General features: G+C 43.0%; 10 protein-coding genes across 41 annotated transcripts in view; 7 read left to right on the forward strand and 3 right to left on the reverse strand.

Annotated features, from left to right (window-relative positions):
* The first annotated feature begins 25072 nt into the window (after positions 1 to 25072).
* Positions 25073 to 45140, forward strand: syt9b (synaptotagmin IXb). 2 transcript variants are annotated; one of them, XM_042110449.1, is made up of 8 exons: positions 25073 to 25480; positions 30385 to 30757; positions 31269 to 31809; positions 41067 to 41187; positions 41513 to 41684; positions 43087 to 43216; positions 43676 to 43735; positions 44551 to 45140. In XM_042110449.1, the coding sequence occupies exons 1-8, from the start codon at positions 25336 to 25338 to the stop codon at positions 44620 to 44622; spliced, it is 1614 nt and encodes a 537-aa protein (XP_041966383.1). In that variant the 5' UTR covers positions 25073 to 25335; the 3' UTR covers positions 44623 to 45140. The 2 variants fall into 2 exon arrangements, with proteins under 2 accessions (XP_041966383.1, XP_041966384.1); XM_042110450.1 differs by lacking the exon at positions 43676 to 43735.
* Positions 45141 to 64999: 19859 nt separating this feature from the next.
* Positions 65000 to 67198, forward strand: olfml1 (olfactomedin-like 1). The gene is made up of 3 exons (XM_042110395.1): positions 65000 to 65279; positions 65475 to 65763; positions 66081 to 67198. The coding sequence occupies exons 1-3, from the start codon at positions 65154 to 65156 to the stop codon at positions 66872 to 66874; spliced, it is 1209 nt and encodes a 402-aa protein (XP_041966329.1). The 5' UTR covers positions 65000 to 65153; the 3' UTR covers positions 66875 to 67198.
* Positions 67199 to 67800: 602 nt separating this feature from the next.
* ppfibp2b (PPFIA binding protein 2b) lies at positions 67801 to 117996 on the forward strand. Of its 15 annotated transcripts, none has more exons than XM_042109673.1 (32): positions 67801 to 67973; positions 68079 to 68303; positions 77901 to 78008; positions 81124 to 81329; positions 88414 to 88500; positions 89687 to 89800; positions 93557 to 93697; positions 98105 to 98317; positions 99378 to 99470; positions 101329 to 101440; positions 101736 to 101768; positions 103168 to 103229; positions 103344 to 103419; positions 104139 to 104245; positions 104931 to 104998; positions 105713 to 105796; positions 106142 to 106196; positions 106546 to 106581; positions 106926 to 107070; positions 108167 to 108199; positions 108346 to 108481; positions 108970 to 109089; positions 109371 to 109521; positions 110281 to 110392; positions 110564 to 110652; positions 110841 to 110963; positions 111101 to 111226; positions 112227 to 112415; positions 113262 to 113456; positions 114713 to 114778; positions 116482 to 116550; positions 116693 to 117996. In XM_042109673.1, exons 3-32 carry the CDS (start codon positions 77924 to 77926, stop codon positions 116714 to 116716), a joined length of 3150 nt encoding a protein of 1049 aa, XP_041965607.1. In that variant the 5' UTR covers positions 67801 to 67973; positions 68079 to 68303; positions 77901 to 77923; the 3' UTR covers positions 116717 to 117996. The 15 variants fall into 15 exon arrangements, with proteins under 15 accessions (XP_041965607.1, XP_041965606.1, XP_041965609.1 ...); XM_042109672.1 differs by having other exon boundaries at positions 116815 to 117996; XM_042109675.1 differs by lacking the exons at positions 116482 to 116550; positions 116693 to 117996 and adding an exon at positions 115357 to 116225.
* Positions 117958 to 122219, reverse strand: LOC121723711 (NADH-cytochrome b5 reductase 2). Of its 2 annotated transcripts, none has more exons than XM_042109685.1 (9): positions 121098 to 122219; positions 120554 to 120700; positions 120363 to 120435; positions 120132 to 120238; positions 119821 to 119950; positions 119518 to 119601; positions 119013 to 119098; positions 118538 to 118637; positions 117958 to 118222 (listed from the first exon to the last, which is right to left on the reverse strand). In XM_042109685.1, the coding sequence occupies exons 1-9, from the start codon at positions 121110 to 121112 to the stop codon at positions 118050 to 118052; spliced, it is 915 nt and encodes a 304-aa protein (XP_041965619.1). In that variant the 5' UTR covers positions 121113 to 122219; the 3' UTR covers positions 117958 to 118049. The 2 variants fall into 2 exon arrangements, with proteins under 2 accessions (XP_041965619.1, XP_041965618.1); XM_042109684.1 differs by having other exon boundaries at positions 121196 to 122218.
* Positions 122220 to 122793: 574 nt separating this feature from the next.
* LOC121724510 (ovochymase-2) lies at positions 122794 to 133242 on the reverse strand. Of its 3 annotated transcripts, none has more exons than XM_042111115.1 (22): positions 133116 to 133242; positions 132059 to 132173; positions 131869 to 131966; positions 131445 to 131542; positions 131005 to 131177; positions 130825 to 130920; positions 130581 to 130732; positions 130207 to 130399; positions 130047 to 130076; positions 129860 to 129950; positions 129627 to 129760; positions 129326 to 129466; positions 127679 to 127809; positions 127272 to 127365; positions 126099 to 126230; positions 125733 to 125810; positions 125256 to 125439; positions 125104 to 125155; positions 124733 to 124925; positions 124222 to 124355; positions 123722 to 123878; positions 122794 to 123293 (listed from the first exon to the last, which is right to left on the reverse strand). In XM_042111115.1, the coding sequence occupies exons 2-22, from the start codon at positions 132138 to 132140 to the stop codon at positions 123217 to 123219; spliced, it is 2520 nt and encodes an 839-aa protein (XP_041967049.1). In that variant the 5' UTR covers positions 132141 to 132173; positions 133116 to 133242; the 3' UTR covers positions 122794 to 123216. The 3 variants fall into 3 exon arrangements, with proteins under 3 accessions (XP_041967049.1, XP_041967047.1, XP_041967048.1); XM_042111113.1 differs by having other exon boundaries at positions 127679 to 127812; XM_042111114.1 differs by lacking the exon at positions 133116 to 133242 and having other exon boundaries at positions 127679 to 127812; positions 132059 to 132192.
* A 2821-nt stretch (positions 133243 to 136063) lies between these two features.
* On the forward strand, positions 136064 to 152444 carry far1 (fatty acyl CoA reductase 1). Of its 2 annotated transcripts, none has more exons than XM_042109069.1 (12): positions 136064 to 136188; positions 141396 to 141606; positions 142419 to 142594; positions 142868 to 143047; positions 143200 to 143377; positions 143503 to 143547; positions 143652 to 143779; positions 144242 to 144309; positions 146323 to 146494; positions 148691 to 148820; positions 149046 to 149173; positions 149800 to 152444. In XM_042109069.1, exons 2-12 carry the CDS (start codon positions 141418 to 141420, stop codon positions 149960 to 149962), a joined length of 1557 nt encoding a protein of 518 aa, XP_041965003.1. In that variant the 5' UTR covers positions 136064 to 136188; positions 141396 to 141417; the 3' UTR covers positions 149963 to 152444. The 2 variants fall into 2 exon arrangements, with proteins under 2 accessions (XP_041965003.1, XP_041965002.1); XM_042109068.1 differs by lacking the exon at positions 146323 to 146494 and adding an exon at positions 145814 to 145985 and having other exon boundaries at positions 136065 to 136188.
* Positions 152445 to 153033: 589 nt separating this feature from the next.
* dkk3b (dickkopf WNT signaling pathway inhibitor 3b) lies at positions 153034 to 159390 on the reverse strand. The gene is made up of 7 exons (XM_042109104.1): positions 159083 to 159390; positions 158769 to 158894; positions 158232 to 158312; positions 155871 to 155963; positions 155621 to 155765; positions 155086 to 155236; positions 153034 to 153436 (listed from the first exon to the last, which is right to left on the reverse strand). Exons 1-7 carry the CDS (start codon positions 159281 to 159283, stop codon positions 153367 to 153369), a joined length of 867 nt encoding a protein of 288 aa, XP_041965038.1. The 5' UTR covers positions 159284 to 159390; the 3' UTR covers positions 153034 to 153366.
* Positions 159391 to 160414: 1024 nt separating this feature from the next.
* On the forward strand, positions 160415 to 201537 carry mical2b (microtubule associated monooxygenase, calponin and LIM domain containing 2b). 10 transcript variants are annotated; one of them, XM_042109045.1, is made up of 36 exons: positions 160415 to 160594; positions 167570 to 167917; positions 170220 to 170427; positions 171011 to 171127; positions 172416 to 172517; positions 173652 to 173807; positions 174218 to 174318; positions 175654 to 175911; positions 176377 to 176492; positions 176631 to 176757; positions 176984 to 177068; positions 177815 to 177962; positions 178675 to 178874; positions 179590 to 179684; positions 179843 to 179914; positions 180105 to 180212; positions 181560 to 181700; positions 182007 to 182354; positions 182899 to 183003; positions 183924 to 184061; positions 184415 to 184507; positions 185626 to 185733; positions 186686 to 186872; positions 187024 to 187088; positions 187397 to 187475; positions 191384 to 191516; positions 192008 to 192090; positions 192839 to 192901; positions 193731 to 193846; positions 194163 to 195126; positions 195411 to 195508; positions 196786 to 196884; positions 197010 to 197103; positions 198977 to 199079; positions 200043 to 200116; positions 200466 to 201537. In XM_042109045.1, exons 2-36 carry the CDS (start codon positions 167666 to 167668, stop codon positions 200648 to 200650), a joined length of 5421 nt encoding a protein of 1806 aa, XP_041964979.1. In that variant the 5' UTR covers positions 160415 to 160594; positions 167570 to 167665; the 3' UTR covers positions 200651 to 201537. The 10 variants fall into 10 exon arrangements, with proteins under 10 accessions (XP_041964979.1, XP_041964980.1, XP_041964985.1 ...); XM_042109046.1 differs by lacking the exons at positions 183924 to 184061; positions 184415 to 184507; XM_042109047.1 differs by lacking the exons at positions 181560 to 181700; positions 182007 to 182354; positions 182899 to 183003 and having other exon boundaries at positions 160416 to 160594.
* A 2614-nt stretch (positions 201538 to 204151) lies between these two features.
* parvaa (parvin, alpha a) lies at positions 204152 to 217873 on the forward strand. The gene is made up of 13 exons (XM_042109098.1): positions 204152 to 204426; positions 206967 to 207056; positions 207152 to 207222; positions 208233 to 208335; positions 208445 to 208585; positions 209387 to 209502; positions 209633 to 209691; positions 211868 to 211887; positions 212108 to 212169; positions 213099 to 213167; positions 213329 to 213430; positions 216242 to 216314; positions 217019 to 217873. Exons 1-13 carry the CDS (start codon positions 204291 to 204293, stop codon positions 217093 to 217095), a joined length of 1119 nt encoding a protein of 372 aa, XP_041965032.1. The 5' UTR covers positions 204152 to 204290; the 3' UTR covers positions 217096 to 217873.
* A 3378-nt stretch (positions 217874 to 221251) lies between these two features.
* The window catches only part of tead1a (TEA domain family member 1a), a 37491-nt gene continuing 24575 nt past the window's right edge, over positions 221252 to 234167 (forward strand). For 2 of the 4 annotated variants that reach the window (XM_042109088.1, XM_042109091.1), the window contains exons 1-2: positions 221704 to 221876; positions 233908 to 234167. The exon at positions 233908 to 234167 is cut by the window's right edge and continues 37 nt beyond it. In XM_042109088.1, the coding sequence (XP_041965022.1) occupies positions 234003 to 234167 (165 nt within the window). In that variant the 5' untranslated portion in view covers positions 221704 to 221876; positions 233908 to 234002. Of the gene's footprint in view, positions 221271 to 221703; positions 221877 to 222166; positions 222397 to 233907 lie in introns of those variants that run through there. The other 2 variants (XM_042109090.1, XM_042109089.1) reach the window with 2 other exon arrangements.

Genomic DNA, 234167 nt, shown 5'->3' on the forward strand with positions numbered 1-234167 from the left:
CATCTTCTTGAGTTTAAGGAGATAGGTCAGTGGACAGGCTATGATGGGACTGGCATAGAAGTCATATTCAGGAGCAATGCAGCGAAGTGGACCAAAAGACCTGCCAATTGAAGTAGCCTACAACCAAACAAAGCTACAGCGATGGCGTAAGTCATTAGAAACGGTGAAGGAAGCTGTGCCCATGTGCCAATAGTCCATAATAGAGTGCTGTTCAGGCATTTTCATTTTTATGTCCGAGCCCGACGCAGATGATGCCTCAGTTATTAGGCGGGTCAATATAGGGTTCAACGTCAAAAAAATTGATACAAAATGTTTTTTCATGGATTCTGGTACTGTTGGACATGCTAAATAACATACTAAATACTAGTGAAATCTGACCTTAGGAAAGGGGTCATTTTCAAAATGGCCACCAAAATGGCTGTCAAGAGGTTAAAATGGCTATATCTCAATTACTATTCAGCCTACAGGGGTGAAGTTGATGTCAAATTGTGGTCATATTAAGCAAGAATATGATTTTAAATGGTAATGTTGAAAATGTTTCAATGCTCTACCTTTTTCAGCCATATTAAAATCAATGCGTTTTAATACAGAGCAAATGGAATACAGGATTATGAACCATCTCCATGGCATGGAGGAAGATAAGACATGTCTTAACTGGTGTTATATCTCATCTAGAGTTTATATGCTTTTAGAAAATATATAGTTTTGGGTGTTTAATCTGTTTTTCCTGGACAATATAGGCTAAAATGTATCCCCTTTACACTAGATTCGCCTATACAGAATAGAGGGCAATGCATTGTTCATGGCATGGAGGAAGATGGGACATGTCTTAACTGGTGTTATATCTCATCTGCAGGTTATATGCTTTCAGAAAATATGTAGTTTAGGGTGTTTGATTTGTTTTCCCTGGACTGTACATGCCGAAATGTATCTGCTTTACACTAGATTCCCCAATACAGAATAGAGGGCAATGTATTGTTCATGGCATGGAGGAAGATGGGACATGTCTTAACTGGTGTTATATCTCATCTGCAGGTTAAATGGTTTCAGAAAATATATAGTTTAGGATGTTTAATCTGTTTTCCCTGGACAATATAGGCCAACATGTATCCACTTTACAGTAGATTTGCCTATACAGAATCGAGGGCAATGTATTGTTCATGGCATGGAGGAAAAAGGGACATGTCTTAACTGGTGTTTTATCTCATGTACAGGTTATATGCTTTCAGAAAATATATTGTTTAGGATGTTTAATTTGTTTCCCCTGGACTGTACATACCAAAATGTATCAGCTGCACACCAGATCTGCCTATACAGAATAGAGTATGTATTATGCAAAGTGTGGTAGAAGATGGGAACATAAGTTGATTGATGTTATATTTCATGTACAGGGTATACGCTTTTAGAATATATATAGTTCTGGCTGTTCTATGACTTTAGAACCATAACCCATGCATAGGCATGCATATATTTGTGTGCATCAAATACATGTTGGCATCTATCATAAGGGGGGAGCTAATTAAACTTAATATTAAACTATATTTATTAGTAAATCAGAAATAATTACTATATCATTATTCATCATCATCCATCATCCTCCAGTCCTCTGAAAGGAAGTTGTGCAGATTGTCACATTGTACATTTTGTTCCACAGGCAGCAGTGATGAGTAATCCGTAACTTTCAAAAGCTGTGAAGCTTACTAGCAGATTCAGTTGGAGGGAGACGTTCTGGAGTCACAAATAATGACGCAACCTTCCTACTCAGGGTGTTGTGCCGTAATGTTGTAAGAGAGTCTGTGGACTTCCCACCAAAATGTACAGCCATCACTTGGCATCTTAATTCACCAATCACCTCTGTTGTCTGATTGGGAGTATTGAAGGCATTGGCACATGACTGAAGGACAAAATCTCCTCTTCTGGAATGCTGTATTTTGCTGACACCAAGGTTCCTAGAGATTAAAGTTGACATGATATTTCAACTTTATTCTCAAAATGTTGTGTTTAATGTTGACATGTCGACTTTAAACGACATGTTGGGTTTGGCTTCTCATAATGGCAAAAATATTTGTTTTCTTCATGTGTGGCCCTAATAGTCTGTCGTATGTATGTGACTGAACTGACAGAAAGTCGTGAAAAAAAAGGAGAATGAAATGATGTCTATCGTTCTATATGCTTTAAGTAGACTGAATTGGCAGCATGGTTGGAAAGTTGTGGAAAAGGAGGGACTAATTACAATTCAATAGATTATAATTAATTCATGACCTCTTGTTATGCCACAACCATCTTTTTAGGGTGACATGATTTAATGAAGGATTGTGTGACATATATGATTCAGTGACCTCTAAATCTGATTAAACACAGATATATCTGCTTCAGATATAGCCAAAATTAGCTTCTGGTGGCCATCTTTGGTGCCATCTTGAAAATGACAAGTCTTTGAAAATGATGAACTGATACTTTAGTCTGACATATATGAATCAGTGACCTCTAAATCTGAATAAACAGGAAAAACACTTTCCTAGGCTGAATAATGCGTCAGATAGGCCTATAGCCAAAATTAGCTTCTGGTGGCCATCTTGGACGACATCTTGAAAATGATAAGTCTTTGAAAATGATGAACTGATACTTTAGTGTGACATATATAAATCAGTGACCTCTAAATCTGATTAAACACGAAAAACACTTTCCTAGGCTGAATAATGCTTCAGATATCCCAAATTAGCTTCTGGTGGCCATCTTGGACGGCATCTTGAAAATGACCCCTTTACTGGGGTCAGATTTTACTAGATTTTCAATATGTTATTAAGTACATCTAAAGGTATCATAATCAGTTGAAAAACCTTTTGTATCAATTTTTTTGAGGTTAGGTGTTTTTTTTTCATATATTGACCCGCCTATATTCCCATGCTAGTGATTAAATGTAGGCTACATCTAATGGAGAAACAAATAGTTGAAACACACACTGAACTTGAATCAAACATTCTTTAGAACACAACTACTTTCACTTTTGAATGAAGTTCCATTGCATGAAGTCACCGGACTACTTGCAGAGTGATTTGAAAGATGTAAATCAGAAGCAAAAAACCTGTTGCCAATGACAGCGGTAATTATATGTTTGCAGCGGTAATTACATGAATGTATCACCTGGAGAGAAGAAATACTCTTTTCTGATTGGCTTTTAATTCTGAATAACGGGACACCTATGAAGTAGATCTGGTAAAAAAAAAAAAAGTTTAATCACCGTTCCATATCAATGCTTATGAATGGTAACTATAACAACCATAGTAGGACAACGGTTGAGGCTGGAAGCAGGCTTTGCAACAATGGAATCAACTGTAAACATCACCTATCGCTGTTATAGGGCCAAAGAAAGTAGTACAAAAAACTGAACAAGTCGGCTTATTTTTAAATGGAGCCGCTTGTTTCCTTTGCGTGCTATAAAGGCATGACTATTGCCTATAGTGGCAACCGGGTGATAAGCAGGATAACGGCCTTCGAGGTATCCTGTTATACGGAATGAATGGACTCGAGCAGAGTTCTCCGCTGCGCGTCAGGGAGTTCTTTGCCCCTCGCCCTCGTCCATTAATTCCGTATAACAAGACACCTCGGCGGCCGTTATCCCCATAGACATAATAGATACATAATCTATTATGTCTATGGTTATCCCTTACTTATTTTATTGTAGAACGTTGGAAAAACCCATTCAAGTCAATGGAGCATTCTAGCATTGTGAAGAGCCTTATAATTAGGTGTCGCCACCTGACGTCGTAAAGTGGGTGGCAGCCATGTTGGGAGTATGCAAAATATGCCCCATTCTATATGTCTTTTCAAGTCGCTTTCCAAGCTGTTTTCGGTTCAAACTTGCAAAGGAAACGCCCAGGGAACGGAACGACCTCTGAAGTCCAAACACGACTCGTCAACTCGGTCTAGCCCAGAGTACTACGAGTTTGAATTTCCAAGATGGCTGCGCCCATTAACAACTAGATGTACTGCAGAGCGGTACAAAATATGACCGCCGCCCAGTCCAGCACATTTTTTCCACAAAAATAAGTCACGCTTGTCAAATTGTGTTCATTTCCTACTTTGTTCCTTTTTTGTGTGTTTGTAATTAAGTGTGTGCAGAGTGCGTGGTTGTTTTTGTGTATATGTTTTTTGTGTGTGTGTCTGTGTGTGTGTGTGTGTGTGTGTGTGTGTGTGTGCGCGCGCTTGTGTTTGTGTATGCAGGTGTGTTTGTATGGGTGCATGTGTGTGTGTATGTGTTTGTGTGCGTGTTTGTGCTTGTCGTGTGTGTGCATGTATGTGTGTGTGCATGTATAGTGTGTGTGTGTTTACGTCTTTGTGTGTGTGTGTGTGTGTGTTTTTATGTGTGTGCGCATGTGTGTGTGTCTTAATGTACAGTGGGCAGTGCTTCGAATTGGCCAGCTTCACTCGCGGTCCGCGCATGGGATCACGCGGTATCACGCGACTTTAATTTGTATTTTTCCAGTGAGACGCTGCAACAACCCAAACAACCGGTAGATGGCTCAAGTGAGCAGGGTGTCTCGTAAAAAGAAATGGAGCCTGGAAAACCCTACACAGACTTCACTACAGACTTTAGCAGACTGGTTTAGAAATAATGTAATAGCCAGAAATATGCCTGCCCTGCCCTAATAAAGAAATATTTGGTTAACTGCGAGTGAATCCCGTTTGCAGCCGTAGAGACGCAGGACAAATGAAACATTCTGGTTTTCTCCGAGTGCAACGATGATAGACAGACATCATTTGGACAAAATATAGAGTATTAACCTCCGTTGCTCAGCCAAATGCCTTCCTTTTACGTCCTGTTATCACGGAGTTAGGCCTACAGGCGATAAACGATTTTTGATGGTCACAAGTTTACTTCATTAGGGACTGTTCGTTATTTATTTAAGGGGCTACCGGAGGAGTTTGGGGAGCATTAGTCCAAAAAGACGTGACCCTCCCTCGCCAGCAATACATTTTTCTATGACCCTCCAAAGTGATTATGAAAAAATCACTGTCAACTTTTTCCGGGTTTATCGCCTACTGTATTTTAACGTTTTCACATATTTGGCCATAAGCCGTTTATCATAGGCTATCACGAAACCAAACTACAAAGGCGAACACTTTAACAGGGGGAATTAATTGGGCATGAATCATGCTGAACGCTATTTCGCTACCTTAGAATAATAAGGTTCTATCTGCGTTTTGAGTAGGTACAACCGGGACGATTGAAACGGGGACGAATGAAACATTCGTTTTCTCCGAGTGCAACGATGATAGACAGTCATCATTTGGACAAAACATGGAGCATATTAACCTCCGTTGCTCAGCCAAATGCCTTCCTGTTACGTCCTGGTATCACGGAGTTACGAGCGATAAACGATTTTTGATGGTCACAAGTTTACTTCATTAGCGGTTTATTTTTTTGGATTATTAAAGAGTGTTTTTCATTTAAAGGTTTGACTTCGTGCTTATTCAGAAGAGCATTTAGTGCTCTCCCCAATCCCAGACGTTCACATTGCATGTTTGTTTGTAATGGATGCAACCACGAGATAGGCTATGCGTTTGACAATAAGTTGTTAACAGAACCAAGACATATAGCCCAGCAGCAATCTAGGGACTGATCGTTATTTATTGAAGGGGCCACCGGAGGAATTTTGAGTGCTTCAGTTGGAAGTTGCATGACCCTCTCTTGCCTGCTAGAAATTGTTCAATGACCCTCCGACAGAATTGTTAAAAAAATACATGACCCTCCCCTGCCAATTGTCTTCCGCCCGCGCCACAACCACACACTTTGTGATAACATTCTTAAATCAATCTTTCCCGTGAGCTTGCATGCTACCAGTCCTTCCTTTTCAAATGTGTTGCGCCTGTTTGCACAATTTCACAAATAATCATATGTGATTAATAGTATGACAAATAATCCCTGTGCACGGGGACCGAAACAATGCATGCCAACTTTTTCCGTGTTTATCACGTATTTTAACTTTCCCCGCTGTCTTGCCGTTTTAATGTTTTCCCGTAGAATATCCTATATTTTAATACTCTCATAACAGCCCTGCCATCGGGCCTGTCTCTGTGTTGCCCTGTTGCTACCCATTGCCCTTCCAACGAAACAGATGTCTTCAAATCATCGTTTCCCTTGCTTGAAGGCGAACTTAGAGTGATGTTAACCTATTTAAGTTTAACGGCGCGATTGCCGTGAGAGCACGATTCATTGGCGCTTGCATGTTCGGCCTTATGTCTACGTGCGCACCTGAGGCTACTCAGCTGCAAGAGAAATAATTTCCCCTCTTTGTATGTTCACTGCAAGTTGGCCTACCATAACTTACCAACTCTGCACTGTAGACTGGCTATTTATATTTTTCTGTGAAATAAGCAAATGTATTTGTTCAACTTTATGAAGCAGAATTACGCATAGGGTACTTGGAACATAATACATTTGACAAAGGACAGATGAATGTTGCTAGTGACAAAATATTAACTTTCAGTGTTTTACGATGTCTTTGTCATGGGGAAGTGTTTTTCCCCATGCATTTATTCTAGGTTACTGTCAGTGACTGCCGTGAGAGAAGCGGGTTCTGTGTTTCGTTCATGTCAGTGACTGACGCGAGAGAAGCGGGGTCTGTGTTGTGTTGTGTTGCGTTGCGTTAATTTATTTTCATTGGGCATACCGTGCCGTGCCGTCCACAGCTCTTCAGTTCTGACAAAGCCAAAATTACTCCTTTTGAAACAATGAGTGCAGGAAGGGGGGGGGGGTGTCCCAAGCAGCTTTCAGCCATAAGGCTACTTTGAGAACATTTCAATTCACCCGACACTAATATTCAAAATGTTGAAAACTATTTCGGCATAGCCTATAAAGCAGTTTAATTAAATGGAATGTTAGTTGTAAACAAACGAGCTACTTGGTGAGGCTTGGCCTCACAGATGCGCTCGTGCCTTAGATGGCAGGAAAAATCTTCACGATAGGCCTATTAACTAACCACCCGATTCACGTTGGCTGGGGGGAAGGGGGGCCATCAGACAATTGTGCCCAGTTAATCCGGCCCTTCCCCCAAAAAATCACACCTTCCCACCTCTGACAGCTTAAAAGAAGTCAAGAGGACTCCTTACTCACAGACCTATTCACAAACCTGCGGTTTTGAAATCTATGCAGCTACAGGAGCTTCCAATCGCGAGGAAGCAATTTTGCATTGTAGGCATAACTAACATGCAATAACGCCGCCAACAACAACCAAAACTAGGCTAGTCATTGTCAACATGTAAATTAAATGTAACATTATTGTGAATCAAATTAAAATGTTCTCTTTTGCAAACGTAGGTACGGAGCCCGGGAGAGCTCACTTTAAGTGATATTTTTTCTGGTCGTGATAATTTGTGAGCACGTTTTCCTTTAATTAAGCCCTCGAATTAATAAAACGTGAGCACGTTTTCCTTTAATTGAGCCCTCGAAATATGTATTTCGTGCTCACATTTAGTAATTCCCGACATTTTCTCACCGCTCGCTGTGCTGTGGTGGCAACTTCGTGTTACCTTGACATGGACTAGGCCTACAGCTGTCTGTAACAGTTCATATTGGTAATGTGATGATAACCGTAAGCAGCTAATTAAAGACTTTAGGTGGTAATGTTTTATAGCGGACTTCTACTCTTTGTAGCAGGGGCACTGTGGTGTCAACCGCCACCTATGGAGACCCATAATGGGGAAATTCTACTACAAAGGCTACTCGCGGGCTCTGTTGTAGCCTAATGACCGGTTTCCACTATCTCCTGGATTGTTGACTTAACTGTGAGGTCTAGAAGTCAATCGAAGCACATCACAGCGACAAGCTCCCAAACAATTACAACACGTACACCTACTGTTGGTACAAATAGGCTACTGCGTATTAGTAGTATCGCCTAATACCCACCCAATACAATAAGGTTCCCTCTAGCGCCCGATGGGCCTCACCATATAACCCACGCGCACACCAATGATGCACACAACGAGGTAAGCTTTGATACGGACTATGAAACGGGAGACATAAACAGTGTCGTTCACGATGCTCAGCTTCTCAGGCTATGTAGCCCAGCTCACACCGTTCGCGATAAACACCACAGCTCTGCATACACTTGGACCTCAACAAACACTGAAAACTTCGCCAAACATTCAGCTGGACGATGTTGGCAAGGGGCCTGTACAAACACACACAATCATCTGCTCTCCCACCTACAGCCTACCTAACGGGGCTATAACCAGGTGCACTGCAATCAATGAGATTCCCTCTACGTCACTACAAGCGACACACCTCCCGACGTCATTCCCGGGGATACCCCTTGACACCACACTATGTTTTTGTGCACACAATTTAATTTCTTCGAGCCCACGTTTTAATTATTCGTGGGTGCGTTTTAGTAGATCGAGATCTCGAATATACTATAACGTGCTCATGTTTACATGTGTCAAGACAATATTGAGTGCACGTTTTACAAATTGTGGCCACGTTTAAGTATATCGTGCACACAATGTTCTATAACCATGTTCACAAATTGTGCTCTCGTTTTAATAAATCGTGCCCTCGTTTTAGTAAATCGTGCGCTCGTTTTAGTAAATAGTGCACTCGTTTAATAAATTGTGCCCTCGTTTTACTATGCTTAAAATGAGAGCTCAATTTAGTAAAATGAGCTCACACTATAGTAAAACGAGAGCACAATATAGTAAATTGTGCACACAATTTAGTAAACCGAGCGCACAATTTAGTAAAACGAGCGTACGATTTGAGTGCACAATATAGTTAAACGAGGGCACAATTTAGTTAAACAAGAGCACAATTTAGTAAAACGAGCGCACAATGTAGTAAAACGAGCGCACATTCTCTCAACATGCAAAACATTTTGCGATGACCCCTCTAGGGCTCCGTACTTAGGCATAGTAACAGAATAATTTAATAATGTTACAAGATACTACATCAATCCGTATGTTTCATTGGGCTACTAGGCTATTTGTTTTGCCTTGATTCATTTAGGCTAGGCCTTTTTATTCAGGGGCCATATTCACAAAGAATTTTAAGGCTAAAAGTAGCTCCTAACTGGCGAATTTAGGAGGAACTCCTAAAAATAATGGGCGTGTCACTCCTAACTTTAGGACTCCTAATTTTTTCACAAAAAGTAATTCACGAAGCATTTTAGACCTAAAAGTAGCACCTAAGTCTGGGACAGCTTAAGTCGAGAGGACTCCTAACTCACTAAGACCTATTCATAAACAGCTTTTTTGTGGCATTTTACGTTGCGATGTTTTGAAATAGCCTATGTGCAACAGGAGCTTCCAATTGCAAGGGAACAATTTTGCATTCATAAAAGGGATGCAATAACGCCACCAACAACAACACAAACTACTCATTGTTAACATGGAAATGAAATGTAACGTTTCATTGTGAATCTAATTAAAATGTTCTCCTCTTTGCAAACGTAGCCTAGGGATATGGTGACAGATTAATTTAATAAATGTTGCAAAGGTAGGCTACTGCATCAATCCATAGGCCTATGTTTCATTAGGCTACTAAGCTATTTGTTTTGCCTTACTCTTTATTCATTTAGGCTAGGCCTTTTTATTCAGTTATTAATCATCTTCCGTCCTTCACACTACTTGTGTAGCGCACGCATTCTCCGACCTGTCACCTGTCAGTCATCGGAAGAGAGGTGTTTGGAATTCCCGCGTTACAATCGTCAGCCAATCAAGGTGGTCACTTCAGTCAAGCTCGTGCATGAGTAATGACGTCATCCATAGCCACGAAGACTCACTCCTAGTTTAGGAGTTGTCTGAAAGGCTTTGTGAATAACTTTTAAGAGAAAACTCCAATCTAAAATCTTTAAGTGCGATTTAGGAGTAGCCTACTCCTAGTAGTAAGATAAAAGCCTTTGTGAATAGCCTACGGCCCCAGTTATTCATCATCTTCCGTCCTTGTGTAGCGCACGCATTCTGAGACCTGTCACTCATCATCGTAAGGGATGTCCCCCGCTGACCACCTCACACATTTCTCTAGATTTTGCAACGAACTTACATGACACAATGCCATAAAATATGCCAGTTTTAGGACACAGAATAATGTTTGTAATGATACCAGGTAGGCCAGGTATTGTCGAAGGTGCATGGTGAAGTGAAATTCTTACCTTGGAAAACAAACATTTGCCGATATCATCGCCGATCATCAGAATATTGCAATAGATTCTGTGTTCTGGACTGCAGGTAACTTGTTAAGCCAGTGGTTATCAAACTTTTATTTCATTCCCCACTTTGATCAAGGGGCATGACTGATGATAGTGGAGATAACGTGTTATCCCGAGGCTTTTTCAAGTCAGCATCTTCGACGGTAGTCTATTAAAAATTAAAAAAAGTTTTCAATGTCCCAAATGGAGAGACATACTTTATTGTTTTTAACGATCTCTATGCTACTCACAAAAATGTAGGCATGGGGACATGATGAAGTAGGTTATCCAACTGTCGTGTGTTAAATTATTGTGATTAAGAGCCAGTGGTTTTCAAACATTATGTGTGACTCGGACATCTAACTAAATGCAACAGGCTCATATCGTCCTCGCATTCGCAAAATGAGGACCAGTGTTTTGTCAAATTGCAAATAGCTATTCGTTTTAACTATTTTTTTTTATGATAGTAGCCTATACAAAAAGCACTTTATACTATCTTAATATTGGAATATGGGGAGGGAAGTGGCGCGTCTGCAGTCAGCCAAATATGAATGTAATTCTGCGGCATAAAGCAGATGTAATTGTTTACAGAAAAATGAATATGACATGTCAAGCAGTCAATTGACTACATTGCAGTCAAGAAGTAGGGCAAATTAATTTACGAAACCAAAACGTGGGTCATAGTTGTCTAAGCCTCTATTGCGTAGCCTGTTAAAAACGTCGCCAGATAGTATTAAATCGGCAATAACATTGTTTTCTGCAGAAGCCTACCCAAGGCTACAGATTAATTCTGAACAGTTATTTCTCTACTGGCTCAATTATCACACCACTGTTTTGATTTGCGTAGTTGCGTTAACCCCAACACTGACAATAATGTAGACGGCAAATTTCGATTTCGATTTTCGTGTAGTCAAGCCTTAAGCCATACCCAAGTAGCCTAAATCGAGGTAATGTTTAATTATGCATGATTTATTTTGTTATTGAATTCGTAGGCTGGGATTACTCTCGGCAACAATTATGTAAGGGACGGCAGGCAGAGCGATGTACAGTGGCAGAGCGACGCACAGTGGCTGAAAGTGGTACTAAAGCTTCTCGCAGCTTCACGCCGCGTAATGCGCGAATGAAGTGGTCATTTGAAAGCGATGCCCACTGTATGTGTACATAAATAAAGCAAATCAGGGAACCACCTACTCTTTGCGATAAGTGCCATAGGATCTTTAACAACCATGGTGAGTCAGGACCTCAATTTAACATTCATGCAAAGAAAAACATCTCCTGCAGTAGAGTGTCCCTGTCACTGCAATAGGACATTGGGATTGATATTTGTTTGTTGGCTTTTGGCCACAGGGAAAAGTGCCACCTTCTGGCCAGCCACCAACACCACTTCCAGCAGGAACCTACTCTTCCATAGGAAACATAGGAACATACTCCAGGAACATACTCAATTCTCACTGGTATCTGCTAGACAACAAGTACCAAAACATGATTAGTTCATAGATTTTACATGTAAAATACATTTTATACAACCCCCACTCCCATCTTGCCTGTTCATAATTCTGAGAAATTCTTGAATTGTGTGCATGTGTGCGTGTACGTGTTTATGTGTGTGTGTGTGTGTGCGTGCATGCATGTGCTTGTGGGTGTGCCTATGTGTGTGCATGTGCATGCATGTGTGCATATGTCTGCTGTGTGTGTATGTGTCATACGTATGATTACTATGAATGTATGTGTGTGTGTGAATATCTGTTTATGCACATGTGTGCATATTGAATGGGTTAACATGACCCCTGGAGGCAAACATACGTAAACAATTGGTCATCCTAGGCCCTACGGTTCTCAAGATATTCATAGAAAACTCTGTTGGTGTACAGTCACTAAATGTACACATAAATTAATTTATTGTATGGCCCCCCATGAACGAAAGTCCACGAAACTTGGCATCAGAGGGTGTCATAATGATCCTACACTTTCAATTTTGTGCAGTTTTGACCATGTCAGCCAGGGATATTGTGATACCTAATTTTTTGCTTTTTAATATTTAACAAGGTGGCGCTATACATTAATTGAGTGGTAATGGGATGGGTTGACATGGCCCCTTAAGACCAACATTTCCAAAAAAAAGGTGGTCCTCCTAGGGCCTACGGTTCTCAAGATATTTACAGAAAACTGTGTCTGGCCACCTACAGGCCAGTTGGTGTACACTAACATAAATTAATTTATTGTATGGCCCCCCATGAACGGAATTTCACGAAACTTGGCGTGCATTCAGAGGGTGTCATAATGATCCTACCCTTCCAATTTCGTGCAGTTTTTGTGCAGCCTGTGATTACAACACCTCATTTTTACTTTTTCGTTTTTAACTAGGTGTCGCTATACATGAAATGATGGTTATGATGATGATACATGGTTATGGAATAGGTTGACATGGCCCCTTAAGATCAACTTAAAAAAAAAAGGTGGTCCTCCTAAACCCTACGGTTCTCGAGATATTCACAGAAAACTGTGTCCGCCCTACCCTCCTTTCGGGGGGTCCAGTCCAGCGGGGGGGCTACAGATCTAAACGAAAAACAATGGTTCCATGCTAACCTTGTGGGGCTACATGCCCACCAAGTTTCATGCACCCCGATCTTTCAGTGTCCCGGGAATCCTTGACGGAAAATTGGCAATGCGAAAAAGAAAAGAAAAAAGGGAAAAAAAATCTGACTAAACTCTGATAAGAGTTTAGCAAAGAGCACTGCAGTAAGTAGGCCTATCACATTTTCAAGTAGTTAAATAGAGTTAAAATGGACACCTACATTTTAATGTTGTCAGACTAATTTGTCATCATTTGATCTCTATCCACAGTCCCGAACGTGTCATCTGTTAACCGTGGGACATCTCAGCTGGAAGAGGAGGGTGGTAGGAACCCATCTTCACTGCATGTTGACGGAGATGGTGATCAAGAGTTCAGCAAAGAGGACTGCAATAAGTATAGCATTTTCAGGTGGTTAAATAGAGTTGAAAGGGACAACTGTATTTTAATGTTGTAAGATTTACTAATTCCATGATTTCATGATTTACTCTCTCTCCACAGACCCAAAAGAGTCATCTGTTGACTGGGAGACCTCAGCTGGACATGGGGAGGAGCCCATCTCGGCTGCATGTTGATGGACAGTTCGGTGAACAGTTCGGCAAAGAGTAAGTATCACATTTTCAGATGGTTAAGTAATATCACATTTTCAGATGGTTAAGTAGAATTGAAGTGGACAGCTACATTTAGTTTTAATTTGAATGATTTACTAATTACAATCATCATTGCATCTCAACTGTAGACCCGAAGGAGTCATATATTGACCGTGGGACACCTCAGCTGGACAAAGGGGACAGTAAGAGCCCATTTCCACTGATGGTTGATGGAGATGATCAAGAGTTTGGCAAAGAGGACTGCCGTAAGTATCACATTTTCAGATGGTTGAATAGAGTTGAAATGGATACCTACATTTTAATGTTGTCAGACTTACTAATTATAAACATCATCTCTCTCTCCAGAGTCATCTATCGACCACGGGACACCTCAGCTGGACGAGGAGGCCGGTAAGAGCTCATCCCTACTGCATGGTGGTGGAGAAGGAGCGAGACCTGTGCCACAGATGAAACTGGACTGCACAGACACCAGCCTACAGTCAGGAAGCCCACACCACAGGCCAGTGTGTGGCGCACACCTGACACCGCTGAGAAGAGAGACGTGATGGAAGAAGAGAGGATGAAAATCCTGCGTGGATTTTTTGAGAGGAGGGGCATTACTACCCAGAATACAACCACACTGGTCACACTGACCACTAAGGAAGAGAAGCCCACACCACAGCCTGCTGTGTGGCACACGGATAAAATCCCTGAAGAGAGAGACAAAGAGAGCAGGAAAATTCTGCACGGATTTGTCAAGAGACAAGCCAGACCAATGGATACCTCAGTCTTAGCTGAATTACTGAAGCTAAGCAGGTGTGGGCCTGGTTAGTACTTGGATGGGAGACCTCCTTGGAAAACTAGGTTGTTGCTGGAAGTGGTGTTGGTGGGTGGCCAGTAGGTGGCACTCTTCCCTCTGGCCAAAAAAGATCGATCCCAATACCCCAGTGCTGTGACGGGGACACTGCACTGTAGGAGATACTGTCCTTCGGATGAGATGTTAAACTGAGGTCCTCACTCACTGTGGTCATTAAAGATCCCATGGCACTTATTGTAAAGAGTTGGGGGTTCCCCGTTAGCCTGGCTAAATTCCCTGGCTCATTCAATCTGGCCCCCTAATCATCCCCCACTGTAATTGGCTGGTGTGTGGTGAGCGTTCTGGCGCATAATGGCTGCCCTGCATCACCCAATGCTACACATTGGTGGTGGTTACTAGTGAGGTCCCCCCATCCATGTGTTGTAAAGCGACCTTGGGTACCATGAAAGGCGCTATATAAGTCAAAGGTATTATTATTATTATTATTAAGAGAAGGGGCCTTACTACATGTAGGCCAAAGAGGGAATTCAATAAATAATTAAATGGATAGATAACCTACATATTATTGTATTAACATGTGTATTAATTAAGAATAAATTACTTTCATTTAAGGCATCCTGTTGTTCTTGTCTTATCTGATATTACATTTGAGTTAATTCCTCCACAATTATTGGCACTTAAAAAATCATCTTCTAGTAGTTTATCTTAGGCTCACAATGAAAACAATGAGGAAAAATCCAACTCTGAATGGAAACTACCTCATCTAATAATAAATAATTTTCCACAATTATTGGCATCCCTCCATACTTTGTAATACTTTGTAAAGCCTCATTTTGCTAATAAAACAGCCCAAGTCCTCTCCTATAATTGAAACAGAAAAGAGTTGCTATGCTACAGGAATTCGGAGATCTCTTTCTGCAGACTGCTGTCGGTGCATTCTCTCTACATCGGATCAGAGTTGTGTTGCAAAAGATGCATATTTAGTTTGTTTATCAGGCCTACTGCACTTATCAACTGTAGGAGGACCCTGAGACCAAATCTGCTGCTTTAAAATGAACATCTTCTATAAATTGGAGTTGTCTAACTTGTGCAGGCATCATGTGTACGCTACTAGTAACCTTTCCACAAATACTGCAAGCCAACACAATAGCAAGAGAACACCTTTTTCCAAGTGTCCCTGAACAACAAAGGGAACTGACTTAGACAAGCATCCCAGTATTATCCAGCAGTATAGTAGCCATAGTAACCAGCACACACACAAAGTTTATTCATGAAAGATACACTCGAAATAGAGCTTTTCACTGACGTGGACTTGAGAGACCCGCACTGATAGCTGAGCGATAGCTGAAGCTGTGTGCTGAACTGGGTGGAACGACTCTCTGTGGTATTACTTCCGCTCAGGCGTGTCTCTGTTTCTTGTCCCCTAATTGAAAGGACAGTTGATGGCCAGGATGTCCTCCTTGGAGAGTCCAGCCCCCCGTGCTCTAATAGCAAGGCCTGGATGCTTGACCGGCGGCGGCAGGCGTGGCTGGCTTAATTCTGCTCGGCTTTGCTCTGCTCTCCTTCCTCCACCCGCTCTGCCCTGCTCTGGGTCAACTGCAGGTCCAGGCCTTGCCAGGCACAGAGAGAGCCGAGCTGTTAATGCGCCAAGCTCACAATGCCATTGAGCAATCAATGTCAAGAGAGACTTGAGCAGTCCTCCACTTGCTGCAGGCATAACCTTGCGTTCCTCTCCTCCCTCCTTCCTCCCTTTTCTTTTTTTCCCATCAGCTCTATCTTTTTCCTCCTCTCTCAATCCTCCTCCTCCTCCTCCTCCTCATCCATGGGCTCTGACCCTGTATTTGAACAGACGCACGCTGTGTTTCAGAGTCATCGCCCCCGTGCATACATCTCCATGCATGCTAAGTAGAGTCCTCACCTCCTGATCCTCATAGGCAGCACGGAGCCTTGAGCTTATTATCTAGCCATGTGCTTCACATACCTCTGCCACTCAGCTAGAGCAATGACGAACAATGTGTGGTGAAAAAACTTACAGACTGTTTTTTGAAGAATTGTTCAAAAGAAGAATTGCTCAGAATGAGCTGAAATGCCATGTTTCATAAAATGTATGATTTATCCACATGTATTAACAGGACTTTGTCTGACCAGAATACCTCATTTTCTCTTTTTACCCGTTTATTTGACAATGGCAGTTTCACGTTCAGTTCACGACTACGCCGCTCCATCCGACATCTTTTGTCTTGTTGTTATGTGTCTTGTTTGTGGAGCACTTTGGATTGCACTCTGTGCATGTTAAATGCGCTTTAAAAATAAAAATGACTTGACTTGACTTTAGACAGTAAGCATTTATAGTACTGTTACCATGGCTACATATAAACATGATCTATCTATGAGAAATGAAAAAGCATGCATGAACAGGTATAACTCTCATCGCTGGAACAACCAGCAAGAAAATATGGTTAGGGTTATGGTATTTGTCAAACACTTTTGTCCAAAGCGACTTACAGTATAGCAACATGATATTAGTTAAAAATAATAGTTTCAAATAAAGTTGAAAAAGCTAACATTAAGCATATTTAATAGTAATAAAAACAATGTACTTTATGAAAAAGGAACTTCAACTTGGCCATGGACAGGCAAGGAACTCCACAAACAGCATCTATTATGCCAAGTCAAACATCCCAACACACTGTATATCTGTACTGTATATCAATCTAAAGGAACTTACTTAGTGCAGTGTGGCCCATTCCCCGGGGTCTGCTCTCATGTTTTGAATGTGTTAGCATGGTGGCATTCCCTCTCTCATTTTAAATTCTGAAGTGTGACACAACGTTGACTCTTAAGAGAGGAACTTCTACAAGAGTAATAATTATCCACTGCACTGCAGGAGATTTTAATCAAGAACCTCCGTCGCCATGACAAATAATAATGACCCCCCCCACACACACACACACACACATTCCACCAGTACCACTATCACATACACATCTCCAATTCATCATCAGCTATGGAACCTGGGATGCCACTGCACCTCCTTCACAGCCCTCATAGCTTTAATCTCCTCCAGGGTGATCAATAATATTCAGACGGCACACAAATGATCTCATACAACAGACATGAGCCCTGGGAAGGCAAAGCCAGCTCTAATGAACCACGCTGTGTGTGGAGAGAAGTCCTTTTAGACCTCTGCTGAGCCCAGCTTCAACCTTGCATGAGCCTATGGTCATGTTGAATGTCATGGAGGGCAGGTGATCTTTTATAATTTGGTAAGCCAGACGGGTCAATAGAGTGTCCAGACATGGCGCTAGACATCGCAACAGTCTGTCGGCGGGTCCATATAGGAGAAATGTGTCCATTGCCATAGAGCTGAAAGGTCACACACTGGACAGAAATAGATTTCACGATGACATAAGTTATCTGAGCATCTTGAAAATTAGCATTACTCAGTTAACAGACCTTAGGTGTAGGGAAGAAACCTGCAGTACATATGCAATACCTCATGTCCACTCATATACTGTATATAGCCACTTGACTCACCAGACAACTGCAGAACCTGAACCATATATGCCTTTTACAGTCACATGAGATTTTTCACCATTAATTTAATTGTGCATCAAAAGTACAAAAAGTACAAAATTGAATGACTCAAAATCTACCCTCTTCACATATTAAAGCTGTAACACTAATTTGGAAGAGATATAATGAGCGTATCCCTGACACAATCACAGGCAGCAAGAAGGGCAGACAAGCCTTGAACAAGTGACTCCCTTTCATTCAGACAACAATCTTATTATATTCATATGCATGCATGGCAGTCAGTAATGGGCTTTGCTGATGCCCTAGTTACTTCAAAGTTTTCTCCATACAGCTTGTATTATTGTCTCAGGAATCTAGGATTCAGATTTTAATGGGCTGTTGTCAAGGTTTTCTTTATTTTAAAAATGAACATACATTTGCATATACAGTATGTCTGCATGTATACACTCATTGTGTGCAATCAAATCATTACATTAAATTAATGAGGTGCATGAAAGGAATTATAATATTTGCATGCTATTTATTGTGGTGTAATTTGTTTGCAGTCCATGTACAGTAGTGAACTGATAGAAACATTGTACTGTTCCGTAAGTGCCTGCCACACAAACAGCAAAATGCAAACTTTAAAGTGAGATGTCAGATGGGTGTGACTGTGAGTTAGAGCTGGATCCAACCATCGTGTTCCATTTGAGGTTTACATTTGAACAGCCCTTGTTCTATGCATTATTGTAGAGAATGGAGAATGGCCATTCAACAGCTGAGTATTAGACAAAATACTTTCATTCAGTATGGCCTGACGTGTGTATGAGACTACTGTATGCATTTATACATAGGACATTCAATGCTCTTATGATATTGTATTGTATCAGTATTGAGCAGGCTATTCCACTCTATGAAAGTTTTGTCTATGAACAGTCCATCGGAAGTAAGGGAAAGGCAGCCCAACTGGGTGTCTCTGCTGTCTGCTTGTGAATGTTTAATGGTCCTCTTTTGTACCATGTGCTTTTTCCTTGACTAGTGGACCTCCAGCTATAGTTGATGGTCCCCTAGCTTTGGGGAAGGACACAGGAGAGGATATTGTGCTTAATTGGATGCCCAAAAACATTGTCTTAGCAAAACACTGCTCCTGTGATCAAATGTCCGGTATGCCCAGGCTAGTGTTTGTTGTAAAAGACATGTTCCACTGGGGCTGACAGATATGAGGGTTATATGGACTGGAGGTAAACACTGAAATCAAACAAATAGTGGCCTCTGAACTCCCTCCACTTGCTTCTCTCTTACCTCTAAGATCACCTCTCTCTCTCTCTCTCTCTCTCTCTCTCTCTCTCCTCCCATTAAACCAACATCCACTCACCTAACAGTGCTGCTGGGATATGACACCTTCAGCACAAGTGCTCAGACTTGGCTCACTGTCTTTTTTTGTGCTGCCCTTTAGACACGGCCCCCCCGAGATACTGAGAGAAGGAGAAATAAGCTGAAGCTGATTTTGAACCTTTCGCTGCACATAATATTGTGCGAAATGAAGTGCTGAAGCACAAGGGAGATTGCAATTGTAAATCAATTGGATTTAGTTGCCACCTAGCCGCAAGGTGTTTAAAACATCATACTCAACATTGCTTGCTGCCTAGGAGAACTCCTGAAGTCGGAATAGGTATAGGGAGACTGGGGATTCTGGTTTGCTTGTCTGAATCATGGTTTAGTCTATTATTATGGGATAGAGCATGTGCTCACCATGAGATAATGGTAATATGCTCTGTCTCTCTCTCTCTCTCTTTCATCATGTATTCCTCTTTCCCTCTATACTGAACATAAAGGTCTCTGTCAGGCCAGCCAGTAACGAAGCATGTTGCCATGGAAATGAAAAATAAAGGTAGCTTTTGTTTTAGAAAAAGTTCCATCCTTTAATAGTGCATACTCTCCTTTCTTTTTGATTCGTCACATGCACAAGCACAACACTTGGTCTTGTTCTTTTCTCATTTTTGGCAAGCTGTACAATATATTTGCATGGCCTATTTGGGGCAGCTTTCTTGTGAATGCACACTCACACACAAGCATAGTTTTGTTGAGACATGTGACAAAACAAAAAAGAGAGGGAGGGAAAAAGCTCTGTGGTTGCACATGGTGGCATTTAAAATTGTCACTGTCAGATTGCCACTGTGCTAAAAACTTCTATCCACATTGCCCACGGCTCCACATGACAGTGTAAAGAAACATCCTGCTGTCACCATAGAAACAGAAAGTAACAATAGGGCCCTGACCTCTCCTGAGACATAGCAACGTTAACTTTCTACATCATTACCCATGCACCTGCAGTGCTGTCTGCACACACCGTAGCAGCCGGCAACCTGATGTAATGACATCTATTCCAGTCATCACCATTTCAGGCAAAGCTCAATGCGCAGAGCATATAATGAAGCGCAGAAAAGCCACAGAACTTCTGTGGACTAAAGGAGGGCACTTACAGTACAGTAATAGATCCTATCAATCTGTTCCCATGGGTTTCCAGTTTAAACATTCAAAACCAGCGCTCATACTTTAAAATGAAAATTAAATGGACTTTAACATAATGTTGTGCAAAATGTTGACTTTAAAACTTGTTTTTGTTTGTGTTTGTTTTTTGTCCCCGAGTAATGGTTAGCCATAGGAACATTGTTTATGCAGTTGAAAGGGTCTACAGGCCATCCCTAAGAATATTAGGACAGGACTGACTATTGTTAAGTTGATACCGTATAAGGTGTATATGATTTAAGATGTATCAAGTATAGAGTGCTAAATTTCAGGACATCAGTTGTCACTGTTATAAATACAACATGGACATGTAAATATAATTGAACAACTTTTTGAGACCACTGACCAGTAAATAAAATCGACACAGTTAGCCAAGGTTTCCAACACTGTACATATTTTCATGACATCAACAACACTGTATCCATTATTGTAACCAAAGAAAAACAAAATCTCTACTTTCTTCAAACATTGACATTGGCATTATGTTTACTGAATTGGGCATAACGTGTCCATTGTGCCATAAAGTACAGGCCATGCTCACTAGTCTTTAATTTGAAATAAAAGAGAGCTGTTGCATGTTAACATATTTGCTAAATATAGTACATTCTATCACCATATCAACACCAAAGAAAGTTCTCCCTGTGATGTATCTGTGTTCTTATGTCCCTTTCTCCAGAGCTCTAGCACACAGAAGATGTGCTGCTGGTAGAGAGCGGTAAATATCATTAAGTTTGTTTATACACTGGGTCTATTTTTATCTCACTGTGAGAAAACCAGCTCTGCAATGGAGAGAGTCTCATGTCCAATACATGGATTCCTTGTGGCCAGGGCTTCTGTTAATCAAAGTGTGCTGGGATGGGAGCTGATAAACCAGATTGATGTGTGGGCATAGGGGATCTATTGTTGCACATCAAGCAATACCTGTGATGCTATCAAAGGCACTGTAAACATCTGGTGCTGGGAGTGAATGGGCAGCTCTGTACAAAATGAAAGCAGGATTTGTCAGTGTAGGGAAATTTTGTTGTGTGATTAAATTTAAACTGTTCGTTTTGCTTCATCACATTCACTACTTTCATCATGCTGCTATTTGAAAACAGAACCTGCCACTGTGGATAGCAGCAGTTGTTGATAAGGTTTAAAGGGAACAGCCCAGGGAAGCAGAAGGATATGCACCCTGCTGTGAGCTGCCATCTCCTCTTAAAATGTCTGTGTTCTCTTCTGACCTTTGCTTCCAGATAGACTGAAATACAGATTGATCATGACATCATGTGAAAAACAGCTGCCTGGACATTGTGTGGTCCCACCCGCTTGACTGTGTCTCACACCTCTCTGTGTGACTGCAAAACCTGCTATTTCCTACAGGTGGTAAAAGCTTATTACACATTGCTATCCACCAAATGTCAAATCAACAAATGTGTTTTAATAGTGATCCACAGCTGAGCCCACTATGGTCATTTGGAGGCTTCTTAAGAAAGACATTGAGCTCCTGACTTCAATATGCCTCTCCCAGCTGTTCTGTACCGCCATTGCATTTCCTAGTAACATCTCATGGCATTAGGATATCCATCGTCATTCAGAGACTTCACTTTGCTTCAGAAGCTCAAGGCTGTTTGCTTTACTCCAGAGGCAGTTGGAGAGCCCATTTTGGTAAGATCTCTCGCCTAAGGCATCAACACCAATACCATTCACAGCTCATCACCCCCCCCCCCCCCCCCCCCCCCATTACTACAAAGAGGAAAGCTGCTGTTTGAGACACATCTATAGTGTAGTGTATATACATGATTCAAAAGAAGAGTGCTAAGCTGGGGAACGCTCCATCAGAGCTGATCTACTTCATCACAGCAGTGCTGTTTGACATGAGGAGACGAATAAAGACCAGGAGCCGACACTGAAGCAATTATATATTTTTTTCTGCATTGAAAACAATGTGACGGGAACATATTTAGTATCAGTCTTACTGTTTTTTGTGTCCAGAATAGATGAAGATGTCTTATTTAATATTATTATGTCTTATTTGATATCTGTGCTTGACAGCAAAATAATTCTCACCCAAACAACATGAAAGTAAATATTTCCTGATCTTTTATAGTTTAAGGCTTGTTTGCTAGGAGTCATCAGTTATCAAAATAAATCTGAAAAAGCTATTAGTCATTTTGTTGTTATTCCTGACTCTGTGTCACTTTGAAAAGTGAATGTTAGTCCTGATATCCAGACCCCAGTCATCTTTGGCATGTGTATAGTCTTGTGCTCATTTGTGCATCTTTGACCTCTGCTTAATTAGCATTGGCCCCTGTTTGTCATGATGGATGCAGTGGCAGCTCCACAAGGGAGTGGGCATCTCATTGCTCCTCCCTTGTGTGAACTCTGTAGGTGATTTCCATGACAGAATATCCCTCTCTGACAAATCTATTGGCTGCAGGAGAGGGGAGATGGGATGGTGGCGGGATGCACTTATCAGTGTGACGCCTAATTAAAACACAAGAGGAGCCGGCTTCATGCTGTTACAGTGTGGACTAGCACAGGCATGTGTCTCTGTGTGTGTGTGTGTGTGTGTGTGTGTGTGTGTGTGTGTGTGTGTGTGTGTGTGTGTGTGTCTGTGTGTATGTACGTGTGAAAGACAGAGAGAGACAGAGAGAACATATCTCATTAGCCTCTGTTCCCTATAGTGACTGGGAAAGCATCAACGAACCGTTTTGCTTTCATAAGTCTATGTATAGAATCACCTCTGAGACACATAAATTGTTTATATGAAATTGCAGAAAGACTCACAGTAAGGACTGTCAGTGTGCTAGCTGCTTTAGACTATATGCACCACAGGAAGGGAAAGGACAAAACATGAACCCACTTAACTCTCATTGGTTCTAAACTGGAAAGAAAACACATGCACATCCTCCTTCGAAAATAAAGGGCACTGAGCACTGCTGGCTCATTTAGTGTTGGTTGGTTAAATGATAATCACTATTTGCCTAGGAAGTCAGGTCATGTTTGTAAGGTCAATATTACTGGGGAAATCTTAAGGGCATGAGAGAAAATGCAAATTAGGTAACTACAAGAGATAGGCAGAATGGTAAGCTAGGCCTTTTCACGGATGCATTGAGCGAAGTGTAAGTGCTCTGTTGTCAGATAGGACTTTCTAAACAATTGACTGTGACTCCAGCTCAATCAACATAGATGTCATGTGTGATTTGTTTCAGTGGCTGCTTCGGGTAGTGATTTTCCATTTCTCTTTCATCTCTCTTCTTTTCAAGTTTTTTTTTTGCCAAATTGATTCGGTCTGAAGTGGTCTGGCCAGCGTCGCTGGTCAATGGTCTCATACTGTCCTCAATATGAGGAAAATTTCAGGCCAAAAAAAGGAAAGAAATGGAGAATATGCTGAAACAGGCAGATTGATGAACACCCATGATAGGCAAACATTATCTTGGAATTTCAATCTCATAATAGTTACCGGTATATCACTATAATCTCCTCATACCTCTCCAGACATGACTGGTCTGCCAAGAATCTCTAATAATGACAATTACTGTAAGATATCATCAGAGATGACACTGGCTTCTGTGTCTGGCCAAATATAGAGTAACAGAGATGCTGGAAATTGTACATTTAATTTCAAATGATAGGAAAGCATTTCAATAAGGGAAGTCAATGACTCAGTAGCAGGGGAATCTGTCACTGAGTGGTATAAGTCTATACAGTCATTAGCATATGTGTTCCAGATGAAGAGGTTGTACCTTTCATGAATAAATTCATCAGATATTGCAAACTCATTCCATATCTATGCTCATGCAGAATAACATAGTGTTGACAGTGGTACTGTACATCTCTCTCTCTCTCTCTCTCTCTCTCTCTCTCTCTCTCTCTCTCTCTCTCTAATAGTTTTAAATAAGATTCAAGTCTGCCCTAATATGCCCTAACACCTGGCTATGGTGCACACTCAGTGTTGGAGGCCATAATGGAAGTTGCAAAGTTAAATGCAATGTTACGGTTCCTGTAATAGTAATAGTAGGCCTAGCACCTATTGTAGATTAGATTAGATTAGAGCAGATTAAAAAGTACATCTCATACATACATACATACATACATACATACATACATACATGCATACATGCATGCATACATACATACATGAAGAGTTCAGATGCAAAAACAGTCCATCTTCACAAATGTGCAAAATACATGTTGTTTTATTGTCAATTCCAGGTAATTTCTATCAAACTGCCATTTGGTTGTTTTTAAGTTCTTAAGTAAAATAAATCAAATTAACACAACCCATCAACTGTTTGACTGATATCAAGTTAAAACCATATAAATATATTTCTGTAAATTCATCAAAAATTGACTTCTTTTTGCATCTGAACCCTTTATATACAGTACATTACACTACAAAAACAATAATGATTGGGTTTCCTTGGAAAATCACATGAATGTCGCGTTATTTCACAATACTGGATTGGTTGTTTTACCATCAGTGGGCAATGCGTAGAAATATGTCAGGATCCTGATTAGTCATTTACAAACCTTGAGATGCGGGGCCAAATAGCAATCCAGAATGTCATAAATATCCCTCATGCTATACTAAAAAGTAAAGAAAATAAAATAATCAAGCAAGTATGAATCGAATAACTCAACTTTCAAGTATTTTGAAATAGTGCAGGCTGACAAAAACATATGAATGATCCATCTCATTAGCATACTGGAATGGGCGGTTCTTTGGATAAATGTGAGAGAATCACTTTCGGCTTGTGGTATAGAAGCCAGTTGAGTGAAAACGGGATTCCCCAAAGCCTTAACATTAAGAAACAAGAGAGCGCAGTCGGAGCTACCCATTCATGAGCGTCAGTCTACCATTCAGTTCCAGCAGAAACAGCAGTCTTACGGACGTTTGCAGAGCTGCACAGGCATACAACCAGTTGCACTTTCCTGGAAAACCTTTGCAAGTTTCATTTCAATAGTAAAACTATTAAATACTTGAATCAACATTTATTTGGCTTTAGGACAGACTCGGCTGATGCTTAGCGCGCTTTGGCATGCGTGGAGTTGCAAAGTGCTGGGTATCGCTGTTGAAATAAACGAGCGGAGAGGTGTGGAGCCGCCCAGGACCCCGTCAATCCAGAAGGATGCTGGGGGGAAATGCCTGCAGACAGAGAGGATGAGATCTGTCGAAAGGCGCTGGAACTGCTCTCGGATCTTTGCTCAAAGGGGGAAGTGCAAAACGATAACTGTTTGGATTTCATTTATTATTTCCGAGATCTTGCAAGACCTCGAATTGAGTCAGGTAACAAGAGCGAATTTACTCGACATAATATCAGGCTTTTATTGTTTAGAATTGAAATGAGCGAGTTTTCCAACTTTAATAACAAATGTAGGCTAGTACTTTTGTTAATATTTAAGCATGTAATTGTTTAGCAAACACTTCTTGTTAAAAATCTAACACTAACAATATATTGTTAGTGATTTGGGTTTCTGAATCAATGTTAATGCACGTTTCAGACAGAACGTGTCGAATTTGTCTTTTTTTTCTGTTAGGGGTAGAAGACAGCCCCACCCTACGATCAGCGAATCCTCAAATAAGACATATCTGTGTTATGTATCAGTACAACATAGTGAAGATGCATTAAAGCAGTTCCCTAAAGTTACTTCAGCCAACACGGGGGAAATGTAATAATCTCTAAACACAATTTAACCATGAGATCCTTTTCTATTGGATGTTCAATTTAAACATTGTTTCCCTTACATTTGTGAGCTATTCATCTAGACTGGTTAGAATAGTGTCCTTTTTAATGTACGTGACATACCGGTATATGCTATTGTATGTGTGTATGGATGACTTGATGGATGCTGTGCAGGACTATTATTACTCCTGCTGCTAAATCTTTCAGTCAATCCCTTTGTGTGTACTCATGGAGGGAAACTAAGGTGTAGCATCTTATACATCACTTCCTCTAATTGCTTTTGCTTTCACCATCATTGTCAGATAATCTCAACAAAGATACCAGTAGGTGAATTATATTCCAAGTGAACCAACTGTAAAAATGTCAGAGGCCCTTTTTCAGGACCATGGCCAGCGGTGCTCATGCCAAGTGGCATACACTAATGCAAGCTGAAGGCTTCTACTGTATCCATCCAACAACTTTTTTTTTCATACAGCGCCGGCTAGTCGAGTTCATGATGTGAAATGATGGTGTGCTGTGTGCAACATAAACATCTCCTCCTCACAGCCCTGGCACTCATGCCCTTCTCACTTCCAGCTTGATAATGGAACGTTGCGGGAGAGAGTGGTGAGGAGCCATCAGCCCCACCCTCTCTGTGTAGCCCACAAATGGCCAGTCCTTCGCAACCTCTCTGCTATTGACATGCACTGTGCTTTACTGCTGAGGCGGTATTGAACCATGACTGTTGAGCTTCTCTCCCAAGAGATATTAAACTAGGCTTTAATGAAAGGCAACAGCTGAGACTGCCCTTTCTATAGATGTTTCCTTTCAGGCGCGCTCACTTGGTGGGTGGGAAGGTTCCACCACCCACAACACAGAGAATTTGTTGTAGAAATCCATAATGAATCTCATGGGAGAGCCACATTGTCAGAGGTTAATGATATGTTTGCCCTAACGTACACAGTCAATACATCTAAGATAGATAGCCTAGATATATACAAATAGATAGATAGATAGATAGATAGATAGATAGATTAAGGACTTACAATAGAAAGATGCATTGCTGAGTGAGTTGGAGAATTAACTTGGAATCAGTGTTCAAAGTAAGTGAGAATTCAAGATCAAAAAGAGTGATGGTATGCAAAGTGATATCACTCATATCCAAATAGTATCCAAAGCGTGGCCGATATCTACTGGCACTAGACAGTATCGGAGTCCAACTGCCTGGGAGTCTCATTTGACAAGTAATAATTGGGTGCTTGAGTACAAGTCAAAGACATTAACATTTTTTGCCCTTTATGCTGCTGCCGCCAAAATGGAATTGACTTTAGGCTTGATGAGTTCATTGTATCAGTTCATCCTGTGTTCTCTCAAGGTAATGTGTTGAAGGACCACTTTTTAAGTTTTTTTTTTATTTGAAAAGAATACAAGACAACTGCAAGCAGTATGTCGAATTCTTGTTAATGCCTCCACTGGTTTAGAACGTGTGTCAAGTACTGTACCTACATTTGTTTTTATTTCACTGATGTTTGTGGTTTGGGATGGAGGCCCATCTCTCTTCAGCAGGCCATTAATATACTACTAGACTAACTGCCCGCTCTTCTCTGTATGCATTCAGCATGAGAGCTCCCTTGTATTTCACTGGGAGCCACGCTGGGAAAATGAGGTCTCTAAGGCATGGAAGCAGTCCATATGCCAGGCCTCATGAATTGTGTATATTTAGTCTCATCTGCTCCAAATAAAAAGAAACGTGTGACTTCATACTTAAGACCCGAGGCTACTGTTTGTAGGTGATATTTGAGGGAAGGTGGAGAGGGCTTGACAGTTGTGACTTGAACTTTTCAATTATTCTCCACTCTCAAACTGGCTCTCTAAATCTTTGTTCTTTTGTTTTGAAGATCAATATCGAAACGCTCAGAAACAGTTTCTTTAATCACACGGGAACCTTGAGCTAAATACCTTATTGTTTGTTGTTCGGTTCAGACCTATATTTTTATCAAAAGATGTTCTCTCTGAGATGTTCTGTAGTGCAATTCTTTAAAAAGTAATGGTCAGCCTTGAAGCTTCCACTTTCAAGAATGTATGTCTTTATGATTCTAGATGGTGTCTCATATCTGAAAGAATTGGTTCATAGCTTAGAGATGTTTTCCTAGTTCAAAAGTATATCTCAAGAGTAGAGATGTCACCTTGTCTCCACAGATAAAAGTTTTAGACAAGTGGTGAACATAACAACAATCTAAAAATCCAAATATGAAAAACAAAAGACAGCAAGAGGAATAAACCAAATCAGTAACTAGAATAACAAAGGTGTAAATTAAATATACAAATATATAACAAATGCAAAGGTGTAAATTAAAATCCTAAAAAACAAATATGACAAGCAAACAAACTAAACAAGGCACAAATAGTTCACAGTAGATAAAAACCTTTTATAAAACACTAATAATTAATATTAATTGTTGTATGTGATTATTGTATGTGATGTCTAAACTTTAAAATAGTGGAATAGAAACTGCTTAGGGTAGTTCTGTTGAAAAGTTAGTCTACGCTAGAGTATTGGTAGAATTAGGTCTGGGAATATACTAGAGTATTGCTCAAAAGTAATATGTCTGTGGCCAAGGTATAATAAACAATAAAACCCTCAGTGCCGAGTGTGGAATTCTCTGGCTTGCATGTTATAATTGTTGAGGTTCTCTGAGAGTCCCAAGCTGCCTAACCCTTGTGTTACTGTAATTATACTATATGTGTAATGAACAACACTGAATGTCTCTGTCTACAGAAGGTAGTGAGCATAAATATGTACAAGATGTTGCTGCACTTGAGACACGGGAACCGTCCAGCAGGACATACATTATTTATTTATGTTTCTTAGAGATTACTTCAGAGTGTCTAGAGGGTTAGGGTAATGTCAAGATGATTATTTCCTGGTTTAAAAAAAGATCCCTGACACAGCGACTGCATGGATTCATAGATCCTGAATAAGGAAAATTATTTTTATCCAAACAACTAGCAGACAGCAGTGATGAAATTGAAGGTGTCCTAGATACATATTTAAAACACACAAACAAAACCAGCATCTTATTCGGTGACGAACAAGACCCTTGATTTCAAACCTATGGTGCGCATGTTGATTAGACCCAAAACTACATACGGGGCACTCTACAAATCAAATGATTTTGCATCAAAAAGAAAGGTCAAGCACTTAAGGCCCAGAGGACCATTTTGGAGTAGTATGTTTTGATGGAAGATGATAATGATTAGGAAAGGACCAAGGCATATTTTCACCAGTCTTTAGACTGCACAACAAGCCCTCTGGTCTGATTGTAGACTGTATCTCAGCAAGACTGTTGTGTATTTAGTTTGCTTTTGGTATACATCTCTGTCATCGTGGCTTTAGGACACACCGAAAAGAAATCACTTTAAAGATTTTCCCTCAAAATGTGGTCTGTTCACACCCCAGAGTTTTGTGTTAATTCTGAGTTCCACCCAGAGGGACCACAAAGGTCTAGTGAGCCCTATAAAAAGTACAACATTGATGAGATCAGAGCAGAGATAACTCTTTTTTGTTGTTGTTGTTGTTGTCTATGTCATATCGCTTGAGGCAAAGGCAGTTGTTGATCTTAATGCTGTTCTTGGGCCCTGTATGGCTGCTGTGAGTTAAATGTAATAGTTAATTTAGCCACACATGTAAAAAATAGCATTCTATTAATTAAGTAAGCAAGACAGCGGTAGGTAAATTAGTCTGATATCTGCACATTTTTCCACCTTGTCTCCCAAGCAAATGTGTGTGTGTGTGTGTGTGTGTGTGTGTGTGTGTGTGTAGGTGTGTCTGTGTGTGTGTGGGGGGGGGGGCATTATTGCAAAAGCTAAATCATATCAATCATATTATACCTGCGTCTGTCATCTCAATCATATTATACATGCGTCTGTTTTGGTGAATCAAGTCACAGCAGACTTGTGTAGTAGAATCAGTCATATTCCTCATAGTGATTTGTCCACTGGTATGCTCCAGTGTTGGTGCATCAGCATGTGAAATGGTACACCATTTGTTTAGCTCGTGACTAAATCTGAGCTCCGATATTCTAAATATGAAGCAGGAAGTGGGCTCCTGGTATTAGGCTGACCAGCCTGTGAGTCATTCATTCATTAATATCTCTGAGGCATGATTCAGAGCCATTGCATTGAGAAGGGTTGTACATCATATGTGGGTTTTTCTGCATATTAGTATTGGCTATCCTGTCCAAGGCAATGACTTACTTTGCTCTTCAAAACAGTGCAGGTGTAGGCTAGTCCACTGTCCAAGGGATACTAACTGATAAATGAAACTACGCCATCCATCCATCCAACTCCTCTCCTTTCCTGCTCTCCAATTAAGATTCTCTTCCCCCACAGCTATCAACCCGAATGACAAGTCTCATTTGTATTCTCATTCTTCTCTCTCTCTCTCTCTCTCTCTCTCTCTGTCTTTCTCTCTCTCTCTCTCTCCATTTCTCTTCCTCCCTTCCTCCCGTCCCTCTCCTGTCCACAGATGTGTCGGTGAGCCTACTGTCCCTGCTGGTGACCACCTGTGGCCTGGCCCTCTTTGGGGTCTCTGTCTTTGTGTCCTACAAGCTCTGGTGGGTGCCATGGCGCGAGCGCTTCTTCCCCTCGGGCCCCAAGGAGGGCGAGCAGCAGCCGGTGCTGAGCGAGGAGGACGGCGCCGAGCTGGACTACAGCCAAGACTGCTGCACCAAGGAGCCCGCGGGCCCGATGGTGCCGCCGCTGCTGCCCGAGTCGGCCATGAAGATCAGCCACACGTCGCCCGACATCCCCCTGGAGGCCCAGAGCAAGGCCAAAGCCAACTACATGCGCCACAACCCACGCGTGCAGCGCCAGATCACAGAGCCCACCTCGTCTGTACGGTCAGTCTCTCAGCTCTCTGACCCTTCATGACCCTCCTACCAGAGACAGGGCTAGGCAGCTCAGCTCCTCTAATGGCAGCCTACCTGTCTGCTTATACTCCATACCTACAGCAACCCTGCGTCCCCCTGGCTGTCTGAATGTGAATGTGAATGTTATGATCGCGATCAGCACTTAGTAGCTTGCAAGTGGACAGGTAAAACCATAGACAGGTCACCAGCTGTACAACTTCCACATTATGTATGCTGTAGCTGAAGTAGAAAAATGACTTAAGATTGTATCACAATATTGTACAAGCATAAAGAAACATAGACCATTCTTCATACATTCAAATCTAAGCGCTACAACAAATAAAAATGTGTATCACATAAAGAATATGATTTAAAAGAAATTAAAGAAATTAAGAGACAGGAAAAAATCAATGTCTTATTTTAATTAATAAAATATTTAACAAACAGTTGTTATTGCCGCAGATGAAAGTAGACTGAACTTCTTTATTGTTGTGGTTGGCAGGCATAACTCGATCCGCCGGCAGATGAACCTGTCCAACCCCGACTTCAACATGGCCCAGTTCCAGAGGCAGGAGTCGCTGGCCACGCTGGGCCGCATCAAGCCCGAGCTGTACAAGCAGCGCTCGGTGGACGCTGATGACGAGCGGCACCCGGACGGCTGTGGCTGGCTGCACTTCGTCCTCAAGTACGACTGCGACCTGGAGCAGCTCATCGTGAAGATCCACCGGGCCGAGGACCTGCCCGCCAAGGACTTCTCGGGCACGTCTGACCCCTACGTCAAGATCTACCTTCTGCCCGAGCGGAAGACCAAGCACCAGACCAAGGTGCACCGCAAGACTTTGAACCCCGTGTTCGACGAGGTCTTCCTGTTCCCAGTGGCCTACGGTGAGCTGCCCATGCGCAAGCTGCACTTCAGCGTCTACGACTTTGACCGCTTCTCACGGCACGACATCATCGGTCAAGTTGTGGTGGACAACTTCCTGGACCTGCCCGACTTCCCGCAAGAGACCCGGCTGTGCAGGGACATCCTCTATGTCACCTCTGTGAGTAGCGCCCATCCGTCACGCTCTCCACACACACCGCAGAGGTATGCACCGGTCAGCAGTCAATACGCTGCAGGGAATCGCTGGGGTTGAATGTGTCAGGCACTATCATATGCACATGGCTGGCCACTGATTTTCAAAGGAGATCAATGAAAACACTCTGTCTATTGACGGAGCTGTCAGGCATGATTTTCAGAGAATTTAAGGGAAAAAAGCTATTTACTGGGGTAGACATGCAAGAATAAAGAGATAATTGATTTGACAATTGATTGAACAGTAGCTAATAGAATCAAATGTGTTTTTTATTTTTATGCCAGTGTTTTTTTCTTGGATATTGAAGTCTCAATACAACACATGGAATACATCGAAATGGAAATCAAAGTATTAACCTTGTTAGCAGTTGGCCTGCATTCTAGTATGGGTTTAGTGTGTTATGAGTGGTATAGAGGAAGGGCTCTAGTGTCTGTTTGACTCCAGTAGCCATAGGCAATCTGGTTGTGCTCTCCTGATCAAAGGAAATGAGCTTTGTGAATTTCCACCTCAAGCAAACCAAGGACAAGCCCAGTCCCCAGTGGAGATCTCAGTGGAGCATGCCATTACAGAGAGCTGTAGAGAGACACTGTGAGACTTCCAAAGCCTGTGGACTGTGCTAATTTGATGACGGTTCTGGTTTAAGATAGCCATCACTTTGATGAGTGCAACACGACTCAAGAATGAGATAAAGACATCTGAGTGCTGCTGACATCCCAAATATAACACTCTACAACATGGCAGCGCAAATTGTGACTTATGTGAGTCCTCATCTCCAATCCTACTTGATAATCAATCTCACCTAGACAACTTAACTCCATCCTCAAGTGGTTAGCACAAAGAAATGAGGCCAGTGCACTCCACTAGGCTCCTTCAGGGTCTGCACCAATATGAACCGAACCAGCCCTGACCTAGACAGAGTCCAGGTAGGCCCCTGAGTCCAGTCCCTCTGTGGGCTATCCATCAGGCCAACGTTTCATTCCTCTAAATATAGAGGGAGGGGGGTGCACTCCTGTCATCCGCTAATTAATTAGGCAGTGCTTAGTGACCACAGTCAGAATGGATTATATTCACCTCCCCAACCCCATGGGTTCCCAGCAGAGGCCCACCATGCCAAAAAAGGAGTGGAGTGGAGCGGGGACTGGTCCATGTTACTATCCATTCATCCATGCACAGCTGGCTGCTAAGCTCATGAGATTCACTGCAAACCTGCACATGAGCTTCGGCCGATTCTGCCCCATTCTGAAAAGCAGAAGGGCTCCCCTCAAATGCCTGCAAAATTCTTTCTGACTCCGATTCGGATTCTTTCTGATGCTTCCGTGCAGTTATTTACTCTCTTACCCCCCCCCACCACCACCACCAATCCTCCCACTGCTTCACATGGGGTATTATAAAAATATACTTTGAGAGGAGTGAATATTTAATGATCACATGCACCAGGAAGCGTGTGTAGAAGTGACCTAAATCTGAAATAGCAGGTCTGAGTTGGCTGTGACATGAATATGTGGGCGAGTTCTGTTGTTGCTCAACAGCATCGGGATGCGGGAGAGAGAATGGAAGAATCACCTTCCAACTGTCACTTCTATCCTCACTCATCCACGCCCCCAGCGATTAAGAGCTCTTCAAAGAGATTTTTTGAACATAGGCATCATCGCCATGTAAATCCTCAGTTGTAAACAAACAGAAAATATGATCAGACTGTCTGTCATAAGGGTTTTCTTTCAGTCAAAGCAGAATTCCGATACACTGCACATGTTTCTGTTGAACATGCCTATCGGAGTTCACCACTCTGAAACTTTGACATGTAACATGCTGCTTGGCTGTGTAGGACAAACTTTCTATCCTTTTGAGAGTTATAATTCTGAAGACTCCTGGGATGCCCTTCAGTGAGTTGTCTAATGTTGTTCTTTGGGATCTCACTTGTGACCCAGAGGTTGGTTTCAAAGAGATGGAGTGACATCAGGCACTTTCAGGCCCCCCACAACTGGGCCACACCTCAGGGGACAAGTGAGATAGGGACACAGGACGACCAGCCATACAGTCCATGCATAAATTATAGCTTGAAGCCTGGCTATATATCCAACCTCCCATATGTGACTTTGAAATCGTAAACTCACATTAAATTTATAGTGCAGCATCACCATGAATAAGGTATGTGCAATGAGGGTCTCTCGAGCAGCAGCCTGCTGTACCTCTCCATGTGTGTACTGAAGAAGTACGGTATGAGTCCAGTCATTTTTACCCTTTTCATTTCACTCTTGCATTATTTCATTGGTTTTTTCACTTCAGCTGAGCAATTCCTATGAGGTAACTTGAAGCATAATAGAAAGGTCACTTCATTTATCTTGAGGTGTGCTGGAACATAAAAAATTAAGAGTCCTAGATCGTTGCCATATTCCAAGTTCCCAGCCTTCTAATTATCCAACCCCTAATTGCGTTTGTGATTGCTCATCCAAAACCTTTGAAATGTGTGGTTGATTGGTTGAATGTGCTTAGAGAAAATTGGAGTGATGCTACTTTCTAAGAGCATTGGAATTAAAACCATATACAATCACATCCTGAAACAACAGACAGCACAAGAGGCTAGTTGCCCTCACTGTTCTCACAACTGAATTGATTGCCCCACAGCCTCATAGAGGTGCTATCTATCTCTATAAGGCCTTAATTGAAAGCCTGGAGATATAAAAGATCAATTTTATTTGTCTTATGATGAAGATTAAGAGTTTTATGAATTGAACTTATTTGTGTCTGGAGCTGACCTTTTGTTAATTACCACCCACATTTCTTAATTTATCTGCTACTCAATAAATGCCACTACGAGCCTCTGGTCTTCCACCAGACTCTTACTTAGTTTAGAGTCAGGAGAGATCCTGAGTGTAAATGCCCTGCGCCTTTCTTCCTTATTCAGCGGTAGGTCAATTTATCGACTTATATAAACTTGCTGTTTAACGAGGGGCTTATTAAATGGATTCAGAATGGCGTGATGAAATAGAACATGCTCATCACTTGACCCCGTGCCCTCCGCTATGTCTGATTAAAACACCTCACTACAAATCTCATTAGCCAGATAATCTCCAGCTTCAAGGTCAGATCAGTTATTACAATGTGCTCACTACATCACAGGGAAGCTGGACCTTGTCCTTCAGGGCAGTTCCTTGCCAATTGGCTGCTGCTCCCTGTCTTGTGAACGGATTTTGTGTTAGCACATGTTTTTTTTTTTTTAAACACCTCTACTGCTTTTTTCCTCTGCCGTCTCATCGGGGTGCTGAATTTAAAGGCTGGCTATAAATAAATCACAGCTGAATTAATGCAATGCAAATGGCAATCCATTTCTCTCAGCTGGAGGAACAGATTGAGGCCGTCTTAATCTTTAAGCCTTTAAAGGTCAATGGGGGATGATTTACAGGGTGGCAATGGTCTGTCAGGAGTCACCTCCACCAACCATCATGGATTACATCTAGAGATTCCGATAATGTTAACAACTCATTTGGAGATGGTAACAAAGATTCACATAGTGTGAACAACTCAATTGGAGATGGTAACACACACACACACACACACACACACACACACACACACACACACACACACACGCACACATTGATTTGTCTTCTTCTTCTACCACTACTACTACTATTAACACAATACAAAATATTAGGACACATTCAAACACATGGTTGTGTAAAAATGTCTAGCCAATTAGAAATAGTCTTTCCAGTGGTTTCTTATTTAAAGATGCCATTCACTGGCTCAGAAAGGCTTGCATATGTGTCAAGAGCGAACATTTGGCAGGCAGACGAAATTGTTACCAATGACAAAAGGTAATGGACCACTGTAACCACTTTTCATCATAATTTATTCTAAAAAAAGAAATATGTTCAAACCAGTGTGCTTGACAGGGCTAATCACTACAGAGTGAGTACAGGTGTACAGGCGGAGTTTTTTAGGTATGCAGTCTAGCCACATTTACTAAGTTTCAGCGTTTGGGAACATGTGTCCCTGCCTTTCATACAAGGAGGATAACATAACCTGTATATCACTGCAAGCTATAGCCTCCTCTGACTTTTGAGGTGTCATATTTGACTTTTGAGGGGCTTGAGAGTCTACTGTACTGTGAATATATCAGTGGTGACCCACAAAGAGTAATGTCTGTTATAAATCATGCAGTTATTCAAAACATATTCAATTAGCCTTTCCCTGCCAGGGCTGCTTTTACCGTAACAACCTTTGTAATTGACCAAACCAGCGTCCGGTGGAGCTCTTTTATTATCCATTATTCTTATATTGTTTTACAGATTTGCTATAGTCATAAAACATTTATACCATTGTATGAAACCGTCTTACTCTCTTTGGCATGATATGGGGGTCACAGTAAGATGAGCTATTTTCCAGCTTTAATGATGCATGCACAGGTCATAATTACGTAACATTAATACGCTGCTTGATTGCATTAGCGTCATGCAGGGACTTTGCTCTCCCTCTTCTCCTCAAAGCCTCTTCTGCTCTCCCATCCCTCTGTGCTCTCTTCCCCTCATCCCACCCTGACTCTCCCTCTACCCCCACTCTCCCACTCTCTCCCTCTCTCTCTTTCCCACTCTCTCTCTCCCTCTACCCCACTCCCTTTCTCTCTCTCTCTCCTACTTCCCCCCCCCTCTCTCTCCCTGTCTCGCTCTCGCTCTCACTGGCTCTCAGTGTCTGCATGGTGGCAGGCAGGCACTGCACTGTGGGCCTATTAAGAGGTCCTTCAAGGACTGTAGGAGTCTTTGGGGAAGAGAGGTGTGAGTTGGATAATCACATAAGATAGACTGCTGTTTTCTCTCTCATTTTTTCTCTCTTTCTCTCTCTCTCTATCTATCTATCTATCTATCTATCTATCTATTGCCCATCTCTCTCTATGAATCTCTTTCTGTCTTTCTTTCTTTCTTTCTTCTTTCTTTCTTCCTTTCTTTCTCCACTCTTTGTATCTGCTCTCAGTGTCTTCTGTCTCTCTCTCACTCACTCTCAGTCCTTCAGTGGCCCTCAGCGCTGGGCTGTAATTTCATTGACAGAGCACAAGTGACCATAATTTCACCACTGACTTGATTTAAGTGCTTATGAGAGGGGAGGCGACTGTTATCCTATAGTCTGCAGATGGAAGTGGGTAATTGGATTACTCCTGTTGGAGAGGAATCTGTTCTCATGAGTCTGCCTCTAATACCTCCTCTGAATAAATGAGAAAACAGAGTGTTTGGGTTATTTGCACTGGGGTGCCCCGCCCCGCCCCGCCCACCACCCCCTCCACTATCTCGATGGGAAATCAAGCCAGTGAAATGTGAAGTAATTATTTGCAGCCCTACACAGTCCAGTGCACAGACATCTGTAATAGCACGGGTACTGGGAGTTCTAAGTATCTCTGCTGCATTTGAATGGATTTATACTGGTTGTTTAAATAAACATGGATTGGGAACACACCGTTACTCCTTTTGCTTTCAAATCCAGTGGAGATCAGCCGTTTGCCATTATGATTGAGGGAACTGAGGCAACTGCCATGGGGGCATAGACTGAGGGGACTGCCATGGGGGCATGGACTGTGGGGATTGTCATGGAGGCATACAGGTGTGCCATGGGGGCATACAGGTGTGCTCCAGTTCTGAGGTTTAATTCTGCAGCTGCAGACCAGACCTCATCGGTCTTTTGCTAATTGTTTTTTGTAACACATGGACAATATTGAGGTTCAGTTACCTCATCTCAGCATAAGATGCAATGAAAATGAGAGGGTTCATACTTCATACACCCAGCACTTCATCCTGAATAAAAGGGAGCCATTTTGAAATACACAGCTGCCAAGACATTACTTATGTTAGTGTCTGTCAATGTTACAATTAGTCATTTAGCAGAGTCAAGACCATCCACCAAGTACAGTGCACCTGTAGAATTTACTTTAGTGTTAGCGCTTTGCTCTAAGAATTCAGCTGTAGGGTTGTTAAATACCGGTATGCTAAATTTATTTCACTGAATTTAATGTAATATTTTTGTCCTAATAAAATAGCATAGCATATGCTTAATGTCATCATAGCATATTTCCCTTTTTTTCATTGGCTGAGCAACATGTAGTAAAAGTAGGACTGCAGTGGGCCAGGAATTGCACTTGATATTGCCACTGTCAGCTTTTTGCACTGATCTCTTTAAATTAATATAATATTGTGTCGCCCATGTTGGTGTTGATTGTTCTATCAGCATTGTTCTGGCACGTCTCCTGGGCTCAAACTTAAAGCTTTAAGAAACGATTTTGGACTTGAATGAGTAGATATTGATTTAAGTACTTTTTGACCTTCAGCACCTTTGTGTATGTACAGCAATACCTTTGCAGTTTTGGCATGTGATGCATCTGAAAATGCATCCTAATTGATAAATAGTGCTAATTTCATACTTTTCAGGGCTGGCACTGATCACTGGCACTATTTATGTTAAGTCAGTTAGGATCAAGGTTTTAGAAGAGCAACAGAAAAGGCCACTTATGAAGCACAAGCTCATTGGAAGATTTTTTACTGAACAGTCTAAAACAAGAAGAGAAAAAGTCAGGTTTAGTCACAGTTTCATGAAAAAGTACACTTAAGCCACTTAAGGCCAGGTATATCATTTTTTACCATGCGTCAGCAAAAAGCTAAGCTTGTGCATTTCTCATGGCAGTGTGACTGACCCCTGATTTGTTTTGACTTGAGGGAGAGAAAAAGTCAATCTAGCTCCCCCACTGCTGGCTGTGAGCATCACCAGCCACAGCCGCTTAATGAATGCAGCCAGAGAGGGAGAGAGGGAGAACGGGCGTGAGACTCTGGGAGGTGACCGCACCCGATAATGAGGCGCTCTCTGCAGAGAGCCCAGGTGACCTTTTCTGCTGATGTGTAATGAATAGTGTCTCCCACAGAGAGGCAGCGAGGGGGGAACACTGAGAGGGAGTTGGTGAGAGGTAGAGGAGTGTGAGAGAGAGGGAGAGAAAGACAAAGAGAGAGTGTGTGTGTGTGTGAGAGAGAGAGAGAGAGAGAGAGAGAGAGGGAGAAAAAGACAGAGAGAGAGAGTGTGTGTGCGAGAGAGAGAGGGAGGGAGAGAGAGAGAAGGGGCTAGGCTCTACACTTCGACTAGCTTTTCAAACAGGTCCTGGGAGGATAGCAGAGTCACTGGACATAGCAAGGGGATTTATGTCTAGGGTCTTCGCATGTACCAGGCACGGACAGCATTGTGCAGTTAAGTGCATTTAGCCTTCCCACTCGGCAGACAAGTGGGATTCATGCTCATTAGGGCCTGATTGATAGCTGGTGGGATGCTTGTAATGGCTGGCCTGGCCACACGCTCAACACTGCAGCAGGTTTGGATCCTGTCAGAGAGTTGAAATTGTGGCTGAGTGAATAAGGTCCATCCATTACGATACGATCAGTAATTGACACTGGTTCCTCTCTCTCTTTTTCTCTCTCTCTCTCTGGTGTATCACTCTCCACTAGTCGTTCTGGTTTATGATTTATGTATGGACAGCATCCGTCCAGTCATGTCCATTATGCCGTCCCATAACACAGTCAGTCATTGGTCCATTATTGCACAGAGCATGACGGACATCATGCCGAGTAAACAAAACCATGGAACAATCAATAGCAATGATGTGCATCAGTGCCGACCTGAGTTCTCGAAGCGTAACTGTGTGTGTCTCCAGATACTGTGGCCACTTAATCTGGCCTATCGGACATTTTAGACAGTTGGACCAGTTCGCCCCAGCATGGCCTGATGTGATGCTCATACATGGACTGTCCGCTGGGGACAGCCTTTTTTTTTCTTTGAAGAGTGTGTTTGTGATTCAGAGGGACTCTTAATGGAAAACTTGACACCCTCGTAATTAAGCTCTATTCTCAGACAGGTGATAATTGGAGTGAGGGTTCTGCATGAGCAAATGCGAGCCTGTGTGAGGCGAAGGAATCCATCACGGTACGCTGAGATGTCTTCTCATATTTACTGGCTCTTTGTGATCCACTGAACACCATACCAGTAATGCCAGAGTCAGATCTATTGTCCAAATATTAATATTTTAAATAAAGTTTTTAAATGATTTCATATCCAGAAGCTGAAATACTATTAAAATGATTAAAACCAGTAGAGCTTAAACTATGCTGCCTCTAATAAACATTTCCCAAACTTCTTTGCAAAGATGGAATATCTTACAACCACACAGGCCAGTGAAGCTAGACCAGGCTTGCGTTCCTGGAGTTTAGCTGGTTCTGTAGTACTAGAGTTCTGTAGTAGTAGTGGGCTTAATGTGTACTCTCCCCACTGAGCAATTGTGGCCACACTTATACCTTTTCTTAATATAGTTAGATATATAGATATATAGATAGATATAGATATAGTTTTTTCTATAGTTTTTCTTATATTACCTTGCCTACTCGCTGCTGTCCAAATTTATTTTATGCTGGTCTCTAGACTTTATTATTGCACTGTTGCACTGTTGGACTTACTCATTTGCACCTTCACCATAACACTCACTCACACAGAGCACCTTACCTTACCTTACTTCATACGGTAAGGCCTACACTCCACCACCTCCTATACAGTAGCAGTATGCTGAATAAAGAGATATCATGGACATGTGTTGTTCTGTGCTGGGAGCAGGTCCAGTGTACCCGTCAAGAGTTTAATGAGTTAATGGTGCAAATCCTTCTGAACTCTTCAGCAGTCAAATAAGCAGTCAAATATGTTTGTATATTATTCATTTCTGAAAGTTACGTAAATTAAGTGTTACATAAAGTAAAAATTTATAAACATTAGTCATGATCCTATCCCACTTGCAGCCTACTTAATGAAAACTAGATGGATTAAGGGATGTTTTAGCATCTACAGTATAAGTACACAATGTTGATTACTGATTGATATGTTGTTCTGCAGTTAATGACATACTGGCCAACTTAAATGCAACTAACAAGGCCTGTGTAGAATAATCTGCTACTGTTATTTATTTAGTTGTGTTTATTTGTGTGGCTTTTGCCTTTACTTATGATAGGACAGGAAATGAGTGGGAGAGACAGATCGGAGGTGGATTGGGAAAGGACCATGGGATGGAGTTGAACCCGGGTCCCTGTGGACACATTGGCCCCGAATATGGCATGGATGCTGCCACTGCACCCGTACCCCTACACCCCCCCACCCCCTGCTATTATTTTTAACTATGGTATTTGTGTGTTGTTCCTTATGGGTTTGTGTTACTTTAGGATAACGTGGACCTGGGCGACCTCATGTTCTCCCTGTGCTACTTGCCCACGGCGGGCCGACTCACCATCACAATGATAAAAGCCAGAAATCTGAAAGCCATGGACATCACAGGAGCCTCGGGTAGGATGGCATGGGCCTACAGTCCTTTATGTGGCTCACTGATAAGGCTTAAGAGCATAAGCGCTTAAGTGCAAAAGATTCATGGATACATTTGCAATCAGTGTATCAAGAAGTGCATAGCTACTGTAAGAGTGTACAATCTTCAAGATTATGGATGCATTTATAATCAAGGGGCCTGGCCTTCTTACTGGTCATAAATGAATAATTACAATGACTTATTGAGATTTAGTGAATGTGTACAATGTATTTTTCTAGCTGCATTACTTTTTAATGTTGGGCGCGTTCTCTGTTCCTTGTGTCTGTCTCTCTGTGCTGTCTGTGACAGATCCCTATGTAAAGGTTTCTTTGATGTGCAGTGGCCGCAGACTGAAGAAGAGAAAAACATCGACCAAGCGCAACACTCTTAACCCCATCTACAATGAAGCCATAGTTTTTGACGTACCCCCAGAGAACATTGACCAAATAAGTCTTTTGATAGCTGTGATGGATTATGATCGGTGAGACGATTTCAATTTTCACACACAGGTTTCATATAGCATTGCAATCTGACCAGAGCTTGCTGTGAATACACTCTAAAAGGTTTAATGTAAATACCCTGGAAATTTCTCCCGGGAGTACAATTTGAATTTGCTCAGCGAGTCACTTTGGCAATGAATAATGAGGCTCATTACTTAGGTCCCTTGTATTGTGGTGCACCAATCACATCGGTGTATCTGATATAGGCGGGCCAGAGGTGAGCTAAACAGAGGACAGTCGTAGTGTTATCCAATTCCCTCAAAGTCTGGAATCAGTCAGTAAACATTGGTCGTATAGTGTTATTCAATTGCGTGCAGTGACATTTTGAAATGCATGCTTGGTGCCGCCCCTCAAGTTGGGCCATTACATTATTCATGGCCAGACCTAGCCTTGCGGGCCATCCTATATCATTGAAATGTATAGTCTGGAATCGAACCATTTACCTCGCTTAATCCAAGGGGCGGGCAGAGAATTGTCTTTCAAACTGCCTAGGCATGCAATAGGGCAGCGCTACGACCATATCCGTATCCGGTCGGCAAAACGGCAAATACATCCTTCTTCGAAAGGAATTACTTAAGTGCATTGTGTTGCTCAACTTTCAAAGAAAAGCACAAGTCCAACTCCTCCAAAGTTGACGCCAACGCTGATTCAAACAACCGCTCTTCGTTAGCCATAGCCACCTTCCTTGTTGTTCACCGTCACAGGACTGTCGTTATCCTGTTAAGCCCGCCTTAAGACTCTCTAACAAAATATAGCACTGTGATTGGAGTCCACGGCGTCAGCCAATAGAAATCCCTATGGTTTGATACTAGACGTACAGGCTGAGCAAATTAATTTGCCGCCGCTAGGGTGCGTCTAGATTTCTAGGCTAGGCCAGACCCTTAATCTTTCGGATTTTGGTCTGGAATCTCCAGACTATAATGTAAAAGGGTTGGGTAATATTTATTGTGACATAATATAATGTTGTAGGCTTTTCATGACATGCTCTCACAGTAAATTATAGCTATATCATTGGCTCACTGTAGTTTCAGCTGCCTTGATATTGTTTTTTTTGTTTATTTGCATACTGTACTGGCAGAGCTGACTTGGAAAACGAGCAATAGCGAGTGCACACAGAGGCTTGGCTCTTTAGTTGCTCGTTGTTGCTCAGTGTAAATATTTAATGAGATGATGAGTTTGCCCAACATTATTAACATTGCTGTGGCTAACAAGGCCTCACAGCCATCCGCAGAGAGGAGAGTTGGGGAGCGGGTGCAGTTCCTGCCTTTGGAGAAATGATACGATAACAACCAAGCCCAGCAGGAGCGGCGTTTTTTTATTATTTTTTTTTATTATTATTATTTTTCTAAAGTACATTTGTATGTTTTCAACTTCTTCCCACAGGGTAGGACACAATGAGGTGATCGGTGTGTGTAGGGTGGGAAACGAGGCGGAGAGTTTGGGGAGAGACCACTGGAATGAGATGCTGACTTATCCTCGCAAGCCCATAGCCCACTGGCATTCACTTATGGAGGTAAGGAGGACCCCAACACCTTTTTTAAGTGTCATTATGGCTCTATTGTCACAACACATGAGTCTTACTTGAGGTAGTAGAATCTTGGATTGGATACCATTATGCCAATTGATTTAAGTTACTCATCCTACCTAAAACAATGCAAAATGTTGTTTTCCCTAGGCAAGTAATGGGGCTATAAACTATGGTCTGAAGTCTATGTGGAACCTCAGGAAGACCTTAAGTAGATTTAATTCTGAAACTAGAACAAACAATTTATGCTAGGTTATTTAGGTTAAGTTAGTACACTGTTTTAAAAAAATCAGTATTGTGAAATGCTGAATAACATGAAGATCAAAACTATATTTGATGCTGAAAAGTAAGTTCAGTGCTCTTTTTCAGTCAAAAGTCCCTTTATATCTGAGCAGACTTGATCTGACTGTGAATAATAATAATACTTTATTTGTGTTGTCATCAAAGGCTAGAAGACATCTGCTTTTCTCAAAGGCCCAGTTGGCCATTAGGCCAGCATCTGAGAAGGCATGTTGTTTTTTCTCTATTTTATTCAATCGTCGGGCTTTTCACACTTTACTGGTTTGGGCCATTATTGTGAGATGCCGCTGTCCTGCAGTCAGACCACAGACAGACCTCATCAATAATGCATCCTTCAAACCACTCAGGCCAAAGTTACAGTCTCTCCACCAAAACACACACACACACACTTCACTATGCAACTGATATCACTTTGCAACAGCTGATGCCTGGTTCTAGAGACGCTCACTGAGAAACAGTGAGGGCCAGAGCTCTTCCAGTCGTAACCATTTTGAAAATTTCATTTAGACACCCCCCCCCCCCCCCCCCCCCACAACCACCTCCACCCCCACAAACCTTGACGTGAAACAGAAATTAGACTGAGCCCAGACAAATAAAGGAAATTCAATTAGAGCATCTGAGTCCTTTCTTCTTCTGCTGGTATACTGTGCTGTGAGGCAGGGAGGAGATTATCATAGGGATGGCATCGTAACAACCCATTTTGAGGACAGGGGCATAGCGTCAAGCCACAAGGGAGCAGAGCGAACACGACAGGCCATTTCTGAAATGGAATTAAATCTCTCCTCCCCGCCCCTGCACAGTACCGCCTCATGGCTCACTGTTTTGCCTGAAATTAGATTCCTCCTAAGTTCGGCCACCGAGAGAGTTGCAGCTGTCGTGCGATGCTCCATAACCCCACCCCCTCCACCCCCCTCACCCCATCCCCAACTCACTGCCTCCCCTCGAGCAGCTAACTGTTGTGCTCTCCTGTTGCCTTCTCCTCGACTGACCCCGTCACTTGTCTTGTCTCCCATCCCCTTCAGTGGTCAGGGCAGGGCACGACGGGCGGGAGCCAGGGGTCCTGCAACTCCCTCAAGACCCCACCGTCGCCGTGACGAGTGCAGCGCCAAACTTCAGCCAACACGCAAGCACCAGAAGGTCCAATCAAGACATAGACATTAAAACAAAAGGTGGAGTGACAAGGCGATTTTTGAAGTTACCTACCCACAAACGTGACATTCCTGTGATGCCTGCACCAGTGTGCTCTTTAAGAAAATAGGAGAAGGTCTTTATTGAGCTGCATGTTCAGTGACTATATATGGCTAGTGTTTTGTTTTATAATTGTTACAAATTACCAGGGTTTTAGTTAAGAGGCTAATATTTTTCAATAGTCATCTTTCATGTCTGCACCTAACTCATTGTTAAATTAGTGTTTTTTTAGTACAATGCATGGATTCTGTTTTGTACAGTATTATTGTTTTTTGGATTTCTTTCATGACAACTGTCAGATCTTGTAATATTGTGGAAACACTGGCACTGTAACATGACAATGGATCCCTACACCTAGTATGTAAATTGTACTGACCAGATGTTACTATCAAATATTTATATATAAAACTTTATGTCATCGGTAATCACACCCTTTGGTTCATCGTACCTGATTGTAATGGGAGAGACCTTTTGCATCAAATCATACAAGTGCAAACTTGTAAAGAGTCAGTTACAATCTCATAAATGTATCACAACTGTGTCTGTGAAGCCCTCATGGTATTTCGTCAATGATTTCGACTGGAGACATTTACAGACAGATCTGAGCACTCCTGGTCAGGCTGAGCTTTACTTCACCAAAAACACAAGATTCCAGCCTCCTTAAATGCCACTTAAATGCTTAAAATGTCAAATGACTGATGTCAGACCTGCAGAGAAGGAAAATGTTGATGGAAAAACCAAGAGGACGAGAGAAAAACACATTGAAATCTGTTTGGCATCAAACACATTCAATGCAAAAGCCATCTGAGGACAAAACAGTGCGTCATGATCAGATTGAGTGGCCCTGACTCCCTGAAACCCCTCATCAATCAGTTGGAGCAAGGCGCCCAACCTTTATGAAGGGGTAGATCCCCCGCCACCAACAGTCTAGAGAGCACAATCCTTGACAGCAGGGGGAAACAGCTGAGTACTCACCAACACATAAACCTCCATAATATCTATCTATGGAAGGCTGACAATATTCTACTGACAGATTACATTTGGAGCAGACTCACAGCATTACTAGCTATTCTACACAGCTACTGCTGTAGATTAGATAGAAATCGGTGCTTTGGGAGCTGACCTGTAGATGGCTGTATATGTACAGTATGCATCAAGATACAGTATGCAGTGTGAAACACATGGTGGGATATTTAGCGGAACTAGCGAAATGTGCATGTGTTTTGTGTTTATTCTGCTGGAAAGCAACAAACATTTATACATGTGCTTGTGGCGTGTTCTCAATGTGTGGACTAACTATGCAGGAAGGAGTAGTTTAATACTTGACGCCGCAGTGAATGGCAGGCCCCATTAATTTTGAGCACAGATACATTTGATATGGGCACACATTCCAGGCACATGCTGAAGTAGGACGCAGCTAGCAGGACCATATTCTCAGGGGGCTAACTGGATAACAGCACTGCAGTGTACATGCACAGGATCCCCATTCACAGTTCATATAACTGCAAATTAATCCACCCAGGCCACTACAGTGGGGGAATCAGTATCAGAATCAGAACCTGTTTTAAAAGGGTCAATCTGTGGCCGTGGCAAATGCAGCCTTGAAACCTGATGATAAAGGAGGAAAATGAGGTCATAGGCTTTTGTCTGGCTGTTGAAAGCAGAATGAGTGTGTGTGTGTGTTTGTGTGTGTGTATGAAGGGGGTGCATTTGTCTCTGTGTGCATGTCTGTGTGTGTGTGTGTGTGAAGGGGGTGCGTTTGTCTCTGTGTGCATGTCTGTGTGTGTGTGTGTGAAGGGGGTGCGTTTGTCTCTGTGTGTGCATGTCTGTGTGTGTGTGTGTGTGTGTGTGTGTGTGTATGCACGCGCACGTGCCAGCACATACATGCACACGTGTTTGTCACTGGAGGGTGGGTTAGAAGGAGCGGGTCAACATTACTGGCGGTAATCATCCACTCTCTAAGCAGCCCCTCCGTCTCTTTCCCTCCCTAATTAATGTTTGGAGAATGAATTATTGAGCAGCGGGATCCCTCCGAGGTGCAAAGGGTCCCTGAATGGGATCTGGCACCTCGTCACCTGTTGGAGGAGAGAGTCGCAAATGGAGGGGAAACAGTCTGAGGAGAGACTCTTTTTGGGAGGCAACAGCTGTGGGACTGACTCGCAATCCCCATCCTCATCCCTCATCCACCAGCAGATTGGCTGGTCTATTTTCATCCAAAGCAGTCGAGGACTCCTACAAGCATAATGAGGAGTCAATTCTCTTTTGCAGTCACCTGTAGTAACAGGAATTTTGTGTGAACCAGGGTTTCCCATGCAATTACACTGGGAACTGACAGACTCCAAAGAGTTTTTTGCACCTTAAAATAATGTTTCCAAATCGTTTCAGTGGTTCATTAACTCGTAACAGGGTGAACGGCACTTCTGCATTCGCTTCGCGGCCCTCTTTCGGCTATAACTATGTACTATGTGAGTTTGCCAGATCGGGTAGCGGATCTGTAGTTCGATGGAATGAGACATAAGTAAAACTACAAATTTGACTTGCATCTGAAGTCGCAATACATCGTACTTTCATAAAATCATGCAACATATTCTACCTTGTCTGTGGACATTGTTATTTGCAAAGCCGGTGCTAGATAAACAAATGACCGGATTCGTTTTCCTTTGTCATATGAATGCTGTCATTTTGTTAACATTACTGTTAAGGAGATGCTGTAGGCAAAGGCTATATTTCAACCTCGTTAGTGTCGGAACTATTCACAAGGTTTCTGGGCAGCATTTTTATGTTCTGTTAGCAAGCGAACTTCTCATGACTACCGACAAAGTAGCCTACTGCCAGCTGACGAAGCTCTCATTTTAAAACATTACTGAGAGACAGGCACTATACAATCAAGAAATCTTGCCACTGAATCCAAAACTATGTTTAACATTATGTACAAAGCTTAGGCTACAGTGGATTAGCATGTTGCAGGGGCTGCTAAAAACAGAGAAACGCACTGAAAACTCGGCCAATCACAGCCCTTCCTGTCGAATGCGCCGTCCGGTTCGACCGTTGAACGCCACAGCGGACTATGCTGCCCCCAAGCGGCTGCAGTTGTACTTACATGTCACCCAGCTGCGTGAATCACCATGATCGTGAATGAAGTGTCAATTTTTAACGGGGACCCTCTGTAGTGCGTTTGACAGAGGAAAAGTTCTTTGGTGTTGCTTTAAATATTCTGACACTATTGCTGGGTCAAATCATCAAAAAAGCTATGAATGAATTTAGAGGTACCAGGTAAGTGGAGGCTCAGAGTCATTAAAGCACACTCCTCATTTGATGAGAACTTATAACCTTTTCCAGTGACTGCCATTGCCATGCACTTGCCATGTTCAACATTGTATTTAACAGGGCCGTGGAAGTGAGTCAGTGCCGAACAGTTTGCATTTTAACAAAACAATTAAGAGATACTAGGGTGCATTGTGTGGGAGGTTGTTAAGTTTGCTAGATTTTTTTCCTCCTACATGGTAGCAGAAAGATAAGCGAAAGACAAATAATTATGGTCTGTTCTCTACACGCCCACGCATTTCGTATTTTGCAAAGTGCCTCACAAGTTCCTGGAGTCTGTCGGATCTGTCCCAAAAATGAAACGTTTTCACACCTCATAAACCTTTGCATCACACAGTGTCGAAAGTGCTGACAGCCCTGTTTCTCAGACATGGTTCACACTCTCTGTCGCACACAGTCACACACACACACACACACACACACACACACACACACAGGCTTACAGCAACAGCATAAGCCATAGGTGATCAGCTATGTGCCAGTGATGTCCTCTGTCTCTGTTTTCACTGAAAGGTCTGACCTTAATACCCACTTAGCGTCCAGTCCAGCATTGACTATATGACTGTGTGTGTGACAAATCACAAGAGGTTTACACAGACCTGCTAAAACTTGCCATTTTTAAAAAATGCCATTTTACCTGTTCCCATTTTTGATGGCCTTCAGAGGCAAGAGAAAATCAATCATTTTGTTCAGTCAGGATTGTGATGCCTTGCCCTCAGTATCTGGTTTTCTGCTGTCTTCCTGTGACTGGAAGTCTTCATCCATTTCCTTTTAAGATGCTGGCAGCTAATTACTCTTCATCAAACATTCATGTGTATATACAGAGATAGGAAGCTATGTGAAAACCTGCTGTTTGACTTGCTACTCATGCCCTTGCAGCAGTTCAGTGTGTTCCATTTACTTGCACATAATACATTAGTTCAGTAATTGCAACTAGTGTTTTAGCGACATAGTCTCTGCCAAACTAAACAGAATAATGACCTGTTTTCCCCCAAAAAAACAAATAAATATTCATTGACAACATAGATATATAAGTGCCATAGCTGTGGGGAAATGAAAGCCACCTCTACAAGAAAATTAAAGCTAGCCTGAAAAAGAGTGGATTTGCTAACAAGGGGGCTTATTCAGTGTCTAGACAAGACTGTGCTAGCTAACAAGGAGCTTATCCAATTACGTGGGGAGAGAAATTAGTGTATTTGTGTGTCTCCATCAGCCCCACTGAGGGATGGGGAGAAGAAAGTAAGTCTGATTTAATCTTGTGGTTAATAAGGCACACAAATACCATCATATACAACATTTATTATTTATTATTTCTAAATCAGCATGTAATGAACACCAATTTGTATAATAATATGACCTTGTCTTGGTTCCCACAAAAGGTTATCTCTGTAGGTATTCCATCTGGGAGACTGTTAACAACATCACTGACACTGACAATGAAGCGAATATATGCGTAGCACATTTGTATAAGGTACCTGTTTTGAAATTCAATGGCCAGATGAATGCTGTACAGCTCCTCCTTTTAGTATTCCGTGTTCAGAACTGCATACATTGTGCAAATTGATTTGTGTGTCTTTTGATTAATGAGCCTGTTGGATAATAACAGACATTGGATTTCCTCAGAGCATACCACACTGATAGCTGGGGGCCATGCAAGTAGAATTTTGCCAAATACCACAAGAACAGCCATCCTCTTCTGCAAGCCCAGTGGTCAAGTCTTTAAGGGACTGTTCGTTATTTATAAACGGGGTCACCGGAGGAAAATAGGGGAGGGTCATGTCTTTTTATTCTTTGCTGAGGGGAGGGTCACCTAACTTTTTTTCTCCTAACTTTTGTCTAGGAGGGGGGGGGGGGGGGGGGGGGGGGGTCACCCATCTTTTGTATTTGAAAATAAGGGAGATTTCCCGGGTTTCTCACGCAAAATACGGAAAATGTCAACATTCGTCCCCATTAACGTTGGAAGGGTTGGAGCAACAAAGTAATAATAATAATAATAATAATCTTTATTTATATAGCACTTTTCAAAACAAAGTTACAAAGTGCTGTACAATATCAACATAAATGAAAATGCAAATAAGACATAATAATATAACAATCAAATAATATATACTAATTCAATTAGAACTTAACATAAATTTGAAAAAGGAAAATAAACTTACACTGAAATAAAACTTACTGAAATAAAACTTGACACTGAAATAAAACTTAGAATACTGAAATAAAACTTGACACTGAAATAAAACTTACTGAAATAAAACTTGACACTTAAGTAGCCTACTTTATTCACGCCTAACAGCCTATATCCATTTGGTCAACTTTATCCAGCCCTAAAAAAGCTAACTTTGGTTTACTTGTAGTTTACCGTGTAGCCTAACAGTGTGCATGCTTAAAGGTAAACTATGCAGTATTGGCAATTTCCTTACTGTTTTCTCGGTTTTTGCTTCTTTTTCACTGGCTCTGTCATGACGAATGTCTGAGAAACTCCTTCGCTACCTTTTTCGCCAAAAATAATTCAGTGGAAATGCATGGATTCTTCCAGTAGCAGCAACTGGAATCCATGCACACTGAATTATTTTTGGAATCTGATCCCTTATCATACCTGTTCATTCTTACTCGTCGCTCGACTTATCGTGACTAAATTCAAGATGGCTGCAAACGCTAAACTTCGTGAAGATACTGTCTGTATAAATCGTCTTGTAAGTAAACTACCAGTGCTTTTTCAAAGTTCTCAATGTCTCGTTTTAAATGTCAGGGCCCTCGGAAGTCTACCAATGAAGTGTGGAGATACATTGAGCCTCGTAAATGGTGTAAAACAGTGATTTATTTGCATGGCTAACCCGATGCCGAAGCACCACCATTGAAAAAGCTGTTGGTAGCATCGGCTAACTAGCGCCAGATTTTGGAGTGCAGGGGACAAGCCGAGATGGGCTATGAGACATACGTTCACACTCGGTATCATGTTTCAATACACTTTAGGTCAACATCACACCGGAATTCTCCTTTAATACAGCCATATTGTATGCTTAAAGCAGAGAGGGTTCAAGCGGAGCGAGAGGCGCAAACGTTCGATAATTTCCGCGTTCGATTATTGCAAGGGGGAGGGGGGGAAATCCCCCTTTATGCAGACCAGAGTAAGCCCTTGCTGCACTAATGTCAATGGAGACTTGTCGAATTTTACCAATAAATTGGTCATTTTGTCTCTCTGGATTTGTTGAGGGTTTTTTGGAAAATTGTGTCATAATCTGTAAGTGTTTGGGATCATTTCAAACCTAATAGTGTAATTTTACTTATTTTCACTTGTTAGCGCATAGCTGTATTGCCATAGCTGTTTTGCTCCCATAGTAACGAATTACGTTGCTCTATCTTGCTAGTAATCAAGGATCTTTGCTTAAAGCCTGAGACAGAGGCTCCAGGTGGCCTGAACACCTGGCATAGGATTCTAATTGCTCTATTGTGATGTCATAATCTAATGTTAAGTCAATGGGGAAATTTTAGTAGTTTTTAATTAATAATTTAAAAAGTATAAAAGTTACAAAGTTGAATACATAGCTGAAGTCACATGAGTAAGACCTACACAACTCAGTTTGAATGAAGTTTCTAAGTTAAACGGTTGAAGCTGTATTAAACGCACAAAAAGTGTCAGCGGAATAATAATAAGAAAACTTCGGATAACAGTAGAGTGCATTTTCATGCACTCTAATGACTGAGGAAGCCTACAGACGAGTCCATAGCAACAAGTTCATGTGTTGAATTTGTTATTACCCAGTGTGCTTTGTTGAATGGTCTCAATGTTTTATTGTTTTATTTCATGTGAATACTTACTAAAGGAGTAACTTATTTCAAGTAGGCTAATGCAGTTGCAGGAAGTGTGCATTTAGTTTCCATGCTTATTGTGTTTCCACAACAATGTCAGTGAGTAAATCTACTGAAATGGCCACCATCTTGGTGAAGTGTGATGTGTAAGATCAGAAAGCAGAGGTTGCGTATAGAACGAAAGGCTATGCTATGTTGATGTGTTTTCATAACGCTTAAGCGCGTTGGCGGAAGGCATTGACAATTGGCCAGGGAGAGTCATGTCTTTTTTGAAAATACCGCTGGAGGGTCGTTGAAAATTTTCTTGCAGGCAGGGGAGGGTCATGCAACTTTTGATAGAAGCACTCAAAATCCTTCCGGTGGCCCCGTTTATAAATAACGAACAGTCCCAAAGCTCTGTTTCTAAGCTAAAAAAATGCACTTGGGCCACTGTCTGGACTATTGAAACTCTCTGCATTTAGTTCTGAACCACTTTCGGACTAATCTACCCTAGTTAGATTAGTCCAAAATGCAGCAGCTAGGCTTCTTACTCAAACTAAGAAACATAAGTCCTGTGCTGGCCCAACTCCACTGGTTACCTGTCAACAGAATTCATTTTAAAGTTTGCTTTTTGTTCTTCTTTTTTGTTTTTCTTTTTTCCAAAGCCCTAAATGGGATGGCACCACAGTATAGCTGTGACCTTTTAAGTCCCCACTGTCCTTCTAGGCCTTCTAGGTCTTCCTCGCAACATCTTCTCTCAGTCCCCAATGCAATCTTAAAAACAAAAGGTGATAAGGCTTTTTCTGTTGCTGCCCTGTTACTCTGGATTCTGTTACTCTGGAATAATCTCCCTATAGAAATTAAGTCCTGTCCCACCATCTGTAGCTTTCAATCAAATTTAAAGATCCATCTATTTTCTTTGGCCTTTAATGGCCAGTAATTCTCCCCTTGTTTATTTATTTATCTTATTTCTATTTCTTTTCAGCATTATATTAACTGCCATCTTTAACTTTACTGTACATTCTTACTGTACATTTTCTAGGCCTATAATAGTAGTAGTAGTTTTAGTAACCGTATCTTCTTTTATCTACAATCATATTCAGTTTATCATTATCATTACTATTATTTTTTGTATTTATATTTATTTTTTGTCATTTATATTTTTTATTACTGTATTTATTTTATTTCTGTGAGCACCTTGTGTCAATTGCATTGTGTTTAAGTGTGCTATATAAATAAATGTGACTTGACTTGACTTTAAGTTGAGCTATTAGACTGTGAAACAATTCTACTATCACCTTTTAAATAGTGAGCCTAGCCCTTTCTGCCCCTTACTGCCCATTCACAGTCTCCCATAAACACACCTTGCTTGATGGGTTTGGGCAGATGAGCAGCACTTTGCTTTTCTGGGATAAGCTTCTCTAATGCTTCAGTTTTATAGGCCCTTAGCTGACCACCGCTCTCTCTGTTCATTAAAGCTCATTAGTACCAGCTCATTCATGTGGGTGCTCTCATCACTTTTGGGAACACTTTTGGGAAGGAAGTTCCCTCTTATCTAGCAATCAGCAGAAAGCTACTGTGTTTCTTCATGTTTATGGCAAGAGGATCACAACGATTAAAGATGCCTCCCTCTGGCAACAGTGTATTACACAGAGAGGGAAGCTAAGCTTGCATCGCGGGTACCGTTCACTCGGCAGTGATCGGGGAATTATACATATTTAACAACTACTTCTATTTTGGTTTAATTGGTTTATGCTTAAAAACAGGAGGAGGCAAACCCAAATTAGACTAGAGTGTGTGTCACAAAAAAGTACAGAATGCCTCTTAGAAAGCATGGGATTTCGAAGCAGTGCCAGTCATATGGGTGTCCTCTGTTGGGATGGGAAAAATAGATCATGAATTATGCATGTCCTTCCTATACATCACAGCGATAGATTTTTTTAGAACTGGCCAGCGCATGTCACTCAAAGGAACCTCCCTGGGGACAGCTAAGAAGAGACGTATAACTCTCGGCACAGCAAAGGATGCTTCCTTAAAGGAATTATCCGGAGTAAAATGCACTTTAGATCAATTTACGGATGATTGGGAGTACATACGTTGAGTTGACATCAAAATCATGTCATTCGGATGTGTTCTGAGAAAGTTAGATTTTACTGTTTTTAGTCAAAACTCATTAGCCTGGAAGTGACCATGCAGGGCAAGTAATTTCGCCGCTACAAAACCCTATTTTTATACCTCTTCTACAGTTCCAAACAACATTACACTTACGTGGTAGTGAGTAGAGGGTCCCTAAAGCCAAACCGAAGTATCCCGAGGTCTTTATGTGGTCGGATAAAGAGTCCGGAATGAATTTCATCAAGCCAGTACCTTTCCGGAAATGTTGCTGCTGCAGCTGGCGTCTTTTATGTTTTTTTTTAAAAAAAAAACATAGTCCAGTATTTCTTTCGAAATTGAAATGAAGTTGTATGGACTGGATTATGTTTTTTTTTTTTTTTTTTTTTTTAAACGGCGACAAAATTGTGAATTTCCAGAGCGTGTTACTCCACACTCAGCAATCAACTCCTACGGACTTTCCCCTGAAGGTGGGAGCAAAGATGGCAACATTTCCGGAAAGGTAGGCTACTGGCTTGATGAAATTCATTCTGGACTCTCTATCCCAGGGGCGCAGGAGATATTTTGAAAGTGAGGGGGACCAAATTGTGAACACAAACCCATAGTGAGATCAGATTTCCAGATATCGGATCGCCACCTCTGGCCCACTTTTGACCATCATATTTTAAACTTGCCAGAATATTAAGATAATACCATTGATTGTTTTCAAAATATGTTTTGATAAAAATGGTGAAAACTGTGAGATGAGCACAACCAGATCTGCCCTCAGACCAGCTTCTTGCTATGTGCAATTCTAATTTTTTTTTTTTTTTTAGATTTATTTCACACTACTTGGGCCAATGGTAGAATACTGGTCACTACTTGGGCCAATGGTAGAAAAAAGCAACATGATATGTTGAATCATCATGCCTATGATCCAAACATAGACTATATGATCAAATAGCCTAGTTAGGCCTACTTAAATTGTCTGGTATAAACCAAATTAACTCTCCACTGTGTGTTTGCAGTTAATATTTATGCAACGTTAGAACTTAACAAGTGTTGGCTTAACAAGTTACCAGTCCAGAACACACAGAAAATTGCAACAGAAAGTTGCCTTTATAATCAACTATTTGTTCCAACAGCATTTAAACAAAGCAATTATAAAATGTAAAAAACTAATTACATAAGAAGTAAAATAAAAATATTGTTACTGTAGTAACTGTATCACATTATCCCAAGTTTCTAAGAGCTCCCCACGTCTGTGACAGGCAGACGTGACACCGAATCTCAGCTTGTTTATACCCCACACTGAACGGATAAGAAAGCTACAGTAGGCCCATCACTCAGTCTGGGGTGTGGTAGCCTACTCTCTGGGATTTATGCACCAAGGTAACTGAAGTATCCAATTTGTGTCTTGAAATTGGTGTAGAAAAATAATTAAAACCCAGCATGTGTTTGAAATAAATGTCTTAGAACTAGGGCTGGGACAACGCGTCCACGTAATCGATGACGTCGACGCAAAAAATACGTTGACGCAAAATATGAGCATCGATTCGTCAAGCATAACATGTGCTGCTAAATATTTTTAATTTGACACCTTCAGTGTTTTCCATACGTTGACTAATCTGTGGCTGGGCACCACGAAATCAAAACCGGCCACCACACATTGATGTTCTATGTTGTAGGCCTACTATTTAAATTAAAGATAAGATTATTTCACTCACACAGCCTTTCCTCGCTCCGCCCGCTCTCTCTCGTAACGAGCATGCTGCTCCTCCTCTGCATGTGAATTTAACAAATTATTCACGATTGTTGAAGGATTGTTGTTGCCACATAGAAGCACTGCATAGAACACAGTGGGCTAAATTGCTATTAAATCCGCTTAGCTTCGTGACCATGCTGTGCAAATTTGTTCAAAACTGCAGCATTAAAGTTAAGGTAATCTCTGCTAAGGTCTTATCACAACATAGTACATTGAGGAGACTAAACTAAGTTAAGTTACAGTATGCAATCAAGCAGTATCTCAAAGCTAACGTTAGAATACTGTTTGGATGTCAAGTTTAGCATGCTTACTTGCAGCTGCTTGTATTTGTTACTCAGGCTCATTTTATTGACTCTGAATGTTTGCAAAATCCCGATGTAAATGGAACACTCGCTCCAGCTATCACACATGTGATCAATGCCTCGCTAACCTCCGGCACATTTCCAACAGCGTTCAAAATGGCCCGGGTAACACCGTTACTTAAGAACGCTTCTCTCAACCCTGCTCAAGTCGAGAACTACCGCCCTGTCTCACTCCTGCCTTTCCTATCCAAAGGCATTGAACGAGCAGTCTCCAAACAGGTCTCTGACTTCCTTTCACAGAACAACCTTCTGGATCCAAATCAGTCTGGGTTCAAAAGCGGCCACTCTACCGAAACGGCTCTGCTGTCTGTAACAGAAGCCTTAAAAGAAGCCAGGGCGACCGCTCGGTCATCAGTACTCATTCTGCTTGACTTATCGGCTGCCTTTGACACAGTTAATCACCGCATCCTTCTCTCTATACTCGCTAACATGGGAATCTCCGGTTCTGCTCTCTCCTGGTTTGAATCCTACCTCACAGGACGCTCGTTTAACGTATCATGGCTTGGTCAGCTATCTGCACCTCACCATCTCACCACAGGGGTCCCCCAGGGCTCAGTGCTGGGCCCCCTTCTCTTTGCTATCTACACCACCTCCTTGGGACAGATAAAGACGGATAAAGATTATCCGTTCGTATGGCTTCTCATACCACTGCTATGCAGACGACACACAGCTCTATCTGTCCTTTCCACCTGATAACCCCTTGGTTTCAGCACGGATCTCGGATTGCCTCTCAGACATAGCTACATGGATGAAGGCACACCACCTCCATCTGAACCTCTCAAAGACTGAACTGCTGGTCCTCCCAGCTAAACCTACCATACACCACAACATCAACATCAAATTTGACTCCGTGTCTGTTTAACCTACCAGGACTGCAAGAAATCTAGGAGTTGTTCTCGACAACCAACTAAACTTCTCAGATCATGTTGCCTCAGTCGCCCGGTCATGCCGTTTCACACTCTACAACATACGGAAAATCAGGACTTACTTGACTCAAGATGCTACCCAACTTCTGGTTCAGGCAATAGTCATCTCACGACTCGACTACTGCAATGCCCTCCTGACAGGTCTCCCAGCCTGCGCAGTGAAACCACTTCAGATGATCCAGAACGCGGCGGCGCGCCTGGTCTACAACCAACCCAAAAGGGCACATGTTACCCCGCTGCTCATCCAGCTACACTGGCTACCTATGGTGGCCCGCATCAAATTCAAGGCTCTAACGCTTGCCTACAAAGTAGTCTCCGGTTCTGCTCCCACCTACTTGAATGCCCTCATACAGACATACACTACCTCCAGACCGCTGCGCTCCTCAGACGAACGACGTCTAGCTCTACCACCAGTACGCTCAAGCCAATCCAAACTTTTCTCATCTGTTGTTCCTAGTTGGTGGAACACACTGCCAGTTCCTACAAGGGCAGATACATCCTTCTCCATTTTCAAAAAACTCCTGAAGACCCAGCTCTTTAAAGAACATCTCCTCTCATAGCAACACTTACAACAAGTCTTACTGATCCTAGCACTCACCAGCCGTCTTAAACTGACAAGTAACTGTTAAAAACAGCACTCACTGATGCACTTATTCTTACTGTACTCTAATCTTTTTAAATTGTCCTAAAATTGTTGAGAATTGCTCTAAAACTTAAACTGTTTACCATGTTGTTAGTCGCTTTGGCTAAAAAAGCGTCAGCCAAATGTAATGTAATATAATGTAATGTAATAGTAAATGCTGCAGGTGTAGAAATCTACATAAAACAGATATTTACTTTGATGTCAGGTCTAGATTACAGCATGAAACTTGTTGTGCATATTACAATACATTAAATTGCTTTCTCTCTTCTCCCTCCCAGCACTTCACAACATAGTATGGACAGCTTTGTTCGCCCAGCTAAGTCATGCACAAGAGGCTGCAATTTTACAGACAGCATTTTGAACATTATTTCATTGTTGGCACTGCCACTTATAAACACTAAATGGGTAAATTGCAATAAATGGGCTTAGTTTTGGAGCCAAATGTTGGAGTTAGACTAATACCTCTGTGCCAACTGCTTGATCATTTTACAGCCATGGCATTTTCGTTTTGGTTGTTTAAAAATGCAAAAAAAAAAAATATCCGATTAATCGATTAATCGATCGATAAAGTGCTAGATTAATCGATTACAAAAAGAATCGATAGCTGCAGCCCTAGTTTCCATTACAGCACAACCCCTATTCAATGTCTCACAATAAACAGCAGTGGAAATCCCGACACTTTTTCAACTGCATGAAACTTAACAGTTAACCATCAAATATCTCCCAGATTTCAGTGCCCATCAGTCCCAACATTTAGCAATATAATCAAACAGTCCAAAAGTAAATTAAATTCCAAACCAAACCGAAAATGCTTTTGATAGCCTACCGGTATGCCGCTCCAAACGAAACGCATGTCTAAATGCAGGTTAGAAATATTTTAAAAAGCCTGCCTCAAATACCAGCCTGCCTCAAATAAAGATGATGATGATGAATGATTTATGCTAAGCAAGTAGCCTGGATTATTTTATGATTGTTAGTAGACAAACTGGCTTCAGATATCCAAGAGTGAATATGAGATTGTGCCGTTTTACAGTACTGTAGATGGCTGTGGTTAGTGATGTGATGCTGTTAATGGGGAGTTTTACATAGTTAGCGCAAATCCTATATGTTATTATTTATTTAGCGTACCTATAAAGCTTTTTTTCCTTATCAAAAGTGAGGGGGACGACGGCTGTCTCTTCAGCACTGCAGGGGACATATCCCCCACATCCCCTGTGCCTCCTGCGCCCCTGCTCTATCCGACCACATAAAGACCTCGGGATACTTCGGTTTGGCTTTAGGGACCCTCTACTCACTACCACGTAAGTGTAATGTTGTTTGGAACTGTAGAAGAGGTATAAAAATAGCGTTTTGTAGCGGCAAAATGACTTGCCCTGCATGGTCACTTCCAGGCTAACGAGTTTTGACTAAAAACGGTAAAATCGAACTTTCTCAAAACACATCCGAATTACATGATTTTGATGTCAACTCAACGTATGTACTCCCAATCATCCGCAAATTGATCTAAAGTGCATTTTACTCCGGATAATTCCTTTAAAGGTTTTACCCTTTACTTCTCCTTTGGGATTATGCGGTGGACTCCGTCTGCTGAAAGATCAGTCTGAGAAGAGAAGGAGGTCTGGGAATGTGCTGAGTTGGGTTGAAAGAGGCTTAGACAGTGCGTGCACCCAGAAAGTCAGTCGGGACAAATAAAAACAGAGAACGGGGCCATTTTTATGCGATCAACTCTCATTTCAAAATCAACAACAAGATTACAGATCTTTGGTGTGGAGCTAAATAGCTTTCACATGAAGAGAGAGAGAGAGAGTGCCAACAACAGATGCACAACATCTGAAAAAGCTTTGATCACACATCTGAGAAAGGACTGTAAGGCTGTGTGTACTTTCAATGTGCCCAGTGCAGAGAAGTTACATTAGGAACAGAGAGTTGCAACCGGACCCTTCAAGCCACAATCATTTGATCAGTGTCAATTAAAAACAAGCCTGCAACACACACACACACACACACACACCCTCGATCCAAGCAGATATCACAGCTGAACTCCATTTCCTGTCTAGGCAAGGTCCAGCCACTTCTTTTCCATCTAGAATCGCCTTGCAAAAGTGCAGAGGAACTCAAGTGGGGATGTAGTGAGGATCTAGTTTTTGATGATCATGAGGAAAGTACTCATATAGATGGGCCAAGTAGCCTTGATGGGCCAAGTAGCTAAAGGCTACTTGGCCCATATGCTTGTTGTTGCCTTATTACACTTTCCTCTCTTGGTACTGAGTCATAGACTTTATATATCGATATGTAAATAGAAGTGTGTGAGGGAGGTTTCAAAGCTGGACTGTGGGAGGGAGAACAACAGCCTTTTAAGCCTGGACCTCCGAGGGCTGTGCATCTTGGCTGCTGGTTTTAATTATTTTTCTACACCAACTCTTCGGTGCAATCACCCAGGAAATCCACTGGGCTCTAAGATCTGCCTGTGAATTAATTACCACACTGCAATCGGCACAAAATAACAGAGCCAAACCTGATATGACAGGATGAGAAACATCTGAAGGGAAAAAGGCTGACAAACTGGCAAAGCTGACACAACACTGGGTAAACAAAAGAGGGGGATACTTCAGATTAAATTAGCTATAATTATTATTATTATTATTATTATTAGCTACTCCACTTGGTATGTTTAACATTTGGTCTTGTGCAACTGATTGAATTAGGTTAATTGTTGGATACTTTATGTAAAGCATGATAACATCTTATTAACACTGTGATTAATGATTTGTTTGTTAAGTGAACTGTAATTAGATCATTTAGCTTAATCCTATAACTGAAAAATCAGAAATAAAACTCAAAACAAACCACAGGTATTCAACCCCATCCACTTGGTTCCATAAAGTGAACTTGTGAACTGCATCTAGCATCGGACACAACTCTGTCTGTCAGGACAACTGGAGGATAGACACTGATGAGCGTGTCACATCATGAAAGAGAGGCCCCCCATCACACATGTGTGAGTGAGAGGCCTGCAATCTGATAAAGGGCTCCACAGCTGCACAATATGTGTCAGACCTATCAGTTATTTATACAACACTGACCTATATTGTGTACAATTGAATCAGTGGTCAGATTGTGGAAAGTTGTAAAAGTTGGTTAAAGGATCTAAAAAATTAGGGCATAGACAAACATGCATATTTCCACAATCTCTATAAAGCCAACAGGTTAGCCTCTTTCCGGGCATGAATTATACTCCCTGATATTATGCAGCACCACACGGGTGGCTTTCCGCAGGGGATTTCAGATAACGTCCTTTGAAGTCTTTGAAGACAAAGTCATTATATGCTGATCCGTGCTGATATCCGACCGATAGTTAGGACAGCCAGAAAACAGAGATGTGAGGGAGTTATGGAAATGTGACAGGAGGACTAGTCGGGTTCACAGGACTTTGTCAGGGAGCAGCTAATGGTTCCTCCTTACAAGCTAGTGAAGGGTGCGTCTCCTGCTATTTCCTGCAGTTGCATAATACCTGGCTGGATGTCTGACTTCAGTGGCAGAGAAAGTAATGTTTTACTACGCACCTCTTCAGCTGCACATTTTCTGATACTACAGACAATTATTGATGTCAGTTATCTATTAGTCTGTGTTTATCTACACCTGAAACAGCTTATCTACACCAACATCCATAAATCAGTAAAGGCTTTCTATCTGGCTCCCTATCCATGCATTTTCCAGGGGCATTTATATTTGGTGATTATCCCCATAGCAGCGTTTATGGACAACTGAATTCTTGACACATTGGTTTCGATTTTTGGGCTTGAACTGTATCAGACTGTGCAGAGAAATGTGTGGCAATTGCAATTATACTGGCTTCAGCATCAATACCCAGGTCATGTGTTCATCCTAGTGAACTAGTGAGAGTTGCATTGTTAGTGTTCATAACTGTCACTGCCGTCCCCAGCAACTTGGTCTGACTTAAAACTGCCTGCTAAGTTAATAACCCATCACACAGTCTCCAAATTATTAGAAATCTTTGATTTTCTGCCAGTGCTTGGGTGGGGCTTTGTGACAGTAGCAACATCCCCATTTAAAATATGGTGATTTTAATCGGTAATGTATCTTAGCAAAGAAAGGTTTACCAGACATAATACACTAGTATTATTTTCACTAAACATAAGGCAGACTACATCCAAATAAGGAGTAAAGTGAGTAAAGCTTCTCTGACATTTAAATGTATACTGTATCTTCAGTAATCACATTGAATCTGTGTTAGATACCAAGAGGTTAGGTGTATGTCTAGAAGGCATTTCTCAAAAAGGAAACATGTATTCAGAGCAGAATATTACTGAATATGGCTGTGATATGAAAGCAATTTTATGCAATATGCACAACTAAATAGCAGTATGAGTAGTTTTGTACCAGCATGTCTCTCCTGCCATATAGTCACTTTTAGCCACTTACACAAATTACACAAAATTACAGAAACACCACATAGATTCTCTACAATTAGTTGGTAAAAGCAACATTGCCTTCAGTTCCCCCAGAACATTTTGTATTTACAAACATATAAGTTAACTTAGCTATGGTTTTGACTAAGCTACGTACACCACCTTACATCTGAACTCTTGACCCCGTCCTTTTATCTCTTGTCATTTATGGCATAAAAAAAACAAATGGATGCATTTTTTCATTTCAATAGACCAATAATATCCACAAGACAATACATTCTTGAGCCATATTATGGTGAGCATGCAGAAATTGGAGTGGGACATGAGGTTCCAAACATCTTATTACGAAGCAAACCGAGGTAAATTGCAACAATCAAGAAATTCAGTTGCAATTTTGGATGGATGCAGTGTGCAAAATGTTATGTTCACTCAGGGCACCTTGGGTCCTACCAGAAGACAATCACAGATAATTCAGACCTGCCAACAGGAGTGACAGCTATGAATTATCCTCCTGCTGCTTATATTACAGACAGCAAAAGATTTAATTACTGTCACTCTTTTTTTCTTGCTGACAAAGAAATCTCATTTCTGACAAATATTACAACAATAAACGTTTAATGTGTGTGTGTGTGCAGACTGCAGTTCTTAACTCAGAAGTGAGATTTGTCTCAATGCATTTTCAACACTAAATCCACACAGAACCAAACACACACACACACACACACACACACACACACACACACACACAAAAACATGCCAAGGGAGCTATGAAAGCACTGCGCCATTGGGAGGCAGAGCAGGCATCATGAGATCCTCCTGGACAACAGCTCCATTATGAGGCTCAGCGGAGCAGAATTGCACCTGCGGGAGCACGGAACACTGCGCCCTATTGAATCTTCTCCAGCCCAAATGAAGGCCATTCACAGTCTCCTGAACCAAGAGAAAGGGAGTGTGGTAGTTCAGTCATCAAGCAGCACAAAGCCTTGCTTCAGGTTTGCCGTGAAAACTCAGGGTCACGCCGACATGAAAATGGGATACTGACAGACTTATCTGACAGTTACAGGATTTCATAAAGGTTGTATTGAATTGTTACAGCTGCTACTCTGTAACTCTGCTTACATTTATGAGGTACAATTCCACATCTCGCCATAAGTAATTAAAGACATGCAAAGAATATGTTGAGAAAAAGGAACAGCATAGAGCCCATCTGGCAGTGAGGGGTTGGTAGAGAAAAAAAACAACACGGGTGTGTTGTCTAACTGACAAAACGTATACTGCAATTAAACTGAAACAGCAGAGTGTTTCCACTTAATATTCTAGTTAATGCAGAAATCATGTTTGGTTATTACTATTTAAGACCAAACCCATTTCCTGTCCACTGCATTATGCATCAGCCTACATAATTGATACGAGGGGTTATAGACAATTGTGCATTGTGGTCACGATGCATGTATACTATCACAACATTGTGAACTGTAAGTGTCATGATGGAGGGTTTTTTGTATTCATCTGGTGAAGTGCTCCCAACCTGCAATATCTGAAAAGATCACTGATGATGGGAGGTACACTGCCTACCATGGAGCTTACCAGGCACACTGGAAACTGCTGAAAAAGACATGTGACTCCCTCTGGTGGACATATCTGCAATACAGTAAAACACATCTTTTTTGTCTATTGGAAAGTGTAGCAGAAACTTTCTAATGAGGAGACACAGCACTCAATCTTCCATAGAAATGGCAAAAGTTGACATGTGAATACATCGTGCCAATCATGTGGTATGTTGTGAATACATCGTGCCCATCATGTGTTGTGATCTCGCAGCTGGAGCGAGTTTGGTGTGTCGTGATTCGTGAAGCCTTGCGCACATGCAGTTCTGCCCGAAATAGATGCCCGATAAGTGCCCAAAAAAGTGTTACACTATAGTCCCTGAGTGGAGGGACTTGCCTAAAAGGACTTTGGGTGTAGCACCTTCAATAACTGATGCACTGAAGCGTCAGGAATCATCAAAAATATTAAATGACCTAAAATCCATTTTGAAAACATCTTATAAAGCCAAAGCAGAAGGCAGAACATGTAGGAACAGAAGAACAACAGATTGGGTAAAACTTTCCTTGACAGTATCAACATAAGAGTGACAGGACACTGTCATGAACAAGTCATAAACGTTTATGACATAACGCTTCTGTTATTAAAGCAACACCAAATAACTTTCCCTCTGTTGCACGCACGCTATTTGTTTATCCAGCACCGGCTAGGCAAATAACGATGTCCACAGACAAGGTAGAATATGTTGCATGATTTATGAAAGTACGATATATTGCGACATCAGATGCAAGTCAAATTTGTAGTTTCTTATGTCTCATTCCATCAACTTACTGATGCGCTACACGATCTGGCAAACTTACATAGTGTGGTTATAGCCGATAGAGGGCCGCAAAGCGACTGCAGAAGTGCTGTTCACCCTGTTACAAGTTGATGAACCACTGAAACACTGTCAAGTAAAGTGTAACCACAGATTGTGTGCCTTATCCAAGATAATTCATGTCATGAAACAAATCAAACATTTTACACAAAATAATCTAATTGACTTCATTTCCTATTTTTCCCTCTTAGATTCCATAGACCATCACACTGTGATCCTGCAGATATAACTGGAAGTTGAAATAAAACATACTGTGGGGATATTTTCTCTTGTAGGAAGTTCATTTCAGTCTGCATCCAATTGAACTTCAGATTGTTTCGATTCTAAACATATACCCAGTGTCTGAAATATGGATATGTATAGTGAGCTGATCATGACCATCTGGTCATACCACATTTAATAATTTGAGGTCATCCTGTGCCTTCCCAAGTTGAGGACGTGTCCGGACATCTGGAGTTTATTATGGCAGGAAACAAAGCTGCTGGCAAAGTACAAAGCACTCAATACTGAGAAAGTTGCAGAGCCAACAATAGCATCTCACGGAATAACAATCCAAACAAGCCAGACTCCTCTGGAGCCCCAGACGGTCTTGTTACTTGCAACACTCACTTTGAAGCTCTTCAGTAACTTCCAGTAAGAGCAGTACATCTTTCCGCAGATTTTTTGGAGTCTTCTGCGAGTGATGTATATCCGGCTGCTTCACCTAGCAACTCTGCTCCTCCTGGCGTCAAAACCAAGCCATGCTCAGAGGATAACCTCGGATTTAGCCATGATGCAGTACTTCCAGGCCAGGCTGATCCAGCTGGAGGTGAGTGTTCTCGTGCACAGGGCTCCACAATGAAATGCCTTCTCCATCCTCCTCGCTAGATTCCACCCACTGCACAGAACAAAACACACACATCAAATACATCTCCTTAATGACACTGATGTGTTATTTGCAATGTAACCACATGTAAGGTCTCTATTGCTAGCTGTATTTATTCCTCTACCACTGTTTGTCCAGGAGCGCCTGATCAAATGTGACCAGAACATACAGGTGTATGGGCAGAAGATATATGACTTGACCAATGAGATGCATGGCCAGGTGAACCACATAAGAGCCCATAAGTCTGAGGTGAGGATGCAGGTGGAGAATGTGGCGCTGCGGGTAGGCCGCCTGGAGAGGGACATGGAGTACGTGCAGACCAGGATCCCTAATGAGCCTCAGGTGGACATGGAGGAGGCTCTGCTGGATCAGCAGCTCAAAGAGGCCCGGAAGCTGAGGGAAAAGGCTAAAGTCAACATTGGGACAGGTACCTACAGTAGTATACCGCGCACACACGAAGAAAATACACACACACACATACACAGAGAGAGAGACATTGATAGATAGATAGATAGATAGATAGATAGATAGATAGATAGATACTTTATTCATCCCGAGGGTAATTTTAGATTTGAATTTTAGAGAGAGAGACAGAGGGAGAGAGAGAGAGAGAAAGACAGATCTTTGTTTGTTTGACCACTGGTCCTTTTGGGAAAATCATTACCATTATTTTTTTTACTGTTTGGCATGCTTTCCATGCATGTAACTAATATAATATGTTGGCCTCAAAATATGCCATTGCAGATTGTGGCACAGTTCTTACAGGTGTCAAGTCCATGAAGATTGTGAAGAAAACGGGCGATGTCTATGGGGCCTGGTTGAGGGACCCAACTGAAGGCTCAGCAAAAGTCTACTACTTTGATGGCACAAAAAATGACACCATGCTTGAGTATACCTCTGTGAAGACCTTCCGTGAGAGCAATTCCAATCAGAAAGCAAACACCATCAAACTCCCTTTCCCATGGCAGGGGACTGGCCATATAGTCTACGATGGCTTTGTGTACTACCACCAAGCAGACACGACTAACAGGATTGTCAAGGTCCATCTCCTCAACCGCACAGTGAGTGACAGCATTCTGCTGCCGGGGGTTGGTCACCTTCCTGCCTATGCACTCTCCCCGCACACGTTCGTACACCTGGTAGTGGATGAGATAGGGCTTTGGAGCGTTCACGCCGACCCTGATCTTGGAGGAAACTTGGTGATCACAAAACTGGATCCGGGCACCATGCACGTGGAGCACTCCTGGGACACCCCCTGTAAGAGTCAGGATGCTGAGGCCGCGTTCCTGATCTGTGGGACCATGTATGTGGTGTACAACACCCGTCACGGTGGACGTTCCAGCATACGCTGTCTGCACGACATCCACGACACCATCCTTAATGCAGAGCCCCCTCTACTGTTCTTTCCCAAGGGTTACACCAGCCATGCCAGCATGCAGTATTACCCCAAAGACAAGCAGCTCTTCAGCTGGGATGACGGCTACCAAACCATTTACAAACTAGATGTGAAGAAAAAAAATATGGCTATATCAAATTGAAGTGATTAGTTGAGTAAAACTGATATTTAGAATTGCATGTTGTATATTCCACACAGTACAACCCCAAGATAATCAAAATAACTAGTGTAGTAAACAGTCAAATCATTATTATCAAATCATTATCATTAACTTTAAGCATGCTTTGAATGTGAGATATTATTTAATACAAACATTGCTGTCTTACTCAATTGTATGGATATTAAAGTATTTGTTTCAATGGACAGTGGATTGATGGACAGTTTATGAAAAGGCAGATGCTGTTTATGTTCAACAGTTGTTACAGATCCCTTGATCAATAAAAAGTTAGCCCTACTCATACAATGAGCAGTGAGCAAGTATTTTTTATTTTCAAGCGTTACCTTGGTTTTGAAGACACTTATATTGCACACACATAATATATATAATATTATTTCTTATGAAAAAGCTCACTATGCCACTGCGATGAAGTGATGGTGAGAATGGAGAAAGAATAGTGTCATCCCACTTCGTCTTACCACCAGATGTCAGTGTTGCCCTTCATTCTCCTACTTGTTTAGTATAGCTTTGTATAGTCTGTAGTTTGAGAGTATTACAATATTATAGCAGACAGTACATTTGAAAATAACTGGAAATAATGTTGGCTACAAAAATAATATCATAAATGGACGATGCAGATGCAGTAAAATGGCTTCGTCCAACTTAATGTATTCTGTATGGAATATATCCAAGGCTGTAAAAATGACCAGTCTATATGATAGGCTATCCGATTAGTGGGTAGCCTAGAAGTTACGTTGAGGTGAGGTGAATGTTTTAGTGAAAAGGAGAGGAGAGTTCAAATTGGGTACCCAGAAAAAAAAAAAAAAACTTCACGAGAGCACTGGTCGTGGCCCGCCCCTAAAATCACATGACAGGTGATAGGATGGAGGAGGACGCTCGGATGAACTTACGGCGCTCTCACCCAAGAGTTTCACATGGGAGATGATGCTCCGCGCGAAATGAAAACGAGTGCCAATTTGGTAAAACCAACATTAATTGATTGATTAAATGAATTGACTTTATACGACGCATGGAGGCTAACGTGTAGGATTGGTATTTATTTTGACTTTATTCTCGCGCTCAGGTGAGTCGCCAGACTTCTGTATTGCAATCAACAGCACTATCTATCTATCCCTAGTAAGTAGTCTGCTATTATGCTGATGTTTTATTTTTGTTCTTTCTTTAACAGCGAACTTCTACAATTGAGATGACTTAAGTAAAGTCGAATGACTTGCTGCCTGGCCAGGGAAGTGCTGTACAGTGGGCTTGAACATTACTCAGCGCTTTGGTTATATCACAGAGAACAGCAGGAAAGAAAGGTCACTCTGTCGGTTTGTTGTCAAATTGCATTTTGCCGATTTGCTTTGGATTTGCGTGGCAAACAGGTGGATCAAGTGGATCAGCCGCCATACAGGTCTGTAAACTCTTCTCTTTTGACAATTTGGACCACCATTTGATAACCATTGGTTTATTCCGAAGGGGATATATGCTTGTAGTATTTCAGGTTGATGGCGGTGTACAATTTGCTAACGGAGTAACAGAGTGACCAGATGTGTGCGTGTAGTTTTAGAGGTTTAATTCCAGCTTCCGTCCCCTGGGACCGTAGCCTAAACTCAAAATTGTCAATGACGCTTCATCACAGTGCTCTCTCATAGTAGCACATGGTGAATAATTAGTGGATGTCTTGCGATTTTCTCCTGCGTCTATGCTCCTAATATTCCTATCATCTGTCTGTGTCGAGTTGGTTTTGGAATTGCTTACTGCAATCTTCCCACTCCCCACAAGACAAGGACCTGATCTTGTTTGAGGACTGTTGATAAAAGCTGTTATTTGTACAGTTTTGTGTCAATTGTGAACACCTTCAGCATGTGAGACAAAAGAACCGTATGCCATACTTACTGCATGAAGTCCTTGATGCTGCTACTTGTGAGTGTTCGCTTGGGGTGTGAAGTGATTTTGGATTATGAACTGAGCCGGGCAGATTTAGGTATTATGCCCCAGATGATCAAAGTAGATTTTTCGACATTAATGGGGAAATAATTTTGTGTGTGTGTGTGTGTGTGTGTGTGTGTCCGTGCGTGTGTGTGTGTGTGTGTCTGTGTGTGTAGGGGTATTTGTGGTTGTGTGTGGAGAAGCGAGCACATGGTTAATTACCCTGTCAAATACCTCATACAGATAACTGCCTCTCATTCAGGAGATAATCCTCATTCAGATGTGATGAGCTGGATTTATTCTTGACAAGGCCACCACAATCCCTAATCCCTGAAATTATTTACAACTTTGCTTGCATCCAGTAACTGTTGCTTGACTGAGAGCTTTCACAGAATCACCCCCCAGATAGTGACCTGAGCATGCATTCTCAGACCTTCCCTTGCACTGCATATTTTGAATTAATTGCGACAGATATGAATAGAATCTCTCTCTGCTATTCATTCAAGAGAATGTGCTACATTTCCATCGGCGTGCCGCACTTCCCAGTGAGGCGAAGAGGGAGAGGTAGGATAGAACCAACACATAGGCGCCATGGCGCACCAGAGGAAATTTTACTTGGTAATGACTGCAAGGGGCTGTCAGGCTCTTACTCTGAAGATCATGTGCTCGCACAAATGGATAAAGCCTTTTATTTGTGCCCAGCGTGGCTCTGTTCTCGCTGCAGCTCGCCTGAACTCCTGGGAAACAGTGTGCAATTGTATGGCTCGAGATGACATCCCGGCCCAGGAGTGGAGCCAACGTTATGAACAGATCTTGTGATTGTTTGCCCATGTCAACCCAAGTTGGATTAAAACTTAACCCTACTCCTGTCTCCTGCTGACATGTGGAGACATTTATTTTGTCCTCACAACCATCATCATGGCGTTATAGTGTCTGATTGCAATTGTATTTTTATTAGTATCACATTCACAAATGTAATCACATTATTCATCCACTGAACTTCCTCTGAAATAGCAAGCCATAAATTCTAGGCTCCGACAACTGATATCCTCCACATCAGCATTTGAATTTACATATCTCCCCAACTCTCAGGCCAATTTTTTTTTTTTAAAAAAGGAAACTTTATGGGGTTTTTTTCCTGGTCACTCAGCTAGAAGCTAAATGGAAAGGACGATGTGAACATTGTTTTAATGTGGTTCAGTAAGATGATCATCCCCTGTCAGAGCTAATCGAGTACAGGCCCTTGGATGCATGAAGGGCGTGGGCTGTGCGTACAAACAAGCAAACCACTCTGGGAAAATAGGCAACAGGAACGGTGCTTGCTCAGCCGTTCATTGTTCAGGGCTTGCCTGGGGCCTTCTCCGTTGGGCAGGCAGGTTTCCATGAAGGTGAGAAAAACTTGATAGACCAGTTGTGCAGGGGCAATGCACATGTTGTTTTGGCACTCACTCTTAATGCCTAACTCAGGGCAATACATTTCAGCTTTATATGTAATTAAGTATCACAGAGTAAAAGTGTGTGTATGTGTGTGTGTGTGTGTGTGTGTTGGGGGTGTGTGGGGGTGGAGGGTCCATATGAAATTCTTCGACAGAGCTTTGGAACACCTGAAAAAGCACAGAGACCAGCTGTATTGACTGGTTGTATCCAAAAATATTTAGAGGTGTTGAGCACTTTCATCTTAAATGGCTAACAGTGTTTTGAAGCACAATGCTTTCTCCCTGTGAAAATTAACTCTGCCTCACCTGGTGACTGGTGTTGCCAATATCATACGATTTACAAATTGAAATATGCAGGAGTAAGAAAAAAGTAACTTTTTGCTTGTTACGTAAATTTCTTTACAGTTCGCCTACATGTATAATCAGTGACCACTCTTTCAATATTTATTGGCAATTAGGATACCTGTCAAATAACCTGACCCTAACCATAACCAGTAACACTGACCACAATCTGATCTTACCCCAGATGATCACTATACTGTACATAAATAAACATATAACCTATGTTATAGGCACTGCTAATTAGCACCTAATTAGCACCATAAACTGTATATGTTTATTCTAATGGATAACTGTGTAAAAAAGCATGGCTATCAAGACATTGGAAGCAGCCAAACAGTACAGTATGACACAGTAAACGACCTGTGTAGAGGTCTATTTGTGTTCTGTGGACACACAAGGCCCAATCATTGTCAAAAGTATAACATGCAAATATTTGGAAAGTAAATACAGACAAAATGGATGGTGTCTTTCACCCGTAGCTCTGAAACCACAGTGTGCAGCTAGCCAAGTGAATCAAGTGAAAATGGCCAATGGCACATTATGCAAACCAATGGCATGAGAGCTGCACTATGATAAAAACAGAGATGTTGTCAGCCCCTGCTAGCCATGGGAGCCACAGAGGGAAATGCTGATCTTCCTGCTCCTTGACTGACCTCCTGGCATTTCCATAGGAGTGGGTGACACACGTGGGCTTACCTGCTGCAGAATGACATTTTCTGCTATCTGTGGCATCATGGCTTACCAGTCACGCTGGCCCAAGTGACAAGACTTTGATTGGCATGGGCCAGAGCTCCTCTAGTGCACTGGACATCAACTGAGTCAATCCCAATTCCGCATGACAGAAATACCAAACTATGGAACCAACCTGCCTATGAATATACTGTACAGTAATCAACATGCTCACACACACACACATCCAGAAAGTAACCTGAATGCCTTTTAGTGTTTGCCCAGTATCATGTATAGAAGCTGGCTCTGGTGAGTGGAAACCAGTGTGAAGGTTTTGGCAGTGGATTCCATCTGGCTTGTCAGTGAGGTGATCTGAAGTCATGTCACCGGCGAAGTCATGAGGCACAAATTGCATTCTGCGACTGTAACGTGATCCCTTTGTCATTTGAGCTGAGCTCGTCTCGGGTGAGCTGCCTTGTATGTAGGTTACGATTTTGATACGCCGATGAAAACATGTCTCTGCCCCAGCCCCGTACAGAGACGCGGCCAGGTGGCAGTCTCTTGGAAAGGCCTTGCTGCTGTCTCTTGGCTTTCATGTGGTCTGCCAGCCCAGCGATGCTGCTCAGAGGGCAGCGGTACCACCAGCTCCATCTCTTTCACCATCACTCCCATTTTTCTGGCCAGAACCACAACAATGAGGGCTTGTGCTGCTTGACCACTCATGGCCTCTGAGCTACTAAGGCCTGCACTCACACAGAACACTTCACCTGCTCTTCCCATGCAGGACCCTCTTTCATTTTAAACTCTTGAGGAAAGAAGTTCTGTACTTTGACAGGTAGTGCAGACATATGCAGTATCCTGTCAACCACAACGTGAACGTGTCCGAGCAGTAGAATGTTCTAGAGTTGGGGCGTGATTTGATGTGGCTGGCTGTCCCTCCCTTTGATGTTGCCATATTAAGCCGTGTTGACACGCTGGCTTTATTGGTCTGCCACCTAATGCTTACTCTGCTTTCTTCCCTGCTGATGTTATGCTGCAGGCGTAGCTCATATAAACATACACACATAAAAATGTTTTTCCTGAACATGTCTGTACAATAAACAAAACAAAAAAAAATGCTAATAAGCACCTTCAGTCACTAGCCAAATGTTTAAACATAGACTTTATGACCTGTATGTAAAACATAATTACACACAACATGCTTTTCCAACTGCAATCTAAACACTTTTAGTTCCATGTCCAAACATAAAATCCTAAAAAATGGACATGTTCTGTCTATAGACGTCCTCTTATATTTGTGATAAATACAACTTGGCTTGGCTTGGTTTGGGTGTTCAAAACCCCCGAGTAGTATCTATGTTGTTGTATGTTTGTGTTTTAGTGTTTATAGAGCCCTGGTCATGGCTGGCTGTGCGGGATTGAGGCCATTGAGTGTCAGGGCTTCGTAAGAGCCACTGCCACAGCGATTAGGTCAGGCTCGACTGAGGTTGACATTTTGGAGGGAGAGTGATGCCCCGCCAGTGAGGTGAAGGCCCCACAAAATATTTTCCAAAGAAAAACAAATTTGATTCTGAGTAACTGTGGGACATTCACACAGTGAAAACAGACAAAGTTGTCAGTTAATATCTGTGTTGATTTGTTTTGTAATGATTATCGCGCTGTCTGGACAGCTCCTAATAGCTACAGTATGTGCCACTGGTGCTTCCCATGGTCTGATCTTCTGAACTGACTACTAATCAATAACGCTGTAGTAAAGGGAACCAACAGCCTGCACAGTGCTCCATTATCCATGGTGGTCTACTCACTGTAGTTAATGAATGCCTTAATGAAAGTGTCCCTGTATGTGTAAAGGGTAGAAAGGATGGGAAAGCCAAGGTCCTGGTAAATGCCAGCACCTCTGTTTGTTTCGGTTAGAGTTTCAGTAGCTTTTCCTGCTACGCTGGTTTGTATTCTCACAGGCCTGGAGTGGTCACTGGCACACTCCAGTGACCCGTTGCGGCTTGTGCAAACATCCTGGAGAAAAATTAGGGAGAACGGCATACTTGCACCCTAATGTGTGTCAAGTCCACTTGACTGAAATGAGGATTCCTGCTGTGTGCCTGGAAACAAGGAAGGCACAGGATCCCTGGAGCCAGATTCCTGTCATCTGGAGTTGTTATGTGTATGTCCTTTGTTGGTCCTTTGTTATATTGGATGTACTACAGACACATTTAACTAAAAAAAAAAAAAAAACATTTGTTCCAAAAACTACAAGATCATTTTGTGAATGTCAATACACTGTAATATTTATAAAATTACATTGTCTGTCAACCTTTGTAGATGGATTATTTTGTGTTAATTAATATATGATGCTGTGTTTAATGACATTTATTATACAGATATAGTTGTATTTGGAGGTTTGTTGCTACTACAGGGATTTGTTGAATGCAGTTGTACAATGCAGGTGCATCAAGACCTAGAACTTGCCTAAGCTGCCTTTTGCACTGCGGAACCGTGTCTTTGAAATCACAGGTTGCGACAGTGCCTACACTGCAGAAAGCCGTCTATTGTTTGCTCTTCTCAATCGCTCGACTTGTCTGCTCTCTGTTAAAGAATTAGAACGTGGTGATAGCCGTAACCCGAGATGGCAGCTTTCGGCCATGAGTCCATATACACTTTTATGGGTAGGAGGTCTCTCACCTTGTCACGCTGTGCAGTCTGCCCTGAGAACATACTCCTCATTGTAGTGAGCTGTTGTTTTAATTGGAAAAAAACATCTCAGTCTTAAGGTCTAGAATGGTATTTGGAGAACATTTCTAAAATAGAAAGGATAGAATACATTTGTTAAAGTTCATTGTGAGGCCTCTCTCTCTCTCTCTCCCTGTCTTTCTCTCTCTCCTTTAGACAGATTCTTCACCACATATGTATTCAACAGTAGGAGCACTACATTTTTTTCATTGCCAAGGCATTATACGAGAAGGCCTTGCCACTGCATGGTTTACTATTTTCGTCTACTTTTAATACACCTCACCTATTGTGCCACATTAATATCTGCGGCGGAAAGTGAAAGCTTGTAAAATAATCTGGAATGCAGTGAAAAGAGCCGAGTAATGGAAATTCTCCAGCGCTGCAGCAGATTATTCTTTGTGTTTGTGTATGTGTGTGTTTGCCCGTGTGTGTATGTGTGTGTGTGTGTGCTCAGTAGGAAAGAAGAGGCCCCGTTTTAAGAATGGAGGCTTTTAAAGGGCCACACTGAGTATCCATTTCTGTTTCCATATCTGCCCACTCCCCCATCCCCCCACACACACATATACACACAGGCACACACACACCACCATCACCCCTCTTGTCGCAGAGACTTATCAGAGTTTGATGATATGCAGGGACCAGGATCCACAGAGAGCCGGCTCTCTCGCTAATGTGCTTAGAATAGTGGTCGGCATGTGACGTCCACAATGTCGCTAATCATTTTAGAGGTAGCGGTGCGGTGGAGGCTCTCGGTGACCCGCGACTGTCTGAAGCTGGGATAGCAGGGAGACACACTCAAGGAAGTGAGGATGTGCGTGTGTGGGTGTGTGTGTGTGAATATGTGCAGCTCTGACTGAGGAAACACACAGGCTCACAGGTAGGTAGAGCATTTAAGGAACAGATACTGAGGCGCTTTACTCTGATACTGTGTGTTTTGAGATGTTGGTGTGAAGGAGATGTTGCAATAAGCTGCCTTGAGCTAGTAGACAAGCTTTTAAAACAGATTCGTATGAGTGCAATGAATGCCACATTTAAATCAGGTCATAAACTGCTGATATAGGCAGTAGCAGAAGGAATGTGCTTGTGCTAATGCTATTTTACTATCTAAGTATTTGAGTTTATTGTCTGAGTTGCTTTCTGTCTACCACAAAAATGGACCCGGGTCTGATGTTTGACCAGTGTGGTGGAACCTCAAGGCCAAGTGAGTGGGCACGTGGCTTTTGATGTGGTCTTTGAAGGGCACTTTTCAGAAGTCTTTTGTTCAGTTTGCTGTACAGGCAGTCGCTCTGGTTTGTTGCAAAGCTGCGGTCTCCTGCACCCTGAGAGCTGGACTCAGCAGAAATGTTGATTTTCGCAAGGAAATGTACTTTGGCCGCAGTCCGCTGGATTTTGGCCCTACATGTCAGCGGCTTATCCTGGGAGCAGCGCTTGCAGGTGTTGGACGTCTATGGGGGGTGCCTCGCTGGCTTGAAATATGACTATCTGTGGACAACTTTTTTTGCCCTCTCTCTCCTTTTGGAAGAACTGACATGTATATTTTTGTCATTATCATTTAAGTGAGATGGTCAAATGGCATGTTTTTTTCTCTTCTGTCAGCTCCTAGTGCCTTGCACTCCCTGAAGTATTTAGTATGCGATTAGCTGGGTGGTCAAAGTGGACACTGAAGTGCTTTTGTGTTGCTTCAGTGGTATCTGCCTCTCATCCACTGATATGATATACAGGGTATTGTTACTGGGTGTGACTGCAGCACTATTGAAACAGAAGCCTTGTTGGTTTTGACGTGGCAACTTATCAAGTCTCATGGAAGACAGTCGTACAACCCTTGGATGAGACATGAATGTAAATAAGGCACTTCTACGGTTCTACCCCATCAGAAATACCAAATGTGGTACCTATAGTAACATTTTGGTGAAAGGTATAGTGGAGTTTTATAAACCACACTGTGCATTAGTCATTTGAGTGCTACGTTTTTATGTCACCATCATCATTTCCTGTTCTAGTATGTTGCAGAGGGGCAATAAAAGATCTCACACTGAATTAGTCATCCTGGTTCTTAATAAAACAAAACAGTGTGTATATGGATTGTGACAAGGGCTGTTAATGTCCTGATGACACACAGTAGAAGGCCTTAATTTGCTCTCTATTATCACACTAAGTACAAGGCTGGAGCCTTTGTCCAGGATGCCTTCGAATCCATGTCAGAGACAGCAACTCTCAATGGCCATGAATGGAGGCGTCAGGCTAGGCTGTGTCAAGCTAAATGTGGCAGGATAATTAAGAGCATTGAGGTCCCTACACCCTTTCAGTGCCTTGTCTGTACAGTTGCCTTCTGTGTCCCAGACCCCATCTTGTGTGCTGTCCTCATCAGAAAGAGTTAATGGTCACGATGTCTATTCACACTCCAGCTGAAATACTGCAATGTGCACTATGTCAATGTTACTTAAACTGTATCATATGACACCACAGCTAATATAAGAGCTGACATGCTATTACTGGCTAAATAAATTATATTTATTTTGTTCATCATGAATGTAGGGGTGGCGAAGATGTCATGTAATATGAAACAGCTAGCAAATATATCAGATACACCATCCCATTTCAGTCCAGTGATTTCCACCCCATCTCTCTTCCTAGCACCAAGGCTTGACCTCTTGTCATGACATAAGATTTTAACAGGGAGAACGCATGCTCCTGTTACCATCGCAGCATTTGGCCTGTCAAACTCTGGTCCGGTCAGCCGCGCTGTAACACGGGATACAGACAGCTCATTCTATTTTTATGTGTTGGTCGTGTGTGCCACGAGGCAGGATGACAAAGGAATGAAACACTAGCTCTGAGGCCTAATTAATCTCAGACTCCTCTGTCATTCATGGCCTAGAGAGAGAGAGACAGAGGGAGGGAGAGAGAGACAGAGGGAGGGAGAGAGACCAAGGTATAGGGAGAGAGAGTGTGGATTGGAGAAACCCTGCTCTATGCTCCACTATGTAATTTCTCCTCTCATAGGAGGTCAACCTTGGGAAAATACCAACTAGGCCTACTGAACTGCCTGGGGCTTCCCTACTAGTGCTTCATCTACTGTACTTGGGGAATGTGCTGTCCCACTGCAGACACATCACTGAGGATGGCCTCATTCATAAAGCAGTGGCTTAAGTCTACTACATCTGGGTGTCTGCTCATCAGACTGACATAAAGGATAAGATTGATATGAATAGAGAAAATATCACACATACACATGCATGCATATAGTCTGAAGAGATTTAATCAATTCACTTAAAGTATTGTGGGTAGCTTGCAGGTTAGGGAACCTGCTTGTTAGGGAATCTTTTCTGAATTAATTTACAGTGCCTTAATGAATGTTTACAGGATTGCACAATGTCCATATACTCTGTGATTTCACTTTTGCATCCTTAAGGCTTTTTTTGCTATTGCTTTGCATTCTGTGGCCCGTTAAAAAGGCAACAAGTCAACAGCAATCTCATAATAAACAAATAATGCAATGATTAATAGACTGAACAGGAATATTTGATAACTTCCAGAAACAACATAATGACTGGTCTAGAATGTTGTTGTTTTTTTGACAACATAATGAATGCTTAGCAGTAATATTAACAAGTTTGCCTGACTTGTGACAGCATCATGATCTTTGCTGTCCACTAAAGAAACTGCTGGAAAGACGCTCAAGAGCTGACTCACAACGCGCCCAATCACTATGCAAAGCAATCTCCCTCTGTTGCTGCCAAGAACATTGTTTTCCTATTATAATCACAGGGCAGAAATGCAGAACAGCCTTGTGGTTGTCCATTGTAATTATATTTTAGTAATATAATGAGGGTAGAACTCAATTTTGTTTGTTTTCCTTGTCCTGACTCTATTCTGTTGTGTGTGTTTTCTTTTCATTTTTGCAGGACACAGTGTGGTCTTGCTGTGCATGCAGTTGAATTGTATCGTTATGGCATCGGACGCAAGCCATATGCTTGAGGCTGCCTTGGAGCAGATGGATGATATCATTGCAGGTGAGAACTTACACTTCATCTTCATTTCTTACTTAGTAGTTAAAATTAGTTACAAAATGATGAGTTTAATCATCTACTAAATATATTTAATTTTATTTTTAGTTAGATGACTAAATATAATGTCTAAAAAAATTATGAGAATATGAAACAAAAAAAGTTACAAAATACAGATAATAACTAAATAAAAACACTCTCTCACAATATTCTGCAAAGGTCTCTCACAATATTCTGCATGTGGTCACAGGAGGATTCTACGTGAACAGATCGATACAGTTCAGATACAGATAAAAAATAGTGGCTTCCTGTAATGGTTTCCACATGTGTGGACCTTGTTGAAGAGATTTGCATTTGCAAGATCTATAGGACAGGCATTTCTGTTGCCTTGTAGGTTGCTAGATTGGGAAGGAATCCTCTGATTGTGTCGGGGTTGAAAGGGGGGTGAGGGGTTCTTCATCTGCTCTGCTGCCTAATAGAGGATACATGTTTAATCTACTGTACTGTAGGCAGTCAACAAATGAAGGCTTGTGGGATGGAGATGAAGATGTCATGTTGTTTCTTGGATGAATAAGAGATTGTACTAAGAAAGTGAATGCAGTGTTCCCAGACCACATACAGTGCACTGTGACCACAGAGTAAACAATGTCCAGAGTGCAAAAAAATGACCCATCCTGGATAATGCATAAAAGGATGATAGCTATTAAAGTTAGCATGACATCTAGTCATATAAGAAGGAATATCCTCCCTAGAACTGTATGTTATCCCAGAGATGAAATGTGTTTGATATGTAGGGCATGTTGCCTTACAAGATTTTTCTTTTTCAAGAGAGCACTACATAGCAGCTGCATATGGTCACATATATACTGTAATTGTTCACTGACCTAAAATAACTGACATTAACATCTCCATAAGCTTATGTATCCTTATGTGTCTCATAATACCTATTATTTATGGTAAACTGGCCATTGAGACCATTAAAATGAAACCATAAGGCAGAGCAGCATTATGGGTAGGTTGTTCTGGTTGCCTGGCACACGATGGCATAGGCCAGTTACAGTATACAACGTGTTGTGCAGTTTATTTATATTTAAATATAGCTGCAGAGTGTATGGAACATGGAGCTGAAAAGAAAGTATTTTTGTGTTTAAAGAAAGTGATGGGAATGTTTAAGGTGACCACAGGAATGCAGGGCTTTCTTCAGACTCAACTGACTGAAATGCAAAACTCCTTACAACCATCTCAGGAATCTGAAAGTGTGCCACCTACTGATTAGCAGTGGAACCTTATTTGGTAACTGTAATCCCACCTATGTGAATCATACCTGACTCTTTTCCCTATGATGTTTCGAAAGATCACATGAAATGACGGACAACACTTGATTTTTCACCCTGTAAAAACCATCAGCCAGAATTGGCTCCGATTCCGATTTTTAGGTGTTCACGTGACTCGCCTCAGAGGGGGGTCTGCTTTTGGACCATGTATGAAGGAAATGAAGAGCTTCCTGGCAGAACAAAAGGCACAACAAATCAGTGTCATCCCCCGGGATTCAGCTTCGGCCTGTCAAAGTACTCTCCGCACCGGGGTGTCTGTGAACACCCCAGCCGTATGTCCTCATCCAACCCCCGCATATCGCCGTCTGCCACAACACATTGTGTTGAGAGCTCTAGCAGCCTGGCGCTTGTGTCCGATGGAACAGGCCTTCATCGTTGTGTGTGCGTGCACCGGTGGATCTCGTGGAGCTATGAGACCTCAGGTGTTTGAGGGCGAGTTTGTGATCAGGCTGACCGGTTCAGCCTCTCGGGTGAAGTTATGGCCTTCGACAGCAGGGGCTTTCTGTAGGGGTTGTCGGCAGCACAGAGAGAAGGTACAGCTTCCCACCATACTGTCAGCCTGTCCAAATTCCGTAACCCGCTTGGTGACCCTGGATGACCTGCTGTGTATGAAGATAGCAGAGAGAGAATAAATGGAACAGTTTGTGATGTCAGGGTTGCTCCTTCTGTTGTGGGACTCAGTCTGAGAGCACAAGTTGATCTGCAGTTACTAGTGTATCAGATTTATGTCTCTCCCTTCTCTTTGAATTCCATACATCTGTTCAATTTCTGTCTTGCACTTTTACTCTCTCTCTGGCTGTTACTGCAATCTGACAAACTAGCTGAAATTGTTGCATTTGGCTGTGCCTGAATTTGAATATTCGTTGTTAATCTAGTTCCAGTTCCATTTCCTCAAGGCAATAGCACTGTAAGTTATGATCCATTTGTATCCAAATGGGCCATATGTTTGATATTATCTTGCATTTTATCCAGACTGGAGGTTCAAACCAATTAGCATTATGTTCAAAAGTTAGAGTGAATAAACATTTCGCACAATATGCTAGCAATAATCACTAACCTTAAATCAGAAACAAAAGCATATGGAGGTCCTAATCACCATGATGATGGCTGACAGGCCGTCTCCTCTTTGCTTGTATTAATGTTGGACGTGGCCATTGGAATCATGTCATCATATGCATTCTACGCCACGTGATGGCATCTTAATTGCCTGCAGATGTCCTTGAATCCCTAACTCTCCTCAGGGGCCAGATGGAGTTATTGGAGCAGATTTGCGAGAGTGCTGTACTTTGTAGCCAGCGACACGTGGACAAAGGGTGCTTCCCTTAGTTTGTGGGACTGTACATTAGAATATTGTTGTCTTTTCCACCATCATGAAGGGGACTGTTGCATGGGTTGTTCCACTGACTTTCGAATTTATATAAAGTGTTGATGTTAATCACACTGATGCAAATGGAAATGCTTCTGTTAAAGATAATTTTCTTGTTTGTTTGTTTGTTCATTCATTCATTTCTTTACACAGGATGACTTAATTTATACTGTAAGTAGTAGCTCTTCCTCTTGGGAGTCCTAGGTGATGGTGATGATGGTGATGATGGTGGTGATGATGGTGATGATGATGATAATGGTGATGATGAGAGGGAGGAGGATGATGGTGGTGATGATGATTGTCATGGTGATTTTAGGGATGAACAATGGCAATGGATTCTCACCTCCATCTCTGCGTCTTCCCTTCTGGGACAATCAAGTTCATCTAATCTAATCTAATCTAATCATCCCCGCATGCCTAGGCTCTAAGGCTGTCGCAGAGCTGAGTAACGGCCTGTATGACCTGGGATCGCCAGTCAGCTCGGCTCCCCTGCAGGTGCTGCAGCTGGCTGAAGACCTGAGGCTGGCCCTGGAGCTGCAGGCCTGTGATGGGGAGAGGGAGACGCTGCGCTCACAGCTGCCCTGCGCCACAGCACACCTCCTCATCGACTGGCTACAGAAAGGCTCGGTGAGTGACCTCAGCACACAAGACACAAGGTTGCAAAGCGCATCTCCGCTCTGTCTGCCTGTTTATTTGGCTGGACGTCTTTCTCTCCTCCCCCCTCTCTCTCTCTCTCTCTCTTCCTCACAGACACTTGTCTCAGACATATAATTTTATTACATAACCATATTTGCTTCAGTATTACTGTATTTGATATATTGAAACACTTTATGGCTTGTATGTTATAATACTTTGGCTAGTCCTTGACAGGTAGATAAAACAACCCCTTCATTCTTCATTTTTCAACCCAGTCTTTAAACCCCAGAATGCCTTGTAGATTAGACCATTTTGGCTGGTTTGCTGTATGCCTGGATATCATAACTCAGAAGAGCCATTAGCCAGCTGTGCAGGCCTCTTCCAGTTCCAGCAGACATCCAACTATTTGTGGAGCATGCAGATCTGCTAGTTCAATGGCCGCTCTTATTTTTGGCTCTCTCTCCCTCCTTCTCTCTCTCTCTCTCTCTCTCTCTCTCTCTCTCTCTCTCTCTCTCTCTCTCTCTCTCCCCGGCTCGACTGTTTAGCAGCACTAAGTGTGTTCCTCTGAGACTCTGATAGGGTTGAGCTGAATTTCCTGCCTTACTCCCCCTCTATATTTCTCTCTATTTCTCTCTCTTCACTCTTTCTTTTTTGGCTACGAAGCACTGACATCTTTCCTTCTATTCCATTCCTCCTCTCTCATTTGCTCCTTCTTTCCCTCCAGTCATCTCTTTCTCTCTCTCGGTCTCTCTCTTTCTCTCTCTCTTTCACACTGTCCTTCCTTCTGTCCTCTCTATGGTCTCTGCTCAACCTCTGTGGAGATCCGCGCCAGGTCTCGAGGGTAAGTTTATACTCACATGGTTGTTGGCTTCGTGATTTCAGCTTTGCGAGTTCAACTCCAGTTAGCCTTTAGGTGACACCTGGAGATAAATCTTTCTTTTTTTTTCATTTTTTTCTTTTATTTATTTTATTTATTTATTTTTCTCCAGATGAAGGTTGCGCTTGTTTACCTCATGCCGATTTTGTGCTGTTAATTTCACTTGAAAAGAAAGACAAAATTGGATTTGGCTTGTGTAATTGGCATGGCTTTGCTCATTTTTATTTTTTATTTTGAAGTTGAGTTACGTTCAACCTAAAATGTCTGCACATGACTCCACTTCAACATGCTTGTTTACTTTTAGATAGTTTGTTTATCAGTGAGACCCAGTGGAAGGATAGGCCATAGATGTAAACAAACCTGTTCACCGTGGTGCAGCCATGGACTGTGACTTGTGGGAGGGTCCTGTCACTGTCCATTTCTGAGAGCTGACACTCACAGTGTACAGCAGGGGTCTCACTGCGCTGTAGTTTTGTCTATCTCTCTCCCTTTCTCTCTTGCCCTCTCAGAAATAACCCCTTTTCCCACCCACCTCCACACACACACTCACACACACACACACACACACACACACACACACACACACACACGCCCACTCACTCTCACACACACGCACACACACACACACATACACGAAGCCCAGTGCAAGATCAAACGCACGCTCTCTTGCATTACTGATCCATAGAGATTGCTGCGCCCAACCCATAGGAAATGGGAGCCAACTCACTGATGGGGCCAGGAGGAAAGGGAACCTGGCATCAACCCCCATCTCTCTCTCACACTCCCTCCCTCTCCTTCTCTCTCTACACCACCCCCCTCTTCTCTCTCTTCACCCCTCTCTCTCTCTCTCATGTTTTGCTGAGAGCATTGCCTTGTGTTTATTTTCCAACAGCAGTTGTGTCTTGTGATTTGGCGGACTGCAGGCAGACCCTGTGAATGATGGAGGTGGTGGAGCTGAGATAAGATCGCTGGCTTGGCTGATCAGATTAGCAAGGCTGTTTTCAAGGCAGCAAAGGGGCTCTTTCAGTGTCCCAGTGGGCTGTGCTTTTCAAAGCTATATTGTGTGTGTGTGTGTGTGTGTGTGTGTGTGTGTGTGTGTGTGTGTGTGTGTGTGTGTGTGTGTGTGGGTGGGTGTGCTAGTGTGTGAGCGTGAGCGTGTGCGAGTGAGTGTGTGTGTGGGTGGGTGGGTGTGTGTGCTAGTGTGTGAGCGTGTGTGTGTGTGTGTGTGTGTGTGTGTGTGCAAGTGTTTGTGTGTTTAAAGGAGGTCTCCTGGTACTTGTCTAGGAGCAGCTGTTAGGATCAGAGGCCTGCCAGGTGCATGTCTGAATCAGAGGGGCCCTTACAGTAAGTCCCACTATAGCCACGGCCAGGCTCCACACTAATACTCCATCAGGGACGGATGGCTCAACTCTAATTTATATCCAAAGTGTGTTAATTCTGCTTTGCATCATTTGCATTGCACTTGCTCTTGTTTTGCATCATTTTAGTAGTTTAGTCTCTATGACTGACTCAACAAGTCGTTGAGGAATGTGTCCTCCTCTTGTGTCCATAAAAGGACATGCATGATGGTTTGAGTGGTCCCGACTCCACAGAATTCCACCCACAGCCGCTGTGCACCGTGCTCCATCCCGGGTGACCCAAACAGGAAATGCCCCAAAGCCCGAGAACGTGAGAAAGGAGTGGTGTTCTCCGGGGGTGTTGAGACAGGAATATCCTCCAAGCTTTTTTTCGTTTTCTGTTTTAGTGTTTTGGGTGGCTGCTGGTGTACCTGACCATCCCACTGCTTCTCTCGCCCTCTCACTTCACACACGGATGTCTTCTCAGAGGCCGTAAAACACACAGCTCCACGGCCAGTCTCTGGGTTTATGTGCTGGGCCTGGCCAGCTTTTACACAGAACAGACAGAGGGAGGAGACTGGCCAGGAGGCGCTCCCTTTGGAGTCTGTTAGAGGGGCCGAAGAAGTGGCCTATCCGCAGGAAATGAGGTCTTCACCTAATGAGTCTCTAGCCAGAGTGAAAGCAGATAGGAGTGTCTATACCGATAGAGAGAGATAGAGAGAGCAAGAGAGAGAGAGAGAGACAAATAGAGGGACTTCAAAGAGAGAGAGAAAGACAGGAAAAGAGGAGGCGGAGAGAGAGAGAGAGAGCAAAAGGGAGAGAGCGTGAGTGAGCATGTGTGATGTGCATGTGTGCTGTTTCAAAAGCCGTTGGCCTTGAGTCCCTCCACAACAAGAGGATGACTGTTTCAGTTCAGACTTGCATTGTGACTTTAACTTGCTGTAATTAGAGCAACTCCTCCAGACCAGAGTAAGGAGGGAAAGAGAGAAAGAGAGAGAGAGAGAGAACAGACTGGACACGGCTGGCATGGTTTTGTGTTGCGTCTGACTCGTGAGGGGAGCCTGTTGCAGAGCTTTGTGCTGTGGCCTGGGGGGGAGCAGCAGATGCGTTTTGGGCAACAGGAGGAGGAGGAGGAGGAGGAGAAGGTGACGGCGGGGGTTTGGTTGGACAAGCTGATCCAGGCGGCTGGCCTCAATTTCAGTGGCTGGGCTTGCACAGTTGCCTCTTCACGTCAGGAGCACAAGGAGAAAAAGAGTGAGAGACAGAGAGAGAGAGAGAAAGAGAGAGAGAGAGAGAGAGAGAGAGAGGAGGGAGGGAGGAACAGAGAGAGACAGAGAGAGAGAGAGCACAAGAGCAGGCCATATGAGCAGGGAATCAAAACCACAGGGAAGTAAGTGAGCAGGAGTTTGAGAGGCGGCCTCTCTGCCCCCCAGTCTCCAGGGAAGCTGCACACTCTGGGGACGGCTCAGGCAGCGATGGGCCTTCAGCATGGAGGGCGAGATTGATATTTACAAGCACTTCACTTGGCTGAAGAAGGTAAGCCGAGCCCACCGCTAACGGGCCTCTCTTTAGGTGGTGAATTCTTTCCATTGTGGCATTTGCTATGGGCAGGGATTCCTCCCATTCATTTTCTCCAAGAGGAGGAAATTGTGCACTGTTTTTGTTGGTGTCCTCTGAGAAAACATGTCTTTCAAGGGCCAGTTGTGCTTGTCATGTTGGTTATTGCATGTCATGTTGGTATTTATGAGTGATTTTGAAGTTGGCGCTGTAAACATGTTGACTGATAGCAAGCACCGCGACATGCTAATTATAGCACGGCCGGGTTGAAGGTGTGCTTTTTTGCGATCTTGTGATCACAGCAGAACAAAAGGCTGTTTCATCTGGCTCTGTCAAAGAGGGAAACAGCTGTTTTGAAGCTTACCACAGAGAGTCTAAACGTTTTCAGTGTAAGCAAAAACTCTGCTGTGTCCCCTCTCTATGGACGAAAGCTTGTGATGCACAAGGCAAGTTTTTGAGCAGTGTTGCCGGGCAATGTTGTTGTTGTTTGGGCACATTGCCATTGCTATTGGACATCATTTCTTGAGTACTTTAATCATCAGTAGGCAAATTATCATAATCATCCAATCAGAACACATGAAACTGGTTATGTGGTTGCCAAGCAACATTGCTCTAAAATGTCCCCCATGTATCATCCCCCTAACAACTCTTAAGTTAAAGCCTGCTAAAAGCCTCCAAGTGTTTGTATATGGGTAACAGCTGTTTAAAACGCCTTTTCATGGATGTTGTGATTTACTGTCTTTTGTGTGTGTTGGTGAGGTAACCAGGATATTGTGTCAGGCATGTGGAGCATGTTACACAGACACACCCCTGCACCTAAACTGAAGAGCATTCACAAGAAAAGCACAAGTTGACTTGTTGTACTCATGTACAACTTAACTTAATGCATCAGCATGCAGCTAACAGTCATCCAGTGACGGAAATCTGTGTAAAGAGGACCATATGATCACTTCATTAGCTTGGGAGGTGCTGCTATTGGTCTGTTTCATTGGCTACGGGACATTCTTAGACAATGTAATAAGAATCATGTCACTGGTTCCATTCGGAGCCTACGCCTTTAAGGGCCGTGCAAACAAGCTCTTGGCTCATGGAAAAAAGGGGGGAATTCCAGCGTTTGGTTGTCCTGACTGAAAGGGGGCCTCTATCATGGGTGTCTCCTAATAAATTGTGTTAGTGAGCTCTATCTCTCTGCACAAGACAATGAGTCGTGTGCTGCTTCAACAGGCAGGCCCTGTTGCTCTTGTCCCTGGGTCCTGTTAAGGGCTTGTACGGAGACAGCAGGATATGCTCGTTTGGGTTGTTTTGACTGCCTGGCAATAACCAGTGATGGATTTTGGGTTTCCGTAAGTTTTGTTTACAGTTGTTAATGAACACACTGGCAATACGGCGTGGCTTGCTTCCCATCTTGTAAGTCTGGATATATACATTGCGGTGAAATTACTCCAGACTTACCAACTACAACTCCTAGGCTGAAACAAAATGCACTTACATAACTGGCTGAGACCCCTGTGTGTGAAGGTTCATTGGCGAAGAATCAGACACATGATGTTGATGTAAACTGAAGTGCGGTGCATAAGCTCCCTGGCTCACCATGCAAGAGGAATTACAAATGTGCCCTTAAGCTGCGTTCTCAGACATGAATTAAAAGTATTCAGAGTTCCTGTATTGAAAGCAGAATGTGGTTGACGATGAGGCCTAATCCTTGTCTGAGGGTCTGGACCTTCGATTAATGCCTTGGAATGAAAAATATTTTAACTTGTTGGCATAGGTCTATCTTTGTCTTCTGTGTCATAGGCCATTGTTATTCTTGACCTTGAAATCTGTTCATTGTCACTGCTTTTCATTTAGCACTGTGCATTGTATGGATTGCTAACAATCTACATAAATGCCATAGCAGAAGCCTCAGTCGATAATGGCCCTGGAGGAAAAGTGGAATAGACTTCACCTTCCCTGCCTGATCTCTCAATCATCTCTCTGCTCATGCTGGTGTTCACCTCAACACTGAGTTTAAATCCCTCCCCCCCCCCCCCCCCCCCCAGCCTGCACTAAGCTAGTAAATGCCCCCTGGCTTTGATGAGGAACCTGCTCTTAAAGGGGTTTTAGCACAGCGGGGCAGCTGCTGGACAAGCCCTGCTGAGTGGCCCTGGTTCTGGTAAAGACTCCAGCGGACAGCTTTACTATTGTGGTCACAAGGGAGGTGATGACCCTCAGCATAGCAGAGATATAAGTAGAGGAAGAAGAAAGGACCAGAAGATTTTGTCTAGCTGTACAGTGGAATAAACCTTCCTCCACCTACCTCCCTAACACACACACACACACACACACACACACACACACACACACACACACATAAACACACACACACACACACACACACACACACACACACACACACACACACACATACACGTACACACACACACACACACACACACACACATACACGTACACACACACACACACAAACATATATACACATAACAACACACACACGCACGCACACATAAACACACTCAGCAAAGTGACATTTGTCATTAGAGAGGTGCCACGACAATCTCTCTGACAGGGTTTTATTTTGCTGATGCCACGAGCCAGAAGCCTAGCTGAAAGCAAAAGCTTTCAGTTTTGCACAGCTTTAAAAATATGGTGTTGTTCAATTAGGTTTTGCTTTCGTAGGCCTTAAGCACTCTTGTCATCGGTTTTTGCATTTTTGTATGCTGTGGTTTTACAGTAACAAGGGGATTTGACCAGGGCTTCAAATAAAAATATTGCTGGGGAGGTTGGATTCCTTGAGTCAGAGATTCACTTGAGTCATTGAGGTTCCACACTGTTATCATCAAATCTTGAAGAGTGATAAAAAGATTCTGTGTTAAATGTGCCCTGATCAATACATTACATTACATTACATTACATTTAGCAGACACTTCAATACATGTTTTGTGATATTTTGTGAGTGCTTCATTACACATATTGCAGTAACCTCACCTCGACCCTTGCTCTTAGAGTATTGTTTGTAAATTAATTAGCATGTGTTCGTTGGAAGATTCAGTGTTTTGGTGCCAACAGAGTTGTTTTGTCTCCTTGTCTTTTCTCACGTTTACCCCAGAGAGCTGTTTAAGAGCCTTACAACATCTCCTTTGTTTGACTTTATTTAGTCATAGCCAATGAGCCATTGATTTCCCACAGAAGTGGTTGGACCTGTTGAGGTCACACATCCCTAATGTTTACACTCTCTTTTGCTCTCCCCCTCTCTATCTACCTATCTTTCTCTCCCTGTCTCACTCTCCCTTTTCTGTGTCTTCAGATAAACCTCCAGTCACCCCCCAACAATGAAACCTGTCAAGAGCGGCTGGCACGCTTAGAAGGGGATAAACAGTCTTTGGTTCTTCAGGTAAGTCTGGCTTCCCCGTGCTCTGGCAATACAATGGCTGTGTTTCAGTGTGTGGAGGGTTCCCAGGTCACTGTGTGGTTGCCTTCAGAAAGCACTGGGCGGTGACAGTGGCAGGGTCATGCCAGGAGAGCGTGAACGAGACTCCAGGGAGAAGAGACATGTGACACCTCTGTTACACTCGCCAGCCGTATCCACTGGCTGCCAACAATAGGGCCACGGCCTTGTGGCACTGAGCTGTGGGAGAATATGTGAAGAGAGAGAGAAAGAGAAAGAGAGAGAGAGAGGGCGGGAAAGAGAAACCAAGGTGCAAAAGAAAAAGTGAGGGAAGGAAAGGGAGAGTGAGAGATGGGTTACAAATTGGTGTTAGTGCATTATGAAGACCCCTTCATAGTAACAGATGTGTGCAGGTTCTACCATTATAAAGGAAAGACAAGCCCCAACACTCCTGTAGAAAGCATGTGCAGTAACTCCAGGTGCATTCTTTAAGTGTGTTCTTTATAATGTGCTGAGTGAATGATTAACATCAGTGGAGAATCTCTGTTATTAAAAATGCAGCCACAGATGTATGCATGTGGGATGAAAATAGTAATTATCTCCCTTGTCCTGAAACTGTTGTGGCTTGTCTGACCAACTGCCTCTTCAGAAGCAAACTTGTTTGACAGTCTTGTGCTGAGGTCGATTTTTTTTTCTCCAAAAAGTCCTGCACATTCCTTGTGTCAATGAGAGACCCTCCTGATTGGAAGATATCCTCATGCTGGAAACAAACAGATTAATGATTGGCTGTTGCTCCACCCTTAAGGTGTTTTTTTTCTTCATGCACACCTGCAGTTTGCCCTTAACCTCTGATTCGTGCTCCTCGCTCAAGTAGAAGGACGGCCTCCTTGCTCTCACGGTTTCCCAAAACGGTGTTGACACATTGCTCCTGCCAAGCGAGTGACAGTTGCAACTTGCACCACAGTAGTTTCGGTGGGACTGAAACTACAGGAGAAGTAACGTGTATGTTGCAACAGGCATGAGAACTAGGAGAGTGGGAGTGTGAGAGACTACAGTATGTGACTAAGAGAGAGATATAGGGAGAGAGAGACTGAGTGACAGAGAGAGCGAGAGAGAGAGAGAGAGTGGGAGAGTGAGAGGGAGGAGACTTCCGGCGTGCCTGAACTGAAAGTATCTCGTGCTCTTGGCGCAGGTGAGTGTGCTCACGGACCAGGTGGAGGCACAGGGGGAGAAGATTCGGGACCTGGAGTGCTCACTTGAAGAGCACCACCACAAGCTTGTCTCCACTGAGGAAATGCTACAACAGGTAGGTCCTCTCAAACTCACTAGCACCACGTACATAATTCATCAACACCTCAACATGAGACGTAGCCAAAATATGTTGACTTGAAGTCTAGCCTTTAGGCTAAGTCTGTCTTGAGATTTTTATTTAGCAACAAGTGGCATTTCCCAATCCCATGGTGACTTGCTAATTTAAACAGTACCTGAAGGACACAAGGCTGAGGTTGTTAATATTCCACGCACTCTGTTGCCTTTGCTAATGAGTAACGGTGATAGGTGGCTCACTTGTCACAGTTTACTGTGACTAAACATTAGTGATGTATGCTAATTACTTACTGTGCCTGGTGAAACTACTTCACACGTGTAATCAGGAAGTGATTCATCCAAATGAAAACTTCAATCCAAACAAAAGAAAGTAAACAATTAATCTAGTTTAATAATTTACCAATAAGACTGTAGTGAAATAGTAATTGTGCAGTAAATAGACCAGTTAATATCAGCACAAAATGTTAAAGAATGTTTTGCCATCTGGAATGTTATGCAATGCAAACCAAGCGTTTGATAAATATGAATAAACTACTAGTAAGACTACAGTACAAAGATCAGTTCTTCTGGTGCTGTAGTCATGATCTGCTGACTTGCCTGGTGCAGTATGTCAAGCCTTCAAATGGATTTGTGTCTGTGGGTTGTGTGTCTTATTCCATTCAGCCACAACTGCTGAAGGAAAAAACGGAGCTCTGCTCACTAATGGAAGCCAAATCAAATATATAATTCTGTTGGACCTATGGCTGCATGCAACAGGCTTTTCCATGCGAGGCTTGTTGTGTGTGTGTGTGTGTGTGTGGGGGGGGGGGGGGGGGGGGGTAGGGCAAAGCTTGGCCAAAGTACTGTGTGGAGGAGGTCAGTGTCTCTGGTGAATTTTGCCTGTTAAGCTGTGTTGTGTGTGTGTGTGTGTGTGTGTGTGTGTGTGTGTGTGTGTGTGTGTGTGTGTGTGTGTGTGTGTGTGTGTGTGTGTGTGTGTGTGGTAGTGGAACAGTTGGCTTCACTGACTTGACATCAAAAGTCCTTTGATAAGTGTCAAGGGAGAGTGGGTATGTTGTGTTGTCTTTGCCATCTCTGCAGCTCAGTTCTGATAGTTTGCAGTGGATGCTAGGCCTCTGTACACCATCAGTGTAATTACATTTCCAATTTTGCTGCTTAGCAAGATCAAACTATAAGCTGCCAGAGAGAGAAAAAGACAGAGAGAAGGAAAGAGAGGGAGAGAGAGAGAGAGAAAGAGGAAGGGAGGGACCCAGGAAGAGAGCAATATTTGTCTTCCAAAGAAAGGTCACACCATCCCAAGCACTGGAACCTTAAATGGCTCTTGTTCCTTCTGGAGATACAGTATATGTGCTTTATCTTTAATCGCTCCTTTGAAATAGTAAGACCTGTTCAAACAACAAGCAAGGATTAGGAGTGCCAGTTGTTGGCCTTTGCTCTTTGCATCTTTATGTCACTCGCCATGGCAGATGTGCATGCATTGTGATGTTGCATTTGAACTATTGCTAGAATGAAAAGAAACATTGAGATTTCTCTCTTGGGGAATAGAGTTCTTTAGTTCTCCTCTTTTCTCTTTGATAGGTTATCCTCTCTTTCTTCCCTCCCTCCAGTCTTTGACACTGCGCTCGGCATGCTTTTAACAGGCTCTCGGCTCCCTGTTAATACCCTCATTCACACCCCGCATCTATTTTTTGGCCCTTGCCATGAGCACCTCTAGCACCACCATACCCCCCCCCCACTACCATGTGTGGGCTTACAAGTCTCCCCTGCCCTTTATTAAATCTGTGTACCATTAGACTAACTGAGCTCCAGTAGCTGCCCCACCAAACCATAATTCGAAGTGGGCAGAAGCTGAGCTGAGACCTTTATTTTTGTGGTGGGACTGGACTTGCCCTCATGCCCACCCTTGTCCCCCTTACCCGGCTTCCACGACAACAATCATATCCAAAAAGGAATGTCAGCAGCCGCCATGACAACAATCACATCCAAAAAGGAATGTCAGTGGCTTTCATGGCAACAATCACATCCAGGAGGAATGTGAGCAGTGCAGTTTTAAGGAGGGCAGAGGGGAGAGATAGAGCCCTCATGTGTCCCCTGGCCCCCTCTCTCTCTCTCTCTCTCTCTCTCTCTCTCTCTCTCTCCCCCTCTCTCACTCTCTGTCTCGGTGGGACAAGGCAGTCCAGTGTGCCACAGTCACACGTCTCTGGAGGTTCCCTGCTCCCAAGACACTAAAGTGAATTAAGACAAGTAATTAAGACAAGTCACTAAGAGCGTCCCATGTCTCTCTGTACATGTGTGTGTGTGTGTGTGTGTGTGTGTGTGTGTGTGTGTGTGTCTGTGTCTGTGTATGTGTGTGAGCGAGACAGAGCTGTACAGCCAAAACACTGCAAGATCAAGTTTCAGGCCACAGACCAGGCATCCAGATTGGATAAACTGATAAGCCATCATCCGATTTGCCTCATGACAAGTTATGAAGGGTTGGCTTTAACAGCTTTAAACTGTAGGGGTGTGTGTGTTGCGGGGCCGTGATTGCTTTTAAATTGTGAAGCTCCATAGAGGCAATGGCCAGATCAGGTTGCAAATGTCACCCGGTGTCATTACTGGTTTAATGGATTTTCTTTTTTTAAAGAGCGTTGTGTTTGTCTTCATCACAGTTTTAATCTGAAGAGCTCACATGGACATTATCCTTTCCTCCTCAGGAATAGAATCACACCAGTCAAATTTGGATTATTAGATTACCTTGCGTTTTCTGTTGCTGCAGTCATGTTCACCATTTTGTTTGATTTGTCAAGTAAACAGCTATATATATACAGTATAGCCATTAGCTTGAGCTCTTATAAAACGTTATGAGGCAGAAGTTAAGCAGATGCCATGACGTTTTGCAGATGGGTGACAGGAACTGAAAGTAGTGTCACTGGGAAACAGAGATGGGTGTGAGCAAGTTTGTGCTCCATGTTGACTCTGAGAGAAAAAAATAAGTCCTGTTCATGTGACAGATCGTCTTCTGGTCAACAGTTCTTAACTCACACACACACTTGTATACAGTTTTGCACACACATATACAGCCTCTTATTCATAGCAAATATACGCAACTCCTCAATGATACACATACAACCACCTTCTCACTCGCATGCATAAACAGATACTGTACACACAAAGACATACACTCCCCCCATACAGACGCATACACACACACAAAAACACACACACACACACCCACACACATCCACACACACATAACTCCCTCTCTCTTCCTAGAATTCTACCTAGGTCTCAGAATCCTGCCAAAAGTTGTTAAGACCCAAAGAATCCAAAGGAATGTAGAATCCCTTTCTCTCTCCAGATCCCTCTCTCTTTCTCTCTCCAGATCCCTCTCTCTTTCTCTCTCCAGATCCCTCTCTCTTTCTCTCTCCCTCTTTTGCCCCCCACCCCTTTACTCGCCCCTCGCATGTTGAGGAGACAGAGGAAGTAAAAATAGAGCACATAGAGTATGTGTGTATATTTAGCGTTGCTTGGCTCAAAGCGAGCTGTTTGCGCTGGGAGAAGTCTGTGTGCCCAGTGGAGCAGCAGCAGAGGAGTCTTCTCATAGACTGTATGCTGTAATACCCCAACACTCCTGTCCATGTGGGTGTGTGCTTACTCGCCTGTCTGTGTGTGTGTGTCTGTCTCTGTGTGTGTGTGGGGTGTGTGTGTGTGTGTGTGTGTGTGTGTGTGCGCGTGTGTTTGTGTGTGTGTGGCCCAGGAGTTGCTGAGCCGGACTTCTTTGGAGACGCAGAAACTGGATCTCATGGATGAGGTTTCCTATCTGAAACTGAAGCTGGTGGGCATGGAGGAGGAACCGCAGAGCCCGGCCAACGGCGACGACAGGCAGCACAAAGCCGAGGTAATGTAGCAAGGGACGGCCGTGAGCGGCCGGGGGCCAGGTCAGGCTGGAGCGGAGACCGAGGGGTACTGTAAGGAGAGGGGGGGGGGGGGTCTCAGAGGAGTCTGCAGACTTTCAGGGGCTTTTTCTTTCTCCAGTGTAGGGGTGGGTTGTTTTGTCCCACCCTTTGTTTCAACAGCTGCGTTAGTTTAGACGGATTCCAATAACTCCTGACTCAGGCTTTGTAGTTTTGTTTTCAGTGACTTCTGCAAGTCTTTGCACATGGATATGTTATGCTGTAAGAGATGGGATGAGACTGCTTTAGCACAGTACAATACTGTGAACAATACAAAGGATCTGCAATGATAGGACTTTGAAATTCACATGTTATCTCTGTACCCAAATAGCCTGGCTAACGCCAAACCCCATCTCATTGAAATGGGGTCTGGGAACTAGACATTCATTTTCTCGTATTTGAAACGTGGTTTACGAATGCCCAGAGCCGTTTATTGGGCGCTACGAATGTCTATCAAATGCGTCTGTACATAGCTCATAACGGCTTCGGTGTGTTGTCATCGTCTTGCTGTCCCCCCTCCGTTCTGTGATTGGTTCCTTCGTTGAGGTGAAAACGAAGTCCATGGAATCCAGGCTGCCTAGCAGCGTGAATAAAATCGCGCGCGTAAGGCAGCATGGGAAAATCCAGGCTAGTACCCAACCACAATATTTTTTCCCCTGTTTCACACGTGGCCAACATAAGTTGAAGCAGCATTTTTATTAGCATACATTGTGTATCACCATTGTGAAATAGCACTTCTGAAACTCTTCCTAAACCTTTTTGATTGACTTCTTAATGCAGCATCAATTAATTGTATTTTTACCTCTTGATTTAAGCTACTGTACATGTTGATCCAAAACCATGAATTTCTCCTCTGTTGTATCAGAGAACTCTCAATGAAGAAGACTGTCAGACAGGGTTTGTCATAAATAACTCCTGTACGTTCTAGCAGCAGTTCTGGTGCCCTTAAGTTGCACCTGTCTCCCCTGAAGCTCAGCCAATGTCACATGTGATGTGTGACCAGGAGATTGCAACCGGTTGTTGGTGTTGTAGACGATTTTGTGGCATTACTGTGTGGGGTTGCTTTATAACTTCTGAGGAAATCAGTTAAGCCCAGGTTGTGTAAACACAATGATTCACCTCCAAAGCGTATGACGTGTATAAATCAATTCACGGGCCATCGGTTGTGGCTGGTGACACGCGCAGAGGTGCCCCGGGTCAGGGTGACATTGGGCTGTGTGTGTGTGTGTGTTTGTGTGTGTGTGTGACTGTTTGTTTGTGTGTGTGTGTGTGTGTGTATGTGTATCACTGTTTGTGTGTGTGTGTGTGTGTGTGTGTGTGTGTGTGTGTGTGTGTGTGTGTGTGTGTGTGTGTTTGTGTGTGTGTGTATGTGTATCACTGTTTGTGTGTGTGTGTGTGTGTGTGTGTGTGTGTGTGTGTGTGTGTGTGTGTGTGTGTGTGTGTGTGTGACTGTTTGTTTGTGTGTGTGTGTGTGTGTGTGTGTGTGTGTGTGTGTGTGTGTGTGGGAGTGTGGAGCTGTCAAAGCTGCAGTAAAACCTCAGTGCCCTCCGTGCGGGACAGCAGGGGGTCCTCACAGACCGCAGGGACCCAGAGGAGGATCAAACATCCAGCCTCCACCCCCAAACCCCCAGTAAGGGCTGTAAAGATGCCAATAAAAAAACTTCCCATCAAAGGCACACCTGACCAGGGTCCTGCCTGTCAACATTCTGCCACTACCCAGTGTTTTCCATAGGGTCTCGACAAGCTGTCATCATGAGACCACCTACCAACGTGCTGTGTCTACATCCAATTTATCATTCTATATATAAAGGATAACAGCTCAATACCCTAAGCTATGTGTACACAAGGTCCTCTCTAATTCCTTGCTGGCCTACACAGTGGACGATACAACTCTCCCACGCTAATCAGATTTTGTTCCGAACGTTGCGTGGGTGTGGTGAGCATCGGAATTGGAGTGAGTAAGGTTTTCCCTAAACAAGCTGATGCAACGACGAGATGGCGGCCCTTCCTCTTTCCTGGCAGCTATATGCCATATATGCGGCATTCCAGCTAATTACGCACGCCGCCCGAGATCTGCAGGACTGCAGGGTAGGCATGGCAGCTCGACTTAGTCGCTCAAATAATGAGCAGTACTGCCGAAGCATGCATGCTGTTAGGCAGAGTGTGTGAGCAAGGGAGGGAGGGAGAGAGAGAGAGAGAGAGAGAGCAAGAGGAGAGAGAGAGAAAGGGACAGCTTAATTTCTTAAACTCACTAAAAAAATTGCTCTAGGTCTTACTGAATTGCTCAAGCCTTCTCTCTCTCACTCACTCTCTCTCTCTTTCTTTCCCTCCCCCTCTTCTCCTCCTTCTGACTCTTCTTCCCCCACTCTTTTTTTTTACTGTCGCTGTAATACAGAGCCAGAGAGTATCTGGCTCTGTTTAAAATGAACCTGATTTACTGTTGTGGAAACACAGGGTCCTCCACGTCACACAGACTCACACACAACACAGCGGTTAGCCCAAAGGGCAGAGAGAGGAGGGCTGGGAGAGAGAGAGAGAGAGAGAGAGAGAGAGAGATGGAGAGAGAGAGTGGGGGGGGGGAGCAACAGAGAGAGGGAGGGAGAGAGAGAAAGGGGAGGCGATAAGCATGGGAGGAAATTAGCCACACAAAAGCATGGTCAAGGCCTACAGCACATGAGTGGATTTGACAGACAGCTCAGTAAATGTGAATGGGCATAACATGCAACCCCTCATTATATTTTAATGAATAAAAACAGCTAACATAGAAATCCTTCTCAGATCTCTACCTTTTTCAATTGTATGCATATCGTATAATCTTCTGTCATGTCTGCAGCAGATTATATTTCAGAAATAAATAGGACCAGAGGCAACTCAGGGGAAACTTTCCAAACACATAGATCATGTTATTTGTTAATGCAGAGAATAGTTCAATTTGTAAAATATTTATAGTGTACTGTAAATATTTATAAAAGGCCTGCATTGCCAGGAGGAGCAGTGAAACCTACTCCATGCACCAGACGGGAAGTCTTCAGTTAGAACATGGTAGTGCGCACACTGCATGGGTCAACCTTCTTCACCTCTTACCCATAAATCCCCTCCCCCGACCCCAACACCCCCCCCGCCCCCTCATCCGCACGGAGGCTTTGCAGACGTGGGTGTCGTGGTAACCGAGCCGGGGCCACATTTGTTTCATCAACAAACACTGTCCCCCAGCAGTGACAGCTGTTCGGCTCCGCTCCACGCCGCGGAATGGCAGGCACTCGCTTTGAGCATACCACAGGCGCAAGGCACTTTCACCGCCAACATCTCCCTGTGCCTGCACAACCTGGGGTAGCCGGTTATATTTAGGTGGGGGTCTGTGTGCATGTGTGTGTGTGTGTGTGTGTGTGTGTGTGTGTGTGTGTGTGTGTGTGTGTGTTTGTGTGTGTGCATGTGTGTGTGTGTGTGTGTGTGTGTGTGTGTGTGTGCATGTGTGTGTGCATGTGTGTGTGCATGTGTGTGTGCATGTGTGTGTGTGTGTGTGTGTTTGTGTGTGTGTGTGTGTGTGTGTGTGTGGAAGGAAGAGGAGACATGTGTCATATCATCACACATAAGCTCAGCAGGGGATATCGTATGAGGCTTCCTAAAGTACAGATGCTTCACAGTCCCAGCATTTGTGTCACTCCTTGTAGAGTTAGTCCCAGAGATTTATTTGGGCTATCCTTGAATAAACAACACAGGCTGAAGTGGTCCTTCGTGCGGCTGGCCCCCCTTCACTGGAGGGGGAATTAATTGGTCTGAATTTTCAGGGTCTCGTCACGTTCAATGCTCATTGGCTGTGCTTCGTCCTAAATCTCCAGTGGTCTCAAATTAACCCTTGTTAGAAGGTGCAGCATCCTGGCTCACGGACAAACTACTTTTCACATTGGCACTTAGAGGACTTGCAAAGTAGGTTGGCCGCTTTACTGTAGCTGCCCTCTGGCAGTGTTAATGCAACAACAGTAAAAGCAACCCAACCCAACGTATTTGCAATGTTTTAAAATGTTCTGAATATTATTTTAAAACATGTATTATTTTCAGGGAGACATTGTGTATGTGCTCAGACTATGCCTAAAGGTGATCTATGAGATCTATAGATCTATGATCTAATCTATAATAAATACTTTTGGGTTATTTTAGAGTCAACAGTATAACTCACAACTAAATAATTTAACCCATATTTTCAACACATCTCTGCATTCTGCTAGATTCTGCTACATAGACTCATCCCATTATTTCCACCTGCTTGATTCTTTGTTTTCCCCTTTCTTTCTTTCTTTTTCTTTCTTTCTTTCTGATCCCTCCTCCCTCTCTCTCTCCTTCCTTTCTCCCAGTCTGTGGTAAATCTGATTAGCGAGCTTCAGGAGCAGATGTGTAAGTTTCAGGAGGAGATCAGTACTCGCATCCAGGAGAAGCGGGCTCTGGAGGGCCAGGGGAATGCTGGCGCCCGTGAGCCCCACAGCCAGAGCCCCAGCCTTGGCCTGCTGGGCAGCCCTGACCCCGACGACTGCTGTCACTGTAGAGGAGAGAACGCTGGCCGCTGCGCTGTACGGACACGCACACACACACACACACACACAAGCACATCTGCCTACACACACTGTTGACTGTGGCTCTTGAAACTTCCTCTCCACTGAGAGCCACACTCTCCCTCCTTTTCCCTCCAGAGGCTCCTAACATTTCAACGGCTTGTTTCCCTTGCAGCTGTGCTGGTGGTGTCTGCCTGCCTGCGTCAGAGTGGCAACTCAGCAGGGCCGCGTGGTGTTAGCTCTGCCGCTAACTCAGCCTTTTTTGTTTGACCTAATTGCTTTAACTCACAGTGTCCGGGTCTCTCTGCATGTATTCTGACACTAACTCTTTTCATTGGAGATGGGGGTTTTTTTTTCGGGGGGGGGGGGGGGGGGTTGGAGGCATTTTATTTCCCTTGTGATGTCTTTTGGTGTATTTCCTTGGAGCTGTAGTGTCCTATTAATCTAGTTCTGTCCAGTTGGATGAGTGGGCATGTCTGTGTGTAATGTGATGGGCGACCCCCTCACTGACTGACCGACTGACTGCCTGAGCACTCGTGATGGTCTGTGGTGAGGAGGGTGTGCTGTGTCTAATGTCTTGTTGAATACTGACCGAACATCATCATTTCCAGGTGTTTTTTTTTCCACACTCTCAGCTTTCCATGTTTTTAACTGCACGGTGTCGGGATGCCTTAGGAAAGTTAAAAAAAACTGTAGAACAACCTAAAATCTCTGTCTTCTGGTGCTTTTTTAAACCTTATAGAATGGTGCTACTTCTGGGAGTAGGCGGCTTTTGTGATGTCTCTCTTAATCTGGTTTACAAGCAGTAGATCTCCCTTTTGTATAAAACCTATATGTTTCTATTGGATCTACATTTTTTCCTAAAAGGAGTATTCAAATAAATCAATATTTATGTTTATTCAAACAAATTCAAATGTGCTTATTCAAACAAATAAATATTCACGTTTGAGGTATAAACTGTAATACCTGCAGTAATATTCCAAAACCAAGAAAGACAATGAAGCAGGAGGAACCTGATGGGGCCTGCGCTGCGGTCAGTGTTGGTGTGTCTGACCTGTTGTCTCTGTGCCCTTTGCAGGCCCTGGTGCAGGAGCTGCGTCTGCTCAAGTTTAAAGTGGACGAGCTGGAGGGGGAGAAGAGCCAGTACGAGAGGAAGCTGAAGGCCACTAAGGTAGAGCAGTGCGGAGCCCACCACCTCCTATTGACACACATCAACCAGTCATCGCAGTAGATTAGATCAACGGTTTCACTGCCACTCATCATGACATCATTACATATCTTTACCAATGTGCATATGTCTATTAATATCAGCATTTACAGACTGACCAACGCATATTAACATTCGTTTTCCTTTTGTTAGACAAGGGGCCACTTTGTGGGGAAGTGATCACAATTCCTCTTTCTTTCAGCATTCATTTGGCTTTCTATCTCCGTTTGTCTCCTTTCTCATTCACTCTCTTTCTCTCTCTGTCTATGTCCCTTGCATGTTCTCTCTCTCTCTCTCTCTCTCTCTCTCTTCTGTAGCTGTCTATCTCTTACTCTCTCCATGTGTGTTACCAGTCGCTCATGACCAAGCTGTCGAGTCTGAAGCTCACAGTCGAGCAGACTCAGGCCGAGCGGCAGCACTGGGAGGAGCGCTGTCGGACGGCTCAGGTGCCTCTTCTTCTTCCTCCTCCTCCTCCTCCTCCTCGTTGTCCACATTCTCCTCCATCCGTGTTCTCCATTCTTGTCTTCAGCCACATGTTCAAACATTCCGATAATGCCCTGCAGCCTTCCCCATTCTGCATTGGACACCATCTACTTCTGGAATCCCATTTGCCTTCTCTCCATTCGTTTTGTGACTTGTCTGTTTTTTTTTTTTTCTGGAGAGATGTCACCCACTGGTCTGGGATACTGTCAGTTGCTGTGTGGTGCTTGTACACCCAGAAAAGATTTGTTTTTATGATAAAGTCATAGAAACAGGAGAGAGTAGTTCTTCTTCAAGACCTCCATATAAAAAGAAATACAATAATTTGAGAGAGTAGGTGGGAGGATGAGAGAGAGAGAGAGAGAGAGAGAGAGAGAGAGAGCCACGCTGTTGAGATTAACTCAGAAAGACAGCGCTCTATTACTCCTCAATTCCTCCAGAGTTAACGATACGGGAATCTAACATGCTTCAGTGCTTTTGGGTTATTCAAGGAATGATTTCTGCACCAGCGAATGGAGTGTGTGTGTGTGTGTGTGTGTCTGTGAGTGTGTGTGTGGGCACATGTTTGTTTCTGAGCATGCATTTCTGTATGTGAACTGACTACAGCTATCCAAGGAACTCAAAAGTCTTTCATCCGTTCATCTTTCTTTCGAAAGAAAATATATGCATTGCAGACATCTACACACAGTACACTCATGTCTCATATAGTAAACCATAAATGTACTTTACATGTCCACACACGCACACACAGACACACACACATACATACACACAAACAAGCAGGGATTGCCAGAGGCAGCTGCAGTTGAGCACAGGTCGCTGGTTTCACATGCATTGCTTGTGTCATCCAGGCCTGTCGCTGCATCCTTCGTCATGTGTCCACTGGCTGAAGGAATCCCTACTGCTGGTTGTAGCTTGATGTATGTTAGCTGTAGGCTATGCATTTTGAGTGTGTGTGTGTGCGCGCACGCGTGTGCGTGTGTGTGTGTGTGTGTGTGTGTGTGTGTGTGGTATGACTCTAAGGTGTCAATCTTCATCCTTGGCACACTGCACAAGTGTCCATCTCTTTACCTCTTGCATCTCCCATCTCCAGAACCTTTGGCTGACCTCGTCTTGTGCCTGTCAGAAGTGTTCCTCACCTTTCAGACCCCCGTCACTCAAACACACTCAAATCACCAATCGCACCATGGGCTTATTAGATCACACCCAGCTGTGCCATTTCCATAGTCAGAGAAATAACATCAAACTAGGGAGAAAAAAAATGAGGAAAAAAAGAGTTTTTTATTAAGTAGGTTGTTGTTGTTTGTGCTGATATGAGACTGTGGTCTTGTTCCCCACCCAGACGGAGATTTCGGAGCTGAAGCAGCTCCTGGCCTCCAAGGACTCGGAGATCGAGTGCCTGCAGAGCCAGCTGATGGCCCGTGGAATGCTGGGCAACGACGTCACGGAGAGAGGTAGCCACTCTGAATCCCCCCTGACCCTTCTCAGGCACAGCTTGGGGACCGGTTAGCATGGTGGCGGAATGCAACTAAACACGTGTCTCACGCAGCCACATTGGGTCACTTTGCATGTATTTGTGTTGGGTGAGAAATGGTCTGTAACAATGTGTGCTTCTCTCTCTCTCTCTCTCTCTCTCTCTCTCTCTCTCTCTCTCTCTCTCTCTCTCTTTCTCTCTCTTCTCTTTCTGTCTTTCCCCCTTTCTATCCTTTGCCTTCTCTGGGCCCTCTGCCCCCCCCCCCCCCGACACAGAGGATGTGTACAGGAGAAAGCTGAAAGACAAATGTAAGCCTTTCAGAGCTCCCTGCGGTGTCCATTGCTCAGCCGCCACCCCCGCGCCCCCCCCCCCCTCCTGGTGTTGTCACTACCTCGCCGTCACGCAGCCTAATCCACGCTGGCGCTCTGTCATGTCTGTCACACCCATTTCATCACCAGCAGCTGCAGGCCCAAGCACGTGTTAGTGTGTGTGTGTGTGTGTATGTGTGTTTGTGTGTTTGTGTGTGTGTGTATGTTTATGCTTGTGAAATGTTTACGCATGTGTTGGTGTGTGTTTGTGTGTCTTAGAGAGACAGTGGATGTGTGGGCACAAACTGACAGATCCGCATGGTCTCCCCCATCACCCCCGCAGAGGCCAAGTTAGCACACTCAGCCCCCTCAGACTCTGACTCTCTGTAATCTATGAACATGAACCTCCCTCTGAACCATGCACACACACACACACACACACACACACACACACACAGAGAGAGAGAGAGAGAGAGACAGAGTTACAGACACAGAGGACATGTTTCACAGCCATGTGGGCCCTCCGTCTGGGGTCCGGTTCACCCCACCCTCCTTCCCGTCCCCCTGCATAAGCCTAATCACACGTCTAATCCGCTGGCCACTGGGGAACGCTTTGCCCTCGTCCTCGACAAGGGACTCATCATTGCTATACTAATGGTGTTCATGCACACGTGAGGAGGTGTTGGATGAAGTTTTGGTCATCTGTGATAAAAAGAAGGAAGAGATCTGCTACTTAGAGGGGGATGATGACCTTTAAAATCCCCCGACTTGAGAGAAAAGTTTAGTCGAAAAGATGTGACATCCTGGCAGGAAAAGTGGAGCGGAAACAAATACCATTCCTCCTCTCTAGCCTCCCTGACTCTCTCCCTCCCTCTCTTTTTCTTTTCTCATCCATCCATCCATCCATCCATCCATCGCTCCTTTTCCAGCATAGCGTGTGAACTCTTGCCATTTAGACACAGGAGACTGGCCATCACATGCATGGCTGCTCTGCACAGGAGAGACTCAAACCGCCTGTCTCTGAACTCACTCCCATGCACTCACTTCAGTTACAGAAGTTTCTAGATAGAGAGATAAATAAATAGATACTTTATTGATCCCCAAGGGGAAATTCAAGGTATCAGTAGCATACAGACATCACACACAACATTCACTAACAGCAGAAAAAGTAATAAAAATATATAATATAAAAAACACAACTAAGCAATAAGGACAGTAGAAGATAAAGAATATACTAAAATACAAATTATACTATATAACACTAAATCTAAATCAAGTCTAAAACAGTATCCACATAGTGTGCTTAGGGGTGATTAAGCATGAGGCGCTTGCAATGACTGAGGCAGGGACTGAGCCTGTGATAAGCGACCCCTGACACTTTTTTACCTTTCGCCTGCAGATCAAGAGCTCCAGCGTCTGAAAATAGGAATGGAATCCCTGTTAGCTGCCAATGACGAGAAGGTTAGAAGGTTTATTTTATTCAAGTATTTAAGGAAATTAACTACTGGAAGACTGATGTGATGTCACATCATGATGTTACTAAGCGTTGTCTCAACATCTCACTATCCTCCTCAGGACCGCCATATTGACGAGCTCACCACTCTCTTGGGTCAGTACCGCAAGATGAAGGATGTGATGGCCCTCTCACAAGGTAGACATCCCCGTCCTGTCTTTCTATGTCTTTAACTGCTGTTACACGCTCATAGTGTTTCCCTATTGACTGGCAGACTGGCAGACTGTTCAAAGCTCAGGGCAGACAGATGAAGCAGAGAATTTAAGTTCAACTCTTTCCACCAGCATTAAGGAATAAAAAAAGATTTACTTGAGTTTAAACTATATTCAATTAAATGGGTTAGTATAGAGGATCTCAGTTATCAGTGGTCTAGTGGATTAAGACATGCTACCACTTGATGATTCCTAATGCAGAACTCAAGGGCCATGCATTCAGTGGTTTTATCATGTAAATACTAAAGTCTCAGCCAGCGTGAGGGTGCATGAATGACCCACCAGCAGAAATACACAACAGCCAGGGCATAAACAGGCCTGTGTGTGTGTGTGTGTGTGTGTGTGTGTGTGTGTGTGTGTGTGTGTGTGTGTGTGTGTGTGTGTGTGTGTGTGTGTGTGTGTGTGTTGTGTGTGTGTCTGTGTGTGTGTGTGTGTGTGGGTGGGTGGGTGGGTGGGTGGGTGATTGTGTGTGTGTGTGTAAGAGATTTCTCTTTGGCCACCAGCGAGTCCTTTGAAGTGCCCCGACCCTGAAGTGCGTGTTCTGCATTCATGACACACAGTCCTGTCTTGATGAGGGTCGTGAATAGCCAGTGCTAACGCTGCCATTTCTCTTCCCCCCCTCTCATCTTCTTCTCTTGCTCTCAGTGTCCAATGACAAGCTGCTGTGTGGGAGCAGCGAGGAGGAGCTGAGTGGGAGTCTGAAGATGAGGGCCCTGACGCACAAAGCTCACTCGGACATCATGAGATCGGAGGTGAGGCCGACAGGGCTGCGTTGTTGCCCCCCGCCCGCTGTCGGGCCCTCTCAGTGTTAGAGCCGCCCGACGCCACCACAGGGCTGCTCCTCTCTGATCACCACATAGCCTGCACTGACCACTAGGGTCATTAAAGACACATGGCACTTTTTTCAATGGAGATTGAAGTTTTCTTTTAGTCCAGGACTAGGCTTTAGTGTTTATTAATATAATTACTTGCAATGTGTTCTTTTATACTTCTGTGGGAATTTACACAAATTCTGTGAGGAAGAACGTATTAATGCTGTTATACTTGAAGATCTGTGTGCCCATATTGTATGTGTATTCGAGGCGTATGTGGGTGATGAAGGTAGTCATGTGATATACTTTGTTTGTTTTACCTGTGGGCAAATTAGGAATAAGAGCGACAAAGCCCAAATCCCTTCTGCTGTTTGTTGTGAGGAGGAGAAAGGGAACACATGGCAGGAGTCTCAGGTGGCTTTCTGCCTCACTTGCTCTCTCTCTCCCTCTCCCTCTCTCTCTCTCTCTCTCTCTCCCTCTCCCTCTCCCTCTCTCCCTATCTCTCTCCCTCTCTCTCTTTCTCACTCCCTCTCTCTTCTCTTTGTCTCTCTCCCTTTCTCTCTCTCCCTCTCTCCTTCTCTCTCTCTCTCCCTTTCTGTCTCTCTCTCTCTCTCTCTCTGCACAGATGTCCTCCAGAGGCTCGTCTCCCCTGCTGGTCTCTCCCATGTGCCTCCAGAAGGACATGGACTCCAGGTAAATAAGGCCAAGCAGAAATGTCATCTGTTCCAAATGTCTAGCTCCAAATGTGCATAGACTGGGAAGTTAGGAACTACATATCCTGGAGGGCCCTGGGTATTGAGGGCAGCATGGGTATAGGTGGGGTCCACAGAGAGTCTGAGAATCTACAGTAAGCATACGTGCAAAAAGATGTATTGACCTAACCCCTGTGCAAGGTTTGCACTATATATGTTGACCATGCTTTGACGCAACATCCCACATTTAATGTACAGCTCTGGAATTAAGATACCACTGCATATTTTGCTGATGTCATCTTACGGTTGTTAAGTGACATTCAGAGTTGATGGTCATATTGCACATTTAATGTATATATATGTATTAATGTACATATAAAGTGTGTATTAATAAATTACATAATACATTATGCATTAATGTGTAATTAATAAAACCAACTAATATAGGCCTACAGTATGTACAGTGATTTCCTGTGTATTAGCCGCATTGTGTATAAGCCGCAGGACAGTGTTTTATGCAAGTTAAAATAAACAAAACCATATTAATACCATATTAACTGCCCGTGTATTAACCTCATACCTGAAGAAATTTAGCAAAATCAATGTATAACCCGCTGCTAACAGTTGGGGAAATTACGGTACTGTATCTTAGTTTATATTGGGGGGGAGGGGTGCTATTTGTACTTTTCTTACACATTTCTTTTATTTTCCACAGCTGCCGTAGCTTCCAGATGGCCATGGAATCCACAATATCACCTAGCAGCATTAGCTACCACAACGGACAGTGGCAAGTCGATCGGTACGTGGTGCTTCACTTCACACGTTGGTCTAGTTTTTTTTTTTTTAAGTGCAGAGTGGTTGAGTGGTGCATTTAATGAAGCACCCACCTAAGGAAATGGAGATGACCCTGTCAATCCAATGTCCCCTCCTTACACAACAACATCCCCCCGAGCAACGCTTCCTGTTGAGCTAAGCCTGTCACATCGCATTTCACTGATGTCGCAGCTGCTAGGTAGGGGCCACCCCGTATACACAGCTCTAGCCTGCTGCCGCTGCTAACTCAGGGAAAAGACACGCACTCCAAGCACAGTAGTGTTTCTGGATCAGTTTTGGCATGACCAGCACTGTGTTTTGTTTTCTCCAGGCCACGGCTCCTGTCCTCCAGTCTGGAAGAGCTGCAGAGCGGATCTGTACACAAGGTTGGAAACATTTAGCTGGGTTTGCCATTTGGGCTTCTTTGGCATTTTAGTGTTCACCAGAGACACACACAATCGTTTTATTTCCGGGAGGCACGTCTAAACTTGCCTGGGGCTTTTACTCTTGGTGGCTAAGGTGCTGTCATAGAGGACCTTAAGAAACTTCTTTCAATTTACCTTGCGTTATCTCAGAAACATGCCATAGAATTAACCTGCCTAACTCTTGGTCGGTGAAAGGCTCCTGTTTTTAGAAACTATGTGAGATGTGTGCTTGTAATGAATGTCCCTCTGATTAGTCTAACTTAGTGTATGTGCTCTCTTTCTTTCATGTGCTTTCTTTTGCTTCCGCAAGCATGTTGTGGGGCAGCCAATAGAACCTGTTCTGCAGGTATTTTTTCCCGCCTAACCCCTGGTCCTTAACCAATGGTGACATCACCATTGCTGGTGCTGCATTGCTGGCATCACAGCCTCTGTCCTATCCAGTAGTATTAAAAAACTAAGACCCAATACAATCTAAATGGTCTGAAAGTTTTTTAATGTAAAAATGCATGTTGCAATACTCACCATGTGTAACCAAATGTATAATCTATATCTATACCCAACAAGGTTTATAAATAACACACTGCATGTGAAAGTAGCTAAAACTTAGCTTAGCTTACATAGCTTACTTAACTAAAACATTTTCTTCTCTGGTTTGTACATGTCAATATCTTGTGTTTTTCCCACACGCAGAACCAGCATGCAGATAATAACAAATACCGGACTCTGCCGGGCAAGCTGTCCAGACGGAATGCAGAACAGAATGGAGAGAGAGAGAAGTACTCTTCACCTCTGCAGCTGTCCCCGGACGAGAGTGAGGACAGCCAGTTCAACCTCAGTGAGTGCCCAGTCTGCTGCTGACCCTCTTTAACCACCCGAATTAAACTACAGCCTGCAACACAGAATGTTTGTACATATATTTCTAATGCTTTTAGCATGCCAGTATTGTACAGTAATTACACACTTCTAAATCAATGCTGTCACACAGCATCACACACTCTCTATCCTTGACTGTCGGGCTGGTTGCATGCGCTAACCGTTTGTCCTGGCTAACCTCTACACTAACCCTCCTCTCGCTATGGCTGACACTGCTGCTGCTGACACTGCTGCCTCTGCCTGCACCTCTGCTGTGGTCTGCTCTACTGTCTCTGCGGCGGTGGCTGTGCCGCCTGTGCTCTGGCTCATCTCTCCTCCGCCTGCTTGCGCTCGGGGGGTGAAGACCGCTGCCGGAGTGCGAGCGCTCCAGCTTTAGGTATCGTACTCTCACAGGGGGGGATATAAAAAAAAAAGGGCAAACACCCTCAGCATCCTCTGTTTGTCGTCAGGGATTGAAGATGCTCTCCTTCTCTCTCTTTCTTTCACTCTTTCTCTCTCTCTCTCTTTCTCACTCTCTTCTTTTTCCATACTTTTTTTCTTTCTTTTTTCCTTCATTCTTTCCATTCTTCTTCCCTCATGTTTTTTCTTCCCTCGTTCTCCTGAGTAAAAAGTGGAGCTGGAGGTTTAAAAGCCGTGAAGCCCAGAGGAGGCTGAGATTAAGCTTGTCTCCTGCACATCGCTAATACTTTACACCCTCCTATCTCCAGCGCGGCCCCTAAGCCCAAATTAGACACAAATTTGTTTGAGCACGAGTGCTTTGAATTCCTAAACTGGTGTCATGTGAGGCTGCAGAATTGTGTCCACATGGGTAGTCCCAGCTGGAGCTGGATCTTAACAGCTGTATATCAAAATGGAGATCAGAGCCGGAGTTTCCCCCCAGATCCCCTTCGAATTGGCTTGTAGTTTAACCTCTTATCTGATTTGTTTGGCCTTGGTTGGTAATTGAATCGAATTCTGACTTTCTCATGCCTTTGTCTCATGACTTGCTAATAATCTTTATTTCCTGTGTTTTACTTCCTTTTTTACTTTTTCCTTTTCCTTGCTAACATTTGATTCAGGCTCAAGGGGAAGGCTTGATCTTTTCGGAGCCGGTGCGTATTTTGTGTGGGCTCTTCACGTCAGACCAAATAAAGGCAACCAACCAACCTTTTCTTCCAGACTACAGACTAACTCACGTCATGTTTCTTTTTTCTGTTGCTGTTGTTGATTCCCCTGCCTGTGGCCTGGCCTGTCTCAGGAAAGACAGAGAGGGCGGATGACTCAACGCTGTCTGACCTCTCCCCCCTGTCATCTGGAAGGGACTCGGGCCAGCAGTCGCCTGTCTCCCCAGAACACAGGAAAACACAGAGGGGCATCAAGAAGCTGTGGGGGAAGTAAGTGTCCCATATATGGCCAGCCGACAGCCAGCTTGTTGGTCCGCTTTCTTGTCTGTCCCGCCAAGCTATACCACAGTAGCATTTATAAGTCAGAAGTCAGTTATGTCATACCTGTGAAGAAAGCTTAATATGTCGCCCATGCTAATGTTGTGAACTGTTAAAACCCTGCTCTAATTTCTGGGCAGCTTCAAACGTTCTTAAACCTCGAAGCAGAGCTATGGATTTAAAGTGCAGCTCTGCAGTAACTTCCCCTGAATTAATGTGTCTTAGGGTAGCATGTCATGCCTTGAGCTCGCACCTTTGTGGTGCTTTATTCAAGCAAATGTGCAAGTTTTAATCAGCTCAAATGTTATATAAAAACTGTGTCTTTTAATAACTACTGCTCTGATGGAGGAAGGGCCCAGTGGCTGGGATCCTTGTAGACCTGTAGTTCTTTAGAAGGAGAAAGCAGCCCTCCCAGTGCTCACCCCTCACCTCTTCCACAGGATCCGCAGGTCGCAGTCGGGAAGCCTGCCCGCGGGCGAGCCCGAGTCGGCCGAGTTCCGCAGAGGAGGCATGAGAGCCACGGCTGGTCCGCGACTGGCCAACGCAGGACAGGCGGCACGGTAAGCACCCGCTGGGTTAGTGGGCAAAAAATACCAGTGAAAAATTCTCCAAGCAGATAAGAGTTATTGGAATACCAGAGTTCTTACAAGACATCCAACACGCTCATTAAGCCTGTTGAGAATGTAAAAATATGTGCTCTCTGCAGCCTAATGAAATGAGCAGTCAGTACACTTTAAACTGGACACCCGAGTCAGCAGTCCATCCTGTACTGTACGGCAGTATTAGAAGTTTCATGGTGACCGCTGATGTACTCAGGCCAGCTTGTGTCTCTCTCGCGCAGCGACACGAACACGCCATTCTCCAAGTGGAGCCCGGAGCAGGTGTGCAGCTGGCTGGAGGACTCCGGTCTCGGGCAGTACGCCATCCAGACCCGCCAGTGGATCAGCAGTGGGCAGACGCTCCTGTCCGCCAGCACACAGGACATCGAGAAGGTACAGTATTTCCTCTGGGAGATGGACTGAGACAGACAGGGAGACAGATGGGGGGGGGGGCCACGGAATAACAGCAACAGCGACTTCAAAACACGACCACCTGATATTTATTAGATTTTATTTTAAGACAGCATCTGGCACAGCCTTTCAGACATCATCTACCACCCACCCCTCCCCCGATCTCACACACACACACACACACTTATCTTACAGGCCCTCCATTCTCCTGGTTCCACCTCTCATGCTTCATTTTCCACCTCTCCTTTTCCTCGGACTCTCAATCATCTCCGCCTTCTCACTGATTAGAGGCAGTTCTACCTGTCCACCCAGCGTCCCTCAGCGTCCCCTCTCAGCAGGGCTCCTGCCCACTCCGCTAATGGCAGATTAGCTGCACCTGTCGGCTGCTGATTCAGATCAACAGTCAACCTCATTCGTTAAGCCTTTGTTCACATTGAAACATCTCTCTTGAATTCTCTTTACTTCACTTTCTTTCCCTCCTCCTCTTTTTTCTCCTTTTTCCTTTCTTAACCACTCTCTCCCTTCATCTCTCTCTCTCCTACCTTCTCTTTTTTTGTCCTTCTTTTTTTCTTTCCCACTCTCTCCCTCCATCCCTCTCTTTCTCCCTTCCTCTCTTGAAGTGCCAGTGATGTGCAGCAGTGCCGCGTGTAAAACCCGTGGGAGTACTACTTTGTTCTTAGGGGATTGTGCGGAGCGCCTAATACACTCCTGTTAAGAGCATTAATGTCGTCCCTGCCACAGGAGATGGGGATTAAGCATCCTCTGCACAGGAAGAAGTTGCAGTTGGCCCTGCGCTCCTTCAGTAGCAAACTCACCGAGAAGTCTGCCGAGCTGGATCACATCTGGGTCACACGTAAGTCTTGTACCTCATCTTGACATGAAGCGCCATATCTCTCTCTTTCAGCTTACAGCCAGTGACTAGAGTTTTGTCATTGAAACAAATGAATATTCAAGAGATGCATTTTCCATGCAGATAAAGCACTGTTTCTTAAAGGGATATTACTAATGTTGTGGCTACCAACAGGATGGCTGGATGATATTGGATTACCTCAGTACAAGGACCAGTTCAATGACGCGAGGGTAGATGGCCAAATGCTGCAGTATTTGACAGTGGTATGAAAACATTTGAATCACATTGTTTTGTTATTGAATTGCTGATTGTGTCAAATGATAGCGTGCATTGTGTGTGTGTTTCTGGATGTGTCTTTCTTCTTTTAATGTCTGTCTGTGTGTGTGTGTGTGTGTGTGTGTGTGTGTGTGTGTGTGTGTGTGTGTGTGTGTGTGTGTGTGATTTATTCCAGAATGATCTGCTGTTCTTGAAAGTTACAAGTCAGCTCCATCACCTCAGCATCAAGTGTGCCATCCATGTGCTCCACGTCAACAAGTTCAACTCCAACTGCCTGAAGCGCAGGCCTGGGGATGAGGTGAGAGACCCGCCAGACTGTGTGAAATGTGTGTGTGTGTGTGTGTGTGTGTGTGTGTGTGTGTGTGTGTGTGTGTGTGTGTGTGTGTGTGTGTGTGTGTGTGTCTAACTCTGTGTTTGTGTGTATGTGTTGGGCAGCATAACATCTCACCCTCTGAAGTGGTGCAGTGGTCCAACCACCGTGTAATGGAGTGGCTGCGCTCAGTGGACCTGGCTGAGTATGCGCCCAACCTGAGGGGCAGTGGAGTCCACGGGGGCCTCATAGTGAGTACCACTCTCACGCAGCACGCCATAGCAACAGCCTCTTACCATAACAATACTATCGGATCGCCCCCTATTACCACCAGTCCCGTGTTTTCGCCTTCTTACGTGTATGTGTCACTTACTATTTATTTCTATACAAACCAAGACGATGGATTCCTAAATAAATGCAAGCACCCACACCATAAGTGTATCTAAATTAGCTATGTACCAAAAATGACATTTTACCGTGACTCTAAGAGCTATAAACAGTCTTGTAAGGCTGCGTGTACAAATCCGATTTTGAGGTAGCGACGAGAATTCTCAGTCTAACCGTGCTGTTGATTCTCAGTCTAAATGTGCTGTTGAAAGGGTGGAAGTAGACGACCCATCAGGCCAGCACTAACCTCCGAGCGCGGTAAACAAAATCGGATATTTCAGGCAGTAAAAGACCCGATAAGAACCAAACCAGATTTTGTTCAAATCTACACACCTATGGCTACTGAAAAATGTAAGGTTCATTTATCAAATGTTATTTTGAAGTATTAAAAAACATTGTGCAGTCACGCTGCATACTACAGCAATGACCCTGACCACCAGGATACTTAACCACAGTTATGCTACATATTATAGCAGTGTCCATTGCTACAAGAATACTGCACAATACTGCACAAGACATTTCACACGAATATGGTCATATGGTCAAGAAACCACATAGTTGCACATATCATGTAGTTTCCACTGTTGAGACCGTAAACAATGATTAGACTAATTAGTTGATTGATTGTTACATAAGATATTCAGCTAAGGAAATAATCATTATCAATATGGGAGATGCGTGATTTGTGTCATAGTAGTTACATCAAAGCAGGTATGACGAGTGTTTTGAGGTCTGAAAATATACAGTAATTGTTCACTTGTCACAAACTATCCTGTGATAGAATGACCTGACCTTGATGGTGACATATAATGAGCTCTGTGCTGCAAGTTGGCTTGACTTGGTGGTCCATGTGTGCTTTGTCAGATCCTGGAACCGCGCTTCAACTCGGACACGTTGGCCATGCTCCTGAACATCCCGCCCCAGAAGACGCTCCTGCGCCGGCACCTGGCCACCAACTTCGGCTCGCTGGTGGGAGGGCGGGCCCAGCAGGAGAAGAGGGAGTTCATGGAGTCGCCCAGCTACACCCCGCTCACCACCACTGCCAAAGTGCGGGTAAGAGGCGTTGTTTATAGCTTTATTATGGTATGAGGTTTACTATGGTATGCTATGGTAAGAGGTTTTAATCACTGGGGCAGCAGCGGCCGTTAAGGTGTGGGGTGGCTAGTGTGTGGATATGTATGAGACGAGACACAAAAGAAGTCTTAGTCTCATTTATTGTGTCTCTCCTCCACTATTTTTTGCTCTCAATTACCTTCATTGCATTTTCTCCTGTTTCTCTCTCTCCTCTCTCTCTCTCTCTCTCTATCTATCTTTCTCTCTCTCTTTCTCTGTCTCTGTCTCTCCCTCTCTCTCTCTCTGCCTCCTCTTTCCTTTTCTCTCTGTTCGAGAGGGAAAAAGCTTTAATCCCTCCCTGCCTGACATCTCAGACCTGCCGGAGCATTAACCCAGGGTGCTCCTCCCAGTACACTTTTGTGTTCGGAGCCTGCTTAGCCATGCTGCAGCTAGGTATACTCACTCAGTGATTCTGGCTTTCCTCAAAGGCAGCAGAGGAGGAGGAGGAGGAAAGAAAATGTGCTGCGCGAAGCACTAAGCACACACACACACACACACACACACACATACACACACACACCTACACACACACACACACACACACACACTGTGATAGCATAGCTTACCCTCAGCACACACAGGCTTACTGCACATATTCAAAACAAGCCACTGAGCCACAGGCCGATGAAACTGTTCTGATAGAGGAAGGGCAAAGAGATCTGTGTGTGTGTGTGTGTGTGTGTGTGTGTGTGTGTGTGTGTGTGTGTGTGTGTGTGTGTTGCTAATCTGTGCAGGGAAATCCCACTCCATTTTTACCTCAGTCCTACTCCATTGCTCTCTTCTCAGCCGAGGAAGCTGCCTTTCTCCAACTTCAGCCATCTGCGGAGGCGGAAGGCAGACGAGGCGGCGGACTACATCTGCCCCCTGGAGGCGGCCCAAGTGCCGGCCCCGGCCCTGGTCAACGGCGCCCACCGGCCCTACAGTGGCTTCCGGGGCCTCAGCCCCATCCTCGACAGGGACCCCGAGAGGCGGGGGGAGCAGGTGGGGTCAAAGAGCTGATGCCGAGGCCTCCGCCGCCGCGCTGCGCTACCCCCGCATCATCAAACCACTGAGCTTGCAGCCAATAACATCCCTCACCCCCCCGCTCCCACACCCCTCCGTCCCCAGTCCACACGACCCCATTCAGTCCCTTCAGTGCCATCGCATAACACCCATCACTCCGACACCTCTCTTCCCTCCATCCACTCATGGGTATGAACTGCACTGCGCTCGGAGCGTTTCTCATGGACGTCCGTGGAGACGCTTGGTCATGCCCTGAAGCCCACATCCGACTACTGTAACTTTGGATCCTTGGAGTGGCCAAGGGTATATCTCGTCTTCATAAGGCATAAGGAGTATGCCGCTAGTTAACACAATGTATCATTTATTTTTCAAGTATATCTGAAATTCAGCTAACAGTATATACACGGTTTTTCTTTCTAACATTTTTGAGACACACTTGTGTAATAAATATTTGTGCAATATTTGCATATATATAGGGATATTTAATATTTATGTGGGTGTCTAAATATAGGCAATGCAGACTTTTAGCATTGATTTTTTGCAACTGTGTGCATTTGAAAAGAAAATTGCACCCAAATATTTTCATACAAGATAATGCTGTATACCCTATTTTTATAGGTATAGATGTTAGTGCAGTAAGCACTTGGTTGTCTTGTAAATGTCAACGGTGTTATCCCAAAGTAAAATGAGTTTTTACTGATAATAAAAAATGTGATTCTCTGTACAATGGTGTTTTCTTCTACATGCAGACGTGCAATGATTGTTTTTGCCAGCCAGGCATGTCCATGTGTGTCCAAGAAAGGAGACTAGAACTGACATTCCACCATGTCCTTATTCACGTCCATATTTGAGGTCACCTAATGAAGCACACTTGATATCTCATCCAGTGACAACCAGAGGGGTCCTCTGCATTACTAATCACCGTCATTCACTAATCTGTGCTCTCATGAATGCTCCCGCTCATCCTCAAACCCCCATATTTTTGTGAGATGAAGAAGTGCATGCTGGGGTAGGAATTTCCCACCATGCACCTTGAGACGCGTGGCTCATCTCAGGTATACTAAACTTTGTTGTGTTGCATTTATGCATCTGTTTGCTGCCCTAATGCCTTTCCTAACAAGTTGCATAGCATCCATCGGATGTGGACAGTGTTAATGCCCTGTATCATTGCATGGATGAAGTGCTCGATGCACCTATCATGGCTACTGTCTTTGACCAGTGACCTCACGTTGCAGGCGCTGGTGACCCAGGGAACCATTATGCAGATAGAAGCTCTGTCAGAGGGAATAAACAACCTGACAGTGAGTATCGTCTATTCAATGCATATCACTGCACATACGGATATATGGACTTTGATGCACATTGCAATCTGTACTAATGAACTACAATTAACTAATCAGGTAACACTTCCTGTGTGTATGATGAATTATCCTTTTTATTTCTCTGGAGGTCCTGTGCATTTCAAGTAATCCTGGTCAGGGGGAGAATAATCCACCTTGTAGCAGTATTCTGGAATTTTGGTCTAAAACAACCAAGCTACCTACTTCAAAAATGCAAAAACCTTGCAAACAAAGTTACTAGTGTATGCCTTGGCACCTTCACAAAGGGGATGACCACCCCTTGATGTGTTTGTGTGATTTGTGTCTGATGTGTTTTTCTAATATGACAACTGACTGACCCAAAACCTGACTCAGCAGCAGAGGACAGGTTCTTTAGTCACTCTGCATTTGTGTGTGTGTGTGTGTGTGTTTGTATGTGTGTGTGTTTGTGTGTGTGTGTGTGTGTGTGTGTGTGTGTGTGAGTGTGCACTCACAGTGGCCTCATTGCTTGCAGCTAACCCCAGCCCACCCATGGTCCTCTCCCCCCCTCTTGCTTTCAGTACTTGTTAAGCCGCGACGAGCTACTGCGAGGGATGCGCCGGAGCCAGACGGCTATAGTGTGAGCTGGACGCTAACGGCCGCGGCTAACCAACACCAACATCCCATCCAGGGGAGCCTCATACCTCAGCTTAACCCCAAGAGGCCTTTACCAGCTGCTTCAGGCAGTTGCTACTCAACCCTCCCTCCCTACTCAACCCCACCCGAGCGTCTTCCAACCCCCCCTACCCAGACTGAGTGTGGCCAACATGACGACAATCAATACAAACCCCCCTCCCACCTCTTTTACATACAGTTTATGTTTATTTATTTTGAAGGGACAGTGTACATCGATGAACAAGCTCGAACAGAAATTTCAGGTTTCTGGCGAACAGTCATAAAAAAAAAGTCATATTTTCACATGCAAATTAGGTTTCTGTCAAACAGATGTGGTTAGGTTTTGGCAATGTTGCAGCAAATTTGCAGCAATGTCATATGCAAATTAGGTTTTACACCAGAAGTTCAGTATTGGCTAAGTGTGATGGCAAATCACTGGTGAACACATTTGCCACTAGTGTTGTCATTGTTGCCAGTACTGTGCCAGAAGTTTGCCTCTAGCGGCCAACATTGCAAACTTCTGGCAATATTTTCTAGTGAACTCATGTTTCCCACAAATCACTCACAAGTTTGCTGCAAATCTAATTTGTCTTAAATGTAATTTTTGTAAGGGTAAGCCATGTAAATGTACCAGAACTAGTCATACAAGTGATTTTCATCTGCAGTCCCTGACTGTTAGTATTTAGTATTTTATATTGAACATTCAGTTGCAGAGGATATTTTGAATTTGTACTTAAATATAAAGAGAAATTATGTCAATAAAACAGACACTGTATCATGTGTTCATTATTGTTATTATTGCAGTCTGAACTGTGTTTTGGTCTTTACTGTCACAGGTCCACACTGTAAATGTGTTTTACAAATGACAGTCCAGTAGTGTTTTGTTTGTTTACATGTGCTGTAAGAGTGAGATGTCCTATTGTCTGACTCACATTGCATTAAAAGCAAAAATGTTGAAAACATCCCTTGAACCACCACCCACAATATAGCAGGTATTCACCAGCCTTACAATCCCACACACATCTCTCTAGGATTCTCAGGAGCAGATTGGGGCCATTGGAGCTTGCCCTACTGTCAGCACTCAGGGCAGATTTATACTGGTAAGTTGTGCACAACCTTCAGTCATAGCAATACAGCATCTCATCAGGTACAGTACATATGCTTTAAACATGCCAATGCAGTGTTAATGGGTACCATTTATTTTGCATATGTACTAAAACAGTATCGATCTTTGTTTTTCAGTATATAAGAGAGACAACCCTCTAAACTGGGTTGGTCCACAGGGGAGGGTAACCTTAAGAGAAAAGCCTGCATGCTCAAGTCTTACAGGGCAAAAGGGTGCACCTTATCTCTCTGCTTTCCAGGAGTGCCTGCTTGTACACAGCCTGGCCTGAACCACACCTTGCTCACAAGAAGTCAGAGTATGAGGACCTAAGATGGAGTCTGTGGACAGTTGCACAAAGTACAGTAGCACAGTTGTGTGCCTCTTTCTGCTCAGTCTAACTATTCCAGCTGCTTTGTTTGTAAAAGCCAACCATTCTTCGTTGCTCAGGGTTTTTGCCAAAATCTCCATGCAGATGTTTGTGAACTGTAAGTTACATGTAGTGATGAGTGAGAATTTCTCGAAATGAATGAGATACTTTGAGCTACTCACTGCAATGTTATATGCCATAATGTTTTCACCATCATCGCCAAGCTCACCTGGCTATCCTTAACAGTTCATGGAACACACCGCTCCCATGAAGAGCCACAGACTGGGCCCTTCTCTTTCTTTCTCTCTTACAAAGACCACCATCAACTGTCAAGGCTTCTCTAATGATGTGTCAGAAGAACTCGTCTCCTAGTGGTGCTCCTTGTGGAATCGTCTTGTCAGTTCACTTCTCACTTGGGTAAAAGGCATAAGGTGACAGCCATAAGGTGTCTAAATTCACACCGGCCACAGACGCCTCCACACAAGACCCGACACCCCTGCAGAGATGTTCCCCTGCAGCTAATGATGTTCAGCTCTTTATAAAAAACATGTGGATGTCCTCCTGTGAATAAGGCCTAGTCCACTCGTACCAAACCAATCTTTTTTTCCTCCGTCTTCCCTGGAACCGTTTCAAGAATATTTGCGTCCAAACGGATCCATCTCAACTCAACACGTTACTTCATATCCCAGGCCTATAAGTGGCAATACGCCAGACCCTCAATGGGGCTTTTCACAAGACTAATGGTTTGTACCTATTTTCAACAGAGTGGCATTTTTCACCTAAGCCTGTGTTTAATAAATGGTTAATAAATAAATAATTATTCATTATAAATCAAAATAGTTTCCATTTAACTTAACTTTTTAACTTAACCAGTGAAAAAAACATTGAGAGTGTGTGTGTATGTGTGTAAGAGAGAAAGAGTTATGAGACCGTTAGGACAGGCAGTAAATGCATGACCTGTGTTCCAACATTTTTTATGCATGTGCAGTGTGTGCCACCTGTGACACAATAATGTAAAGGTCAAACAACAGTAAATATAACAAATAAAAAATGCATTTATTCAATGAAATGGTATCAAATCTCAGAGGCCTTGTGGTCTACACTAATGTCATCGTGTTCATCACTTGTTAGTAGGCAAAGGTGTTCTCTGACGTGTGGCCCAGTTTGGTGAGATTTGGCAGGCAGGCGTACTGGATCATTGGTGGTGGGCCGCACATCACAATGAGCACATCATCCGCTGGTGCAGGGAGGTGGTCTTTAATCATCTCAGTGCTTACAAATCCTGAGCTGTACGCCCATCCTGTCGAGGGGAGAATTACCGTAGATAAGTCTCTAAACATCTCCTTTCACAAGCATCACAAGTACAGGCTAATGACCTAGCTATGTCTATGGGAACCGTTAGCTTCTAGAGCTTTCCTGAAATGACACAAATTCAACATGAGGTATTGCAGACATGAGCAATATCCAATTATACTCCATAATTACATTCTATGTATCCTTAATATGTCTCCAGGAAGTAGACGCCTTTGGAAGGCATTGGGCACCAAATCTAAACACAGAGTGAGGTTGAATGATCTGCCTTTTTAAAGTGCTGAAAATGTGAGGTCACCCTTACCCTGTGGTGGCTTATCCAGGGTGTACCACAGTTTGAACTGCTCTGGGTGACTTGACCGAACCTCATCCAACTCCTCTCTCAACAAGATGTCTTTCTCTGTCTGCAAGAGAGTGGGATGTTTGTTAAATTACATTGGACTACCTCATTTGCAGTAACAAACAAAAAAACAAAATATTTCAGTTTCATTATACTCTACTCCGATTAAAAAATCTAAAGTAAATAGTTTTATCGGATTGAAATAACAAGTTAATAATGTGGAGTATTCTTTTTCAATCTGAATCCATCTGTCATGTAACCAGTTTTTCGATTTTAGTTGGAGTTTGCCATGATTGCTGAATGTTATCATGGAATATTTACTAGTTCATTTGGCGTCTGTATTCTGATCAGATTGGTGCTTTAATCAGATTGTTCTACACATGTGGCCAAACTGAATGATGCAAAATCAGCATTCATTTCTGTGTGGTGAGGGTTTTACCTGGTTGGCAAATAAAAGAGAGCACTTGGTGTTGTCGGTAGGGTTCGATGTGATGCATCTAATCAGCTGGAGCATTGGGGTAATACCTGGAAAAGAAAATCTTAATAAATAATAAAGTAAATAATAAAGCAGCAAATACCACTACTGACAGTACTACAAGTTTCACTACCACTGCTACCACCACCAGTACTACTACTAAGAGGAATAAGAGGAGGAGCACCATAATAGTCTTTATTTAAATAAGGGGAGAGTGATGACAATGAATGTATTAATCTTAGTTGCAACCACTATCACCACCATTGCAACCACTACCACTGTTAAAAACAGAGGACATAAACAAGAAAATCCACATTAAAAAAAAAAAACAATTAAGTAGCCAGGGAAAATGTTTGGTCTTGAAGTAATGGTTAATCAGTTAATTTCAGTCTACTAGCTGTCCATTGAATACACTGTTAGTATGGTGAAGAAATAAGTAAACTGAAAGATGTCCAGTCTGAAATCTCACCTGTTCCACCGGCAATCATTCCCACATGTTTAAACTTCCTGACTTTGGCCTCAGATTTTTTATCAGGACGGATTGCAAATGTTCCTTAATAATGATCAAAATTCAAAATTAGGCAAACACTGATCTTACACAAAACTTTTTCCAATAGTGACATTTTATCTTTCAGAACAGCATAGGGTTTGTCCCAATGAACAACACTGACATCTAGTGGATGCCATTTAACATAACTTAATCTTTGGAAAAAGGGAAAATTCTAAAGAACAACATTCTTCATATTTATATAATAAGCAAACATTTTCTTACCATTTCCCTTGTAGACTAGCAGTCCATTAGGCCCTCTGAAATCAATAGCGTCTCCAATGCCCATGTTATTGAGGTACTGAGACATCTTACCCCCATCAGGGTAGTTTGGATGGGTATTTTTGTGATATACCTGAAGAGAACCATCTGTGCTTCACAAAGGCACTGTCTATCTAGTGCATAATTGACTTAAATTCATTAATCCTCATTGCACCAGTATATAAAGTATACCATATATCACAATTTACCATTACAATAAATAATTTTATATTACATTAGACTTAATTGTCATGTTTGACAGGTACAAACATTACCTTCACAACCAGGTCAACAAAGCCCTTGTCCTCATCACTTGAAACTGGGGTATAAGCACGGATCACAAGGCTGCCATTGACTTTTGCAGAGAGATAAACATGCTGACCTGAAATTGACCGTGGACAGTTCATTAGACGTTTATCTCACAATGGACCAATTCTTTGTTCAAATGGTTATGAAAACCATGTGGCTTATATGGGCCCTGATAAAAAGGAAAGGCTGCACCGTACCCACTGGAAGGCCAAGGACATGGGAGGGAGATGGAAGGCCAAAGCGGAGGCGCTTGGTATCATGGCTGATGTCCTGTGGAGTAGGGAGGCAAATAAGTTCAGTCCCATTAGTCATGTTTTTACTGGTCAAGGTGAAAATATGTTCTTCTGGCACGGTTTCAATGACAGAGCATTGGATGAAGATAACAGACCTCCTTCTCCGTGAGGGGCAGGGAGTATTTAATTGTTGAGTCCAGGAGAGTTTTGGGAGCCTGTGAGGATTTCTCTCCACCATTTTTTGACATGAGGTAATATAGGGTAAAAGCCAGGACAGACATTGCCACCAGTATAGGCACAGTCTAAACAGAACCAGGATCGACAATTAGTTAATAATTTGTATTATTTATTCATTGTATTCATGCATTCATTAGTAAAGTAATAAAATAAGAAATGCAGCATATTAACATATAAGCATATCAGTGGCCTGGATATAAAACGACAGGTAGATAAGCAATAAAGTCCAAACACCCAAAGCATAATCATGTCCTACTTGGCATGCCACCTGTTCTGCTCAGCTTTGACATGATATCTGTTTGGTATACAGACACTATGCTACTAATCTAAAGGTACTATCAATTTAACAAAACATAATCTGATACTTTAAACATATTTAAGTAGCATGTAAAATCCTGCAGTGACATTCCATTCCTCAAAGGTGTGAACTGTGAAGTGGTATGTATGACTATGATATCGAACCTTCAGTAGAAACATCAGTAGTATCTTGAGCCTCTTGGTTTGTTACAAACATCTGAAAGTAATCATCCATATTTTCGTAAATCATAAAAGTAAATTACCAGATAGTCTTCCATAATTGCTGTTCTGTCACACTGCCCCGGGTTACCCTCAGTAGCCTGTTGTTGGTTCTGTGTGCATAGGTCACACATTGAGAGAAAGCATGCACCTTTGCTCAAGGGCCGTCCTAGAGGAGGAGCGTCTGACGGAGGAGGCGGGATTGTATAAAGAAACCAATTGGAGTTGGAAGCAGTTTCCATAACAACATGACATGACTGCGTATGTGTGGCTGAACATGCGTGTGGAGAAGTGGTCTGCAATCACCCCATTCTCAGATCACAGCGGCGCGAAGTAGGCTATTCTGTTCCCGTGCGCTATGCTTTGTTAATTGGTCACATGTTAAACTCTGCGCGAAATTATTCTACAAGTATTTCATTAGATGGTAATATTGTTATTTTGGTGAGACTAGATGTAGCCTAATTTATAACACTGCACCACCATTAATAACACGTCGTAAAACTTTTATTTCCATAGCCGACATAAGTACAACCATGGGCGTAGATTTAGGGTGGGACGCTAAGGACTAGTCCTAATCAATATTTTAAGATGACAAAATTGTCTCCACCAATATTTTAGCGAACTTATTTGTGCAGCTGATCATTCCGACAGCCAGCACAACAGTACAAGAAACGTCGTCATATGATTTGTTGAAAAACAGAGGGGGAGGGGGAAGTGTTATCTGACATGCACGCTACAGGCCTACACGCACGGAGAGTGTCAAAGCAGGCTACGCGAGCGGGTGTGTCTATGGGTGTGTCAACGACAACGGTAAGTTAGGGCTGTCTGCCAATACATAGCCTATCCCAAAAAAGGCCAGAGTAAAACATTGTGATATTCCCCTTGCCCTTCAGCATGTACATGTTTGCCCCTTTTTGTGGTTTGTAGATCAGCTTTGCCACCCAAAAATACGAAGCTTTTTCATTGCAGTCTAGGCCAAATAGTTAGCCATACAAACTGGCAACTGGTGATCAGGCTTTCAAATGCGGATTTTACTGTGTAAAATAGCACTAGCTGTTAGGATATTACCCAGGATATTGTCACAGACATTTTCCTGTTCCTATATTCTGTTTATGTAGGCTAATGTATTTGTGAATGTAGCCTGCACAATGCAAAGAAATAAAAGATAAACTGGTGCATTTCCATACTCATAGAAATTAACATTGCGAGACACTTATCTCTTCTATGATCTCATCCCAGAAAGATTTTCTTTGACTAGTTGGGGTTTTTTTTACATTTATTTTATCTAATGACATAGCAAACATTGAATCCACATTATCCTTGCACTTGCGAAATTATTTTTCAGCATTCACGTTCCTCTTAAAGTGGCAGGCACTAAATTAGATTTACACACCAAATGTGATGATATAGACAAGTGTAGCTTAATAATTTAAATATCGATATGATGTAGCCTAATCAAATTACTAAATATGTTTAGCTATTAGTAATCATACAGATCATAAAATACTATGAATAATTATCAATATAAATGTATAGTTTATATGAATTCCAAAATATGAAAAAGAAACCTAGCCTACAACCATCACTTTCTGTGTGTGTGTGTGTGTAGGGTCAATCAAATTCTATGATTGCCACTGATGTAAATGATCTCACAAATCACACAAACCAAATCAAATTGAAAAAAAATCGCAATAGTATCGAAATCAAGATTCTTCCCTTGCGAGATTCTTCACTTGCTTCACTTCACTTGTATTGAAACAATAATGTTGGTTTCGTGACAACAGGAGTTGTGGATGTGTCCCCACCAAAGCTGAGACCAAACCTACGCCCTTGAGTACAACTGGCTGAAAGTACACTTGGGTGAATGCAATAATAGGCCTACTACAATAGGCCTACATTGATAAACAAAACAATGTCCTTGATAATACAATAATATTTCTCTACATAGCACATAAAAATAAATAATTCTAAGAAGAAACGTTGCAATAACATAAATACTGATCATGTTTTAATAGCACCAAGCTGTGTATGGTGGGTGGTGATGATAACATGCAGTTGACATGATTCAATAAAAGTCCTCAGATGACTCGGTCCTAAAATCCTTTTCGTCTTGGTATTCCTCAAGGGCTGAATCCAAAGTCGCTGTGCAGAATATAAGATACTGCCATTAGATTTAATAACATGGCAATGCAGGTGTTTAACTTAGCAAGTGGGAAAAGCTGCATTATATGAAAAAGCAATCATATACACAGTCATCTGTATAAACCTGTATAAAGAATATAAATTATAATTTAGGCAAAGTAGCTTAGGTTTTTCGTTTTTATCAAAACTTAATTGATGTAAAGTGAAATTCCAAAACCTCCCACTTTAAAAGTGGAGAAGTTCCAATTGTTGCGTTAGCCTACTGAATTTTACAGAGCATTCTGCTGACTGACTTTTCCTCTGGATTCCACTCGCAGTAGATATATTTAAAAATCTGCTCTGGGGAGGGGTAAGAACAGTCTGGAGGAGAGCAAGGCAGCGAGCTGGCCTATCAAGCTGCTTCGTGGAGTCGTCCAGCTGTAACTCACCATCAAGCTGCTCCAGAATCCAGTCCATGACAGGCAGCACGGAGGAATAAACCGCAGGCCTGGGAAACTTTCCGCACCCCTCTCTCCAGCTGGCCACTCCTTGGACAAAGAAATTGGAGTTGTTTGTTCGGCATACCAAGGGGGCTCCAGCATGGCCCTAAAGAATCCGAGAGAATTGCAATGCATAATTCCAGTTATTTTTTAATTCATTTATGTTCATTCACTGTAAGCATCTGTGAATCTCTTTGCTGCATGAGAGGTATTCCCTGGTTTGCCCTGCTGTTTGCACACTGTAGAGTATAACAACTCAGGTGTTCCTGCTTGGAACGTGTGGCTAGAATTCCAGATCATGCCAAATATCAGCTGTGTCATATTTCCCCCACTAGGGGGAACTGTGTCACAAGTGAAAGAAAATACAGAGACTAGTCAGTGTGTGGTGTTTGGTTCTCCCATTCTCAGTGATGCTGCACTTCAGAGTTGACTGTAAGCAGTTTTTTTACCATGCAGGAACCATAACGATTCAGCTCTTTGTGCTCAGCACATAGCATTGTGTCCGTCAGCCTGCCAGGATAGTAGTGTTCACAAGCTGCATGTTCCACCTCTACCGACTGGGAAGCGTTGTTCCTTAGGGTGCCTGCCGATTAAAGCCCACCACAGATGAATGTGGGTGTAAGCTGCATAAAAACAGACTGTACGGTTCTGTGTAGTACCTCTGGCATTACCACACACAAGCAAAATACCAGCGAGTGCTCTTTTCCCAAGGGCCTTGTCATGCAAGTTGAATATGCTAAACACCAGAAACATCCACCATTCTTTACAAAGGAATGTAAACTTCATATCATAACATCTTACTTTGTACTAATAGGCAGAAAATATAATAGTTTATATTTAGCAGCAAAGACCAGGGATAGCATATTTCGACCCGTGCAGGTGACTGTTTTTTTCCTCTCAATAAACATACTGTAATTTACGTGATAAACAGCAGTGCTCATCTACAGTATGGATGCTTACCAACACGTCTGTTTTCCAAGGAAACTTTGCAGTCGAGAGTGAATGAGCCCTCCTGTGGGTGGGTGGGCAGGCATACAAGCTGTGTGTGGTTAGTGAGTGCGATGTCAGAGTCCAAGTGCAGGAGAGCTACATCAGAGTCCAGAGAGAAGGAGTTATACTGGGGGTGAACGAGTACTTTCCTCACCCTCCGACTCTAAAAGAACAGGGGGAGAATGAAAATGGGTTATTAAGATGAAAAGTGTATTTACTGTGGATACATGCATGAGAACAAATATACTGATGCACACCCACCCACTCAGCATGTAGATATACAGTACATACACATAAACACATACATAAATACACATAACACATATATTTGTATGTCATACTTGGCTGTCTGGGTCACCAGTCTCCACAGTCAAAGCAGGTATTTCCTCATCCCTGCATTGAAATAACATCAAATAAAAGTATCTTATAAACAAAAAGCAACAAATAAAATGTAAACAAATATTTTTTATGAATACTGTATAGAGACACTCACAGGCCATGGACACAGTGGGCAGCTGTGAGGATCCAGTCAGGCTGGATGATGGCACCCAAACAGATGACCTCAGTGTCCAGATGGAGTCGGGCGTCCCAGGGCCAGTGCTGCAGTGAGGTGCCCTCTCCCTCTTCCAGTCCTCCCTGCTCTGAGCCAGCAAGAGAGTGTGGCATTCCACATAAACCTGGCAACCCATAAGAAGACAAAGATAAGTGGGCATGGTATCTGAGTAGCATACCACAAGCCACAGGAAACCAGTGAGGACACACAGTGAAGAAAATGTCACAGTTCCCTTTTTTAATGCTGTTTGTGTTCATGAGGCCATAACAACCATGGCCCGAGTTCATATCTTTGAAACATATCTGATAAATACCACATACTCTGCCAGAGGTCTGTATAAAAGGATGTTTATGTAAAACAACTTGTTAGCAAAACAAATAAAGACAATAATGACAAAGCTTGAATCACTGGACAAACCTGTCTGTGTATAGCGAGAGTGGGTTGGGGCGCCATCTGATTCGTCCTCCAGTTCTCTTGACCCCACTTCCTGGAGATCTGTTGGCAAATAGGGAGGTCTATGATGGGTAAACAGACACCACTGGAAAGATCACAGACACAATATAGATGTCTCCATGATAGAGACAAACAAAGAGAGGAATATTGGATATACACTGCTTGGGGACTCTCATTCTAAAGTGTATAAATGAAGCATTGACCAGGTATACTGCCGCCATACAATGGGTGAAATGAAATAAATAGCTTAGTGCCCAATAAACGACAGCTGTTCTATGATGATGGATGGTGTAAGGTTTGGTTGTTTGTGCATGCTCTGTATGTTAAGACCTGATAGTTTGATGAACGTCGGTGTGGCATGGAATCCACGGGCTGTTATGCTGCTGTCAGAGATGAGGTGGAGTACCATCATGCTGTCATAGCTCAGGACTGGCGGAGGTACAGTCCCACCACAAAGCACCACTTAAAGAGGAGAGGGAGCAGATTTAAACCAAGACAAAACAGATGGAGGAGTCATCAGCATAAAGACAAGACGAGGCAAATCAAATCAAGTGATTTGTAATTTAACCAGCCATTTAGACTTTAATATATGCAGGAACAGAAACAGCGGATGTAACATTTTTGAGAAAAATAAAATGTAACGTGTTCATCGTGGCCTGTAGGACTTCCTGTTGCACAGTCATGTACCTGTCACACAATTGGGACAATATTTAATACTTCATATTTCATATTTAATAGGTGGTATTGACACAAATAAAATGCATTCAAAAATGCATCATACCACCTTGAAGTGACACAAAATACAGCAGTGCGAGTTCTCACGAAAACCAAAAGAACTGACCACATCACTCCAATCCTGCACTGGCTTCCAGTGATGAAAAGGATTGATTTTAAGGTATTGCTGCATGTTTACAAATCGCTGAATGGTTTGGGACCCATCAGACATGTTTCAGCACTACAGTACATACCTACCAGACCTGTCAGATCTCAGGAGAAACAGTTGTTGTCAAAACCCTGCGTCTGAACCAAATACGGTGAAGCAGTGTTTAGCTACAACACAGATCATGCACAAATGCACATACTTAATCAGATGCACTCCGTTTTTTATGACTTCTAATGATGTATTTTATGACTTTTATGATGTTACTGTTTGCTATTCTTTGTTTCTGTCTGTGTAAAGCAGATTGAATTGCCTTGTGTAAGAAATGCGCTATACAAATAAAACGGCACAGCCAGAGTTGACAGAGAGAATTGAATATTGCATGCAAGAATAATCTGGTTAAAAAGGCTTTCAGTGAAATATCAGTTTTTCACCATGGCTTCAAAGGCATGTGTCATCACAGAGACAAATATTTAGCCATGGTTTGTGTGTGTGTCTATCCATAAGCAAGGCAGTTTAGCAGCTTTATTCATGTAACTGACTCATTATTGACTTTTTAAAAGTCAAATACACAAACATATTGTGTGAATGATCAGTCAATCCAAGGGAGCACTTTCTCTTACCAATTTCTTGTTTTCCATCAATATCTCCCAATATTTTCAGGGAGTCATATTGGCAATGCTCCGACTGCTCCAAGTCAAAATCGTGGAAGTCGAGCTGAAAAAATACATTACAGACATCAATTCAGGCAGCCACTCACCCTCTGGTTCCCATCAGGTCAAGTACACATAGCTCATATCACACACCGTGCATAATTATGATAATTATTTCACTTATCATGATTATAAAACTCAGGTCATAACATGCTGGGTGCTGTTGTGAAAGACTAAGAGTCACTTTCCCTTCTAGCTGAGAAAACCGATCTGGAGTCACAGCTGAGAGTCAACTCTTACTGCATATTCAAGGAGCCATGCATGTATTCATGATTCTGTTGAGAGAGAGAGAGAGGAGGAGATGCCACCAAGCTCACCTTGACGACATGTCCCTTGGGGGCGTGGATGACCCAGCGGCAGTCCGCATTGTTACCGTAGGCCTCTGGGTAGCGGGGACTTCGGATGGCCTCCTGTGCCTGGAACAACGCCACCGTGCCACATCCTGGCCCTGCTGCGCAAGGCCCAAACAACAAAGGATGAGTGCTTAGCGTGCTGACTGAGTCCTATTGGTGGTGCCATGCAACGTGTCTCTTTCCCCCCCCCGCCCGGCAGCGCCTGCCTGGTCTTCAACACCATCACCCGTCGCACCCACCGCGCGCGTCTCTGGGGTGAAGCCGTCCCCGTCTCTGGTTTCCGTTCCGCCCTAGGGTCACCTGAAGTGCGGTGTGCTTCAATCCCCACCCACCTCACTCTCATTACTCCATCACTCCACCTCTGTGTGTGGTCTGCTCACCATGTTTCTATGGCACCCGTGCCCCCTGAGAGCGCCCGTGCCAGGGCCCTGCCTGACGACAGCACCACAGGAGGGGGGCGCTGAGCGTGGCGAGGATTTAAACAGGGAGGACAGGGAGTCCTCCTCTTTGGCTCAAGGGCTTAAACACAACCTGTCAAGCAGGGTGATGCAATGACAACCCAAACCAGTTGTCAGTGCAATCTCCCCTGTTGTGTGCCTGATAAAGAACACTGCCTTTTATTTATCTCTGCAGGTACATCTGCCCAAATTATGGCTTGTTGGTTGCCTCATAGTTTACACATAGCTCATTTTCAAGAATAAAATATACTCTCTAGTAGGGCTGTCAATCGATTAAAAAAATGAATCTAATTAATTACATACTCTGTGATGAATTAATCTAAATTAATCGCATATATAATTTTTGCTGTGAAAGTATTTTAAATATTTAAATTCAAATGAATCATTGAATAATCAGCATTAGTGACATTAAAGTTCAAAAACTCTTTTATTATTATTTTCACTGTTCAAATAATTGCCATAATAATCTATGATATGACCTAATATGCTGAGGAAATAAATTCAAAAGTGCTTCGGGAAGAGGTTTTTTTTTTCACATACAAGGCATTTCATTGCAGAGGACTTTATTTTCAACACTTTATTTTTTATCAACACCATCAGGCCGTTTTTTAAAAGAAAATGTTCCAATCAATGATCCAGGCAGCACGATTTCTTCTCTCTCCTTCATTTTACAGTCTAATTTTTACAGACTAGAATGGCTCGGGGTCAAAGGTCATACGGAATCGATTAATCTGCACTCATTTTTTTAATCAGTTATTTTTTCTCAAATGAATTAATCGAAATTAATCAGTTATTTTGACAGCCCTACTCTCTAGATAGATATGTTTTCAAGAGTCATATTTTGAAGACTGTGTCCACATATTGCATTCTCCTGAGAATGTAAAGAACTTTCCTGGAATTGGTCTTTGGTCTTTTTCAGGTCAGTCCACAGTGTTGCTCAACAGGTCTTGTTTTGCTTAGTAAACCGGTTTAGCAGCAAATGTCAGAGAAAAAATTAGAATAGATTTGTTGTGTTGTTTTGGACTAACCGCTCTTTTTTAGGCCCTTACTACAGAGATTGACTGAAAAAAGAATGGTTAGTACAATACAACAGAACAAATCTATTTCTAAATTGCTACTCCCTAACCCCTTGCTGTAAGGCACTAGAACTCACCAAGTTGAAAATCTTCAGCCACAGTTTTGTATTGGATGGAAAAGCCAGCTCTTGTGCCACTGGCATCAGACACAAACTGTATGGCAGCACTGCTGGAGGTGATCAGCACAGGCTCGGGGAGATGGCTCCCACAGAACTTGCCTAGAGAAAAAAAGGCACATCATTCACAGGAAATTAGTGGCTCTACAAAGGCCCTGGTTTCAACAACTCCAAACCACTGTTAATATGTCTATTGTGTTTATAGGTCAGAGCCAAGAGGAAAAGGTGTGGTCTAACGTCAGTTTGGTATTCAGTCCCTCACCAATGACCCTGTTGGCACCGCCAAACACTGTGACCTGATCACTGTGACAGAGAGTGTCATTCTCTAAGTCAAACTCCAAGAACTCCAGCAGAATGTGACTTCCAGCAGCAACACTGATGGACCATGAACATATTCTAAGAATGGAAGAGGTGAGAGTATGTTAATAAAAAAAATGTATGATGTACTCTCTGACATTAGAACAGAAACAAAAACAAAAGCTGAAAATGACTCACTCATTGTTTGCATAATTGTTGGCAGGCTTATCTGGATTGTTAATTACACCTTGATTTTCAGTCAAAGGCCCATCAATCACATGACACAACCCTGTAGCAAACACATGCAAGCAGAGACATTTAACCACTCATTTTCAAAAGCGAGAATCTGTAGGTTGATTGTAAAACCTATTCAAGGCCCACTTACTTGGAGGGGACACTGATTTGACACGTGTTTCTAGAAATAAAAGACATTAAATGTAAGATGTTACACAAGACTTATTGAACAGTGTGTTTTTAAAACAAATGAGTTTTATAAAGCAGTAAATATTTTGTGAGTTTTGTGAGGTTTTTTATAAAGCATAAACCTTTAAGGATTCTCTTGATCCATGACAAGAACACTTTGACATCAGTGAACACTCCAGGTGATCCTCTCTTGTTTGGGGGCTTGAGCAAGTTGTCAACCCAGCTGCGTCCACACCCTTTACCCCATGAGGTCACCCCGACTACAGCCCAGTGCCCGTCCTCTCTGGGGCAGATCAAGGGACTCCCAGAGTCTCCCTGAATATAGCAGGGGGGGAAAAAACACATTTAAGCAAGAAAACCCTGAGCTTCTCACTGAGTGCTCCACCTCTGATTTCTTGTTAAGGGTGTGTCTCTCTCTCCTCTTTCCCATGCACAATAGAGTTGAAGAAATCCATCATCTTTGCTTTAATCTGAGACAAGTGAAGCCCTACTATACCTGGCAAGCATCTCGACCTCCTCCCTCTGGTCCAGCACACACCACAGTGAGTGGCAGCAGCCTGGGCCTTAGTGTGCGGAGGGCCTGCCTGCAACGGCCTGGCTCCACAAGGTCAAGCATCACTTCACGGAGAACAGCTGGAAGACGGCCACCTACATGGGAAGGTTATTTTTGGAACATTAATACAGAAATGAAATGTGAAATTTCATTTCTGGAGGAGATATGCTTTCATGTTCATACATACGCTCTCTAATGCGGCCCCATCCGCCAACGATGCAGCTGGTGCTGGCTGGGAACTTCTCACTGGGCAGAGGTAAGCACAATGGCTGAACATGTTCGTCTGCAAAGCCATTGAAAGAAATGTAAATACTGCAACAGTAGGACATCACTATGATTGACTACTTTAGTTTTTAGGCAAACATACCAAACTGAATTAATCCATCCACTTCCAACAGGGCAATGTCATAGTTCATTGGAGAGATGGGCTGGTACTTTTCATGGATTCTGATGGTTTTGAGTCTGAACATCTGTTCCCCTCTATCCGCCACCCTCTGATCATGCTCCCCAATCACAGCGCTGACATTTTGAAGAATATCGCTGAAATCAGCATCATAGACTCGTTAGAATACAAAACGAACAAGGTAATTGTTGGTTACAGCAGGTTCAGATCATCAGGATGTTCAGGTCCCATTAGGTTAAAAAAGCATACTGGTAATATACTTCTAAAAGAAGCTATTCAATAACAGGAAGTGCGTGTCAACATCACATCATCACAGATCAACACCCACACCATCCTGTCAGCATTGTGGTAAACAAAAAGATAGTGTTAAAGATAATCATGAGTATATCATGACATCAACCTACTCTGACACGCTGTAGAGGCAGTGGGCAGCTGTTAATAGCCAGCGGTCCGTGAGGATGGACGCCCCACAGAAATGCAAGCCCTTAGACCTTAAAGATACCTGAAAGCCAGAACAAAGAACACATCATGACACCCACATAATAGTCAAATCTATGTATCTTCAGAACATGGAATGTGATAAAAGAAATGAAAAAGATATGACAAAAAGACTATGAAATTGCTAACAATACAACAAATAAGAACAAACAACATAATCGACCACCAGACAGTTTTTGGAGGTAAATTATTTGCCTGGCTTGCTCTGTATTATCTCGGCCACTTAATATGCCTGAAATTAGAAGCCAGTGCGTGTCTGGTAAATGCACCCTTGGGGCTGTTAATGAGGGTGTCTGGTGCTATACTTATGTCAGTTAAAAGATTACATGCCAGCCAAGGATGGGATCCATGCAAAGCTTCTGTTCCTCCAACGATTCTTAACGAGCTGTCGAGCAGGCTCTTCACTTGAGGAAAACCACATTTAGGACCTGCAGAGGAGACGCCGCCAAAAACGGTAAGTTATCTTGCCTGTAGCACCTTTAGAAAATATCATACTCTCGCACTCTGCTGTTTGCTTTACCTGGCAGAAGAGCAGTGATGCCGAGGAGACATAAGGACATGCAGAGAACAGCAGCAATGAACCTAATCCCTGAGGTGGCCATTCTGAGTCCTGACTGGGGGGCCTCAGGATGAGTCTTGCATTTATAGAGGGGAGAGGGGGTTGCAGAGACAGCCTGTTACTCATTAACCAAAGCCAAGGGTGTTAGAGGGGTTCAGAAAAACTTCACACACAGAACATGCAGGAGGAGGAGAAACCTGCATACTCAGAATTACAGCAGCTCAATCTCATATGTTGCATGTCACAAAAACACAAATCTACTGTAATTTCACTTCCATTTAACCTATACTGAAGTACCACTGATGGCTGGTGTAATATTGTGGTTGTTAGCAGTTATATCTTTGACTGAGATTTGCCTACAACTATGAGACAATGAAAACTTACACAATATGTTCTCTTAGTTTTTTTGTATCCAAGACTGAGAAGTATGCAAACTCAAAAACAGCCAAAGGTTCTCAGACAATATATTGGTGTCCAAAACGGGGGGAAGTGGTGACACTGAACCTTTACTGCAAAACAGTGATTCATCTGTTGACCGAGGGCAGTCCGGCTATCTACAAAGGCATGGCCTTTCCGTAACCAACTCGACCTTTCAATTAAAAGTTTAAAACATGCCAGAGGAAACAGGCATTCTGCCACACTGAAATCTGCCCTTGAACTTTATCTTTCAAGTACAAAGGACTCTACAGTTACAACATGGAAAGTTGGTGGATAAATAATGTGTGTTTCCTGTCCCGACAATTTGACTTCTAAAGCTGTAACAATAATAATAATTAAAAAATGGTCCGGCTGTCATGTTCTGTAAAGTGAGAATATGTTGATAGACGTGAACATTTCCCATGTTTAGGCAAGTTGCTTCTACACCATTAAAATTCATAATGTTTTTCAAGAAAAGAAAAACAACTTTTAAAGAAAAATATGACCACCCATTATCGATGACCAGGGACTCAAACACCGCTCTGAATTGAACATAGCAAGCTATAACATCCCATATCCTAAAAAATGTAAATAGACTCACCACGATTTGAAGAGAACTTGTCTGATGATGGGACCCATGAAATGCATGGCTGCATTTAAAACAAGCTTTGTATCCTAACCAACTGTGTACTGTACATGTACAAATACAAATACAGATTGTTCTGCTTTATACATGAGTGAACACCAAGAGGTCAGTCACAACAAAAAAGAAACATTTATCAATTTTGGCCTGCAACTGCCAAAACTGCACTAGCCACATAAACTATGTGTAACAATGTTGCAAAGACATAGGGGAATATCTTCTGGAAATAATAAAAAAAAGAAAAGAATGGAATTTAACCATTATTTGTCTTTACTGATATGACATTAAGAATACATGAAATACAAGCCAAGCTAACACAGGTTTACTCAAAATACATTGTACATGTAACTACCTTAAATAAATGTGAAAGTTTTCAAAACAAATAATTTGCCACTGTTGTCCTATAAACCATGGTGCTTGTGTTGAGAACTAGGGGAAACTGGCTCCCCGTGGGCATGATCAGTGACTCAGCGCAGTGCATGGGGCATCCTGTTGCCAGGGAACGGTTGGCAGATGTTCCTGGTAGAGCTTTTTTTCCCCAGCTAATGTGTCTTATGATTCCCAGAGAGAGAGAGACAGAGAGAGAGAGAGAGAGAGAGAGAGAATGAGAGCAAGTGAGAGAGAAGAGAAAGAGAGAGATAGTGTTGATTTTAATCTTAAGTGGAATTGGGCACCCTGCAAAATATCTCAAGGGGTGAATGTCTGACTCCCTGAGTTTGCTTCAAACCTGACTTTCTACACTTACTGTGCTTTTACAGAACACACACCAAAATAAAAGAACATGTGGGCCAGACATACAGTTTATAGGGAAGAGAAAAAGGAATGTCCAAGCGTGCATGGACCTTGGGTAACAAGGGCTTCTATTCTTTTCATCTAATAAGAAATGTTTCATTGTGAGTGAACATTTTACAGAAGCGGCAGTAGCCGTAAACAGTGGGGGTTGTCAGTAGCCTACTCACAAAAGGCAACGATGTGACGATATGAAGCTGACTTCATCGCGCCCAGACTGCACAGTCTCCCTGACTGAAAAGCCAGTAGTTATCCCCACAACAATCTGAGGAAATGTCACTGGATCTATTCAAAAACATCCTTTAACAATGACGGTGACACACAGACGGGAGACACTAAATTGACGTCAAAGGAAGGTAGAAAATATATATGTACAGTTGTGTGCAGAATAATAGCAGTGTGTTTTAAAACAAATAATAAAGCTCAAAATCCTTAGAATAGCTGTCAATTCCATAATAGCAATGCATTGGGAACACTGCATATTCAATTTCAAATCAAAACATGATTTGTTATACCTTTACAGAAAGTGAAGAAAAAGGAATAGGCTGTTCAGAAAAATAGCAGTGTTTGCATTTTCTCTACAAACTCAAACATTTACTGTAAAAACTGAAAAATGTCACAAGATTTTGCTTTACTTTGAATCACTGTACTAATATCTTGCATTACCATTATTTCTGAGAATTGCTTCACATCTGTGTTGCATGGAGTTGACCAACTACTGGTACCTGTGAACAGGTATTCCAGCCCAGGACAATTGAACTAGATTCCACAATGTTCCTGCATTGGAATCCCTGCAAATTTTTTTGCCATTTTATTATTTTTTACAGTCTATGGTTTTGCCTCAGAAACATCAAAAAATTTGAAGAGGTCATATTGTCTTATGCTGAAGAGGAAATGCCTTTGAAATAAGTATATATACTCACACAGTGAACATACAGTGAGGTGAAGCACACACTAATCCCGGCGCAGTGAGCTGCCTGCAACAACAGTGGCGCTCGGGGAGCAGTGAGGGGTTAGGTGCCTTGCTCAAGGGCACTTCAGCCGTGCCTACTGGTCGGGGTTCGAACCGGCAACCCTCCGGTTACATGTCCGAAGTGCTAACCAGTAGGCCACGGCTGCCCTAATGGGTGTTTCAACAAGACAATGACCTAAAACACACCAGTAAGCGAGAAAGTCTTGGTTCCAGACTAACAAGATTGACGTTATGGAGGCCAGCCCGATCCCCAGACCTCACTCCTATAGAAAATGTGTGGGGTGACATCAAAAATGCTGTTTCTGAGGCAAAACCCAGAAATGCAGAGGAATTGTGGAATGTAGTTCAATCGTTCTGGGCTGGAATACTTGGTATTCACAGGTGCCAGTAGTTGGTCGACTCCATGCAACACAGATGTGAAGCATTTCTCAGAAATAATGGTAATGCAACTAGATATTAGTGCAGTGATTCAAAGTAAAGCAAAATCCTGAGACATTTTTTCAGTTTATACAGTAAATGTTTGAATTCGTAAAGAAATTGTAGTGTTCCCAATGCATTGATATTATGGAATTAACAGCTATTCTAAGGATTTTGAGCTTTATTCTGCTTTATTTCTGCTATTATTCTGCACACAACTGTATGTGGGGATTAGGATACTTGCAAGAATAAAGAGGTGATTTCATCCCATCTGAACAGGGCAATAAATTCCAGGTTCTCCCCTTCAGACTGCTTTCCCATGAAAGCTGTCAATAGCCTACCATGGGTAGCCTCCAATAGCCTATACAACTTCCATTATGCACTGAAATGGTACATCCATAGACCAATATAATAGTAGGCCTAATAGGCTTTTCCATTCTTTAGAAGCTGAATTCCGAGTAGCAATTGCATTTAAAAGAGTCTTCTATCTCTGACTGGTGGTTCTGTAGGAAATTTGCTTTGGCCATGAACCAAATTTAGAATAAGAATGTAATTTTAATTATTTTTCGCATAAAGACATGGGTGGTAGGCTAAATTATAAGAAAGTGAGACTAATGGATGGAAGGGAGATTATTCTTAGTAGCCTAGCACTGCAATTCAGTGAAGGATCCTGAGCATGCTGCATTGAGTTTTAGTGGCTACTGACGTCACGTTTGCTCTTCATCTATGAATTCATCTGGCAATCCCCACTCACTGCGCTTCCTGCTCACAGTCGCTCTCACAGCATCTCGCACCACTGCTTCATTGCTGTAGGCATCTTGGGATTAACGACACTGCCTGGATTTACAGTTGGTAATGTGTTTCATCTGTTTAGTTCTGTTGATGTTGTACATTAAAGTAGTTTGTATTTCGAAGAAAAGGTGCCTCGTGATGGCGAGAAATCAGGTAGAATTTCTTCTGCGCGCTAACGACTGCTAGCTGCCGTTTGCTGGCGCTTCAATGGAGTATTTCTACTACGGAAGAAATGCGTAGAGGGGAGGGGTCGTTAGCATGGTAGTTACATTATTTTTTCAGGAAGTAATGTTTCAGAGATCGATACATTATTTCTAACTGAACGGTGCGGCAAATGTTTGATTAGCTAGGTCTCTCACCAGTCACCTTCCCTTTGCCAAAGTGGCAGTTTCGTCTATTGCGTTTGCTTTGGTTTCCTAGCACGCCTGTGTTGGCGAACTTAGTAACGTGAAGATAATTAGCTAGCTAACTTTAGCTGAATTAGCTCACAAACCCGCTCCACATGATAGGAATGTGGTTTTGTACACTAGCTTCCAGAGACTTTATATTCGCTCCCATATACTTTACGCTAACTTGCCCATATACTTGATTAACTGTGCCTGTTGCCGTAACATCACCCACCTGTGTACGAGGACCGTAAAGCTTAACTGGCTCATAGTGTTCACTTTCCGAAGTTTTGTGGCTAATTTGAAGTTGCTAGGCCATGCTGTACAGTGTGTTGAATATGTATATGAACCATGGCAATGAAGATTTCATTGGTGTAGCTATCTCATAATTGGCCATAAGGTGTGTGTGAATATTTCAGTAAGTTTGCGCAATATCGAAAACGCCTTGGAGGAGGGGGGGGGGGGGGGGGTGGATTGCTGTGGTCTTTCTATGTTTGCCTACTTTGTCTAAACTTCATTGACACTTGGACATTTCTATGGACACACATTGTCATCATCTTACGCAACTTCGTAGGGCACTTCCCTTTTGGAGATGAGGTTGATCACATTTGTGTTCTAAGATGCTAAAATATATGCGTAAGGAGGACCATGAATGCCTCTTTTAACACGGGTCACAAGATTGGTCGACCGCTGTCTCATGACCAATTTATTCAGCCTGTTGCTGTATTGTATTCAACCACATCCGCCAAACTTTGCAGTCATGTCAGCCGAGGAATTTGTGGCTTTCCATCATAATGGCTTCCATTCAGCACTCCTAGATAAGACAAGTGTATTTTTTTTGTAGTTCCAGTAACCGCTTGCTTTACATTCAAAGCAAAGGATGTCGGAAATGATGTTTGACTCACGTGCAGGGTTGACAGGCTGTGTGCATACATGTGACAAATTAATTATTCAACCTGATGAGATGTTAGAGATCATTTAGCCTCCACTGTACATGCGTCATTATATGCTAGAAAGTTTTATGTGCCATATTGGCTAGGCTATGTGTTTTGCGGGGATTATCCTTAATCAGGTTGGTTGGGCTATATGTGAGTGCTTTTACGTGTGCTGCCTTATTCAATTTGTTTATAGATTACTAGAGACAGCTTAATGTGTAATATTCAAAATGTGCCATCCTTGATGTACCATTAGCCAGACCTTTGAAAAGGCCAAGTTGGATGCAGTCGTGCCACAAGCTGAAATTTCTGGCTATGGAGCACCTTGGCTGGCAGGCACGTGCAGAGATGGGGGGCTACAGGGGCTCCAGCACCTGCCCCTTTGACCCTTTGATGTCCAAGTGCCCTTTTGACAAGACCCGTTTTTTACTTTTTAAAATTTGTAATACTTCCGCTAGTTCCAACGTGAATATTCGCTAAAATGTCTCATTAATAGTTTGTGAAATTAGAAATTTACAAAAATAACAATTTTCTGTGTTAATTGAAATGCCTTGCTGCCACCAATCCGTGACGTCATACATTCAGTGAACTCTCAGAAGGTGCACGCAGGTACAGTGCTGCAGGAGACGTTTGGGAGCACGGTAAGGTCACTTGGCAGTTAGCCTATCTGAACATGCAATAGTATTCAGCTTAGAGATAGAGAATAAAATGTTTCAAGTTGTTTCATGTTTAATGAAGTAGGCTATCAAACCCGTTTTAACCATGTCATGGTCCATCCATTTCAATAACCTGGCAGCTTCGAAAATCTAAGGCTGAACGTTCATAACATATTCTGTTTAGGTTACTATGTTATAGTAGCTTAGGTTAGTAGACCTAGTTCATAAAACAGAGTAGGCAAACCTTTCCTAAATCGTCATAAGCCGACGACATAGGCTACTGTAGTTGTTTAACTAACCCAACTCCACACGTTCTCTGTTTACAGTAGGCTACATTACGCGTCATTTCACTCAGTGGCCACACGCACAGCACGTGAATCTGCAAGACACCAGCTTGCTAATGGTGGTAGTTCACTGTGATAAACATTAAAATTATAGCATGACAAGCTAGACTAGTCAATAACATATTTGCTGTCGCAAAGGTGCGTCTAGATTTCTAGGCTATTAAAATTAGCTTTGAATTTAATCAATAAGATATAGCCTTATAGCCTATGATCTCTCTGTAGACAATAGCCTATTGAAAACTGAAAAGACCTATCTGTCTGTGCCCTGGCTACAGTAGGCCTACAGTACATGCACTCCTATTGAATTTTCAGAACCAAGGAGAGAAATTAGAAAAATGTGTTACAGCTCTGTCTGCTATTTACACCTATTCTTCTTGAATAATGAATAAATGAATAAATATGAAAATGTATCAAATGTTTATCAGTACATTAGACTACTTTGCAAATTGCTAAACCATATAATAGCCTGTCCCACCATCATTGAAATACTAGTGCTAGATAAATGCTAGAATTTAAATAAAAAAAATAAATAAAAAAAAAGTCCGGTTCAGATGATTAAAGCTTTATAGGCTAGGGAATAGGACATTATTTTGATATAATTTGCATGTAGCCAATGTATTCTCTATTGGGTTGTAATCAAAATTAAGTTTTAAGTAAAGTTAACACGTTTTCTGAATTGTTCCATGTGCCCTTTTTTTAAAATTTGAGCCCCTGCCCCTTCAAAGGTCTCTGCACGCCCCTGTTGGCTGGGAACCCTGCTGCTGTTTTGAGATCAGCACAGCTGTTGCAACTTGTGTCATGCAGTAAGCAATATCAGCTGCACTTGTTGCCCCCAAAAGACCCAGTCCCCAAACCTGGAGCCTTGTGTGACATGTTTTATAGGAGACATTTTAGCTAGAACGTTTTATCTAGGAAGGAAAGGTTGGCTGTCAAATTACTGCTCAGATTTTCTATAATATTCAAGTCTGTACACTTTCAAATTGTCACTTACTGTCAATTTTCTTGTACATTTAATGCCATATAACTTCTGTTTTTTATTCTGTTTACACCTGTCAGTTCCTGGTCATGTGATGGGAACATATGCAATACCCAATTGTAAGAGCAGTTAAAATGTTTCTTCACCTGGCTAAACAGCAATGATTTACCTTATGACCGAGAAGCCTACCTTAAGATTGTAGTTTTACAATGTAATGGAGGCAATCACAAAGAAAATAGGTGGGCTCCCTGCATGACCCATTCCAAATGATTTTTCGATACAATAAATACAACACATTGGGCTTGGCCAGAAATTTGTCAATACTACTTTCACACAAGTGATGGCACCTCCTGAGGAAACATTCAGAAACCTTTAACATTTTGAGATCTGTAAACCTATTGAGAAATTGAGTCATTATCAGACAGGAGGTTACTCTGATTCCATCTTAAGGCGCCAGCCCGTCAGTGGTTTCTAACACTAAAGGACTTGTATCACATTATCAAAAATGAGATGATATGGCATATTATAATAAAGCTTTACAATTCTGGAGAGGCGAAATGTTATGTTTTAGTCACATTAGTAAATCACAGTAGATCGCTCTGATCCTGAAAACCTGCATGTCTGTCCTTTCTAGCTGCCATGGTTTCAGTTGGCCTAGTTTATGGTACCATTTTAGATAATGAGATACTAAAGTTAAAAATACTGTTCCAGTAAAGGATTGGGGTTATATTCCTATATTACAGTTATGGTGTAACTGTGCCAGGAAATTTCAGTTGCATGTGCTAATGATGTAGGGAAATTAACGCCCAGCTCTAGGTGCCCAGTATGTTCTTAGGACTTGGAAACTGAAAACTAAACAAATGAGCAGTCTTGGAGGATTTAACAACACAAGCATTGCCTGTCCACTAAGGCCATTTCAAACAACCGCTCTTCGTTCGCCATAGCCACCTTGTTGTTCATCATCGCAGGACTGTCGTCATCCTGTTAAGCCCGCCTTAAGACTCTCTAACAAAATAGAGCGCTGTGATTGGATGACGTCCACTGCGTCAGCCAATAGAAATCCTTATGGTTTGCTACTAGACGTACAGGCTGAGCAAATTAATTTACTAGGGTGCGTCTAGATTTCTAGGCTAGCAATCTGTCATATTCTAACTCTAAAAATCACTTCGCTCAGTTCAGTTAAATCAAATCAGTCAGTTCAGACAGTTTGGGAAAGTGTGACCCTATAGGATATGTGACTGTAAAGTGCACTACTGAATTGTTTGAAGTGAAGTGCATGTTGAGCTTTGTTTAGATAAGGCGTGATGCTGATTGGTGTTATCGGCTTTAAATGGGCAGAGGTTATCTTTTGCCATACTTATTAACTGCAATACTAGCTCTCTGTGTAGACTTATACAAGGATGATTCAGAGCTGTGAATTGCAAGCAGAAATGTGTTGTGCCTTATTTCACCTCACTCTGCATCACTGGATTAATTTGTAATTCCTCTCAGCCAGAAAGTTTCAGATTGCTTGTGTGTTACATGGATATTGTAAAACTGCCTTGCAAATATTTATGTTTTCATGATATGTTTGTGAAGACCTGCCAATGTGTCCTAAATGAATCACTACTCAATGGCAATATAGGCATTTGAAAAATCAGAAATGCACCAAACATGAAGCACAGGACAAAATTAGTTTATCAAATATTTTCTGCCAAACGTACAAATATGTACTATCAAAATAGCTTCTTTCAATAGCTAGATCTTGCAGCTGCCAGTTGTTTCTTCACCAAACACTTTTTCTGCCTTGTGAGTTGATCAAACAGACTACGGCACGTTTTTACCATTTGAACTACATGGCTAAATATTTCCCAAGCAAACGAGCAATCCTCTGTTTGCATATGTAAGTATGCGCATAACTGCTGGTGAAAGGGCAGCTATGCATGAATGAACGTGTGGTCTAACTTTTGGGCTGAATCTTGTGTGCACAGGAGGGACCGGAGGGCTGCCACCATGGTCACCATCCCGCAGTTCTATGAAGGGAAGAGTGTCCTCATCACAGGAGCCACTGGCTTCATGGGGAAGGTCCTGCTGGAAAAGCTGCTGCGCTCCTGTCCCGGCGTCAAGGTTGTCTACGTGCTTGTCCGCTCAAAGGCGGGCCAGGCTCCTCATGAGCGCATTGCGGACATGGTCAACTGCAAAGTGAGTTGTGATGAGTCGTGGCAGGATGTGGTTGTGAAAGATGGTATAGTGAGACATCCAGGCAGGTTTATCAAGCCCCCATCATCCTGTTTTGAATTGACTGGTAACAAAGTGAGTCAAAGAATCATAGTGAAGAAACGGTCCAACTTAATTAGAACATCGAAGCCCAAATTTGTGTACAGAGCCTAGAGTGTCATAAAGTTGCACTTTGTGGTTTGTTTTTGTGAAAGGTTGATATTTGAACTCAATAGTCAGTCATATAATCTCTGCCCCTCCATGTTTCTGAAGCACTGTGTTGTCTATTGACTGTTTTTGTGTCCAAACACTGGACCGATATCTAGAGGAGAAATTAGCTGAATTTGACAGAAAAAGTGTATGGAATTAGAATGACAGGACTATAGGCCTACCTGTAATCGACCAGAATGTAATGTTTTGTAAAGATATGTAAGTCACATAGCAGGAGGTTGTATTATCATGTGTTCAATCTTCAAATAGCATCCTTGTGTTTTGCATTTTCAACTGCCTGCAGCCAAGATCATAGTCATTTTTTTTGTATGAGATTTGAGAAAGCCATTTTGGTACTTCACATTACATAAATCCCTTGCTGTGGACATTTAATCTTATATGTTAAATGCATATACATTGCATATGACCATATTACTCAAGTATGACGGATTAATATCTATAGATGTATCTTAAGTAGCGCATGGTACTAGAGGACATCTGGATATATGGGTCATCTGTGATTACCGGAAATGTGGTATCGCTTAAATTTATTTATCTAGCCGTTGATCAGGATTTCTCTGCTACAGCTCTTTGACAGATTAAGAGATGAGCAGCCTGACTTTGCAGAGAAAATTGTAGCTGTGAACAGTGACTTAACTCTGCCTGAACTGGACTTGAGGAAAGAGGACCAGGAGACACTGGCAGCCAATGTCAACATAGTCTTCCACTGTGCAGCAACAATCCGATTCAATGAGCCTCTCAAGTAAGCATTGCTCTCTTTATGAGCAACAAACCATCTCCATTTTTTTGCTAGCAAGATGTGCCATTTTTACATTTTAAGTCAGCGATAAATCCATCAGAGTATAAATAAACACCCAGCGCTATATGCATGTTTCCCTGTAGTATCTTGCCAGAGGCTGATAAAACGTCAGTTTAATGAGGTGTCTAAATCAGCCTCTGTGCAAGTTCTCCACCGAGAACATTGTGCTCCAGATGCATTGGTGATCACTCCCCCTGTCGCTTGCACTCCCCACAGAGATGCAGTGCAGCTGAACGTTCTGGCGACTCAAAAGATGGTGGCTCTGGCCCACAGAATGAAACAGTTGGAGGTGTTCATCCACGTGTCCACGGCCTATGCCAACTGTGACCGCAAGCTCATTGAGGAGGTGGTCTACCCCCCACCAGTAGACTACAAGAAGCTTGTTGACACCTTAGAGTGAGTTGCACAGGTTCAGAGCATTGAGGAACAATAAGAGTGCCTCTTCTGAATGGGCCAATTTATTGATTTTTAATGCTACAATGTACAAACCGTAGAGGCTATGTAGTCACTTTGGGTTCTGTTGTTTTATTGTTATTATTATTTAATAGATGGATGGATGATAAGCTTGTGGGCGTAATGACGCCAAAGCTGATTGGTGACCGGCCAAACACATACACTTACACCAAAGCTTTGGCTGAGTATCTGGTCCAGCAGGAGTGTGGGAACCTGAACGTGGCCATCATCCGGCCCTCCATCGTCGGAGCCAGTTGGATGGAGCCCTTCCCTGTAAGTGCAGCACAAAGGGTCATGCTCAGTTCACAGTCGTAATCAGGTTTAAATCCTTATTGCTTTGGCCTATCTTGTGTTTGTAGAGGATTCCTGCTCTGTAACCAGCACTGCTTCTCTTACAGGGCTGGATAGATAATTTCAATGGACCTAGTGGAATATTCATTGCTGTAAGTGCAACTTTTCTGATATTTGAGATACATTACAGCACTCCACCTGCATAAATGCCGTTTGGGAAATCTTACTTTTCCTACCAAATCTGCTTGATTTCTAGGCGGGGAAGGGCATTCTGCGCACGATGAGGGCCTCCAATAATGCTGTGGCTGACTTGGTGCCAGTAGATGTCGTAATCAACACCACTCTGGCCGCTGCCTGGTACTCAGGCTCCCAAAGGCACAACAGGTCAGTTTCTCCCAAAGCATGGCGTCAGCAGCCAGGCAGGTGGATGCCAGCTCTGCCTGAGAATCTCGGTAACGATACCGCTGCTTGAATGTCCTCCCAGGCTTGCTGTTTAGAAAACAGTGTGAGGAAGTAATTAGGGGAAAATGACTGTCTTTGTCAAGCCAGTGCAAGACATGAGCTCCAGCATAAAACATGTTCCACATTCACCACAAATGTAAAGCCATCATATGCAGTGTTTTTTTTTAAACCTTAATGTTACAGCTTCAAAATAATTCTGATGGTAAACTAGGTTGCCGTGCGCCTTCCCAGCCGTAGCCTACCTGTGTGCAGAGAACCAACCTTGCAACTTGGCTCTCCCCCAACCCAGTTGTAGTTGTAAAGAAAACCATTTTTGATATTCTGATAAGATGTTTCAGTGTTGTTGTTGCTGTAAACCTGCTTGTCGTGTGTTTACTTTTGCAGACCCAAAACCATGTTGGTTTACAACTGCACAACTGGAGGCATCAACCCATTCCACTGGGGAGAAGTTGGTATGAAACCATCTTAGAATCGTTAGACTAATTGACTGACGAGCACTGAAAACAATAAGGCACTTTAGAAATCAGGCCACACATAGTATTAAAATGGAAAAGAGATTAAATTGAATACCATAAAATATTGGGAAATCCCAAGAAGTAATAGAAGGCCTAGACAGCCTTTTAGTCTGTCGTTCCAGTTAAATGTTTCTTACGAGTGAGTGAAGACTGTGGAGAAGTGAGAGTGTGTCTCCCACACCCCCTCCCTGAAGAAGGTGTGTGTGTGTGTGTGTGGGCAGGTGCTGAATCGTCGACTTTCCACATGCAGCAGCCCCTGCACGCTCACACACTAGGTGTTTGTCACCCCCTCTGAACAATGCATGCACATGGCCGCTGTTCAAATCAGACCGGGCGTAGCGTCCTGAATTTGACTAGGGATGTAGTCATTTGAAAGCCTATCTCGGGGGAAGCTATTTCTTCCCCTGCTATCACATGCGGAGGTGGCCGCCGTCACAGTGGCTGTTTTTAGGCTTGTGTTACAAGGTTGCTGAGCAAAAATTAGAATGTGCATTTGGGCTCAGCTCCGAATTTTCTCTCGCCGCTAATCTAATGCGGAACTGACTTGTCTGTATCTACTACAGATAGAGAAAGTAAGTAATTGTTTTATGAATTAGACTTAGAATTAGAACTTCTATAAGTCAGTATTGAAATGACAATGTGTCAGTTGATTGTCATAAGCAGTTCAGTCAAGGCAACTTCGTGTAGCAAAAGTCTGATGCAGCCATATAATATTATAATAATAAGGTATGTAGCAGTAAGTAGGTCTGTTGTAGTGTCAGGATAGGACTAGAGGACAGATATTTTTAAACCAAAAGTTTTAGGTCTTAATTATTTTTCAATGTTCATTGTGGAAGCAAAAAGGTGGTCTGATTTTTTTTTTTTTTTTTTTTTTTTTTCTGATGGGCCAAGTGCTTTAATGCTATTGTCCATATCGTCCCACATTCCGCCACAAGTCATGGGTCCACTGTTGTTTGTGTTTGGACTGGTCGTGAAATGTCACTGTTTACTGTTTGTGGCAGATTCATGCCACCGACGCTTTGGTTCCTCAGTGTAAATTTCACTTCTTCAAACTCTCTGGAACCTGTAACAGTTTCAAGGTTAAACACGTGGTTAATTTTTCTCTACAATGACAATAACAGTAGAGCACTTGAGTGTGTGTGTGTGTGTGTGTGTGGCAGACCTGGGTCCAAATAGTATTTATTTGCTTTCGCACCTTTTCTGCATTTCATCGAGCCTGTTTTTGTTGAAAATGGACCCCTCTTTCATTCTCGGCACTACCAACAGTCTTGATTCTTCTCTCTCTGACAAAGCTCGGTGAAGTGCAGAGTGTCTTGAAGGGAAATTAATACTCTTTGCCCCTCAGGTTTGCCGCCACTGAGATCCCAGCTGTCTCTCTTTCTCTCTCTCTGTCTACATTGACCACGTTCACCCTGTATTGAAACGCCCTTTTGTCTCTTAGAGTACCATGTAATATCCACTTTCAAGAGGAACCCCCTCGAGCAGGCCTTCAGACGGCCCAATGTAAATCTCACCTCAAACCACCTAATCAATCAGTACTGGATCGCTGTAAGCCACAAGGCACCAGCTTTCCTATATGATCTCTTCCTCCGGATGATGGGGAAAGAGCCAAGGTAAATGCGCCGGTGGGCCACGCTCGCTGCTTACCCTCTCTTTGCTGTCTCGTCTTGGCGCAGTCCACCCCCCGTATGTTATTGCCATTGTGATGTGATGCTGTTTGCAGGTGCTGTTGTCTTCAATGTCCAGAAGGGAGGGTGAGAATGCATAACTCAGTTGAGGCCTCATCAAGCCTGTAGCTCCTACTGGGTTCTGCACTCTTTTCTCCTTTGTGTGTGTGTGTGTGTGTGTCTGAGTGAGTGAGAGAGGATGTGTGTCTGAGGCTGGCTTGCATTGCGATGTGTTGCTCCATGTTAATTGTGGGGGATGCCTGTGACTGTATTCTCTCTGCAGAGTATTGTGTAAACACCATCTTCAAGACCAACCCTTTAGAACAGGCTTTCAGGCGGCCCAATGTTAACCTGCGGTCCAACCCCTTTACCAATCAGTACTGGACCACAGTGAGTCACACACTGCCCGCCCTGCTGTATGACGGGTATCTCAGGTTGACGGGTCAGAAACCCCGGTAAGGTCTCGACAGCGCCCCCTACTCCCTCTTTTCTCCTCTCTTCCCCCTTGCCCGTCCTTCCCGCCCCTCCCCGCCCCGCCCCGCCCTGCCCCGCCCTGCCCCGCCTCACCTCTCCCCGTCTCCCCCTCCACCACTGGGTGCTGGTCGTGTGGCATGGATGGTTGATGGCGACGAAGCGCAGCTCGGCTGTCTGCTCGACTTCATGGCATCGGACTCGACTGCTACAGCTGCTGCTGACAGGCTAGCATGAGCTCCTGTTCCAGCATGCCTCATCCACTCTTATGTTTTTGATCACACAGTTCTGGAGGCATTTTTTTTTTTTTTACCTTTCTTTTGTCCCCTCTGGAGTCTTGGTTAGAACCTTTTTGCATTATGCAGTTTTGATTTAGATTTTTTTTTTTTTACCTTTTATTTTTCCCCAATAAAATCCTATTATTCCCCACCACACCTTCATAAATGGTCCGTTTCCAACTCCTGTTGTGAGCCATGCCATCAAGTCCTTACAAATGACCCAAGAGTGACCTTTCAGTTATCTTCTCTCTTCATCTAGTGAACCCTTCATAGGGACACGTAATGGGAAACTATCATCTTGTCAGTACCAGATACCAAGCACTTCGGTTTGAAAGATGAGCTCTAGCAGCGCTGGAGACACTTAGCAGGCCACTCAAACATCCAGTCAGACCTCCTGATCATGCTAATTAGTAGTTTCCTGTATCAGCAGCACCACAGAAATCTCAGTGGAAATGGTCTGGCTACATAAGTCAACATTAAAAAGATTTTGATGGAGGCTGCTGTTGACACCAGAAACCACTAATGTAGCCATTGAAGCCTTAAAGATGTGTATGAAAACTCACATTTGTGTAATACAAGGCATGTGTTTTAAAAAACGGTGCAATGGCCCTATAAGCAAGGCATATCGGAGGTATATTTGTTTAAATTAGTTAGTGTTTGGTAAATTAGTCAAGTGTTTGGTATCTGACATGAGAAAGTATTGGCCTTAAAAGAGTTTCTTAAACCAGACACATTTCAGCAAAGCTTATACTTGACAAATTGAAATTGGAATGAAATCCCATGTTTTTGAATAGTGACAGACTTGATTTTCTGAAATGTGTGTGGTTTAATGACATGCATAAGGAATTCCATGGGAAAATTTGATCATGAGTGTTTGTTTCCCCCCCTTAATCATTTCTGATTTGTCAGATTTAACTTGTGATTTGTGATTCTGAATCATTGTACTTTGCACGTTTGATTATTATTCCCATGTCTGGATCAGACTGTCTCTTGAGAGGGGTGGATAACTGAGCATTGAACTGCTAAATTAAAAGTGGCTTGGAATTGACCTCAAACCCCTGCAGTTGGAACTGTAGATTTATATTTGACTGCGCTAATGCGCTTGATTTTATTAGTTTCAGTGCTTTGCGCACTATTGCAAATCCTCACTCTAAAAAAGGTCATCACAGTTGTTGAAAATGCTCAGGTACCACTCCACTTCAAGTATGGATCAATCTTGCCCTAACTCTCCATAACCCTTTTCCCAACTCAAGCAAATGGGACTTCACATCACCAAGGTTTAAAGATGATAATTATTCTGATTAGTAGAATCAAATCTCCAGCCGTATTAACTGTGTGCTGAGCTCTGTGCTCTAAATGCTTTTAGATTCAATTTCACACTGCCCATGGGCACTTCCTATCATTATGAACAAATGAATCATTTTAGTACCAACTGTCTGATTTTTAAATAGAATGTGGCATAATGTGCTGTAATTCATAAGTGTCCCTGCTTGAGGACAGTGTACTTGCTGTAATGTGCAGGACATGTTGTGTCTGGAAAACCATTGTATACTGTTGGCTGACACAAGGATACATTTGGCACGCTACCATATGTTACCCAAACAAAGGCCACATTTGACTCCTGGTGCCAGTCTGCCTAACAGACCTATCAGGGGCCTTGGGTCTCGAATCTCAATTCCCCTCTTATCTGCCTGGAAGTCCAGTGATCCATGGGTCAGTTTGCAGCTGAAGGCTATTAAAGCTGAATGGGCCCCGCGTGGCTTAGAGAAACACTGTACGCACAGAGATGGCACGCCAGCTGCCACGTGTAAGCCCTGACGTCCCTCTCTCTCTCCTTTCTCTCGCTCTCTCTCTCTCCTCCTCCTCCTCCTCTTCCTTCCCTCGCCGTTGCCACGGTGACAGGATGATGAAGACCATCAAGCGGCTGCATAAAGCCATGATGGTGCTGGAGTATTTCACCAGCCACTCGTGGGTGTGGAACACAGACAACGTCACCATGCTCATGAACCAGATGAGCCCCGAGGATAGGAGGGTGAGTGGAGCCACACACACACACACACACACACACACACACACACACACACACACACATTATAAAACAAGAAAGTGATCGAATGATTAACTAAAACGGTCCCTTTCTGTCTCTCTTCTGTGACATGCATTCTAAATAATTCTGACACAATTGTACTGATGCATCTATCAAGTCATTACTTCATATTCTTTTGTCATTCTAACATGGCCTCGGTCTTGGTTGCAGCTATTTAACTTTGATGTGCGACAGCTGCACTGGGCTGAGTATATGGAGAACTACTGCATGGGCACCAAGAAGTATGTGCTGAACGAGGAGCTGTCAGGTCTGCCAGCCGCCAGGAAACACCTCAGCAAGTAAGCTCCCCACTGGGATTAGTAGTCCCTCCCCAGGCTCCAGCAGGGCTGCGTGTCTCTGCTTCTCAATAAGGGTTTTTAACGCTGATCCACTTTCTTATGGTGGACTGCAGATTAGTTGCGTGGTGGATTACTGTTCTAGTACAAGTGCACGAGTTGCGTGTGAGATTAATTGCATGGCAGTTTATTTAATCTCCAGTATGTGATTTCCAGTGGGCATGAATGACCAAAGGATTGGGGTATTGTCAGCTCTTTGTTAAACGTTGCTAAAGGTCTGCATAGAGGATCAGTTTCTCTCAGGCCCTGTCTGCAGTGGCCATGTCATGCATAATCTCTTGCAGGCCACGTAAACAAAGTGGAAATTCCCCAGTCCGATATCAGAGTTCTATCAAATTGGCCTCCAGCTGGGACTGTTTTCCCCAAGCACACATTCACAAATCTCCCCGCTGCCATGCAATCACCTCTTGACTTGAGCTCTGTGGATTGAAAAGCAAGCACCCCAGCCGAGCCTGTTATCGTTGCTGTTTCCATTTTTCCGCTGTGCGTATGGCATCGTCAAATTACCATGATTCGTTATATTTATTTAACATGTCACATGAAATTGAAATCAGACTCCTCTGTTCCAGATTGCGAAACCTCCGCTACACGTTCAACACGCTGCTGGTGGTTGTCATCTGGCGGGTGTTCATCGCCAGGTCGCAGATGGCGCGCAACATCTGGTACTTCGTGGTCAGCCTGTGCTTCAAGTTCCTGTCCTACTTCAGAGCGTCCAGCACCCTCAGACACTGAACGATGAGAGACCGTGAAGTGGACTGGAGGTGGACACGGAGGAAATGTTACCAAGCCTCTCCTTCCCTTCCCCCCCTCCTCTCTCCTGATAATACCTTGCACCCCCCCCCCCCCCCTTTTTTTCCCCTTATCTCAGACAGCTATGCATTCAGCGTAACTTGGCCGACTCTACGGACATGTTTTGAATGTCACTTTAGGGTCTGGGCCCTGCCCCCTCTCTTTCTCTCTCTCGCTCTCTGTCTTTTTTGTGTTCAGCACGGCCCTCCCACTTCAACTGTAGGGGTGCTGACCACGTTGTGGAAAGCAAGCATGTCTCTTCAGGGCTAGATTCTCTCCTTCAGCACAACGAGCACAGGGAGGCTTTTTAAATTACTGCATCAAGTCTCTGTCGGTAAAAGCACTTAAGCCAAACACCGAAGAGGTGGGTGGGTGGGGGGGGGGGGGACTGGCTAATACTTTACCGCACATTCAACAGCTTGACCGCAGGCAGTAGGCATTCTCCATTGCTTGGCTGATGGCAGTGACTCACTTGTCAACTATTCAATCAAGCACAAGGCAGATAAGGGATGTGATGGCTCCTGCGCAGTATAGCTATGTGCCTATGCCCAAGCCTTCAGATGACCTTGCTAAGACTCCCCGCCATAGCTTTCTTCAGCTATGCTGAGCTCCCCCTCACTCCCACTTTACATTTTTTTGTTTGTTTTTTTCCCATGTGGAGTTCTGCCAAACCATCTTTATACGTTACCTTTTTGTCCGCGATTGTGCAGGATGAAAGGGTCATGCTTATCAGTGAGTGGCTAAAGGTGGAACATCTCGTTCATGATTCAGGACATCTCCTGGACATCCCCTCTGTATTACTGGCTTTTAGCAAGCTGCTGGCATGCCTTGTTGCATGTCTTGTCATAGACCCGTTTCATCCTTGTATCTGATGAGAAACGTTTTGTGTGACTGTTTCTCAGTACTTTCTCAACTCCATTGTTGTGTGTGTGTGTGTGTGTGTGTGTGTGTGTGTGTATGTGTGTGTGAATTCTTGCCCACTACTTTTCTTTTGCTACAGGGTCGTTTCCTGACCTTAATGTCAAACTAGGGTCTCACCATCCCAAGCCACAGACAGATTGTTAATCTTTACATTTCTATCCATTATTGTTTTGTTTTTTTCCTCTGGTTGTAAGGAAGTGAAGGAACATTTTCTGTTCCTTTCCTCATGATCAGTGAATAGGCTATACAAGATCAAGTACTCTTCCTCCCTACATTGGAAACACAATTTTAGGGTGAACAGTAGCCATGGGGTTAGTGATTTGTTTTGTTTATATTTATAAATATATTAACTATATTTTATGTACTTAAACACACTGCAAAATGAGCTGTAGTACCAGATTCTACAAGCTTTAAGTGTATGACTAGGGTTAGTGGCTTGGTTGTCTGACTGGTTTGTGAACTGTGCCTGACATTTTTTGACTAACACAATGTGAAAGAGCTGAAAATGTGTAAGTTTTGTAATCCATTTGTGTACATTTCCAGATAGACATTGTTATATTAATCTAACATTGCATAGTATGTTTATGCCTGTAATACATATAGGATGGCTTAAAAAGAAAGACAAAACAAAGGCATGTAGAAGAAGATTGGCTCCTTTTGGGTCAAAGTTCCAGTTGGACCTCTAAATCCGAATGTCTTTTGTCTTGTCTGTTTTTTCATCTGGTCTCAAGATGATCAAATTGAAACCAAAGCCATCACACCTTTGGTTATATCTCATATCTTGTCTTGTGTGTAAATTCAACGGTTGGTCTTCTTCTTACTGTATTGACATTGTCTGAATGTACGTCACTCCAGCCTGACTCTTTGCACAGTTGTACTAGAAACGTGGATTCACTCCAAATGTGCGTGTCTAATGTGGATTTGGGACCTACTGATCTGATAAATTGTGAGAACTTTCTTTTTTTTCCCCCGAGGACCACCATTTGAAAGGGATACTTGCCTTCATGTACCTTCAATCATTCCCTTGTGTTCAGTTTAGTTTTTGAGATGAGTGTCACTTAGTAGGGATTCTGGTGGGGGAAAAGTTAAATGCAGACTGATGTATTCAGGGTTATCAATTAACATTCACTCAGCCACGTACAGGAAATGTCTATCTCTTTCTGTCTCTCCTTAATGTGATGTGGGCATCTTTTGGGTATCAAGGGCGCCTTGTATGATCATGTCTGCCATTTCAAACAGCATTGCACAATTGTGTTAATCACAGTGTCTTGTCTTTTTTTTTCTGTATAAATATTTTCAGTCAGACCAAACATTACAACTCCCAGTACAATGGAGTACAATTGCACATCCGATGTCCAATTGAGGTGTTTACAGCAAAATGGGTTCATTGCTCCAGATCATGCTCTATCCATTTTCTTGCAAGTCTAGAATATAAAAATCAATGGGTGCCTTTTGTTTGTAAACCAAATGAATACAAATAAATAGAACATGTTAATTCATGAAACACCATGCCTTTTGCTTTTTTAACTTTTTACATTTGCTTCAGTTAAACTCAACAGCAACTCAAATGTTGGCTGAATTGCATTCAAAATTACTTTCCCAACTGCATTCCCAGTTGTAAACCTCTGGGCCAAACACACCTCTGGGCCAAACACACCTCTCCCTTTAACTGGAAAATATTTCGCAAGGGTTCTTACACTGGCTGGACAATATAGAATTTGTTAACCCTTTTAGAGGCCTTTAAAGCAAAAATCTGCCACAAAACCCCAAAATGCACTTGAATACTGAAAAACTAATGTACTTTTTGACATGATTTTAGGATATTGTGAGAATCTAGTAGGGCCTACATGATTTTAGATATGAGAATTTATCTCCTGAATCCGCTGCTTCACTGAAGTTGGTTAAAATGTTTCTTTAAGGTCTTCTAAAACAGAACAAGCCCTTGTAAAAAGAACAACCATTAGTTTTCTCTTTTTAAAAAAAAAACTGACATGGGGGAAAAACTGTTGAATACTGCCATCTACTGTGTATTTTGTTACATTAGCGACAACGAGAAAGGTTTAAATGCCATAGTATTTCTGAGAAACACATCAGGCAGTCAAGGATTTTTAATAGATTTCAACAGTCCTCTTTGCAAGAAAACTAAGGTATGTTTCATTTAAATATAAGTGTTTGATATACAGATACAATACAATTAATTCATTGTCATAATAACTACTAATACATCTCTTCAACAGAGAAAGTAGGGCTAGGGTTTGGGTCACAACAGAAATGCTTGTACAACATGGAATACCTGCAGGCTCATATTGTAAATGAATGTACTGTCACCCATCTGTTTGTGCAATGATGAATCATAGAGTGGAGACAAAACAAACATTTAGAGCCAGAAAAATCACAAGACTTTTGTTTGGGAACTCATTGATGTTTCACAGAAAGTCTGGATCTGGGCTGTCCTCACCGGATGAGCCTCTGACATCCAAGCACAGTGATCCACGTCTGCAACAGAACCCAATAACCCAGGTGAACAAACAACAGACATCAGAGCCACAGAGAAAGAACACTGCAATGACATCCTACTCTCTGCATTCCTGATAAACATGGATGTGCAAAATTACATCTACAGGTTTTTTTTGTTAGTTTTTTTTAATAAAATACGGTAATTAAGTGTATCAAAATAAACTACGAAATATAGAAGTCATGCTATGTATTAAAATAAAATACTGTATTTTGAAAATATTAAAAATACTATTTAAAGGGAGCATGAAATCACTTTGCAAACCTTCCATATCTATCTATTTAATCTATTCCTTCATCAGTATATCGACTCTCTTGATTAAGTGGACAGTATTTGAGAGCAACAGCTTTCCTCTGCCTATGAGGCATGCCAACAGTCAACAGATTAACTATGCTGACTTGCCTACATCTCATAGCCTAAATACTGTATCAAAGATGCACTCAAAAAGTCACAACTGAACTTGTCAAGTGGTACAAAGTGTGTTGCATACATGAGGCAACTTTTTGATCAATATTGCAGGGCAACCAGATAATCGGTTCCATGTGTTCTGATTAGATGATGTCATCACATCTACAAAAATAAATGTTTACCACTGTGCTGCTTCACCTCTTTATTTAACAAAATTCTGGAAATGTTTAGGAACTGAGAAGACCATTTGCTAGAGCTTTGAGAATTAATATCCTGCCGATATAGGATTTCAGTTGCTCATGTAAGTCCTGTAGATGATTAACTCCCCAAATACTTCACAATTTCATGTTAAGAAGCATTATAAGATACCCCTACATCTTTACTTCTAAGAGACCCTGCCTCTCTGGGATGCTCTTTTTCATACCCAATCGTGTTGCCACTTACCCTAAATCATTTTGTTACCCCCATCTCAAATTTCTTTTGAAACATGTTGCTGGTATCAAATTCAAAATTATCATGTATTTTCCGTGAAATAGTCAAATTTGTCATTTTCAACATTTTATATGTTGTCTGTGTCCTTTTTGCAACAAAATATGAGATTTGCAGAATATTACATTCTGTTTTTATTCACATTTTACACAACGTTCCAACTTTTTCTGAATTGGGGTTGTACAAAATGATTTATTTGATGTTATAGGTTAGACACAAAAATGACCGCAGTGTAGATTAATTGAATGCGGAAGTAATTGTTTTTAAATAGAGGCGGTCTTGTGCGTCTCCACGTTACACGATTGGCCAAAGTCATCCCAACACCGAGAACGCGCACAGATCTGAGCTGAAAGCCTAGTTTGACAAATATATCACATAACTGCAATCGTAGTATCACTTAACGTATACCCCTGAGTCAAAGCTTTGTCAAGCCTCGATATGTCTACATAGCCTAGATATGTCTAACGTGCTTCGTAGTATACCCCACTGGTCTGAGCCGGTATGATTGGCTCTATCCCATGTACAGAGTCAGGACTTTATACAGACAACAGTATTGGGTGAGTATTGGGGTGGCAATGGCAGTGACACACACACACACACACACACACACACACTGCAGGGAAAAACAATTCTCTGAATTTGACAAAATGATGTACTGACCTAGAACAGACCGCACTTACTGTAAGTATTTTTTACTGAATGAATGAATTCATTTTGAAAAGACGCTGCCTACCTGAGGGGCTGGCACTCGAGGCCCCCAGCGCAGGGGCAGTGTTCCCTGGGGCCCTCCACGTCCCACAGCAGTAGGTCCATCAGCATATTGGGCTGGCTGTAGCAGGGCTGCTGCTCCTGGGGTCGCGGGGTGCACACTGGGAAGAGCAGCTCTGCCATGGGGGGAGGGGGGGGGGGGGGTTAAGGGCGATAGAACGTTTTGGAAAGTAATGGCTGGTTTGTGGACTCATTTTAGCTAATGGTGGGAGAACTCATGATCGCATTTACATACTGGGCATGTCCAGCAATGAACCATTCAATTTGGGGAGACAAAATAGAGGAGTTGGACATAAATATCGGCTTTGGAGTCCTTGAGGATGGCCTAGGTCAGGTTCAATGGTACTGACCGCAAAAGAATTCTCTCTAACTTTTTGTGAAAAAAAAAAAAGTTTGCTAGGATAACGGATTTTCTTTTGAGCTCTTCTAAACGTACAAACTTCATTGAAGAAAAATAAACGCATTGAGCTTATTGTTAGTGTGTGTCTTCAAGGCCTTACCCTTGTGAAAGGCGCAGCAGTTCTCAGGGCTGCAGTCATTCTGGTACTGACAGATGCTGCCAGACTGTCCTTTTACACCGTCTGGTGAGCACTTTCCCCACACACACAATTGGCCTGAACAGCATTCCTCGTCCTTTCCGCAGCTCTGTTAAGGATGAATTCACATCAATCTAAAGAGGCACTGAGCCATAGAGAACTTGACAAATCAAATCATCCATTAATATGTGTTTTGTATACTGTGTCCACTCACGGCATAGGAGGCCTGGCAGGGTATGCATCTGGAGGTCAGGACTTGGTACAGACAGTAGCTGCCCTCTCCACAGTCCTCATCGATCAGGCACTCCTGTGATAAATAAAAGCCGGACGTTTGAAAAATTGTGTAATGCCACACATATCCAATTCAATTTATTGGCAACATAAAAGTCCACATGAATTGCCTTTTCGTTTATTATGAGTGATGCTAGTCTCCCAAGAAATCTCGTATTGATGAGGTTGGACTTCACAGTACGATATGTACATGTGAACTTATGGGCAGATTATGAACTTTCAGGCCCCTGGGCCCAGATGTATTAAGGGCCCCCCGCTAATTGTCGCAAATTTTTAATTTGTTTAATGTGATTTCCTTTTGCAGTTCTTATCTTCTTCATCAGGAGAAAAGTAGGCCAGATGATATAAGGAGGGGAAAAAAACAATGGCTTGATTTTGGCCCTGGTGGTTTCGGGGACCAGTAAGTTAAAGTGCAGACTTCTGACATACTGCCAAGGCATATTTTAACCCCAACATATCACAATACAGCTATACACAACTCGTCACTATACACAAGTATATCTCATTTGTTTAGAGGCTGATCCACGTTGGAATGAGGAAAACAGTTTATTTTTCAGGAGTTGTTTTAGGTAAATATGGAAACGTTTTGTTTCTGTTTGACCTTTCGTCCACATGATGCCAGTGTTTATGGAGCCCCAGACACACTTAGAGTGTGCCTCAGACAATGGCCTGATTAAGCCAAATGAAGTGTGTGTGTGTGTGTGTGTGTGTGTGTGTGTCTCTGTGTGCATGCGTGTGTGTGTGTGTGTGTGTCTGTCTGTGTGCATGCATGTGTGTGTGTGTGTCTGTGTGTGCCTGTGTGCATGCGTGTGTGTGTGTGTGTGTGTGTCTGTGTGCATGCGTGTGTGTGTGTGTGTGTGTGTGTGTGTGTTCAATTCCCTAAGTACTTGAGCTGTTTTATGTAGAGACCAGATCAAAGAGCGGCTCACTCCCCTCCAGTCTTCTCCCAGACTGATGTTGCGCTGAGGTCGTCTCTAATGACTCACCCAGACCAACTCCAGTCAGCCGGGCAAACAGTTCTCCCTGTTTCCCGCTCACATCATAAAGCCAGCCAACTTCCTGTCCTCAAAACAAAACATCTCGCTTCAGAAACCACACCCACTGTCTGATTTATTCTGGCTGAGCCGTTATTTCCTGAGGAGGCATTTGTGTCTTAACAGGCATGCAAATCAAGTTGCAGTGTCTTTTGAAACACAGCTCACATCGAAAAAAAAGTCCAGTTTTTTAATGAGCTGGAACTATAAACCTGTACCATACGCTCAACATATGTGGGCAACTTTGGCCCTGTGCACAGATCTGGTTTTGAAGATGAAGCCATACTTTTCACTAAACAACTATGATGGGGAGTTTGAGTTAATCCCTGTCATGATTTACAACAGTACAGTAGCAACCATAAATATGCAAATAACACAATGAGCAAATAGCAATGCTACGAGCCATTAAGAGCAACATTCACAAGAGACCATTTTCCATGCATTCTTTCCAGGTTTTCTAATGTTACTAGCACAGCATGTGTGGGTTCCTGGGGGAAAAGCGCTAAACTCAGCTATAAAACCCCTAATGGCAGTTCAGTCTGTGGAAAATACTGGTGCCCTCAAGTGTACTGACAGCATAATAAAGCTTTGGGTTAGGGAGCTTATATGAAGTAAGCCATTACTGAGAGAATAGACATGCACTGCAAATAAGAGCACTCATAATGCAAAGTCAAAGGGATTTTTTTTTTTTTTTTTACATTTTCTTATTTGGTTTAGGGGAATGTTTATCAAGACCAATAGGCTGAGTGTGTGATGTCAGAAATGACTCAGCAAATGAGATTCTCTCAGTGTAGGAAACCTACCAAAACCAAGCCAACTGCGAATACAAATAACAAACTGTTCAACCCAAAGTGTTTATACATTTCCTGCATTAGTGGTCCACGGACAGAGAAACAAATCAGGAGGTAACTCTCAAGTGAGCACCACATATTTGCAACATCCTGATTATCCCAGATGGTAAAACAAGATGAGCCCTGTTTCAGAAAAACTCTGAGAGCATTTTCCTTTTTCCACCCAACATATGACTTCCATCATGATGCATCCTGTCCACATTATAAATTTTGCAAGTAGGAAAACCATCTCAACCCAATATACTGTCAAATTTTTTCCCCTTTTTATTGAATTGCTTTTCTCATTGACGGAATCTGTTTTCATAGGACATCGACTCACTGCCAAGTTCACTTGCATGCCTACGTTTCACCTAACTTCTGAAAGCACTTTGGCCAGCCCACAGTCTCTCAATCACTCACATGGTCGACTTCATTCCATCTGCCACTGGTCTGAATCACTGTTCTGGAGAGATGGATCTCCCCTGTCCTATTGTCCGTTTCCTGAAGAGAGAAACATAGATGCTTTAGGATCATACACACCAAGAGCATATGACATGGAATGCTGCAAATCTCCTTGTCTGACACACCACATCAGCTCTGGGAGTTGAGCTCCTCGTGTGGCCATAGAATAACATATCTTTGGCAACATGACTAGGAAAACAGTGTTTTAGTTATAAGGACTTGGTCTCTTTTTCTCAAGCAGTGTTCCATTGGGTGCGCCATTTGTTAAAATAGACAAAGCCTCACTGTAACTTAATATACAGTGATCATATATAAGAGGAAATACTTTGCAGAGAAGTTAATCGCATGCAGTAAACAACGCGATAAAACCATTGTCATTGCTACAAGCCTGATAGGCGTCTATATGATTGCCTAGTCTACTATCTCTGTATTTAGAACTCAACAATATAATGAAGTAAGACAACAATAATGCTGTGGAAAAATGTTGAACCATACCTTTTTGATCTGTTCAACTATATGCATGGCTTGGTCATCCAGTGCGTCTTTTGAATGGGTCAAATTATGATAGATTGGAACCAGGTCTTGCGCATAAGATTGAGATTTAGCACTTTCATTATTTATCTGAAAGAGACAATCTCATAAATGAGGCCTAGTTTACGAAGAAAATTATATATCAAAAGATGTAGACATGACAGATAACATTTAAATCGTCAAAACGTAACTGGATTAGCCTACTCTTTCAAAGTTAAGCGATAAAAACACTTCGAAACCATTCGAATTCGCCAAACATCGGTTCTTGAGTAGCCTACCTGATGTACCGCTTCCTCTAGTTTATGCTGCGTGTCCTCCATCAATTTTTCAACCTCTCTAAACATATCGTTCAAGGTAATTTGTCCCGGAGCCAGATTTCTATCAATAGTCTTGATGCCATTTTTAGCGTATGGGGTCGTTCGGCTTGCAACACCATTGAAAATATGTAGCCAGAAAAAGAGTGTGACAAACTTAAGCATTGCAGCGACAAAACAAGTCCAGGCTCCGAAGTTTGCGTCGGAGGTCCTCCAGTAGCCTACCGTTTATTTGGAAACTATGCGCACTGGCTTGAAAAGAAAAAAAAATCCGGAAAGAGAATTAATAACACTGCGCAGTGTGGTGCCTGAAACTAGGGTTTTTGGCTTGAATACAGTGGTGCACATCCACAAAATCGACCATTTATTAAGTCTCTGTAGCCTAAGACACTGCAACTTAATTCAATGGCATCACGCAGATTTGATTTATTTAAACTATTTTACTGGATTCCCAAACGTAGGCTATCCCAAACGTTCTATGGTTTATTTTCTATAGGCTAACAATATATATATATTTTAATTATTGATTCCGATCAAATCATGCATTCTATAAACTCAACTCACTGAATCCTTGAGAGAACTTGAGTAGTCTATGATCACATTAATGATGGTGGAGATGATTGAAAGCGATTCGAACGATTAATGAGTCATACAGTAGATGGCGCTGTTGTATCAGGACATTTGGGAATTGGGGATTTTTTTTTTAATGTATTATACTGTATGTGATCATTTCTGTAGCTCCATACGCCACAGTTGTTGCCTTGTGTTTAATAAACTGGACAAGACAATCAGATAGGGCCTATTAGGAATTTGGTGACTATAGCTGAAGTTATGTACACATGAAGGTAGGCTATGCACAAGAATAAATCAGATGTGGACACTTTAGATGGTAAAGTTTGCAATTTTACAAACGACGTAGGCTATAACTATTTGTTGTGCCATTATTTTGCGTAGCCTATATATATAATAGGCCTATTAGTTAACAGGGCCAAATGTTAACTAAAATAAAACAAACAAAAACAAGAACAAACAGAAATAAACAGAAACAAAATAAAATCGTTTCTGAGACGGATTTTATGCTTTTTCTAATATAAATCGAATCCCAGGAGTGTTGCCATAATTGTTTAGGCCTAGCCTATGTTGTGGAGTCTGACCCCAGAACCCCAGGGTTGCTGACAATTAATCCCGGGGATTGGCCAAGAGGTTTGCGTTCCAAGTTTATCGCCAAACTTCCCATTGGACGTCATGTCGCCGAAGCACCGCCTTGAAGATAATATGAGAGGCACCAGACTGCGCTCGCAAACTACACGGCTTCATTTGGAAGTTAAGAGGGACATAAGAAGTTACCTCGAGCTTTGAAATTTGATATGGTAATAATAATTCAAGATTGAAAAACGGACAGTGGTTTTCTGTGGAACCTTCGCATGGAATTGATCAAAGCCGCTGTCACTGAACTAAACTCACACCTGAAGATAAGTAAGTTCACTAAACAGCACGGTTTCGTTAAGTCTGAAATCACGACTGGTTGGCAATCATAAAATGCTATGTAGGCGCTTTATCCTGTAGACTTTTGGGAACTCATAGGTAGGTTAACCCTTCAACGAAGTCTTCTATCGGCTTCAAAACTGCAGCCTATTAAACTTTAATTTACAATTTAAGACGGGATCGGGTTGTGTTTCGGGTTTGCGGTTACACTTTGCCTATGACTATAGTTTCAATTCGTAAATATTTTATCATTGGCTACAATTCATTTTATTGTAAATTGCGAAGTTAGGTAGGCTACCTAAATAGCTTTGAAAAAAACGTGTCATTCAGTTGAATAGCCTACTTCTATAGGCCTACACAACAACCGCTTAATCCTGTCAATAACGTTGATAGACATGGTGTATATTGTGCAAACTAACAGCATACAGTATGAAGTTGAGTTATGTTTCACTCATCCATCATGATGAGTATAAGGAGATTACCAATAAATAGGCCTACCTGCGTCAGACATTTATTAATCAGGAATAATATAAATCCCAATTAAGTATGAGCCTATTATTCTGCACATTTTCTTTCGGCTTTAGTCGCTTATTTGTGCAATAGCCTATGTTCCTGCCAAATAGCGAGTTATAGTTGGTGTAATGCTGATTTAGGATGAGGAGTTTGCAGAACAGGTGTTTTTTTCTCTTGAGGCAATAATCTGTAATGTGTGTTGATAGATGTGAACCACAAGATTAGTGATGTTCATGACTGACATCTCAGATGGTGCATTTCTTGGCCTAGGCTACTCAGATGAGAAGATAGAGATTCAACAGACTTTCTGTTTAAATACATGGCGATTAAGCAGTGTTGCCATTGTGATATGATTGGGTATATGACTAGGCTTATCTGACTCAGGTGTGACTTATAACATCCGAGTCATACATTGTAGAAGACTGTCCACTATTGGCTGTATTCATAAGGACATGGGTTCCTCTGTATAAACAACTATAAACTGTTGAAATGGTTACATGTAAATATGACCAACAACACTTCTCTCTGGAGTTAGATAGATTGATTAGATTTTCTCGTGGCACAAATCACATGTAAATCTACGGGAACCTTTTACTTTTTTTATTTTTGACATTTGATTTTTACAATCCAATGTCACTGTCAGAGCAGTACAAACAAACAGTTACACAAGTGTTCATTTCCTGGTGCAAGCAACAGACTTATAAGGGCTGCTCAGCCTATCAGGAGGGGGAATGACACAAATACACCAAGTGCTAGTGGTGGTGTCACTGTCATTGCTGTGCCATATGGCTAGCTGTCAGGAGTTCAGCTAAACTCACTCCCCAGGAGGAAGGTAGTGTGAGAATGGATATATTTTTGTGGGCAATTGTCACCTATCAATTGGTGACATTGACTTGATCACCACTCATTTATTTCAGCCTGCTTTTCAAAACCCTTATGTAATATGTAGTTTTGCAACCTGCTTGCGATACATGTTTATCAGAATACAAAGTTTTTTTTTCTCCTAAACTGGTCAGATGGCACAGAAATCTTAAAATGAGAAGAAGGGAGAAGGGAGTTACTTGTCTTCATCTTGTCTTTTTCAGAGTAACATGGAGCTGTGTGTCATTTGAGTCATCGCATTGAGGCTAAACACTGTAGTCTTACACCTGCTGTAATAGGAGTTGATTGATAGCCTTCTCTATTTTATTTTGTTATAAAATATTGTATTAGATGTAATGCAGTGAGTGCTACTCCTTCACCATTTTCTTTTGGATTAAGGAAATACAAAGATTGCTTGACTGGCCATGACCCTTGTTTGTAGGACATTTTTGTGGCTATTGATCGAGTATGTGCTCCAATTTCCCATTTTAACTTCATATAAAAAGATTAAATTGATGGTCTTTACTGAATAGAGGCCTATTATGACAGTGAGTAGTCTTATTTGCTGAACTTGATTACTTTTTTGGAAGAGTTTCCAGGTCTTCCTAATTCTATGAGTAAACCATACAAAATTGAATGACCACAAGAATTAGGGATGACATGACCTTTTTTTTTTATTGTCCATGACCTAATTTGAAAAAGTGGCTAAAGCCTTTTTCTGTGCACCATACCTCTGGCAACCTCTGGCAGAGTCTGAAATTCCCTTTGCAATGCAAAGCAACATAAGCTTTGTTTGTATGGGTTTGATTCCATTTCCTGTTAACCAACGTTTTCTAGCCCATCACATTGTCACAGAAGCAGAATAGCCATTGGCAAGTATGGCCAGCTGGCTTGTGCAAAATTCCAGAATTGAATTGAAACTGGCTCTTAAATTCCAATTCAATTCTTGAATTTCACTTGCATAGGTAGCAAGTGAGGTAGCAAACAGGAAGCAGAATTGCAATTCGAATTGTGCACAACCCTGATGGCCAGTCAGTCCACCATACACATATCCCCCTCTTGAGGATCCGAGTCAATGGGGAGATCATCTGTCAACACAAACTGGATGAGCAGGCTAAAGCAGCTTAGCAAGTAAGAATCAAATGTGCTAGGATGATTTCGTCCAGGCACCCAAAACAAGTTTCTTATTGAAAGTAACCGTTAAGGATCATGGAACCATAAGAAGGTCCTGCCTTTCTTATCCTTTTCCTGTGCGGGGAGGTGTGTATGATGTCATATTTGACATTTGACCAAGACCCCTAAAGGATAAAAATGAAAGAAACAGCCACTCTGTTTAGAAGCAAAACTATGAAAAAAAAAAACCTTAATGAAATGGCAAACTGTGTTTTGAAAGCATATTGGCATACATGTTGTGGGCCTTCCTCAGTTCCTGAAAAGCCAGCCTGAACTTAGCCCTGAGTGTGTCTACGTCAGGCTACTTCCTCAAGGCATTATATAGTAAACCTTCTTGGATATTTTACCTTGATGTGAATGTCATATTGTATATCATTCTATGTAGATGCAGCTGAAAATTATGAGGTCTATGTCTGAGTGGATACTTGGTTCTATAGGTGAAGGGACTTGCGTTAGAGGTGTGCTGCCCCCTGGGCTTCTACAGGAAACTTGAAACCTGTCTATTCTGAGCAGATGCCTTGTGAAGCCTGCACCACACACTCATATTTTCAAGGCTGCAGCAGACGTCCTGAATATGCCTGAGTGAAAGTGCTTATAAAAAGTTTTTAAAAACTTTTCAGTATTCTAGGGTGTTGGTGCAAGGTTACATTTGGTAAATGTTTTTAATTCAGGCTGAGCAGGTGAATTTTATTTAGATTCAGTCTGGATGTCATTCTCATTCCAGAGCACTATGAGGATTATTCTTGAGTTTTGAAGCAATACCCTAGCCATTGTGTGCAGCTCCATGTTTTCTGATGACTCACTTAACTCAAGCGTTGTTGTGCTCTGTGGCAGTTGGGACTGTGTCCTCCTCCCATAAACCCTTCATTTAATGTGTTTACCTTTGTCTCTGTCATGCCCCCAGGGGAATGGCATATGAGCACTTGGAACAGAACAAGGATCTCTCTCTATTTAACCTTTTAATGTATTCCTTCAAATTCTAGAAGTTTCCTGTTTTTTGATGTGGGCAGACCAAATCTACTCACCAAAATGATGGTAATCTGAAGTGGTCATTACAGCCTCTGTTGTGGCACCATGACCTGTACTCCCCTTTAATTAACTCCCAACAGTTACTTAGCACACCAGTTCCACTGAAGGATTAAAAATTACACTTGACTTATTTAAATGAACTTTGCGTGTGTGAGTGTTTCACACCATTCCGATCATGGTAGAGATACCGTTGATGAGTGTGATCATGGGGATTGCCGGAGTACTCACCTCAGGGAGTTTCTTATCCCAAGGCAAAGCACTGAGGTGTAGGTAAATGTTACCCTTCATGGTGTAGCTATAACCCATGCATCAGGTGTTTTAGAGTGCAAGGGCCTTGTTGCAGATGCCTAGCAGTCCTCACAACAGACTTGCTTTTTTCAATTGATGGTAAAGGGTTTTTTCCCCAAGCAAACAGGAAGTCTCTGAATATGAAACAGTGCATGGTTTTATTTCAAGTGTGCTTTTGTGTTAGGTATGATGCAAAGGCAAACAGCACAATGAGAGTAGATGGTTTACTTAGAGTCCAGAGGTGTCTTTCACTGGCAAGCCCAAATCTTTTTATTGTCTTTTATTCTATGCTGCACTGTAGAACTGTGTCATTTCAGACATTTCTAGGTCATTGGGCTAACAATCTGGGCTGATCTAATAGAAGTCCTTTTCTGAAGCATAAACACAACCCCAACCCAAATGAGCACAATGCTCTCTCCTTACCTGTATTTGTGTTCTACCCTTCCACCCCTCTCGCCAGCATGCCTCACACAGCAACCTATATTTGCCAGCAATAGTGCTGTGAGCAGTAAAGCTGAAGAGGCTCTTTTCTCCAAGCTGAAGTCATGCCTTTAAACTTAGGATGTCTGGAATGTTGGCTTTGTCACACCACTGCTCATGTGAATTACTCTCCCACTGAACGGCGACACACTCGCCAGGGGCTTTGCTCTGTAGTAACTGATTGTTCGGCTTTAAAGCGGTCCAGTTTCTCTGTTTGTCTGAATTTCGATTTCTTTGAGCAAGTCAAGCTCACTTTGTGGAAGCGAAATGTCCTTTAGTTCCACCGCCTTCAGTCACGTATATGCCCAGCTACAGTTCTTACTATTCTAAAACAACGTGACCCATTACCTCAAATTGAGGGAGATGTTTGAGTTTGATAGTGCCTGGTATTTCCTTTGAAAACTCCCATGATGTGTCGTACTGCACAAGTCAAATATAGACAGAAACCTTCCAGTGAACTTCCTGGACCACACTGCCTTTTGCTTATGGGCTTTGGGTTTCTATGTGTCTAAGGGGGCCTTGGAGATTTCACTGGATGAGGTCCAGGATAGGAAATGTCGGGGTCAGGGTTCATCATCATGGTCTGCAGACAGAATTCTCACAGGGCCAGGCAGCTAAAGCATGGGATGGGAGGGAAGGGCATGTTTGGAGAGGGGCAGGGGGAAGCAGCTGTCCTGAGATATTGCCTCCACGCAGTGGCAGCGGAGATGTTGTAGCTGGCTGCTAAACTCGATTAGGCCTCAGAGATCGGAAGCCTCCCAGAGGACCGCTGAGGGAGAGGGATGATTGACAGCTGGGCTGCTGTAGGCGACCAGGCCTGGGGTAGACTGCTCTCTCGTATACCTCATGCATTTTCCTGTGCATAAAGCCACTAATCTGATTCGGGTATCGCTGTGTTGGACCTCATGGAAACAAAACATGCATTGCATGTTGTAGTTGCTTTTTTTGATTACTTTGAAATTCATGCATGTTTACCTTTTAAAGGTGCTCTAAGCGATGCCACATTTTTTTTTTTAGGCTAAAACATTTTATGTCACTTACTGCAAACATCACCTAACCAACCGCTAGCTGTCTGTGCCCTGAATACACTGTAAAAAAACGCAATCTCTGTGGACGGCACAGGCTCCAAAAACGGCAATAACAACAACCTGGGCAAACCTAGCCCATAAAAACATAACAAACTATTCCAGAAAATCAGACGAGATGCGCGTTTAGGAGAGTTTCAATTGTATGTGGCAGAACAGATTTCACAGGCTGGCTTTCCCAGGTTGATCACCAGCGTCATTCCTGCTACCTTGATAATTGCTACAGGCCAGTCAATGCACAGCTAGAAACATGACCTTTTTAAGTAGATATGCTTGAGCATGTTGTTCATAGTGGTTGAATGACTTCATGGTTCTTAGAGCTACTGATAAGGTACTGACATCAGTTCAAAAGGGAAGGAAGACGGGTTCTGGCACAGCAAAGAGAAAACAATATGGATAAGCCATTGTTACAGGCCAGTCAATGTACAGCTATTAGAAACATAACCTTTTAAGTAGATATACTTGAGCATGTTGTTCATAGTGGTTGAATGACTTCATGGTTCTTAGAGCTACTGATAAGGTACTGATATCAGTTCAAAAGTGAAGGAAGGCGGGTCCTGGCACAGCAAAGAGAAAACAATATGGAAGTGTGTTGACACGCACAATTAAGCAATGCTGCCTTTACCTCTGAATAGTTTTTCTTTTTCTATATTCTTCTATATAAATGGCTATTTACTATACTCATGTTTTGGTATATTTTGCATATGTTTTCTTTTCATTTATTTATTTCTTTTTTCTTTTTTTCTTTTTTAAGACCTTCATTTATTGGCCTGACTTTTGCACTATTATATTGACTGTCTACTGTATGCACAATTGCACAATTTCAACCCAAATTTTGCTGTTCTTATTTCTTCATTGTATGTGCCTTCTTATTTACTTTTTAGTTTGTCTGTGGACCTAATTGGTAAAATATGTCTTGTCTCCACCGTGGGATAGTGGGAAACGTAATTTCGATCTCTTTGTATGTCTTGACATGTGAAGAAATTGACAATAAAGCAGACTTTGACTTCAGATACAGAATATAGCAGAATATAATGCATGCATCTTGGCATACAAATTATGTCAACGCTCAGCCTGAGAAGGTGACCCCCCCCCCCCCACACACACACCGTCTAGCAAAGTAAAAAAAACATGATTGAAATGATGTGTTCAAGATCAGTGTTTTGCTAACACATTGAAGAGACTTGGCCATTAACGCCACATTCCACCCTAATTCCTGAGTTAAAAAAAAAAACCTTTGTTCTGTTTGACCTGGCGAGCACTTTCATAATCCCATCAAGCAGTTCATGCCTGTAAGTCACTATAAATACCCCTCAAAAATGGGTTGGGTCAGTCATTTTTGGAGCTTGGTTTAAAGGTGAACAGTTGTTTTGGAATAATTGCTCCTGATGAGTGTTAGCCTGGTCTAATGAGATCAGAAGTGAGCCAACCCTAGTCATGATTACTGAGGACTCCTGACTGACTTGGAACGCTGACCTCTGGTCAAAGTCTTTTTAATCTTAGTATATATATGTGTACTGTTGCCTTTTGCTTCCAGACTCTTGAGTGGGAATGTGCGCAGCACTCGTCCTGGACCTGAAGACTTAAGTGGCTGCTAACGGAACACCGAGGTGGCAAGCTGTGAGGTTGGACGATGGGCGAGCTTGATGATCAGTCCGGACAGCTCTTCGAGACTTTTATCCAGGCGTCCACGTGCAAAGGCACCCTCCAGGCCTTCGGAATACTATGTCGGCAGTTGGACCTGGACCCATCCCACTACAGTGCCTTCTACCGCAACCTCAAGAGCGCCGTCACCTCGTGGAAGGCTGAGCCGCTGTGGAATAAGCTGGACAAGAGAGCCAGCCACAAGGAGTACAAGAAAGGCAATGCCTGCCCAGACACAAGGGTAAGACCAACACTTTATCTCAACAGGAACTTTTAGTTTTCAACATGCCTGAGTTTGAGATAAATCTATTTCCTGTCTGTCATATTTCCTGCTAACTGGACCCTGTGACTTGAGTGTATTGAGGATGCTGCCAGGGCTGATATGGCAGTCTTGTTCCTCTGTTTTTCCCAGTGGGTGCTGGCTGCTTTGGTTATGACTTGTAGGTTTTTGCTCTTTCCATCACAACCATGAGATCTCTAGATCAGTTTGTCAGCACATCAGGAAATGTACTGAGAGAGGAACGTGTTAGGAAATGACCCACATGGAGGCAAACCCTGGCAGATTTGTACAAACAAAACTCATTTCCATCTTTTAGATTTGATAGTTAAATCACTTGTCTGCCCTTCAGACATAGTAGAATAGCTTACTGTGTATAAATGAATAACTTGTCATTGCAAGGAATGTGCACTACTTATATTTATGTTTTCTTTTCATTTATTTCATTTATTTTCTTTTTGCATAAAACCTTCAGATACAGAATATAGCTGAATATAATGCATGCATCTTGGCATACAAATTATGTCAACGCTCAGCCTGACAAGGTGACCCCTCCCCCCCCACCCCAGGCTACACATCTGATAACGTGTCAATTAACATAACTCTGGTTGAAGTAGAGCAGGGATTTACATCCTTGTTTTTATCGTGTTGGATCATCTCATCAAAAACAATAACGTCTACACGTCAGCGTAACGTCTGTGCAGCATTTTGCATGTTATTCTTGGCTGGTTTCCCTCTTCCTGAAGCCTCAGCTCTTTGAGGCTTGATGCGCTAAAAAGAGGAGTGGGTAATGTTGTACATGGATGTGTTGCTGAATGTACACGTTAATATAAAATGGTGATTGAGATGGGAGGAGTGTACCCTCTGGATGGTACAGTATGTGCCCACTCTAGGGGCAGGAAGTCTAGTCCAACTAAGGCCCACAGGAAGCCTTCTCCCATCACTGCGATGCATAGAGATTTATAATAAGAGGAGCTATGTGAGCTTAGAAGATTGTTGATAGTCCAGCTGTAGTTTCCATCAGGCAGTTGTTTCATATTGTTTGTGCAACATCAGGTGTTTCATATTGTTTGTGCAATTATATGTTTGGGTTGTTGTGAGTGGTTTAATTTTTTCAGTCATTGCAAATTTTAGCGCCTGTCTCTCTGTAGATACTGTACATCGAGATCATTTTAGATGATCAAAAACTATGCATTGTTATTTGATCAGAGGCAAGTCAAATGACCCATTTCCTGAAGACTCCTTTTTATAGTTGACTGGCATGGCTTTATCTAAGAGATGGTTGTAAATGTGAAGCCTGTTTCATGGCTGTGCTCTTAGTGCCATCTATGGTAAAGTGTTTGCTTATATTTTATCATTGCATGGAATGTGCACTACTTCTTCCCAGTTGGCTCTTGCCAATTAATTTTCTTGTCATGAGAAGGCCTAGGTGTCCATACTTTGCCTAAATTTTCTTAGGCCTGACTCTGGAATTAAGTAATTAATTTTCCAAACTAAGGGAAAGTACACATGAATGGAGCATTAGTGTTTTGTACCGTTATGTACAAGTACAGCACTGGTGCTAACGTTAATGCTAGTGCTAGCTGTTGGCTGAGGGTGTGTCAACTTTAAATGGTTATCTATAACAGATGTCTTTTAATACAGTTTTATAGAGCTGTTCATGTCACTGTGGAACAGGTCTCAGGTTTTAGTGATGCACTAATGGCGTACATTTCCATACATGGAAATGTCTAACCCACTTAGTCACTGCTGATTGGTGAGCATGCCTAATAATGCATGAGAAGCACAGCACTCCTGTAGGTGAGCTTCACTGTCACACTAAGGAGGATGAGCTAAATATAAAAATCATAGATGTGATTAGATTAACAATTGGGACAAAGTTGTGAGCTGCATAACTAATTGCAGCCTTTGCGATTAGCTAATTCTATTAGTTCAAATTGCAATATTGATTAAAAATGTATTCATTGTTCAGCCTTACAGCCTACAGCACCCACTAGTGATTTTATAGTCGACTAGTTGATGAAACCCCTAGTCCTGGCCATCTCATTTCATTTGTTCTATGTTGTTAACTTATTCCTTGGTTTGCACAGTATGGTCATTGCTACTCTCCTGTTCAGAGTAGCCTTTGCTAATCCCATTTTGTTCATTAAAGATTAGCAGCAACTGATTATGTAGAATAGGCTATGCTCAGAGATGTAATAGGCTCCTGTGTCTAATTATTTGTAGCTTATTTGCTGAAATAAGTCTTCTCTTTGTTCGTCCTTAGTGTCTGATTATTGGGGGTGGACCCTGTGGCCTTCGCACAGCCATCGAGTTGGCCCTTCTAGGAGCCAAAGTGGTCCTGATCGAGAAGAGGGACACCTTCTCCAGGAACAATGTGCTGCACCTCTGGCCCTACACCATCTATGACCTCAAGGAACTCGGTGCTAAGAAGTTCTACGGCAAGTTCTGCGCTGGAGCCATAGACCACATCAGTGAGTGCCAGTCATGACTAAGCATGTCATTTCCGTAAAACTAGATGACCATGTTGTGTCAATGAGGAGTTTAAGTCATGTTCCTTTAAAGTTTACTCCAGGCTCACTACAGACTGGGCCAAAGCCTTTCCTCAATGTTTCCTGTTTTTTTTCTCTCCTAGCCAGTACCCTTGAAATTTGACTGTTAAAATAGGCCCTGCTATCTGTAGGCCCTATCGCTCTGCCAGCAAATCTGTCTGTGAGCGATGTCTGAGAGAAACTGATAGACTCTCCTTATGGTGCCAGAGATTCATGTAATCCTGGCAATGCTTGTAACACAGTTAAGTAAGAAGAGCCATAGGCCTACCCTGTGGATGCATGGTGTAGCCTAGCTGTCTGTGGTTCTCTCCTGTAAATCCAAGTATTTTCTTATTCTGTGTGCTTGTTTCATTCTACTCAGAAATGCGGAGTAGGCCTACTGTACTCAGTTGGGTGAAAAACTCAAAGTTGTTGACTACTTATTATGATGTTTTGTTATTGTGTAGAACCCTTGGGTCACTGTTTCCCTTTTTGGTATGTGTGTGTGTTTTTGTGTGTTTCCCAGGTATTCGCCAGCTCCAACTCATGCTGTTGAAGATTGCCCTCATTGTCGGTGTGGAGGTGCATGTCAATGTTGAGTTTGTGAAGCTCCTGGAGCCACCAGAGGATCAGGGCAGTGATGGTGATTATTTGTTTGCATTTTGACTAATCTTTAGCAATATCTTCTTCCAGGCATACTGTTATATTAAGAGCTGTGTTGCCTTCAGATTAGATCATTAAACAAGTCTGGGTCAAGTGGGTGCAGCTCTCTGGAAGTTCACATTGCCACAATAAGGCATCAAACCAATTTGTCTGAAGTATGCACTGTAGACAGCTTTTTTTCAATACATCTAACTTCATGGCTGCAAGTTATTAGTTCCGTGGGTCATAATAAACCATGTCTTCTTTGCTCAATGCCTTCTCTGTCAAAGACTTTGCAGATGGCAGCGTAAGAATGTCCTTGCATACCAGAGATTGAGTGTCTGACTTGGCGAGTACAGGATCTCAGTGCAGTGACTGCCTTTAGGCCTCAGCCTTTCAACAATACTAGCCTTAGTCATTATATGTCCATTAAACACTGTAATCTCTTAGTTCTTCACTTACCTCCAAGGAAGCCTGCCCAGCGAGATTTGACTCTCGAGCTTGAGTCTGGTGCCACCGTGACAAGTAGCCCATTGCTGCATAGTTGGCAGGGGCTTGTTAAAAATAGGAAGCATGTCTAAATTGAGCAATGCAATCACCCGTAGTTTTTTTTTACCCTTGTTTCCCACCATGATGACATTCTGCAGATGGTTTGTCTTGGGGGGGGAAAAAAGCATTTTTTCCATCCACAACCACCGACCCAGCATTTGCACATGCATGAACCTGATATCAAGAGGGTTTCTGTTTCTCACGCACGTCATTGCCACTCAACCCCTGGCATTGTAGTAAGGATAAACCCTCCAGACCTGCTCTATATATAGGGCCAGTGTCAGAGAGGGCACTGGCGCCTCCTCTGTTATGCACACCCATCAGTCGTCTTCAACTGTTTTCACAAGAATTTGCTTGCAATGTGAATGTGCTAAACATTTTACTTCAACTATTACATGCCTCTGTGTGAATGGGTGTTATATGAGGATAACCTACGTTGTAGTTTTAAGCATTTTTTTTTACAAGTCTATGGACCCTTTCAAGAGTTCCATTATCAGCATCATAGTTGGCCCCACAAGACTTCCTTTTTAACATTCCATATGTTATCTTAATGCAGAGGAAGTAGATTGGGGCCCAAATAGAATGTCCAAGCATTGTTTTTGTTTACCTTGTTGAAAGGGTCTATAAAACAATTTCAGGCGTGCAGTCCTGGCAGCGAGAGATCTAAGGTACAGTAGATTACTGTGGAGGGCTGCCCTTTCACTGCTTGTGTAAAGACGTCCCAGTCCTCTCCACCCTAGGTCATGGATGGAGGGCAGAGATTCGACCAGCCGACCACCCACTGGCCAGCTATGACTTTGACGTGGTGATCGGGGCAGATGGCCGCAGGAACACACTTGATGGTGAGTGAGTGGGAGTAGCTGTAAGGATATGGGCAGTAGGCAGGTGTTTCATGTCATGTCATGTCATGTCATGTAAATGTGCCGCTCATGTACGTACAATGTCTACAAGAACCAAAATAGAAAGCTGAAGTGCCTCACTAAAAAAAGCAATTGATGTATTTGGAACTGATGAATCGGCCTAAATGAAAAGTATGTCTGGACACTGAGATTAGGTTGTTCAATGGCGGTGTACAAGATTACTAAGTACTTATTTCAACAATTAATATGGGGTATTCTACCCTACAAGTCTTGACATTTTTATGAAGTATTGTTTTAACCCAGATTGAATAGGAGGTGGAAAGCACACACTTTAAGATGTCTGAAAAGTGCTCCAATTCCTTCTTGCTGACACAGTTTGAACCCAGTTTCCAGGCCATTCTCACAGACGCCATAATTTGGATAAAATCCCCATTCAGACAGCTTATTGTTTTTCTTTGTTCTCTATCCACAAGATAACCTTTTTTATGTTTGAGCCACCTTTGAACCATACTGAAGTGAATGGCAGCTTGCTTGGCCGACTTTAACAGCTTGTCTGTAGTGTTGAGTCTTGGGGCTATACTGGAGTTTTTTTAGACACGTGTAGTGTACAGTTGTTTCCTTGTAAGGAGAGGTCAAAGCCGTCTGTCATAACACAGAAATGACTCCGGAGTCCAAAGGTTAGATTACTGGAGAAGTGGGGAACAAATGAACCTTTTTATCTGCTATGTGTAGAATGAATTGGTATAGAGAGATTCAGCAGAGTGTGGCAATGAAACTGGCTGTGGGATTTGATTTGGATTCCTTGGTGATTCTCGTTAAATAAATAGAGAGAGAAATTGTTTAGCTGCTATATGAAACCAGACATTCATCAGTGTTCCATTCAGGTTTTTAATGAAAATAAGTGGGTTGAAGGCAACCACAATGTCAAAACAATCTCAACCCCAAGACCTAGAACCTCCGGTCTTTTTGATCAGGGCTGGCAGGTTTCCCACAGTCTCTCTGAAGTCTGAGCCCTGTCCAGACGTGTGCTGAGCTCATCTCTCTCTCTCTCTCTCTCTCTCTCTCTCTCTCTCTCTCTCTCTCGCTCCCTCTCTCTCTCTCTCTCTCGCTCACCAGGATTTCGAAGGAAGGAGTTCCGCGGGAAGCTGGCCATCGCGATCACTGCCAACTTTGTCAACCGCCACACCACGGCCGAAGCTAAGGTGGAGGAGATCAGTGGGGTAGCCTTCATCTTTAATCAGAAGTTCTTTCTGGACCTCAGGGAAGAAACCGGTAATCATCTAAGCCCTCTGAATCTATGTCAAGCTGTACTGCTATCAGGAAGAAATAGAGTTGCTGAAAAAGGGATGTATAGAACATCCAGTACCGTGCCATTAAACTATTTCTATATGAGGGATGGTAAGGGTGCAGTTTCATGTTTGAAGCGCTTGCGATTCAGAGATATGAAGTGTTTGTTCCTGCCTGTCCAGACTCATGTAAGGTGGTTCCTTGCAGGCTAGACATGCGCTAGAATGGGGCCCTCTGATATAAGTCCGATTTGTGCCAGTGGAATTTGTCTGCCATCAGTACACCCTTAATGACCTCAGTGGTGCGAACTGGAACAGCTAAATAGATCAGGTGCCTTAATATAGACATTGCCTCATAAATGTTACGGAGTGTGTGTCTGTGTTTTGTTACGGCAGGTATTGATCTGGAGAACATTGTGTACTACAAGGACGACACTCACTATTTTGTGATGACGGCAAAGAAACAGAGTCTTCTGGATAAGGGGGTCATTATACATGTGAGTAGCAATCCCACCACACTGCTCCATGTCGGTCACTGTTATGAAAATATAACCCTCTCTCAGCCAGGTTCCCTGGTACTTTTACTAAAGCTATCTAGCAAGTCCCACGTGTCTGTGTGTGTCTTCCTTGGCTTGGCCTTCCAAGTTTGGGTGGTGGCAGTGTGGACAATGGAAGCTGTCAGAATAGATATAGCATGACTGATGATATAGCATGACGGCGTGGCACCAGAATTGTGGCTGTGGCACAATTGGCAGCTTGCCTGTGTGTGTGTGTGGGGGGGGGGGGGGGGGGGGTGCTCAATAGAATGGTTGCATTTCATTAGACTTCCCTAGGATAGCATGATCACTCGCTACATCAGGTGGTGTGTGTGTGTGTGCATATATTTCTCTGTCTCTGTCTCTGTCTCTGTCTCTGTCTCTGTCTCTGTCTCTCCCCTCTCTCTGTCTCTCTGCTTATGTGTGTGACCTCTGGAGCAGCAGGTGCTGGCCTGAGAGTGCGTGCATGATGACTCAGAGGGTGTTATGAACTCTGAGGCGATTAGGGATTGATGAGTGAGTGTGTGTTTAGATGATCATTAGATGAAACCCGATCAGGAAGGGTTCTGTTATTCCATTCTCAAAGCAATCCTCTGCCTCTACCACTTTGTACTCATTTGCTTAAGTAGGGCTTTATAGTCCCAGGTGTCTCATTTTCAATTCTTATGTCAAGCCTGTGCCTGTGTCTGTGCCTGTGTCTGTGCCTGTGCCTGTGTCTGTGCCTGTGTCTGTGCCTGTGTCTGTGCCTGTGTCTGTGCCTGTGTCTGTGCCTGTGTCTGTGCCTGTGTCTGTGCCTGTGTCTGTGCCTGTGTGGTTTCACTTCTGCTCTTGTGAATATAAACTGCACCTGAGCTTGCTGTAAGGCTACGCAGCCTTCAGATCCAAAGATTAAAGCATCGCTGCAATAAAAACCCAGTGGTCCTTGTAATGACCGCAACTTCACACACACAGTGGGGACATTGATCTAAATGTGTGTATTAAAAGTGTATTAAATCTATGATCGTTGTGGTTAGTGAAATCCTTTTTTTTTTTTTCACAAATGGCCCATTTAAATGTGCACATGTGGATGAATTAACATAATCAGATCTATTCATGCAAAGACTTAACACCACTTTAACTGATTAATGCATAACTTTGTGCAAACTTGAAAAGGTGGTGTTTACAATACTTCTGAAGTTGACCCTAATGCATTTAATTTGATGACCACTGTGAGTCTGAATTAGCCTCTCACCCAGCAGCATTTTGAATTAACTGATGTTCACATCATGAATGATCATGTATTTCTCTGGCCTGCAGGACTATATTGAAACTGAGAAGCTGCTAAGCAATGACAACGTCAACCAGGAGGCCCTGCTGTCCTACGCCCGTGAGGCCGCCGACTTTGGCACCAACTACCAGCTGCCCTCTCTAGACTATGCCATCAACCACTACAGCCAGCCTGACGTGGCCATGTTCGACTTCACCTGCATGTACGCATCGGAGAATGCGGCGCTCATCCGCGAGAAGGCCGGACATCAACTACTCGTTGCCCTGGTAGGGGACAGTCTACTAGAGGTAAGGGGGATCTAAAACTAGTTGGGTGCTGCTGTGTGTCCCCAACCATTGTAATAGCACTAGGCCTAGAACTAGGATTCTATCAAATATCATGCCATAAGCTAGGGCAGGAATGCACTCTTATGCAATGTTGACATAAGGTTTGCTCAAATTATTCAGCCCATGTCAAGTCATAATGTGTCCAAAGTCAAGACTGTACTTGTTGCTGCGTGTTAACAGGAAAGGCCGATATCCCTTTTGTGGTGTAAAGTAAGCTTAGAAAGTGCATGGACAAAAGTGGAAAGGACACTTCATTTGATTTTACCTAAGGCCTTTCAACCATACTGAACACTACTGCACAATCCATGAGGAAATGCTCATGGACAGAATATGCTTGTGAATGTCCAGGCTTAAGCAAAGTGTATGTAGTAATGTGTGTGTCTGTGTGTGCTGGGGCTGCGTCGACTGATGATGTTTTCTGTGCAGCCCTTCTGGCCCATGGGGACGGGCTGCGCTCGCGGGTTCCTGGCTGCCTTTGACACGGCCTGGATGGTGCAAGGCTGGGCACAGGGGAAATCCCCGCTGGACATCCTCTCTGAGAGGTGAACAGACACCACCGGCATGAACACCTCACTGGTCAAAATGCACAAATATACTTCATCATTGTGACTTGTACAGCGCTGGGGCTTCATATGGACTTTGACATTAAGCTAAAATTTTTCCGTCTCATTGTTGCATAGGGAAAGCCTCTACAGGCTGCTCCCACAAACCACTCCAGAGAACATTTCAAAGAATCTCGAACAGTACACGATAGACCCAGCGACACGGTACCCAAACCTCAACTCCAGCTGTGTGCGGCCGCATCAGGTGAGTCTGGCTTGAATGGTCTCGTTAAGCCTCTTAGGGAGTGAACCTCCAAGGCCGTAGATTTTAGTCTTACCATCACCTCTGGCTGTGCTAGATGGGTAACTGTAACGAAAAAGGGATAAAAAATGAAATTAATTTGTTAAAATAAATAGTGAGTGTGGAATTGCATTTTCTTTTCTACTATGTGATCTTTCCTTCATTCCATTCTTCCTTTTCCCCTCTCTAGGTAAAGCATCTGTACATTAATGGTGAGCAGGACTCGAGTTTGCTGGAGCGGGGTGCTGCTGTCCGCAGATCTGTGAAACGTAGAGGTGAGTGACCGCTGAAGCCCGCGAGTTGAACTGACCTCTTTGTCTGTTAATGCCAGGCAGGGACTCTGACTGAGGAGGCTGTGCTGCTATGTGTCTGTCATCCTTGGGCATGTTTTATAATTATAATTAAGGAGTCATAGCACTCAGGCGACACCCTTCATCTCTGCCATGTAGCTCATTAGTAACCCACAACAGAAACCCTCTGCTAGTGCTACATTCTCCCTCTGTGTCCATATTGGTGGCGCCCTCATTAGGCCAGAGCTGTGCTTTGTTTGCCTATGCTGGTATGTCCTAATGGTCACCTGATCTGTGGTGTATGGGACAGCTGGTTTCACCTGGATGCCCCGTCAATGTGCACACAATGCCTTATCACTGTTCCCGTCTGGCACGCCCATCCAGCACAATGATATCACAATGCTAGTGTTACAGGAGGCCAGGTCAGCCTAGCCTGGTCAGAAAATGTGCTGCCGCTCTCTGCAATTTGATCTCTATTATAGACCCGGCAGTCTAATCAGGGAGATCTGTAAAAATACAAGCTTTGAAGTGCTTGTGTATGCATGGAAGTTGTTCTTTTTGTTTATTCTCTAAGGTTAGGTTGCATTTCCCTTCACCTCAGTTGGTTTACTGATTATATTGTGCCACATTTAGATTGACTGAATTAAACATATTCCAACCATTCATTTGCAGCACTGTTGTAAACAGCAGAAGTTGATAGGGAAGTATGTAATTGTGGTGCTTGTTCACAGAATCCGAGATCAGGCCCAGCCGACTGCTGTCCTGGTGCCAGAAACAGACTCAAGGCTACCGCGCTGTGGAGGTCACTGACCTCAGCTCCTCCTGGAAGAGTGGCTTGGCCCTGTGTGCCCTCATCCACCACTTCAGACCGGAGCTTATGTGAGCACACTTACACTCACTCATTCACCATACACATACACATTCACACTCACACTCACACTACCTATACACACTCAAATATGGAAGGCAGTCAGAGGGAAATCATATTTTGTGGAAGGAAAGTGTCATATTTGAGTCAGAGAACATTAGATATGTTCTCAACATTAAAGCAGGTTCAAGACATTTGAGCTTGAGATTTGGGAGTGTAGTTTATGAGCTTGCTGACTGAGGTCGGTGTAGAGGTCTGAAGTCTGGGTTTGTGTCTGAGCCTGCTCTCATACCCCTCTTATCTTACCTGTGTGAAAATAAACATCAGGGTGTGCTGTAACTTGGCTTCTTATGACCTCATGCTGGGCCTCAGTGTACACAGTTATGTCATTTCTCCAGTTCAATCTCACTTTGTCTCCTTCAGTCTCTCTCTCTCTCTTCAGTCTTTCTTTCTCTCTCTCGCTCTCGCTCTCTCTCTCTCCCAGCCTTGTCACATCTAGATGTGATTAAACAGAAATAATGTCAATCAGTTATGGTGGCATGACAGTTGGCGGAAAGATAACACCACTCGTAACCATGGGTACCATGACATGCACACCACTCTCCCATTCAGCAGACATTTTGTTTGCCCTCACACAGCACCTCACAACAGCTCCCCCTGAAAATGCAACCGGGTGGCAGCACTAATCTAATTTGCCTCGGGCTTGACCTTTCCTGCCCCCAGTGACTTCGAATCCCTGAATGAGGCGGATTCGGAGGCCAACAACCAGCTGGCGTTCGACGTGGCCGAGCGAGAGCTGGGCATCCAGCCTGTGACCACGGGCAAGGAGATGGCTGTTGTGCAGGGGCCCGACAAGCTCATCATGGTGCTCTACCTCTCCAAGTTCTACGAGAAATTCTACAGTGCCTCCCTGAGAGCCTCCGGTATGACCCTCCCTCTCTCTCTCTCTCCTCCCTCACACACACACACACACACACACATACACATTCCCTCCCTCAGTTTAACACCTCTGTATCCCAAGTCTAAGAGAACTCTCCCCATTTCCTGAGTGTATTGACCTTGTTGCCCTGTCTGTTGTTACTGCTAGGGTGTGCACATAGGTGTTAATACAAGGAGAAGCATTTGCAGTGTCGTCAGACCATCAGTGTCTTAGTAAGCATCCATGCATAATGCCATCCATGTATACATGGGACATTATGGCATGGCATGTCAAATGAGTTTCAGCGCTATGCATAGGCCTTTTTAATCCGGTAGACCAGATAGAATTGCTTGTTGTGCAAGGCTAGAGGTTAGAGTTATGAAAGTTTGGTATCTGAAATATGCAAGCAGGCCCCTGCGTGGGTCATCTTACACAGCAAGAGGACTAGGCGTGTAGAGTGCCTTCGCCATTTGCCCACAAGCGTAGTGTACTGGTGTAATGCTATGATTTCACTATTTAAAAAACAGGAGGTTAATATTGCATCACATATATTGTTAATATTGTTATCACATAAAACTTATATAAATTGTATTATGATTTACAGTTAGGTACAGTATCTTTGGAGGCTAAAATTGTTTTCTTTTTTACATTGGGCTTGCATAATTAGATCTGTCAAATATCCGAAAGTCATGGCAAGATACTGACGTGGTTGTTTACAGGTGCTGCCAGGGAAAAGGATGAAAACAATGAACACTATTCATCCAAGTCTAACAACCTAATGAACCTCACACAGCCACGAAAGAGGATTCCAAAGGTAGGTCGAGGCTAAGCCTGTCTGAGGCCTTTGAATGACCACCAGCTCTAAAACATAAATAAATAAATAAATAACGGTAATAAAAAAAAAAATATGTGTATATATATATATATAGGAAAAAGGAAAAGCATGAATGTTTGTCATTTTTTTATGTATAGGACAAGAAGAAGCTGGAAGACAACGACTCCCAGAATGCTAAACGGAGACGGAACTGCAGCTATTTGGACGAGGTGTGTGCTCTTTGGACTGTTGAGTTACAGTAACTTACATCATCAAAGCTATGCCACAAATGCACTAGAGATACACATACCCACGTTTGATGTGAACTGATCTTCATTCTTATGAACAGCTGAGTTCTGCTGCAGTCAGTGGCCTCCAAGTGATTGAGTGTGTGTGTGTGTTTGTTTGCTTTCCTTTCAGCTGTTAACCGGTCAGGCGAACTCCTCTGCAGAGGGCTCAGTTCGTTCTATGGCGCACCTCCGGGCCAAGTTTGAGGAGAACGCCTCCGGCGGGCTTCCACGCAAACAGGTGAGCTCACCTTCCCATCCTTTGAGCACGCTCATACTCCCCCACCCCCTGCTCCCACAAACTACACATGCGGAGCACCCAACACTGCCACCTATGCCAGATAAGTTTGATCAGCAATCTTCTTCCTAGTGCACTCCGTAGTCTTTTCTTTTTTTCCTTTTTTTTTAACTTGGATCAAAACAGCGGAGAGGGGGGAAAAAACAATGTGAATGGCAGTGCAGTGCAGTACAAGTACAGTCTGAAGCTCAGGTTCCCTGTATTAAAGGGTTGGGGGATTTGAGTGAAATGCTCTCCAATCCCATTCTGAAACTTAACAGGGAGCATAATCCCTGGTGAATGGCTCCTTTTGTGTGGTAAGAATATGCTGTGTCCGCTGCTTTGCTACTCCCCCACCTGGCGGTCCGCCTGAGGACTAAGGGTACAGTACTTTAGGAAGTGTGTACAGGCTGGGTGTCTTTTCCCCATGGCCGGTGTGATGGAAGAAACAGACTCCCACTTTCTCCACAGTATGAAGGCTAAAGGATTTTCTAATGATCCTATTATGTAGAGAAAGAGCAGTGTGGTCAATCAGTTTTTCCTTCTGATGTGACCCTCAACCACATAAAGGAGTTGTGTAGACAATGGCTGAGTTTGAGAACTGATATAGCAGAGGAACAAGTGAGGTGATCATCATATAATGTTTAGGGAATAGAAAGACTTGTGGTGGTTCAGTAGAGAGCTAGTGTTTAGCTGTGCAAAAAGCTTTGGCTTGACAAAAGCGTATTTTACTTTTGTAAAGTTCAGTTGAGGAGTTTCCTTATTTTTTCCGGTACCGTCTCAGTTCCCTTCACTGTTATAAAGTGAATTGTTTTGCTTCCTGAACTGTTACTTTCAATGCAGTGGTTGTGTAAGTCCATTACAGCATTGGTCAGTGTCCGTTTTACGCTATGTCCTTGTTGCTTCCAGCGCATGCCGGATTAGCGGTGACAGCTGGAGGCGTCTAACCTTTAATTACAGGATTACGCAGGATGTGGGTCATGCATGAGTACTCAGATGTACACATGGTCCTTAAGCTGAATGGAGAAGGTGTTTTTAAAGTTACGGTGGAGGTCAAAGGTTACTACGGTCACAGGTTCACCGTGGCGATCATATGGATTCAGAGAATCGCCTACTGAGCCATGTTTAGAGATCAGTCTTAAAGCACCTCTCATAGAGCGGCTCAAATGTCCAGCGATATTCATCTCTTGCTCTCTTGCATTTTTCCTCTCTGTTCTGCATACCTGTCTTGCTTCTGTCATCTTGTTTCCTCATTTCCTGGTCTGTCTGATGTTCCGTGTGTGTGTGTGTGTGTGTGCGCGCGCGTGTCAGTCGGAGTCTGATTCGGACTCTGATTCCTCCGAGTCCCCCCCTCCCCGGCCTACCACGCTGGACTGGACCGAGAATCCCCGCTTTGCCAAGCCCAAGGACCAACCCCCTCCTCCCTCACCTCCTCCCAAGCCCAAGTGGCAGGTAACGTTAACTCCTCCGGCCCGTAGACTGTCAATTAGCAGCCAAGACGGCCACACTTGCAGACCGTCCCAGTAAGCCCCCAGTTCACCGCAGATGCCCTTAATAAAGCTGCTGTAATCCAGCTAACACCATCAGATCAAAAACCCTTTATCAGAGGTACCCCACCCCCTCTCCCTCCATGCCCAGGTTCCACTAATGCCAACAGCCCTTGGTGTGATGTGTGCTGAATGACGCCCTCTGCTGGTGTCTATGTGGACTCCTCCTTTGCTCACTCATTCCTCTGTGTTGTTGTCCCTCTGCCTGCAGCCGTCTATCTACTTGAGGCTCCTGTCGGCGGGCTCCTCGCCCCAGGGTCCCAAAGCCAGCCCAAGCTCCTCATATCCCCGTAGCCCCAGTCCCAGCCCCAGCCCTGCGTGTGGCTCCAGTCCTCAGTCTCAGTACATACACTCCATCATTCCTCTCGGAGTTCCACAGGTAGTCCCTCCAGCAGAGGGCTCGGGTGATGCGGCCTACCCAGACTGGCCCTCCTCCTCCTCCTCCTCCTCCTCCCCTTCCTCCTCGTCTTCATCTCTGCCCTCCTCCTGCTCCCTCCGCACTCCAGCTCTGTCTGACATGCACCAGCGGCAGCAGCACCTGGAGGACGAAATTGAACAGGTGATCAGCATGCAGTGTTAGAATCGGACCCTGTGTTCACTAGAGCCTGTCCACTGTATATTAGGGATTCACCCTCTCACTCATGTGTTCACCTCCACTCCGTACGGAAAAGTAAAGGTTAATGTAAAGTTGCCTTAGAGAGAAACCGGTTATGTAACCGTCTTAGCTCCTGCACATTTTGGCATCAACACTTATCCTGGGTCATGCAAGGTCGTCATAATGTCCTAGCCCTTGTCCACTGATGTAGAAAGCAAAGGCTACTTAAAAAACAATCCACAAACAAATCAGCATTGTTTGCATATCTAAATCATTTGTAAAGCGTCTCTTAATGGCAACAGTGTTTGGGTCTGCGCACGGTAATCTCCCGTTCTGGCTTGGCTGAAAGCAGTGGTTTGTTTTTTCACCTCTCTGTTCCTTTCCTCACGTGTGCTTCCCTCTTTCCTCATCCTCCCTCTCTTTTCTCCCTCCCTCCCTCTCTTTTCTCCCTCCCTCCCTCCCTCCCTCTCTTTTCTCCCTCCCTCCCTCCCTCCCGGCCGCTCTGCAGAGGAAAGCAAAGACCCTAAGCGCTAGGGAGTTCACTAGAAAGAGCATAAAGGAGAGGGCTCAGCACCTGTTCTCCATGTTCCCCGGTGAAGTCGCTCGGGTCAAGGTGATTGCATGGTGCCCCTTGCCTGTGTGTGGTGTCCTCTCCTAGCATCCACAAACCACTTGTGACTGACCTCAGACCTCACATTCACTGACCAGCTTTAGGTCCTGGTTTTGGCATGCGTCCTGTGAGAAATTCCTATTTATTATGACCACATCTAGCCCGTTTGGTTTCATTAGTGATGCACCTACTGATGTTTGTTTATGATGTTTTTGTGTTTGGGCTGGCAGTAATTTAGCCCAGTGTCAGAAGGCATGTACGCTCAATTTAAACTTAAATATATGATGTGTTACATGAGCACTTCTATCTTTTCTCTCTATCTCTCTCACTATGTTTCCAGCTTCTTTCTTTGGCCGCATTGCTGTGTTGTGTGGCGGCGTGCTCTCTACTTATCCAATTAAAAGTTCTTGAATGAAGTGGAGGCCGTCGCTCGCTCGTTTGTTTGTTTGTTTGGACTCTGCTCTTTTCAAATGGAACTAATTAGGATGCCGTTAACTGGCCCTGACACAGCTTGAGTCCACTGTCCAATGTCCTCCCTTCCTTCATCCTTGTGAGTCACTCACTGCCCCTCACTCACTTTTTTTGTATTTATTTTGCTCTCCCTTTCTTTCTCTCTTTCTCCCTCTCTCCCTCTCTCCCTCTCTCTCTCTCACTCTCACTCTCTACTGGGTGCTGTCATTCCAAAACATAAAGATATGAATCAGTGCATGGAGCACACAAGGCGGGGGCGGTAAGGGGAACTGAGTGCTGATCAATGGCTCTTCTGTTCTGTAGTGATGTTAATACTTATATTCATGACTCTCCCCCGTCTCCACCCCCGTCTCCCCTGGTCAGTTTGGCATGTGCTGTCCAAACTGCTTTCATAGCCTGTCTTCCTTTTTGCCTCTCTTACCTTTTTCCTCTCTTCTGAAAAATAAAAACAGGTCTTTACGCCTACCTATTCTCCCACCCCTGCCTCCAACCCTTCTCCTCCGGAGAGCCCCTCCACCAACTCTCTCCACGTCTCCTCCACCCTGTCCTGTCTCCCTCTCGCCCCAGCCACACCTGAGCCCTCGAAGCAGGTAAAAGAATCAGACGCTTAGACATAACTGTGTGGATGAAGCTGCTATACCTGGCTGGGATTCATTTAAGAAATAAACACTAGTCACTTTCATTTCAGAGTTACTAAACAAAGAATTATCACAGTGCCCCCAGCAATCCTGTCTCTTCCTGCTGTACAATACTACCTTTATAGTTACAGTTCAAACACTGAAATATACAGGAAGTTATTAGTGGTGATTATTAGACATACTCCTGAACTTACTGGAAGGGAGAGTATGCGCATCGCCTTCAGTTTCTGTTTCTATGGAAATACATTATTACTGAAGAACTAGTTCTTTAGTTTTTGAAATAAGTGTTGTTTCATTGGTTTTAGTGCAATGGAAGTGCCTCATTATGTGAGCGTGGTCTTAGTCAGATCCATTTATCTGAAAACAATCACGCAGAAACCTCCAGTTCTCACCAACAGGTAGAGCCACTGCATGGATGGCATGTTTGAAGTTCCTGAAATAATGTATGCGTTATAGACACTTGGTTAAGAGGTGGTAACTGCATGGCTATGTATACCCCATCCCCCCCGGATGCATTTGCAGACACATTGCAGAGTAATGTAGAAATATGTAAGGGATAATGTATAGAACGCTGGTCCGCTGGTGCGTCGGGGTCCTGTTCGCCCTGTCGGGACTTATTTTCCGATAAAGACCAGCGTTCTATACGTTATCCCGCTTATTACACAGCTACTTGCTCTAACTCCACATGATATGACTATAACAATATTTGTTACCGTTTCATCGTGGCTTTTGCAGAAACGTATAGTTTGCAACACACGCTGAACTTCAATCAAACATTCTTTAGAACAATCGTATGCTTTTCACTTTTGAATGAAGTTCCAATGCAAGAAGTGACCGGACTACTTGCAGAGAGATATGAAAGATGTGAATATATCACGTGAAAGATGTGATTGACGTGAATAGACATGAACATTTCCAGACCGCGGTCTGTTATCCTTAGCAACGGTCTGTTATCGACAAAATAGCAGACCACTAAAAGTTTGGAAGGCCCATTCAAGTGAATGAAGCATTCTGCAGCATTATGAAGAGCCGTGTAATACTAGACACTAAAGACAACCCACACAGCATACCTTTCACATCAGACTAACAATGCAGTGTGGTCAGAATGAAACCTGTTTAGTTTGAGGTCTGAATGAAACCATCAGGCATTGCAGGCCACATGTACATTCATGAAACTCATCCTAGATGCATGGCTGTGCTAAATTCAATGGCATGTCCAAGGTTGGAACGCATGGCTTTTCTGTTCTCCTTCACTGTTTCCAAGGTTGGAACGCATGGCCTTTCTGTTCTGTTCTCCTTCACTGTCTCACCTGCTAGTGCTGCCTCTCCATCGCCTCCTCTTTGTACTGCTACTGTAGTCCCATCGTGTCTGTGTGTTTTCTTCCCACTGGTTCTTCTGATGTGTGTGTGTGTGTGTGTGTGTGTGTGTGTGTGTTTTGTATCTGTGTGTGTTCCTCCTCTCCTCCTCTCCCCTTGTCTCCCCCGTCCTCTCTGTTGGTGGTGTGTGTGGTGGTAGAGGACAGTGGGGAAGGTCTCTTCTGTGATAGGCGCTAAGGCTGAGACTCTGGCCATCCTCTATGAGACTGACCATAGGCCCAAAGCTGCCAACACAGCACTCTCACCGGTAAGGCCACAGATATATGACCGCATGACAAGTGACGCTACAAAATGGTATAACGACATGCCATGCCTTTGCTTTGGATAGTGAAAGTTAATTTCATTGCAATGTACCAGTGGTCTTGCTTTTGAGTTAAGCAGCAGGCCATGCCTGTTTTTGTCCTGACACAGCTGAAGTCACACGCAATACAAAGGTTTGGCACACATAGTCTGTAGTTTGGGTTGATAGTCTGCGATGGCACCAGGGAAAAGTGAACTATATCTAAAATGGCCCCCAGGTTGCTTGTGCTCCCTCATGTGCCTGCATGCAAAGTCCTCGTGTTATCCAGAGGGCTTTTCTTTTGTTGCTCTGGGGGTGGAAGGGGGGGGGGGGGCAAGAGGATGAGGAGTTTTCATGAGATGCTTTATTATGCTGTTTTGCATTTTCTTGTATGTGAAGTCAGCAGGGAACCAGACAATGAATGCTCATTGTGGGTATTGCGATACTGTCCGCAGGTGTGGCTCCAAGGGAGGCGCCCAAAATCAACAGGGGTAAACCCAACCAAATGTGCCTCTGGCTCACCTATGTAGAGCAATGTAGTACCAGTCAACTAAGCAACCCCTTTGGGGGAGATGTAGCTTGAACAGTGGTCAGTATTTAGTCACCATTTTTGACCAAATACTGATGCTGCCAGCTCTTTGATAGAATTATCAGCTATTGTGTTTTCCCCTTGATGAGTGGATCTAATCTCCACTCCATGTAGGTACTTGGTGCCTTTTCTTTTTTTTCATAAAGCATAGCTTACTAATGTTGAGGTCGCTACTCCACAGCATCACATTGACACTGTGTGTGTGTGTGTGTGGTGTGTGTGTGTGTGTACAGTACAGTACAGTACTAACGTTTCCGCAACCTTGGCCAGTAGCACCTTTCCTGGCTGTGTGTTTAGCGTCTGTGTGTGTGTGTCGTGTCACCACAACAGGGTACGACGCGGAAGGAGTTCCCGATGGGCGTGGGCGGGAGCGACGTGTGCCACTCGTGCAAGAAGCGGGTGTACGTGATGGAGCGCCTGAGTGCCGAGGGCTACTTCTTCCACCGCGAGTGCTTCCGCTGCGAAGACTGCCTGTGCACATTGCGACTGGGTGGCCATGCCTTCAACACCGGTCACGGTATGTTTAGAGCTAAACACTGACCGTGCGCACACACACACACACACACACACACACACACACACACACACACACTGATCTGCAAATGGAGTTGTTTATTATCTGAAGGAAATAACCATGAATTGCCATTGTTTATGTTCTCATATTTCAGGCAAGTTCTACTGCAAGTTGCACTACTCTCAGTATTTAGCCAACAACAAGAACCGAGGACGAGTGGTAATGACCTCTTCATAAACTCCTTGTCGTACATACTTAACCATCATGTACCTGCAATGATTTATTTTTATCTAGTTTTCTATGGCTAATGTGGAGTAATAAAGGAAAAGTTCACTACAGACCCTTCTAGCCATATTAAATTATAGACATTCCTGGTCAAAATTCTAATTATATTATTTGATTTAAAAATTCATGTCATGATGACCATATATGATATTGTTATGAATACCTGTGAACTATTCCTAGTTGCTCTAAGTTTCACTTGTCGTGTGTGTGTGTGTGTGTGTGTGTGTGTGTGTGTGTCGCAGTCGGAGGGGACCGGGACATCTTCGCTTGACGGCGGTGTGCTGTGCTCGTCCACCGACGATCTGCAGGGCCAGTCTTCAGGTACCCTGAGTTCCTTGTTTAGGGCGGCCGTGTCCTGGCCACGGTGGCTGGTGGTGTTGCTCCTGGGCGCACCCTGTCGCCTGGGCCGCCAGGTGCTCGGGGCGGTGCGGGTGACGCGGCAGCACCTGCTGGAGCACCAGGACGACTACGGCTTCCTGTACATGCTGCTGAGCCTGGGCATGCCCCTGCTGGCCGGCCTGCATGACGTGCTGGCCCAGATGTTCCGCATGGAGGAGCCGCCGTCGCTAACCCCCGCGCCCCCACCCCAGACCCTGGCTCAGTCGCTGGCCCAGCAGGTGCTGCAGTAGAGGCGGGCAGCCACCCCTACGCCGCCCCTCCCCTGCAGTCCAGCTCGGGCTCCAGCGCACCCAGATCCCTAACACAGTGGCGTTTTGTTTGTGGTTTGGTTTGTTTGTGTTTTTAAACCTAACAACATAAAGAAACCTGCTGCCCCTGAAATGTCGCAAAGGTGTTTCCATGTAATGGCCAACAGTGTTGAAATGGTTTTGCATAACCAAGCCTGTCCAGTGGTTCCAGCCCACCAATCAGTATTTTGCCAGGTATGTGTATGTGTGTCTGGTTTTCTTTTTTTTAAGTTAAACAAGGACTCTTGTAAAACCAAAGGAAGCACTGAGAGCACTTTACCTGGAAGCACAGTGCAGGTCTGTGCTATTTGCCTTTGCTTTGTCTTGCTTTGGAAAGAGGTACTAACTGCATGTAATGTAATGGTTTATGTAATGGTACTCACTGTCTCAGTGTTTTGTGTGTGCAATGGAAATGCCAAACAGTATTCATGTTTTTTGGTTTGTTTATTTTTTTTGGTAACCAATGAGCTTTTGAGGACTATTGGAAGCCCATTTTTTCCCTTTTTGAAAAATGTTGAATGGCAATGTGAACAATGTGTTCCACTAGGCTGGAAGTAGCTTAATCTGTGTTATTTTTCCTGCCAAAGATTTGTTCAGCTCTGTGAAATTGAATTTGTCTTTTTTGGTTGTGACAATCCAGACATGTTCGTGACCAAACCAGACAATGCAGTATTGTAGTGTGGGCAGTGCACTACTCTGAGTGCCTGTGTTCACTCTGACTTGGTCTATCTGTGTAGTATGTTTTCTGGGGAGCTTTTTTTTTTTTTTTATCTCCGCAAGCATGCTGCATTTGAATGCCGGTGCTGAATTTGTATTTTTAGACTGTGGTACAAAGCACTGCCAGATAGAGGTTACAGTAAGACCTACTAGGTCTTGTATCGAAGTATTTCTTGTTCTTTTTTTTTCTGTAACATCTCATCTTTTCATGTTTATTGCTCTCTTCAATTCTTCTATTCTTCCCAGTCCTTCCAGTCTGTCCTGTCTCTTGTGTAGTCTGTTGCAAGTTTCCAATGCTACAGTCTCTGATTGGCTGAATCGTGCCTGCAGGAAGGTGAATGGGGTCACATGATCACTTGTGTGTCTGTGGCTTGACCAGTAGCTCTCCTCTTGGCCCCTAATAATCCTCTCTTTAATCAGTTTGTTGTCGAGAACTCCGCATGGGTCTTGTGTATGGAAGTCTTGATGTCCCTTGTCACAGTGTCTCCAAAAATTAGGCAAATTTGTGTTTGTCCCCTCACTGCATCCAAGCTAACGCTACTAACCGAAACGCTACGCCAATGCGAATCTCCGCATGCTCTCTATAGCCTGTGGAGCCTATTTTTGTGGCAGAACTATTTGGCCCCCTTTTTTCCCTTGAAATAACAAATGTTTTGTTTTTTTCTCTCTCTTTGTTTGTCCCTGTTGAATGTTCCACTCTAGAAGATGCTTATCTCCCCACTCAGTCCCACAACGGAGACTTGTCTTGCTCCTCCTCTTAGAGGAAAAACTGAGCTTGGTACCTGCTGGAGAATTCTAGTTTTTTGCACTTTTTTAAATTAAAATCAAGACAATCCAGAGGGCTTGGATCATGCAAATGTTCTTTTTGCTATATTTATAAGACTTCATCTGCCACACTGTACATTTCTTAGGTAAATGATCTTTGCTTAATTTATCGTATTGAAAGCCTGTAAGTTAAAAAGAATAAATCCTTTTTAATACATAACTCTTGTTTCCTCCTTTTTATTCAAATTTGAGCTGTTTATGCATTTCATCAGGCCCGCACTCTCAAGTTCATGTCCATGTAAGCCCATGGCCATCTATTTGCTAAAGCATTACTAGTATAAATGGCTTATCTGCTTTAAAAGTAACTGCTAAATTAACATGATAAAAGTTTAATTTAAAACTTTAATTAGATCATAGCAATCAGGCTTCAGGATCAGGCTTTTCCGTATAGCCCCGGTGAGTCCTCCCCTGGTTTAATGGCGATAATAATGCCCTTGATTTGGTCTCCTTACCTGTACATTAGACCCAGTGCTACTGTGACTCTGTTCCCACGGTTACGACTACCCTTCAGCCTCCTTCTCTCACTCTCACCTTGGTCTGTTTCTGGGGTCTTCTCCATCTCTCCCCTTTTTATTTTGGTTTTATTTACTTGACCAATCACTCACGAGTTGATCAGTTTAGTATGCTTCAAATGGTCTGCAGTGTTCACTTGACTTATTATTATTATTATTATTATTATTATTATTATTATTTTTTTTTTTTTTTTTTTATCATTTTTGTGGACCTTCAGCATTTCCAGTTCATCTGTTTTAAACATATCAGATTCTGTTTCAGCTCAAAAGTGTTCAAGATGACCAGATCCTCAGCGCCAGTTTACAGTTTTGCACATAAACAGGCCAGTTCACATTAAAGTAAACTGCTCTCTCTCTCTCCTCTGCGGTGGAGCACCACTGCATTATCCCCCCTCCCACCACCCCAGTATGACACGCACTCGTAGAGAAAAAAGATCTCCAATAATACAATCCAATAAACATACTTTAGAGTACCGTATGAATGAAGAGGATCCCAGGCTGGGCAACAAGGGTTTCAAAATCATGTAAAGCATCTCAAGGGGACACTAAGTTTTTCCACACTTAAAGCCATTCCTGAATTCAAAACCCTAAATGCATGGTTAGAGTACATCAAACCACCGAAGCATTCTTGCCATGCATAGGTTCACTTTATTTGAGGTTAAAAGTCAGAGACTGAAGGTTCTGAACAGGCTGTACGTTGCACGGTGCAGAGTGTCAACATCCTGTGTCTCCATGCCTCTCAAACCACTTAACAAATTGTCCTCCAAAGCACTGCTAAAGTATTAAGTAGTGTTGACATTGAATTTCTGTGGTATATTACTGCTAGATGGATTCCTTTGAATTGATTTCAGATCGCAGCTTTCAGATCCTTAGCATTTCCATACAGCTTCCTCATGTTGCTACTGTAAGCGTTATTTAAATTTACTTATTTATTTAGAACTCCATTAAATTAATATTGCCAATATTATTTCTACCATGGAATTTATTTATGTATTTATTTATTAATTATTCAATTCAATTAATATTGTCAATATTATTTATATCATGGAATTTGTGTATTGGTTTATTAATTTATTTTCTAATATGTTCATTTATTGATGGTATATATTTGTCTATTTATATTTCATTTGGTTTATCATGGTACAGTGTTAAATGTCTCTGCATTTCTATGTTTTCAGTTCAGTTCCCTCTTGCCATCAAACAGGTCTTACTTACATAATGGTAGAATATGTACTGTAGGTCAGTAAATGTATAGAAAAAGAACAATAGGATAATAGGTTAGTTTGTTCTCTTTGGATGTTACCCCTATGTGATCAATTCTTTCCCATCCTTTTAACTGTAGAATATTGTGTCTGTTTGTGTGTGTGTAGATCTGACTCCATTTGATCTGTAAGCCATTATGGCTGTATCAAGTTAGTGTTTCTGTTGATACTTCAGCTGACGCCACAGCTTGAGCTTTTAGTGATATGTTTGTGACTTCACTTTTCAGGAGTCCCACAACAGCATACGACTTCTGATGGCCCAAGCAAAGGAGCACAGAAGGCCTGGCTGGACCCCATCATGGTGGCTGAGCTACCAGAGGACCCTCAGCTAGAAATGGACCAGCCTGGGTCCACCATGGAGTAAGTTAGCAGGATTGCCTCTTTAGATCTCATTGTGACTTACACGCTTTATATCCTTTATTTAATTCCACTTTTATGTCAAGTTACATTGGGAATCAAATCTTCTGAATAATCCAGTAGTTTAAAGATTAAATCTATCATGAGTTTTTACAGGTTCAAGGGTATACACACACACACAATGAGAGAGAAATGATGGACTTGTTGCCAGAAATTTAACAGAGACTCTGTTGTACAGCTTCCCATTCTTATCCAATCTTTTATTTAAAGCTTTGGATTAAAATTGTATGAAATGGTACAGCTATACACGGAGTTCTGTAGCTGTACTGTGGTTACATGAGAAGAGAAATTCAAGGCCTAGAGTATATCCACGGCATGTCGTTTAAATGTCCTTGGGCTAAATATTTATTGTCCTGAAGTAGGATTTCTTTTTCCAAATGGTCTGTGCCATCCTTCGTGTTTGTGTGTGTGTGTGTGTGTGTGTGCTATGCTAGGTGTCAGACGTCAGAACCATTTTCCCTTCAGTCCTCTGATTCGGGATCTACCAGCTGCAGCTCGCTGTCAGAAGAGGCCAAGGGTAAGTCTCTGCACCCTCTGGCCAAACTTCACTGGCTCTCCTCTTACTCTTGACCTAACCTTCAACAGCAACAGCCATATAGACTCAGGTTCTCAAACCTGCCACATCCACAGCTAGCTTCACATCTGGTGTGTTTGGTGTAGACGAGTCTTCCACCTCCTCACACTGTCTCTGTGCGCGTCCCACTCCCCTATTACACTCCCTTAAAAAGGGAGGGAGTGGTCGCCAATCATTCCTTCACATTAGATGTGTGTTTTTCTTGGCCTCTGCAGCCACCCCTGTTCTGTTCTGCATGGAGCTAAGCTGAACATTCTGTTCAGAACAGGGAGAAATGCACCGAAGCTGCATCTCTGTGTGTTTGTGGGTGTGTGTCAGTGTCTGTGGATGTCATTCACCCTGATGGTGTCACTTTAAAAAGGTTGTTATTTTAATAGTGTGAAAGATACTTTAAGTAACTATAATCAGTCTAATGGTGTGTGACTGCTTTCAGACCACCATAGCTGAAAAAAACTTTGTTTTCCTCAGTGCTTGTTACCAGCAGGGCTTTTCTAAGTCTGCAGTCTTGTTTTTGAACTCCTGTTGTCCCACAACTAGATCACGTTGCAGTTTTAAAAAAATGTTTCCAAGCCCAAGTTATGATTGCAAACATATCCAACCAACCTTTTTAATTACACCCCCCCCCCCCCCTCTCTCTCTCTATCTGTCTGTCTGTCTGTCTGTCTCTCTGTCTCTCTGTCTCTCTCTCCAGGCCACGGTCCTGCTTCTAAGGGTGCCAATAAGAACAACTACTGGAGAAGAAAAATTCGGGCCAGTGAGTATTAGCAGTGCAGTGCAGCTCTCATACGCCCCCTAGTGTACGGCTCCACTCACAGTGTGTCTGCCCTGTGAGGCCAGTGATCGTGCTCTGGAACATGCCCTCTGGATTAGTGCAATTCACTCACATGTCCACTTTTACAGGGCTATTAATAAGATTAATCCCACACTGGGACACCTCGGTCTAAAGTACTCCTGCCACTGGTGTACACCAGATCTCGCTTGCATCAGTGCGTTACTTACCTGATGGGCGGACATTAGAACAAAGCTTACAGTTTTAAGTTGCGACAGCAGAGGATTTAATGTGTAGTTATGACCGAGATGTGTTCATTTCCATTGTCTTTATACTGACTGAACAATAGTCATTTTGTATTCGGGATTCTTCCATTGACTTATGAACAATAAAAAAAAAAACGCGTATTTCACTAGAGGGAGCCAGTCATCTCTGCAGTGGAAATGAGGGTCTGTTCTTATGAGGCTGTGTATTATTGCCAGGCTCTCAAGAACCTTATGGGAATAGTGAGCTATTTGTTGTCCCGAGATGAATTGAAAAATCCACAACAATGGCACTGGTAGCATTCTCATGCATTATGAATGCCCTGCATCAAATCCATGCCCTGTGCTCCTGTTCTCATATACAAGCACTGATGGCTGTCCAACTGCACCACACATAAAGTTTGCATGCATTATTTGTGCTGTGTGGCCATTGTGATGGCTCTTTGCATTACCATGTCATGGCTTCCTGGGTTTTTCTGCACTCAGCTTGGGCATGCTGCTCATTAGCAACCGGTCATTCATTTGGCTTGTCTTCCCTCTCTGTCCCCCAGCGCTACCACTGATCCTGGTGAAGACATTCGCCCGCGGAAGAGCTGCCGACAAGCAGCAGGGCCTCGCAGAAGATGGAGAGTCCGACTTTGAAGAGATTCACCATTCTGAAAAGCAGGTTTGTTGTTTTGTGAAGCACCTTCTGTTGGTTCTTTATAAATGTCCCACATTATATTGTCAGTATGTGGCGGGTATTGTTAGTACAAAGTCAGTTCCGTTTTGTTGAGTTGAAAACAAAAGTGATTTATGTCATATACATATTGTAAATTAAATGTATTTGTTGTAAAAAATTATGCTTGCTAATTTCATTTGTCTCAATCTTAGCTTTTTTTAGAACAAGTAGCCAGTGATGTAAATGGAGCAGGTGTTGCTCATGCTGGTAACTCATTTTGTTTGATGTGGTGATGGATGGGACTTGTGTTTGTTTGGCTCAGGCCTCCTCATCTACATCTGAAAAACATGCTGGCTCCCTGTCCATCGAGGAGAAGTGCCCAGCACAGACTGAAGTGCCCACTCTCACCGACAACAGCCAGGGCCTTCCAGAGAGGCCTGACCCCAGCCTCACCACCTCCTCCTCCTCCTCCTCCTCCTCCTCAGCCTGCTCGTCCCAGCTGCAGCCTGGGCAGCAGGATAAGGACCAGGAGCAGCAGCAGCGGCCTGACTCCTCAGTCAGTCCCAAAAGGAGGCTCCTCCTTTCTTCGAATGAGAAGGAGAAGCTGCTCAACTGGGACGTGGAGCCCTCAGAAGACTCCTCTAAGCCGTCGGACCTCAGGAAGGGTCCCCGCGGGCCTTCCGCACTGCCGACGGGTGGAAAGCCCGAGTCCGCCCCGAAGACGACACCGACGCCAGAACCCACACCTGCGTCGCCTCAGTCCACCTTCCAAATATGGGCCAGTGTCCTCCGGAAGAGCATCTCCGGAGGGTCCAGCCATAAGGAGGGGTCCAGCCATAAGGAGGCGTCTAGCGGCGCTAACGTGGTTCGGAGGACCAACCGTGTGCCTAAGGCCAGGCCGCTGTCCTTACCCGGAGGCTCCATCAGTTTGGTGGGCTCCGTGTTGGGGCCTGCGTCCCAGAGCCAGCTGGCGGCCTTCCCTGGAGAGGGAGAGCAGCAGCAGCAGCAAGAGAATGTCTCCACCGCCACGGAGAACGGCCACGGCGAGCAGAGGAGGGGCAGCGAGCTGACCATGCTGCTGCAGCAGGTGGCCCTGAGCTCCAAGCCCCCCACCTCCGGCTCCAAAGATGACATGGCCTTCCTGCCTCGCCGCAAGCTCAACTTCTTCTCCTCGCTCCGCGTAAAGAACAGGGATGAGGTGGACGGAGGGAAAGGAGGAAGGAAAGGGAAAGAGGACAGCAAGGATAAGGACATCTGGACCATCCTCTCCAAATTCAGGAACAAAGGTGACAAAATGCCCTCTGTTGAGATGATTTATTTCATGCTCTTGCTGTTGTCACAAAATGTCAACACCAAATGCACACAGAGCACCTATCATGAAGACAGAGTGTGACTTGTTTTCATCCAGTTTAATGAGTGCATGAATGGAAAAATGTAGTTAAAATATGTGGAGATTGAGGCAATCAAAAACACGTAATGCTTAAACAAGTGCTCACTGCATCACAGTGTATTTGTTATGCAAATGAATTGTCCCACAATTGTAAGTATTGTCCCACTGATCATTATACAGCTAATAGCCAGCCACATGATGAGGAAGAGGAGTATGAGGAGGAAGAGGGGGCCAGCTCTTCTGATGAAGGAGAGGATCGGATGCCTGACAAACCAATGGTAAGGTCCTGCTCATCCTGTCCACTGATGTCCAGAGAGGGGACAGTCAGTGGTCAGACATCTATGGAAGAAAGCTGATAATCCTCCTTTGGATTATCAGAGCTCACATGAACAGTTGGATATGTTTCTAATGACTTGCTCCTATCGGTTTACATGGACAGAGGAAATCCCAAGGCTACCCAATGTCCTTTTCATAGTTCAGAGAGGCATGCCAGTACACAGCCTTAATTAATGTTAGATTTACAGTCCTAATAACGGTTACGGAGCAGGCAGTATTTTGAGCCAGTTTGATGCCATAAAGAACTAGGACTGCTAGCATCTTACTAACATGGGTGTGTCCGTGATGAATAACTCTAGCACAGTGTTTCTCAAACTTGTTCAGACCAAGGACTCACGGACCACCTAGGTAAAATAAAGAAAAGAGTAGACCTACGTCAATAGTACACAATAGGCATATTCACTGAACCACCTTGCTTATTGTCTTTGCACCTTGCTTATTGTGTCAGAGGATACATTATGATATAAACTGGCATAGCTTACATAGGCAGTGTTACAGAGCTGTTTGGATTTATATAGGCTACAAGTTGGTTCAATATGTACTAATTTGGGTAACTGGCAACAGATGCAGGGTCTCTTAGAAGTAAAGATGTAGAGTATTCATCACGCTGTGTAAACCTGTGTGCACAAATGATGAAACATGTGCTTCTTAACATGAAATTGTGAAGTATTTGGGGAGTTCATCATTTACAACGATCATTTACAATATTTACATAATATTATTAAAACATTGCAAACAAGGGAAAGAGCTGAAAAACAATGTTGGATGGCCGTGGTCTTTTGGACAAATAGTCCAAATTTTCATTTTCGATATATTGCATTTTACACAACGTCCCAACTTTTTCTGATTTGGATTGTAGTTCTGTTTTTTTTTTCTCTCTCTCCCTCTTAAAAAGCACTGCTTCATTGATCCATCCACCGATTCATTAAACATAATGTGAAGGCTGACTTGAAGCCATGAAAGAACTCCCCACAGCTTGTTTGCTCCCCATAATACCTATATATGTGGAAAGTTTCCACCTCAAGGTCTAATGATATCTTTAGAGGCATTGTGACACAACTATTTATCAAAGAACCAAAAGACACATTCATGGGCTGACAGATTTATTATGTGGATATGTAGAGCTTCTGAGTGGTTATTTTTTCCCTCCTCAGCTGCTGTCTGAAAGATGTTTTCTTTTTTTATTGTTTCTTATTCTTTTGTTCTGTTCTGTGCTCAGCGCAAGGGGAGCTTGAGTGAGCGGCAGAGGAGAAAGCAGGAGAGGATTGTCCAGCAGCAGGCCAGACGAGAGCAGCTGAAGAGACTCCACAGAGCGCAGGTACAACTGCCGGATGCCCTTGGGAAGACAACCTATTTACTCCTATAAACAGACAACGAGTTTGTATGTGTTTGCCGTGGCCTCCAAGTGATTGTGTGTGTGTGTGTGTGTGTGTGTGTCTTCAGACGATCCAGAGGCAGCTGGAGGAGGTGGAGGAGAAACAGCGAGCTCTAGAGGAGGAGGGGGTGGCTCTGGAGAAGGTCCTGAGGGGGGAGACAGGTGGGTAGGATGACTACACACACACCCTGCCAATCACACTCATGCTGAAACCCTATTCTCCCTGAGTTCATTTTCTCTTGCTTGCTTGCGCTCTCTCTCTCTCTCTCTCTCCTCTCTCTCTCTCTCTCTCTCTCTCTCTCTCTCTCTCTCTCTCTCTCTCTCTCTCTCTCTCTCTCTCTCTCTCTCTCTCTCTCTCTCTCTCTCTCTCTCTCTCTCTCTCCTAAGAAGTCATACTGACTGAATATGTTCACTCATGTCCTTACCCTTCAGTCAAACCCTCACACTTACTCTTGCCACAAAGATAAGCACACCTGGGCATACACGCACACACACACGTTATATGTTATATCTCTAAATGACCTACAGTCTGTGTGAGTATGCAGTTTACTCCTTCTTTTACTTCATTACAATAATGAAGTATAGTAATGGCCATAGCTTGTCCACTTCTTTTTAAATGAGTATTGTCCTTCTGGGACTGAAAGTCAGAATCATGAAAAAGCTATTAACATGAACCTGAAGGAGGTTCTTATGTCCACAGTTACATTCTGGATAACGTTCACCAAAGCTCTTGCAGAGGGAAGGCTTTTTTGATGGGGAAAAGCTCTTAAATGACTTTAAATAGTCATTTGGCTTGAATGCAAATCAAAGTTGAAATTGTGGGAAATGGCTTAAGTGGTAATGGGTCTGGCAAATAGAGGTGTGTGGGGGAGAGAAAGGGAAATGGCCTTCAAATAAAGCGCTTCATTATCTGTGCAAATGTTGATATACATGCTAGTCATTAAAGCCAGCAAATCTCTCCAATGAAAACAGGCAAATTAGGACGGTCTTTTAACAAATAATGAGTTTATAATCATTCTTCTGAAAGCCTCAATTTGTCTTTTGCTGGAACAGTAAATTGTTTTTTTTTTTTTTCTCATCCGGTGCTCTTCACAGAAATCCCAGTTTATGTATTATGTGCCCTACGGCTTTTATGAAAATAGAATTTCATTGCCAAATCGCCAATGAATGTGCTTGCATACGTATGAATAAAACTGCTTATATGTAGAAAGTTTTGTCCTAGAATGACCACACAGACCGAAGGAAAAGGGAGTGTGTTTCAGCCACCCTGCATCCTTCAACTTCTGTTCATATTGATTTCCATTATTCAGATGAGGCAAATAAGGATCTCATATTTTGCTCTGCTGGAACAGACACATTTCAAAGTCTAGGGATTAATTTGACCATAAGGAGGAGAAAGCGTGTCCCCGTTCGTACGGCCCATGCTAGGGAGAAAGTGCCATTGACTAGGAGCCACCTTTCAGCACTGTGTGTGGCCTTGCAGTGGTTTTAATAAAGACTCTGCATCACTGCTCATGGTGGTCTGAAGTGGGCTGGCTGCCATTGTGCTGCCTGTTTACAAGTCTTTGTGGGTGTAATTGTAATAAGGCTTCAGTGTAAAGAGGTATTTACTGAATGGCTCCTTTCTGAACTGGCATTCACTGGCTCTGAACTAGATGGGAAGTGGGCAGGAGAGAGTGGTGTACAATGGCCACAATGGGTGAATATGGGGAAATATCTGCACTCTGCATTTTCGAGAGGGTTTGCATATTTAGTATTTAGGGTCAATTATGCTGATTATGCCAAGGATATCAAAGCCCCTTTCTCTGAAACAGAACCATATTAGTGAGGAACGCATGGAGAATGTTTCAGGTTTGCACAATGCTGGAGTCTCTGGTGGCTCTCTAAAAGAGATAAAGGACAGCAGATAGGTCTACAGTGGGATGCACAAGTCACATTCCCAAAATATAGGAAAAAGTGTTTTGGGTCATGAAATCTCTCTCTTTTGTTTATCTGCCAATTTCATGTGTATGTGACTTTTATTATGTCTTTTCAGACAATGGGGATTCCTCGGACGAGCTTGACCTCCTGCAGACCTGGTTTAAATTGGTGCTGGAGAAGAACAAGCTGCAGCGCTATGAATCTGAGCTCGTGATCTTGTAAGTTCCATTGGTGCTTACCCATTTAGCACCCTAGTGGTGTGTGTGTGTGTGTGTGTGTGTGTGTGTGTGTGTGTAATCAATAATACCATGCATTCATGTCAGCAGCATATAAGTGGTTCATTAAAATTAAAAACCTCTTCTAATAATGCTTTATTCTGATGCATAGGCCTACTGAAATCTAATCTGAATATAAAGCTTTCATTGTGTTGTCCCTATCTGTGTAAAAAAATGCAGTGTGTAAAGAAAAACAACACTAGTTCCCGAGAGGGAAATTTGGTCTCTGCATTTATCCCAATCTGTGAATTAGTGAAACACACTCAGCACACAGTGAACACAGTGAGGTGAAGCACACACTAATCCCAGCGCAGTGAGCTGTCTGCTACAACAGCGGGGAGCAGTGAGGGGTTAGGTGCCTTGCTCAAGGGCACTTCAGCCGTCCCTACTGGTCGGGGTTCGAAACGGCAACCCTCCGGTTACAAGTCCGAAGCGCTAACCAGTAGGCCACCCCCAACACGGTATAACAAAAGCAATGTGTTAGAAACAACACAATTGTGTTGTCCCTATCTGAGCATAGTATGTTAAAAACAACACAAGTTGTGTTGTTACACTTTGCATTTAACACATATTGTGAGGTCTACAATGATGAATTCAATGCATGTTACAGTTACATGTATCATGTTGAAAATGGGTCATGACTAAAATGGGGTGGAGCTGTAGTCAGCGTCCCACACCACAAATTGGCTCCTTGCCCACGGGGACAGGGGTTCAAATCTGGCCTGGGGTCATTTCCTGAATCCACTCCCGATCTCATTTCCTGTCATCTCTTCACTGTCCCGTTGAAAAAAAAAAAAAATTATATATATTTGTGTGTATAATGTGTATGTATATATATATATATATATATGTATGTATGTATAAAATAAAATAAAATATAAAAACATATTTCCTTCTGTTCTATAGTGCTCAAGAATTGGAGCTCGAGGACACACAGAGTCAACTTCAGCAGGACCTGCGAAGCAGAATGGCAGTTGATGGTAACACCCAAAAACACATGGACACAAAACACCATTATGAAAGGATGCTTACTCTACCTGCCATTACTAGATCCTGTCTGGCAGTATGTAGTCCATAATACAATGCTAAAGGCGTCATAGCATGACTCATGAACCAGTGTTATTATACAGTATATACCAGTCCAGTAATGTTATTGCGCAAAACCAGTGAGACACTGGCATCACTAATGATCGACCCAGTAGCAGAGCTGGATGAAGGCTGTCTTGCAGAGTATAGAGTACAGCACAGCGGTGCTGTCACAGAGAAGCATACTGTATGAGGGTACAGTCTTTCATGTGTGTGAGTGTCGCATGTTCTTCCAACTTCCAGACTGCTTGAAGAGTGCTACAGACCTGAGCGAGGAGCAGGAGATTCTGGTCCACATAATGCAGGTGGTGGAGAAACGTGATCAGCTGGTGAGTCTCCTGGAGGAGCAGCGACTGAAGGAGCGTGCCGAGGACCAGGACCTGGAGAGCATGGTGCTGTCCAAAGGGTACCGGTTCCACTGGACCTAAGGGACAGCAGCATTCAGTCTCGACTCCTTGTGGAACTGATCAATGGCTAGAGCAATAGACTCGGGGAGTTGAAGTGATTCTGCATATGAATTATGTTTTATCGTTTTAAGACTTTTAAAATTCATCCCACTGTATCATTGCTGTGATGCCTGCTGAAATTGTAACATTTGGATATATGGGTTGAAACAGATTTTTTTGTTTGTTTGTTCATGTGTTTATATGTATGGTTGGTTATTAGGTGTTTTTAAATACCGTCTTCCTGAGGTGCCACTGCTCTGGTTTCCCATTTAAAATCATACCGGTAAATTAATGTAAAGACTTGCCTTTCATGAAACCAAGGGTCATACTGAAATGGCGCTTTTCGTTTTATGTGTGCAATATTGTCCATTTGAATGCATTCACTCACAATGTGGTAGAATAGATTATGTTCTCTGTCCAAGCACCAACTCTATAGGTAAATATTTAAAACCACCTTTTCACTTTGTGTGTTGTGTGTCTTTTCAGAAAGAGATGTGTTCAGCACGAGTTCTTTAGGTGTTTTCTTTTACATTACGATCTCTCTTGAATTTCCTATTTGAAAGATGTTGTATTGTTTTCCTAATTAACACTAAGATGTCAGACCATAGTCGTATATTATCTAATTGCAGGTATTGCACAAGATTTTCTTTAAGGAAATGCTATTTTACTGCTGTAAACATTTTCATTTTTTTGTGAGAAATTGTTGGCTAGCTGTATATTTATTTCCTCATGTCTGAAACACTGCCAAATGTTTTTTGTGTTAATTTAGGATGTTTGATTTATTTTACTTAATTTAATTCAGAAATGTTCACTAAATTGTGTTTATCTATACCTACGTAATTTATTTAATAAAAACTGTTTAAAACTCTTAGTCTGTGGTGTTTTTACAGTTCATAACAAATGCTGCTGTAAAAGCATGCGCTAAAGCTTTAGGCTATACTGTTTCACAATATAGCCAGTGAGACTGCATTCATGGGTTCAGTCTGGATTAAGCGGCCTTCAAGTGCCATTGGATATAACAATGGGTTGTTTCTGCAACTCCTGGCATTTCCCATAGTGAAATGCTGGACTTATTATGACCGCCGCGCAGCGAAGCGGCGGTCATATAGGTGTAGTCAGATTTTTCTTTTTTTCTTTTTTGCATGTCCACATTTCTGTCAAGGATTCCCAGGACACTGAAAGACCGGGGTAGACGAAACTTGGTGGGCATGTAACCCCACATGGATAGCATGGAACCATCGTTTTTTTGTTTTGATCTGTAGCCCCCCTGCTGGACTGCACCCCCCGAAAGGAGGGTAGGGCATGCTCTGAATGCACGCCAAGTTTCGTGGAATTCCGTTCATGGGGGGCCACACAATAAATTAATTTATGTTACTATACACCAACTGGCCTGTAGGTGGCCGGAGACAGTTTTCTGTGAATATCTCGAGAACCGTAGGGCCTAGGAGGTCCACCTTTGTTTTGTATGTTGGTCTTAAGGGGGCATGTCAACCCATCCCATTACCACTTATTTCATGTATAGCGCCACCTAGTTCAAAATTAAAAAGCAAAAAATTAGGTGTTTTCATCACAATATCTCTGACTGACATGGTCAAAACTGCACGAAATTGAAAGTGTAGGATCATTGACACCCTCCGAATGCATGCCAAGTTTTGTGAACTTTCGTTCATGGGGGGCCTTACAATAAAATAATTTATGTGTACATTTAGTGACCGTACACCAACAAGGATTCCCGGGACACTGTAAGACCGGGGTACACGAAACTTGGTGGGCATGTAACCCCATAGCATGGAACCATCGTTTTTCGTTTTGATCTGCAGCCCCCCCGCTGTACTGGACCCCCCGAAAGGAGGGTAGGGCAGACACAGTTTTCTGTGAATATCTTGAGAACCGTAGGGCCTAGGATGACCAATTTTTCCGTATGTTTGCCTCCAGGGGTCATGTTAACCCATTTCATGTGCACACATGTGCATAAACAGATACACACGCACACACATACATTCACAGTAATCATACGTATGACACATACTCACACAGTAGACATATGTACGCATGCATGCACATGCACAAACACACATACGCAGGCAAACACAAGCACGCACACACACACACACACACATAAACGTGTACACGCACACATGCACACAATTCAAGAATCTCTCAGAATTATGAACAGGCAAGATGGGGGTGGGGTTGTATAAAATTAATTTTACATGTGAAATCTATGAACTAATCATGTTTTGGTACTTGTTGTCTAGCAGATACCAGTGAGAATTGAGTGTGGATAATGCAATTTAGTGAGACAGTTAGAATCATATAGGCCTTTCAGCGTGATTTATTTTTGTGGAAAAAATGTGCTGGACTGGGCGGCGGTCATATTTTGTACCGCTCTGCGGTACATCTAGTTTTCGATCATTTCAGATCTTTTTTTTTTCCAGATCATTATATGCACTGTGTTATTACACATCTTGACATAAAATATTATATAAAGATATTTTGATTTCATAAGATATAGGTATGCTATTTTATAGGTCCAAACACCAGTTGTGTTCATGTCCCCCAACTCCGGCCTCAATATCGCTAAAGAGCCATTTAATTCAAATGCAAATTACATTATTTCAAATCAAATCTCTTTAGGCCATATTGAACGTAAAACATTAGGCCCTATTTTTCAAAGCCAGATAAATCTAGTTTGTAAGGCAACAGAAATTGGCAAGTTGATACATGATCGAGAACAGTCAAAAACCGCATCCTTCCTGAATTTGTGAACAACTTGTTGCGGTAAAGACACTTGTTAAGATCAAATGATGAAACCTATTGAAGACAAATGTGGAAAATAAAAGAGTTCATATGACAATTTGCATGTGAACTATTTCGGTCTTTACTGAGTCCAACAGGCTTAATACATTTTTTCTGAATTATACATCTAAAATTGACATTTTTCTTTTTACATTTGTTAAAAATCCACCTATAGCCTATGGGCATTGAAGTTTGCCACCTACCAATCAAATGCCTGCCAAAACTCATCTTTAGTGGAAATGCCTTAACAGTAGCCTATGGCAAATAGTGTCAAAAGAAGAAGTAGATAGGCTACAGTGTTCTAACATCTTTGTAGCCTATAGGTAAGTAGTGGTGTAGATCATTCATTTTTTTTCTAGGTCTAGAGTCTGTCTCTCTCATTTTGGACTTGAATGACTGGACTGGAAATAACACTCACAATAGCCTACTGTTCAATCTTTTATTTGTAGGCCTATGGACTGGAAATAACAATCACAATACTGTTCAAACATATCTTTTATTTGTATGTTCAAACATATATTTTATTTGTAGTCCGACTTAAAGCGCATGAAGAACGACTTCTCAACTGGGAAAGTCGGGCTTTCTGAGCAAGCAAGCAAGTCACTTTCGGTCGATCTCCCAATCCCTGGAAAGAGGGAGGGATTTGAAATCAAGGAACGCGAAAACTCACGGGAATCTCGTTTACGAAGGCAGGGCAAATATCTGGAATTCCGTTTCCGCTTAATGGAAAAAAGTTAAGATAGGTGGATAATCACAGAAACCGATATTCTGTTGTGAAATATAACTTACTTTTGGCCGGTGGTGAAGTGTGTTTTAAAGTCAGATGGCGTCATCTCCGCAAAAATCCCCGTCCTCACCCAAATCTCCCACTCCTAAATCGCCGTCCTCCAGAAAGAAAGATGACTCGTTCCTGGGGAAACTTGGAGGAACTTTGGCAAGAAGGAAAAAGGCTAAGGAAGGTAGGCTACATGTATTTGGACACTTTGGTGCAGTGCATAACATTACCGTTTTCCAAAGCAGTAGCCTATTACACTAAGCCTTCCCAATGTTGACACCTCGACATGTCCGCTTTGCCCGCTTAACTTCGATGCCATATTTGATGGTAAACTGTTGTAGGCTATCTGTGGTAACAGAAGCAGTCGCGACAACACTTAAATTATTTGTGGAATGAATGTAAACTTGACCATTAAAGCAAACTACCCGGTGGGGAAAATGTTTATCCAATTTGGTAGCCGCACAGATGCTTCATGAAAAACATCCCCTGGGGCGTTGTTTCACACTTTGCATAATAAGCAAAACTGTTAATCTGCCATTGTAGCGGGTGTTCAGGTGACTGGTTCGAAATGTAAAATTTAGACTGGGTCGATGATATGTTTTAAGTCAGATTCAGTTCTAAACCGATGATGAATCCCTGTAGTCAGCTTCTTAGCCTATTACCATCTAAGGTAGGCTATGCGTACAGTGAACTCCTTCAGATGTAATTACTTAGGAATGAGGCAAGAGCAAACTTACCCTGACAGGACCAGCTGCGCCTTAGTCTGTCCAGTGTGGTTTCATCATCGCTGCCAAGAACAAAGTTACTTAATTCGTCGTTACTGTAACAGCGCTTGCCTGTGCGTGCTCACAGGAGGGTAAGGGTGAATTTATTGCGGAAGCAAACGCTCTGTCCATTGTTTTTCCCAGTGTCCAACATTAAATAAATTAAGCTCTTCGCTGTCCATTAAGCCCGAGTGTTCCCCTGAGGCCTGCCATGTTCCCAGAGTGCACTTGTCTTGCAATTGCTTTGCGTCTGTGCGCGCAACGCTAAGTGGCATCAAATAGGCAGCTGAGCCCATTCCACATACACTCTCTCTCTCGCTCACTCTCTCCATCACTCATCTGTCTTTCTCCCTCTATGTCTCTCCTCTCCCTCCCATCCGTTTAAGCCTGCACAAGTGTAAGCCCAGAGAGTGCATTGGACGTGGTGCTCATAGTGATTTGATTGAGCTGTCCCCTTGTGCAGGGAGACTCTGGGAATCTCTTTTGATTTATCACTCTCTGTCATTTATGACTGTGGACAGGAAGGCAGTAGAATGGAGGGGTATGGACCTCCAGCAGGCCTGCTCATTGGGGGATGGAAAGATAGACAGAGCAAGATGGATGGAGAGAGGGATGAAGGTTGAAAGAGAGAGAGAAAGAGAGAAAGAAAGGGTGTGTCTGCAGGGAATGAGGTGAGGGAGATGCTGATACCCTCACATAGGAAAGGAGAAGAGAGGGAAATGGGATGTGGTGCCTTCTGTCCAGGTAGGACATAATTATAACATGTCCATGTCTGTGCTTTTACGCAATATATGGTTTATTATACGATAACGTCGCTCATTTGAAGAACTATTCCCACTGTGTGATGTCAGTCAAGAGGGTGCTCAGGGGCTACCGAAGGTGGGGTTAGGATTATTCTCACTGGGAAGAAACTGATGGATGACATCAGTTATGAACCACTGTGTGTGTGCGTGTGTGCGTGTGCGTGTGTGCGCGTGCATGCGCACATGAGTGAGAAGTTGAGATGGTGTTGATTAAGAGGATGTCAGTCACCCCTGGAAACCAGCACAGGAAGTAGACATCCCTGGAGGCATCGCTGAAGTGGCACAGAGGTGCATGCTGGGTTGTGTGCAGGAGCAAGAAGCTCTGCTAGCATGTGGGACTTTTTTTGCTATGCTGGCTCTGCAGAGGTTTCTGGGAATGTGCAAGTCTTATGGGGCTTGTGCATGGCAGCACCTACTGTCTCATGGGTGTCAAATTATAATTGACTCTGAAGATTGAACTGATGAGAACAAGGCCTGTCATAATTGCATCTGTTGTTATTGAAACATGTTTGAAATCCAATAGTAATTCCTGAGATGGCTTTTAAGAATCACGTGAGCATACAGGCCTAGCATTGTTAATTAAAACTGATAGACTAACCCAGATGGAGTTGGGTATTGACAGAGTGTTGCTTTGGGTTTCAAGGTAATTTAACATCGTTTTCACCTCTTGCTAATAAGGGTTAGCGACAATCTAGCTTAATATGTGTTGGAGTTGAGTCAGCCTTGTGATCATGGGGAGTGCCCCATGAAGTATCTATAAGGGACGTGATAACTAGTTCTAGAAATGGAAAACATGTTTTCACACCTGCAGGGAAACCATGGAGGAGTAGTTCAGATTAGGTTTGGAGACTATTGATTATGCCATTGACTGACAGGAGAGCTCTGAGGTTTCTGTATGTAATGGTCAAAGTTAACCATGACTTGCCTTTAACATTTAGATGAAACGTGACTCAAATAATATCGTTTTCAAAAGGAACAGACATGACTATGAATATGCTTCATATACTACAACATTATCTTCAATTTTATTTGTGCCTTAAAAGCAAAATGGCTTTTAACAGATATTGTTTTCCAAGAAGTGACAGATTGGTATGTTGTTTTTCCAAAGCATGGGATGTTTGTTTATCAGAAAAATGATTAGTTGTTGTCACTTACAGTGTCTGAGCTTCAGGAGGAAGGCATGAATGCCATCAACCTGCCTCTGAGCCCAACACCCTATGAGATACATCCAGAGGACACCATGCTAGGTATGTTATGGTTGAATGTAGCATAATTTCCCCATATCCTTTCAGATGACCATATGTGTCAAAAGTCAGTCATTTTTTGCCTCCTTATTTCTCAGAGGAAAATGAGGTCCGCACCATGGTTGACCCAAACTCTAAGAATGACCGCAAACTACAAGAGCTGATGAAGGTATGTGTGTCATTTAGTGTGTCTCAATTTGCATGCTTCAAGGGCTGCATTTGTTGTCTGAATGTGTCACAGTTGTGAGACTAGGCTGTCTCACATCCCAAGACTCATTATATGCCTGTGGCTATTCATGTTATCAAGCCAAAATGGAAGATTACTCAACCACCGAGGACTTGACCAGCCGCCACATTTAACAACGCCACTTTTGTCACAGTTACAGAAGGCCACATCTTCGTAGACTGTCATAGACCGTGTCCTCAAAAGGATGTGGACCCTGGATTAAGACATTGATTTTACCACACTAGTTGGGTTTCCATTCAGCTAATTCACATATTCCATGTGCATTGCTAAAAATTTGCAGAAATAACAATTTGGCTCAAAAATATGCATGTCTGTGTGTGTTTCCATCCACTGTGTTGTGCGAGTGAAAAATGGACATTCTCCTAATCTAAGGAAGAGTTCTAACCTGCTGTGGTATAAAAACGCATGGTCAATGGGGCAATGTTTACAGAAACACACAGGTAGAAATGTTACAAATGTGAATATATGGGACTAAATTGGTTCTGTCATAATAATTCAAAAGAAATTCTACCTCTGACACTTCCAAAGTTACATGAACGGTTTACACTCACGCTAACTCTTGGGCTTTGAAAGTTGAATGAATCAAGTTCAATGCTTAAATATTTTCATGCCAATGCTGCCGCTCCAACTGTTGAACCATAGTGAACAATATAAATCTACCGCTTGCCACTAGTCAATGTGATCCCTGCCTTAATCCACCCTCCTCTAGCGAATTCAATTTCAATACACATTTGAAGATTTTCCAGTTTATTTCGTATTCAAATACTGTAGATATAATGTGCATTAGATGGAAACCCAGCTACTGACATGCGTAAGCGATACTGAGTGCCAGTGGGTGGTCATTGGAGACTATTTTAGGAAGCACTCTTTTTTTGTGCACGTCATGGTGTGTTGTAGGTTTGCATCAGCATTGATTTCTTTACATTTTACAGGTGCTCATTGATTGGATTAACGAGGAGCTGGTCGGGGAAAGGATTATCGTCAAGGACTTGGCCGAGGACCTGTACGACGGACAGGTTCTTCAGAAGCTCTTTGGTATGTTCCCCTTCTCCTGGGCCACCTGGCAACATTACACCCCACTTCTCAACAACAAAGATGATGATGCATCTTTTGAGCTAATTTTTCTTCTCTGTTTTTACCTCAGAAAAACTGGAGGGGGAGAGGCTGAATGTGGCGGAGGTCACTCAGTCTGAGATTGCTCAAAAGCAGAAACTGCAGACAGTGCTGGAGAGGATCAATGATGCTTTGAAGGTGTCCACCAGGAGCATTAAGTGGAATGTCGATTGTACGTGTCTGATGGTTTATAGATAGAGATGCATGGTTAAAAAGATGTTGAATACCATTTAGGTATAGGCTATAGTTTTCTATAGTCTAGTTTCTATAGTGTGTGTGTGTGTGTGTGTGTGCAGCTGTGGCCTAGTGGATAGGGCTTCGGGCTTGTAACCGAAGGGTTGCCGGTTCGATCCCCGACCCAGTAGGAAAAATGTGGGTGGGGGAAGTGGTTGAGTACTGCCCTCCCATGCCCACATCCACAGCTGAAGTGCCCTTGAGCAAGGCACCTAACCCCTCACTGCTCCCCGAGCGCCACTGTAGCAGGCAGCTCACTGCTCCGGGTTAGTGTGTGCTTTACCTCACTGTGTGTTCACTGTGAGCTGTGTGTGTTTCACTAATTCACGGAATGGGATGAATGCAGAGACCAAATTTCCCTCACGGGATGAAAAGAGTATTTATACTTATACTTTCAGTTCTTCAACTAGCTTGCCAATGATGTAATGCTAATGAGCCAAGGCTTAAATTGGTTCAGAGACTGTATCATATCACAGATTTAGTTCGTCATTCTAGTGGTCCAGCAGTGTTTAATCTTGAGTGTGGAATTGATATTATCAGATGTGATCACAAAGTGATGAACCACCTACAAGTTCCTTTGAAATGACTGACATTCTGTAGAAATGTTGGCCTAATAGGCCTACAGCAAGGATGAGCAATTTACATGCACTTTTCATAGTTTAACTCACAACTACCTGCCTTCTTATTTGTTATGTATTTCAATGCTGAGCTCTCTCTTCTCTGTTTGGGTCTCTGCTAGCTGTTCATGCCAAAAGCATTGTGGCCATTCTTCACCTACTGGTGGCGGTCTCTCAGCACTTCAGAGCCCCCATCCGACTTCCTGACCACGTCTCCATTCAAGTTGTTATCGTTCAGGTGAGTACACACACACACACACACAGCAGTACCTTTCTCGTAATAAATGTACTAATTTAACTAATATTACTGATAGATTTGTTATATCAAATGTTATTTATTATGCATATGTCTTATTTGATTTCCTCAGAAACGGGAGGGTATTCTGCAATCTCGTCAGATTCAGGAGGAGATCACTGGAAATACTGAGTATGTCTGGTTCATGTTCACAATAACTCCAATGGAAATGCTAGTGTGCAATGGTATTATACAGGATAAATAATGCTCCTTTTGTCCCTTACTGTACAATGCACATTGCTGTTAGTATGTTGCAGATGCTTTAATGTAATGTTTTTACAAAATCACATAAATGAGTTTGTGAGCGCTATTTGGAAGAACTCAAGGGTGACTCGATTATTGTTTATTTTACACAAAAGAACACAGTGACTATACAGTCAAAATATAATGGCATGATTCAGGCTACATCATAGGCAGAAATGAGGGCAGAACAGGAAAGTGGTTTCAGTATAATATATAGTGTGAAAATATAACAAGCCTTGTGTTTAAAAACATATTTTCAAAAAGCTAGACATGCAGAGAGAAACCCATGTTGCCTTTGACTAACTATGCTGAATATAATTGCAACACCACAGATTTAATGATCATTGTCACTACCTGAATCCAGCAAAATAATCGCGGCATGTAAATGGCCATACTATGGTCCAGGAGTTTCATCGCTGTGGACACATAGCTATGGTAAATGAGACAAAATCATTGTCACTACCTGAATCCAGCAAAATAATCGCGGCATGTAAATGGCCATACTATGGTCCAGGAGTTTCATCGCTGTGGACACATAGCTATGGTAAATGAGACAAAAGTGCACCTCGTCCGAACAGTGGTTTTACTCTCACTGCCTGATCAATAGGGTACATTTGCTTTCTTTGCACATCTCCTAAAATGATGGGTCTCACTCTCCACTATAATGGTTCAGAATAGGACAAACCTTCATCTTCACCATACAATTAGATATGATGGCTTCACTTTGAAATGGCGAATCTTAAACGGGACTTTTTTTGTTCAGTCATTGTGCCAGCGGCTATAGACAGTAAAAAGAATCATGTCCAGACAATTTAGCCATGTAGCCTGCTCGCGACACCTAAATGGCCTGCCATATTTGTGCTGGTTGTCGCTAGGCAAAGACAGTTCAGCTCTGTGAGTGGTTATAGTGCATGACAGCAGATCAAAGTATAATTTAATCTTGACTCCTCTTTAAAGAGCTTATGAAACCTCTGTCACACAGAGTGTTCCCATTATGTGTCATGGTTGTACTTTTAAGATTGCCAGGTGTCCCTGCCTTGAGTTGATGTTGAGTTAATCATGACATGCTAGAGGGACTCACTTCAGAATCAGTGGCATCACTGGGTCTATCTTTTATGTCTGTCATACACACTCGTAGGGAAATTGCTTTCCAATGCTGTTCAATGTTTATTGACATAATTGTAGTTTAATCAGTGTGATTAAAACTGATCCTTTTGTGAAATGAAAAGATAACTCATAGGAGTTGCAATAGGTTAAATTAAGTACAACAGCATCTCTCTCTCTCTCTCTCTCTTTCTTTCTTTCTTTCTTTCTTTCTTTCTTTCTTTCTCTCTTTCTCTGTCGCTGTCCCTCACACACACTCAAACACACAGTGCTGTGGTCCAGCAGGCTCAGAGCAGCTGGGGGGATATGGGAAGCTGGGCTGAAGTGGTTGCTGCGACTAGTGGTGGTGTTGGGGGGGGGGGGGGGGGCTGCTTAGGCTGTTATCACACAGGCAGGAGCGGCTGCCCAGGCTCGCCACTGGCACCAGAGATTAGAGCAGGAGGAGGGGAAGAGGAGGACAGGCTCTCTGGGGCCTGCTCCGTGTCCAGCAACGGCCGCCGCTGTTTGATCGCTCGGCCTCAGGGACCCCCCGCTTGCAGCCCAACAACTCTCTCCCCCCCCCCCCCCCACCCCACCCCACACACACTCACACACACACACACACAAACCTCGCCACTATCCTCCACTCCAAGCCTTTTGTCTGTGGCCCCCATCCCCCATGCTATTGCCACCCTCAATACACACACACACACATACACCTCAGTATTGTGTCCGATTCATAATGATCTGGTGAACAACTGTACAGCCAGCTTGTTGTGTTGCCATAGCATTCTTAGCACATTCTCCAGATTCACTTCCAGTTGCTATGACTTTCTGCTGCCAGCTCAGGCATGTTGTCTTGTATTGAAATTGTGTGTGTTTGTGTCTCTGTATGTGTGGGTCATGGTAATTCATTGTTTCCCCACAGAGCCGACCATTTTAAAACTGAGATGTTCTAATTGGCTTGTTATTTCTCTTTCAGGGCTCTGTCCGGAAGGCATGGTATGTGTTTTGATAGTCATCTACAGATAACTCTGTCGCGCACTGTGTGTTGGTCTCGTGCTGTGTGTTGGTGTGTTTTAACACATGGAGCAAATGGATTAGTTTGAAGTGCGTGGCTGCCATCTCTCTATTTTGGCTGGCCTGTGTTTTGCACTGGACCCTGTTATGGGGATTAGCCTGTTCTCTTCTCACCCTCTGTGTGTGTGTGTGTTGTTCGCAGAGCGGGATGCCTTCGACACGCTGTTCGACCACGCTCCCGACAAGCTGAATGTAGTGAAGAAGGTATGAGTAGCTGTTCAGGCTCCCCTTTTAGCACAAAGGGGCCCCTTGTTAGTAGGCTTACAGAAGTGACATGTACGTGTCAGTACCACCTATGTGTGTATTTTTCAAAGTTAGCAAGGACCAAGGAGAAAGGGGGTGGTAAATAAGAGCAGGTAAAGGCCTGTATGAGTGAGTGAGTATTATATAGCATTCCATTCAAACTTGGGGAGCAAAGCGACCTTTTGATTGTGAAAGGTGTACTATATATACATTGTATTTAGTGTATTAGTTTATAAGATAAAGTTGAAATATGTTATTGTTATTATGTAGTATAAGGATACTCACAGTTCCCTTCATCATGTAAGGACCCTATTACTTATTATTACACAGCTTTTCAGAGTGCTGCAGAAAGTTCCATTCACTTGAATGGGCCTTCCCAACGTTCGGAAGGTCTGTTAAATCTATAATCACCGGCAAAGTATATAATGACCGCTGTCAATGGCAATGGAGTTTGTGATTCATGTCTTTCATATCACTCTGCAACTACTGGAACTTCATTGAAAAGTGAAAAGCAGATGGTTGATCAGCTGTGTTCTAAAGAACGTTTGATTCAAGTTCAGCGTGTGTTGTTGCAAACAATTTGTTTCTCAGCAAAAGCCACGATGAACCGTAACAAATAGGCTATAACCTAGGCTATGTAGGCTAAATAGTCATATCGTGGGGTGTTTATGGTTTCATTTTGGCAAGTAGGTGTGTAATAAACGGGATAATGTATAGAACGCCAGTCATTATTGGGAAAATAAGTCCCTTCAGGGCGGAACAAGACCCCTCTGCTGCACATCGGGGTCCGGTTCGCCCGGTCGGGACTTATTTTCCCAATAATGACCGGCGTTCTATACATTATCCCTTACCTAGGTGGTCATTTACTGTATCTTGCTGGCTTTTTGCAGACACTCATTACCTTTGTAAACAAGCACTTGAATAAGCTGAACCTGGAGGTGACTGAGTTAGAAACACAGGTAACCCACATTTCCACTACACACACAGATACACACACACACCGACACACACAGCTGGAGGATGAGAAACAGTACCACCATTACAAATGACTTAGTTGCTTTCGTGTTTTAAAATGTTGTTTATTAATACTGTATATGTTTATCTGTCTGCATGTGCTCAGTTTGCAGATGGTGTGTATCTTGTCCTGCTGATGGGGTTGCTGGAAGGCTATTTTGTCTCACTGTACAATTTCTTCCTCACTCCTGAAAACTTTGATCAGAAGGTACGTTTCAAAAACAAAGGCATTTTGCCCTCTTAAGCCTCTTTACAGTAACCGAAAGCACTGGTAGTTTTGTTTAATCATACACACTGTACATACATTGCTTGTGGACACAACGTTCGAAATATCTAAACATTCCAACAAGTGATGGCATTTTACCTTTTTCATTCCTTCAACAGCATTTATTCCATGCATTTATTTGCCATAATTTCTTTTGGTCAGTGCCAATTCCTGTGCTAGAAACGTGGAACACGCATCAACAGTGCACCTTTCAGCCATTCAGCAGTGTAAAAAAAATGTGTTGTTTCCCTTTAATTTGGGGTTAATTTCACTGATCTTCCTAAAGAAGCTGATTACAGGTTAGCAGTAATTAACTGTAGTCTTTGAAGCAATTACTCTTAATGTTTACAATGCACCCTGCGCTCTCGGTGCAGTGAGCGTGTGGGTCTGTTATGCTTTCGCTCAGCTTGGTTCGCGGAGGGGGCAGCGTTTCAGCTCACCTGGGTCCCTTCCATTTTTCTCTGCCAAGCAGGATGGGCATGGACCAGGATGCATCTGTAATCTGCCTCTGCGCAGGAAAATCGATAAGTGGCTGGGAGATTAGCACTAATGCGGAGAGAGCGAGAGAGAGAGAGAGAGAGAGAGAGAGAGACAGAGCAGTAGAAGTTGGGAAGAGGGCTCCTTTCTCCAAGCGCTGTTGGAGTCCCAGCCTCTTGCCTGAAGGAATCCTGTCTTTCCTCCCTTCTCTCTCCCTTTCCCTCCCTCCCTCCCTCCCTCCCTTGCTCTCTTCCATCTTCCCTGGCTAGTGTTGGCTACAAGTGACCCTCTCCATATTCCCCTGATCCTCTGCCTCCTATCTGATCTGTTCTAAGATTCATCCAAATGTTGTCCTGGAGATCTGCCCTGCTACACAATCTCACAAATACTCGCCAACCCATCGTGCAGGCACATGCACACCATTCTTCCAATTCTATGCCTTTCTTTCTTTCTTTCTTTCGTTCTTTCTTTCGTTTTTTCTTTCTCTTACCCTCTCTCTCTCTCTCTCTCTCTCTCTCTCTCTCACACTCACACTCACACACACACACACACACACACACACACACACACACACACACACACACACACACACACTATACACACAGAGAGATACACATGCACACTCCAACACAGACTCAGACAGCAAAACTATCTCTGAAATTCACTCTCGCTTAAGCCTACTGTGTTGACTGAGCTGATTACTCCACTGGCTTAAAGGTTTAAAATGCTGATGTTTACTTTCTGACTTGTGATCCACACAGTACAATATGGGTACATGTCAGTGTGCTAAAGAAGAGTCTGTTTTTGTCTCTCTCTCCCGCTCTCTCTATCTTTGTGTGTGTGTGAAGGTAAATAGGAAAATAGAGGAAAGAGGAAAATATCAGTGTGTGGATATACATAGTCAGACCAACAAATCTTCAAATCTTGAAGCTGCAGTTGAGAGGAGGAGGAGATGGAGTGAAGGGTTGTGCTGTTGGGCTGGGATATGATGTAGTCAAACATGCTGTAAGCCATGTGTGTGTGATTCTGCCTTCCAAAATCTGCTGCATACTCTATCCATGCCAACGCATGGGGGATCGGATCATGGGCTTCCATTGCATGCATTTGTAATAATTAATTGAAAAGAACAACTATACCAACAGTAATACTATATTTTGGGACACTTACTGTAGGTAACCCTAGTATTTACTCCCTGCCTGTACATTCAAAATGATTTTTTTTGGTTAAAACTCCTCTACAGTAACTTTTTATTAGGTAAAATATATTTTACATACACAAATTATCTCTGAACTATCATTAATTACATGCAGGTGTTAACATGGAGTGTTAGTAAATACACCAATATTTATTGTCAGATTAATTCAACATTATACAATGTAACAGCATCATTTGTGCCTGCATCTCTATTTACCATGAGGCTTGGCGAGGCTGTGTGTGAATGGGTATTAGGTCCTGTGGAAATACAAAATAGAAGCGTTTCATCTTACATGTAATAAACATGACCTTACTACAGCTGTCTTCTCAGCCCCTTGTCATTGTTATGAGCATGTGGTTTACTGCCAAATGTACTCCCTTGTACAGTATGCACAGGAAATGTGCATTCCTGTAAATATATTTAACAAATAGATTTAACAAATCACTCATGACATGTGAGTGATCTCATTTGTCATTCTGGTAACACAGAGAAAGGGAAAGGAAGCTGGGGAATGTCTGGCTGAAATCCTGCAATGTACTGAACAAAGTCCGTCAGGTCCACTTGTTTGGATTGTGAACGAGTTTTTGTACAGTCAGTGTACTGAGGTAAACTGAACACTCAAGAACGTTGGAGATGTTTCTCAATTGAAAGCCTGATTCACTGTTTGAATCTGCAATATTGTAATTTGTGGCTTAAAAGAAGAATCTGACACCACACCCACAGCTAATCAGTCACTATCAATACTCACTCTCCACTCTCAATAGGAAACTCTGATAGAAACTCTGGAGCTGCCATTACTGCCAAGAACTAGCCTAGTGCATTGTACTTGCTATGTATTCTGCTCATGTCGGTGAACAAAAGGCCTGTTAAATTTCAAACATTTTCAATTGCCTTTCCACATTGATTTGTATTGATTTCATACATTGTGTTAGTGATTATATGATTACAATGACACAGATCCTTCAGCTGGAGATTTTGAAGGAGCTGTAATGGGTTAACCATAAATGGGTTGACTGGCTGTTGTATATCTGTTCTCTTTCTCTTGACCTTGCCCATGCTTCTCTTCTGTGTGCTTTGTGCAGGTGCACAACGTGGCTTTCTCCTTTGAGCTCATGCAGGATGGTGGCCTTGAGAGGCCAAAGCCCAGACCTGAGGGTAAGCAACTAATAAACATGAACTCATATGATCCCCCACACTATATTTCATATACAGTATATCCATACATTTTCACAGAATGTATATAAAGCATCTATACTATCTGTTTTAAATATGCAGACATGTTGAAGGGCGTTGATGAAGCTTATTCAGTTATATACTATATACTTATATACCTGTCTGATTATTAAATTTAGTTAACCCATGTGGTCAGACCATTTGAGAAATATTCCTTGTCTAATTCTTTAAAAATAGTGCTTTACCCAACTGTGCTATTTGAACTGAAGTGGTCCCCAGATTCCTTAGATGGTGACACATGTTTGATGTAGGGCCTTGACAAACAAATGGACACACTGGCATAACTCAGTTAGCCGTTGTCCTGCTGTGCCCATCAGCTTGTGCATTCTGTGGTGTAGGATCTACGAGCATCTGTTCAGCCCCTCCCAGGAAATGGCATTCTTCGGCTAAATCAGTAGATCAAGTTATGTCTTTCTTGATGGAGGTTTAAAGCCATCCCAGGCTAAATGTCTGACATGCAGAGCCCATAATAAAAGCTAACTTCATTCTGAAGTCCGTTAAATCCGTGATGTATGCATAACATTGTTATCTCGGTTATGTAACCATTTTGCAGCCATTTATATGTGTGTGAATCGGACTGTAGCCATCCTTAGAGAATTCTAAATGTCTGCTGGTTGATTTTTCAGATATAGTGAATTGTGACCTGAAGTCTACACTGCGAGTTCTTTACAATCTCTTCACCAGATACAGACACGTGGAGTGAATGGTTGGTGTTTGAGGAATATATTTTCTAAGCGGACCACATCTTCTTTGTGTCGTTATCTGTTACTGTGTCTTAACATTAGATTGGTGAATGCTTGTGTGATTAGGGGGGTGAAGACACAGGATGGAATTCAAAACAATGTTTATGAACTCACCCTTATATATAAAGCCCTGTACGCTAACACCTAATTATGTTCATGGACTGCTCAGGCTTTTCAATCACTCTGTGCATTGCATAAGCAACAATACAGCATCCAACTGGCTATGGCACATTCAAACACTAAAAAGACGGGGGAATTCTTCACATTCTTGTCATTGTTTGGGAGCAAAATTCAGTGATTGCAAAAAAAAGTGCCGTATTATTTTTGTATAACACTGTATGTTTATTTGTATCTTTTCTCTGTAAATATACCTGAATATCCAACCTTTGACATTTCATATCCCACTGTTATGTGATGTATTGCAACTGGTTGGCAGAATCTGAATTTAATGTGTGCAGATATTGTTCCTGTTCAGCATTAAGTTAGGTTTATCTGATGTCCAATGATTACAACATAGAAATTAGTCGTTACGGATGGCAGTTTGCCAGATATTATGCCCCACTTTACCATGGGGACACGCTGAAGGGTAGTATGATGATGCCTTGATGAAAACAAAGAATTACCCTGATTTGTGATCACTTGGTGTGAAGCAAAGAATGATTTTTTTTTTTGATCGCTTAAAATCGCACACCTTTGTATTCACAAGGTTTTTGTGTAACATAAAACATGTCAACCTCATGACCAAAGTGCCTTTGTTTATTCATATCTGTTGTATTTCATTATTAGCAGAAAATCACAAATTTCGCCGCAGCTGTATAACGGATGATGAATAAAGATGTCATTCAACTGTAACAACGAAAATAAATATGAAATGTTCCAACAAAAAGAAAGTCTTAAAACCATTTATAATGGATATTTGTCTCAAAAAGTGCCTATCAGAGAATAGTGTATTTTCTACCAAATGAGAAAATACAAATACCTTTAATTTCATATCATCATTGGTTTTAATATGAACGTTCAGGGAAACGCTGCAAGACTGAACAGAGGAACAAAAAGTGGTGTGGTTACATCGCCCTTGAAATGTGCTGCAAGTGGTCCTTAGTAGTTTGGTTGATTACATCTGTGACAGATACAAAATAACAATGGATTAATTGTAAGTGACTGTTCTCTATAAATGAAACAAGTGACAATGTTCATTCAAATTCTAATTTTCTAATCTCAGGCTACTAAATGGTTTTTATCATTCTTAGCTTTGTTTTTATACACATTGGGACTAGAGAATGGGCTGAATCTTTGTGTTTTTGGAGTGGTGATTGGAATCATTGTGGTCGTTGACAACCAGTTTAGGCTGTGTATTCAGTAGGAGTGGTTTTGATTGGCATGCCAAGTGTTCAAATGTCAATCACACAGAGAGAATTAAACAGAGACATTGCCCAACTTTAAACCACGAGAAGTTTGACTGGCACAGCCTGCCTGTCACTTACCAGGAGTCATGTAGTCGCCTCGCATGCTTCATTTTGTGCTCTTCTCCACAAAGCACGGCATGGTGAAAAAAGAGCGAGAGGAGAAGGGAGGGAGAGAGAGTGAGGTGTGTAATGCAACAAAGAAGATAAAGATTTTCCCATGTTCCCTGATGAAACTGAATGAATGAACACGTGAAAATAACAGCTCCTGAGACCCTCAATAAGCCATTTGTCCAAAGCATTTTTCCTGCCATGCCATTATCACCAAATCTTAGCTATTAAAAGCTCAGGGTATTTGTGTGCCGCGGCTCCTCTGGAGGGAAAATTACTGCAAAGGACACCTGAGTAGGACTGTGACTGCCCAGGACAAGATGGCCTGAATTGGAGCGTTGTCACCATTAGGTTGCAAATTACCCCCATCTCCAACTTACCAATTTCCAGCTTTTTTGCCTTTTTCTCTTATCCTCTATTTTTTTCTAGATCTCTCTCTCTCTCTGTGTGTTCTCTGTAATATTCAAAAGCTTCTAAACAGATATCCATTTACACATATTTGTAGTGGCCTATGCCTATCTTTAATATTAAAAAGCATCCACACAAAAGTCATGTAAATTAACACTAATCCTTAAAGATGGAGGATGTGTGGCTTTGAAGACACACTGGCTGAAGATATTTTGGCGGCAGCAGTGGTGAGATTTTTGGGAGGGAGTGGTGGGTTTGTCACATGATCTGCATTTCTTCTGCCTCAGATGGAAGGATTCCCTGAGTGACAGAGGACTGGAATCAGAGTGAACATCAAAGGGCAGAGGGAAGTCAGTCGTGACATCAAACAGGGCCCAGTCACGTGGAGGCACAGCACTATCAAAAGAGCAGGCATGTTAAAGATCACTATCTGCACTAATAGTGCAATCGACCCTCTCACTGCCACTGCCCACAGCACCCTTCTGTGTGAGTGTGTATGTGTGTGAGTGTTTGTGTATGCTGCAACAAATGCACACAACCCTTATAGTCATTCAACAGGGCAATATTTAAACATATTTATTATTTTGTAATGGACAGTGCCCACCATGGGACTTCACAGTGCACTATGGTGTAAGAGAGAGAAGTTTCACCAGCGAAAATAAATAAAATCATATGCTCTAACATCACCTTTAAAACAGATTTTGTGCTTTCAGTAGTGTTCTTCAGTAGCCTACCTGACTAAACAGTCCTTGCTACTGGCAGCATTTTATTGTCATAACATTGGCCTTGGAAATCCATGATAGGTTATATAACAATGAGAGATTACCAGTATTGCTATCACAACATTCTTCTGAATAACTCCATAGTAGGCTACACAGTTCCATTAACCCTGAGTCAGGCAGAGACGAATGATAAATACAAATAATTCTCTGGAGGGAGAGGGAGAAGGCATCTGCAAAATGAAAAAAAAAAATGTAAATGTAAATGACTTCTTAACAGTTTGTTAAAGAAGTAGCCTTAATTGTGAGACCAACATTTTGATGTCTGTTTCTTGAATTAGAAAAAATAAAACATTCATTAAGGGGCTCTGTTAACCGTTTTTTTTTAGTTGTGGAACCCATTTATCAGTCATGTTAAAGATAAAAATCCAGCTTCCTGCAATATAAATTATCTCACCTTATGCCTTGCTTAACTCACTTCACTCTCACATCATGCCTAATTGCTTAACACTTTTGTGTAGTCATTGTCTAGTCCTGTTGTGTTGTGTTTGTTTGTTTTTGTTTGGAGAGGGGGGAGGGGGTCTGATATGCTGTTTATGCGCTTTTGTCTATGTTATGTTGATTCTCTGACCCCCCCCCCCAAAAAAAAAAATAACAATAATAATAATTTTGAAGTCTGTAACAATTACATGTCAAGAAGTGCCTTAGTCTTTACACACAAGTCCTCCCGATTAGGCTATTTCATGGCCAATTACATTCGCTCTCTGCTCCCTCTTCTTCTCTCCTCCATTTTTCTATTTTCATTCTTAATGGAAATATTGATTTTTTTCCCCCACCACCTATGCCCATTAATTAAGAGATTAGATTGAAGTAAAGGTTAAAGCTACTCAATGGACTCAATGGAAAATGAGTAGTGCCAAATGTCGACACACACCCCTCTGGAATTAGATTTAGGCCCTACAGTATCCTAGGCCTAGGCTATGTCATCCAACCAAGATGGGAAATGTTACATTCAATTCATAGAGCGATATTGACCCGCGTCTTGTGCGCATTCTCCTCACTTGAGCCTTGCGCGAAATTATTACAATGTAATAAAAAAGCATAAGTGAATTTGTATTGCCGGGAACAAATGTTACTAGCGACAAGGTATAAGTCAAGGCTGCACTAAAATGACTGCAAATCTCTGCGGTACAATCACCGACGTCCTGAGAGCTTTTTATGCGAAAGCATTAGTGTATCATCCAACCCAATTTCAGCCACTGAAATATCACCATATTAAAACCGCTAGATGGCGACTTTCATAGGCCTATCTCGTAGCCCGAGGTCGCTCTCTTTGAGCAGGGAGTGTGTCCAGAGGCAAGATAGGAAGGATCCTCGATTATTGAATTGTAGCCTACCATCACTTGTTTCCCCCCCTACAGAAGTAGGCTGCGATAGTTCCCCGGCCTGTGTAAATAGGCTCAGCAGGCTGCTGACACTGTGCCAACAAATGAGGTAGGCTAATCAAAAGTTTTTGCTGTGTAATGTATAAAAAGCCTGCGTGGAATTCCACTTCGCTTGCTCTCAAGTAAATGTTCTGTTGACATTGTTGGAATAACTCAGGCCAGTGCACAGAGCCTATATGGCTACCAGGACATTAGCGTATAGACTGAACATTATTATCCCTGGTCTTTGAAATCGGAAGTTCAGCAAAGTAGATAAAAGGTCTGTTGATAGGCCATGAAGATGTTTTTTTACGGAGTAGGCCTACTTGAATGTCCATAGCCTACTACAGAGAGCCTACTGTTTCCCCAGTGAGGTAATTCATATGGCCGTGGTCCCTCCCCCATCCTCGGCTGGCTCCGGAGTTTTGGGATGACGCCACTTTCGCTCCGCCCCAGCTGCAAACTCAATCTTCGCGTTCATTTCATTCTTGCCCTCATTCCGCGCATACTTCGCATCTCTGTAGATACGGAGAAAATTAACGTTCTCATTCTTGACTGATAAAAGAAAACAAACAAACAAACACTTTAAATGCAATTGCCGCAAAGAAAGCCAGGCCACTGATACAAATCAAACAGCTCGAAAGTGTTCCAAATTAAATAAACCTAGGTGTCTGAGGTAAGTTTGTTTAATGAGTTATTAAGTTATTTTTTTGCGATCTGAAAATGTTTAAATTCGATTGAAGCATAAACTATAATAATGTGGCTGATATCTGTAAAAAGGAGAATGAATTTTGTACATTGACACGGTCAAAACAGTAATAGATTTCGACATGTTTTGTCGAAGCTCTTTCACTTTGTTCAGAACTCACTGTAGAGTAGGCTAGCCAATGATTGTCATTGCAGCGGGGTCGTGTTACTAGGCTGTGTTGTCGAAATTTGCCCTGATCTAATGTGGAATTGGAAAAAATGCGAATAAGCCGACTGCTCTGAAATCAATGTATACTTTTACTAAAATGTATTGGCATATAGGCAATGCCGTAGTTCACGCGTTCGCATTTGCCTTGACTGGAACCGCCGAACTGAGCTGAACACTTCGGAGGTTAACAAAAGCGTTTGGGAGTACTTGTTGCACCCGTAGAATAGCCTACATCGCCATACGCAGTGATTTGATAGTGCCATCTAAATTAATTCACACTGTAAGTAATCGTTTGGCTTACACCCTAGTGGAGCTTTGAGCCTCCTCTTTTAACAGTGAAATATTTTTTTCTTGAACAGTTTTAAAAAATGGTTGTATATTGTGCATGGATTTTAGCGATGGCTTTTCTGAGTTGGACCTTGATTGTTTGGTCCGGAATGATGGGCGCAGGTTAGCCTACTTTGGGAAGTAGGCTAGCATTCTGTCAATTAAATCTGGGCGGTAGAAAGTCCACTGTGAAGGAAGGCTATTGTTAATCATTATATGTATGGTATAACCTTTTTGTGATATGAAGGAGTTGTAGTGGACCTGTATATTTTACTATTTATTTTGAGAGCTAACAGTAACATGTTTTTTCTTGTAGCCTATGCACACTAAAACATTACACTAGCTGTCAAGTTATTACGTCAATATTCGAGATGGACTTCCCTTAACTGCTGCACAGAAATCTGTCAGGTTTAGCATACCTCCCTGCTTTACTATAGTAGTAACTTTATCCTGGATAGAGACCACTTTAACTGCTTTGTTTGATGCAAGAAATCTAGGCAGTGCTACCTTTTTTATTTTATTTTTTAATTTCAGTATATTTGTTTAAAATAGCTTATCATTTAGTGTGTTCTGCCGTTTCCAGTTGCCTTACTCAATATTCTTCTTTTTGGGGCTCTAATGAGATTCTAATGTGAATGCATTTTCATAACGAATTTTCAGTCAATTACAGTAGGCCTACAACTATCTCTTAACTGACTGTTTTTGAAGTTTCTGTGTTGAAGAGCATTCATACTTTCCAAAGCATTCACATGTTGATTGTAGTTTTTGTGCAGTGTCCAATGTTGTTTTTGTGCAGTGTTTTGCTTAAATGTTACCCAGTAATCAACAGATGTTATAGGTCTAGTGTTCAGAAAAGAAAAGATGCAAAGCTCACAAGGTTGGGTTACCTCTGGGAATGAAGGATTGTGGGAAGATGGGGGAAGGGGCACGTATTGTTCTTTTCTGACGTTGAGGCAGAAGGCTTGTGGACTTATTGAACCACAGACGGCAGACAGGCCCCCTCTCTGGTGTTGACATCTGGTTTAGTACTCTTATCCACCTGTAGGGAAAATGCAAATATGTGTGTGTGTGTGTGTGTGTGTGCTCACCCCAGCTCTTCCCGCCTGGAAAATTCAGAGGAACAAGCATTAGTGAAACTGCCTCTGCCACTCACTGTCTAGCCGGCCCATTGTTATGCCAGCAACAGGCGGTAGCAGCCAAGGCACCATATGGCTCATGTATGCTTCTATGCTATCTGTTAATTTAGCTTATCAGCGGCGTTCTAATGTTTTCAGGCAGTCTGTGCTGTGTCGTTGGAAAATCTCTCTTCTTACTTTTGAGGAGTCTGTGAAGCGCTTCTTTGCTGTGTGTACTTATACCCAGAGTACTGCTGCCAAGCCACAACGTACATGGAATTAACACACTATCTCCCTGCTTCACTTTTTACTCTATCTCATCCAGTCTTTTATTGTACCTTCCCCCACCATTACACACACACACACACACACACACACACACACACACACACACACACACACACACACACACTTACAGTCTCTTCCCTCCATTTTCTCCTATTTAGCCAAACACAGGGCTCAGCACAGCGCATCAGAGCATGCGGTCTGTTCCATTGGTCATAATGTGTGCACCGCATCAGACTGTCTTTCCCACATTTATTGAGATCTCTTTAGGTTGCAGTATAACAGTAACGGTTATTGTTGGTCATTTTTTGTAAAACATTTTTTTTTATCAGATAATGTCTTAAAATTAATGCAAACATAATTAGCAGTTTTTTTTGTATTTCATTTTGAATAATTATGTTATACAAAGTAACATATCAAATGACCGCTTTTGTAAGTATTATAATTAACCAAATCTTAATTTGGATGTTTTAACATCAAAGGTGTTTTAGTGTGCTGGTGATGTAGTGGATGGATGTAGATTGAAATATTCCTCTTTCAAAAGGGGCTTGCTTTTGTGTCCCAGTGATTCATTACGAGGGTTTAATTAGCTGTTCTTTTGCACTGAAAAGGGGTGAAAAATTGCATCTGATTATTGAAAGGATTCATTAACATATCTTGGCAACATCATGAATTCATTCCTCAAATATTTCTCACACACTTGCGTCAGATCAGGTGTCTTTGGAGATTTAGCATTGTCAGTCTCTGCTTAGTTGAGCAACAGGTTGTCCTTCAAAAATGTCAACCATTCCAGTAATGTCTCTGTGAAAGCACACAGGCGCTCATTATTGGAAAGCTCAGAGAGAGGGGGGTGAATACTGTTCATGATTTTTTTGTTGGCTAAAGTTTAAGAATGTTTCATGTTTGATTAAAGTTTAGAGCTCTCCATGGTAGCTCTTTTTTCAGGTGCTCCAATGCCCTGTTTAGTCAATGGCCGAAGCCTCCTGAAAGAAGCTCGGAAATGCCCCTGTGATCTAATCATGACTGATGTATTTGTGTCAGCTTCCCTCTGCTTGATCAGTTTTTGTCTGTTCTGCCATATACGATTACCAGCCTCTCCTCTGATCATCAGCACGGGAAGCATGCCTAAACAACGGCTGCAACAGTCAACTCGACCAGTGGAAGATAGAGAGAGAGAGAGGGAGGTTGCGAGTGTGTGTGTGTGTGTGTGAGAGAGAGAGAGGGGGGGGGGGGTGAGAGAAAGAGAGAGAGAGAGAGAAAGCGCAGGAGGGAATAAATGAAAATTCATATGTAATGAAATTTTGGAGCGGGTGGGTCAGAGCAACAATGGAGCAGCAGGCCTGGTGAGCGGAGGGGGCAGGGGGGGCAGCCTTTGTTTGCCGAGCGCAGGAACAATGGGCTGTCCTCTGAGGCAGGGCGGCGGGTGGGCCAGCCCTCTGCCTGTGCCCTGAGGTAAACTACCCCCCCCCCCCCCCCACACACACACACACACACATTCACACACACACTACCCCTTTCCCTGTGTCACAAAAGGGAAGAACAGTGTGGATTTGTAGTGTTGTTGTTTTTGTTGAGGGCCGTGGTGTGGTAAAGTGTGTGTGTGTGTGTGTGTGCAACTGCCATGTGTGGATTTGTGGGTATAAGGGGCTTTTTTAGCAGAGTCCGCATTGGTGCACTTTCACTTGTTGTTTTCCAGGCAGTGGACAGTTTGTGTGTGTGTGTAAGTCCTTACCGTGTGAAAAGGACTGGCACCGCTGACATCACCAGAGTCCTCTGTCATGGCTGCCACAGAATGATCAAAATCTCAGTGACAGACATTCTGTCCAGACCAGTGGGCTTCTCTCCGCTATGACAGCATAGCTGTGTGGCATTTTAGAGAACTGTTGTGAGCTGGGAATGTCGCAAAACCCAACTATATATGCCATCTAGCACAGCAGAAGCAGCCTATGTGTTATTCACTAGCGTGGCGACGTTGCTTCGCCTGATGAGAGAGAAATACAAAACCACAACTCCTTAGTTGTTTCGCTGCAATCTGGTGGATGATATGACTCAGCGCTTGTGCCTCACATCCACAAAGGCTCGAACAGCGCTGCCCTATTTCCTTGAGGATGAATGAAAGAGATTTTTCCAGCCCATTTCATGTGCCTTGCAGAGCAGGACTTTGCTCTGTGGACATGCGGTCATATTTTTGCACTGGCGAGAGAAGGCTGGCTTTGATTTGATGTGGTTAAAAGGAAACTTGCAACGCTTATGAAGATTGATGTAATTTACTCTAAGTAGGCAAAAACAGCTACAGCAGTTTGATAAATATGAGTGAGGAGCCACGTGGGTATTATTTCCATTTACAATCAATGTCGGATTTTGTCCTTGTTATTGATCCAGTCTACCATCTTGCACTGTTCACCTAAACCTTCCCCCACCCCAGTCCAGCTTGTGGGAAGCATTTCTCACGCTGGAACACTCATCTCAGCTCAGCTCATGACGCACAATATGCAACTCATCAGTCATTAGAAAAGTCGAGCGCTGTAACTAAAACAAACCACAGAGTTCCAGTCAAAGTAAGAAATCAGGAATTCAACAACTTCCTCTCCCCACAGCATATACTAGCAAGAGACCCATGTTTAGCGTTCTGCCTCCTCAGAGTCTTAGTGACTTGCACAGTATGTTGCCAAAGACATTGATAATAAATGCTGCCATGTCATACACATTTCTGTGGAAAATCTCTAGCAGGTGACCAAGTCTTTTTTTCCTGACCCGTACTCCAGTTTGCCAGTAGTTAGTCCAACCATCCAGCAAAGACCTGCTAAGTCTTTCTTTTAAACACTGTCTGAGACACTGTATTGGTGTAGATAATATTATTGGATGTCAAGGCTACTATGCACTCTTGCACATTCAAGTTAAGACATTGTCTGGCCCATGGAAAAAAAAGACACAGTATTGCTGTTAGCTTTTCATTCCGCCAAGTTCATGGCAGCCCTCATTTAAAGATTGAGACTGCTTAAATACTGAGAGGAAACATGGCACTATACTGTGGGTCTGTGGAGGAAAACGACAAAAGGATCAGGATTTTGGGAAAGTTGTGTGTGAATAGCTGAGGGGTTTTATCTAGCTATGTTGTATTTCAGCCAAAGAGGGTAACACACCTACATATCTGCTGAAAAGAAAAAGAAATCCCTGCTTTTGTGGCAATTCAGTGTGTCCCTATAATTAATGTAACTACAAAAAGGGCCTTTTCTCCAAAGTTTAAAACGCCTTCTCGGTTATTTCATCAAAGGCTGTGAGGGAGCCATGATGAAGTTGATGGCAGTCTTTGATACCAAATTGTGTCCCCCCTGCTGAAGGCCTCCGAAAGGTTGTGGGCAAATATTGGCCACGCTGCCTGGGAGTTCACACTCATTTGAACATGTTGCCCCCTTTATTTCCTGGAGGAGGTATTGTCGGGCCCATGTTGGGGCAGTTGTGCCCTGGGAAGATGTCTGATAATGGTTGGGATCTGACTCAACAGAAGAGGAGGTAAAGCAAAGAAAAATGGTTAGTTTCTTGGAGAATGGTGGCATTGAAGGGATTATAACAAACACACAATACCACAATACCTAGGGGAACTACACATTGAGAAAAGGAAGGGATTGTTGTTTGTTGGTAGGTCATCACTGGTCACCATAAGAGGCATAGTTGAATGGGAATCTTTGAGGTCCCTTACTGTGCAGCAGATGTGTCAAATGATCTCTATCTGTCTGAAGAAAAAAAAAAGAGTCCATCCTTCATTCCACTGACCTCATGGTGTGAGGTACCACTGCTGAAACTGATTGAGCTGAGCCAATGGAAATGGAAAAACAAACATACACATATGTACTGGTATATTATTTATTTATTTAGTTATTCACACAGAATACATTCAATTGTTCAGTGAAACATTCCAGAGATTTCTTATACGTCCTTTGAAGTTATGGGACATCATGTTCCCAGAGACACTTTTGTGGTTATATTCTATCAGCAAAATGGCCTGAACGGAGTTCTCAGTGGAACAGAGAATTACACATGGATACCAGAAAACCTCAATGCAAGCTGAAATTGCCTCTCATGGAATGATAAATGGAATGGATAAAGCGTTGTTACTTTGAAATATTTATTATGTCTTCTTCCATGAATTAGTTTTTAGGTAAAAGAGTAGGGAATAGTGTATTCTTAATGTATTGTATTTGAGTGACTGACTGCTTGACATATATGTTTTGAGTCAACATATATGTCCTGTTGGCTGCAATCAGTTGGCTACTTATCTGTTAACTGGAGGTTGGTTTGGTTGAGAAGTTGTGGAATATCCCCTGAACTAATTAAAAACTCATGAGGATGACTGATGCAGGGCTGATTCGTCATATCTGTGTCATTTCTGGTATGTGCTGACTTGACTGTCTAAGGTTCATGGAATTGGTGAGTACAGTAAAAGGGGGTGGGTCAGGGTCTTGGCTTAAAAAAGTGATACAGCTGTAATTTTTGCTTAAAACCTGATATGTGATTCACAGCATGCCGAGAAACCTCACCGGTTAAAAGCAATGTAGTGTAGTTGTTTGTATAAGTGTATATATACTTTTTTGATCCTGTGAGGGAAATTTGGTCTCTGCATTTAACCCAATCAGTGAATTAGTGAAACACAAACAGCACACAGTGAGGTGAAGCAGACACTAATCCCGGCGCAGTGAGCTGCCTGCTTCAACGGCGGCACTCGGGGAGTAGTGAGCGGTTAGGTGCCTTGCTCAAGGGCACTTCAGCCGCGGCCCACTGGTCCGGGCTCGAACCGGCAACCCTCCGGTTACAAGTCCAGAGTGCTAACCAGTGGGCCACGGCTGCCCACTTATTATCTTGACTTTATTGCAAAGCTTTATATCAGAGCGAATGCCACACAAATTAAGGACTAACTTGCCACTTAGTCCTTAATTTGGGAGCATTCGCTCTGAGATTCTCCCTCTGTTTTGGAACCTTCCATTTGAGCTTTACCGTGCACTAATTCAGCCCAACTGGGAACAGAGTCTTAACAGCAGGCGATAACATCATAGGTCAGGCTAAGGATGAGTATTAGAAAATGCACACATTTTATGAATGTCACTTTCAACATTTATTTAATTTAATTTATTTTCCCAGTGATAACAATATTTCATAATAATATGAAAATGTTCATACATACTGGTAAATGGTGATATATGTCCATATTAATAGCCAAAGGAGACTGTATAAGCCATATTAACTGAATGAGAAAAAGAAAATCATGAATGCTTGAATGCTCTGTATTAATGTATTCATCAGTGTCATATTGTACTGGCGGTTTATACCTCATATTTGCTGACATCAGCTTTTTTAATCCTTTGTTTAATTGTCCTGTGTGAAAACAGGATGTGGTAAGCATCCAGTTAGTACCTTTTAATTCAGTTTATATGTGGTTGTGTGTGTGTGTGTGCATGTCTGCCTGTGTGTGCGTAGATAATAAGAAGGATCTATACTGAATCCACACATCTCTTAGAGCAGTGAGGTGTTTGGAGCGGCAGTGTTTCATGGGTAAATTTGTGCTCCTTTTGAGTGGGCAAAAAAGAAATGAAATAAGTGCATTTCATAAACATGAAGGAGACAAAGGGATGTGTTAATGGCGTGGACACTGTGCTAATGAGACTCAGTGAAATGGATATTGGGGGCATTGTGGTGATGACTCCACCGCTGTGAGGTCGTTTGCGTCAAAAGGAGAAGTGTCTCGCACACAGAGGCATAGGCGAATGCCTGGCTTTACACACACACACACACACCAAGCACAAGATGTGCTCACTGTTTCACCATGCATGCCATTGAAATGCAAAAGCCTCTGTTGGTGAAAAGCTTGAAAGGAAGGGATTTTTTTAGGTCATCCTTAATTAAATTTCCTGCCTGATGATAGACTAATAGGCCTGCTGGGACTAATGGAATTGTACAAGCATTTCATGTCACTAGTATAATGCACTGAATAGCAGCGAAAGAATATTGTTTCTTATGTGATCCTTTACAGACCGAGGGGACATGTTTAGAAACCTTTCATTTCTACCCTCTCCCCTCGGCTCATCAGCATAATAAACCAAGCTCGTCATTATCTATATATTGTTATGATGAAATGACTTTATGAGTACTAATACAGTGGCTAGCATCACAGTGGCAGGAGTAATTTACCTGGTGCTTTGGCGGTCAGGGTGGAAGTAAGAATGTCTTGAATGTTTGCAGTCATGTGCTGGTTACCTAGAAATTACCGCTGTTTTACAAATCTAACGCGGTTCGTTATTTTTTTTTGTGGGGACAATACTTGACTAGCAGCCATTCTAAAGACTCTTTTGTGATCAGGTCAGCGTGTGATCAGGTGGAACACTCAGTCTGTAGAATATGAGGGACACAAGACCATAGGGCTCCTTTCTCATACGTATATTGTAAGGATAACATACATTGCTTCTCATGATATTATTTTAACTTTTATCTGAATATTTCATTAACTATATTTGCAGTTCTGCCCCATTGAAAATTATTCAGTTTGAATAACTTCACTCATAAATAACTACAGTATTACACACATTTTTTGTTTATGTTCCTGTGTTAATAGAAGTGTGAGCATGTTGTGGTTGACTTTCAATGGTTACCTAATATTTCAGTTAACTTATGGTAATGGTTCCTTTTGCAGTGTTTACCTTTTGAGCTCCTCTCTACTGTATGTGAAGGGTTAGCTGTGAATAATGCCTGCAGTATGCATACTCATACCTACACTGGTGCAAGAATTCAGAGTTGTTCCTGAGGACTTCACCATTTGTTCATCTTGAATAACGTTTACGATAGAGGTTGTTCTTCTGTCTGTCTTCACTGTTTATAGCATGTATAGCATATATGGGGAGTCACCTGCATATATTGTATTGAGAGACCTTACTGTCATGTCTCCAAAATAGACTGATTGAATTAAAATGACTGAGCAGACCCTCACTCACTCACACATACACATACAGACACGCATTTAGAGGAGCTCTCATACATAATACCTATCATTACATTCAATTACAACTAGTTGGCGCTGTGTTGTGCATGTTATGCATGTGCCCACCTGGCAGTTGAGTGTCAGCCTGCACACACACACACACACACACACACACACACACACACACACACACACACACACACACACACACACACACACACACACACACACACACACACACACACTAACCCCAGTAGCTGGCACAGGCGCGCAAGCAGTGCGGGAGTTTGACAGCTGCTCGGCTGTGGATGTGTGCCCCCTTGTTTTGTGCGCGGACGCGCCTCCATGCCATGCCATTTGTTTGGAATGCTGTCCCCCTTTCCTGGAGGGCCGAGGAGCGGTGTGTAAGTGTAGCCACAGTATATTGTTGCATGACTAATCTCCCTTTCCCATCTGCCACTGGGGCCCCCGCTAGAAGCAGTCCCCACTTTGCCATCAGCCTCGGCCATATTGCCATGGCTGCAGTGCAGTGTGTGTGCGGCACAGGGGCTCCATGGCTCTTGGCTTCTGTCGGTGTGGCTCTGTCTGCAGAGTACGGGGGTCGGGGTGGGGGTGGGTGGCTTGTGAAGATGTGTTAAGTCGCATCACCAAGAATTATCACCATGCGCGCACACATGCAGAGAGAGAGAGAGAGAGAGACGTACACACGCACACACACACACATATGCAATACATAACACTACACCCAGAAATGCTGAGATTCCCAAACACATTTGATGTCTCTTTCCAACTTTATTTCTGCAGAACACACACACACACACACACACACACACACACACACACACATACAGTAAAGCCCTTGTTCACAGCTCAGCTGTTTTGTGCTTAAATTGAATCATAGGCTCAAGTTCCCTGTCGTTCTGTATGTGGACTGCATTATTCCTGGGCTGGAATAATATGCTGGGTTGTTTGGTACCATTTGCGTTGGCAGTAATTTCACTGATGGATGTAACGGCTGGGTTATATTCTATGGTGCAGACTGTCATGGATTTTACCCATGGCATTTCAACAATAAGGGAGACTCACACAGGCCATAAATGGAACTGAATTGCTTATTAATGCTGGCTGGATGGATGGGAGTGGAGTGAAGAAAGCATATGCTCGGTCTCTCTTTCCTCTTCCCTGCTTTTTGTTTTTCTCTTTGCTTTGTTTTTTTCCCTCCTCATTGCCTTTTGATGTTTCGCAGCCTTGTAAATTACAGAGGGAGCGACAGATGCACAAGCTGTCTAACATGGAATAGCCTGTTGTCAACTGCCAGTGATCCTGAGAAAATCAATGGCTCTCTGAAACACTTTTTTTTTTTGAGGGGCGTGTTTTTTTTTTTTTTATTTGTGAGTTGTTTTAGCAATCAACTGCTGCATTTACACTGCGCGTCGACTTTATCGTCCTTTCAAAAAATGTCACCGTGCCTTGAGTTGTCGCAGATCGCCGTTGGATCTAAGTGTCACGGCAACTGAGGAGATTTTGTTTCTGTTCGCAGATGGCCTCTCGCTTTTTTTTTCTCTTTTTTCAAGTTAACCTTGGCTCCCTGTTTGACCACTCGTCCAGCTCATCGTCCGGCCACTCGCACAGCTACACCTGGGGCTGTTCATGCAGGCTATAAAACTGCCTGTTGGAGCTCAGCTGTCTTCTCTCCTGAGTTCGTGCCTCAGACTGGGGTTACTGGGTTGCGCCTCATACCACCCCGCCCCACCCCTCTTCACCCCCCACCCCCAGATGGAAGTCGGGAGTGTGCCGTATCAGTGCTGGAAGCGATTAGGGGCCGAGTTGATTATGCAGTCAGGGGGATGATATTAAGGCCCCTGAGTTGTTTAGCGGCTGGAATGAGAGGGCTTTTCTCCCCCCCCCCCCCCTCTCTCTCTCTCTCACACACACACACACACACACACACACACACACACGCACACACACACACTAACTCCAGGCCTTCAGAAGCACAAAGTAGTTGTGCAGTGTCAGCAGTCAGTGGCACCCAGCACACAAACCCCAAATTCAAAACCCAAGCTGCAGCCTGTGCTGTGGGTGATTGCACTCTGCCCTCTTCTATTTCCCCACGCCTCCCACCCCGCCACACACACTCACACACATCAATTATACAGTCATCTACAAAACACCCACTGTACAGACAATCAGTACACAACAGAAAGAGAAACTACAGTGCATTGTATCTCAGCTGGAGACCATATTGTGTAGTTTGATGTGGATAATGGTTTTCTTATGTGTGCATATTTTGTAAGCATCTCTGGTGTTTAGGAAACAATTTCTCCATCTGTGAGTCATTTGGATTACCAAAGCCTGCCTGGCTTTGTATCTGAGCCCTAACAATAGGCAGAGTGATTTTTCAGATTGTTTACACTTTATGAAACTCCTTAATCAGGAGATTCCCAGTCACATGGAGTGACTGTACATGTCAGGGAAGAGCAGGGATTTAAGCACAGAGCTTGTCTCTTTGGCCTGAAAAGCCCTTTTCAGCTCCAAAGTGTTCCTGATGTGATCCTCCATGATCTATTTTGGAGAGCGAACACAGCGGCCATTGAGCGTCGTAAATTTTCATTCAGCAATCTCTCCCCGCCATGAATTTTCGCCCAAGTTTTAAGAGGCCGGGAGACAACAGCGAAAGCCTGTAAGTGTTTTTACAGCAGCTGTGTTGGATTACGGCTCGACGTTTTCTGAACTTGGCTCGTCCTTTTCCTCATGCGCCTTCTACATGAGCTCTCTGTCTCCGTTCCCATAGCATGCCTCTGGTTGCCGAATAGTATCTTTTCATTGGGTGTCAGAAGATGTTTGGCCTCAAATAAATTAAGACCAGAAAAACATAGTAATTTCAGACTCACTGTGTGATCTTGAGAGGGTCATAGTGTCATAATGGTCATAGTGTGCAGCAGCTCACTGACCTGTTTTTTTGTTTGTTTGTTTGTTTGTTTGTTTTTTAACCAACAACATTTTAGTATTGACTAATCCGTGTGAAGACTACTTTGATGTTAGCTCTGTGGACTGACATACTATTTGTGTGTCTGTGTGTGTGTGTGTTCTCCAGGTTTCTCCCCTCCATCTCTCCTCCACTTAATTTCAGGCTTGGAGGATCCCCTCTGTCCCAATCCCCAGGCCTCCCACCCCCCACCCAGTGCCAACATGGACCCCAGCAGCTGGAGCGGCAGCGAGAGTCCGGCCGAGGACATTGAGCACATGAGCGACTCGGCCGACAAGCCCATGGACAACGACGCCGAGGGCGTGTGGAGCCCCGACATTGAGCAGAGCTTCCAGGAGGCCCTGGCCATTTACCCACCCTGCGGCCGG

Source organism: Alosa sapidissima, chromosome 11, assembly GCF_018492685.1.
Source record: "Alosa sapidissima isolate fAloSap1 chromosome 11, fAloSap1.pri, whole genome shotgun sequence".
Lineage (NCBI taxonomy): Eukaryota > Metazoa > Chordata > Actinopteri > Clupeiformes > Clupeidae > Alosa > Alosa sapidissima.

Bases quoted from the DNA above. Each gene is read 5' to 3' on its own strand.
- olfml1 (XM_042110395.1), top strand. From the start codon at position 65,154: ATGTATATCCGGCTGCTTCACCTAGCAACTCTGCTCCTCCTGGCGTCA. The intron at 65,280-65,474 runs GTGAGTGTTCTC...CTGTTTGTCCAG, and splicing joins CCAGGCTGATCCAGCTGGAG to GAGCGCCTGATCAAATGTGA. The intron at 65,764-66,080 runs GTACCTACAGTA...ATGCCATTGCAG, and splicing joins TAAAGTCAACATTGGGACAG to ATTGTGGCACAGTTCTTACA.
- far1 (XM_042109069.1), top strand. From the start codon at position 141,418: ATGGTCACCATCCCGCAGTTCTATGAAGGGAAGAGTGTCCTCATCACA. The intron at 143,378-143,502 runs GTAAGTGCAGCA...CTTCTCTTACAG, and splicing joins GTTGGATGGAGCCCTTCCCT to GGCTGGATAGATAATTTCAA. The intron at 146,495-148,690 runs GTAAGGTCTCGA...CCACGGTGACAG, and splicing joins TTGACGGGTCAGAAACCCCG to GATGATGAAGACCATCAAGC.
- parvaa (XM_042109098.1), top strand. From the start codon at position 204,291: ATGGCGTCATCTCCGCAAAAATCCCCGTCCTCACCCAAATCTCCCACT. The intron at 209,503-209,632 runs GTGAGTACACAC...TGATTTCCTCAG, and splicing joins TTCAAGTTGTTATCGTTCAG to AAACGGGAGGGTATTCTGCA. The intron at 216,315-217,018 runs GTAAGCAACTAA...TTGATTTTTCAG, and splicing joins GCCAAAGCCCAGACCTGAGG to ATATAGTGAATTGTGACCTG.
- ppfibp2b (XM_042109668.1), top strand. From the start codon at position 77,924: ATGCAGTTGAATTGTATCGTTATGGCATCGGACGCAAGCCATATGCTT. The intron at 78,009-81,123 runs GTGAGAACTTAC...CCGCATGCCTAG, and splicing joins GATGGATGATATCATTGCAG to GCTCTAAGGCTGTCGCAGAG. The intron at 99,471-101,328 runs GTAGAGCAGTGC...TTCCCCACCCAG, and splicing joins GGAAGCTGAAGGCCACTAAG to ACGGAGATTTCGGAGCTGAA.
- syt9b (XM_042110449.1), top strand. From the start codon at position 25,336: ATGCCTGCAGACAGAGAGGATGAGATCTGTCGAAAGGCGCTGGAACTG. The intron at 31,810-41,066 runs GTGAGTAGCGCC...GTGTTACTTTAG, and splicing joins ACATCCTCTATGTCACCTCT to GATAACGTGGACCTGGGCGA. The intron at 41,685-43,086 runs GTGAGACGATTT...TTCTTCCCACAG, and splicing joins GCTGTGATGGATTATGATCG to GGTAGGACACAATGAGGTGA.
- LOC121723711 (XM_042109684.1), bottom strand. From the start codon at position 121,393: ATGGAAACTGCTTCCAACTCCAATTGGTTTCTTTATACAATCCCGCCT. The intron at 120,701-121,195 runs GTAATTTACTTT...GGTTCTGTTTAG, and splicing joins CAATTATGGAAGACTATCTG to ACTGTGCCTATACTGGTGGC. The intron at 119,951-120,131 runs GTAATGTTTGTA...GGTTCTCTTCAG, and splicing joins TTGTTGACCTGGTTGTGAAG to GTATATCACAAAAATACCCA.
- mical2b (XM_042109045.1), top strand. From the start codon at position 167,666: ATGGGCGAGCTTGATGATCAGTCCGGACAGCTCTTCGAGACTTTTATC. The intron at 184,508-185,625 runs GTAGAGCCACTG...GTGTGGTGGTAG, and splicing joins CCTCCAGTTCTCACCAACAG to AGGACAGTGGGGAAGGTCTC. The intron at 195,127-195,410 runs GTGACAAAATGC...ATCATTATACAG, and splicing joins CTCCAAATTCAGGAACAAAG to CTAATAGCCAGCCACATGAT.
- dkk3b (XM_042109104.1), bottom strand. From the start codon at position 159,283: ATGCTTAAGTTTGTCACACTCTTTTTCTGGCTACATATTTTCAATGGT. The intron at 158,895-159,082 runs GTAGGCTACTCA...TGTCTCTTTCAG, and splicing joins TAGAGGAAGCGGTACATCAG to ATAAATAATGAAAGTGCTAA. The intron at 158,313-158,768 runs GTATGGTTCAAC...TTCTCTCTTCAG, and splicing joins TAGTTGAACAGATCAAAAAG to GAAACGGACAATAGGACAGG.
- LOC121724510 (XM_042111113.1), bottom strand. From the start codon at position 132,140: ATGGCCACCTCAGGGATTAGGTTCATTGCTGCTGTTCTCTGCATGTCC. The intron at 131,967-132,058 runs GTAAAGCAAACA...TCTCCTCTGCAG, and splicing joins CATCACTGCTCTTCTGCCAG to GTCCTAAATGTGGTTTTCCT. The intron at 127,366-127,678 runs GTGAGCTTGGTG...GTATTTTTTCAG, and splicing joins CCAAGGGACATGTCGTCAAG to CTCGACTTCCACGATTTTGA.